Genomic DNA, 255,326 nt, shown 5'->3' on the forward strand with positions numbered 1-255,326 from the left:
TCAAAATGGCACCTCTGCATCACTGTGTCCCTTCATCCTACTTCATTCTCTTCTTAACACATCTCACCACTTTCCATCACTAAAATGTCAGTTTCATAAAGCAGGGACTTTATCTCACTATGTATCCTGCTGTGTTCCCTAGGCCTAGATTGTGCCTGGCATGGAGTATTCCATTAATCAATGTTTGCTCTATTTCTTATGTTTGCAGATCAGTTTGTGGACTCTCAGAATGTCCTGCAGACAGACTTGAGAATGACTGGGTTAGCTTTCATGCTATGTCCTTCCTGAGCCCTCTCTAACCCTTTAGATAAAGTGACTCTCCTTTCTGTGTGTTCTCTTCAGACCCAGTGGTCACTATTGAGGTGGCCTTGATCTCACAGCAGCTTGGGTTTTAGAAACTTGTATTCATATCTCATTAGGAACAATTCCCAGAGAGCAATCACTCACCCAGATGCCAGCAGGTGCTCAGGAAACACAAGGTATAAAAAGGAATGACATCCTCCTCCTCCCTCTGTTCTCTTTAATGGAAAGGTTTTGGAAATATTTAGGTTGAAATATCTTTTTTTTTCATAATGAAAGCCTTTCATACCTAGTAAATTGGGAGTGCTGGTGAGCAGTGGGGTTGAGGTGCAGTATGATTAATATCTAAAAGAAATTTTACTAACTGCTCAATTATGTCCACTCTGTCAGGTGTCATTTAGAACTCATTTTTTAAAAGTCCTCTTACAACTCAACAATGAAAACAATGAATAACACAATTAAAAATAGACAAAGGATGTGAAAAGACATTTCTCCAAAGAAGATACACAAAAGGCCAATAAGCTCAAGAAAAGATACTTGGCATCATTAGTTGTGATGGTTAATATTAAGTGTCGACTTGATTGAATTGAAGGATGCAAAGTATTGTTTCTGGGTGTTGCCAGAGGAGATTAACACTTGAGTCAGTGGAATGGGAGAGGCAGACCCACCCTCAAACTGGGTAGGCACCATCCAGTTGGCTGCCAGTGTGGCTAGAAAAAGCAGGCAGAACAGAATAGAGAACCCAGAAATAAACCCAAAAATGTACAGCCAACTCATCTTCAACAAAGCAAACAAAAACATAAAGTGAGGAAAGACATCCTATCCAACAAATGGTGCTGGGATAATTGGCAAGCCACAAGGGGGTGAATGAAACTGGATCCTCATCTCTCACCCTATACAAAAATCAACTCAAGATGGATCAAGGACTTAAATCTAAGACCTGAAACTATAAAAATTCTGGAAGATAACATTGGAAAAACCCTTCTGGACATTGGCTTAGGCAAAGAATTCATGACCAAGAACTCAAAAGCAAATGCAACAAGAACAAAGATAAATAGGTGGGACTTAATTAAACTAAAGAGCTCCTGCACAGTCAGCAGAGTAAACAAACAACCCACAGAGTGGGAGAAAATCTTCACAATCTATACCTTCAACAAAGGACTAATATCCGGAATCTACAAGGAGCTCAAACAAATTAGCAGGAAAAAAACAAACAGTCCCATCAAAAAGTGGGCTCAGGACATGAATAGACAATTCTCAAAAGAAGATATGCAAATGGCCAACAAACATATGAAAAACTGCTCAACATCACTAATGATCAGGGAAATGCAAATCAAAACCACAATGCGATACCACCTTACTCCTGCAAGAATGGCCATAATAAAAAATAAATAAATAAATAGATGTTGGCATGGATGCAGTGAAAAGGGAACACTTCTACACTGCTGATGGGAATGTAAACTAGTACAACCACTGTGGAAAACAGTGTGGAGATTCCTTAAAGAACTGAAAGTAGAACTACCATTTGATCAAGCGATCCCAGCAATCCCACTACTGGGTATCTACCCAGAGGAAAAAAAGTCATTATATAAAAAAGATACTTGCACATGCATGTTTATAGCAGCACAATTTGCAATTGCCAGGATATGGAACCAACTCAAATGCCCATCAATCAATGAGTGGATAAAGAAAATGTTATATATATATACACACACACACACACACACATATACATATATACATATATATGTATATATATGTATGCATTCCATCATATATATGTACACATATATGTATGTATATATATGTACACATATATACATACATACATATATATATATATGATGGAATACTACTCAGCCATAAAAAGGAATGACTTAATGGCATTCGCAGCAACCTGGATGGAACTGGAGACTATTATTCTAAGTGAAGTAACTCAGGAATGAATAACCAAACATCGTATGTTCTCACTCCAAAGTGGGAGCTAAGCTATGAGGATCCAAATGCATACGAATGATACAATGGACTTTGGGGGCTTGGGGAAAAGGATGGGAGGGGGATGAGGGATAAAAAACTACAAATTGGGTTCAGCATATACTGCTCAGGTGATGGGTGCACAAAAATCTCACAAATCACACTAAAGAACTTACTCATATAACCAAATACCATCTGTTCCCCAAAACCCTATGGAAATAAAAATTTTTTAAAAAGGAAAGCAGGCAGAAGAAGGTGGAATGAGCAGACTTGCTGAGTCTTCTGGCCTTCATCTTTCTCCCGTGCTGGGTGCTTCCTGCCCTCCAATATCAGACTCAAAGTTCTTCACCTTTTGGGCTCTTGGACTTACACCGTGGTTTGCCAGGGGCTCTCTGGTCTTCAGCCACAGAATGAAGGTCGCATTTTTGGCTTCCCTACTTTTAAGGTTTCGGGATTCAGACTGAGGCACTACTGGCATTCTTGCTCCTCAGCTTGCAGATGGACTATCGTGGGACTTCACCTTGTGATGGTGTGAGTCAATGCTCCTTAATAAACTCCCTTTCATATATACATCTATCCTATTAGTTCTGTCCCTCTAGAGAACCCTGACTAATACGTTAGTCATTAGAGAAATGCAAATCAAAACCACAATGAGATTCCAGTACACACACACAAGAATGGCTATAATCAAAAAGGCAGATAATAAAAAGTGTCTATGAGGATGTGGAGAAATAAGAACCCTCATATATTGCTGGTGGAAATGAAAAATGGTGCAGCCACTGTGAAAAACAGTTTGGCAGTTTCTCAGAAATGTAAGCAGAGTTACCATATGACCCAACAATTCCACTCCTAGATAAATATCCAAGAGAATTGGAAACATATGTCCACACAATAACTTATACACAAATGTTCACAGCAGCATTATTCATAATAGTCAAAAAATTGGAAATGACCCAAATGCCCATCAACTGTTGAATGGAAAAACAAAATGTGGTCTATCCACTTCTTTTGTCCATAAAAAGGAATGAAATTCTGATACATGTTACAACGTGGATGAAACTTTTAAAAACCCCTTATTTTAAGTAAAAGAAGCCAGACACAGAAGACCACATATTGTATGATTCCATTTACATGAATTTTGCAGAATGGGCAAATCCATAGAGACCGAAAGTGGTTTCCAGAGACTGAGAGGGACAGAAAGTGTTCTGGAATTGGATAATGGTGATGGCTGCTCAACTTTGTGGATATATAAAGTATGCACACTTTAAAAGGGTAAATTTTATGGTATGTAAATTATAGCTCAATGTAGCTGTTATTTTTCTAAAAAATTAGTCTTCATTTTTGAATAATTAAACAATTGATAAAAGTGATTACCATAGGTAGCTTTTACATATTTACATCTGTTATGAAAACACACACACACACACACACACACAAATCAAGCAGTTGAATAGAATCAACTACCATTTTGACAGACTTCAACTATCTCCTCCCAGTGCAAATAACACAAGACATCAATGTTTTGGGCAAAGATAAAAACAGAAGTCATTTTCCTGTTGATATTATGCAGAGGAAGTAAAGTGATTGCTAGTAGTATCATGTTATCTTCATCCTTTCCAGCAGTGACCATCACAGTGGACAGTGGACAGGTTGCTTATGGTGCCCAAGAGTCCGCACGGCCTGTTTATTTCTACCAGGCAGTCACCATAACCAACAAATTCCTGAGCTGGGCATGGTGGCACACACCTGTGTCCCAGCTAGTTGGGAGGATCGCTTGAGCCCAGGAGGTTGAGGTTGTAGTGAGCTATGATCATGCCACTGCACTCGTGGGCAACAGAGGGAGACCTCATTTCTAACAACAAAATAAAGAACCAAGAAATTCCCAAAATAACAACTTAGAATCTGAAAAACTCATGGCATGTTGAATACCCACATAACGTACCTAAAAACAAAAATAAAAAATCTCTAAACTTTTCATTATGGAAACTATCAAACTATCAAACATAAGTTGAGTGAATAGTAGAATGAATCCCAGTCTCAATAATTCTCAGCTGATAGCCAATCTGATTTCACCTTCCCCCATCTACCTCTGCTCCTCCATATAACATATAATCTTACCCATCAATATCTCAGTATGTACTTCTGAAAGAGGACTCTTTAAAAACACACACATTGGCTGGGCATGGTAATCCCAGGCATGGGAGGCCGAGGCAGGTAGATTGCTTGAGCTCAGAAGTTTGAGACCAGCCTGGGTAACAGGGCAAAACTCTGTCTCTACAAAACATACAAAAATTATCCTGGTGTGGCACATGCCTGTAATCCTAGCTACTCGGGAGGCTGAGGTGGGAGGATCACTTGAGCCTGGGAGACAGAGTTTGCAGTGAGCCGTGATCAAGCCACTGCACTCCAGCCTGGGTGGCAGCCTGAGACCCTGTCTCAAAAACAAAAAAAACCACACACATACAAAACATATTCAAGTTTCTCATATTATCTTACAAACTTTAAAAAAAGTTTATATAATGTCCTTTTTATTATTATCTCTATTCTCCATGGAAACATGAATAGCAATTGCCACTATTTACAAAAGAAGCTATTGTGTGCCAGAGAGTTTACTGGGGGCTTTCCACATATTTTCCAATAAAATCGTTGTGTCAACCATAGAAGTTGGTTATTATCACCCACCCATCCACCATCTCCCAGCTCAAGGAGTTTGAGTGTCCCAACCAAGGTTCAAAGACAGGTCAGGCTGGCTGACCTAATCTCTATTTCCCACTCCTGGTTCTCCCATGCCCATCTTTATTATAGGGCTGAGCTGTCCAATAGTCTAGACACTAGCTGCATGTGGCACAATAGTTAAAGGGTAGCTAATGTCCAATTTGAGATGTGCTGTAAGATCCACAAAGAATTCAAAGACTTAGTGTAAAAAAAGAATGTAAACTATCTCATTAGTAATTTTTATATTGATTGCAGATTAAAATAATTTTTGGATATATTGGGTTAAATAAAATATATTATTAAAATTAATTCTTGTATGTATTAGTCCGTTCTCATGCTACTAATAAAGATATACCCAAGACTGGGTAATTTATAAAGGAAAGAGGTTTAATAGACTCACAGTTCCACATGGCTGGGGAGGCCTCACAATCATGGCGGAAGGTGAAGACCAAAGTCACATCTTACGTGGCAACAGGCAAGAGAGCTTGTGCAGGGGAACTCCCATTTATAAAACCATCAGATCTCATGAGACTTATTCACTATCACAAGAACAGCACAGGAGAGCCCCACCCCCGTGATTCAATTACCTCCCACCTCGTCCCTCCCACGACACTTGGGAATTATGGAAGCCATAATTCAAGATGAGATTTGGGTGGGGACACAGCCAAACCACATCACTGTGGCTCTTTACCTTTCTTAAAAAATTGTGGCAAAATACATATAACATAAAATTGGCCATCTTGACCCATTTTGTGTGTACAGCTCAGTGGCATTAAGCATATTTACATTGTTGTCCAGCCATCACCACCACTCATCTCCAGAGCTCTTTTCATCTTGTCAAACCAAAGCTCTGCCCTATAAAACAACAACTCCCTATTCCTCTCTACTCTTAGCCCCTGGCAACCATCATTCTGCTTTCTATCTCTATGAATTTGACTACTCCAGGGACCTCTTAAACCTCTGTAAAGACAGATTTGGCCAATATTTTGTTGGTTTTGTTTAAATTCCAAACCTTCTCTTCCTTCCACAACCTCTATGCTGTGTTCTTTTCAGATGTATGAATTTCACTGAAGACCAGCCCCTGGTGGCCACCATTCTGTACTTTCTGTCTCTATGAATTTGACTTCTTTTTTTTTTTTTTTTTTTGAGTCAGAGTCTCACTCTGTTGCCTAGGCTGGAGTGCAGTGGCGCGATCTCAGCTCACTGCAACCTCCATCCCCTGGGTTCAAGCGATTCTCCTGCCTCAGCCTCCCAAGTAGCTGGGACTACAGGTGCCTGCCACCATGCCTGGCTGATTTTTGTATTTTTTTTTTACTAGAGACAGGGTTTCACCATCTTGGCCAGGCTTGTCTTGAACTCCTGACCTCATCATCCACCTGCCTGGGCCTCCCAAAGTGCTGGGATTACAGGCGTGAGCCACCTTGCCTGGCCAATGAATTTGGCTTCTTTAGGTACCTCACATAAGTGGAATCATACGGTGTTTGTCCTTTAGTGCCTGGCTTAGTCACTTAGCATAATGTCTTCAAGGTCCATCCACGTTGTAGCATGTGTCAGATTTCCTTTATCCTCAAGATTGAGTAATATTTCATTGCGTGGCTAGACCACACTTTGTTTACTCATTTGCTGGGCACTTGGGTGGCTTAGACCTTTTGGCTTCCGTGAATGACGCTGCTATGAACATAGGCATACAAATATCTCTTTTAGACCCTGCTTTCAATTCTTTGGGTATATATGCAGAAGTGGAATTGCTAGATCATATGGTAATTCTATTTTTAAGTTTTTGAAGAACTGCCATACTGTTTTCCACAGTGGCTGTACCATTTTACATTCCCACCAATAATGCACACAGTTCCAACTTCTCCACATTCTTGCCAACACTGGTTACTTTCTGTTTGTTTTTGTTTTTTGAGATGGCTTCTCACTCTGTCACCCTGGCTGGAGTGCAGTAGCGAGATCTTGGCTCACTGCAACCTCTGCCTCCTGGGTTCAAGCGATTTTCCTGCCTCAGCCTCCCGAGTAGCTGGGACTATAGGCATGTGCCACCACACCTAGCTAATTTTCCACCATGCCAGGCTAATTTTTTTTTTTTTTTTAGTAGAGATGGGGTTTCACCATGTTGGCCAGGCTAGTCTCAAGCTCCTGACCTCAGGTGATCCACCTGCCCCAGTCTCCCAAAGTGCTGGGATTACAGGCGTGAGCCACTGCGCCCAGCTGTTTTTGTTTTTGATCATAGCTGGCCTAGTGGGTATGAGGCTCTTTGCCTTTTTTTTTTTTTTTTTTTTTTTTTGAGACGGAGTCTCGCTCTGTCGCCCAGGCTGGAGTACAGTGGCGCTATCTCGGCTCACTGCAAGCTCCGCCTCCCGGGTTCATGCCATTCTCCTGCCTCAGCCTCCCGAGTAGCTGGGACTACAGGCGCCCGCTACCACGCCCGGCTAATTTTTTGTATTTTTAGTAGAGACGGGGTTTCACCGTGTTAGCCAGGATGGTCTCGATCTCCTGACCTCGTGATCTGCCCGCCTCGGCCTCCCAAAGTGCTGGGATTACAGGCGTGAGCCACCGCGCCCGGCCCGGCTCTTTGCCTTTTTAAACATGACTATTAGAAAACATGTAGCTCACATTCTATGTCTTCTTGCCAGCAGTGCTAACGGGGGCTGGAAAAGAAAGAAAAACTTGACTTCCTGGCCTTCTCTGCAGATAGAGGTGGCCATGTGACATTGTTCTGGCCAGCGAGGCATGAGCATGTCTGCTGGTGCCACCTCTTCTGCTTCCTCCTTCTTCCTGCCTATAATGCATCCTGCAACCACGAAGTGACAGAAATGAGGATGAGGTTAAGGGTGGTGGGGCAGACTGATGAAAGAGGAGACTTGCTGATGAACCCTGGCATCAGGCTCTCATTATGTATCTCCAGACCACTCATCATGCAAGACCATAAACTCTTCTCCCTTCAAACCACCTGTAGCTTTTTATGCATTTGTTAGTGTGGCCACACTTCTATAATGGGATCACTCCAAAAGTGGCAGAGCTGGGACTTGAGCACACGTCTGTCTGTCTGTCTCCTAAAGCCTCTCCCTCTATATTAGTCTGTTTTCACATTGCTGATAAAGACATACCCAAGACTGGGTAATTTATAAAGAAAAAGAGGTTTGGCCGGGCACAGTGTCTCACACCTGTAATCCCAGCACTTTTGGAGGCCGAGGCAGGCGGATCGTGAGGTCAAGAGATCGAGACCATCCTGGCCAACATGGTGAAACCCAGTCTCTACTAAAAGGACAAAAATTAGCCGGGCATGGTGACGCATGCCTGTAGTCCCAGCTACTCAGGAGGCTGAGGCAGGAGAATTGCTTGAACCTGGGAGGCGGAGGTTGCAGTGAGCCGAGATCGTGCCACTGCACCCCATCCTGGTGACAGAGTGAGACTCCATCTCAAAAAAAAAGAAAAGAAAAAGGAAAAAAAGAAAAGAAAAAGAAGTTTAATGGACTCACAGTTCCACGTGTCTAGGGAGGCTTCACAATCATGGCAGAACGTGGAAGGCACTTCTTACATGGTGGCAGGCAAAGAGAATGAGAGAATGAGACCCAAGCAAAAGGGGAAACCTCTTACAAAACCATCAGATCTCATGAGACTTATTCACTACCATGAGAACAGTATGGGTGAAACCACCCCCATGATTCAATTATCTCCCACCAGGTCCCTCTCACAACATGTGGGAATTATGGGAGCTACAATTAAAGATGAGATTTGGGTGGGGACACAGCCAAACCATATCATCATCTCTCTCTCCACCTCTACCACCCACTGCCTCCCAATAATGGACTGGTGATACCAGTGAGGTGAAAACCAGGCTCCTGGCTGTCCTCTGCATGATTACTCCCAAACAGGGAAGGTGTTTTCTAGCCAAACGGTGACCACGCATCAATTGCAGGGAATGTGTCTACTTTACACACACACAGATTTACAAATTAGCATGTCCACAGCTGGCTGTATCGTTTAAGGTAGGAAACCTAAGCCATCAGCAATAGGGAATTCAATAAATTCTGCAAAGCCATTGAATAGAATCTTTGATGGTCATTAAAATGATGTTTTGGAAGATGATTTTTTAATGGTAGAGTATTTAATCTATATTATGAAAGATGGAGGTCTCCAAATAGTATGATTCTAATTTTGTAAAAGAATGTATATTTGGAAATAATCAAAATGTGGAGTGGTAGGATTATGCATAACTTAATTTTTTTTCTTTGTTTTTTTGAGACGAAGTCTCTTTCTGTCACCCAGGCTGGAGTGCAGTGGCTTGATCTCAGCTCACAGCAACCTCTGTCTTCTGGGCTGAAGCGATTTCTCTTGCCTCAGCCTCCCAAGTAGCTGGGATTACAGGCTCACACCACCACACCCAGGTAATTTTTGTATTTTTAGTAGAGATGGAGTTTCACCATGTTGGCCAGGCTTGTCTTGAACTCCTGACTTCAAGTGATCCACCCATCTTGGCCTCCCAAAGTGCTGGGATTATAGGCATGAGCCACCATGCCTGGCCATTTTTTTTTTTTTTCGAGACAGAATTTCACTCTGTTGTCCAGGCTGGAATGCAGTGGTGCCATCTTGGCTCACTGCAACCTCTGCCTCCCTGGCTCAAGTGAACCTCCCACCTCAGCCCCCTGAGTAGCTGGAACTATAGGCGGGCACCACCACATCTGGCTAATTTTTGTATTTTTTCTAGAGACAGGGTTTCACCATGTTGCCCAGGCTGGTCTCAAACTCCTCAGCTCAATTGATCTCCCACCTTCGCCTCCCAAAATGCTGGGATTACAGGTGTGAGTCACCTCATCCGGTCTTAATTTTCTTATGTAGGCTTTTTCTATGGTTTCCCAGATTGCAAAGTAAGCATGTATTTTGTAATCAGGAAAATTAAGAAAAATAAGGCTCTTGCTTCAAGGCGAATGGACTGTTGCTTTGTCTGGAATCTCACTAGCTCCCTTTGTTATCTTATGGAGAGTTGGGGGAGGGAAAGCTAGAGAGGGTGTTGGGAGGGGTAGGGAGAGCTGAATGGGAGCTCCTGAGACAAAAATCCTAGAGCTGCTACCGCCCCATGTGCCCTGGCCTTCCCTGGGGCCTTGGAAGCCAGGCATCTGCCCTTTGCACTCAGGTGCTGGGTGAAGACTCCAGGTTTAGTAGCTTCTGATGCTGGCAGACCACTGACCCTCTTGATTAAAATGCACCATCCACATAACTCAGTAATAGAATTAGAAGGCAATTCCTCCCTCAAATGGGCTGCGGTTGAGGCTGCACAAACAACGCGTGTTTTGTTCCACTTTGATTTGGCCTAATGTGTTGGTAAAAGGGTCCGTTCCTGAGACGTCTTGTACTTAATTACGTATGAACATGGCAGAGAGTGGAGGCCCCTAACAACATGCCCAGTGGTTGATTAAGTGAGCATCCAAATGGGCAATAAATAATTTACTAAAATGTTTAAAATACCTTCTGGCTTCCTGTGATGGGAAGAGTATGGCTCCTGTGTGTCCTTCATTGGCTATTCTGCAGGTGGAGGTCTCCCCTGCCTTTCTGATCTCTCTGCTTCTGAGCTCGCGCACATCTGCCCACTTTCTCCATAGCTAGACAGTGGACTTGCAAAAAGAGATCTGATCACATGACACCCCCTGCTTTAACCATCTATTGCACTTGCCCCGCCCCTACCTACAGAGGGAAGCTCAGGATACACGACAGTTATTCCATTTATTTATTAAATGCCATCCAAGGCCTTTCTGGCTCCTTGCTGCAAGCTCTGCCCCTCCACACTCTATGTGGCTTCTCACTCTGGAGACTTTGCCCTGGCCAGATGGTCCTCCCTTACCTCTACCCCCACTTCACCTGGTCAGCCCCTATGTACCTTGGCAGTATGGCTCAAGCCTCCCCTCTCCAGGAGGATGCTCTGACCATACTGTCTAGGGACTCCACAATTCTCCATGTATGTCTCTTACCTTGCACTTGAACCTCACTGTGTTTCATGTTCTGATCGTGTCTGCCTACCCTACCAAGCTGGTGGGCAGGTGCCATGAGAACAGGAACACGTTCTACCTGGATCTTTATTTAATCCTTTTATTGGGTGGATACTCCCTAATAAATGAATGAATCAGGAATGCAGGAATCCTGGCATGGTGGTTATGATCGGGGTTGACGGTTAAGGATTCCCTCCCTGTCCTCCTTCTTGAACAAGTTCCTCTGAATCACCTACCCTTGGATTGTTAGCCCCAGAGGGGATTCACTTTCTTACTCTCTAGCTGCAAGAACTAAGGCCTGGAAGGGTTAACTTATGCATCTGAGAGATACCAGTGGGGCCAAGGCCCTAGTCTATGAAGATTTCCTGACTTCCAGGGTCCGCTTTGTCCCTGGGATCATGTGGGTCATTGTCCTCATGGTAATCATCGTCAGCATCAGCATCGTGTCAAAATCATCATAGGAAGGAAATAAGAGGAAAAGTTCAGAAAGGACTAAAAGAGGATTCTTTACCATACTTGTTTTAGATTAGTTATAATAAACCTGATTCTAAGCAATTTAAAAATGTTGGTTGTTCTGAGCCTTAACCAGGTAAACATGGAAGAACACAAAACCCACTTCAGATATTTTCGGTGATATTTATTGGGCTGTACCATTGACTCCCCAGAGGTTTAGCAAAATGTTGGGCACATTCAATATATATTTGTTGAGGACTAAAATGAATGCCTACTATGTCCCCAGAACTGGATGCTTCCTTAATTTAATCATCAGAACAACCTGCAAGGTCTTAAGTGTTATGCCACACTGATTACGACATGTGGCTTAGTTACGTTGTGGCTTATCTGAGGCAGATTTGATTTTAAATCTCTCTGGTGACATTCCAACCGTCGAATGCATTGCTCTGCACCTAGCGAATCCTTAATAATTATTAATTAATGAGGGTGCCTTCTCAGTCTGAATGCTTAAACCACATGCTCTCCGAATATGATGGGAGTTGCAGCATATTTTAATTAAATACTGACAACTTTAATTCTGATTGCTTATTCTAATACTCCTGAGCTAATAGCACCAAGCTAATGGCTTGTTCATTTTGGAAGATATTAACAGCAGGGCGCTGCCTTTTACCCAAACATAAGATCATAATAATTAAAATCTGATATTGCTCGAAATGAACTCCTTTAAAGTAATTTATATCCCACAAACACACACAGATGCAGGCGTGTAAGTGCCAACATTCCCAAGAATTTATGACCCCTTAGAGAAACTCTGTCCATTCCTTTCCAAAATGAAAAGTTTTCTGTTGACGTGATAAAAGACTCCTTACTATGTTCAGGGGAAATGTGTATTTCCACTGATCAATTTCTGAGTTTCCCAGAAGACAGGAGCCACAGAGAAATCCTGAAAACTAATGGCTATGGGAGCAAAGTCTATTTGTATTTTATTGCACCAATCAGAGTCTAAACCACTGAATCAGAGAGTGAGACAAAGAAAAATCTTATTGTATGTGTGAGACTAAGCATGAGGCAGAGATGGGATCTGCATACACAAAGAGATGGAATAATTTGGAGAGAGGATCCAAGAAAGTAAATATAACATATTGCATTAATTAATTGCTTCCACCAACTTATACTGAGTGCTTATTGAGTCCCAGGCATTGGACACCCAATGGTGTTTGTGCTAGAGTATGATCCTTAATGAGAGGTTCATGTTTGGGCTTTGGAGGGTGGTGCCATGAACCCCCTGAAATTGTACATAAAATCTCATGTTTATGGGCATATGTGGGTGAGGGTAGAAATAGATTGGTACTTTTTTTTTCCTGGGGACAAAATATACCACATGAGTCACATTTTCTAATCCTTCAGGAACCCCCAAAAGGTAAGTAACTAAGATAATAGAATTTGCCTCCTCTACTCTTTTCCTAGAAAGAATGAACAAACCAAAGCCAAAACCAAAACAAGCCAACGAACAAAGATATTTCTCTTTACTTTTACTTCCTTTACTTTTGTAAAGTTAAAAAATATTTTCTACCAAAACCTTAGGAAAAAGCCTTACCCCTACATTCCAAAGGTGACAAAAAGGCCACCAAGGCCAGGGGCGGTGACTCACGACTGTAATCCCAGCACTTTGGGAGGCAGAGGCGGGCGGATCATCTGAGGCTGGGAGTTGGAGACAAGCCCGGCCAACATGGTGAAATCCCATCTCTACGAAAAATACAAAAACTAGCAGGGCATGGTGGCGTGCCCCTGTAATCCCAGCTACTTGGGAGGCTGAGCAGGAGAATTGCTTGAACCTGGGAGGCGGACGTTGCAGTGAGCTGAGATTGCGCCACTGTACTCCAGCCTGGGCAGCAGAGCAAGACTCACCTCAAAAAACAAAACAAAACAAAACAAAAAAACACCAAATATAGTGAATTATGGGATAAAATTCATTGACAAGCTATTAGCAACAAGGTCATGTCATTAGAGATAATTTGAACTAATAATCCCATTGCTAATCCTTGCTTGAGTCTATGTAAAGAATTCTCTCTCAGTGGGATGAGAAGCATAATTCACAGACACCTTCTCCTAACAGCTATGCTTTTCTGAGTGTTTATTATCTACCAAGCATTATTTCAAAAGCTTCACCTGCAAGGTGTTATTAAACCTCACAGCTATTTTATGAAGATAGGTATTATTACCAGTCTGTTTTACAGACAAGGAAACAGATTCAGGGAGGTTCAATAACTTGTTAAAGCTCCACAGCTAGAAGTTTCCTGTTATCTTCATCCCTTCCCTTAAGAAAAGCTATAAATGGCCACATTGTAAAGGTGAGCTAGATGTCAGGAAATGGAAGCAACTATATAATCTCAAGACAAAACAGCTTTCTTGCAAGAAACAATTAATTTAAATAGTGTTCAATAGTTGGTTTGTCAGGGTCCAGTTTCTTAGCAGAATTCATCTTTGTGTTTCCAGAACTAGAGGATTTGAACCGAGGTGGTGCGGTCAGGTTGGGAGGAAGTGGGGAATGTTTTTGAGACAGAGTCTCGCTCTGTCGCCCAGACTGGAGTGTAGTGGCACGATCTCAGCTCACTGCAACCTCCACCTCCTGGGTTCAAGCGATTCTCCTGCCTCAGCCTTCCGAGTAGCTGGGATTACAGGCACGTGCCACCACGCCAGACTAAGTTTTGTGCACATCCGGCTAAATTTTGTATGTTTTAGTAGAGACAGGGTTTCACCATGTTGGCCAGGCTGGTCTTGAACTCCTGACCTCAAGTGATCTGCTCTCCTCGGCCTCCCAAAGTGCTGGGATTACAAGCGTGAGCCACCGCACTTGGCCGGGAATTGGGGAATTATTAAGGAGGTGGAACTGAGGTGAACTACCCAATTTCAAAATCCTTGTCAGCACAGCCTGGCTGAACTGAAGATTTTTCTTACCACCTAGACGGTGGTTTAGACTTCCCCTGCCTCTTAAGGATGGCCTTTTTATTTACTTATTTATTTTTATTTTTTTGGAGACGGAGTTTCACTCTTGTTGCCCAGGTTGGAGTGGAATGACGTGATCTCAGCTCACTGCAACCTCCGCCTCCAGGGTTCAAGCGATTCTCCTGCCTCAGCCTTCCTAGTAGCTGGGATTACAGGCATGTGCGACCACGCCTGGCTAATTTTGTATTTTTAGTAGAGACAGGGTTTCTCCATGTTGGTCCGGCTGGTCTTAAACTCCCGACTTCAGGTGATCCTCCCGCCTTGGCCTCCCAAAGTGCTGGGATTACAGGCATGAGCCACCATGCCTGGCCTGGATGGCCATTTAAAACAACTTATTGGCCGGGCGCGGTGGCTCACGCCTGTAATCCCAGCACTTTGGGAGGCCGAGGTGGGCGGATCACAAGGTCAGGAGATCGAGACCATCCTGGCTAACACGGTGAAAGCCGGTCTCTACTAAAAATACAAAAAATTAGCCGGGCGCGGTGGCAGGCGCCTGTAGTCCCAGCTACTCGGGAGGCTGAGGCAGGAGAATAGCGTGAACCCGGGAGGCGGAGCTTGTAGTGAGCTGAGATAGCTCCACTGCAGTCAGGCCTGGGCGAAAGAGTGAGACTCCGTCTCAAAAAAAAAAAAACAAAAAACAAAAACAAACTTATTTTGACATAATTTCATACTTGCAAGAATAATACAAAGTATTCCTGTATACCCTTCACCCAGATTCCGTGTCTGTTGACATTTTACCACATCTGCTTTCGCCTTCTCTCTCTAAATAAACATATTCATTTTATTTTCTTTTTCATGTAGACATAATGATGATCTTTTTTCTCTTCAGGGTGTATTTCCCCCAAAACAAAGACATCCTCTTCCATAACCACAGTACAATGAACAAAATTATGAAATTATCAATGATATGGTTTGGCTCTATGTCCCACCCACATCTCATGTCAAATTGTAATCCCCAGTGTTGGAGGAGGGGCCTGATGGGAAGTGATTGGATCATGGAGGCGGATGGATCATGGAGGTGGATTCCCCCCTTGCTGTTCTCGTGATAGTGAGTGAGTTCTCACGAGATCTGGTTGTTTAAAAGTGTGTGGCACCTCCTCCTCGTTCACACTTCGGCCATGTAAGATGCGCCTGCTTCCTGTCACCTTCCGCCATAATTGAAAGCCTCCTGGGGCCTCTCCAGTCATGGTACCTGTACAGCCTGCAGAAACATAAGCCAGTTAAACCTCTTTTCTTTACAAATTACCTAGTCTCAGGTATTTCTTTATAGCAGTTCAAGAACAGACCAATACAATCACTGATAAAATACTGTTAACTCATCTACAGATCTTACTCGGATTTCACCAATTGTCCCAGTCGTATCAGCAAAAGAAGATCCTAGCTCACACATTGCCCTCAGTTGTCACAGCTCTTTGGTTTCCTTTAATCTAGAAGAATTTCTCAACCTTCATGTCTTTCGTGACACAGACATATATATATATGTAATTTTTTTTTTTTTTTTTGAGACTGAGTCTCGCTCTTGTTGCCCAGGCTGGAGTGCAATGACACAATCTTGGCTCACTGCAACCTCCACCTCCCAGGTTCAAGCAATTTTCCTGCCTCAGCCTCCCGAGTAGCTGGGATTACAGGTGCCCACCACCACGCCCAGTTAATTTTTTGTCTTTTTAGTAGAGACGGGGTTTCACCACATTGGCCAGGCTGGTCTCGAACTCCTGACTTCAAATGATCCACCCACCTTGGCCTCCCAAAGTGCTGGGATTACAGGCATGAGCCACCGTGTCTGGCCTGACACAGATATTTCTTGAAAAAGTATAGATCAGTCAGTTATTTTGTCACGTTTTTCAGTTTGAGTTCTATTGATGTCCTGATTAGATTCAGGTTATGCACTGCTGGCAAGAATATAATGGAGGTCATGTTGTGCTCTTTCCAGTGCATTGTATCAGGAGGTGCACAACATGTCCTGTCACTGGTGATGTTGACCTTGGCCTTTTGGTTAAGCTGGTGTCTGCCATGTTTCTCCACTGTGAAGTCACTATTAAGTCACTATCCATCCCCCCTTATTTTTACATTAATGAATTGTTTAAAATTTTTTGGTAAAATATACATAATATAAAATCAACCATTTTCACTGTTTTTAAGTGTCCAGTTCTGTGGCATTAAGTACAATCACATTGTTGTACGGCCATCACCACCATCCAGCTGTAAAACTTTTCCAAGTCTGTACTCTTTAAGTACAGACTTAAATATGGCCCTTTGCAATATTATGCTGAAATCTTCCTCTCTACAGCCTTCCTACAACTGGTTATTGTTATTGCCACTAGTTAACCAAGGAGGACTCTTGTCTTGGGTTGACATGAAGGTGAGTTGAAGGTCACAATCATGATCTACCTCCTGCTCTCCTCTTCTCTGCTCCAAGCTATGCAACCCCAGCCCCTCTAAGGAAAGAACATGAGGACTTGGGCAGGTTCCCTTTAGTAAAAAGATAATAAATTTTCAGAAACCTGTCTATAGCCAACAGGACAAAGGGACATTGAATTTTTCCATAAAGCCAGATTTGGCCAACATTTTGTTGGTTTTATTTAAATCCCAAACCTTCTCTTTCTTCCACAACCTCTATGCTATGTATGTTATTTTCAGAGGTGTGTGCTTCACTGTAAACCAGCCACCATTCTACTTTCTGTCTCTAACATTTTGACTACCCTAAACACCTCATATAAGTGGAGTCACACAGAATTTTGTCTTTTTGTGACTGGCTTATTTCACTTAGCATAATGTCTTCAAGTTTCCTCCAGGTAGCATATGTCAGAATTTTCTTGCTTAAGCCTGAAGAATTTTTCATTGTATGCCAGTATCACACTTTGTTTATTCATCAGTTTATGGACACTTGGGTTTCCCCTGCCTTTTGGCTATTTGGTGAATAATGCTGTTATGAACATGTGTACAAGTATTGAGTCCCTGCTTTCGCTTCTTTTGGGTATATGCCCAGAAGTGGAATCTCTGGATCATTATTTTCCTCTTCTTAATTAATAAGCATCTTGGGGGACGATACTTTGAAATTACCTAAAAAACCTGTTATTTTTCTGACACTTTCACCGACTAGTTTTAGCATCCATCAATTTCTATCTGAGTCAATTATTCTAATGGTTGTCAAATGGCAATTTTCTAATTCCATCACTCTTTCTGCATTTATGAGTTGGCATTCTGTTGGAAAGAAGAAACTTTCCTTCTCCCCGCTTTATTTATGAATATGGACTCATTTTATTGAATGGGCTATGTTCCTTTCCTTTTTACACTATTGCTCTGAGCAATTCTTTTCCCTATGATTCCCCAGAGCGCAAGTTTGGGGAAATGCGGGAACTTTCTGTATTTCTTTGTCAACATTAAGCAAATCGAGAGTGCAACCTGACTTCCCCAAGTTGAGAAAAATCACTTTCCTGCCCATGCATTAGTTTAGCTCAAGGGGAAACCCTTTTTCGAAAGTGCTTTCTGGGTAGCCCCGCGCGAACTGCATTTCCCAGAGGTCTTCGGAGATACGTCATCAGCGAGCGCGGCTTTTTGCTTGCGAAGCCGGCTTTGGAGAGCTGCTGTGGCGGCGGCAACATGGCGGACGTGATAAATGTCAGTGTGAACCTGGAGGCCTTTTCCCAGGCCATTAGTGCCATCCAGGCGCTGCGCTCCAGCGTGAGCAGGGTGTTCGACTGCCTGAAGGATGGGATGCGGAACAAGGAGACGCTGGAGGGCCGGGAGAAGGCCTTTATTGCGCACTTCCAGGACAACTTACATTCGGTCAACCGGGACCTCAAGTAGGTACCGGCTGAAAGGGCCGGGGTCGGGGACTGGCCCCGCTCCGACCCTGCCCCTACGTCGCTCGAGTCTTCCCAGGCAGGGGCTGTTCTCCGTTTCCCTTGGTCCCTGTTCTTTCTCTTCTTGTTCTCCAAGCCTCTGCCTGTCCCTCAGGGACATCTTAACACCATCCCCGCTTTCTCGTCTTGCTTCTCCTGGCCTCCTGGTCCTGTTTGTCTTCCGCCATCCTCGACCTCTTCTGTGGCGGTTCCATTCCTAACAAGGAGGCATGCTTTTCCCATGAACTTCCACTTCTCTGAGCTTGGCAGGTTTCTCACCTGTAGGCCCTCTGTGCCCCATCACGTCTGATCCGAATGTAGTAATAGTACAGACAGGACCTGGTCAGTCGGCTCCAAACCCAAGTGCACCCGATCTGATTAGCCCCAATTCCCCGGCCCTGAACTTGGACTTCATCAGTTCCACCACCACCCCCCACCCGCAACCACGACGGACAGGCCAGGCCTTGAGCTGTCTTCACCTTTTCCCCTAACCGCTCCCAAACCACCTGATCAGTTTCCTCACTCCCACTCCTGTGGGAGTTCCTTCCGCAGTAGAGACCTACTCTCTAATCTCTTAACCAGTTTAATTACTTATGCTTAACGCCCCTGCTTCTTAATTTGTAGTCTTTTAGGGTTAAGGATTCCACTTTTCCTCCTCTTCCTTACAAAGTACCTTCTTCACTTACACTTTTTAAGTGTTGTAAGAATTAAATGAGAGGATGTTTGTAAAGGGCCTGGCACATAGTAGGCACTTCTTGATTGCTTAGGTCCTGAAGTTGCCTTCTCTTTTGTGAGAGAGTCAGTCCTTCCCAGGAAGGTTAGAATTTCAGGATTTTTGCCTTTTACTTCTCAGAACTGACCTGAGTAGGGGAAAGCATTTGGTGAGCTAGTCATCCTTTGATTTCTGGACTGGTTGGATTTTTGTTTTTTCAACTTGGTCTCCTTAGTAACCAGATGGAAAGAGGAGGTAAGATGGAGGAGGAGGAGGAGGAGGTGGCCAAATGATGGGTGCCTTTTTGTTTTCCCCCTAAGTAGTTGCCATAAATCACACACCCCTCCTCAACGCCCACATCCGCTTGCTGTTCTCTGGCACAGCGCCGAGCACCAGTTAATACTTTCCCTGCTTCAGTGGATGCACTGGCTATTCTTCCCTATCTTCTGTTTTCTTTCCATTTTCTCTCCGAGTTACTTCCCTTTGTAATGTTCAGGATATTATACCCCTTCACCATTTTAAATAGAAACTTAAAGAGTGCTGACATTATCCTTTTGCCTTCTTAAATCTTTGTACAGTAGTGCCAAGAAGAAGGTGGCTGATGATTCCAAAATGAATGTGGCATAAGAAGCTGTTCCTAGAGAGTCTTTTGTTGGCAGTTTGGGACTGGCCCCTCAGAACGTACTCCTGGAATGTGCTCTTGTTGGCTCGCTTTCCCAAGCTTCTCTAGGGTTTTCCTGCTAGACTGAAGTGTGTTTGTTTGACACAGCCACCTCGGTGGTGTCTTCCCATTCCGTTTGTTTATTTTATCCCTTCTTTGTTTTGTTAAGTTTTACCATCTGTGAAGCATCATGTACAAATCTATCCCTATGTGAATGATAAATAATCACCATTTATTCAGGTACTTGCTGTTCTGCCAAGTGTAATGATCTGCACGTGGGTCTGAAAACTCTTAGTGAGAGGCAGTGTTATACCACATTTCAAAATTCCACAAAGTCTTCTCCCCACTGCAGGGATGAATTTGAGTTGTTAATTTCTGATTATGGGGATCTTATTGATTCTACTGCCCTTACCTTTTTTTTCCTCCTTTGGAATGGCACCAGAAGCTCTGTTTTAAAGTCAGATAAACTCTCATTTAGGGTTTTTTTTTTTTTTAAGTGTCCCAAGTATTTTTTAACCTTTCAAAAAGTATTTCTTCTTAAGGGACTTCTGATGGATGATTTGAAGAGCAGTCTTTGATCCTGGGGGCTGGCTTTACCCTGGAGTGTAAATGGGCTTAGGTTTATTTGCCTTGTCTCTTTGCTTTTCAGTGAGCTGGAACGTCTGAGCAATCTGGTAGGCAAGCCATCTGAGAACCATCCTCTTCATAACAGTGGGCTGTTAAGCCTGGATCCTGTGCAGGACAAAACTCCTCTCTATAGTCAACTCCTTCAAGCATATAAGTGGTCAAACAAGGTAAGGGAGATGTAATAAACGGAGCTAATATATGGAAAGCCAAGTTTTCTTATATTCCATACATGCAGAAAGCAAGAGTAAGTTTTTATTGCTTTTTATGTTCTTGATTCAGCATGGGGTTATAGAGTTGGAAGTTGTAGAATTTTTCTGTAACCTATTTTGTAGTCCTTTGAAGTCTTTGGGGATTCATGATGCTCAGGTGATTACATATTAAAAATTCTAACTCAGGTGTATTTAACCTGGAGACTGGGTATAGGGAGCAACTCTTATGAACCCCTTAAAATTATATGCAGTATGTTGTGGTATGTGCATGTATATCTAGGGAAGGCTTCCTAGCTTTCGTCATGTTCGCAGAGGAATCTGTGGCCCCCAGGAGGTGTCTAAGTGTTTAGCTGCGCACATTATGTTCTTGTATTGTCTTTTCCTCTGTCACAGATGGATGAGCATCACTAGAATACCGTTTGTTAGATGACTCTCTAATTACTTAGATGCCACCTCAGGGAGATTGATCTTAACATGCTCTGTAGAGTTTGATATTCATGGTTTCTTTCAGCAGGCAGGCCTGTGGCAGAGACCCTAGGACAGCTGTAAGTGGCAAACTAAACTGTAGCTGAAAAATAACAGAAACAATTAGGCTCATGAATCTGGAAACGGTTCGTTTGTTTACTAACAAGTTCCTTTTGTTTGGGTGCTATGTGGTGTGGCATGCATGTGTGTATGGGCTTTTTTTGTTGATTGGGAACTAGAATATATATTTTAGGAATGATTTTGGAAGCTCTTTTATTATACTGTGCTGCCTCTTTGAATAATTGTTGTTAGAATTGTTGGTTGTTTAACTGTATGCAGGGTTGTGCCCCCTCCAGTAATCCATTGTCATTTTCCTCTTTTCTGTGGTTTTTTTTCCCCTTAGATCTTGGGTAAGAGCTAAACCTTGAGAGTTTTTCTGGTGTGCAGAATTTTTTCTTTGAATTTCTCTTTGAGGGTGTTTTAGTATTCTTTGGTTTGAAGTGGAACCGTGGGAGCTGCATTTGTGATTCAGGAAGGTGATTTATCATGGGTTACTAAAGAAAGAACTTGAACCTTGAATGCATACATTTAGCCTGTAAGGCCTTTCCCCAAAACTCTGGACTGCCAGTGACAGAAACCTAGCTGGGTCTAGATTTAGCCAAAAAAAAAAAAAAAAAAAAAAAGGCATGGGGGCCTTCATTGGTTCAAGGAACTAAAATGTTCAGGGAGTTACTTCTCTGTGGCTGAACTCAGGAGGATCAGGGTGCTTGGGTGGGTGGCAGGAACATCACTCTCCTGCCCTCTCTAGGACTGCTTTCCTTTGTTGTCCCGATGCTCTCCAAGGGATAAAAAACATGGCTCAGCAGTTGTGGATATACATAGTTCTTATACCTGGTGACCTCCCAGTGTCCATGTCAGGCTCTGAAAAAGGATTCTGGCCCAAACTTGATAGGTGCCCTCTGAGATGATTCACTGCACCCGTGGGTGGGATCCTCAGCTCAGAGCACCTGAAACACAGGAAATGGGGTTCCTTGGAGTTGGGAGAGAGGGAATTCCCAGAAGGGATGGATGCAGGGCAGATGGAGAAATCACAGATGTCTGTTGCAGTTTTTTAGGCCAGACGTGGGACTGTTCCAGCTCTACACAGATAGGTGTTTGGGAAAGGAAGCCATGTTGATGTATCCCATGGGTAAAGTTCTCAAAATAGGCTACAGTGACAAGGGCTATTCAGTGGTGAGAAGATTCAGGCTGATCTCAAAACCATGAGTGAGTGGGACACTTCGTGGAAATGACTAGTCTTACATTGAAGTGATGACACTGAACTTTTGAATGAAGGTAGTTTAATCACTGAATTGTTCTACTATTAGAAGTTCCTACTTCAACCCCCACCCTTGCCCCACAGTGGAAAATAGGTTGTATTGAGGAAAAGAAATGTTATGTATGTGGAACTTCTTGTGCTGGAAATGCTACAGGTTAAAAATATCTGTATGCATTTATCCCAGATTATAAATCTCATATGAGCAATGTGAGGAGGTGTCGAGGTTGTAGCCATGTCCCCGGCCTGCTGAGGTTAAGCATCTGTAAAAGAACCATGTTCTTTCACCAGCACAAGAGAACAGTTAAGAGACTCAGCCCCTTATTTTAGAGGTGCGCAAACTGAGGCCCAGTAAACTGACCTGTTTATAGCTCCCCAAGCTAGACCAGAATTTGGGTTTCCTGACCTGGTTCAATGTTCTTTCCTCTAAAACTTGATGTTTTAGTCCAGTTTTGCTTAAGGTTTTCAACTGTAGAAAACAATTTTTTTCCCCATTTACTTGCATCCTGGAAACAATTCACATTATATTTTATTCATGAGACTGTATGTATTTTTCTAATTTTTAGTGATTTATCAAAGGGTGGAGATGGCAAATACATGGTACATGGATTCTTAACCTATTGCTTTTTCTAGGGCAGACATCACTAATCAACCATTGCATTCTTTCCTGCTGAGGCTGTGTGTATGTTGGCTTAGAATCCTTGTAACTCTCTGTTCTGGCGCTAGGCAGCCACTGCCAGTTATTCAGAGGAGGGCGGCAAGGAAAACATGTTTTTTATTTCTGTTATAGCAGATAATGTCCTATGTGACTATTACTTATTTATACCTTACCTTTTTCTAGAAGGGATTTAAAGTAGATTATAAGAATACACAAAACCCTGAAAGAAAAGAGGGAGAACAAGGATGAGGATGCCTATATACATTTCTTTAATAAACACAAAAAGTAGCCTCAAGAAATAAGCCAGTACTCTAATTTCCAGCTGGGGACATGGAAGAAGCAAACAATTAATTATATGTGTTTATCTTGCCTTTCCTACAAATGAAAAGAGCTTTTTAATTGGTAAAGCTTTCATCATTCATCATTTTACCCTCAAAGAATTTAAACCAGTAAGTGCGTTAATGGGTTAAGTGAAGTTTGGGGTAACTTGCCAATGTCAGCTCTATGCACTATTGGCTAAGAATTGAAGGACATATGAGAAAGGCTTTGATACCCATCCATTATGAGATGAACTTTCTGTTTTATGTGCTGTTGGCCATAGAAAAGTCTCGTTCATGCCTAATGACTAATTATTTTCTTTAGGGGATTTTGTAATTTTTGTAAAGTCAGTTGGAATATTAATTACATGGTACTTGGCGTAATTGTTAGAATAACATGTTTAAAAATGAATCCCATCTAATGGAATGATGTTAAATTGCTGTGAGCAGCACTTTTCCTGTACTGAATTGGGGAAAGAATTTAGCTTTTCACTATTATGCACCTATAGATAATTGTTGTGAGAAGGATGACAAGCTCTCTTGACTAGGGCAAAAAATAATTGGCATCAACGCTGTCCTTGCTATAAAATAGTCAATGTAGACTTGATAGTGCTTATTATGTTCAGAGATGCTGAGAGTTAACCTGAACTTATTCTGAAGGTCCCCTTTTGAAGGTTTCTGGCATCCTGTCACCAGGCTTTTATTTCTGGCTTTGATTTTTTTCATTTGTTTATGGCAGAAGGCTACTTGTATATTTGCCTGGAAAAGCAGACTAAGACGTCCGCCTTTCCCTGGCAACATCTGAAGCTGCAAAGACCCCAGAAGTGTCACTTTTTACTGGGCTTGGGAAATGGGCCCAGAGCAAGGTGCTGCTGCTACCTTTTTTTTTTTTTTTTCACGTTTGATTTTTTTTTTTATTACAGAAAGAGCAACTTTCTATTCCAAGAATATTCCATTGGAAAGTCTGAAGACATTTCCTCCCTCCTGCCCTCCTGAACTGTTCTTATTAGAATCCAGTTGCTTAATGACTAAGTTACTGCAAAGTTCACCTCTCACATCTATCTCTGAAGGTGCTCTTTTCTGTTTTTGCATCATGGCACTAACAGGGTTGGAATCGTTTTACATTGCAACGCAGAGCCTTTCCTTTAGGGACTCTGTCCTCTATTAAGGGTAAACTCTAAGGCTCAGGGGAGAGGCACCATGTCCATCTTGTTCCTTGCTGGGAGTCCCCAGCAACTAGCAAGGCGCCTGGTACACTGTAATCATTCAGTGAAGATTCACTGAGAGAATGAAAGAATAAATGAATCGAAGCATTTTCTGTTGAATTTTTAATTGACAACCCCTTTTGTGGTTTGCTTGCTTGTATTTTTGATGAAGTACAATGAGGGCATTTCCATTTTCAGCCATTACTGAGAAAGCCAGTTGTGGTGCTTGGATGGGAGGAAATTTGGAGATCTTATGATGGAGGCCAGGGCTGGGGGTCATTTGGAAGGCCAAGGTGAGGTCATTGGGTGAACCAATGATAAGCTCTTTGAAGGCTGATTGTAGCAGTTTTATCCACATCATCTGTCACCTGGTGTGCCCTTCTAATGGGACTTGGTGGAAGTTTTTTGGAGTTGCCTGAGTCAGGCTAATTTGAGCTGCTGCACCTGATGTCAGGTGTTCTGTGGCGGTTGTCATTTTGGCAGCAGTGTGAAAACTGTCTGGGAAGAGGAGAGTCAATTCCACCAGCCTCTTAGGGTTATCCTACTTTGTGAGTTACCTATAACCGATTTCTACTTGTGTTTTCCTTCCCACCAGGCCCACCCCTGACTCATTCTTCTCTCCATATAGCTGCTACATGTTCAGGGAATACAGATTCCTTCAGAATATAATAGGAGAGAAAATCACTTAAATGCCCCTCACAATTTAATCATCATGACTTTAGGATTGAGCACCCTTCTGGATTGTCCTTTTATTAGCAAAGGTGTTCTTTCACCCAAATCTAACCTTCGTAGCACCCCATCACTCAAAATGAACTTGCTAGCGTAGTGAGTTTGGCTGTAGTATAGACTGCCCTGGTTAGCCTTGAACCCTACACCCTCCTCCTCCCTCCCCACCTGCAAACCCTGGATACCGTGGGAGCCATTGTGAAAAGAACAGCCAACCAGAGAAAACAATGAAATACAGCCAGTCTCCTGGACAGCAAGATACATGGCAGGATTCAGAAGTCAAGGAAGGTATAACAAAAATATAAAAACTTAGATGTAAGTTCTGGAGTCAAGACTACCTGAGTTCTGATCCAGCTCTGTGCTTATGCTTGAGCTCACAACCCTTGATACAAGGGAAAAAAATCTTTTTGAGTATCAGTTTCCTCATCTGTAGAATGGGGATAATACTAGTATTTGGATCATAGGGTTGAAGCGAAGATTGAGATAATGCACATCAAATGTCTTAGGGTAACTCACACATAGTAAGTGCTAAGTAAATGGTAGTTATAATGACCAGGCATCGTGATAGTACACGTGTGTACTCATTTATGGAACGTGTGTTACTTGTACGCATGTGTACTCATGGAGTGCGTGTTACTCATATGCATGTGTACTCATTTATGGGGTGTGTGTTACGCATGTGCCTGTGTGCTCGTTCACGGGGTGCGTGTTGCGCATACACGTGTGTGCTCATTTATGGGGCGTGCGTTACTTCTGTACCTGTGTACTCATGGATTGCGTGTTACTCATATGCCTCTGTACTCATTTATGGGGTGTGTGTTACTCATATGCTTGTGTGCTCGTCCATGGGGCGTGTGTTATGCATGTGTGTGTGTGCTTGTTCATGGGGTATGTGTATGTGTGTACTCACTTATGGGGCGTGCATTACTCGTATGCATGTGTGCTCGTTCATGGACGTGCATTACCCATATGGACATGTGTTACTCGTATGCATGTGTGCTCGTTCATGGACGTGCGTTACTTGTATACATGTGTGCTTGTTCATGGACGCGTGTTACTCATATACACGTGTGCTCATTCATGGGGCACAGGTTACTCATGCGTGTGTTCGTTCATGAGGTGTGGGTTACTTGTATGCATGTGCTTGTTCATGGGGCACAGGTTCATGGGATACGGGTTACTTGTGTGCTTGGTGTGCTCGTTCATGGGGTGTGTGTTACTCGCATGTGTGTGTGCTCATGGAGTGAGTGTTACTCATACATGTATGGACTTATTTGTGCGGTGTGTGTTACTCGTGTGTGTGCTCATTTATGAGGCACCTGTTATTCATGTGCGTGTGTGCTCGTTCATGGGGTGTGCGTTACTCATGTGTGTGTGCTCATTTATGGGGTGCATGTTACACGTATGTGTGTGTGCTCATTCATGGGACGCCTGTTTCTCGTGTGTGTGCTCGTTTATGGGGCGTGTGTACTCGTTTATCAAGTGGCAGTGTTGCTCGGTGGTTCAGAGCGTAGGCTCCAGAGCCTGACCACTCTGGCTCACATGCTGTGTTACCTGACAGCTGTGAGGCTAACCTCTCTGTGCTTCAGTGCTGTATTCTCTAAGGTGGGAATGATAATTGTACCCACCTCAGAAAGGTGTTATGAGGACAAAATGAGGTGATACAAGTAAAGCACTCAAGCTAGCACAGAGTCAGTACTCTCCAGTGGCTGCTATTATTGTCTTAAGACGATGCTGAGGACAGGTTCCAGGCAGTGGTGGCCCATCTTCCAGTGGCTTCTGCTCCCTCACCAGGCCTCCCACACCTGACTTTGCTATTCTCCTGAAGTTCTTCACATTGGAGATTCTGTTGAATAATCAGCACCTTTTCCAGTGAGACAGCAATTCACACATTAATATGAATTAGTGTGTGGGGGGCAGTTCTCTCCTCACAGAACCTGGGGGTGGAGGTAAGGGACTGGGGGTTTGATGGGGGGTGTGGGAGTCGAGGGGCAAAGGCAGGGCGAGGATCCTGGGGACAAACCACAGGAGTGGTGAGAGGACCATGGAGAGGAGGTGAGAAGGGCATATTCTGCCCCAGGCAGATATTTGTGCACACCAAAGGGGACTCTTCTCATCTTGGTACTCAGTAAGAGCTAGGAAATCAGATCTGTTTTATAGTCCTCTTACCTGGTGGGAAAAGTCTTGTGGGCCAGTCTGGGATTTTTAGCCTTTTTTTGAGACAGGGTCTTGCTGTGTTGCCCAGGCTGGAGTGCAGTGGCACAGTCATGGTTCACTGCAGCTTCAGCCTTATGGGCTCAAGAGGTCTTCCTGCATCAGCCCCCCAAGTAGCAGGGACTACAAGCATGCACACCCACGCCCAGCTAATTTTTAAATTTTTTGTAGAGATGGGGGTCTCACTATGTCGCCCAGGCTGGTTTCAAACTCCTAGGTTCAAGCCATCCTCCTGCCTTGGCCTCCCAAAGTGCTGGGATTGCAGGCATGAGCCACCATGCTTGGCAAGCCCTGTTTCTTTAGGACAATATCTGAACACAAAGGCTAATTTAGAACTTTTGGATTCTCTCCAGGTTGTAAACTGGGTGCTTGTTATCAGCAGGGCTCTGGAGTCAGACTTTATAGGGTTTGAATCCTTATCCCCCTTTTCCCAGCTTTCTAATTTGGGACGAGTGGCAGAACGTGTCTTTGCCTCAGCCTCCTCATCTGTTCAATGTGGATAACAGTAGCTTCCACCTTCTGGGGCTGTCGTGGGGACTAAGGCATTGAGCACATTTGAGGGACCTAGGCCGGTGCCCAGTGTGGCGCGCTTGCGGCGACTGTCCTTTATTCTTGCTCATTTTAATATGAACGGTGAAGCTGCGCCTGGCGGTGTGCAATCAGGAGAACTCTGGACAGAGCATTCTAGAGAGCACTGTTCAGTCTCGGCCTTCCACTGTCCTGCTATGTGGCCTCCTGCCAGTGGCTTTCCCCCACTGGCTTCCACCTTCCTCATCGGTAGGATGAAGGGTTGGGCTGGGTGATCTCTTCAGTCCCTTCCAGCTCTGCCCTGGAGAGGTTCATTGGAGTCATCATTGCATTTCTGTGGTCGTGGAAACAAAATTGTAATCCGAGGAATGGAGAGTATTTCCACATCTTCAGCTCTAGTCCAGTAATGTTTCTGAGGTACACACAGCCTTTGTGTATGCTCCAGAGCATCTCAGAATATCCCAGAGTGGAGCAGCAGCCCCCAGGGACCTTAGTGGAAAATTACCTTGCAAAGGTTCTGCAGACAGCATTCGCCTCTTGTGACACACCACAGGTAAATATTACTGAAAATCAAGCCATGCCCCTATCATTCTAAACGGTTTCTATCCCAAGGCTTTGGCCCAATTCCATGTCTTTATGTTCTACTTATTAGTTGTGGTTTCTGAAAATAGTCACTTTATTGTTGCCTAGAATCAGGTTTGTGACTCCCTCATTCTTTTCTGTAAAAGAGCAGGAACTGTCTTTGGAAGCCTCACTGGCCGGCCCCAGGGAGGCTGCAGAGGCTGCTGGACGTGTGTCAACTTGCCCTCTGGGAGCCACTGGCCGTGGGGACTCATGTTGATACCCTGCTTGACTCTCTTCCATCAGCCTTTTCTGGGATGATCAGGTTTGTGTGGTTTGTCCAGAGCCTTCTGTACATTGTAACCAGAGCCTACGAAGGGCATTTCCTCTTCTCTTCCAGGAATGTTGAGTAGAAAGGAAATTGTCTCTGTCATTTGTCCTTATGCAAAATTGCACATTGGTGGTGGGAAGGAAGCATATCATTACATGTACAGAAGCCTCCCGTTTTCTTGTCTTCTCTCTTCATGGTGGTTTGGTTTGGGAGAAGGCCGCTGGGTTATTAGTGCTTCTCTCCCTTCTCTGGGCCATCTTATCTGTTCTGTGGCTTCACTTGCCAGCCACACACAATGACATCTAACTCCATCACCAGGCTGGCTCCCTCCCTCGACATCCAGACCCATGTATCAAAGGGCCCAGCTGGACAGCTGCTCTTGGAGACTCACAGGCCTCTCAGACTGAAGCAGTCCAGAACTGAAATCCTCACCCCCACCACCAACCTGCTTCTCGTGGTGGGATGCCTTAGCCAGCCACCTACCCAGATCCCTGGGTGTCATCCGTCGCTTCTGCCTGTCCCTCACACCCTCTGACAGATCTATTGATTTCCCTTCTTCACAGCCTCTCAGCTCTTCCCTCTCCATCTTGACTGCTGCTGCCTCTCCCCGGGCCTCCATTATTGCTCAGGGCAATGCCGCAGCCTTCCCACTGGTTTCTGGCCTGTAGTCTACCCTTTCTAATCTATTTTCCACTCTGCAGCTCTCGAGGGATCTTTAAAATGTAGAGATCTGATTTTGTCACTCTTCGGCGATTTCCTCCCTCTCTCTCAGGATGAATTCCAGCTCCCTTGCTGGCACTTGGAGGCTTTCTAGTAATAGTACACGGGAGCCCGAGTCCTTTGGCCGGCTTACCTAGCCTCAGTTTCCTCATCTGTAAAATGCCACGAGTAGTCCTGCCTCTTAGGGTAGCAGTGAGGATGACGTGAATACTGCATGCGAGTGTGTGGCCCGGGGGAGTCTCTGTACATGACCTGTTGACCGTTAGCAGCCCCAGCACAGGCCCGTTGTTGTCGTCATGGTCTAGCACCACTTGTTCTTCTAGCATGTTTCCTCCCCCCTTTTTGCGAGGGGAAGAAACCCTTTTTATTATGAAAACTTTTTATTATGGAAAATTTCAAATATACACAAAAGTGAGAGAATAATGACCTAGCTTCAACTATTACGAACATTTTGGGCCGAGGTGGGCGGATCACAAGGTCAGGAGATGGAGACCATGCTGGCTAACATGGTGAAACCCTGTCTCTACTAAAAAATACAAAAAATTAGCCAAGCGTAGTGGCGGGTGCCTATAGTCCCAGCTACTGGGGAGGCTGAGGCAGGAGAATGGCGTGAACCCGGGAGGCGGGGCTTGCAGTGAGCCGAGATCACACCACTGCGCTCCAGCCTGGGCGACAGAGCAAGACTCCGTCTCAAAACAACAACAACAACAACAAAAAGAACATTTTGCCAAATTTGTTGCATGCTTGCTTGCTTTTTTGGTGGGGGGGCGAGGACTGGAGTCCATATGTGAAAATGGAGCCCAGACATCCTGCATTTTGTCTATGGAGACTTTGGTGCACAGCTTCCTCTCTCCCCACGTTCCCTGCTCTTCTTCTTTTTGCCACTTCTAGTCTACAGAAGTAATTGTCGTTCCCCAAGGGGCCATCATCTCTTCGTCTTGGGGCCTTTGCACTTGTTCTTCCTCCTCCTTTCTTTCTGTGGAAAACTCTTAGTCATTCAGGTCTCAGCTTAGTTGTTAAACATCTCTGGGAAGCAAGGCTTTGAGATGCATCCAAATTAGGTGCTCCCTGTGTTTACCCCATGATTGCCTTTACTTGTCTGTTTTCCCTGCAAGATGACCTGTATTAGCCCTGAGACTTTGGGCCAGTTACCTGACACCTGCTGGACTGTGAAATGGGCATGGCGCTGATCTCACAGGGCTGTTCTAAGCATCTAACTGGAAACTGTATATCAAGTTTCTAGTTCAGCGTTGGACACACAGTGGCATTTAATAAATGGTAATTATTGGTATTAACGATTTCTAAGTGTGCAATAAAACAGTATTTGAATGGAGTGAAATTGGAGCCTCTGAGTCTCTTCCTCGGTCATTTTTAGATTGTGGTTTCTTTTCCTTCTGAATCTGCCTCTGTTTGCATCACCTTAACTTTTTCAGATTTTCTTTGTGGCTGTTGTCAGGTGCAGGAGCACTGAGAGGCAGGAGGCCTGGGAGTGAGTGCCAGGAGGCTTCTTCTCCAATTCTTTGGCTGCTATGTGCTTTTATTTTTATTTTTATTATTTTTTTCATTTTCTTTCTGGCAGTAGAAGATTCCCAAACTACGCTCTGTGCTAATCTTAGGGATCCTCTGCGCTGGCTCAGGACTTCTGGCCTGTGTGCGGGAGGGGAGCTGGGGCATCTGTTTTGCCTCCTGCTCACTGCACTTTTCTTTGGCTTCTGGAACTTGCTCTCTGCATTTCCTTTGCCGCAGTCACTTACTTGTTTTGGGAGGCACCAGCTCACCACAGTTTCTAGGGCTTGGTGAGGCCTGTTGCTGGGGCCAGTCCCTGGCCAGGGTCTTGGCTCAGCTTCTGCTTTTCCTTGCTGACTTCTCCAGGTGAAGGGAACTCCCTAAGACCCTCACATCACACTGGGGACGGTTTGCTCATCTAGTACTTGCTGGCAAGTCAAGAACTTTGTTGTCTTTTTATCACGTTGCCAAACTTGTTTCAACCCTGGGAATTGGAGGCTGTTTCTGAAGTCTCCTCCAGCCTCATCTGTGGCTGCTCTGCGAGATGCACCCTGGGTCAGCTGCAAGGAGCCTGCGGAGGTCAGCTGTGCCCTGCTGCTCGCCATGCCTCCGCCTGGAATGCCTTGCACTTTTGCGAATGCATTCTTTCCTCCAGCCCTGATAAAGTGTCTCTTCGATGAAGACCAAGCAGAGCTTAGCTCAGCCGGCTTTGCCCCACAGCCTCTGGGCAGTCACGCTGACCACACTGCGGCTGCCTGCTCTATGGGTCTGGCCCCGTTCTCCAGGGTGGGGACTGGAGTCGTCTTGGCATGCCTGGCACTGAGTACAGAGCAGGCATGCAGTAATTGAGCACCACCTCTGCCATGTTTCCAAGCACACTCCAGGGACTGTATTTCCTTTGACTGTTAGGGGACCTTGGTGACCAGGTTGGGCATCACATCTCATTTGATAGAGAGTGACTTGTCCAAGGCCATGCTGCTAGCCCTCTAACGGGGACCAAGAGTATTTGGCAGCTATAAAAGGGAATGTCAGCAGAATGTCCAGAAAAGCAGAGAGGTTTCTTCTACCATTGAGGCCCATTAAGGTACTGCCTTTTCCCCCGGGCGACACCCATCAGTGCAGCAGGACCAGTGGTCCGTCCATGAGACATACCAAAGGGAATCACTGGGGACAGGTGTGATCCACAGACAGCCATATGGGGCCCAGCCCGGGCCTGGACATAGCTTAGAGGAATTGCCTTGACCTTTATGAGGAAGGCAGCTGCAGGCCTCTCAGATTCGGGAGTGGCAGGCACCCTTGTGTGCGTTAAGCTCTAGATACGGTAAGTTGGGATCTGAGCAACTCACTGGCATCTTTGCGGGGTGTCTCATGAAAGAGAAAGGTACTGCCCAGGAGCCCCTTACTGGGGTGGGAGGGGGCACAAAAGAATGACTGTGTCAAGACAGGCACCACCCCTGCACCTTTTTGTTTGTTTTAAAAAGGAATCGTACTTGGTCACCCATTGGGTTCATAAGTTGAGATGCCCGCCGCTCTTCTCCTTTCCCTGTTTGCGTGTGTCTGTGTGTTTCAGCACTGGAGGGTTATGGTAGACCACTGTTATTTTTAGTCAGTAGGCTTCACTGGTTATTGATTACTTATCAGTAGTTCCCACCACTGTGCATTCTGGTCTTAGCCCTCTCTTGATGCCGCTATATGTGTTAAATTTTGAAGGATGAGAATCTGTAGATTTTGAATGTGTGTATGCATTAACGTGTGAGAAAATGGTCGCACTTGCTACCAGTGTGCTAATTCTTAATCATTTCCAAACTGTGTTTTTGGGTAGTGTGCTTTTTGCTAGGAAATATCCAGTCCATCCAGTCTATATGCATTTATTGAGCACCTCTATATTCCAGTTGCTGTTCTACACACAGTGAATGAAGCCAGTAATTCCCTACCTTCCTGGTCGACAGAGGACTAAAGTGCCCAAAGCACCTGGTTTTAGTAATAATTTCTGGCCCTACTGCTTGTCTTTTTTATTTTTATTTTTTTCTTAACCAGTGGCCTTAAATGCCTCAGCTTACCAGTCCCTACTGTCAGAAAGGAACATGACAGAGTGCCGGGTAACTTAAATTGGCAAATGTAACTTATCTAAAGCAGTGTCTGAACATGAAGGAAATTTTGTCTTGCTATCCTGGTGTCTTAAATATCACCCAGTTTTTATAGTATGGTGCATTTTAATTCTGCTCCACACATAATGCAAATGTATTGTTAGCGATATACCATTTTCTGGCTTATTTGCCTTTGGCATGGCACCAGTTTCCCTTATCCTTTTCTAGCCTAAGGCTGTGCTCTCTTTAAGGGATTCTCATTGATTGGAAGAGAACACTATATATCTTACATTTGTGGCCCGTGGAGGAAAGGCAACCACTCAATTAGCTTTAGAGTTCCATCGACCTCAGATGTGACTCAGTTGGTCTGTTTCTATCATGAGATAACTTTCTACATGTTCTTTGAGATATGTATTGGTAACTCTGTAGCAAAGAAGCTACATATTTGTTATTCCTTGTATTTCGGACTGGGTCTGTTTACATCTCCTCTAGATCCCCGAAGGCCGATTTTGCCCGTGCATGAGACCGGCCTTATTCCCTGACTTCAGCACCTCCTCCGGGTATGCTGGGTTCCCGGATGCTCTGTATTCTCTTGGTGTGTCCGATCACCCACCCGCTCTTCATCCAGTCATCCAATCATAGCAAGATTTATCTACCTTGCCATTTAAAGTCACACTTGGTATTCTGCATGTTTCCCAGAATTGAATGCATTGATTCAAACTACTACATCATCCATGTTGTTTGTGATGAGAATTGGAATCACCTGAGTTTCAAGATAGACTGAATTCTTGATGTCTTAGTGGGGAGAAAATGATGAAGTGACCATTGAAGAGCTTTGTTTAGCAACAAGGCGGAAGTGCGTTTTCCTTCCGGTGTCTCCATGATAGTTTCTGTGTGCTTTAGATCCTCTCCAAGTTTCTTCCACTTCACCTGCCAAATGGGTTTGAAGATACTCCTTTTTCCGGGTGGTGAATGCACCTAGCTCGGGCTGGCACATAGTAGGTGCCCAGTAGGTCTAAGTTTTTTGCTCATTACCCCAGGCTCCCATCTGCCATTTCCCCTGCCCCTGAACACTTGAGCGGTGGAGGTGTTCCTGCCTAACTAGATTCCCTTCACACTCAGTTTGGATAGCATCCATGCCAGCTCCAAATGCCTTTAAAGTGTTTAAGAAACTAGCAGAGGATTATGGAGGCCAACATTCCCCTATCCCTTGTTTTTCCCAGTCTAAAACAGAACAGTCCGTGTTAATTTTAATTGCTTGGATGAGCTCAAACATTGAGATTTTAATGCATTTTCACAGTAGCTCAGACAGCATAACCACATTATCCTGCTGGCAGTTGGTTGGAATCCTCGGCCAAAACGTTGTACTTGGGGACCTCAGCTCATAAAGCCAGAACGTGGTAATTTCCTAGTGAGATGTCTTGTGGGGAATGTTGCTTTTCCTGTTGAGACTTCCTCCAGATAGTGAAGTGTTGTCCTTCTCAGTCACGTAGTGATGGGTACGTACTGCTTTCAAGGAAGGTTTCAGAGCTCTTGGCTAGCTGAGGGGGTTTCTGGGGGAACTGCTTTATTCTTATGAGTTGCAAAATGGAAAAGGCCTATTATAGGCCTCCCATAAGCAACCCAGATGGGAACATTGTCACTGTCTGCAGCCTGGTGTGCTCTGGAAGGCACTTCCTAGTGACTGCATCTCCCATCTCCTCAGATGATACTAATGAATTTGCTGCTAACTGAATGAGCAAATACTCCCACCCTGTTTCAGGCCATCTTTTGTCACTAGGACACTTGCAACAGCTTCCTCACTGAGCCCTGTCTTACATCTGGTCCTTTTCCCACATAGTCAGAGTGACCTTTCAGAATGCAAGTTTGATCACGTAACTGTCTTGCTGAAAATGTATTGATGGCTGGGTGCAGTGGCTCACACCTGTAATCCCAGCACTTTGGGAAGCTGATGCTAAGGATAGCTTGAGCCCAGGAGTTCAAGACCAATCTCGGCAACATAGTGAGACTCCGTCTCTACAAAAAAATGAAAATATCTGCCAAGTGTGGTGGTATGTGATAATCCTAAGTCCCAGCTACTCAGGAGGCTGAGGTGGGAGGATCACTTGAGCCCAGGAGTTTGAGGCTATAGTGAGCTGTGATCACCCCACTGTACTCCAGCCTGAGTGACAGAATGAGACCCTGTCTGTTTAAAAAAAAAAAAATGTATTGATGACTCCTTCTCGTGCTCAGGATGAAGACAGTCTCCATAATGTAGCTCGTTATGTGGTCCAGGTCTGGCTCCCATTGCACCCCAGCTCTGGTACTTAGTCACCTTGAGCCACCATACCCGACCTGCTGGCCCTTGCTACTGCCTGAGCTGTTGCCATGTTCAAATGAGCCCACCTCACTTTATGCATGGCGAGTACTTTTTCATTTTTCTGTATTTGTTACTTGAGAGTCTTTTCTAACTCCCCAAGTTGGGGTGAGGCAGCCCTCCTATGTGCTTCTGCAGGCCACCTGCCCGCTCCCGTGTTGCCCACATCATGGCCTGATTCATGCTGGACTGTAGGTACTGATTACCTGGACAGGGCCTGGGGCCAGTTCGGCATGTTCCCCGTTGTATTTCCAACATCTAGCAAGTCCATCAGAAGAAAACAAACTAACAAAACACTTTCAGTTAGATGAGTAGCTTAATTATCTTTGAAGACAATATGATAGCTTTAATTGGGCGTATTTTTGAGAGGAGGTAGGAGCATAGGTAGGATTCCAGGCCCACTTTTCTGCAGGTTGGTGGGAGATGACTACTAACTCCTGTGTCTCCAGAGCACATGGCTGCTGCAATGTCTGTGTTGGGCTTATGCATTCCACTCACAGCTCGGCTTGCTGAAGGAGCATGCATATTAAGGCTTGTTTTTTTCTTTTTTAAAACTAGTTTGGGGATACAAACAGAAGGTAAATTATCCTGATTATTTTGAGGCAGTTATGAAAAGGGCAAAGAAAGGATACAGTGAAAGTCAGAGAAACACCTTATGTTTATTTTAGCCCTTCACAGTTTCTGAAGCATGGACATGCCTGTCATTGCATCAAGCCAGGAGCAGCTGCGATGAATGGGGTGAAAGCCTGGGCTCTGGGGCCCGGTGGGTGGCCTGGGTGCCAGCCCTGCTGCTGCCCTTTAGTAACTGGTGACGTTGTTCAGCTCACTCCTGTTTCCTGATCTGTAAAATGAGGTTGATGGCAGGAGTGATTTGTAAACAAGGCATTTTATTAATAAAATGTTTAAACCCTTCTTAAAATACAACAAATTTTATAGTGATTAACATGTTATGCTCTATAAAAGTTTACTATAGACCATTCAAGCTAAAACAATATAGTTTGAAAGTATGCCACATCAACTTCACTTACAAACTACTAGCAGTGTCAGTATAAAAAGCAAGATCTTACAACCAAAGTCAAAAGGTGTAAAGTATGGTTATTTTTATACCTTAGCATCACCTCCAATTCTAACCATGCTGGGTGAGACTGAGACATACCCTCCCATAACCACTCCTTGGCCCTCAAGGGACAGGGCCTGCAGGCATGTGCTGTGAATAAGGCACCGTTGGTCCTTTTAGCTCTGACTTACTTTTCATTTGGAGAACTTATGTCTGAAGTTAAGGTTCAGCATCCATCCATCAAGGTTTCACCCACATCCTTTTGCCGCCCCCCTTTCTATCCTAAAGTGTCCTTTAGTGTTGGAGAAATGTCTGTAGATGCAGAAAGGCTCTTGTATCAGTCCATTAGTTGATGAAGAAAGAGCTACTTGTAGGGTGACAGGAGATGAAAAGAAACTTAAAGCTTGTAGACACTGTCCTCTGAAAGAAAAAAGGGATTTGTTGTTGTTGTTGTTTGAGATGGAGTCTTGCTCTGTCACCCAGGCTGGAGTGCAGTGGTGTGATCTCCACTCACTGCAACCTCCGCTTTGTGGGTTCAAGTGATTCTCCTGCCTCAGCCTCCCAAGTAGCTGAGATTACAGGCACCTGCCACCATGCCTGGCTAATTTTTGTATTTTTAGTAGAGACGGGATCTCACCATATTGGCCAGGCTGATCTCAAACTCCTGACCTTCAGTGATCCGCCCGTCCCAGCCTCCCAGTGTGCTGGGATTACAGGCATGAGCCACTGCGCCCAGCTGGGAAATGTTTGAAACATTTTGTTTGAAAACTGAATTTTCCAGTTGAGCAACACAGTGTGCTTGGTGGGGACCGTAAAGGGTTTCCTGTAGAAGCTTGGAAAGGGCGGCCCTTGAAGGAAGCTTCTGTAGAAATGGAGCCATCATGTGGGACCGTGCAGTGGTCACAGTCGGGTGGGAGGGGGAGTAGTAACTTTTGCCGTCCCTCTGCACATTTGTCCAACTGATGAGAAAGGCCTTTGAGAGTTGGCCTACATCAAATTTGCCTTATGACAGGGATATCTGTATCTTACAGGTGTACATGGAACTGGCAGCCAAAGAGGTCAAGCTTGTGTCTACAGCTTTTTGTCAACACTCATCTTCTTCCACTGTGTCTGTCTGCCAGTGGTGACGTGTCTGCATTTCGACAAGATGGTGTGTCACTGCCTCCCCCAAAACAGGGGGCCACCCATTTCCTCATTCTCCCATTAATCTCTACGCATGGGGGTCATACCTATGCTAATCAGTGATTCTTCTACAAAAAAAATGGAAACTGAATTTTTGTTAATTTGTTTCTGTTTTTCTACCTTGAAACCAACTTCCCAGCAGCATTAGGTAACTAGATCAAGTCCAAGTTCTGCAGTTTCTTTACTGTGTCCTTGGGTAGGTTGCTTGACCTCCCCTGAGTCTTAGTTTCCACATCTTTAAATGGAGAGAATCATGGTTCCTACCTTCTAGGATGTCTGTGAAGACTCAGTGAGCTAACCCTGGTAAAGAACTTAGCTCAGGGCTCCCTCAGTGTTAGCTCTGAGGAGTATGATAATGAAATTTATTAGGGAGCATTGGTACTAAATATATCGACAGTCACCTAAGCTGCCATTCAGACTGGTAATACCAAGCGAGGAAGTTGAGGGAAGTCGTATGTCCCTGTATCACAAATCAGCAGACAGGGATCTTCAGCTGGGTTTTGGGCAAGGCGCATTAATGGCTGCTTTCCCGAGGATTTATTTCCAGCCATGATGTACAAATGGCTGTGGGTGTTGAGGCTGTAATGGATCTTGTGTTTAAGGCTTCCACTGTCACGGCTCAGCAGAGCCCTCCCTCGGCCCACCCCTCAGATTGCTGCCTCTGGCTCAGAGCGTGACTGCATCTCTCGGCCCCATCACCTGCCAGCTCTGAGCTGGTGGCTGTGAGGCGCAGCCTTGGCATTGCTGGCAGGTTGGTCTTAGGAGAAGCTAGGCACTAGAGCTTGCCAGCACAATTTGTACTTTGATTAATTTATTTAATTTATCTTGTGTCAACCTGAGAGGATCATTATGCACAAATTACTGTTGAAACTTGAAGCTGGCCTCCCTTTCACTAAGCCCCCAGGCTGGTCTGTAGTGCTCCACCAGAGTCTTTCTGAGGGTGATCAGTTCCTCTTGCCCTCTCTGAGATACCAGACTTTCTCCAAAGTTCGGGTTAGAAGCTTTGAAGAAAGGACTTGTTTGGATTCTGGTCCCATATGTTGTGTCTCAGTTGCGGAGAGCTGTCCCCTTTTATCTTTGCATGTGAGTTAAATTTCATTTTTCTGCTAAGTAGTGTGAGTCTGTAGCCGACTGCTGCTGCTGCTTCTTTCCAGTCAAGTGGGGTTTTCAGAATGGGGCCCGAGTGGGCTTAAAAGTTCCTTCAGGGATGGGAAGGAGGTGTGCACGGTGGGGAAGGGTGACACTCACCAAATCGCTTCTGTTTTATTGAATGTAAAGTGCCATAAAGTGTAAGACGCTTCATTCTTTGTACCACTAAGAAAGATAAAGCACTGCCACAGGTAATTTTCAGACACTGTGACCGTAAAATGCATCATGATTTCAGGTTTTAGAATAAGTGAAATGTGATATGTTGTTAATGGGGCTGGTTATAAAACCCTTAGCTTTTGATACAGTTTCACTGAAGTTGTAGAGATGTGGATTTGGAGAGCCCAGATATTTGTGTCATCCAGTGACCTTCACATGACCTTCTATAGGAGTCTGTTCTCACGCTGTTATGAAGAAATACCTGAGACTAGGTAATTTATAAAGAAAAGAGATTTAATTGACTCACAGTTCCGCATGGCTGGGAAGGCCCCAAGAAACTTACAATTGCACTGGAAGGGGGAGCAAACATGTCCTTCTTCACATGGCGGCAGGAGAGAGAAGTGCTGAGCAAAGGGGGAAAAGCCCCTTATGATACCATCAGATCTTGTGAGAATGAACTCGCTGTCACGAGAACAGTGTGGGGATGACCACCCCATGATTCAGTTACCTCCCACTGGGTCCCTCCCACGACATGTGGGGATTATGGGAACTACAATTCAAGATGATATTTGGGTAGGGACACAGCCAAATTGTACCATCTTCCAAGTTGCTAAAAAAGTAATGTACCCATCTCTCTGTGAGGTAGGAAGAGGGAGACCAGTATCCCTAGATTATGCACAAAAAGATTGGAAAAATCATGTTATATTGTGCTGTTTATGTGTGACTTTCAGATGATCACATTCTACATATTTTCACTCAGCTTAAAGTTTTTACTTTTAAAATTGGTGGCCAAGCCTCATATAATTCTTAACTTTAAAAAAATAGGATTATCACTTGACAAGTTTTTTTTCTTGAGGATAGAACATTCCACTCTGTTAATTTATTATTTTGTTTATTTTTTAGAAATTAGGTTTTACTATATTGTTCAGGTTAGATTCAAACTCCTGGACTCCAGTGCTCCTCCTGCCTCATTCTCCCAAGTAACTGGGATTGTTGGTGCATGCCATTTCACCGGGCTCCACTCACTGGGCGCCACAGTCCTGATCTCTCCTTTGTTGTCACCAGGGAGGGCTGAGGAAGTGGAGGGGGCATTGACAATTTGTGAGTCTCAAAGAAAGATAAACTCAGGAGGTCTTTTCACTTTCATGAGTAACGTTTGGGACCACGTGTTAGGAAATCCAAGGTACAGGCAGAATTTTCTAGTCACTCCCTAGGTGAGTATGGGAAACTGAATTAATTGCCATCGCATTGGCTTATGTTTATCCTAGAGCAAATGAAGTTTAAGGAGGTCCCACTAAGTTATTCCTGATTATTTCAGGCTGGAAACTAGCTGCAGATGCAAGAGAATATTTAAACACCATATGCATGTGACCTGTGGCCCGCGCAGCCCAGCTCTGTTCCCTCTTGAAGGCACACCAACCACTGGCAGACCTTTGCCGAGGCTGCCTCCATATGTGATTACCCATAGAAGTAACTGCTCACAGCAGACCACAGCCCACATTCCATTTGTTTCTCATTTGGTCCCCAGTGACTTGTGAATCTAGACTAGATTGGTTTGCCAGATGAGGACGCTAAGGCTACAGGAGGACACATGCCTTGCCTGAAACCAGACAGCTCTGGATGGCCAAGCACTGTAGATCATCCTGTTTGGTGGGACTGGCAGAGGATTACCTCGGGTGGTGTGCTTTTGTCTAGGCTCTTGTGATTAAAAGGAAAAGATTCACTTGAGTTCATGTGAACAAAAAGGAGGCATTATTTAGGTGTTTTGTGGAACCAGAGGGCAAACAGTATAGCCAGGCCTTGCAAGGGCCTGGCACCAAGAGCTAGAGCAACTCCTTTGTGAGTCTTGGTGCTGTGGGGCCCCATGGTCCCTTGTCTCTGCTTCCTCATGAGTCTCTATCAGGCTTTGCTGTCTGCAGATGGGTGTACTTGTCAGGGCACGATGGCCTCATGGCCTCTGAGTTTACATTACCTCAGCGTCGGTCAGCCATATGAGCCGAATGAAGAATCTTTAGTTCCATTTTTTGAGAGAGCATCTGGAGCCAGCTCTTTGTTCTGGTCTACTGAATGTGTCCATGGAGTTGGGGTGTACAGTTCTCAGAGACAGAGGTGTTATGCTGAACTAGACCTGAGTCATCCTCTGCAAGGTGTGAGCCCTCTGTCACGGTGTCTATACCTTTCCTAATCTGTGAAAGTTGAGAAGTTGCTTTTCTGAAAGAGCTCATACAGGTTGAACATCCCTTTTTCAAAATGCTTGGGACCAGAGGTTTTTCAGATTTTGCATTACACTTACCAGTTGAGTATCCTAAATCCAAAAATCTGAAATCCAAAATGTTCCAAAGTATATTTTCTTTGAATATCATGTTGGCACTAAAAAAATTTGGGATTTTGGATTTTGAGATTTGGGATGCTCAACTTGTACCTGCTTGGAAATTGGTGGTATTTTCACCCAGCGATTCTCATTTTATCATTGGGATGGGAGGCCGGCTACTGTGTAATTATTTACTAGGGCATCAGCCTTATACATTTGAAGTTTGCTGCTGCTTTTCCCTGTCATGACTGCATCAGCTAGAACTCCGCTAAGATTTAGAAAGAGGATTAATCTTTGTGTTCCTTGCATGAGCAGTGTCTGTTGTGGAACTAATAATGAGGTATAAAAAATGCTAGTATTTGTCCGACTTAATGAAGTCACCATAAGGAAGGCATGAAACAAGCAAATATGCCATAGTTATTTTGATGGAAATGTGAGCAAATGTTATGCCTGTTATATTCGAGGATAAAATTGCAATTTTAGGTGCACAGCAGTATGACATGATGATTAAGCACACGGGCCCTGTCTGATGCCAGGTTCAGACCCTGCTTTTACCACCGCCTTCCTGGCTGTCCTGGGGGCGAATTAATCTCCTTTTGCTTCCTAATCTGAAAAATGGGCCTAAGCTGGCAGCTGCCTCTGTGGGTTGTTGTAAGGCTTCAATGAATTAAATCCCCTGAAGTACTTAAAGTGGCACCTGGCACATCATAAGGACTCAATAAATGGCTACTTTTCTTAGCGTTGTTAATCATTGCAATTGCACTGTGGTGGAGGTTTGACTAAAATGAGGCTTTTGTGTTATCTGTGGATTTAATGGTCTCGGCTGCTTTCTTGGTTCCAGTGAACGGATGGATAATGGGGAGTCCTCTCAATACTGATATTAGTCCAGATGCTTTACCTGTCCTAATGTTCTGTCTTAGAGGTGGCTTATCAGTGCTATGAGTGAGTATAAGGCATCTTAATAGCAGATTTCATTTGTGGTTTGCAGTGTGAGTTGACCCACATCTAAATCTTCCTTGATCTAATCGTCTTTGCTGTCCTGTTTGATCTTGTAAATATTAATTTAGTCTGGTTGTTCATGTGGTTTTCGATGGTCCCAAGGTTAATTACTGTATTTTGTTTATAAAGTACTCATAGATGACTAGGTCCATTGTGGAGGACTTACAAAAGCTCCATCTGGGCTTAGGCCTGCAGAGTTGCAATAAAACTTGGTGAGCGTTAATGAAAAAGAATTTCCAGTTCCTTATAGATTCAGTCTGGGAGATTCCTGCTTGGGTCCCTTGTTTCAGGAAATATTGGGGGCATAACTATTTTGTACCTTTTCCTGTTTGCTGACGGAAATGAAGAATACTTAATCCTGTCTCCTGAGAGAATGCTGGGGGAGCCCCAGCTTGGTCATTTAGGAAATGCTTCTTGAGGGCCCACTATGTGCAGGGATGTATGCTCAACTGAAGGCCCTGCCTTCACAGCGCTTCCAGGGCAGTGAGGGGGACAGCAAGGAAGCAGATCCACAGGGTACACAGCAGGAGGGAGCAGTGAGGCTGGGATGGTCAAAGAAAGCGCCCTTCTGAGAGGCTTGAGGAGGAGGCAGCACTGGTGAGGGTACCCTAGAGAAGACCAGGGGAGAGTTTTGGCCTGCCCCAAAGGGTGTCTGCTTCTGACAGGCAGACGTGGAGGGTAGGGAGGAGGGCAGGAGAATATTCCAGGTAGAAAGGACAGTTTGAGCAAAGGTAAACAAAACAACTAGGTTCCTAAATTTCTTAATCTAAGAAATTAGATTTGCAGGTGTGTTAGGCTGTTCTTGGGTTGCAATGAAGAAATACCCAAGGCTGGGGAATTTATAAAGAAAAGAGGTAGTGGGGCGTGATGGCTCATGCCTGTAATCTTAGCACTTTGGGAGGCCGAGGCGAGTGGATCTCTAGATCCCAGGAGTTTGAGACCTGGCAACATGGCAAAACTCCATCTCTACAAACAATACAAAAAAAGTTAGCTGGGTGTGGTCGTGCCCCTGTAGTCCCAGCTGCTTGGGAGGCGGGAGGATGGCTTGAGCCCAGGAAGTGGAAATTGCAGTGTGCAGAAATCTGGCCACTGCACTCCAGCCTGGGTAATAGAGTGAGACTCTGTCTCAAATAAAAGAAAAGAGGTTTAATTGGTTCACTGTTCTGCAGGCTGCACAAGCGTGGCGGGACATCTGCTGAGCTTCTGGGCTTCTGGGGAGGCCTCAGGGAGCTTTTACTTATGGCGGGAAGCAAAGTGGGAGCAGGTACCTCACATGGTCAGAGCAGGAGCACTGAGAGGAGCGGGGCGGTGCCGCACACTTTTAAAGGAGACGTCAATATGGCCAGGACAGCACCAAGCCATGAGGGATCCGCCCCCTTCACCCAAACACCTCCCTTCAGGCCCCGCCTCTAGCACTGGGGATCACATTTTCAACATGAGATTTGGGCAGAAACAAATATCCAAACTATATCAGCATGCTACCTTCTTGAGTTTTTGTTGTTGTTGCCATACTCCCGTATTATCTTTAGTTTTGATTACTTGATATCTTTTTAAGCAGATTTTTTTTTCTGAATACATTTGTTTTAAGAAGGAAATTTTGTCACTTATTTAATCTGTTAATTTTGTTTATAATTTGCATATTATATATAATTTATATATATTTTTTCCCAATACATATTACAATAAATATATAAACACTAAAATGAGAAACAGTGTTCCCCTGGGATCTACCCAGGAATCACCTGGTACTCACCAGGGGTACACCTCACACGCTTTGGGGAACTCTGTATTTGGTGAAGAGGCTCGACTGTTTTGTCTGAAAACTTGGAGAAAAGTAGGAGAAGCAGAGCAGGAAGATGGGGAGTGTGGCCCAGAGTTACCAAGCTGGGTCTGGAAGCAGGCAGCCTGGTTCCACAGCCTGCTTCTGCTGTTTCCCAGCTGTGTGACTCCAGGCATGTTGTTTCATGTCTCCGTGCCTCAATTTTCTCTTGTGAAATGGGATAGTGTCCACCCTATAGGGTTATTGTGAGGATGCAGTAATGTCTATAAGTTATTCACTACAGAGTTTGGGACATAGTAAGCCTCTCAATAGATTTTCCTTTTCCTTTTTTTTTTTTTTTTGTTACAAGAGGTAAGCATTTCTGCTAGGTACCCAAATCTCTTTCTCCCTGGTGTACTATATTGAGATCTTTGGTGCTCATCCTAACGAAATTAGCACCTCCGTACCCCATTATTTTTTCCCTTATCATGTTTTCTCAGCAGCCAGCCTAACTCACAGGTGTCTGAGCAGCCCTTTCTTTTTTTTTTTTTTTTTGAGACGGGAGTCTCGCTCTGTCGCCCAGGCTGGAGTGCAGTGGCGCGATCTCGGCTCACTGCAAGCTCCGCCTCCTGGGTTCAGGCCATTCTCCTGCCTCAGCCTCCCGAGTAGCTGGGACTACAGGTGCCTGCAACCACGCCCGGCTAATTTTTTGTATTTTTAGTAGAGACGGGGTTTCACTGTGTTAGCCAGGATGGTCTCGATCTCCTGACCTCGTGATCCACCCACCTCGGCCTCCCAAAGTGCTGGGATTACAGGCATGAGCCACCCCACCCAGCCCTGAGCAGCCCTTTCATGGGAACCTTAAAGAGCACACTCATAAAGAATGGAAGGTGGATTAACAGACGATTGGATAAAGAAGGTGTGATGTGTGCATGCCATGGAATACTGCTAAGCCACGAAAAATGAAATTATGTTTTTTACAACAGCATGGATAGAACTGGAGGTTATTAAGTGAAGTAACTCAGAAATGGAAGGTCAAGTACTGCATGCTCTCACTTGTTAAGTGGGAGCTAAATAATGTGTGCACATGGACACAGAGAGTGGAATAATAGACATTGAGGACGGAGAAAGGTGGGAGGGTGGGAGGGGTGGGAAGGATGAGAAATTGCCTAACAGCGACGATGTATACTATTCAGGTGATGGTTACGCTGAAACCACTATTTTTTTTTAAAAAGAGAGAGAATGGAATAGACAGGTAATTTCAGCTGACTTGGAATGTGGTGTGGAAACTCTCACTGCACCTGTGTTTGGCTGGGCTTTGCTGCAGAGAGATTTTTTTTCCCTGTGTATGTATTTAAATCTTAGCTTTGAAATGTGACCTCTACAAAGAGTTATTAGGCTTTATCCTGATAGCTGTTACATACTTCAAAAACCTATATATTGTATAACTAATAGATCACTACTGCGTGGATTTAACCTTCATTATTCAACCTCAAAATAGGGACTGTTTGCAGATTAAATGTCTGCTTTTGTCCACGGTGTTTTGATTTTGCTTCTGAAGCAGAAGTTTGTAGACGAATAACTGACCCCTCTTAAAGGAAATGTACAAGAATGAAGTTGTCTTGAGGCGACCTTGTGGTCTCAAGGGCCTGCTGGTGCCGTTTTCCCCCTTGGTGTTTCCTCTCTGTGTCGCCATCCATCTCTGATTGTCAGAGCTATGCCGCCGCCCACCCCTGTCTCGCGAAATCTCATGCTTGGGCTGGATGAGGCAAGTCACGGATTGAATGGAGCCATGTTATTTTCTCCTGTTGCCCTTTTTCCTGGAACACAGTTGTTTTGTTTTATTCATCTTTTGATCAACTATTATAAGCTGAACTTTCTCATCGTAGTTAAAATGGCAAGGAAAGGGACCTGTTTTGGCACCTCAGTCTCGTCCATCGGGATTCTTCTGGTTTTAATGTGATATGTGACATATTTTCTGGGATCAGAGCAGTGCTCGCCAATAGAACTTTATGTGATGATGGAAATGTTCTATATCCACATTATCCCACATGGTAGCCACTAGCCACATGTAACTGTTGAGCTCTTGAAATGTGGCTAGTGTTACTGAGGAAATAAGTTTTTTATTTTACTTAATTTTAATTAAACTTAAATAGCCTCCTGTAGCCAGTGGCCACTATGTTAGACAACACAGATCTGGAGGCTGGAAGGAACCTTGGGCCATGTAGATGAGTGCTTGACCTAACCCTTTTTTCCTACACTGTGCATATTTCCACAGTCTTTATGTCTAGCTAAGGAGGGGCAGGGGATGGGATAGGGCTTTGAAAAGCATCAGCTCTAGTGATGGAGTGAGAAAGAACGTAGAGCCTCTGAGACAGGGAGCCTTGGACTCTGTGGCCAAGACAAGCCCTCTTTTTTCCCCAACGTAGTTAGGCTTCAGAACAAAGTACATTTGGCATTTGGGTTAATCCTTTCAGAAATCCATGTACTAGCTAGCTGTAATTCTACCCCTTTCTTTCCCACTCAGGAAAGCTTACTGGAATGCAAATGAGTGGCCGAAATGTTATTAGGGATAACCTTGAATCTGATCTAATTTATCAGTAAATAATTGACAATCTCATGTACTTTAACTGTTATCGGGAACATGTTATTTGGGACACATCTCATAATTGATTACAAAAACTGCTGTGTCTTGACACTTCATTTGAAAAAGGATGGATCCATTAGAACATTCGCTGCAGTGTGTGTGGGTGAATGTGCAGTTGTATAGATGCATGTGTTGAGCCTAGGGTTTCCTGGACAAGTGATGATTGGGGAAACATGAATAAGGCCATTATTGAGTCTTTTCAGTCATCCAGTAGTTATTGAGTGCCATTCATATGCCGAGATGTTGACAATGTAGTAATGAAAAAGTCAAGGTCTCACAGCCCTCACCCTCCCTCATGGAGCTTACATTCTGCCGGGGGAGACAAAACTATAAAAGCAATGGCAGGTAGTGATAAATCATGCAGGATAAGGGCTACAGAAAGACTGGGGTGAGTCCCTTTGATGGGGTTGGGGGCAGGCCTGTGTGGAGAGCAGAGTCTGAGCAGAGGCCTGCATGTGGTGTCTGGAGAGCGCCTTCCAGCAGAGGAAACTGCAAGTCCAGCCTTGGAGTCTTTGGAAGGCACTCTGCTGCAGTTGAAGCTGTTAGTATTTCTTGCTGTCACAAAAGGGGCTCTTGATATCTATAACTTATATTGATTTCCTACTCTTCTTTTCCCTGTGAACATAATCAGGCCTGGACCCTGTCTTTTATGGAGCGACTGTCTTCATTGGACACCTTCAGCCAAAATCAGGTTGTTAATTGCCACATGCAGTGGGCTGTCTTCCCACGGGCTGTGTCAGCATCTTCAGTGGTGATCCCGTGGACAAGCGTCCTCCTTAGCCCGGCACCTGGACCGCCCCTCATCTCCCATCTGAGGCCCTGCACGTTGCCTTCTGTAGTCAGACTGTTCCATTTTCTGTCCTTGGAACATAGCTGGTACTTTTCAGATTTCCCTTTTGTTCACATGGTGCCTCTTTTCTGAAACAAACTTTTCTCCTCAATTCTTCCCTGATCCTTCCCATCCTTAAAGGCCTGCTTACTGTCCCTTCTCCTGGGACACTTGACCACACCCACCCAGCTGTGGCCGGAACCCTTATTTCCTGATTTTTGGTGACGGATTGTTCGGATTACATCATGAGCAATGCCCTGATATTTGTTGAGTTGGTAATAAGTATGATCAGGCCCATCCCATGTTATATTTCTCCAATTTCTTGGCCTTGAACTCAAGGACTCTTTGTAGTGTTAGGTTTGAGGAAAAAAAAAATAGTTTAACTTAAAATAGTGTAAAACATACAGACATTCCAATTCTGGATTCTTTAGAAGAAATTTTACCTTTTTTGGGTTTCTTTGGATTTCCCCCATTTCTCTTTGGCAGTCTTTTCAGTTTCCTCCTATTTCTGAGAGCTGAATGTGTGGTTAGGGTGATGTGGGCTTCTGGGAGCCAGTCTCGCAGACAGTTGGTGGGCCAGAGATTAAGTGTGCAGCTTCGGAGTGCTCACATTGCTTTGTTTTGTTCTCAGCCCTTTCTGGTTGGAAGGTCCTGTCCAGGCCCAAGTTCTCTATGATGCTCTGTGCTGGTTTCCTGGCTGGGCTGACTGTATTCTGCTGGACATTCACCAGACCTTGCCAGCCTGTCCCTTAGAGCTGAGATGAGAGTGTGGCAACCGTGCTGGCCGTCTTCCTGCTCCCAGTCTGTTGCCTCCTCCCCACTGGGCTCTAGAATGACCACTTTACCACTGCTCTCCCTCTGGCTCCAGTTTGAGCACATGCCTGCAGAAGCTCATCTCAGGAATATTGAAGTTTTTGCTTGATTTTTCCCACAGTCTGCAGAGCCTGATTTAGGGCCACACCAGGATTAAGTAAGATTACCAGTATCTTCTCTCCATCACTCTTGTGTATCTTGTATGAATGTGTCCTAATAACTATTGATATCAAGTTCATCCCTCCAGAAGCCAAGACCGACCTTTAGTGTCCTGCTGAGGTTGCAGTTTTCTGATGTGTTTTTCTTGCAAGTAAAATCAATGGAGATAAACCTCAGTAACTTTTCCTGCACAATGAGGTGGTTAGGCTCTGCTGCCATGGTGGGCTCCTCCATCCAGGCCGTGTGCTCTTTCGTCTTGTGCAAGGTTGTTTCACCAAAACTGATTGGTTGCTCCACTACTCTTAAAGGTCATGCTTAATCACATTTCAGGAAGATTGAAGAAGACTCCAAATTGCCCAAGTTCCATAGTTGACTTTGTGTTCCCCTTTGGTGCTATTTGCTTTTAACAGGACATCTCTCATTTACTAAGCAGTTATACCTGTGCTTAAAGGGCAAAACCCAGGGTGCATTTTTTATCCTGAAAATTGGTCACAGCCAGTTGTCTGTGGTTTAGAAATGGTCTCTTTTGCCCACGGAAATCCTAACATGAATGGCATGACACCCCAGCATGCTGCCAAAGCCCTGCCCGCCACCCCCGTGATGCAGGTGTCGGATGAAGGACGGGCCGTGGCCACAGAGTGGGGTTGGCTTATCTGAGCGGTTGATGAACCGAGCTGACAGGTCCAGAGGGGTTCTGCTGTTGGCCTTTCATGTTAAGCATGGGGCTGTAGAACAGATGGAAAGGAAGGGGCCTTCTTGACAGTTTGGGAGGGTGGGGACCTTTAAGTTATGATGAATCAAAAGAACAGTTTAGTTACTAGTGGCGTTCTGTGTGACAGTTTGACATTCTGTAATTGTCCACAGAGACCAAACTACTTTGGAATGGTGTTCTTGCAAATGTGTCATATTAATTTTTTCCCTAATAAGGAGGAATGGTCTGATATGAAAGTTCTGAGTAATTTCACATTATTTATTAACTATCAGCTGTAGGAATGTTTTTCCTCTCCGTAATGGTTGACTGGAGGACTGGAAACGAGTAATTGAGATTCCTGCATTCAAGAAACATTTTTTTTTTCCATTCCTGAGAGAAAAATTGTGATTGGAAAATCTATAACATGACTTAGTATCCTAAGAGATAATGTCAAGGATGTTTGCAAGATAGAAGAAAAATTATTATTTTGTAGGGGATGGTTAATTATTGTTTTCAGAGTAATATGTGCTCATTATCCCAGCCTGAAAAACAGAAAAGCAGAAAGAAGAAAAAAGTTATCTATAATCTCACCACCTAACCAATGTATACCTGAGGTTGCAGTTTTTTGAATTTTTGCGATCAGACCTTGGCAATGACCTTGAGCAGTAGGATATAAATAACTCCCACATGCTTAGTGTTCCAATAATGGAACACTAGGCATAAATGGGCTTTAAACACCATCAGCATTTTTATACCTCCTTCTAGCCTTTTTTTCTAGGTAAATGTTTTCGTTTTTAGCTTTGTTGTGTTCATTCTTGATATGCAACAAAAACTAGCCTCACCCTGTTTCCCACTATAGCTTACGAATTTTTATGATATTATATGATAATGTTATTATATAGTATTCAGAAAATTTGGATTTAAAAAAAACTGTATAATATTCCATTCAGGGCATGCACTATAATTTCTCATACCATTTTCTTGTTGTTGGAAATTTTGTTTACCACTGATACACATATTGATGGCATAAATATCTTTTGCTTAGGAGTATTTCCTAAAGATAGAGTCTTGGAAGAATGATTGGGTCAAAGAGTATGGATTTTTTTTTTCGTGATTTGGACAAGCTTTATTACAAAACCATAGGTCACCATTTGAACCACTATACAGGTTCCAAGTGGACTAAGACTGTGTGTGTGTGTGTGTGTGTGTGTGTGTGTGTGTGTGTGTGTGTGTCTAAAACATTATGAAATGAAGCATTTTAAAATTGCCAAGCAGTTTGGCCTTAAACTGTAAGGTTACCTGTATATGGGTGGCTCTTTTCTGCCATTGTGCAGATGGGACCCCAACTGTATTTGGTACTCTTCCTCGTGGTTATCGATCTCTTATGTCCTTCACTCTTGCTCCTCCTCCCCTCATCTCATGCTCTGCCTCTGTCTTTGCTGCTGAATACACGTTCACATTCCACGTGGTTATTTTCTCTCTGGGTAATACTGAACTGAGGTGCAAAGCTGTAAAGGCAGAGAGATCCCTGAAACAAGTACAATCTTAAAGATATATATAGATATATGGTCTTTTACATACATATCTTTAAGATTGCATGTGTATATATATACACACACACCACATACGCTCTCTAAGGTGAAACCTATGCATGTTCAGCTTAAGGATGAAGCCAGGAGTTCATCAACTTTATGAGGTGACTTTTCCAAGTGCCTCTTTTTGTGTAATCTCTCTTATACTTTTCTTGAGGCTCTCCTTTTTGATTCCTTAGCCAAAAAACTGGGGCTTTATTTGCCCTGCTCTGCTGGGTACTTTCACAGTTGTATTTGTGACAAAACTGTAGCAGGGCAGAGAGAGAATAAAAGCAAGGTTGCGTGTGTGTATGTGCGTATGTGCGGGGGACAGATTCCTTCACTCTCTTGGGACTACTGTTCCTTTAACTGGAAAGGAAATTTCTCTGCCCTCAACATTTTAGGCTCTTCTGGGTTCCCACTGCAGCTGCTAATGCCAGTGTCATCACCACTGCTACGATTGCTTGGGGGCTGGGACATGAGAGAATAGAGAGACGGGAAAAACCCAACAGATGATTTCACCCATTACTATTTACTCTTCATAGTCCTCAAATAACTGCTCCATATATTCTGTTCAGCTTTTATAGCTGCATTCAGTGGAAAGTCAGGGTGGAGAGTACTCCCTCTGTCTTACTTGCATCCAGAATAATGTATGGATTTTTTTTTTTTAAAGACTCTTGGTACCTATTACTAAATTGCTTTCCAAAATAGCTATACCAGTTTATATTCCATAGCAATATTAGTTGGCCTGTTTCAGTATACTTTTGTGAGCATTAGAAAAAATTGTCAAAACAATCAACACAAAATAACAAAATAAAAATACTTTCATCTTTACTTAGTTGATAGGTGAACCACTGCAGTTTACCGTGCTAGTTTATTTTCTTAATTAGTAGTGTGGTTGAACTTTTGCCTGTATATTTATTACCTTAACATATCTCTTTTCTTCTCTCGAATCGTCAGTTCTGATCCATTGCCTACTTGCTAAATTTAGTGTTCATATTTATACATGGTCATTTTTAACTATAAAATAACATAAACCTCTCAAAATATCACAGGGTTGGTCTGGGAGCTCTGTATTTCCAGGGACCAAGGTTCCATTATCCTATTGCTTTGCCACATGTATCTTTTATTCCCAAGTTGTCCAGTATGGCTGCTGGAGCTCCAGCCATTAGGCTTTCATTCCTAGCAGCAACCTGGAGGAAGTAGTGAAGAAGAAGGAACAGAGAACACTCATGAGCTTTAAGGAGGTTTCCCAGAACCTACAGATAACATTTTGTTCACTTCTTATTGGTCAGAACTTAGACACTTGGCTACCTTGCTGCAAGGGTTGTTGAGAAACAGAGTGTTTTAGCTGGGCAGCAAAGAATCCTGTTTAAAAAACTGGAGTTCTGTAACTCAAAACGTAGTGGAGAATAAATACTGACATGCAGTTAGAAGTGGCTGCCATGGTGTTAGTTCCTTTGGAATTATATCTGTTTGTTGTAAAACAAGCAAACAAACATAATAGAGGCCTAAAAAGTCAAGGGTGAATGGCTGGGTTGGCATTTCCTTCCTATCCTGTCCCTTTACCACTCAAATGTAACCACTGTTAATGGCTGGCAAATAGTTTCTTAGAACCTTTTATTATGCATGTAAAAGGTGTGTGTCTGTGTGTGTGTGTGTGTGTGTGTGTAATTTCCTCTTCTTAGACATTATCTTCGAGTTTTCTTTCATTCAACAATATACATACAAATCATATGTACGTACACCATACATACAACATTCTATTATATGAATGTACTGTAATTTACTTAACTTTTCTTGTATCGATAGATATGTTGCCTAGCTATTTTATGTTTACAAATATGCCTGCAGGGAACAATCTTGAGTATCTATCTTGGCATACTTGGTACATATATTTGTCTTTGTTTTCCTTAAATCTATTAATTTTAGACATTTTTGTTTTTTTAAAGTATCTCCCCAATTTGTTGTCTGCCTTATATTTTGTTATATTTTCTTTTTTAAAAACATATACAAATTTTAAATTTCATAGCCAAATCTGTTGGTCTTTTTCTTTTCACCTGTCTCTTTGAAACTTAGTAGTTGTGAGACGTTCACATCTGTTTTTCCTCCCATATTTCTCTGTGATTTGATTTCATACTTTTAACTCTAATTGATCTAAAATTACTTTTGGTGTACAGTATGAAGTAGCACTCCAAATTAAAACTTTTTCCTGTTTTTAATGTATTTCCACTGAATTAAATAAATTTCATTTTTGACTTGAATGATAAGAGTTCTCATTAAATGAAAACTGACCAGAAATGAAGGGGAAAAAAAAATTAGAGTGTCTTCATTTGATTGGCTTCTACAGGTAATTTTCCAGCCATGGCATTGAGGGTAAAATGTGGACTGCTTTTGATCACTGAAGCAGATACAGAGTTGTCCTTCAGATGTGAGGTCAGCAGATCCAACTGCAAAGCAGTTAAGGATAAACAAAGTTAGCTTACACACTGAAAATCTGGTGCAGTGGGCGGCCTGGCTGCCGGTAGAGCACCCACCCGGGGAAGAGGTGAAGTCGGCCTCGTCTTCACCTTCTGTTCGTGTTGCCCCTTAGGACAGAGCATCTCATGGTTACTCTCTCCATCTCTGTCTCCTTCTCCCTCTCCCTCTGGGAGTTTCTGATGCAAGATCACTGAAAAAGCACTGGGAGTGAGAAGTAAGAAGCGTTAAGAGAAAGAAAGTTTATCATGCATTTATAAGTGAGCAAACACTGTGCAAGGTGCTTGACACAATTGCTGAACCTAGAAGCAACTCCATGACGTATGCATTATTGTTCCTCCTTTAATGAGGAGAAAACAGTCCAGAGAGTTAGGTGGCCCATGTCGGGTCCCTCAGCCCCCAGGCAGTGGAGCCAGGCTTGTGTCTGCCCCCAAACTTCAGAGTACTCCCTTCCCTCCTCCCCTCCCTATTTCTTTCCCATCTACCCTTTGTCCCTCTGTGACTTCTTTTCTCTTTTCCTTTGTTATCTCATGAGGGACTTTAAAAAACATCTCAAATTATCAAAGTAACACATTTATTATATAAATTTTGGAGAATATAGCAAAGATCAGCAAGAAGACATCCCTGCCAGTTGACACAGTTGACTACGGTGTATGAGTCTCATTTCCCTTCACGGTTTGTCAGCACTGGGTATGGAGATGAGAAGACAGTCTTTGCCAGTTGCCCTGAAGGAAGGTGGGACCTGCATGTCATCTTTTGCACATTGTAAGTTCATGCCATTGCCCTTTCTGCATTGCTTGGTGTGGCATTTTTTTCTTATTGATATCCACGCTCCTTCCACCTCTACTATACTGTAGAGCTTTGGTTCTTTTGCCCTAAGAACGTTTTTCCTGGATCATAAATTCCATTACCATTAGGAATTCCTTATTAAATCAGTTAATGTAATTTTTAATTGAAAATTATTTTTTTCAGTTTACTCTTTTCTGAAGCATATATTTTCATTTTATCTCTGTAATAGTGGAATTAGAAGGGTTTTTTCTTTTTTAAATTACAAAAGATTTTATGTATGAAACTATATATATCATATATGTGAAATGCAGATGTATAATAAATGCTCATGTACCTGCTCCCAGCTTATGAAACAGAGCAGGCAGCAGTTCCTGTACGTGTGTTATGAGCCCCTCCTCATTCTCCCTCTCTCCTTCTAGTTCCTCCAATGTACCCCACCTAACTGAATTTTGAGTTTATTATTTCCTGAAGACAGACATCTTTATTCCTTTTTTTTTTTAAGAAAAAAAAAAAATAGAAGCCTTAAAAGGTCAAGTAAGTTGCCCAGGGTCTGGCAGTGAAAATAACTGTGATGCTAGCACCCAAATCTTGGACTTCTAGTATAAGTGTTACTTTTTCTTTCCGTTTTGAAACACTGTAATACCTCCTCATTATGTTGATAGTATTGTGGTTTTTTTGACCCTCACCCTATATAGATTTAACTTTATTGGTTTTAACTATATAGATTTTTTCTGAAGAGTAATTTAAATTTTGGGGAAGCAGTGCTCTTATTACTGAGAGTTTTACATTTGCCTACTCCAGATGTTACTAGAAAACTTACCTTGTCCCTCAAAAACAAAAGTACCTATGGTCTATGGGATATCTGTGTATTGACCTCTCTAATTTGTTCCCATAGCTAGAGTTGGCAAAGGTAATGCACACATGATTAACTGGTACGTGATCACCTCTTTTATACAATCAATACCATGGTTCCAAATGAATAAACCTATCTTGAAAGATGGCTAGCCTTTCAAAAAGTCAAATGCTGGGGATTTTCCACTGGCTCTAGTTCAGTTTTTGCTAATTTTTATAACTCACATCAACATTCAGGTCACAGATGTGGATTAAAAGTGAAGCCCAGTGAAATAAGATCTATCTTGCAATGGTGGTGTGTGCAGCAGGGTCCACTCATAGATCTAAGATTCCAGCATCGGAAATGCTTAGTGTTCTTCTTGGCATTTGCTTCAGTGCTGAGTCACGGTGAATGCAGATTGTGGCCACTAGACTGTGGATAAAGGAGGGGCAGGAATTGTGGGATCTTCAGTCCCAGAGGTCCTGGGCAGTATGGCATTGTGGTTATGAGTGCAGACGTTGAAGTCTCATACCTCTTGGCACTTCCTTTTTGCCTTGTGACCTGCAGCAAGTGACTTTACCTCGTGAAGCCTGTTTTCTCATCTGTAAAATGGGGGCAACATCAGTATACACACTTTCGAGCATAAAGAGTTTATACAATGTATAAACAGGGTGTCCATGAGACTGTTTCGGTGAAAGCCTTTTCTCCGTGCCTGGCGCACAGCATGGGTTAATAACTGTAGCTGCCAGTAGTGATGGCCGTCACCATCATCTTTGTCATCCTTAAGCCAGCCTCTTCATTTGTAGAGGAAGAAACTGAGTCCCAGATCCTGTGGCCACTTAGCAGCCCAGCTGGGACAAGACTGGCAGCGTCTGCGCTTCCCGTGCCTTGCTCTTTCCACCCCGCCACCTGCCTGTCTCCACATATCTCTAGATCACGTACTTTGTCACCTCCCCTGGTTCTCTGCAGTGCCGGCAGATCCTAACAACAGATGGTCCTGTTTTGAATTAAAACAATTTAACTCAAGATCCATCAACTGCCAACATCAAACACCCTTAAAAGAAGGAAAGAAACTCATTATCAAGAGTATTTAAGCAAAGTAGGTATTTAATCTATCTTAATCATTTGCATTCTTGAGAAGAAGAAAGTCAGCGGCAGCTGCCACCGTAGGCCAGGCCCCACGAACGTGCTTGCACGTAATTGCTTCTCCCTTTTCTTCTTTGCCATACCGTACTGATTTGGACTTTGGCCCTTAAGAACAAGTTTTTCAGCACACTGACTATTTGACTATTTAAAAATTTAAAAAGTAATCTCTTTCATTTTGTTCCATACATCCTGTGACTGTCCATCTTTCAGTCGAGCTTTGTCACAACACACATGGGCACTGCAGGCCTTCTGACGCCGTGTGAGGCTGTGCTTGCAGTGCCCGACAGGAAGATGGGGAGCGACTGAGCTCTGTGGACGCTGCAGTCGGTAGCATGATGGTTACTGTCTGGCAGAACTGCAGTCCCCTATGTTAAATGTTCATTTGGTGCTACCCCTACATGCCATACCTGGTTCTTCCCAAAGCTTGGTGTCTACAGAATGTTTCCTTGCACCCAAATCACAGAGCTGATGGTGTGAGAGTGGATGTGTGAGCCATGAAAATATGCAGACTCTTTAGTCGCGTGTGCGTGCTCAGTTCAGTCCACTCAAGTCTGGGCTCTCAGCATGACTGTCTACTCTCCCACTTTGGACCCTCACTGCCATACTCTCTGCTCTGTTAGCGAGCTTGTCGTCTCCCTCCCAGCCCACATTAGGTGCTGAGGGACACAGAGGCAGTTGTTGGCAACCCTCTTTTTCCCTTTGCTCTTTTTGTTTCTTCTCTCTACCCCTCTTTATTTCCTCTTTCTTGTTCTTCCCTTCTGCTCTTCTTCTCTGCTGCCCGTGGTGTGGTCTGATGACAGCTGCCAGCAGGGCTGCTGTGTTGCACTGCTTCCAGATAAATTGTACGCCTTGCCTCTGGAGTGGTGAGATGGCAGTGGCTCTGGGTCCTGGCTGCGAGTGCAGCTTAACTCTTTGGAACCAGGCTGTGGCCCCCTCCCCTCCCCTAATCTCAACATGAGGGAAAATGATGGAAGCACCTAGTTGTTTGACAAAGCATATGGGAGGAAATCAAACCGTTGCCTGGGCCTTCCTAGAATATCCTGCCGTGTGTGCTGGTGCTTGAGTGTGCGGCGTGTGTGCACGTGCACAGGGCGTACCGGCAGAAACAGAGATGTGCTGGTGGAGCCGAGCACTTTGTCACCTTGAGTGCTCCTTGCTGGGACCTTCATGTCCTTGACCAGATTGAAGCCTGATGGGCTGGAAGGTCTGGGTGTAGTTAAGCTCTGCCGTCTGCTCCCAGCTAAAAGTAAACATGCTGCCTTAGTATTTGTTTTCCACACCACACTTTTGCCCAATGTATAGATCTAAAGCCCTATTTATAGCTTTCTCGTGACATTTGTACGGGCGGTCTCTTGTCAGGTGATGCCTTCTCTGCGTGTGGAGCCGCCTAAGCCCAGCCAGCCGCTCTCCACGGCCCCACCTCTCATCCCGACTTAGATTTCTCTGTGTATAAATGGCTGCTCTTAAGCAACCTGCCATGCGGTTTCTTACCTAGTTTGGTTTAAAGTATTCTCCCACAGGGAAATAAAGCAAAAAGGTGACGGCATTTGCTTTTTAATCTTTTAATAATTCATTTCCCCGCCGCAGGGAAGAGACTGAGGCCCCTGGTGGCTGGCAGCAGCTTTGTTTAGTGCTGGGCAGCCCATATGCAGGGACTGATGCTGAGCACGACAAGGTGAAATCTCACAGGTCATCAATTTGTAGCTGACAGCATTTTGAAAAGTGATGTATAAGGAGCTGATATTGGTGTAGTGGTATGAGTGAAATTTATCATATCGTAAAGTGTATGTGAAAGGGGAATATTGTGTATTTTCTCTTTATCAAAATGTCCCACTTTTTTATTGATACTTTTCACCCTTCTATGGTCTTATGAAACAAGACAACAAAACAAAGCTTGGAATCATGAAATTTCAGAATTAGCAGAGAGGCCACAGAAGTACTGTCTTTTATAAGGGAGGGACCTGCAGTCACAGAGGCGAGTGGTGTCCTTTGTAGCCAGTGAAACTCCTAGAGGCAGGACCCTGTCTTGAGTGTCTTTTTCTCCCCAGGGCCAGCACTGAACGGAGCACACAGTGGCGGTTGAGGGGTAGGAGGGATTGCCAAGCAGGTGGACTCTGGCTTCCTGGGTCCTCTTCCACTCGTCCTTGGGACACAGGGTGTTCACTCACTCTCCTTTGAAGTAGGGTTCCCCTCCTTGAAGTGTACCTTGGATCCAGTGTGGCCTTTGATGGCAGACAGACTGGCGGTGAATTTAGCTCAGTGGCCACTTGCTGTGAGACCCAACCTTCTTTTCCCTCAGTACCTCGGGATGGAGTCAGTACTGGAGCTGCACTGTTACGACTCATAATGACAATGGCCGGCACTTATTGAGCACTTGCCATGTGCGGGGCACCATGCTAGGTACTTTGCGTGAATTAACACATCTAGTCCCCACAAGAGCCTGGAGGCATGTGTACTATTATTATTATCGTTCTCACTTGAGAGCCGAGGACACTGAGGTGCACAGAGCTTCAGTTACACAGCTTCCTCTTCACTAGCCCCTGAGTTCTCCCGCCTCTCAGCAGAGTGCCCGACACATAGCACTCACGTGGTAAGTGACAGGTTTGATGATAAAGTTAAACTGTACGGCAAATCTCTTAATAGTGTTCTTTGTGGTTTCTTTGCTTTCAAGCTTGAGAACTTCTCCATCTAGAAATCGTTGACTCTTTATTCCACTGGGAGTCATTTTGGTTTATGGAATTCCTTGCAATTTTGAAGTCCAGGTTCAAGGCAAAGAGACCAAAATCATGGTGTTTAATTGCATTTGAAGCCATAATGAAACCAGGTTGACCTCCATGTTCTTGTCGTAGCCCTGCCATGGACTGGCTGGCTTCTCCGCTCTGCTGCCTGTTCTCTACCAGCAGGCAGAGTGTCATTTAGCAAGGACAGTTAAGTCCTGTCACTCTGTTCGAAGCCCTGCCACGGCACCCATCTTATCCAGAGGAAAGCTTACAATGGCCGCCCTCACCCACCTCAGCTCCTTCCTTCTTCCCTGTCTCCTGCTGATTCAAAGCCATTCCAGGCACACTCCCATCTCCACCTTAGAGCTTCTGTGCTGACTCTTCTGCCCCCAAATATGCCAAATACCTAGATTCTCATTTTCAGATCACATTGCAGGTGTCATCTTCTCAGTAAGCACCACATTTAACATTGCAGCCCACTCCCATGCCCTGCACATTTGAAAAACCATAACATGTTCTATCTTCTAATATACTGTATATTTTACTTTAAAAAGAGTGCTTATTGGGAAGTAGCCTTTGTTTATTTCAGTGATATTTCTCGAGTGCTTTGTTTATTTCAGTGATATTTCTCGAGTGCACATTTTAGCGATTGGCCCGTAAATATTTGCTGAATGAATGAATGAATGAATGAGAGTGTAGCCTTGGTGAAGCTGCTTTCTCTTTGGGGCCTTAAAAAAAAAAGTAGAATAGCAGCTTGTACTGCTGTAGATGACATACATCCTCCCAATTGTAACTTCTGTTGATTCCTTGCATATTGGTTGCGTCAATGCATCACAAATCCACCCTCACCCACCCTAGGATGTGAGATTCGTGGGGCAGGCAGAATTCAGCTGGTGTTGGGGAGGCAGATGACATATCCTGCATTGCTAGATCTAGAGATCTACGTGCAGCTCCTGTCTGGGGTCAGGACATGTTGTGTGTCAGCCAAAGCTCATGTGTCAGAAACACAGCACTTTTCCCAGTCTACAGCTGCCCGGTGAAAGCCTGACTGTTTTGCCCACTTTCATTTGGTGATGTTTCCAGAGCCTCTTTGCAATGCCATTGTCATTTCCCATCACCAGCAGGGTAGCTCCGGTTTTCTGTCATTGCCACCGAAGCCAGCCCAAGCCCATTGTTGCTGTGGATTTGTTTGCATATTGCACAGCCATCTGTTCTCTTTACCATCCAAGCTTTAGATTTTGAAATATGAATTACCAACCGCTCCAAGGATTTCAATGGCTTACTGTTTGTTTTGTATGCCAGTAACTAGTCTTTCAACTGTTAGAATCACCGTTTTAAAAGCCTAGATTACTCTTCTGTTGTGTAGGCGCGTTGGGCAGTCACTGTGGCTGAATGAACTAGTACCTAGGTATCTGACTGAACCATGGGCTTGAAAACCACCATATGCGACTATTACTGTCCGTGCTTTCATCCTGATAGGGAGCATTAAATCAGAAAGTTGTTTGAGAAAGATACCTGTATATAGTAACCGTAAATATAGTAAGCTCATGGATTAGGATTACACTTGAAGCGTGTTTACTAGCAGCAGCATCTGTTGTTACTGCCGTCCTTTGCTGAGCGTTCACCTGTGCCCAGCGCAGTGCTTCAGCATTTCATCTTCCAACCACAGCTTCTTTCATTTTCTTTAACATGCCAAGCTCTCCTTGCTCTGCTCTTTGGGCTGTCTGTCTTTCTCTCCGTTGCTGTCACTTTACACGGTCACAAATTTTACAGGCAGTGCCTCTGCTTTTACATGTTGTTCCTTCGGCCTGGACTGTCCTTCTGGCATAGGCTTTCAGCACCTGTGTCTTTCCTTTGTGGCATTTGACACAAAGGTCATTCATTTTTAGTGTAGGGGGTTACCTATTTAATGTCTGTCAATACTTACAGGCTGTAACCTCTTTGAGGTTCCAAGCTTTATTAGCACCTAACACTGTACCTGGAAATAGACTGAGTCATGTCTCTGTAATAAATGTGTTTTCACAGACAACCCTATGAAACGTATGCATAGTATAACTTCTGTTTTACACGTGAGGAGACTGAGATAAAGAGAGGTTAAATCACTTGCCCAAATCATCCAGGTGGTAAGTGGTAGAGCCATGCTCTTTTCTCAGCTCTTCTTAAGAAGCAGCACATGCCGGCACGAGTGACATATGAATGACCAAGACAGACAGAAAACAGTTAACGGCCAGACGCAGTGGCTCACACATGTAATCCCAGTACTTTGGGAGGCCAAGGTGGGAGGATGTCTTGAGGCCAGGAGTTTGAGACCAGTCTGTGCAACATAGTAGACCTCTCTACAAGAAAATAGAGACAATTAGCTGGGTGTGGTAATATGTGCCTGTGGTCCCAGCTGCTCAGGAGGCTGAGGCGGGAGGATAGCTTGAGCCCAGGAGTTAAAGGCTGCAGTGAGCTGTGATCTCACCACTGCACTCCAGCATGGGCAACAGAGAGAGACCCTGTCTATAAAAACAAAAAAACAAAACAGTAATACATATAAACCAAAAGACCTGCATTCTGAGTCTATCAAAATGGTTAGGAGAAAGAGATGTTCCTACTTAATAAACATTAGCCAGGGAATATTTTTGTTTTCTTGCTTTTTCATGTTTCTAAAATGTCTGTTTCTCTGCTTTAAACAACCCAGCACCAGAATGGGATTGAGTCATACAAAGGCCCCATTCTCTGTGGTCTTGGGGTTTTTTTGTGTTTTTGTGTTTTTTAGAGACAGGGTCTTGCTCTATTGCCCAGGCTGGGGGTGCAGTGGTGTGATCAGAGCTCACTGCAGCCTCCACTTCCTGGGCTCAAGTGATCCTTCCATCTCAGCCTCCCAAGTAGCTGGGACTAAAGGTGTCTGCCATCATGCCCAGCTAATTTTAAAAATTTTTTGGTAGAGATGGGGTCTTGCTATGTTGCCTAGGCTGGTCTTGAACCCTTGGGCTCAAGCAATTCTCCTGCCTTGGCCTCCAAAAGTGCCGGGGTGACAGGCATGAGCCACCATGGCTGACCAGGCCTTGGAGTTTTCACTGTTGAGATGATCATTTGCATTTTTTCCCCTCTGTCAGAAGGTTTCCTTGATTGCCTCTAAGATGCATTTGCATCCTTCGGGTTTTAGCTCAAGTGGCCCCTTCGCAGGAAAGCCTTCCTTTACCACACTATTTACTATTGCGGCCCTCTCGTCACCACCCCCCGTCTGCTTCCCTGTGCGTTTTTCATGGTCCTCCTTTTTGTCACTGAACATCCTGCATGTTGTACCTATTCCTTTGTTTATTGTCTGTCCTATCTCTCCTCTAGAGTGTACTCTCCACAAGCATGGATGTCTCTGTCTGTTTTGTTTGTTGCTTATTCCCAGTACTGTCCTTAGAGCAGTGCCAGGCACATTTGACTCAGGATGTATTAATATTTATTATTCATTATTGAATGAATGAAATGCTGTTTGGTTAGACAAGTTAGCTTTGTAATTCAACCTGCAGGTATTGGGCTCATTTGGACCTGGGATCAGCTGTGTGACTTTGGGCAAATGACAGCTTCTCTAAGCCTCCTTCCTGATTGGTGGTGTGGGTTGTAGGAACACCTTCCCCTTTATTGCATTGCAAGGATTTAATGCCTGCCCCACAGTGAACACTTGAAGGCTATTGTTACCGTTTCAAAAGTTACGTAGCCTGGGAGTCTTGATTGGTCTTTTCCGTTTACATACTACTCATTTGAGGGGGGTGTCTGTTTGTGTGCACATACATGTGTATGGTCCGGTGAACTGATTATGGTAATCAGTGAATAAACTAGGCCACTTTCACAGATAGTTTTAAGAGTTGAAGTCTCAGCACAAATGCTCCCCACTTTTTACACATAACAATTTGATGTTTTATAATGAAGACCTACATGTCACATCCCCCTACCTTGAGTTTCTTTCTGGTTGACCTGTGCTCATAGCCAGTCGAGAAGGTGAAGGCCACAGTCAGTGCATAGTCTGGTGCTCTTCCTGAACCCCCTGGGTGCCAGGGAAGGGGCTGTCCCTGAATTACATGAGATTGCTGAGGAGACAGGAGGGCGTGGCTTTCTGGTACCGTGTCAGAAACCCAAGCTATCGCGCTGAGGTTCCATTCTTGATCACGTGCTCAGTTTTAGCTACCTTTCGACCTAAAAGTGAGATGTACCTTGTGATTCTTCTGCAGCCATCTTTCCAGAACATTTCTTAAGTTGCCCTTTGCCCTTGGACAGAGCGCTGCAATAGCATCAAAGCGAAGGGCAGGCTTCGTTAGGGTTGTAGTTCTTGGAGACGTGAGGACCGGAGTTTGTCTTATTGTGATAGTAGGTGACTTTAGTGACCCTCAGTCCTTGAGTCTGACATACTTTGATGAATTTATGATCTTGATTTGTCCATGGACACTTTTAAACTCCTCTTTCTTTGCTCCCTTGAATCTAATAAAGGTAATCACTTGTTTTCTGCTTCAGATCTGTTGATATTTATGAGACCTAATGATATGTTATGCCTTTGGGGAAGAGAGGAGAAATTCCTCTTGATTCTTGAGCTGGGGGAGGGGGAGAGCAGTAAGCCACATTCTTTATTCCCATATGTTTAATAAAGATTGCAGCGGTACTCATGACTCCTCATCTATTCATACGGGGCTGTATTGGTGCTGTGTTGCTGCTTCTGAGATTGGCACTGTTATATTATTAATAGTACTGATCACACATGCCTTGCATTTAATACAGAACATAAGAGCCTCACCTAGCATGAATGAAAAATCTCAAATTGAAAGTGTAGATACTATAAAATTTTTAAAGAAGGGAATACATTATGGTTGAACTTTCAAAATACAAATAGTGTATTTTTAATAACCAAGTTATGAATGTCCTTGGATTCTTGTGTTAGGGAGGTGGAGAAAGGAAAGAAAGTGGCTTCCTCTTACCTTTATGCCAAATAGAATCAGGAGACACACAGAACACCAAAGATCTAAGTTACACTGACAAAAGCAAAAACAAAAAGCCCAAATCCACACCGGAGTTTAGGAAGGCAGCATTCCGTTATTAACTCATCCAGTTATGCCAATAATGGCAGAGATCTCAGAACAGTTGGAAGTTTATATACACAAATGTATGTGCTGAAATACCACACTCTGATGACATTCGATGGAGAGGTAACCTTTGATGATGAATTTTCTTGCCCTTTTTAGGGGAGTGAAAGGGGAGGCGGGTGGTACTTCACAAGACTCTAAATTTACCAAAGTTTTTCAAATTTAAATTTTCTTAGAAAAAAATGTCAAATGATTGTAGATCCAAAAATGCCTTTGTTGGCATTTTAATGGTGCTTTTTGAGCCCAGTATGGAGTGTAAGTGAAAAGAAAAGCAGTTTCTTTCTTGGTAATGTGGTATTGAATCCGAAGCCTTGGACCATACAATGTCCCAGGAAGCTTCGTGATTTATATATTGTATGTGATCTTTTCTTAAACATTGTTAACCTGTGCCCTTTACAGACAATACCAGGTCAGAAAATGTCAGGGGAGCTTTGGATTGCCTTCATAATCGTGTAAAGAAAATTATTGTCCTCAAAATCCAGAGACTATGACAGGCGTTCTTAATAGAGTGATATGTTTAGAGACACAAACAGCATGTATGGGGCTGCTTTTAGCTGGCGGGGTAGGAAAAATATTTGAGTGATATTTTACTTTTGGTTCAGACCAATTGTGGATAAGAAAAAATGTTGCTACCTGTCAGGCTGTTGTAGACACCTATTAAATTTGTTGGAAAGGTGAATTCTCAAAGCAGGAAGCCTTTTGAAATGCTTATTCACACTCAGACAATTTATTATAGACCTAGAGAGAGGCTTAGTGTGGAGTGCGGGACTAGGTGATCCCCATGAGAAGAGTGGCTTGGGCGCAGGGCTGTGAGAGGGAGGGGCAGGGGAGGCCAAGAGAGTGGCTAGGTGACAAGAGCCATCACTTAAAGCCAGTGGAAGCAGGAAGTGGGCCCTGGTGATCTGTGGCATTCTGCATTCCTTCCTGACTGGCTCTGCCTCCTGGGACCTGTCAACCCCTCAAGTTAGTTAAGAGCTACATTTGGGAGCACATTCTGTTACAATCCTATTTGCTTAGGTGCAAATGAAAATGTGTCTTCTTGTTCCTCTTATCATTTAGGTCATTAAAGAACAAGATTTAAGTGAAAATGAGAAAAGAGGCAGTTCTTTGGCAGAGCAGAAACTGTGTAACTATTTTCAACCCCTGTGTTTTGAAACAACATTGGTTTACTTCAGCTTTTTCAGAAAGAAGAAAAAAAAATCAAATGTGTGGGCTTGACAGGTGGTTTTGCCAAAGTACAGACCAGAGTTGCATTCAGAGTGCCACATCATTTCTTTTCAAAAAGTTCACTTTCTCGGTAAACACCAAATAAGAACCTATAAAAAGGAGCCTAAAAACATGATTTTATTTCATGAGACTTAAAATGCCTTGCCTGTCTAATTTTTCTATGGTTTTTCAGCTTTCAAGGTGGTTGGCATTACGTTCTTTATCTTTATTTGCAGCCAAGGTGGGCTCGGCCTGTGGGCTTGTGGCAGAGCCATCCCCCGTGCCCAGGCTCCCATGGCATGCAGCTAGCAGCGGCCAAGCTTAGCGCCTCACCTACCACATCCACCTTCTGATGGCAGTGCCCACCAGTGGAATGAGCTCTCTCCACACCTCATTATTTCTACAACCTTGAGTGAATTTGCAAATTAATTGATGTGTGGGAGGGAAGGCATCTGCTATTGTAAAAACCTTTAACTGTGGCAGTAAAACTTGAAATAAAATTAAGTGTTACTATAGTAAACTAATAGTCCCCAGGTGATAAAGCACATTTTGTAGTGTGTAGGGGCTTCCATTTTCAGGATCTGTTTAACTTTCAGGCCCTGTTTTTTTTTTTCCTGGTATAGTTTTTATTTTCATCCAAGGAACATAAGTACGTAGTTTAAAAGGCAAATAAATAATACTACAAGATTTATACCAGATGTGTTGGTCTTGCCCAACTCTGCTATGCCACTCCTCAGAGGCAACTCCTTTTAACTCTGTATTTCATTGTTTATTTTTTTAGAGGAGGGGTCAGGCTGGACTGTAACTCCTGGGCTCAAGTGATCTCCCACTTCAACCTCTCTGAATAGCTGGGACTCAGGTGTGCCCCACCATACCTGGCTTCTCTTAACTCTTTTAGCTCTTTCCTTGGATACTTGCCCACATTTTCCTAAATAACCTGCTTAGACTGCTGTTGTAGAAGTTATCTGTTGCCTCTGCCATGGAAGATGAAGATTTAACTTTTATAGACCACAGTCTTCCCACTGCATTGCTTTAATTGATACTTGGTTTTTACATTATTATGACTATGAAATGTTTTTTATAGTGGAGACATGTAGGATACTGTGATTGCTATTTCTGTTGGTGAAGGCTGAGGTAGAGGGTAGCTCACCATTTAGTGTGCAGATTTATCCACCTGTTTTCAGCTGTCCGTAAACCCTGAGCCTCTTGGACAGCCTCTCCAGAGAGGACACCACCTGGCTTCTGATGGAGCAGGGATCTGGGTGTTCAAGAAAGATTTAACCAGTCCATCTGTTTTATGCCTACTTGACACCTGGCCTTCCAGGCCACCGAGTGCCCCCACTTCCTCAGTCTTTGGAAATTCTGCAGTGCAGTTCAGCTTGCTTTTTAAAAATCGACTTCTCCCACCCTCCCAACCTTCCCTTCTGTTCAGGGTAGGTGTTTAGTATACTTCACTCTGCGAAGGTAGTGCTGGTCCACTTACTTCCTGTCTTCTGAAATGTAGTTGACCTCTCTTTCTGTTGCTGTCTCCTCTTCTCTTTGTCCTTGTAGGCTCATACTGTGAGTTTATTCATTTGCTGTCATTTTAGTGGTTTGGGGAGAGAATGCAGGTGAACATGACTTCATTCTGCCGTGTTCAACAGGAAGGCCTCTGGCTCCTGTTTTTGATACATTTTGCTTTGTTTTACACATAGGTCTATAGCATCTTTGTATTTCAAAAAGCACATTTTGATTTAATGGGTCTATATTTTTCATGAAGGGTCTTCTTTTCATCACATGATTCTAAGAAATGTGTGCAGACATGCACATTGCTGCTTTGAAATAGAGTAATAACGTCTCTGGGTCTCTAGTATGCTTTCTAAGAAGATCCGTCGGATGCTAGTATTTCATTATGTAGCGGGAGGGAGAAATGATAAAACACGAAGCTCCTGAAAAGAAAGGACTGGCCTTTCTTCCCCTCTTTTAGGTGCACGCTGGTTTTAAAAACCTCTTTCTCAGCAGTGCTCTTACTATTTTGGCTCTCAGCAGTTAGCTTTTCTGGAGTGGAATAGCTGAGGGCAAGAGTACCTGGTGTGTGATGGCAGTGTTAGAAGCTGAATTTTTCAAAGAAGCAGAGACTCCACTAGACTTAGAGCCACTCCCTTGGGTCAGGGCCTTGGAGAGCCGGGCAGCGCTGTCACGAGGGGCACCGCTGTCTTTGAGACAACGTAGCTCTGGCACCGGTGCACACTCCCCTGAAGAGGGGGCAGAGGCCCGAATCCCCTAACACTGGTCAGGCTTGTGCCACCTCCAACAGATGGACCAGTAACACCTTTTCACATCCCTCCCTGTCTTTGAAAACCAGGACATAAGTCACCAGTTTGTTGTCTTCTGCCTTTGGGAAATCCTCACATTTTCTGTGTGGGAAGGACAGCCAGCCCATGTCACTCCACCCTTTTCTACCTCCTGCCACTCTAGTAGCAGTTCACATACCATAGCCTGTATACCTTGATTTGCAATTTTTGGACCATGCTCTGCTCCCCTCCCCCGCCCCCACACACACCGACACTTTTTTTTGCAAGGAGAATACAAAATGCAGCTCACAGGCCTATTTCAGACTTTATTAAAACATCATTTCCCCTGCCTTGTTCCCAGATTTCTGTGCTTAATCATAGAAAGCCAGCTTGTTCAAATATACATTATTCTTGCTTGGAAAACTCTTGGCTTGTCTTCCTCCCCACCTCCTTCCCTATTTTGTAACCTTGCTTCACCGAGGCCCTTCTTATTAAATATCATAATTTGCTCATTGGAGAGTTATTTGTAAACTTAATTAACTCTCTGTCAGTGTTTGAGTTAATTTTCTCCCTTTCATTTTAGCCTCCCTGGCCATGGTTTTTCATACTCCGTCCTGTGTCTGTTAAAGACTTTGTAAATAGTTTTGAAATGCCAGTTGGTGATATATGGGCCTCTTTAACATTTCTTTGATTTATGTGCAGTGCTGTGGAAAAAGGCAAAGAAAGCAAATTATATGGCAAAAAAATGTTGCCAATCTTTACTTTTTTACTCTTAGTTTTAAAAAGTATACTTATCAATCAAATCTGATGGATTTTCTTTTTTATAAAGATTGAAAATTTAACTATTTGAAGACTTGTACAATGCATGTTCTGTATTTGCTTAATCAAGTAACTTGGTACTAGAGTAGGGTTTCAGAATTCTAAAAGCTTTCAGTCTCTACTATTTGTTCCTATCCTGCTCCCTCCCTGACTCTTCAACAATACATGCATGAAATGGCCAGATTTTTGATAGGAGTTGGAAAGAAGGAATCCTCTCAATACTGGAAGTACAGTGCTGAATCTTTCTGGTGAACCAACAAGAGCTATGTCCTTCTCTTAGTTGACCGTGACATGTCTGAGGCTTCTCTCCGTGGCATCTCTGATGGCTTCCAGGTCTCAAGAGACTGGCCTCCTGAAGCTACCGGTGAATCTGCAAATGTTAATTTTGAGAGTGTACTATGATTGTGCTCAGATTTTAGCGCGTCTTGGAGCTGCCTGGGGGTGCTTGTTACAGTGTGAATTCCTGGGTTCCTCAGTAGAAGTTCTGATCCCACAGATTGGAGGTGGGCCCCTGGAATCTGCACTTTTGGCAAGCACTCTGTAGATGATTCTGTTGCAGATGATCTCTGGCTGTGTTTTGAAAATGATTTGAAGGCTATAATGTCCTTGATTATACCACTCCCCTGTTCGGTATCTCGAATGACACCTCTCCCCCAATTGTCTACTACATGAAGTCCAAAGAAGGTGTAAAAATTCCATATTACTTGGGAGCATTGGGACTTGTCATTTGTGTAGGCAGGGTATATAGGTCTGGCTGTGCAGTTATGCAATGCCTACAGACCTCTTTGGATTTTTTTTTTTTTTTAATTTATTTGTTCATTCAGCCATGGCTATGTGCCAAGCACTGTCCTAGGTGCTGCAGCTACAGTCATGACTAAGAAGCCTCTGTCCTAATGGAGCTTATATTCTAAGGTATTCTAAGGTATGGGAGACAGGGAGAAGGTGAGTGGGAGAAGTAGAAACTAAAGAAACAAACGCTCTGTATGTAATACCTAGCCGGCTTTACTACTGTGATTCAGATAAAACTGCTGTGATAGAAAGCACCCCCAGCTCCTTTAGGCGGCCAGAAAAGGCTCTCTTAGAAGGTAAAGTTCAAGTTGAGACTTGCACAACAAGAAGTCAGGTATGCAAAGATCAGGGTGAAGAGCGTTCCAGGTAGAGGGGACAGCTAGTGCAAGAGGCCTCAAAACAGGAACAGAAAGGAAGCCAGCCAGAGTGGTGGAATGCTGGTGAGGCAGGCGGAAGGAGGAGCTGGGGCCAGAGCACGTAGGTTGTCCGGCTGTGTGTGTGCCCTGTGACTCTACTATGGCTGTGGTTGCTCAGATCAGAGATGGGCACCTAGGCCGGTGACTGCCAGCAGTTGATGAGGTCCCAGCCAGCATGGGTGCTGTGCCCAGTACACTCACCCTCCATGGCCTGGCACAGGTTCACAGCTCCTTATCAAAGCTTTGGGCATCTGAATGTGTTTTGGATTTTACAACATTTTATATTATAGAAAGGTAGCATGGCTCATATACCATTAATTTCTCCAGCGGGGTCTGGAGCAGTACCCTGTAATCAAATTTTGTGCAGCAAAATGTATGACTATTCACACTAAGTGAGATAAATTAAGGTTTAAATAGACTCACATCAGTTCACGTCAGGTTTTGCTGCCACATGAGTTTTGGCGCCTACATCGATGAGAAGGCTTTAGATGTTCAGAACTTTTTATACATTTTATACTGTGCAAGGGAATTATGGCTGTGTACTGGCAGATTCTTGGCCCTTCCTCTGTTCTGGGTGTGAAGTATCAGAAGGCAGTGAGTGGGTGAAAAGGTGTGTGCACACGAGTGTGCCTGCTCAGGCTGCAGCAGGCAGAGTCCCAGAGAGAGCAGAGGCGAGTCAGGAGGAGTTGATTGTGGTGGAGTTGGAAGAAGCAGCCCAGAGCATTTTTATTGAATGCTCACGTAGACCCTTCTGCTAGGCCAGTAAGGCTTCTAAAATGGAGTACAAGACAGTTCCGGCACTCTTGTGGAATACACTTTAGGAAAAGAGTAAAGGTAGATACACAAAAACCCCCACACTATCATGTACAGTGGTCAGCCTTGGGAAAGGTGTTTCAGAAAGTCTTCTGGTCTGGCTTGAGCAACTTCAGTTCTTCACCGCTCCCTGCTTGCCAGGTACTTAAAGGGAAAGGCAGCCTACTTATTGGGTATTGAGGACCAAAAGGACACATGAGATGTCGCACAAGTTGCCTATTCTTATTTTCTCACTCCTGGTCCCAAAGCAGGCTACTTTCCATATCTGGGCTCTTCCTCTGGATGGACGTGGTTGGTGATGGACGCGTGAATATTCCTTCTTGGACATTCCCAGCTGGCTACTGCTGCTCCTCATTTTGGTTGCTGGGCTTGTTCTTCACAGCAGATTTGGGAAAGTTTGAGTAAGACTGCTGAGCATCATTGGAGTTGGAGTAGGGAACATGCACATTGGAGTAGCCCTTCTCGTATTAGGCTCAACTCTCTTATGACTCAGCCATTCCTGTGCACTCCCCTTCCCCAAATCCACAGGAACAGACTTGTTTTTGACTTGTCTATCTTTCCTAAGGTTTTTTTCATCAGATACAAGTTCTTCCAGTTATTGACACAGTCACTCCTAAGACTTAGCTTAAGTGTTAATGGCTCAACAATCTCAGCCGATTAACACTAATCATAATAATATTTATTGAATGTGTGCTTTGTGCCAGCCACTTTGCTGAGCCCTTTTCATGTTCTTAACCCTCACTAACTCCAATAACCGGAGTATGATTTTGCTCAGTGAAACCTGAGATTGTTTCTAGAGTAATCAGATAGTATTGAGTAGCAGTGTTATCCCCAATAGTAGAAGAGAGCCAAGGCTTCAGAAAATTGAAGAACTCTCCCAAGGTCATAGAGTTGGTTAAGGAGAGGGCCTCTGTTGTATATCCAGATGGTTGACTATGAACCCACATTCTTAATTAGATTAAGAGTAGTAGAACTCTTTCTCTCCCTAGCTCTTGTTGATCAGTAGAAAATTCACTCAGGGCCGGGCACGGTGGCTCACGCCTGTAATCCCAACACTTTGGGAGGTCGAGGCGGGCAGATCACCTGAGGTTGGGAGTTCGAGACCAGCCTTACCAACATGGAGAAACCCTGTCTCTACTAAAAATACAAAATTAGCTGGGTGTGGTGGCGCATGCCTGTAATCCCAGCAACTCGTGAGGCTGAGCCAGGAGAATCACTTGAAAACCCAGGAGGCAGAGGTTGCGGTGAGAGGAGATCACACCATTGCACTCCAGCCTGGGCAACAAGAGCAAAACTCTGTCTCAAAAAAAAAAAAAAAAAAAAATTCACTCTAATGTGTTGTTTCTTTTAAACCAAAAACATGCCCATTGTTAATATGTATGACTTTGGCTTTTTTTTTCCTTTCCAAGGGGAAAAGCCGTAGTCCTGTATTTATGTGGGAAAATCCTGACACACAGGCTTCCACCTGCATTACCTTTTCTCATACTTCCTGTGTGTAGATAATCACAACCAGAATTTAAACAGACCAACAGAAATAGAGTGTTGTGGGAGTCTGGAGAGAGACTTTGATCTTCTAGTACCGAATGCTTTGCTAGATGCCCAAGAAGCACTCCTTAACCTGATTGTTTCATGTGTCAAGCTTGAGCCAACTTTCTGGGCATTTAGGTTGTGTGTAGATTAAAAAGAACAATCTCTACAGTATATTAGGAGGAGCTGTCCAACTAATCCTCGGGATTGCCTTTCATTTAGAGCGCTTACCTTGTTTCTGCAGGCCTTAGACGATTGTCCTTAGGATTTGATGATGCCAAGAGGCATCATCTTGTAATAGATTGTCTTCCACAGTTGTATGAGAAGAATTCTGAGTTAGATTTCCTTCTCAATATAGCTACTCATTTAGAACGACCTAGTGGGTACATTTTTCCTATTTTCTCATTACATTTATCAATTTATTATCTGACATGCTTAGGGTGACAGGATTTGATTTAAAAGGTGATCATTCTCATCAATTTTGTGAAAATTCAGTCATTCCTGGTGTTATTGGAGGAAGCGAATTTCTAGGTATGGCACTTGGGAAAATCACAAGAACAGCTCTTTTTGCCTGTTTGCAGTGTGCTGGACACTGTGCTTATGGCTTTTGCACACATTATACCGCCAAATTCCAACAACAACCATTCTTCATCTGTAAAAGGAGGCCAACAATACTGCCCCCCATGGGTTCGTTGTGAGATAGGGAAAAGGCACTTTTAAAGCCTGCCTTAGGGAGTGTGCCCAATAAACGCAAAGACAACTCTCTCCTTACAAGATTGAACGTTGCCTTTCTTATTGAGCTGATAAAGAAAGTGGCTCAGAAGGGAGGAAAAACACCCAGAATCACTCATGTTGAGCTGGGGTTTGAACTCAGGGCCATCTCACTGCAAGGCTGCATCTTCTGTGCATTGGGCCACACTGCCTCCAGAGTGTCAGTCTTTGCTGCTTCATGGCCAAGTACAAAGGAAAGTAGGTGCCTCGTTGGACCCGTTGCCTCCTCGTAGTCCTGAGCCACCACGCCTTGTTCTTCCTGTTCCCAAAAGGACAATGCAGTTGTTAAAATGATCAATAAAAAAAAATTCCTTCTTAAGAGCTCTCTCCTGTTTCCTGATTTCTGTTCTTGCATGCCTCCTAACTAAGCAACTGTCTCACTTCCACTCCTATACTTTTTTGTTTCTCTGACATTATCATCATGTATCTTTTTCCAGTCAGTGATTATATGGCTCCCTGTTTTCCTGTCTCCTTCCGTCTGAGTTTCTCTTCACTGTCTTTCCTTCTTCCTTGCCTCTTCTGACTGTATATCCCCAGTAAGCAGGGAGTAAGGGGATGGCTGATCAAATCCCTGATTTGTAGCCAGGTGTCTCCCAGCAGACTATTGGTTTATGGAGGGAAGCCGAGGAGGCTAATGGGGCTGCATCTGACCATAATGAAAATGGTGCTTAAAGCAGAAACAGGCATTTCATGACACTGGAATAAAGAAGAGCTAAATAAACTCTCCAGCTAAATCTAAATGGACTAGGAGGCGCATAGAAACTCATTTTTCTCTTCTGAGAAGCCATCCCTTTTTCACACTACCCATAAAAGAAGAAGTTTATAAAATATCAGATTGGCAATTTTCAAAAAATCATGTTTATTAGTTTATTGACTGGATACCTTGGCAATGAGTGACTGATGCTTAGAATTCAGTGTTTAGAACTGAAACATAGAAATGTCCAGTGGTGGTTCTCATTGTACTCATGGCTTAGTTGAAAAACATCTGTTTTCTTTTGGGGGGGAAAAAAGAGAAATATTCAGGGTCACATTTCTTATATGGGAATATTTAGTTCTTCCCCCATGCCTCACCTATGAATGTTTGGAAAGAAAAACCAATAAGTATTGTATGTCAGTAAATGCTCAAGTGCCTATTAGGGCTCTAGCATTGCATTTGATTTCAACTTTTACTAGGCCTAAGACATCTCAAAGAGCCCTTTCCCAACTGATATGGTTTGGCTGTGTGTCCCCACCCAAATCTCATCTCTAATTGTAATCCCCAGGTGTTGAGGGAGGAACCTCATGGGAGGCAATTGGATCATGGGGCGGATCCCCCATGCTATTCTCATGATAGTGAGTGCTCATGAGATCTGACGGTTTTACGTTTGGCAAGTTCCTCCTTTGCTTGCTTCTTTCTCCTGCCGCCATGTGAAAAAGGTCCTTGCTTCCCTTATGCCTTCTGCCATGATTATAAGTTTCCTGAGGCCTCTCCAGTCATGTGGAACTGCGAGTCAATTAAACCTCTTTCCTTTGTAAATTACCAGTCTCTGGAAGTATCTTTACAGCAGTGCGAGAATGGACTAATACACCAACCCCTCACTAGCTTCCTTAATTGGAGACTTTTGGTGACTAGTAAAATGTTTGCATTCCATATTTAAATTTCACTGATGTTGATTTTTGTACTAGGAAGTCAAGCGCAGACTGCTCAAAGTAATATTTATAATACAGGATTTCAGTGTTAGGACCTCAGACATAATTCTAGCCTTACTTTGTAGACTTTTGATTCAGGCCTTAAGTACGTGTTTAAAAACTAATGTCCTACATTTCTGGTAGAAATATAAAGATAATCCTGAGATGTGTCATTCTTCCCTGTTACTTCTGTCTTTGGTTAATAACTGAAAGATCAGATGCACAATCTGTTTTTCTTGAGTCCAGAAGTATAATATGCAAATGGATAAGGATTCTGGGGTGGTTCAACCTTAGCTGGTGACAAGAACATGATGGTGCATCTGACGTGGCCTTCTTCCCCCAATAGAAACATAGGCAAACAAGATAGCCCACCATGTTGTCCCTCTTCAGAGGGCATATTCTCATTCATTGTCACCACCTGTCAATAATCTGTCATGATGCTTTCATTACTGTGTTGTCAAATTTTGCGTTGATCCTATTTATATTTTTGGCCTGCATCTTCTTAAGTGACCATGTGTCTTAGTTTAGGCCGCTGTAATAAAATGCCATAGACTGGGGTAAACAACAAACATTTATTTTTCACAGTTCAGAAGGCTGGAAAGTCCAAGGTCAAGTTGCTGGCAGATTTGGTGTCTGGTGAGGGCTCTTTTCCTGGTTTGCAGATGGCCACCTTCTTGCTATATCCTCACATGGTGGAGAGAGAGAAATCTGATCTCTTCCTCTTCCTCTTCCTATAAGGGCATTAATCCCATCATGGGGCCTTCACCCTCATGACCTTATCTAAACCTGATTATCTACCAAAGTCCCCAGCTTCAAATACCATCACATTGGGAATTAGGCCAATGTGTATTGAAACAGAAGAATTTTGGGGAGACAAAAACGTTCAACCCCTGACACCAGGTGACTCTCCAACATGATCTTTCTTTATGACCCTGTCCATTGCTCTCTCAGACCATGCAAGGCAGATGGGGTGAGCACCTGGTGTGAAGTGAGAGGGGGCTCCTGGGAGACAGGAAAACACCAATTTTTATATACCCTCGTCTGTCTTTTCTTAGCTGCTCATCTTCCCTTTTTTTCCCTTTCTTCTGTTGTCTTTCTCTTTCCCTTTACAAATAATCCCTATGATGGTTGTTTCTTCCATTGTTAGCCACATTTTAGTTTGCTTTGTTAGTGAATTCATTCAGATATGTGAGTCATTCTCCTTCTATTGGACTGGCACCTTTGAAGGATGATAACATGCATACAGCTGTAGTGTAAACAGGAGCAGTTGTGGAGAAAGTCCTATTAATAAAGGTGCAAATTCTGGGGAGTTGCAGTAGAACAATCTAAACAACCCTAACCATTACAGATATTTAAGAAAGAAAAGGGCTGCTATCCATCGTCTCTGTTTACTTCTTGGATAGCTTTTGAAGTTTGGACATTTGAGCACTAATATGTAGGGAAGAAAGAAACTCAAATGGCATTTAGCATATAAATAATGCCACAGTGGAGCAGGAAGCGCAGCCCTGATTTGCTGTCCTGCTTTCCTAGTAATTGAAGGAGCTGTGAAACCGAGCTTCCAGGAGAGAACAAATAGGCAAGTAAATTGGAGGCTTCCTTCTTATGGTTTATTGATGCTGTTTTGACCAAGTAAAAAGATTATTTACCCATAAAAGCTCAAGTCTAAGGTGTTTTTTTCTAAACTATTGGCTATTTGAAAGAAGCATTAGGAGATAAAAGGAGGAAAGAAGCTAATATCATTATCTGATATTTCGATTAAAACCCAAGCAAAACAATTAGATTTATGGTATTTTTCTGTAGCTGTTTTCCTTGGCACAGATAATACCAGACAAGCTTGCCTGTTTTTTGCTTGGAGTTATGTTCAAAAGAAGAACCAGAACTCTATTGTAATACATGATTCTTTCTCATTAGCTGGAAACAAAACATATTTCAGTAATGGGGGCAAAGGTCCTTGCAACTCACAGTGGTGACAAAGTTTCCTGATGTTGCACAAATCTTAGTTCTAGTTGAAAGCTTAATGGTCTGGGGAAACATGACTATGTGAGACTCTCAGATTAGCACCCTACCTTGCAGTGTCGCAACACACATCCCAGCTGTATGGGGTGTGACTTGATCCAGGTGTACACAGTGTGGATTGTTCCAGGTGTCATGGGTCCTTAGGTTGTGGCTGTGGGCTTTGGTGTGTTCTGTTATACATTGGAAGGATCTTCAGTGCACTTATGCCAGCCACCTCTGGCTGTTTTGGTCAGTGATCTACAGGGAAAGTGGCACTAGTGTCCTTGCTTGCTATCATTATATATAACATACATTTGCAAAGAGAATTCTTCAGTAGAAACAGAGTATACATGTGGAATCTCCTAGAAACCCGTTAGACAGAAGCACAACTGCTCTATGACAGAGCCATATCAAAACCGCTAGGAAGGTTCAACATGCCACTGTGCATCTGGAATTTAGATTTTCTGATGAAACTATGGTTTCTTGATTTCTTTTCTCTAAAGTATTTAACTGTGAATATTAAAACTTGAAGACAACAGAATTTAAAACTTCTTCAAACTCACCACCTAACACATGACTGGAGTCAGTGGGAGGGAAAAGCATGCAACGTCTCAGCGCCTGCAGGAGGGCAGAGTGAAGAGTTCTATCATGACAGGCAGGAGCCAGGAGAGGCTGGTGATGGGAATGTGGCTGCCTGCTTGGCATGGGCCAGCTCTCATCCAGGGGGGATCGCTGTGTTCTGTTGCTGAAGGGAGATAAACATCAGTACCTCCAGTTAGAAAGATGCAGCATACCTATCCCCACGGGACAGAGCTATTAAGGCAAACCCTGTATGGCCCACCATCCTCCTGCGAATGGTGTGACCTGAGGTCAGTGACCTCTTTAAGGCTGGCATCTCCTCTCATGTGAAATGGGGTTGTGGGTAGGGGGGAAGATTGGCATCTACTATGGCCTTTCTCTATTGTTAAATTCTGTGATTTGAAGTCATCCAGGGGCAGTCCCTATGGACCCCTTTTCTTTTGAGCTTGGTCCAAGCTCAAACCTGTGAACATACCCACTTTCTGGGCAACTGGAATAAGAGGAAAAAAGGTTTCTTTTGTGGTTCTATCTTGACAGTGAGCACCTAGAAAGCAGTGTGTTTGCTTTCATAAGAGGCCAGCCATAAGAGGACTGTCAGATGGAGGCAGTCTGTTCTAGATTGGTTGCAGTGCCAAGCCAAGCCAGCATTCCCATGAATCTGCCGGTCTACTTGTTAATTGACAAATTCATTAGCATCACCTGTATTCAATGCACTATCCTGGACATTGTACAGAATAGAGTCATCAATAACAAGGTCTGTGCCCTAGAGATAAGACTCCCTGGGTGGCAGCTTCACTCCCAGACCCAGGAATAACACAAGGCTGTCTTTCCTGGGCATTTTTCCCAGTACAGACCGGAGCTTTGTGCTTGGAGAAGGAAATTGGCCTAGAGTGACTGGCAGAGGAGATGGTGAGGCTCCCTACCCCCTTGATCTCTTCTGCCCTCCTGTGGGTCCTCTGGTCTAAGCCAGACAGAATTTATTATAACTTAGTTGTATGCCATTCTTTGCCCTTATATGTAATTATATGCAAAGTGTTTTTAAAAAAAAATAAAGTGAATCATAACTTACGTTCAGGAGAGCTCTTTTTTCCCCTTTACCCTTAAAGAAGCCTTTGGTGAATCTTGAGAAAGGAATAGTGATTTTCATAGTGAGAAGAATCAAATCTCGATTGATCTGGCTTATAAGTTTTGAGGTTTTCAAATGTCAGGTTCTCTTAAAGTGGGATTCGGGCCAGATGGCAAGGGTAGAGCAGTGCTGCATATGATGGGATGCTGTAGCAGGGACCCCAGGGAGGCTCCAGCATACACTTCAGCTTTTAAGTACTAGGCCTAATTGAATGCCACTGGCTTCATTAGTATATTGAACATGATCGGTTTGATGAATTTCCTTCTGTTCTCTTTTCAAACTTTGGTCCAGTGCAAAACATTAACCTATGAATATTTTGGGGCGGGTAGAAGCATTCAGAACAATGCAGAAGACATCATGCAAGTGGAGAATGAACGGGGGAGGGGTGATTGCTCATCGGATTTCTTGAACCCAAGATTTAAGTCAGAAACTTTGCATTTGAATCCTGTTTTTATCATTTCCTTTTATATCATTTGCTTCCAGTATTTGTTGTTATTTGTAATTTGAAGCATATTAAAACTAATTGAATTTGGACTCCCAGTAGTTTGGACTCTTTAAAAGAGGATTCTGTAAAGACCTTGGCTATCCAACAGAAAAAGATTTGTTAAGTCTCTTGTATTAATGTTGTAGGGACATTCCTTCATGTCAAATACCTTTCTACCTTTAGAAATACAAAGGAATTGAATTTTAGAGTTTGGGGGTCCTCAGATAAAATGTGATGCATATTTTCTAGAGAGGGACAGGAGATGTGTAAGGTCACCCAGTTTGGTAGCAGCAAAGCCCAGGAGCACATTTCCAAAGAGGCTGCTGGTTACAGAGGCGCTTCCTCTCCCACTTACATTTCATCAGGACCCTGCCTGACAACTTGGAGCCTCTTACATGTTCAATAAGACTAAAACAGCATTATTTTAAAAACGATTCAGTAAATCAAGGTTTTCCTAATTTTAATTGGTCTTTCCTCAGACCATTATTAATTGTTAAAATTTTCTCAGGTATAGAGGTAATTAGTAGATATAATTGGTTAGAAAGGGCTTTAGGTTGAGAACTGATAGAAAAATCCTAGGTCATTCATAGAAAATAGAAAGTGGAAATTAATAGATAGTGAAACTGTAACTGAGAGAAATACTCTAAAAAATCCAGAGAACACTGCAACATGGAAATGGCTGTTCCTGTGGAGCAGTAACTTAACAGTAAATCACAAACCTTCGCCTCCAACTCACCACATAAACACTCCCATTCCCCGCACTTGTAAGATATGGAAGTTAAAAGAATAGATCATTTCTCTCCTTCTTTCATTTTTATTCCTCCTGGTTAGTGGAGAAACGATCTTTGATAGAAAAATCACATTAGAACTTTGATAAGTTGCTTTTTGAAATAGAGTTGTTTCCATGCTGCAGACATTTGGAGAGAAGTATGTTTATTGAAATATATTTTTATAGAAAATATTACAGAACCTGTAATTGAGAACTTATGGCAGTATTTTGGGGAGTTATATGTTTCTAATGTTAATTTGTAGATTCACTCTGAACTCCCTTCTGCTGTTTTAGAACCATTGGCTGAGTGAACATTTTCCAAGAGCCTCTTCAGATCTAAACTGTGTTCCATGGAATGGAGTTTTGGTGCTTAAATAATGTATAATCCAGTTGGACAGGAGCTGCCTGTCAGTTTTATTAACTTTGACCTTTCTCCCATTATAAAGGTGGTTCAGTAAATATTTAATGGGCCCCTTATAGATCTTGACAGTCAGAGCCGTGTTCCTGGAAACTGGGATACATATATATGATTAACAAGTGCTGCTTAATCATTATGAGTCAGCTCTCAAGGGCAGATTTTGTTTTGGGGGAAGAAGAGTCCTTCCATCTATGTGTGCTGTTAGAGGTGCACTGTACCCTGAGAGCATCCAAGATGGTTGAGGTTTCAGAGGAACCCTTTAAAAGACAGATAGCAGTTAGCATACATTTCTGCTGTTTTGGGTCTTTGTTTGTTTGAGCAAATGATCAAAATGATGCCAGGTGGGCAAAATCACCCTGCCACTCTGCATAGTTAGCAGGCCTCTTCCACTCAAAGAGTCGGCAGGGCTGGAATGGCTGAGCTTGCATGGACCCTAATAAATACGAAGGAGGAGAGCCAAAAGGAGAGTCGATTCCTTGAGCCAGGAGGAGGCCCCTGCCAAGCTGTCTTTCCCTGTAATTCCATCAAGCCCCATGCATATTGCACTCATTGCAAATTCTGGCAGGGAAGATCGAAACCCAAGTAGCTGACATTTTGAAACATTGTCTTTCAAACTTGTACTGTCCCTTGCCTCCATTGATTTCCCATTTAAGAAATCTGTAGGAAAAAAACAAATTTGAGCAAAATTCATTGGTCTAAGATGAGTTGTTAGAGCCAAATTATGCTCCCCCCTTTCTACCCTGAAAAGAGCTCCATCTTTATTATGAATGTGATGTATGTTTGTCTTGTATTGGGCACCTGTAAGGCTCCCACAGCAAATCGACCAAGTAAATCAAGAGCCTGTTAAAAAGCAGTACGGATGCTCCAAACACAGATACTTCTGTCGTACTGGATCACTGGATAGCCTCATTTTTATAGCCACTTTCCAGGAGCAGATCATTTCAATTGGTTTTGTTGTCTTTGCTCTCTATTTGCATGCAGCCCTATGGCTTTAGGTGAGGCCATTTATTTTTCAGAACATTATTGCCCTTTGCATCCAAGGCCCAGCCCCTTTTATATGGTGGTCGCCAGTTTCATTACCGTGAGCTGTAATGCAGCTGACTCGGCAAAGAAAATCTGTGCCTTGGAAGAGCATTTTGAGAAGAAATTGATTCAGAGCTTTAGAATGAATTACTATTTGTATGTTTAGATAATTCTAAATAAATGTTTGAAAGACCTTGTTTAATTTGAGAAGAGAGGAAGAAACATATTGGATGTTATAAATGGTCTCTATCCAAGTTCTTAGCTTGGCATTTTCACATGTGAATCTTTTATTTACATCTGCTCAAAATCAGGATACCTTTCAAGGATAATTTTATTATAGCGATATTGATGACAACTCTTATGATCTAAAATACAAAAGTATAGAATTAGAAAGGGAAGCTAAAAGTTATTGTCACACGTCAAATTGGATATAAGCTTCATTTAGCAAGGAGTGAGAATGATGAGTTATATTTTAAATCAGAATTTCCTGATGTTAGGTGCTAAGGGGATTGACTGCGTTAGGGCACAAATGAGCTTTCTGTAATGATGGAAAGTTGCTTTATCTTGCTTGGGGTGGTAGTTGTACAGGTATATACATTTGTCAAAACTCATTAAACTGTTCACTTAAAATGTGTGTATTATATTTTACATAAATTAGAATTCAAAGTTTTGTTTGGTTTAGAACTGGGCGGTATCATTTCTCTTTCCCAATAAGAAATTGAAGTATAGAGAAGTAAAGTTATCTATCCTAAGTCACTGTGAAGCTCAGCAGTTTGTCCAGGGATCAAGCAAGGGATGCTGGCACCAGACACATTTAAAGCATGCTGCTTCCTTACCTCCATGACATTGTTCCAATTGCATGTCCATGGACTTGAAATTGGCTTCTCCATTCGATTCTTTTCAATGAGCCTATGTCCATTTGTATACATTGTTGTAAGATATATTCATAAGCTTGTTCTTATGATTGATATTTGTAATTTAACCATTGAAAAGATAGCTCAGTGGTTCTGAATGCAGACTCATAGTATGTTTGAATCTGTGTATGATAAGCCATGTCGTGGTCATGGTGTACTGCGGTAGACTACAAATTCTATGGTTTTTATTATAAGCAAGATATGGTGGTAGCAAGACTTCCCAGAACTAACCTTGTCTCTAAGGAAAACCTCTGGATTTTCTTATTAAAAAATTACGTAGGCTTTAAAACCATTTACATAAAGCATATGAATAGTAGTCAAAAATAAAGAAGAAAGTAAAAATCACTCGAATTCTACTACTGAAAAATACAGTTAGCATTTTAGAGAACATTTTTTTAAGTGCCTCTCTGTTTACAATGGAACCTTTTTTCTTTTAATTCAACAAAATGGTGTCGTGAAGTTCTTTCTCTATTTTAATCAATTTCACAGTCAGTTGTTAGACATTCTGACTGCTTCCAGTTTTTCATCATGAGGTAATGCTGTGATGAACAGTCTTGTTCTTGTTTCGTTTCCTGTTTGTCTGATTATCTTTTTATGGGTAAATTCCTTGAAGCGGAATGTGAGCAGTTGTATTTGAAGTTACTTAAAATGTTCTAAGGGGATAAGATTATCAAGCATTGCTAGTTTAATACCATTTGTCCTACTTTTACCAAATGCAATTTTTCTTCCCCTTTTGTTTTGTTTTTCTCTGCAGTTGCAGTACCATGCAGGACTAGCATCTGGCCTTTTAAATCAGCAGTCATTGAAGCGTTCCGCTAATCAGATGGGAGTATCTGCCAAACGTAGACCAAAGGCTCAGCCTACAACTCTTGTCCTACCACCTCAGTGAGTGATGGATTTGAAAAATTACTTTAGTACTGGGTGAACTTTTTTACTTTATACTTGTTTTTGGGTAGTGGAAAGTTACTGTTTTCTTCAAAATTCCCTCCCTCCCTTCCTTTTTTTGAGACGGAGTCTCACTTTTTCACCCTGGCTGGAATGCAGTGGCATGATGTCGGCTCACTGCAACCTCTGCCCTCCCCCACCCCCTCGGGTTCAAGCAATTCTCGTGTCTCAGCTTCCCAAGTAGCTGGGATTACAAGCGCACACCACCATGCCCAGCTAATTTTTGTATTTTTGGTAGAGATGGGGTTTCACTATGTTGGCTAGGCTGGTTTCGAACTCCTGACCTCAGGTGATCCACCTGCCTCGGCCTCCCAAAGTGCTGGGATTACAGGTATGAGCTACCACACCCGGCCCAGAATTATTTCTTTCTTTTAAAAAGGCATCTATTAGGATTAGAAACCAAGCATGATGGTAACATAATTTGCATAGATCTTTGTGAAACAGCTATAATGCAGTTTATTTTACATATTTTGTATGTGACTTTTCCACCTAGGATTTTAAGAGACCTCACGGCTTATTATTTGTTTCCTTATCACATTCCCAAAGGTGGTAGAATATGAGTACAGTTGTCCTTATTTTATAAATGAGACAGCTGAGGAGCACATTTGGTTAAGCTGCAGACCACCTAGAGAACCTACTAGAGCTGAGATTAGAATAAATGCTAGGTTCATTCATTCACGTTTAAAAATAGTAATATATGTGCTCTTCTTTTTCCCATTAGGAAGGATAACAGATACAGTAAGCTTCACAGAGCATACAGTTTAATGATTTTTTCACACTCGTGTACATCCGTGTAGCCACCACTTCCAGAATCCCATAAGGGTTCCTCCTCATTGTTCTCTGTCTATACCTGTGCTGCCCTCCTTCCCAAGTTTAACACCATTCTGACTTCTTTAAACAGTTAATATTGCCTGTCTTTGAACTTCATTTAAATGGAATCGTGCAGTGTCATTTTTTTGTATGAGCTTCTTTTCACTCAACATCATATGTGTTAGATTCATCCAGTTGTCCTTTTTCTGTTGCAGTGTAGTCTTCCTTTGAATATGCCACATTTGATTCATCCACTTGGTTCGTTCAACCTGTTGGGTTCTTTTGTATTAGAAGCCCTAGTAGGTGAGTGCAAAGGCTCACTCAATGATGTGGAATGAGAAATGTGGGCACATCAGTCCCTTTTCTGTCAGTGTGCACACTCCTCTGGGAGGGCCAGATGCCTGAGAGGCGTTCCTTCGCCTGTCCTGCTCACCCCTTGTACCTTCTTCTGATTACATCCTCAGTTACAAATAGCATTCTTTTCTAGTCCAAGGGAGTGTTGGCATATATGAGTTGATTGTTTACCTTTGCTCAAGGTCTCATTTGCTGTTTGGTTAGCAAATATTTATTGTACCTACTCTGTGTCAGGCATGTTTCTAGGCCCCAAGGATATAAACATGGGCAGGACAGACATTGTCCCATCTTTGTTAAGCTTTTCATTTCGGGGGTGGGAGGAGACCAAACAAGCACCCCTCAACAAATTAATAAATTAACGCCATAATTTGTAGTTATGCTTAGTGCTAGGAAGGGACTACAGAGTGGGGTAAGGTATGGGAGTGGGGGATACTGTTAAATAGGGTGATCAAAGAAGGCTTCTCTGAGGAGCCAACATGAGGCAGAGACTTGACGAATGAGGAGGAGAAAGACCAGTGAAGAGCCGGGGGGATCCCAAGGGGTGACTGCTCTGGGGATCCTTTCTCTAGCTGGTGGACGTTCTTATGCCACCACTTCCGTGATTTTCAGGCTTTCTTCACAGTTCACACTTGCTTCCAGGATAGGAGGAATGTAACCAGCCAGCCTCGACAAGTAGCTTGTGTCTGTTGCTTGCACGCACAGGGGCCATATTTTTCAAAAAGAAGGTCACTACAGGGACAGCTGCTTTTAGTGATGCAAGCCAGAGTTTTGACTATTTGGCAGAATGCTTCTTAAGGGCCATTATTCTATCTGTTGTTTCTCATGTGTTGATTTGGTGATTCTGCAAGTCTCAACTTTCATCTCTCTAAAGTCTAATGGGCCTTGTAACTTGTCATTTTCCCTGCATGGATTGTCTACTGAGGCAAGATGTTTGGCGAGAAGTAAAAGACTTTCTAATGGTCCCATAAGACTGGAGCCAAAAAGTATTTGTTGCTAACTCTCTCTTGACAAAAGTCAGTTCTTAGTCCATCTGTTCACCATTTGTTAATTTGCATTGGCTTGAAACCTGTTTACAGGTGACATGCTATTGTGAGGACACTTAGAAACTATTTTAGGCATTAGGGCAATCAACAGACTGTTCTCATGCCAAAAAAAAAAAAAAAAGAGCGAGAGGTGTTCACAACTGTCATTATAAATTTATAATAAATCACTCAAAATAGTTTCAAAGAGAAAAGTGGTTACTATGTCCTAAGAATACAACATAGAAATGATTTCCTATACTTAGTAGCCTATTTCCTGTGAAAATTGACTGCTGCCTTTTCACATCATTGAGCTTTTTGGGCTTACATTATCCTGGAATCCCTTTATAGAACTACTGTCCAGTAGGCAGAAGCTATATCTAAAAGACATCAATTGCCTCCCCAACTCCCCTTTTTGTTTCTTTTTAGAGGCATGTTTTTCCTCTGTCACCCAGGCTGGAGTGCAGTGGTGTGATCACAGCTTACTGCAGCCTCAAACTCCTGAGCTCAAATGATCCTCTCACCTTGACCTTTGAAAGTGCTGGGATTATAGATGTGAGCCACTGCGTCCCGCCCCATTGCACTTCCACTGAGCACCTACTATGTGCCACTCATTATGTTTGATGTTGGCTAGAAATGCAACATGGCTGCCTGTCTAAAAAGTTTTGTTTTTCTTTTTTAAGCTAGGAAATAGAACAATAATAGTATATACATAATGTAACAAAAACATTAAAAAATAATGTTTTTGTTATCTGAAAAAGTTATTAAGATTAGGATGGATATTGTTCTAGACTTTTTCTGTGCATATGTCATATATAGTTTTTAAAAGCAATAGTTTTTTTAAAGCAATAAATAGGTTTTAAAACAAAATAATCTCCAAAAAGGAGTATATTATAGTATTGTTCTATTTCATATCTCAACCTTTTATTGAATATAGTTGTGACATTTAAGGGAGCATAATTTGATCTATGGACTATTCAAATTTGCATATCAATATCCATCTTTTGGTTGTATTCTATAGAAGACTCCTTATTACAAAATTTTTTTATTATACTTTAAGTTCTAGGGTACATGTGCACAACGTGCAGGTTTGTTACATATGTATACATGTGCCATGTTGGTGTGCTGCACCCATTAACTCGTCATTTACATTAGGTATATCTCCTAATGCTATCCCTCCCCCCTTCGCCCACCCCACAACAGGACCTGGTGTGTGATGTTCCCCCTCCTGTGTCCAAGTGTTCTCATTGTTCAATTCCCACTTACGAGTGACAACATGCGGTGTTTGGTTTTTTGTCCTTCTGATAGTTTGCTGAGAATGATGGTTTCCAACTTCATCCATGTCCCTACAAAGGACATGAACTCATCATTTTTTATGGCTGCATAGTATTCCGTGGTGTATATGTGCCACATTTTCTTAATCCAGTCTATCATTGATGGACATTTGGGTTGGTTCCAAGTCTTTGCTATTGTGAATAGTGCCGCAATAAACATACGTGTGCATGTGTCTTTATAGCAGCATGACTTATAATCCTTTGGGATATACCCAGCAATGGGATGGCTGGGTCAAATGGTATTTCTAGTTCTAGATCCCTGAGGAATCGCCACGCTGTCTTCCACAATGGTTGAACTAGTTTACAGTCCCACCAACAGTGTAAAAGTGTTCCTATTTCTCCACATCCTCTCCAGCATCTGTTGTTTCCTGACTTTTTAATGATTGCCATTCTAACTGGTGTGAGATGGTATGTCATTGTGGTTTTGATTTGCATTTCTCTGATGGCCAGTGATGGTGAGCATTTTTTCATGTGTCTGTTGGCTGCGTAAATGTCTTCTTTTGAGAAGTGTCTGTTCATATCCTTCACCCACTTAAATGTTAGACCTAAAACCATAAAAACCCTAGAAGAAAACCTAGGCAATACCATTCAGGACATAGGCATGGGCAAGGACTTCATGTCTAAAACACCAGAAGCAATGGCAACAAAGCCAAAATTGACAAATGGGATCTAATTAAACTAAAGAGCTTCTGCACAGCAAAAGAAACTACCATCAGAGTGAACAGGCAACCTACAGAATGGGAGAAAATTTTTGCAACCTACTCATCTGACAAAGGGCTAATATCCAGAATCTACAATGAACTCAAACAAATTTACAAGAAAAAACAACCCCATCAACAAAATTTTTATTATAAGCACAACATAACTATAAACTAACTTTTTGTCATTAAGAAAATCCTTTCAACCCCCTTATAAAACACCGAAATCCTCCAAGGTTGCTGTGTTAATTATCTATTGCTTCATAACAGATTGCTCTAAAACTTAGTGCTTTGACAGCCATGAACATTATCTCTCACAGTTTCTGTGGATTAGGAATCTAGGAGTGGCTCGTTTGGGTGGTTCTGGCTCAGAGCCTCTTGTAAGGCTGCAGTCACCTGAGGTTTGGCTGGGATTAGGAGCTCCACTTGCAAGGTGGCTCACTCACGTGGCAGGCAAGTTGGTGCTGGCCGTTGGCAGGAGATCTCGGTTCCTCTCCACCTAGGCCTCTCCGCAGGCTGCTTGAATATCCTCATGACATGGCTTCTGGCTCCTCCAGAGCCAGCAATCTAGGAGAATGAGAGCCAGGCAGCAGCCATCCTTTTTATGACCTAATCTCAGAAGACACACAGCGTCAGTTCTACCCCATTCTGTTCATTTGCAGTGAGTCACGAAGTTTGACTGACATGCAAGGCGAGGGGATGAGGCTCTCCCTTTTGAAGAAAGACGTGTCAAAGAATTTGTGGACATATTTATTTTAAAACCATCACATTGCACACAGGAACAATGGCTGAGCCTGTAAACCCCATTCACTTATTTATTCAGTAAATATTTACTCAGGGCCTACAAATGCTTGGTTCTATGCACTGTGCTGGGGATTCGGAGATGAATAAGATATAATCTTGGTTTTTGGGAAGTTCTGAGTAGAGATAGGAGCAAACAAGGAGCAGAGCATCATAGCAACATGGACCAAGTTGACTGACATGACCTTCTTCCAGTGCCTGAGAAGGCCACGGGCAGAGTGGGGAGGGAGGTCCACTTGGGGAAGCCCAGCCACCCTTCACCAGATTTCTCTGCTGCTGGCTGTGAAGGATGGAGGCTTTATTTCATTGAGAATGGTAGATGCTTTCTTGCATAGGCTTACAGGATTCTAAGGAAAGGTTTTGTTTTTAAACGGTGGAGGAAAGCAGTGAAGGGCTAGCGTCTGGGTTCCTCACACACCTTTCTCTGCAACCCTGTGCGTATTAGTGCAGTGATGGGTAGGTTTCTGCGTGGCTTGTGTTAGCAGTTGGATGGCACTAAGGCTGCCACAGCAAAACTACTAGTTCTGCCCAACTGTGCAGAGAGCACAGGCGTGGCAGGAATGCAGGAGATGTGTACGATGTGTTTGTTTTTAAAATGCAGGGTTCTAACGGTAGTCTCTGAAGACTCAGATTCCTCCCTGAGCTCACATAGGATGAGTGATTCATGGGATTAATGATTCATATCTTTCTCCCCCTCCAAAGAAGCTTGATAGAAGATAAAGATCTTGTTCATGATGAAAGATATTTTATCACTTGTTAGCGTTCAGAGGGCACTGATGAAGTGACCTCACTTCTAGAATTTCCAAATGCTCAAATTAAGGTTTTTGCACAAGGGGCACTATCGTTTCCATAAAGAGGCTGAGAGGCTGTGTCCACTGTTGCTGTGCAAACATTGTTGGGCTTCTGAGCCTCATAGGATTGGGATCAGCCTGGAGAGTGGCTATATCTTATTTAATTGATCTATGAGTTATATATTGAGATATCTATGTATTTATTGAGAGATGTAGCTATGTTTACCTGTGTTCTGTCTTAGATAGCAGCCTCGATTTTCTAATGCAGTGTTGTGTGCTTTTGTGTTAACATGGAATATTGCTTTCAATCAGTATGGCCAGGCTGAATGGCCTAGCACTCCTCTGAGTTTCAACAACTTGGCCTGATGAAATGCCGGCTTTCAGTAACAGCAGAGGTGACTGTGTTCGTATCCAGCAAACCTAGATCTTATTTAGGTTTGAGGGAAAACAAATAGTTTTTCAGAAAGCTTGCATTGAAAACTATTACCTCCATGCCCTGGAAGTTGTGGGGACAGGCAGTTTCTCTTGCATTATGTTATCTTCCATGAAAAGATTCTGTCTGCTTGATTAAGGGCATACTTGTTTCCCAGGCTTTGTTCTCTGTGGTCCCTGGGGGTGAGCTATTCGTGCTCCAAGCTAAGAACAGCCCATCTACTTGCTGATGGATCCCTCTCACCTACTCCTGGCCTTGTCTCCATTGGTCTCCTTTTTCCGTCCTACACCATAATTATTTCCCTTTTCTCCTGATCATTCTCATTCATAGACAAAACATGCTTACCCTGAAAACTGTCTCCTGTAAGAACACACATCCATGACTGCATTCTGCCTCCCAGCTCCCACCTCGTGTCTCTCCTCTTTATAGCAAAACTCCTCCAAAGGGTGGATTATACCTGTCTCCAATTTCTCTCCCACCCCAGGCAACTACTGTTCTGATCTCTATACTTATACCTTAGCTTTGCCTCTTCTAGAACTTCTGTATAAGTGGAGTCATGCAGAACATAATATTTTCCTTCTGATTTCTTCTACTCAACATGTTTTTGAGATTCCTTTATGTTGCATGTATCAGCGGTTGGTTCCATTTTATTGCTGAATAGTATTTTTTTGATGTTCTTTGGAGCTTACTGGTGCCATTTCCTCAGCGTTTGCATTTGTTTCAGTATCTTGTAATACTTTCAAGAGAGCAGAGAGTCCTCACTTTGCGTTTCGATTCTTGGATGACTTGCCTCTCAGGTTTGAGTAACAATAACACCACAAAAACAGCATGCAGTGACAAGTGTTGCTGGAAGGAAGTGCCACCCATTCAGGAGGTAACAGGGATAATGACACAGCACTCACACCTAGGGCTTCCAGTGTTTGAACAACAGATTGCCTTTGGTACGGCCACTGATTTGGCTCTGGGAGTTTAACTGAAAGAGGCTCATTTTCTGTCACTGCCTTGCACATTAATTCCCAAGAAGATCATTGACTTGAAATTACACATGGTGCTTATCCAGATGATTGGATCCTTTCCAAGATGTGTGGTAGATGCTGTTTCTGTTCTTGAAAGTCAGAGGCTCATGTTGTTTTTTGCTTGATGTAAAACCAGTGGGAATCACAGAGAGCAAAGCAGCAACTTGAATCCGTCTTTGGCAATAGTGATGCATGAAGGGGGGGTGATCGTCATTGCTGTTTAAACTGAGCAAGGCAAACACTTGCCAGGATGAAGCTCATTAAACAAGTCTCTTCTCGTAGCTTCCTGGCCATTATATCATTATCTCTTCTGTTGCTCATTTTGAGACCTTTTTTAAGGTTGTTTTTCCTCTGCCATACAGGTATAAAACTCCAGGTTTCTGCAGTTCGATTACAAAAACCTGGCTATAGATACCATTTACATAGTGACTGTGAACATGTGTCCTTGCAGGGACTTGATTTTCTTCTTGATTACCTGGGGTTTGTTTTGTTCCTGGACTCTTGGTATTTTGTTGAGGGCAGAATTTGGTTATATGCTGATTCATTTATGTTAAATTCTTCAACTTTGAAGGGACAGGAACCTTGAACAAGAATATCTGGCATCTCTTTTTATTGGAGTTGAATTTAGTTTGCCTCTGAGCAAAGTAACAGTGAATAAACCATGAATGTGATGCAGACTGGTTCATTGCCACAAGCCTTGGAAATGCAGAGCGTTTCCTCAGTCTCCTTTTCCAGGGACACTGTACAAAGGGAGCAGGCTGGCTCACCCTGAGCTTGGGCTGGTGGGCAGAGATGTCGCCTGGCTTAATGTCCCACAAAGGAAACAGAGAACTTTGCAGCTGTAAGTTTCCTGAGTTTTGGAAAAAGTCATCAAAACTTGGGTAGAAATTTGCTAAGTCATTCTTTCCCCTACTGGCAAGTATTAAGTAACAGTATTCATTAAATACCACAGAGAGGCTATGTAATAAAGAAATAATCCTAGGCCTAGGTGGCTATAACTCTCTAGAAGAGTTGAAATTGAGAATATAATTAAAGATTAAAACATTGTTTGCATTCTAGAACATGGAGAAATCTTTTCTCTCCATTGCGGGACCATATTAATAAGGAGGAGATCAGTTTCCAATAACCGACACTACCTAAGCTCGTTTATTAATATCAGTCATGTTTAAGCTGTCCGACTCAGACAGCTGCTTTTGCCTTTTTCCTGCAAGACCGGAGCTGTCTCCAGGAGTGGTGAGGGATACCACTCTTATCCCAGATATTTATCCGTATCAATTCCATGTCCCGAGTGTGAATAGGAATGTTTTAGACAGCAAGGGTTACCCGTATTGGGATCTTAGATGGAAAATTATTCAGTTGCCAAAAGAGAGGGATACAATGAATTTCAAGATTTAAAATCCCAATTTCGGCCAGTTTTTTTGCAAAAGTTAAAAGATTGGTAGGAACTAGGATACCTGCCAAGGTTTTATAATTGTGGCTCATGAAGGGTCAGGAGCACTATAGACATTCCAGGCCACCTTGACACGGTGACAGAAAGAAACCCTTCGTGGTCAAATACCTGGCATTCAGAGCTCCTTGAAGCCAGCTTACTCTCTCAGACTCACACAGGAACAGAGAAAGGCCTTGCCTGGTTGGATTGTAAACATTTAACGGCCCAAGCACTGTTTCTTTCTCCTTCTGCTTTTTTGTTCCATTTGCCTTGAAGTAGACTCAGAAGGCATTTTGAGGCCAAGGGTATGGGATCATCTTCCTTATGTGTGCCATCTCCAATGTCGCCTTGTCCTCATTGCTCTTTAGAGTTTCTCATCTGAGGCGTCAGAGAAGTCACACCCAGTAATAGTTGCTGAAATGTCCTTTTTTATGTATTTATTTTATGTACTCCTGTTATTGGCAGGTAGAAGAGGAAAGTGTCTCTCTCAGTCTGTCTTTGATGAGGGAAGGAAAAATGTGATTCAGTGATTGGGCAGAAAGAAACCTTCAGCTTCTTACTCCTATAAGGTTTCAGTTTTGTCTCTTCCAGGGCAGTTGCCACTTTCTGCCCCATGTTGTGAGACTTTAACTCCTTGAGGACTGGCGCTGCCTGTGTCTCTTTTACGGCCTAGTCTTGACTGTGCACTGTTGGTTGAATGAATGAGTCCTGAAGGCTCGTTCCTCTGTGTGCTGCTCACCTGGCTGATGAGGCTCAAAACATCTTTTCACAGCATGTTCTGGATGTGCGTTCCTACTGCCCGTGGCTCTTAGTGGATTGGAAGTGTAAGTGTTGGGTATTTGAATGGCCGGGAACCAGGTGGCATTTGGACAGACAGAAATGCCTATGGGTAGGGCTCTGTAGCTGCAGGTCTGTCCCCAGTGGCAGTGGCAACCCTTCCTGCAGAGTGAGGATGGATAGGGTTGGATCTAGAGGTACTGGCAGCGAGCAGGGCCCCAGAGCCAGGCAGAGGCCTTGCAGTGCGCTGCTACAGGGAGAGCAGGCCCCCGGGGCTTGTGAGCAGGGGCTGATATGTGGAAAGTGGTATATTAGGAAGATTAATCAAGTAGCAGGATGCAGATAAATAAGATAGTCCTTTGTAACTGTTTAAAAGATAATTGGTTCATGTTACTTATCTTTTATCCCCTCTCTTTGGGCAAGAGAAAAATCTCTGGGAGAAATAAACGAGGAATCCCTCATAAATATTAATGCAAAAATCTGTCTATGGAGAATAAATATAGGGACATTTTGTTTTAAATGCTCTCTGTCGTTATGCTTCATTAGCATATATGTTGTAAAAGTTACTTTTCTCCCCTTGAGAGAACCGTACTCAGTTCAATAAGCCACAGACTGAAATCTGTAGCCTGTCAGGGACGGAACACTTTAGGCGGACAGGAGAACTGATTCGCTCCCCTGCTGCGTCCCGGGGGGTTTCCTCGGTTCCCTCATCTTTAGAAGCACTGGCCTGTGGCAGAAAGCTAGGAGGAAGTCCTGGTGGGGGAGAGAGAGAAGAGAGAGACAGAGTGAGGAGAGAATTTCTGTGTATGTGTGTGTGTGTATGTTCACTCTGAAAGCCTTTATGTACTTTCCACAGGCCAGATGTATGTTTGACCACGCCGGGAATCTAAAGGTGCAGAAAGTACTACTGCATTTAAACAGAAAATTAATGGGTTTCATTTGAAGCATGTCAAGTTTGAGGTACCCTTAAACCTTGGGTGAAATGATTTGATGAACCAGATTCACTTTAAAATACTCCTATCCCCCCTTCCCAAAAGTACTGGGTGGTGGGGTGCGAAAGAGGAGTATGGAAAAATAGTTGCTAATTGGTTAAAACTGCATGATGAGGGCGTGATACTGTTCATGAGCACAGGGAGGGTAGAAGTCTCAGAGTGGATATGTTGTGCCAGCAATTGTGGAGGGAGACCAGAAGAGCAGGCAGAGGAGTTGGTGACAGAGCCCTGCCACCCCATCCCACCTATCCCTGCCTCCCCGTCTAGCCTTGCTCTAGCCAACCCTTCAGGCCCAACTGTCATGTGCCCCTTGTAGCCCTTACTATCTGGTTCTGATCCTGGCCTCACTCTCAGCTAACCTGACCTATGTTTGTCTCAGACCCATTGTGACATAGACTAAAATTTAAAACCCAGTGTCTTCCGTAGATACTGAGTCAAAGAGAAATTGCATAAAATAGAATACTGTAATAAAGAACCTGGCCATTAAGCACTAAGTTGAATGTGGCAGCCTGCAGAAGCAGTCTAAAAATTATATTTCATTGCATCCTCTAATTGCATTTCTCCTTTACAAGGTGATTTTATCCAGGAAGACAGCTGTCTGGTGTGGTTATTACATCACTGGCCATTATTGGGCAAAGGAAGAAAAGAAATGGGTGGTTGTGTAGTACAGCTCATCACATAGAAGCTGGATCCTTTTTTTTTTTTTAAATCTCTCTTTGCATAACAAAGAGCTTCAGGATTGTTAATATTTCACACCATGCCATCCCCCAACTAATGCTGGTTGTAAGTGAAACTCTTTTGTTTCAGATCTTTCTGTTCTTTCTTGGAATGGAAAGTAATTTTAATGGTTTCTTTTCTTTTTCTTTTTTTTTTTTTTTTTTGAGACAGAGTCTCACTCACTCTGTCCCCCTGGCTGGGGTGCAGTGGCGTGATCTTGGCTCACTGCAACCTCCACCTCTCAGGTTCAAACGGTTCTGCTGTGTCACCCTCTGGAGTAGCTGGGATTACAGGCGTGCACCACCGCACCAGGACAATTTTTTTGTTATTTTTAGTGGAGACGGGGTTTCACCATGTTGGTTGGGCTGCTCTTGAACTCCTGACCTCAAGTGATCCGCTTGCCTCAGCCTCCCAAAGGGCTGGGATTATAGGCGAGAGCCACTGTGCCCGGCCAATTTTGATGGTTTCTTGATGCTTTTTTCTTTCTGTCTCTGTGCCATATAGATTTCGGCCGAGAAAGCAAGTCCCTGGTTAGGGTTATAAGTCATCAAGAAGCAATAAGCCAGTTTCTCTTTTCACCTGTGTTGAAGACTGCGCCAGATCTCACAGGTACAGTGACCTCAGTAACATGAGAATAGGCATGCATGGGAAGTGGCTTTGTCTCCTAGCTTGAGTCTTTTAGGGCAGAACAGATTTTATTCTAGTTGTACCAGTCACTCTGAGAGTACTCGTTTAAAATAGATACACAGGAATTCTTAATAATAACATGAAAAACCTGTTTTCAGTGCAGATTATACTTATTTCTAGCTTTCGGAGACATTAAATCTCTAATTTTGGTTAGTGTGGAAAGAACTGGACATTCTTTGTGTTTGGAGGCAGTGGTGAGGGGGATGGGTACTAAAGGTGTTTCTAAACCTCAATTACGCTCTGAGCTCAGGGCCTGCTGGCCCTTAGGAGGAGTGGTCAGGGCCAGTCCTCACTTTAGGGACATCTGACAGCTGAATAGTAGTAGTAGACTATAATGGGCTGCCAATTAAAGGGACTAGCCAGCTGATGCAGGGCCACAGCTTTGCTCTGCAGGTAAGGGGGACTTTGGAACAGTGACTCCCAGCCCTAGCTACACATTAGAATCTTACGGGGAGTTGTGTCAGGGAAGAGGCCCAGTCATCCATATTTTTAAGCAGCTCCCGGGATGATTCCTGCATGCAGCTGAGACTCAGAACCACTGCTCCAGAAGGGGTACGAGGATTGCTCCAGCGATGGAGGCTCTGGGCCAAGAGTTGTCAGAGCATCTATACCATAAGGGAAATGAGCATTGTGGGGGGAATGTTGGCAGAGCTGACTTGCTCAAGGCCACAGATGGGAACCTGCTGGAATTTAGAACTTAGAAGAAGGTGGATCCTAACTTTGTTGCTGCCTCATCAGCTCTGGAATGTATCTGGTATCATCAATGCCAATCATTTTCCTGACCTCTTTTAGCTTATTATGCTCAGATCCACAGAAAAGGATAGGCTGGTGATTTTTTTGCTTTTTTTCTTTTGAATATATTATTTCATTTTATAATAGTGGTTTGATCCCTCTAGTTAAATTGGTATCTATGACTAAGCATATTGCATTGTCATTTATGTAAATCAGAAGTATACAGTTTAATTTATTGTGATCTGATGTGTATTGTTTTTTCCTTTATAGCTGTATTTTTTCAGGTTTATTTGAGGCTACAAAAATATAATCAATTATACCTGTTTAAAGTATATAAATTGTGACACATGTATATACCTCTGAAACTATCACCTTACTCAAACATAATCAAGACAATGAACATATTTCTTACCCTGAAGGTTTTCTCATGCCCTTTTATCATTCCTTTCACCCTCACCCCAAGCAACCAGTGATCTGCTTTTTGTCACTATAGTTTGCATTTTCTAGAAGTCATATTAGAGGAACTATACAGCATATACTTTTTTTTTCTTTTTTTCTCTTTGAGGCAGGATGTTGCTTTGTCGCCCAGGCTGGAGTGCAGTGGTGTGATCATAGCTCACCGCAGCTGCAAATTCCTGGGCTCAAGTGATCCTCCTGCCTCAGCCTCCCAAGTAGCTGAGACTACAAGTGTGTGTCACCACACCTGACTAATTTTTAAGTTTTTTGTAAAGATGGCCTAGCATATACTGGTTTGTTTGTTTGTTTATCTGGCTTTTGACTAGGCGTGGTAGCTCACGCCTGTAAGCTAAACAATTTGGGAGGCAGAGGCAGAAGGAGCACTTGAGCCCAGGAGTTCAAGACAAGCCTGGACAACATGGTGAGACCCCATCTCTAAAAAAAAAAAAAAAAAAAATTTTTTTTTAATCTGACTTTTCTACTCAGCATAGTCATTTTGAGATTCATCCATATTGTTGCATGTATCAATAGGTTATTTCTTATTATTGCTGTATAGTATTCCACCGATTGGATATACTGCAGTTTGTTTATCCATTTATCTGTTGATGGACAACTGGGTTGTTTTGGCTATTAATAAAGCCAGTATGAACATACATGTACAAGTCTTTGTATGGACATGTGCTTTCATTTCTCTTGGGTAAATATTGAGGAGTACAATAGGTAGGTCATATGGTAGGTGTGTGTTTAACTTTTTTAAAGATATTGCCAAGTTGTTTTTCAAAAGGTTGTGTCGTTTTTACCTTCCCACCAGCAGGGTATGAGAGTTCCAGTTGCTGTGCTTCCACCAGCACTTGACATTGTCCATCTTTTTAATGTTTAGACATTCTGACAGGTATGCAGTGGTATCTCATTGTGGTTTAACATGAATTTCCGTAATGAGTAATGGTGGTGAGCATGTTCTCATGTGCTTATTTGCCATCCGTATATCTTTGGTGAAGTGCAGAAAAAGGCTAAGGCTTTTTTTCCATGAAAGGAAATTCTGAAAACCTGTATTTCTCAAAAGTGATTTTACTTTTGAGAAATACAGGTTTTCAGAATTTCCTTTCATGGCTTTGAAAATGCCTTAATGTAGAGCCTGTCTTAGATCGATTTTGTACTGATTGATTGGTGAGCGTCCTTTGGACACCCACTGTCTGCTCATCATTCTACTAGTTGCTGTGAGGAGTTCAGAGGAAACAGTAGTTGTGGGCTGGAACACCAACGAGTCCAAACACTCCAAGTTTTGCTTAAGTATTTCATGGTGTTTCTTAACCTTGTCACCTCCTTTCCTGTACAGATGTGATAGCTGTGGGGCTGGAGTTGGTGCTGGTGACAGGCTTTTAATTAGTTTGTCCTGATTTTTTATTTTCTTTTGGTAGAAAAACTTATCTTTGAAGCACTGAAGTCTAGATTCTTGCTCCTCTTTATCTGTAATTGTTATTTTATTGGCACTATGCTTTTTATTCATTTTTGCAATTCAGTAAATAAAATCTAATATCTACAGTGTTTGGTGCTGGTATTCAGTGATGAATGACCTTCCCTTAAGGAGCTTGCAATGTACCTTGGGGACCAGCAAAGAGGCCTTTTGGATCCAGAAGAAGGCCTTTCTTCTGGGGTCAATGCCAGGGTGACCCCCATTGTCCTGTTCATCTTTGTCCCTTAGAAACCTTGTCTTTAACCCTTCAGTAACCACACTAAGAGACGTTTCCAGACTTGGGTCTCACATGAAACTTACAAAAGACCTAGTCTCTGACATTGATAGACACATCATGATAGGACAGGACCGGCTTTGGGGATTTTTTAGTGGACCCAGCCCATAGATAGACTTCATTATGGATTGTTGAGCTGAAACTTCTCATCACCCTCCAACTCGCTCTTACACTGCTATGTTTTGGGGCTCCGGCAAAGATATTCCCAGGTATGTCTTTTAAAGGAATGGAACTCTTTCTTTGCAGCTTCCCCAGGTCCCCACACAGGGAGTTCGATTTGCTGGGTACTTAATGTCCCCGGAGAAGAAACCTTGGGGCATCACAGTGTTCCACAGTTTTCCTTAGAAGTCTCTCACAGTCTTAAATTTTTGTTTCATGTTTTATCAGCTCCTTAAACTAGCATGAATCCCAGGCACAGTAGCTCTAGAAAGCTGTCCTTTCCCTATTTGACAGGTAACAAAATAGATTTAGTTTTGTTTTGTTTTTTTTTTGGTGGACTTGGGCACTGTGGAAAAAATAAAACAATTGAAATTAAGTAAATACATTAAGTAAATCAAAGCCACCAATTTCCTTTTCCCTCCTTCTTCCTGTCAGTTAACATGGACGTGCCTCCCAAGTGTGGCTTGCACAGGACCTGACTTTACACATCAAATGTGGGGCTAGGATTGGTTTGTACAGACCTCACCCCACCATTCTTTTTCCTTATTAATACTTTTTACACTTTTTAATTTTAAACAAAGGAGCACTTAGAATTTAAAGGTCTCCTATGACCAATTAATTCAGTGCAGTTTATTGAGTAGGCATTTAGACGGTAGATGGAATTGCCCTCACCCCTAAGGAACCTCTGATATCGTTGGGTAGTATTTAGAGCGTCATGAAAACCCAGACCTGGAAGAGCCAGAAGGCATCTCCTTTCTACCCTCATTTCATGGTGAAGGAAATAAGGATGCAGATAAGTGAAGCATTTTTCTCCAGCGAGTTCTAAGACTTTTCAGTAACAGGTCCAGGCCTGGAACTTCTTGCTTTCCCGCTCCTATAATGCTCCCACTGATCATCTACCACTGTCTTCCCTTCTTGGAGGACAGGAAGTGACCAATGGAGGAGGAAGGAAAAAAAAAAAAAGGATATTAAAAATGTGTCTTTTTTTTAAGATGATGCTTTTGAGTGGTATTATAGAATCACTACCCTGTTTTGCTGTCCGTAGCTCTCCCCAAGTGCGCTCCTTCCCTTTTTGTTTCTGAGACTTGCGTGTGAACCTCGCCCATTCCTTCTGGTTCTTTGCAAATGGAGGGGATGGTTTCACCACTCGCGTACTAAGAATTAGAGCTTTCTGCTTTGGTGCTCTGTGGCCCTGGAACTCTGCCCTGTTAGCAGTGCTTTTTGGCAGAGCAGCAAGACTCTTATCAGCCAGTGGGAACAGATATTTCTGTTCTACAAATGAGCCCAGATTTATAGACTCAGAGTTCAAAGAAATTAGATGAGAGATCACCAACCAAAGCAGTATGCAGTGAGGGAAGGAACACCATCGGACTGGTTAATAATGAAAGCCACCGCATAGAGCACTCATGTAGTTTGAACGCTGTCCTTTGAGAGGTACCGTTACTTGCCTCAGCTTTACAGAGGCCAACACCGAAGCTCCCACCTTGTCTGGAGGCTCCCAGCTAGGAAGTGCTGGGACTGGAATTCAAACCTGGGCACAGAGAACCCGGAATCTGTATGTCTCAGCTGTAGTACAAGGCAGAGGATTAGGTTCTCAGGAAGCAGAGGTTGAGTTGGAATTGGGCTGCAGTATATTTATTAGGGATCACCCCCTGTGAAAGAAAGTGGGAGGAAGCAGGACTGCTGGGGGAGATGGCAGCCTGCAGTGCAGGGCTGGCAACGCCTCGGTCAACCCAGGGGATCTCTGCAGCAGGGTTACCTGCCTTGACCTGCGTTGGCCAAAAGGCTGGGCCTTTGTACCCCTGCCTCACTCAGTCACCATATGCAGGTGGCTCCAGGAAGGCTGTGACCTCGGTGAGATAGCTGTCTGCAGCAGAGGCTGACCCTGAACATGCCGATAGCTGGAGGCTGTATGTCGATCGCTGTCCTGTAGCCAGACAGCAGGTTCTTCCTGGAAGAGGATCTGCCATTGCATCTCCTTGTCTACCCTGATCTTCATCAGCTGTGATACTATTACTAGATGGCTAAGCTCCAGCATGCTGGAAGTTAATTCTTTATTCTCCTGAAGCGGCAGATTTGTACAACCTTTCAACATGATAAGATAAGGGCTTACAGAGGAGAAAAACTTGGCTTTTAATTTTAATTTTATTTTTTACAATGAATACCCACTGTTAAACTACAGTTGACCCTTAAACAACACAGCGTTAGGGGTACCCATCCCCCACCATAGTCAAAAATGTGCATGACTTTTGACTCCCCAAAAGCTTAACTACTAATAGCCTTACCAATGGCCTAGTTGATTAACACGTATTTTGTAGGTTGTATGCATTATATACTGTATTCTTACAATAAAATATCTAGAGAAAAGAATATGTCATTAAGAAAATCATAAGGAAGTGAAAAAATATTTACTGTTCATTAAGTGGAAGTGGATCCTCATAAAGGTCTTCATCCTCATTGTCTTCATGTTGAGTAGAGTAAGGAGGAGGAGGTTGGTCTTGCTGTCTCAGGGGTGGCAGAGGTGGAAGAAAATCTCAATATTTAAGTGGACCTGTGTGGTTCAAACTCATGTTGTTCAAGGGCCAACTGTGCTGTGTTCTTCACTGCCAGACACTTATGTATCACTGCGTCTCCCTGTCTTCTCAGCTATCCTGTGTTGCTCAGTTCTACTTCTACAATTCTACTACGTACATTTGAGGAGCTGCCCCTCCAGGAGTCCAGTGGGGCCTCCCTTCCTGAGGGAGAGCTTAGAAGCTTTGTGGGATCAAGATCAACTATAGCCTCCACCTCTGCAGTTAGTCTCGTTCTCTCTCTCCTTTGACATCCATTCCAGATTTGGCTCCCCCTTAGCTGTGACCTCTGCTGGCTCCAGTGGCTCCCATAGTGGCAAGACCCAGCACTTCATCCCTGGCAGGTCTGAGCCCCTCATCACCGTGCCTTTCTCAGGCCAGAGTTGCTATGTCTTCATTCACGGTCAAAATCGAGCAAGGGAGTATCCAGGGGTACCCAGGCTCCACAATATTTGTCTCTGCTTCCATTGTGTAACAGCAGCCCCTGCTTCTTATGAGCAGAACCAATTTGGCAAGATGGTGACTCTTCTTTTGGACTACTGGTCCCTAGACCAGGAGCCCAAAGTGCCCAGGTGGCAGCCATAGCTCATAATGCAGTGAGATCCCTGCTATTCCCAGGCAAAAGTGTGGGGATCCAGACTTGAGCTTTGCAGACCAGGATCTCTAACTCTGCAAAGCCCAGAGTTCTGGAAGGGGGATGCTTGAAGTCTGCCATGGGATATCAGGAATTATGGAGTGTAGAGGACACTCCTGCTTCCTCCCCTTGACTCCCAGACCCAAGTATTCTTCCTATTAGGGGAGAGCACCATAAAAAGGTCTTTGATTCAATGCATATACTGCATCCTGGAGGATGGTACCCCATACCCCATCTTTGCTGAGTAGTGTCTCCAAGCTGGTGCTTCAGCTGTGCCTTCAGCAGGCTAGACCACATCTGCTGGGTGGTAGTATGTGATGTGATCAATGAATTCCATGATCATGGGCCTACTACAGAAAGTGGGTTCCTTGATTTGATATAATATTATGTGGGATCCAGTGCTGTTGGTTCAAAGATTGTCACTAAGCCCTTGGATGGTGGTGCTGACTCAGGCCCTGTGAGTCAGAAGGGCAAACCCTTAGTTGGAAGGCGTGTCTATTTCTGTTGGACAAATATCTGGCCTTCCAAGATAGAAGGAGTCCATTAACTTGCACCACGTTGATGGTTGTGCTCCTTGAGGAATAGTGTCATTTTGGGAACTTGATGATGGTCTCTGTCATTGGTAGATGGGTTATTTTTTGGCATTAGCAACTAGATCAGCTTTAATAAGTGCAAGTCCATGCTGTTGGGTCCGTTTCTGTCACTGTGGCCACTTTATTCATGGGTCTATCATGCTAACAATGGGATGGCTGACGTCAACTGGTTGGGTCACTTTTCTGCTTGGTTGTTTAATGCCTTTTCCATGGTGGGTGATGACATGTGACACAAAGCTTTTCCACCCTTCGTGTCCCCTCCCCATATGCCCATGTACATGTCCATACCTCATACTTTCTTGTCCTGACTTTCCAATCTTTTTCCTTCTAGGACCTTGACAATCTGAGCAGACCACTCACTGCTGCCCATGAGTCTTCCTGTAGTCTAGCCTTGAGCTGCTGCTTTTCCCATATAAAGGGCACTGCTTGAAGCCCTACTTCTTGGGAGGCTTTTCCCTCACAGCTGTCTTTTCTGTCACCCCGAGTGAGTTTGTAATGCAGCTGCCATGGATTTTTGGCTTTTACCCACATGCCAGAGTGACCTGTCTGTAAACCAAGCTTGGACATTTCCCCCTTCCTCCGTATGCTCATGTAGGATTCCCCCAGGCAACCACAGGCATGAGCTGGGGAGGGCCACTGGGACTACTGTGATGGGTGTTATATATTATAACAAAGGGCAAGAGAACTTGCTCTAAGTCAGAACTCTAAGTGTATATTGTCTATTTCATGGAAATATGAACTGTTCCTGAGTCTTGTTTTTGACTGGGATAGAAAAGAAGGCATTCACTAAATCAGTGGTGGCTTTGTATGACCTGAGGCCATATTGTTCTGCTCTAGCAAAGATGCCACATCTGATACCATGGTGGCGATCAGGGCTCCCTGCCTGATTGAGCTCGCAGAGGTCTGCAGTCCTCCAGGATTCATCTGGTTTCTGCAGGGGGCAGGCTGGTAAATGAAACAGACGTAAAGTGGGACCACTGCCCCCTGCATCCTTTAGATCCTTCGAGGTGGCACTAATCTCTGCCATTGCCCTGGGATGCAATATTGGTTTTTAATGCAGTATTGGGGGTGGGGGAGGCAGTGCAGAAGCAGGGTGTATCAGAGACTTCCATTCGGCCTTCCCTACTCTGGTAGATCTTACCCCATAGACCAAGGACCTAATGTGGTTGTAGAAATTGTCAAATACAGTAAGTTCTCATTTAGCATCATCGATAGGTTCCTGGGAATTGCGACTTGAAGCAAAACAATGTATAACAAAACTAATTTTACCCTAGGCTAATTGAAATAACAAGAGTTAAGTTCCTACAGCAAAACATCACCAAACTTCTAAATTAAGACCAAAGCACTTCTGATATTAAACATTGAAGTAAATGTGAGCTATACATACATTTAAGAAAGATTAATAGAAACAAGATAATTATTTACCTGCTTGTTCCATTTCAGGGCCTTGGGTGGCTGGCAGCTATCCCAGCAGCTTAGGGTGCCAGGCAGAAACCAACCCTGGACAGGACGCCATCCCATCACAGGGCACGCTCACACACACCCGCTCAGACTGGGACAATTTAGACATACCAGTTCACCTAACGTGCATGTCTTTGGGATGTAGGAGGAAATCAGAGTGCACGGAGGAGACCCACACAGACATGGGGAGAGCCTGCAGACCCCACACAGACAGTGGCCCCAGCTGGGAATGGATTTTTTTTTCCTGTCATCGATGTTAATGAAATGTGTTGAACAAAACATTATTTGAGGACCTGCTGTATGTTGGTCTCAATTAGTCATGATGAGATGGGTCTGTGGACCCAGTGGATGGATCCACTGTAAACTAGACCTTGGCCAGGGCTCCATTTATTACCTGCTCCCCATGTGCCCCCACTTGGAACGGGGGCATCATGAAGCCTCAGGTCTCTGAGAATTAGTGTTAACTCTAAGAAATGGCTCTCTGCAGCTGACGCTGACTCTGCGTGAGCTGACAGCTGGAGCCCACGTGTTGACTGTCCTCCCACAGCTGGGTAGCATTCCTGAGGGGGAGCTGAGCAGGCGTCTCTGTGTCTCCCACCCTCTTTCATCCTCAGCTGTGATACTGTTGCTGTATGGCTAAGATCAAGAATACCTGTATTCATTTCTCCCCCTTCCCCTAGTATTCTTTTTGGTACAACCTTTCAACATGGTAAATAAGGGTCTGTAAGGAAAAACTCGAATTAAAAAAAAAAAAAACATGAATAACAACTGATGTTAAACTATGGTGTTATTTATCCAGCGGATTTAGGTAAGGCACGGTGGTAGACTCTAGAAATACAGAGAGCCCTTGTTCTCAGGAATTTACAGTCAAGCTGGGGATTTGGAACATCCTGCATATGAAAATAAAGATGCATAGGCTAAACAAACAGGTTCTGGAGTGAGATTTCTTGGGCTTGAACCCCGGGTCACCCATGCCCCATATGTGTTCCTTTGGGCATCTTATTCAACCCCTCTCACCGTTAGTCTTCTCATTTGTCAAATGGGGATAATAATGGAATGAGAGTACTGTGTTTATGATACAGCGATCACTCAGTAAGTGCTAGCTGCTTGTGTATTATAATTATTGTTGTTTAGAGTGGCAGTAGTATGTCCCAGCTGAATATTGTGGGTGGTGAGTTTCTCAGGGATTCCAGCAAGGGGCAAGGAGGAAGGCTTATGGGGCAGATGGGCTCTGAAGAGTTATCTTTTGTATGAATATGTGCATTCCTCTTTAAAAGTAGGTACTGGGCCAGGTGCAGTGGCTTATACCTGTAACCCAGCTCTTTGAGAGGCCAAGGCGGGAGGATTGCTCGAGGCCAGGAGTTCAAAAGTAGCTGGGTCAATGTAGTTAGATCCCCATCTCTACAAAAATTTTTTAAAAAATAGCAGGGTGTGGTGGCACGTGCCTATAGTCCCAGCTACTCGGGAGCCTGAGGAGGGAGGATCCTTTGAGCTCAGGAGGTCGAGGTTGCAGTGAGCTGTGATCACACCACTGCACTCCATCCAGCCTGGGCAACAGATTGAGACTCCCATCTCAACGAATGAATGAATGAAGGTACCAAAAGAGGTGCAGTATCGACAGATGGGAATTTTGTAGATTTTTATCCCCGTTTGCATTGAGATGTTTTCCATGCTCACATCTCAAAGATTCTGTTAATGGTGAAAGAAATGATAACAAGGCTTTCCTTTCCTTTTTTTCTCATTGGTTCAAACTGAGATAAAATTATGTCACCTATAATCAACATTGATATTTTCCACTGTGTACACACACTTTCATATTTCTTACACATGGAAGGACATTGTTTTCTTTCCAAATAATATGGGAATTGGGCAATGAAGGATAATAAAATGTCCTAACAGATGTCACCAGGTGAACTTACACAAAGTTCATTTTGGGTAAATATCTTGGTTATTAATAATTCATGTGGCTGAGTGCGGTGGCTCATGTCTGTAATCCCAGCACTTTGGGAGGCTGAGGCAGGCAGATCACGAGGTCAGGAGATTGAGACCATCCTGGCTAACGTGGTAAAACCCCGTCTCTACTAAAAATACAAAAACTTAGCCAGGCATGGTGGCATGCGCCTGTAGTCCCAGCTACTCGGGAGGATGAGGCAGGAGAATTGCTTGAACCTGGGAGGTGGAGGTTGCAGTGAGCGGAGATTGCGCCACCGCACTCCAGCCTGGGCAACAGAGCAAGACTCCGTCTAAAATACATAAATAAACAAACAAATAAATAAATGATTGATGTCTCCAAGACACTGAAAACTATTAGTTCCTTCCTAAACCTTCGAAGAAAAATTAAATTTCATGCTATATATTTTGTGTTGAGTTTTATAGTATTTTAATTTTGAAAATTGTTTATTTATGTATGTTAAGTGTGGAGCCTTAAAACGAAATTAGATTAAAAATATCACAGCTTTATGAGAGGACGGATCATTTACAGAGCTCAGTAAAGATTTGCCTGTTACAGTGATTGAGTTTGGTTCACATCTTTGTAGGGTGTGGGCAAGGATAATTGCTAAAGGTATTTTTCTTGCTTCTAATAGTGGGATGAAAAATAGAGGCTTTGAATTTCTACAGCAACTAATGAAATTAGAATGTTCCTATCTATTTTCTAAGGAATTCCTGGCTTGGTTAGAGAATATAGAAATAATAACTCTGCTTTAAAATTAAGTTCTGAGCGGTTGTATCTGAGAGTATTTCTCTCTCACAGGTGCATTTAGGTCCCTGATGGCACTTGCATTTTTTGAAACGCAGCTGTACTTTAACATAGCAAGTGTCTGTTGTTTTGTATGGCTGCCTCAAAGATATTTGGGTACAAGTAGCAGCTATGAGAAACTGTCAAGGTTGTCTTGGAAGGGAAAATAGGCTCTTGTTTTAGTGCTCTCAGTTATGTTTTAAAAGACAGGACTCACTATGCTCCACTCTTTAGCATAGCTAGTCCTGTCTTTTGGCAAGAACCCCCCAGATTTCTCATTGTACCCTACCCCTGTAATGCCAGTTACGTTGATTAATGAATTGACTACAAGTGTTATGGATTTCCCGTTGCATATCTGATTAACGCATAGTGTTATGTGCCCTTGACTATGAGGAGAGAATACTGTTCCTGGTGATTTGCATAGAGGTGGGCCATGAGATTATTGCGAGCTGCAGTCCTCCCGGAGGTGCGATTCAGCCACAGCTGCTGCACTAATGGGAATCCTAGATCTGGTCAGAACCCACGTTCCTGGGACAAGACTGGTTTTCAGGATGTGGAGCATGGAGTCAAGGGTGAACTGAGAGACCACATCCTCCTGCGGTGACACTGAAATCATTGGCCAGGTGGGGTGTGCAAGCAACCCACAGGTCCAAAAGGACTGGATCAGTGGTTCTGAACGTTTTATTTGAGGATGCTCCATAAACACTCTAGGATGACTGCAGAATGAGTGTTCTGAGTACTCTTCCAGGCACTAGGGATCTGGGCCTGCACAACAAAACAAATCCCTGCCCTCATGGCAGTGATAGTTTTTGTGAACATGTAAATAGCGTGTGCAATTTCAGGACCCCAGGACAAGGACCTCAGAGTTGGTCAGAGAGAGACAATTCAGGTAGAGGCTCATAGGTAAAACAGAGGATGAAGGAATGTTCCAGAGGGGTTGACTCCTCGGAGCATCACTAAATTAATGGAGATGAGCCTCAGGTATTTATTACATGGTATCTGTGGGCTCAATCATGGGAAGAAAAAGCATTGTTAAGGGCCCTGACCCTTCACAGACAAGACTGGAGCTGGACTTTGAAGGAAGCAAAGACTTTCAGTAAACAGAGAAGCTGTAGGGAAGCAGTGGTGGGGGTGGGCCAGGGAAGCACCGTCTGGGAAGGATCTAAAGTGGGGCAGGTTCTGTGTGCGGGGGAACCATAGTGAACAGCCCAGGTGGTGTGTAAGCTGCAGTATAGGAGGGTAGTGGCTGAATTTGGAATGCCTTGGTTGCAAGCTGAAGTTAGATTTTAACTAGTACATAGTCAATAGCAAGGTATTTTGAGCAAGGCTCTGCTGGCCCAGTGACTTGCCAGGTAGATACATTGCTTCCTAATGGCAGGTGTTTGAGTACAGCTATATCATAGCTGTAGGTTATAGGCGAATTGATAGTGATGTCAGGATTTGCATTGTCCCTTTTTTTTTTTTTTAAGTATGTTTATGTGGAGGGGAGGGATACATGAAACAGGATGGCAACATGGATAATTGCTGGAGCTGGCTCACAAAAGTTTATTGTATGGTTCTCTCTACTCTTGGGTATGTTTGAACATTTCCATAATAGAGTTAAATTAAAAATAATACAACTGGTTTCACAACAGTGTGAATCTACTTAATACCAGTGAACTGCATGTTTAAAAATGGTGAAGATGGTAACTGTTTTATGTGTTTTTTAAACAATTTTAAAAAATGGTTAGGATGGTAAATATTATGTTACAGATATTTTACCACAATTAAAAAATACATAGCTTACCTACAAAGGGGGTAATCAGACCCTGTCCAGCAGCCACAGAACCTATTGCCGAAGCCTCTCAAGACACGTTTTCATGGAATAAAAGGTTAGGAGAAATCCTAGGCTCCTGCTGTGGTCCTGAAAGGGAAGTTCTAGGCAAAATATTAGAACCAGACCTGTTTCCTAGCTTGTTTTCTAAGAGGAAGCCTGAATAGTGGGATCCTTTCAAAGTGTTATAAATGAAAGTGTTCTTTTCTAGCATTCGCCAGCCACTTATATAATGCTATAATCCTTAGTTTCTTCATCTACAAATAGGGATAATAATATTTATACCTTATAGTAGTTACAGAGTTTAAGTGAGATAATGAATATTTTAAAATCTAGCACCATTTCTCTCTCCACACTTCTGAAGATCCTCCTTCAGAACTAGGTTTGCCTAGATGACAGGTTGGTAGGTGCAGCAAGCCACCATGGCAGTCGTGTACCTATGGAACAAACCTACATGTTCTGCACTTGGTTAAAGTAAAATTAAAAAAAGAACTAGGTTTGTAAAGTACAGTTGATCTTTGAACAATGCAGGGGTTGTTCACCCTCGCACAGCCAAAAATCCACATGTAACTTTTAAGTTCCCACAAATTTAACTGCTAATAGTCTACTGTTCTACTGTTGACCAGAAGCTTTTCTGATAACAAAAACAGTCAATTAGCTGGGCACAGTGGTGCATGCCTGTTATCCCAGTTCCTTGGGAGGCCAAAGGGGGAAGGTTGAGCCCAGGAGTTAGAGACCAGCCTGGGCAATATAGCAAGACCCTGGTCCCCCCCCAATCCCCCCCTCCAAAAAAAAGCAAAGTAGTTGATTAACACATATTTTGTATGTTATATGTATTATATTACTGTGTTCTTACAGTAAAGTAAGCCAGAGAAAATAAAATGTTACTAAGAAAATCATAAGGAAGTGGAAATACATCTACTATTCATTCAGTGGAAATGGATCCTCATGAAAGCCTTCATCCGCATTGTCTTCATGTTGAGGAGCAAGGAGGGGTTGGTCTTGCTGCCTGTGGGGTAGCGGAGGCAGAAGAAAATCTGAGTATAAGTGGATTCATGCGGTTCAAACCCTCATTGTTCAAGGGTCAGCTACAAATGGCTTCTTTTTTTTTATTTTTTCAAATGGCAAGAGCCAGAATAAATGGCTCCTTTAATGAATAGGTACCACTGATACATTAATAACTATTCCTTTGTAGACAAGCATGGCTAAGTAGCTAACAAAAACTATTTCTCAATATCATGTTGTTTTCTGAAATTAAAAAGATTGAGTAGCCACTATGCTATAGGAAATTTTGAAAAAGGCAAAAGAGCTCACAATTTTAGGTTTTTAATACCATGATTTTACTTATTGACTGTTATATTTACGGAAATGATTTTCCTAGCTCACATTTTTAAAAACTGTAAACCTAAAAATCGCCTAAACCAGTCCTTGTCTTAATGGACACAGACTGTGACCTTTTCAGACAGTTTTTGCTGCATTGGACCTTGGAGCACACTCTCTTTGTGGAACTGGAGACTCTGAGGCCCAGGGAGGGCCAGCCGCCCCAACTAAGAGAGGAACCGGGGGCCATCCCCAGTGTCCTGATTCCTACTTGACTGCTTTCCCCACTGCCCCAGTAGAATTAATGAGGTTTTCTTGTACCCATTCCAGCAGGGAGAGGACCAGTTTCACGCATAATTCTTCATGACTGCCCATAGCATTTTAATTGCCTGTTATTGCGTCAAAAATATTGTCCTCCTGGCAGCTAAGATAATGTAAATAGAAAGCAAGAGGAGACAGAAAATTGAGGAAATTTGCAAGAAAATAAGAATGCCTTTGAAATACCTTAAAGACTGACTTAATATCATTTGAATAACCGTTTGATCTCTTGCATTGCCAGGTGTGATTATTTAGCGGGAGGTAGTGATTTCTTTAAGACAGACTCTATTTAGAATGAAGTTTCTCTCGGTTTTATGCAGCTTTGGAAAGAGCTCAAGATCCTGCTTGTCCACATTCCCACCGTTCCCCCTCCCCGCATTGAGTAAATGACTCCGCTTTGCTACTTTAGGGACACACCACATCGCATGAGACTTCTGACCCTTCTCATCTCCACATCTACAGATACTCTGGAGGCTTTATGTTAGATGGCAGAGTTACCCCAGATTCTGAAATCTTCCTGTTCATACACTTAGTAAAAGAAACAAAAAAGAAGTTAAAACTAGTAAAAGATGCAACAGCATTAATCAGTCACAGGAAGGGACTTAACCTCTTTGAGAACGTGCAGCAAGGGAAGTTATCACAGAAGATTACAGTTCCACAGCTGTCATTTAATACCAGGAGGCAGTGGAGCAGTACAAAATTTGGGGGGAAAGTTTGACCCAATAATTTTATACTGAACCAAGTTATGTAGAAAGATAGTAGTATTCTAAAAAAAAAAAAAAAAAAAAAATCCGTGAACTCAAGGAAAGGCCCATGAGTCTTTCTTTAAAAAACTACTCAGTGACAAAATGCAGTGAGTCAAGGGATCAACGAAGTCAGTTCATTCATTCAGCAAATATTTACTGACTGCCTGTTACGTGCCAAACCCTGTTTGAGACATTGGGGATGTAACCGTTCATTAGCTTACATTCTGATGAGAAATGGTGAAGTGAGTGGTCTGTTTAAATAAACAGCCAAGGCCAAGTAATTGTCAGGAATAATATTTCAGAAGGTAAATACAGTCATGCATCATTAGGCTCTTCCATCATTGTGCAAACATATATTTACAAAAACCTAAATGGTAGAGCCCACGGCACACCTAGGCTATATGGTGTAGCCTGTTACTCCTAGGCTACAAACCTCTACAGCATGGTACCATACTGAGTACTAAAGGCAGTGTAAGACAATGGTAAGTATTTATGTATCTAAACATACCTAAGCATAGTAAATGTATAGTAAAAATACTGTATAAAAGGTAAAAAAAAAATGGAGCTGTGTGCAGTGGCTCATGCCTGTAATCCCAGTACTTGGGAGGCTGAGGTGGGAAGATTACCTGAGGCCAGGAATTCAAAACCAGCCTGGGCGACATAGCAAGACCCTGCCTCTATAACAAACAAACCAAAAAGAAAGATAAAAAATGGTACACCCGGACAGGGACTTCACCATGCATGGAGCTTGCAGGACTACAGGTTGCTCTGGGTGAGTCAGTGAGCCATGGTGAGTGAATGTGAAGGTATAGGGCATTACTATACACTGCTGTAGACTTTACAGACACTGTACACTCAAGCTACACTAAATCTGTAAGAACACTTTTTCTTCCGTAATAAATTAGCCTTACTTTTTCACTTTATAAACTTTTACATTTTGTTAACTTTTTGATTCTTTTGTTATGACATTTAGCTTAAAACACAAATACATTGTACAACTGTACAAAAGGATTTTCTTTATATTCTTATTCTGTAAAGCTTTTTTCTATTTTTTATTTTTGTTTTATTTAATTTTTTCTTACTTTTTAAACTTTTTTGCTAAAACCAAAGACACAAATGCACACATTAGCCTAGGCCTACACAGGGTCAGGATCATCTGTATCAGTGTCTTCCACCTTCACATTTTGTCCCAGTGGAAGGTCTTCAGAGGCAGTAACGCACAGAGCTGTCATCTCCTATGATAACAATGCCTTCTTCTGGATCCCTCCTGAAGGACCTGCCTGAGGATGTTTTACAGTCAACTGTTTTTAATAAGTAGAAGTAGTATATGCTAAAAAAAAAAAATTAAAATTATAGTACAGTAAATTCATAAACCAGTAACAGTCATGTATTATCATTATCAAGCACTCTGTACTGTACATAATTGTATAGGCTATGCTTCTATGTGACAGGCAGTGCAGTAGGTTTGTTGACACCAGCTTAACCACAAACACATGAGTAATGTGTTGTGCTGTGACTTTACCATGGCTACTATGTGGTAGGAATTTTCCAGCTTCGTTATAATCTTATGGGACCACTGTCGTATACGCGGTCTCACCAAAACACTGTTATGCGACACTTGACTGTTATAAAACATGGGAATGCAAAAAAATTCACAAAGCAAATAGAATGAGGAGATTGGGATGACAAATTTTCTCATCTTATTTGGGAGCAAGAGATATATCTAAACATTAAGAAATAGAGGTTTTAGTATATTATGTAAAATTTGAAAGAAAATTCTTAAAAAGCACTAAAAAGAAAGGGGATGCCAGAGTCTTGAAGACAACAGTAAAGACTTAGAGTCCGCAAAACAAAAGACAAAGAACCAAAGCAAGCATCCAGAGCAGGACACATGAAATAAAATAAGACATAAAAGAAGATAAAACAAAACAGTCTCATAAGACCACCAAATTAGGCCACACACCTGCAATATCAATAAATACCAATGAGATAAATATCTACTACAGGAAAAAGACTCAGATTGTCCCCAAAATTAAACCCTGCTGTGTACAACATAAAACAGCTATTAGACAAAGACAGATCCTGTATTTCTAACTAAAAGAAAACTGGACTTGTAATAGAAATACTAGATAAGGTTGAGCTCAAGGCATATGGTATAAATGGCTGCAAAGAGAAGCTTTATAAGGACAGAATGTAAGTCCACAGTGAGGCCATAACAGGTCAGTCCCAGGCTCAAAATACCAGCATAAATGTATAAATGTCAGGAAGCGCCAGGAGAAACAGAGACTGTGACTCACCTCAGGAGTTCACAGCAGACCAGCAAGATGGAAAATCAGAGAAGCATGTGGAAGATTTAAATACTTTCTCCTTATTGTAGGTTTTAGCTGAAATGTCACCTCCTCAGAGGGACCTTCCCTGACTACCCAATCTAAAGTAGCTTCCCCAGTCACTTTGTATCATACACCTTTTTAAGATCTCTGTAGCGCTCTGTTCCGCTGTTCTCTTATTGGTGTATTATGTTGTGTTTTGTTTTGTTATTTGGCCCAAATCCCTGTGAAGGAGGGACCCTGTTTGTTCTGGTGATTGCTGTAACCCCAGTGCCTAGAACAGTGCCTGGCAAACAAGTCGATCTTGAGTTCATAGTCATCTGAGTGCCTGCTAAATGGCAGGCACTGTTCTAGGAGCCCTGAGCACTTGAGTGAACAGACTCCTGCCCTTGTGGTGCTTACATTCTAGTGGAGAGTGTGGAAGACAAACAATCAGAAGTCATGTACAGAATGTGAGGAGGTGATTAGTGCTATTGGGGAAAGTGGGGCGGATGTGAAGAGCCAGGAGAGCTGGGCTTGTGGGAGGTGGGCAGCGACTTTAAAAAGAACGGTCAGGGAAACTGCCTTGAAATGGTGACATCTGAGCAAATGTGGGGAGGGAGTTAGCTGTGTAGGTCTCTAGGGTAGGTGTCCCAGACAGAGCAACACAGAGGAACAGTGACATAAGGGGGTAAAGACAAGTTGAGGCCGTGAACACCAAGGCTTGGACTTACTCTTGAGACGAGAGATCAGAAAGTGGCTCTGATCAAATACAGCTGGATCAGTTGGAGCCGCATGAGGAATTTCACCTGATATGTGACCTGGAGCCAAGCTACTATCATGGCTGGTTTTGCCTTGTTGTGTAATGTAAACAATAGGTTCTTGTTTTATAAATTGTTTTGAGGGGTATAGTATGTGCTAATTTCAATTATTAAGATGTCCATTTAGAACATTTATTAACACAGATGAATTCAGTTATTTCAAATATAGAAGCAAAATATTGTGTAGAATGAAAATATGTGATATAATTAGACTATTAGTGAAAACACCTACCTCTCTGCATGATTGAAAATGAAAGGTTGTCTCAAAAGTATAGTGCTAAATACTTACATATCTGCCTGAAATGCACATTTTTAGATGCTAAAAATATTCATTGTTAATGATTGGATGGGAAGACTAGGTTTAATATAGTAATACGCTTCCATACATTTGTCTCTCACCAAAGTCAAAGCCAATTTTGTAAAGTATTACAGGAGCCTTTGAAATAGGGGCTACTGCTGAAATAAAAGGACCCTCTTCCCTATTTAGTGACAGGAAAATTTGCAGAATGACGAAACACTGAGAAAGTTTGCTTGGCAGGTTAACCATCATTAAAGTTTTTTGTGCATGTCTTAAAGTTTTCCTTCTAAAGTGTGGTGTTCTTGAAATGTGGAGAGTAAGTTTTATTGAATCGAGTAACAGGAGCCATGCAGTGAGGGAAAATCCATGGTAGCTTTCTTCATGAAAAGATCTGGCCCAGGTGACTTTAATTCTTTTCCTCATCTGTAAAATGGGGATAAAAATAAAACTTACATGATTGTAAAGTGAGAGGAAGCATAGAAAGTGGTTAGTATTATGCCTGGGACAAAATAAGTGCTCGTTAATTACATGAGGCACTTCTGAGTGTCATGAGTCAGAAAGTGTGGTCTGTGGATCAGCAGCATGGTTTCCTGGGAACTTGCTGAAACTCAGTCGCAGATCCTCCTGAATGCGAATCTACATTTTAACAAAATCCTCAGGTGGTGAATATCATTACAGTTGGAAAAACATTGACTAGAGCAGTGATTGGCAAACCAAGGCCCACTGGCCTACTACCCGTTTCTGTAAACAGGGTTTTATTGAGTACAGCCATGCCCATTCATTTCCATATTGCATATGGCTGCTTTTGTACTACGGTTGGAGATGCACAGAGGTCAGGCATTGCGGCAGATCCTGTAGCCAGAAAAGCTGACAATATTTACTCCCTGGGCCTTCAAGAAGATGTTTGTTGGTCCCCAATTTAGAGGACCACCTCTAGTGTCCCACCGACTGGGTTCAAATCCACCTCCCCGTCGGTAGCTGTGGACCAAGTTACTTGTGTGCTGTTTTCCCATCTGTAAAATGGGGATAACAGTATCTGCTTCATGGGTAGTCATGAGAATAAATGAGGCCATACATGTTGAATCATTTATCGTCTGCCTCATAGCAAACCATGACAAAACTTGGCTACTTACAACAAAACATTTTATTTACTCACGATTGTGTAGTCTGGTCTGGCCCAGCTGGGTGATTCTACTCCTGGTCTTGTCAGTGATCATTCAGGGAGTTGTATTCAGTTGTGTGGTTGGTTGGGAGCTGATTCTCTTTCCCTGTAGCCTCAGAGCCCCTCCCTCTCCGTGTGGCCTCTGCATGTGATCTCTTGAGCAGAAGAGCTGGACTTCTTAGGTGGCAGTTCAGGGCTCCCAAGAGTACGAAAGCAAAAGCTGCCAAGCATTCTTGAGGCTTAGGCCTGGAACTGACACCATGTCAATTCTGCCATGTTTTATTGTTTAAAGCAAGTCACAAGACTGTCCCAGACTCAAGGGGAGGAGACTACACAAAGGCATAAATACTGGGAAGTGTTCCACCGGGGACCATGAGTGAAACAGACTACCAATATGGAAGAACATGGGAAGTGCATGATAAGTGGTATCTATCACTTCTGCTACTGCTGCTGATAGAAACATATACATGGCGGGCTGGACGTCAGGGGAGGGTCTGGGGTAGTAAGTGCCTTTCCCTAGGTGCTTTCCTCCTGACTGGAGTCCCTTTTCTTACCCTCTCTACCACTTCAAAATAAAGTAGGAAGAAAACAGAGTCAGTTGTCAAATCTGGTTGGAAATTGGAGGACTGTTTTTGTTAGAGAGTGCGTTGCCTCCTTGGCCGCCGTGTGCCCCCTCTCCCTGAGCTCCGCTTGCTGGCTTGGGGTAGCAGTGTGATGACTGGGTGACAGGGCTGACTATAGCCTCCTGCCCCATCTCCTGGCTTTGCTCTGCAATTGTGTTGACGTGGTAAGTTGCCTTCCTGCTATTGCGGATGCACACCAGCTTCAACAGCCCAGGCTGTTGTAAATTATATGAGCCCTTTCTGCTCCTCCTCCTCTTTTGGACTAGCAGTCCCTTCTCCTGGGAATAGTTGAGGAAGGAAGAACTGTACAGCTTGCCTCAGTTAGGATTGGTTCTCACAAATGGCCACATTTTAAAATAAACTGAGAGAGGAATTTTGGATCATCTGTGCATTTTCTTATGTGTTTGACTTCTTCATGATCAGAGATTGTATTTTAGTTTCATTTCAGCACATGGGCCCAGATTCCATGGGGCTCTACACATGTCTTACGCCAGTTTTGAAGGAAAACGTCTTTAGCCATCACCCTGTGCAAAAATCAGAAGGATATGATTTATTGTAATTTAGCCAAGACAAATAGTGGTTTTCCTTAAAACTTGTAACAATTGCTGTGAATGAGCAAATGTTTATACAAGGTGTGAAATTAAGTTTCATATAGTCACAAAATGTGCTTCTAGCCAACAGCTCTGAAATCATATTTATATTTTGGGTAACAATTTCAGTGGTGTTCTTTGTTGCAATTAGGAGTCCTGCTGCTTCAAGAAATGATACCATCATCCAGATTTAGCTCTTGATAAAGAAAGCTATACTGAATTTTTTTTGTGTGTGTGAAAACCTGGAGTTTAATCCTTGCTTTAAAAATGTGCAAATTCTGTCAAAAATTTGGGGTGACTGAAACTCTTCCTCCAGGGTTTTATTTCCTAATCTGCTCCATTGAACTGTTTGTTCACTAACAAGAAATTCAATTGTGTCTGTACTGCCTGCTATCTGCTGCGTGAAGTGTCAGAATTCATTGAACTAAGAAGGCTCTCTGGAGCAGCAGTGAAGTGGTTAAAGCGTGACATTTTTGTACCTTTTTTTTTTTTTTTTAAATGGGACTAGTCAGGCTCATGTTTCTATACAGTTTTTCCAGCAAACAGTCAAAGCCCATTTTAAAACAGTTTTCAAGAAGGGCAGAATCCATAAAATGATGGAATATCGTGCATTTATTTTTAGGAACTAATTGGGAAGCATAACTGTCTTCTGTCAAATGCTTCCTGATAAGCGAAGAGTGATGTATTATTTTGTACCCCTTACCTTTTTGCCCTAAGGTCCCATTTGTTTTGTGGAAAGACAAAGTGCAGACACATGAAATAGCATGCTGTGTCCATGAGGGGTGCCTGCCAGTCTGTTTTCAGCTCTCCCGAATACTAGAATCTCTCAATCATTGAAGCCTTCTGCTGATTGCACAATAGTCTTTGTTTTAGCATCAAAATCCGGTGTGTTCTGAATGTGAGGAAAAATTTTGCCTGGTCCAGTATTTGATATTTAATGAACTTGGTGGCTGGTTTATTTTTAAGGTAGTTCAGTGCTTAGAGCAACTGCTCTTATTAAATAGCACCTCACTGTCCTCCCTCTCCCCCCCGCCACCCGCCTCCCATTTTCCCATTGTAAGCTTTTATACATACATGTGTGTGTACATGTGCATGTGTATGTGGCACTATAATATATACACACATATATACACACACACATATATTATCTTCCCCCATCCCCCAAGAAATAACAATTTTCTTGTTAGAGATATATCTGTGCTTTTGGCAATTCATAGACCAAAAGCCATTTAAAGAAACAGTTAAGGTTTGAGCTTAAGTTCTGAATTGGAAATGTATACAGTTTTATTATGCTTTAAATAAAAAATTAAAATGTTAATTTAGGCAAACCAAGTAGCCTAAGGTTTTGAGGAAAGAAGTCCCATAGAATCCCGAGGGTGAGTTCTCTCCAGCCAGCCAGCCAGCCAGCCATCTTGTTTTCAGGTGCCACTCTACAAGGAGTTAGCATGGACTAGTAGACAGAACCCGTCCAAGGTAAGGAATATTTTGGCATAAGTGGCTTTGCCACTGAGCAGATGTCCTTATGGAGATGTCACATTTCTAAAATGTAAACTCTCCATTCCTAAAATGGGGGAATTTAATTAAGAGTGATTCCTTCATTCTTTATTCAATGCCATATTTCATTGAGCACCTGCCATATTCCAGGCCCTCTGCAAGGCGGATGGCAGATAGCATTAAGACCAGGCTCCCTAGGTGATCTAGTTTCAGTACTAAAATCCAGACTGGGTTATTATGGGGTTTTTTTTTTTTTTTTTTTTTTTTGGAACAGCTTTTAATATTTAGTAGCAAATAAGTAGTGTGACTTAATTGGAAAAACAAAATGTTTGCTCAGATCTATCATATGCTCCTAATACAGAAAGGAAGATAACATAAGCGTTGGTTACATTCTCTAATCTGCTTAAAACGAGATTGCAGAGATACTCTGGATCTTACCTGATTTCATTCATTGGTTGTGCTGATGCTGTTCTTTAAAATGGTGAGGCAAAGAGGGAGGTGTTAGGTCCCATATTTGACCTAGATTGGGTCTGCTGCCTCCAGCTTTGTGCCTCGGGAGAGCCAGATAATGTCCAGGGAGCTCCCAAGGCCCAAGGCATGGGTGAGAGGGAAAAAGAAAAAGGCAAGTGATGCCAAGTGACACCCATCATCTCTGCGGTTCATCACTTGCCTATACAAGCTTGTGCACCAAATTGTCACCAGGTAGTTGTAGCTAATCTTATGTATGTAAAGATGATAATTCATTTCTTTACATAAAGGGCTCTTCCCTGACATAATTTTTAGGGCTTTGTAGTATAAAGGAAGAGCAAGGAAAGTGGGAGAAAGGGTAGGGATGATCTAGCCATATTATAGACAGCAAGGAAATTTTCTTTGCTCCAAGTTCTGTACATACACAATTGAAACCTGAATAAAACGCCCTCTTGCGATGGTTTCTCCAGCTCTGCAGTTGTTCTGAAGAGTAGTGTGTTTCAGCCCATTTGGATCCAGTGCAGAATGGTACAAGGTTAAATGTCAGGGCAGAGTGAAACCATGCTTGGACAGTCATTTTTCTTAAGAGTTTTTTTTGTTGTTGTTGTTGTTTTAACTTTTTAATGGAGAACTTCAAATGTCCACACACATAGAACACTGAAATAAACTCATATGGACTCCGGCATCCATCAGATCCTTATGCTATTTCAAAGCAAATCTAAGATATCATTTAATCCATAAGCATTTCACTATGGACCTCTAAAGTTTCAAGATACATAAAGTGTAAAGACTTTCAAGAAACAAAACCGTAATACTATTATCCCACCTAAAATAAAACTAATAATAGTTCTGTAATATCAGCTGTCTAGTCAGTTTATAAATTTCTGGTTGTTTCATAGGTGTCATAATTTTTTTAAGCAGTTTGTTTGAATTGGGATCCAAATAAAATCCACTTCTTGATTGATATGTCTTTTGTGTCTTTTTAAATGTATGTATATATAATTTTTCCTTCCACATCTCCCTTTTTTTTCCCCCTGAAATTTTGTCGCTGAAGACACCAAGTTGTTTTCCATAGTCTGGATTTTGCTGACTTCATCTCCTTGGTTTCGTTAAACATGTGTCTGTGCTTGGTCTATACTGTAGATTTGGTGGCTGGGTGAAGATGCTTGATCAGAGTCATGTTTGATTTGCTTGTTTGTTTTCACAAGGCTGCTTCATCGATGGTATTGTGTTCTAGCAGGAGGCACAAAATGTCTGGTTGTCTCTCTTTTTGATGACGTTAGCTGCCGCTTATGCTCAGTGTCTACATTCCTCAGGGTGCAGGGAGGTGATACAGTCATGCCGTCTTCCTGGCTCATCTATCAGCTGGAACACGTCTACAAAGACAAACTTCCCCATCTCAAACAATTTGGTTGCTCCGTGGTATAACTTTTACAGGACAGGCAGAGTAAATGCTTGATTCGTTTCTTTGTGTTCTAGTTTTCAGAATAGAGCTGGTTGTCTAGCATCCCTCAACAATGACCAATTTACTTATTTTCTAATTATTCTTGAAATGAACATAACAATTATTTTTGGCTAGGACCATTCATTTTTGCAATGACCTAAGCCCTTTACATGAACCAAGAGCAGCCCCAGGCTATTGGGGTGCTGCTGTTTGCACTGCATTCCAGAACCCCCTCCAGAGAGACCAGTACACAGCTCTCAGGGAGGGGAAGATCTCTTCACAGCCAGCCGCAGAGCAGAGTGGTCCACGCCACCCAGAGAGTTGACTGGAACAAGGGCTGTGTTGGAGAAATCAAATCAGATTGCCCTAACGATGGTTTTCAAGGAGTCAGACACTCCTTAACAATCATGCAGACCAACTTACTCTTACAGACAAGGAAAATGAGGCCCAGAAATATTGTCTAAGGCTGCAGTAGTAATGACAAGTGGTAACTAGAGCCTGAATTTTCTCACTTTCAGTTCAGTACTACTTCCCACAAACCAGGCTTTGACCTGACTGCCTTTGGTTCCAGAGCTGCCACTTCCTTATTTGGCTGCCATTTGGCTGCCACCTGGCTGCTCTATGATGGTCACCATTCTGCTCTGCGTAGGGGCTTCAGGCAGAGAATGTGGCATACGCGGAGTTCCTGAAGAAGCAACTTTTGAATACGGTTCCAGGAATCATGATTGGAATAACGAGTGGCTGAAGGGTTAACTGGACTGGTGACTGGCTGGCTTGGCAGGGCCATAAAAAATTCTGTTCAAGTTCATCCTTGTAACTGACATCAAAGTAGTACAGCTGCTACTAGAGCCCCAATTAGTGCTTTTCCTGTATAAATGGGGCTCCTGCAAGTAGAATCTTGAAATAACTGTGTTGTGATCAGGGTTTGGGAGAGCAGAAAGGGGGAAGGCCTCTTTTAATTACAGTGTTCTTAAAGCGTAATGATCTGTTTTTCAGTCTTTCCTGATGAGATAATAGTGTTGTAGATTAGAGACAGGACCAGCTTAGTTTACTGCTGTATTCATTTATTTGGTTGGGTGTCTTTTGGTAGCTATTTTCGTAATCATTATAAACAGTTTATATTTACAGATTTTCTTAAAGCAAATGATGAAGTAGTTGGTCAAAAGTTCAGTTTGTCAAGGAAGAAACAAGACTTTGTAGATATTTCTTTGCTAACTTCCCTAAATTACCTGTCTTTTCCTGGCAGTATTTGTTTAAATTCATTGGCAAGGCCTATTTGTAATGGGAGATTGGATTAGTGATAACATTTGCTCTTCACATTTGGTTACAGGACCTGCACTCAGGGTCCTGGGAATAATCCTATCACTCATCTCAGTAATAAGATAACCTACTAATAATACACCCACTGCCCAGTGACTGTTTTTATTGTTATTTTCTTGGCCTTGATTTTAAGAGCATAACTTATCAGCTGATTAGGATAATGGAGAGGATAATTGAATCTCCAGCATTGCAGCATTTTGCTGGGGTATGCTTAGATGCCTGGATTGAGTAAGAGACCGGAGTCTGGGTTCATTCTGGGCTTTCTTGATTTAGCCAGGTGACCTTGGGCTCACCTGACTTTAGTTCACCTCCATTTTTTCCCTTTTAATTACCAGGAGTTGGATTAAGCAAGTCCCGAGGTGTCTTTGAACTCCTCTGTATGATACAGCTCTGGTCCACACAGAACCTTCTCTTTCCTGGAGATGACACTTGTTGCCTCTGTCAGTCCTTCTCTCTGTGCCCTTACAGCCCTTCATGGAAAACTGCTTACCTCACACCCCATGGCCTTTGATCACAGACCCTGCTAAATGGAGGACAGGAAAGGGAATGAGTATGTCCTAGAGAATCAAACAAAGCTGACAGAGAAGGAGAGAGAGATGCTGCTTAGATTTCTAACAGTCCCTAGTTTGTAGTTCCTCTCCCTTGGAGAGCTGGCAGAATTCCTGATGTTTGAATCTGTGAGGACATTTGGGTGTCCTGCCAGTGAAACCCCACATCCTTTTTTACTCAACTTAGTTTTAGTGGGTTCCTGTTCTTTGCAGCCAGTTGATCCTGATGACATCTTCTGTATCCTCATAATGCATTGTGTTTCTCCATCGTTCCTTTCTCATCAGTTATTACATATTTGCGTTACTCTGCTTCTCTAAGCCATTAACTCTTTGAGGGCAGGGATTGTGTCTTCTTCACCTTTGCTCCCCCAGCGCTAATGGCAGTATAGGAATGTGGTCAATGGTGGTCAAAAGAATGAATGACTGGACCACTGCTGCTTAAAACAAAATTAATTAAAACAAGGAAACTAACCCAGAGAGATGATATTCACTGAAAATTGATGAAGCTTGTTCATTTAGAAGCAGAAACAAGATGAGAACTCAGGACTTACCCACTGTCCTTGCTTCTGCCCTTGTCTGTTGAGGTGTGAGTAAGCAACGAACTGTTCAGCAAGATGAAAGGAATAGTAACTTGGTCTGGATGACCTACTAGCCAAATTCCTACATATTCTTCATAACACAGAGAGTTGACTGTTTACAATTTTTAAGAAGTAGGTGAACTTCTCATAGTGGAGGTACAATGCTAAGCTGCTATTTATTTGATTATAAAATTGGAGATACATTCCTTTTGAAAAAGACTGGCTCTAAGATGTAATTTGAGTATTCTCCAAATCACATATTTAAAGGAAAAAGAGATAAATAACAGCAACTAAAACAAGTTTTACAAATGACTACAAAGTAATTATGTTTCTTTTCGTGGCTTTTTGCTTTGGCTTAAAGGTCAGCATGAAAATAGATGAGAGTTAAACTTAGAACTGAGCATATCAGGTAGAGAATCACTTAGGTTCCATCGAACACCCACTACCAGCCAAGTTTTTGGGTTTACTGGTCTTAAAAAAAGATATATGCCCTTCTGAACTGAGGGAAAGAAGGGGGAGATGTAGGAAAACACTGAGGAAGTGACAGCAAATGAGGTAACTGGTGAAAGTGACAGATGGAGGATACTCACTGGAATACAGCTGGAGTGACAAGAGCACATCCAAAGTCCTGCCTAACAGGTGAGTTGGGAGGAAAGTTTACAGTCAAAGTCAAGTATAACCCTCCACCACATTCTTCTCTCCCGTGTTCCACATTTCAGGCAAATGAACAAAGGAGGCCCCCGTGAGTGTAAAACAGTCCAGACTCCTGATTTCTGTCCCCAGCTCTGTCTGACCCACTCCTCTTCTTTGGGCAGGTCATTTCTCTCCGGGCCTGAGTTTCCTTACTTTTTAAATGAGAGAATTAAACTTTGCAATCTCCAAGGCCCCTTCTCACTCTGAAAACACTATCTACATAGTCAGATATAATCACACATCCCCAATGTCCTGGGATCATTAAAAGTTCAGTCTACTAACAGAACTGTGTGGTAAGAATGGTAATGAGGATGCTGGTCAGTCTGACACAGGAGCCTCAGGGATTCCTACTTGATCTGTATATCCGTTAAGCCTGGTACCTTCTTCTGCAAGTATCAGAAACCCTGCAACTGACTAACTTAAACTAACTTAACAGTAGAACTAATTTAACTAACCGAAACAGGACAATGCATTTATAACAAGACAGTTTATTATAAAAAGAAATTCCAAGGTGAGGGCAGCACTAGGGTGAACTGCAGTCAACTCTGAGATGTCACCAACTGTAAGATGTGCCCTGATACTATGTTCTACTAAGAAAGGAAAATCTCTGCCAGTTACATGATGACATACTGCAGCTTAGAAAACACATCTGATTTCAGAGATTAATAAATGTGGAGGGAAATGTATCTTAGAATCCAGTAGGCCGGGCACGGTGGCTCACGCCTGTAATCCCAGCACTTTGGGAGGCCAAGGCGGGTGGATCACTAGGTCAGGAGATCAAGACCATCCCGGCTATGGTGAAACCCGTCTCTATTAAAAAAAAAAAAATAGAAAAAATCAGCCGCGCGTGGTGGCGGCCACCTATAGTCCCAGCTACTTGGGAGGCTGAGGCAGGAGAATGGTGTGAACCCGGGAGGCGGAGCTTACAGTGAGCCAAGATCACGCCACTGCACTACAGCCTGGGCAACAGAGCAAGACTCCGTCTCGAAGAAAAAAGAATCCAGTAATACAGTAATTCAGTAGCTCAAGGATGTCATCTTTGTAAACTGCTGTTCTTCCTCCGGCTGCTCCCTTGATGGCTGCAAGACGGCTGCAGCCCATCCAGTCAGACAAGACAAAGCCAAGTCCCAGGTAACTCTGCCTCTAGAATCGCTTGAACCCAGGAGGCGGAGGTTGTAGTGAGCCGAGATCGCGCTACTGCACTCCAGCCTGGTGACAGAGTGAGACTCTATCTCAAAAAAAAAAAAGAAAAGAAAAAAAGAAAAGGGAAGCCTCTTCCAGAAGCCCTGCGGCCGATTTCTTCATGTCTCATTGGCCAGAATGGTCACACATCACATGCATGCCTGTTGGCATCCCAGTCATTGCCAAGGACCCAGAGTTATCCTGGAGGGGATAGTGTCAACCTGCTCAGGATCCCTACAGCTGGGGATAGGCCCTTCCCTGAAGGGGGATAATTGTCACAGGCAGGGTTTTGTTCATAAGGAGGAAAGAGGGAATGGACAGGGAACTATTAAAGCAAGAAAGTGTACTAGAAAGTTAAAAAGAAAAGAAAAAAGTGTACTAGAAGGTTTATAATTTCTTCTAGGTAGGAATTGGTGACAGGAAGATGGTTCATGATTAATGTCAGTTATCTTCCTGCTCTGAGCATTTGAGTGTTTGAAATTTTCTTGTATTGCTTCCCTCATTTATAAATTCTGTGATAGTAATTACTTTCTGCATTTTAATATAGAGAGGTACATACTCAGTTTTGGAAATAGTTGGGATTACAGGTGTACACCATCACACCTGGCTAATTTTTTGTATTTTTAGTCGAGATGGGGTTTCACCATGTTGGCCAGGGTGGTCTCAAACTGCTGACCTCAGATGACCCACCTGTGTCAGCCTCCCTGTTGTTGGTTTTCTGAACAGGACTGATGGGGCAAACTCTGTACTCTGTGTTGGGACTAGCCTTTTTGGTATAACAGTTCTTTTCCATGAATGTTACCAGGGGTCTTCTTGACCTTGTTCCCATGAAAGCATTACCCCTACCTGAGTCTCTCTTCATTCAGCCCAGGGACTTGGAGAGTTCAGGGGAGAAGCAGGACAATTGGAGTCAAAGATTTAATACTCATTCATTCATTCATTGGACATTTACTACACATGAATGTATACAGGGCTGAGTGCTAGATTCTGGGTGGCAGGGACATACCACCTGAGACTTTAGTGTGGCTTTTGAGGAATTTCTTGCTGGAGGTTACATTTGCTGTCTACTGCCTTAGGATATTTCTTTGCTTTGTCCATCAACTGCATGTGTCTGTCTCTATTTATAGTGCAGAACCTCTGAAGAATAGCATTTGGTGTAAGAATAAGTGAGCAAAACCTGCTTGCTCAAGCTATTATTTTTTTTGGTAAATCTAAAAGACACTATTTTGTATTGGGGACTTTCTCCAACTGTAAATTGGAATATGAAATTTGACCTCACTTTCCATGTAGGGAAAAGGAATAGATCATTTTAGTACTCATTCCTCCAGAAAGATCTGAAATAAATATTCATTGCTTCAAACCTCTCATATTTGAAACCTGTATGTTCTAATCACAACAAATCCGATTAGAAGCTGTCTGTACTAGAATTAAGAGGGATAGAGGGAGGCACACAGAAATTGCCAACATAGATTTTTGTTTGAGAGACAGTAGTTAGCCTTGCAGTAAAATCCCTTCTGTCAGTTACCTGTGTAGTCTGCAAGCTTATCACTGTAATATCTATATGGAAGAGTGACCTCAGTGACCACACATGTAAGTCAGACTTCTGAAATGGTTTAAATCTGATAGTGCTTTTGAAATTCCCTTTTAGAGATGCAAACTCCTTTGCATAGAGATAAACCATAGAAAACTGCAAAGTTTTCCTCTCATTTCTGGGAAAAGGATTAAAATCAGACAGGTAATTAAGACTGGAATCCAAAAATAAATGTCTGTTTTCCTTACCTCCCCGCCCCCCACCCCCAGTCTAGCCCACAAGCAATATCTCTAGATTACATCTCAAGTCCTGCTCTTCTCCCCGTCACCACTAACGGAGCCCAGGTCCGGGCCACCCTCTTTTGGCACTTGGGGTCCGGCCAAGGTCCCTCACTGGACTCTGCTTCTACTCTGGCCTCTACATAAAGCAGCCAGAGCAACATTTCACGCCGTAGACTTAATTGTGCCCCTAATGGTTAAACCCCTCAGTGGCTTCTCATCACATTCGCGATAAATTCCAAACTCCTCTTATTGCTGGTCTGCAAAGGCTTCCGTGATCTGGCCCCTCCTGGCTCCACTGCCTCATCGCCTTCCACCTCCCTCTCTCTCACCCTGTCCTTGCTAAGCTTCTTCGCTGTTCCGGGAAATCTCCAAGTTTGAGCCCACCTGTGCCTCAGCACTTTCTGTTCCTTCTGCCAGCTGTGCTCTCTTCACAGTGTGTCAGGTGTCCTTCTTCCCAGCATGCTTTTTCATTATTAAAGTTTTAAAATCCATAAAAGTAGAATGGGAAAATGAACTCCCATGGGATAATCCCCCAAATCCCAAATCACCAACATTTGGCTGTGTTTTCTTTATCTATCCTTTGTTTCTTTCTTTTTTGCTTTTGCTTTTTTGTTGTTGCTACTGGAATGTTTTCAAGCAAATCCCTTGTGTCATGTCATTCTACCCCCGAACACTTGTTTCTGCAAAATAAGGACATTCACTGTTATAATCACAATGCCATTATCGCATGTAACAGAATTAGTGATTCCTTCATATCATCAATACTCTGCCTGTATTCGTATTTCCCTACTTGTCTAAAAATGCCTTTTTACAGTTTGTTTTTTATCAGGATCCAAACAAACTCCACATGATCTGTTTGGTGTTTGTCTTCTCTACTGTTCTCCTCCTAGCCTCCATTTATCTTGCTGTGCTTTCTGTGATGTCTCTTTGCTCTTATGTTTCTTTTAATTTGGTCTTTATTTCTAACATTGTTTTCCTTCACATTTTACTGAGTTTTGCCAGTTCTCATTTCGCATGTTCTTCTTGTCCAGCCATCTCGCTTCTGAGAATGTCTATTCCTGATTTGTGCTGTTTTTTCAAAGCAGCAGTTAGTTGTTTCCTTAATTTCTTTCAGCTCAGTTTGAAATAATTGGTTACAGTTTTCACCGGCTTGTGGTCACTGTTTCGTGGTGTGGACTGTCCTGTTCGGGTTCACCTTGTTTTCTCTTGTAGTACTGGGTGTAGTGTTTCTGTGTTGGCCCCGTGGAGGGCTCTTCCATGGAGAGAGCATGGTAGCCAGGGCGGCCTCCTGGCCTCAGTGAGGACGAAGGTACTGGGTACCTGTCTGCACTCTGTGGCTGTCCCGGCCTTCAGGTGCTGTGCTGGTGGCCCTGCCAGGCCCTGGACAGCCCACCCTCCTTCCACTCCGGCGGCTTTGTTTGAGTTCTGCTCCCAGCCACGTGTCCACAGAAGAGGAGCTGCTTTTCTGAGTGGAGGTTCGCTGGGTGGTTCTGCAGCCCCTTGGTGACCCTTTTGTAAGGGTTTGTGGGCATCTGCATGCACACCCTCAGAGGACCTTGACCAATTTGCTTGCTGTTCACAGACCCACTTGTCAAGGCTCCCGCTGCAGGGCCCTGTTATGGAGATGAGTATCTCCTGGAGATCTTGGGATCTTGTGACACTAGGGCAGGTCATTTGTCCTCTTTCACCTCCCTCCTATGCCCCCACCCCCCCCAGCCCTCCAGCCTCATGGCTGCTGATGCTGGGTGGTGCTGCCCACCTATATGCTGTGGATCATGGGGAGTTCTTTAAATCTGGCTTTACTGAAGAGTTCATTCAGCTCTCACTATTATAGCTGCTTTTTCTGGTTTCCAGGAGGAGATTTAGAGAGATTCCAAAATTATGCTGGCTCCATCAGATGAGAGGTTGCCTCAGGGCCTTCCTGACCACCTCCAAGTAGCCACTCTCATGCGCTGCCCTCTCAAGCCTCTGAGCTCTGTGTGTGGCGCACATCACCCCGGACCTGCTCTTCATCCTTGCAGTCTGCCAGGGCCATCTGGCTCCCTCTCCAATCCCTCTTGGGCTAGAATAGCAGCGGCCTAGGATAAATGATGGGCACAACGGGCTTATCCTCCCTTGCCACCAAGAAACTGGGAAACTTTTCCCAAAAGCTCTCAACCTCTTTATTATGATTATGTTACCCTGAAATATGAGTAAAAGAAAAATGTTTTCCTAAAATGTTACGAGAGCACTTAATGTACAAAATGCAAGAAGAAACCTCCATTGAAGATGTTTAAAATAGTAATGAAATATACACTGAATCAACCGTCACCAAAAACTAAAAATCCAGGCTCACCTTGTCCCAGCAAAGAGGACTGATATCTTGGTTTCTGTCTTTCCTTTATGGAGTCCCTGATATCTAAGACTGAGTAAACAATCTCTAGATTAGCAGTCCGTAACCTTTTTGGCACCAGGGGCTGGTTCGTGAAAGATACTATTTCCATGGACAGAAGGTGCGGGGGGCAGGAGCGGGGGGTGGTTTCGGGATGATTCAAGCACATTACGTTCATTGTGCGCTTTATTTCATTTCTATTATCATTACATTGTCATATATAATAAAATAATTATATAACTCATCATAATGTAGGATTAATGGGAGCCCTGAGCTTGTTTTCCTACAACTAGACGGTCCCATCTAGGGCTGATGAGAGGCAGTGACAGATCATCAGGCATTTGATTCTCATAAGGAGCGTGCAAACTAGATCCCTCGCATGCGCAGTTCACAATCAGGTTCACACTCCTGTGAGAATCTAAGGCGGCTGCTGAGCTGACAGGAGGTGGAGCTCAGTAATGTGAGCAATAAGGAGCGACTGTAAATACAGATGAAGCTTTGCTCGCTCGCCCACCGCTCACCTCTTGCTGTGCGGCCCAGTTCCTAACAGGCTCAGACTGGTACCCGTCTGTGGCCCAGGGGTTGGAGACTCCTGCTCTAGATTCACAAATACAATGTTTTCAAGTGTTTCCATTAGGGAGTACTGTAAAATAATGGGAAGAAAGATGGACTTAGAGCCAGAAACAAAGCAAGATTCTTGTCCCATCTCTGCCCGTTAGTAATGATGCAACCTTGGGCCTATCTCTTCATGCACCAGGGTTTCTACTATCAGTAAAAGAAGAGGGTTGGGTCCCTTTCACCTCGTAGTACTACGATTTTTTTTTTTTTTTTTTTTTGAGACAGGGTCTCTCTCTTGCCTAGGCTGGAGTGCAGTGGTGTGATCTAGGCTCACTGCAGCCTCAACCTCCTGGGCTCAAGTGATGCTTCCACCTCAGCCTCCCAAGTAGCTGGGACCACAGGCATGTAAAACCATGCCCAGCTAATTTTTGTACTTTTTGTAAAGATGAAGTCTTATTATGTTGTCCAGACTGGTCTCGAACCTCGGGGTTCAAGCAATCCTCCCACCTTGGCATTCCAGAGTGGTGGGATTATAGGCATGCGCCACCGTGCCTGGTCTCAACATTCTTATAAGCATAAATATCTTTTAGCTTAAGACCCATTCTAATTCCTGAGTATAAGAATCATGCGGCTGGGGGTGGTGGCTCACGCCTGTAATCACAGTGCTTTGGGAGGCCAAAGCGAGCGGATCACGAGGTCAGGAGATCAAGACCATCCTGGCTAACACGGTGAAACCCCGTCTCTACTAAAAAAAAATACAAAAAATTAGCTGGGCATGGTGGTGGGCGCCTGTAGTCCCAGCTAATCAGGAGGCTGAGGCAGGAGAATGGCGTGAACCCAGGAGACGGAGCTTGCAGTGAGCCGAGATGCGCCACTGCACTACAGCCTGGGCGGCAGAGCGAGACTCCGTCTCAAAAAAAAAAAAAATCATGAGAGGCTGGGCACAGTGGCTCACGCCTGTAATCCCAACACTTTGGGAGGCCGAATCACCTGAGGAGGGCGGATCACCTGAGGTCGGGAGTTTGAGACCAGCCTCACCAACATGAAGAAACCTCGTCTCTACTAAAAAAAAAAAAAAAAAAAAAAAAAATACAAAATTAGCTGGGCTTGGTGGCACATGCCTGTCATCCCAGCTACTTAGAAGGCTGAAGCAGGAGAATTGCTTGAACCTGGGAGGCCGAGGTTGCAGTGAGCTGAGATCGTGCCATTGCACTCCAGCCTGGGCAACAAGAGCGAAACTCCATCTCCAAAACTTAAAAAAAAAAAAAAGAATCATGAGAGGAAAGTGTTTTCTGAGCTGGAGACTCTGCTGTAAGTGCAACCTGATAATGAAAGCAGAAGTAATCACTTTAAAATCTATATTTCAGTTTAATTTTAAAATTATCCATTTGCAAGTAGCCATTGAGCATTTTTTGTTGATTCACAGTGGTGGTGTCATGGGGGATACATTTAAGAGAGATTTATTGGGAAGGTACAGTTCCGAAAATTGTACCATGCATTTCTGAAAAATTTGAATTAACACCCACAAATTGGAAAGGCCTAGAGTTTATATTTTGAATAAACTTATGGCATATTTATTCAAGCACAAAGATTTTTGTACAGAGTAAAGAACAGTGTAAGAAAGTATTCAATTACTGATAGAACATTAATGATAGCTACTGCATATCAAGCACATATCATATGCTAGACCCTGTGCCAAGCACATTACATGCATGGTTATTTAGCGATGCTGTGAGTGAAATGTTATTGTTCTTCTTTATCAGATGAAGAAACTGAGATACAAGAAAGTTAATGCCACACAGCTAGTGAAGAGTGAAGATGGTCATAGCTCTGGTGAGCATCCAGATAGTACTTGCTACGTGCTAGAGTCCAAGTACTCTGCATTTTTTTAGTCACTGAGTCTTCCAGAATTCCTGTGAGGTTGATATTATTAGGTATTTTTTGCAAAGGAGGAAACTGAAGCACAGAGAGGTTAAGTGACTTGGCTAGGGTCACATAGCTAGCTCAGGTCCTGCCAGAGCAAGGACTTGAACTTGGGCACTGAAGCGTCGGGAGTCCGGGTCCTTGTCCACTAGATCATGCCACCCAGCATCAGTATAGTGACTGACAGACTCCAAAGCTCTTGCTTTCAACCATTTCATTAAAAGTGATACTAGAAGAGTACAAGGGATCCTAAGTAAAGACATTTTAAACTTGTTGTTTTTTATGTTAGGGATAACATTGGGTTTTTAGCCACATAGCATGTAACCTGAAATTCAGCACAAATAAAACTTCCTCTTGCCTGGTCTGTGAAATCTCGAGTTTAGGGACCATTAGTGGAAATACACTTCCTTTTCCTTTTCCCTTTCCTTTCCTTTTTTTTTTTTTTTTTTTTTTTGTGACAGGGTCTGGCTCTTTTGCCTGGGCTGGAGTGCAGTGGCACAATTATGGCTTACTGCAGCCCTCCTGGGCTCAAGTGATCCTCCTGTCCCAGCCTTCTGAGTAGCTGGGACTACAGGCACATGCCACCATGCCTGGCAAATCAGTTGCTTTTGGTTTTGGTTTTTTTTTTTTTTTTAAAGAAACAGGCTCTCACTGTGTTTCCCAGACTGATCTCGAATGCCTGGCCAAGCAATCCTCCCACCTCAGCCTTTCAAAGTGCTGGAATTACAGGTGTGAGCCACCACCCCTGGCCAAAATGCAGTCTTTATTCTTAGGTGTCAGACCATACTGCAAGGTGGAAGTCCTCTCTGGGATGCGCATGGTTGCGAGCACTAAAGACTCCCGGGTCTCTGAAGGTCACCTGCTGTCTTGCTGATGCTTGGTTACTTTTCAATGGTGCGTTACGTTTTGCAAAACAATACTCTGAAAAAGTGTTAATTTAAAAAGAGAATTCCCAGCGGGTGGTGGTGGTGATACAGGTCTAAAGTTAGTGACATGTTTTTATCAAAAATTTGAAATAACATTTATCAAGAAAGGGGAATAGCCTAGGGTCTGTTAAGTGGAATCCTTTATTTTTTGTTCAAGAAAAAGTGAAGTGATGCCTTGCAACATAAGGTATCCCAGGACTTTAATCGACATGTAGACTCCTAAGAGGCAAAGCCAGGCTTTCATCTCACTCAGCTCTGCTGTGGTGTCACCAGAGAGCCGGTGGCTCTGAACCACAAGTGACAGAGAAGGACCAAGAGCAACAGATCCAGCATCACTGCCTCTCCTTGTGGTTATTGAGCTGATCTCTTGGAAAGTCTTTAGTGGCTTTTCAACTTGAAAAGAACAAATTTGAAATAAATAAATTGATCCATTAACCTGTTACAAGAAGGTTCCCACTGTGCTTAGTACCCCCAAATCATCTCTGATAAGGTTGACTAAGCCACACTCTAATAGATTTCAGAGTAGTATGTGGACCATAAAATGACCATTAACCAGCTTGCTTTGTTTATGAGAGTCAGGCACTTAATGCCATGGCCTCGCGCTAGAAGCACATTCCACTGTGGTATGTTTCAACTCTGTGAAGTCATTGATCAGATGAAAATGACCAGTTAGCAAGTAAGTGTTTCCTGGGCTGTAGGCTTTATGAATAATGTGTTCGTCAGTTAAAATCAGCACTTTAAGCAATTGTTTAAACCTAACCATTTGGGAATGAGGGAGAGAGCTTCATGAATAATTTATTTTCAGAAGAAAAGATTAAGGGATCTGAACTTTTTCACCTTCCCAAACCTTTATGACTTAAGTGAAAATACCTACAAATGCTGTAAATCCAGATAAATAAAAGTTATAATGCATACACAATGTATGTAAGTTTATTGTACTTTCACTTTTAAAAAGCCTTTATTGAAAAGGTATAGGCATGTAAATACAATGAGTTTAAAATAAGAACTGAGTATGGAATTGCTGGAAGGGTTGTGGGATTTTAGATGTAGCGTTGAACATGCATTAGCATAGTACCATGGGAAAGCTTAAAATATGGGTAATATGTCCTTGTATCGGAAAGGACTTCATCAAAGCAGACCAGTTTGATCCCTTGTGCTTAAACATTATGCCTTCCACTTTCTAAAACAGACCACTGTCTTATAAGAATTGCACGTCCTTGGTTCAAGGTTTAAATAAGAGAATTTAGGATGGGGGTTAGGTATCAATATCACCAATCCAAATTCTCCTTGCCACCTTCTTTCTCTTGTTCTTATGTTATTGAAAATACCCAGTTTTGTATTTGTGGTCCTGTCTGATACTTGGCTAGAGTGATTTGTCTTAGTGGCTGAAATTTTCATTGACCATCTTGGCAGTGAAGGAGTTACTGAAGGCACAAAGGAGCCTGAATATTACTTCACAGGCATAATACCAACACTACCACCACCACCACCATCACTATCACCTCCAGCATCACCACCACCATCACCATCACTACTACCATCACCGCTACCATCACCTCCACCACCACCATCACCTTCACTACCACCACACCCTCCACCATCACCTCCACCATTACCATCACCTCTACCGTCACCTCTACCACCACCACCATCACCTTCACTACCACCACACCCTCTGCCATCACCACCACCACCATCACCTTCACTACCACCACACCCTCCACCATCACCACCATCACTTTCACTACCACCATCACCACCATCACCTCCACCATTACCATCACCTCTACCACCACCACCATCACCTTCACTACCACCACACCCTCTGCCATCACCACCACCACCATCACCTTCACTACCACCACACCCTCCACCATCACCACCATCACTTTCACTACCACCATCACCACCATCACCTCCACCATTACCGTCACCTCTACCACCACCACCATCACCTTCACTACCACCACACCCTCCACCATCACCACCATCATGATCATCTCCACCACCATCACCTCCACTACCATCACCTCCACCACCACCACCATCACTACCACCATCACCTCGACTACCATCACCACCATCACCATCACCACCACCATCACCTTCACTACCACCATCATTTCCATCATCGCCACCATCTCCTGTCACCATCACCCCCACCACCACCATCACCTCCATCACCATCACCTCTACCAACACCATCACCACCACCACCACCATAACCTCTACCATCACCACCATCACCACTACCATCACCATCTCCACCCCCACCACCACTATCACCACCTCCACCCCCACCATCACCACCACCACCATAACCTCTACCACCAGCACCTCCACCACCACCATCACCATCACCACCTCCATCCCCACCACCACCCCCCACCACCATCACCTCCACCACCAGCACCAGCACCACCACAATCGCTATCAACCACCACCTCACTGCTGGCAGCTGTTATTTATTGAGTGATTACTCTGTCAGACGCTGTTCTAAGCACTTAACACTGATTACCTTATTTAATCCTAACAACCTTCTGAACTAGGTGCAACTACAATCTTCATTTTATGAATGAGGAAACTGATGCTCAGAGTGATTAATTACTTCCCCAGGTTCACTGGAGCCCATATTTTTAACCCTTTCAGCTTCTATACCACCTTCTCCACTCTCCTCACAATCAGATCAGTACTTACTCTGGGTGGGTAGTCAACATCATAGAAGGGCACACTCACTTATTCACTATTCATTTTTTAACCCCTGTAATAAATTGGAACGCAGTCAAGAACCAAGAAGTATGAGAGGAGGCCTAACCGAAAGTGCTGTTATCGGTTTCCCATACTGTCAAAGACCCTCTCACAAAGCCCATTTTCTCTGGGTTGTCAGGGTAACGAATTTGGAAACATGCAGCGCACATACTAACAACAGCTAGGAGCCAATGCTTATATAACAAGAGAGGAGATGGGCAGAACTATAAATATAAAGCACAGGAGCCGATGCTCATAACATTCGCAAAAGTTAAGTTGTTTTCTCGTTAGGAATAAATGTAAGTATATCTTTGTTTTAAAAAGATACTCATAAAAATAGAAAAAATTAAGCATAGGCATTCGAAGAGATAGGCATGAAGGATCTGAAACCTTTGCTAATGAGAAAGGGCACATTCTCCAGCAGTGGTGGACAAATGAGGGGAGGCTGGGGCACTGAGCCTGGCTCCTTACAGCTGTTAGTGTCATAAATACTTTTGCCATGATATAGGTGTCTCCCTTGTTCCCATCTTCTTCTGCTTGCTGCTTCTGGGGGCTTTAAAAATTTTCATGTTTAAGTTAGGGGGCCTGCCACTTTAAGCTAGTCACACTTGAAATATATCCCTTGAAATTATCTAAACTTAATTTCTGGCCGTTTTGTTTCAGAAATGCTAACCTCAGGGGGTCTTTGCTCTCTACACTAAAACTTAATCTGTTTGGAACAATTCCATTTCCTCTCTGTAGAAATTGACTGGCCATGGCTCCTGTGAATGATACGGTTGCTATTATCCCTGAACACTGTAAAAATGAACTTTGAAACAGTTGGGTAGGACCCAAACAGAAAATGATGTATGGCTTGGAAATAGTTTAGCTGAACATCATGCTTTAATATTTTACTGGCCATTGCGGCACAGGTTTAGAAATTTATGTTCGGCTTTTTAAAGTTTTATTTTTGTATTAGAAACTTTCTTGCGAACCAAAATAGATGAATCAAGTGTATTTGAATCAATGCTGAAATGTCGTCCACATCTGCGGAATGAAAATCATTAGCCAGTTACTTAAAATTCAGATAAAATGAAACCATCTTACTATGAACTTCATCCAGCTTTCCTCTTCACTAAAGGAAAGAATGCCAAGAATATTTACAAAAATTTATTTAACAGGATTACTGTTTTATTCCAAAAGATTTAAAGAAAATACCAAAACAGATACTAATTGAGCATAAAATAGCACCCAGCCGGGATGGAGTTGAGTATGTCCAAGCATCCACTTTAAACACAAACTCATGATTTCTTGAGTCTGTGTTTGAAAATAGATCAAGCTTTCTCAAAACCTAGTGGGATAATTTCGATTACATGTAAACTATGACCAGAATTTATTGCTGGAAAATTAGGAGTGGATCAGAATATAATACTCCTATCACAAAAAAAAAAAAAAAAAAATCACACGCCAGGCACAATGGCTCACACCTGTAGTCCCAGCACTTTGGGAGGCTGAGGTGGATGGATCGCTTGAGCCCAGGAATTCAAGACCAACCTGGACAACATGGTGAAACCCTGTCTCTACCAAAAAAATACAAAAATTAGCTGGGTGTGGTGGCACATGCCTGTAATGCCAGCTACTCAGGAGGGTGAAGTGGGAGGATGACTTGAGCCTGGAAGGCAGAGGTTGCAGTGAGTTGTGATTGTGCCTCTGCAGTCCAGCCTGGGTGACAGAGTCAGACCCCGTCTCAAAAATAAATACATAAATAACAGTGGAAACTTTTTTACATGTGGCTGTAAGAGTATCTTAAATCTGCCTTTTGGAAGAGTTTATTGGTTCATAATGCTTATCAGTAGCCACATTTTAAATGTCTCTATCTCAGACTAGTGTATGGGGGAAAGAAAACATTCAGAAGGATCTGAGTTCCAATCCCAGCTTTGCCTACCACTAGATAGAAGTCTTTAAACAAGTCAGCTAGCTTGTCCATCGAGTAACAAATTTGGACTAGCTATCCTCTCAGTTGTCTTCTGTCTCCAGGATTATATGATTCCTTTGGAGATTATCATTATAATTCTTAAATCTATCAACTTTTGGAATATATTTCCAAACATGGATTGATTCACTGAAGTGCCTTTCACTTCATGGAGAAAATAGCGCTAAAGGTGCACAGCACATATTGTCATCTTTCAGAGAGATAGAGAGCAGAAGAAGGCTTTTTAGCTGTAGAGTGTTTAGGGCCCCTGTGGATATGGCCAGGCTGTGCTACCCTAAGTGGGAAGGGACTGTAGAAAGCAGCGCCTCCCCAGCATGAGGCTCCTTCGCTAGTTCACAAAAGCAGCGGTTCTGTCCTGTGCCCTGCTGCCTTCATCAGGCCTTGAAACACAGAGGCCAATGGTCAGCCATTATTTACAGTGGAAATCTGGAAAAAGACTATTTCCCAGGGCTGTCAGCGGACCCTCAGAACCTTCATGAAGATGATGAAAAGTTTCCAAGTCCTGCTGATACTCATACTACAGCTAATCAAGTGTAAATGCTTTACGTTGTTTAACAACAGAAAACATGCTATACTGTTCTGAACTCAACAAAGAAAGAAACCTTTGAATTAAGGCTGAAAAATATCAGAGGGCATTTCAGGCAGGGAAAAAATCCTGTTCTGTGTTTGGGATGTGATTACCCAGAGCCGCCGCCCAGACAGCTTCGAGCTTCTGTCTCTGAAACAAGCAGCCATTGTGTTGCCTTCTTGCCTGCTGCGACATATGCCACGTGCGGGCCATTTTTACAGGCATGTGATGGGTTTCAGTGTCAAGACTGTTGCCCAGTGGGCAAAACCCTCACTTACTTTGGAGGGTTAAAAATGTTGATAAGCAAGAGCTCAGCCTCCTTGTTTTCGTACCCATTTAGATCAGCAGAGACCTCTCTAATGACACTCTTCTCCAGTTTCCCTGAGCTGTGGCAGGAATAATTCCACTCATAATGAGGCGGGTGTCCAGCTTTAACCCTGCATGCCTCTACAGGCGGTCATTTCTTCGACTCTCCTGGCAGCCTCTCCTCTGCTAGCATTCTTCCCATTGTTACGTTTTGCCTAATATTTAACCTCAGTGTTTCCTGCTGTCACTCTGTCTTATTATTCTCATCGACTAAGGATAATTGATCTGTCTTCACTCAGCAACTTCCATTTGCATGTTTTAGGAGTGACTGTGTCATCTCATCTCTTATTTTGTGGTAGACACTCTCCCCTTGTTGTTAAGGCTTTGTATACCTGTGTTCAAAGGGATTACTGGCTGTATTCATCTTCTGTACATATGCTCCAATTTGTCATCCCTCATTATTATTCATGTTGGTACTACACCTGTTTTTACCAAAATGGAATGATTATCTCCCATTTTACATGTAATCCTTTATATTAACACAATTCTAAGCAGTTGACTTTAACGCTGTTGCGTTGTTGACTCATTCACAGTGTGATTCACTACAGTCTCTGTCAAGACAAAGGTGAGATCTGAGTGAGAGAGACTCTTTGCTGGATCATTATGAGCCGTGTCCCTAGCTCTTGAACTGTACCCACTCAAATATTTCTTGTGTGCACGAGCGCACACACACACCCCACTTCACAAGTCAGAGCGTCAAGCTACAGCCTTCATGGGGTAGGTGCATATGGTGATATTTGGAGCATTAAACGGAGTGATTGATACGACACAACTGAATCTGAGTTACAGCTGCATCTGTTAATTGTAACAGATCTCCTGTTTACAAGAGTGGGTGTCTGAAATTTAAGAATTCAAAGACCTGCATGCTTATATTCCTGGCTTCTATTTCTAAAGCCGTTGACATTTAAGTAAATAATTGTTTTTATCTGTTCTATTCTGAGATCCTCAAGTGAAAGACAGATGAGGTATGTGCCCTTTAATTACACATGCCCTCTGAGCATCCTACACAGCCACATTAGGGCAGCCTACTCAGCTACAGTAAATATTCATTTGTGAACTGTAGTGTTCCTGTAAATTTCCTTGATTACAAAATTTGTTTCCTGGGGTTCTTGTTAAAATACTCATCTTTAGTCCTCAGGCTTAGTTGCAATAGTTCCTTCTAGTTACAAGTTTCTTCAGAAATTTCTAGTAATGGGCCCCCCTAGATAGTGGCAAAGAACACGTATTTTATGCCAGAATGGTACTTGGAATTGTTCTGCTGTTATATACTGATAGATTTCACTGAAATCTATCAAGCATAATAGATTCCAGTTATTCCCAGAGGTTAAGAAATAGGGTATTCTGAGTAATTTGAGTTTTCTGGAATAATTACCGTATGTACCATTCAAAGATGGACAGTCTTTATAACTGTATAATTGCTTCTTTGTGCATGTAGTAAGCTTTAGGAAATGTGTATCGAACTGACTAGAGCTGGAAGGACCCTTAGAGATTACCTTGTCTAAAGAAGAGGAAACCGAAGCCAGAGGGCTGGGTGATTTGCCCGCTGTGGCCCTCTGTACAAGGAGGAGAGCCAGGATGGAATCTAGACTTTTCCAGAGCGGTGCCAGGATTTTTTCAGCTGATTACACTGCCCTATATGCTTTGGGTTAAGGTGAGGTGGTGGAGAAAACTGTGGCAAAAGACCCAGTTACTTGGATTCTGGGTCAGAGTTTAATGTACTGAGTTATCTTCATCATATAACTGACCACTTAGTGCCGGTATACATGTGTGTTGTACTAGGAAATGTGCCAGGCTCCTTCCATGCCTTACGCATTTAGTCTTCACAGCCACCTTATGAAAGAAGATACTGTTATTGTCCTCATTTCAAAATGAGAGTTGAAGCCCAGTAACTCACCTACTTCATAGAGCTGGGAATTGGACCAAGGCAGTTGGACGCCTGATTTCATGATCTAAACTACAGCACTGTCTTCCTGTTTTATTAATTGTTCCCATTCAACATGAAAAGAATTTTCTATCCAAAAATTGTTTTGAGGGAAATATCTTACTTCAGTAGTAATGTATAGGTTTAAATATGTCAAAAATGTTTTCTCTATTCAAACACATGTGAAACTCTTAATAGTCCAGACAGGCAAATAAAGAGCCAAAGGGCTTCACAGGATGAGGTTGTCCTGCTGAAATTCTGCTCAGCACGTGGAGTCTGCGTCTCCTCTCCAGCTATCTCTGAACACGTTCACGTCCATTTTCACCCAGGTCGTAGCTGTAAAGACCGGTCACAGGCTCAGATGGGAATGCAGCAATGATTATAAAACCAAGCTTGGTGCCTGAGTCTTTCAGGACTGTAGTTTCACAGGCACAGGTGATACGGCAGCTGCTGAACCTCATCTGGTTTGGCACCACGGTGGGAGCTGATGGCCTCCCTAGCACTGACACAGCCTGCAGAGCAAAGCAACCTGAGTTCTCATCACCTGAGTCCCTAGGGGATCCTGTCTCTTGCCTTGTCTAACCAAGACTTATTAAAAACCACTTAATTTGGCCGGGTGCAGTGGCTCACGCCTGTAATCCCAACATTTTGGGAGGCTGAGGCAGGTGGATCACGAAGTCAGGAGTTCAAGACCAGCCTGACCAACATAGTGAAACCTTGTCTCTACTAAAAATACAAAAAAATTAGCCAGGCACGGTGGCGCGCGCCTGTAATCCCAGCTACTCAAGAGGCTGAGGCAGGAGAATCGCTTGAACTCGGGAGGCGGAGGTGTGCAGTGAGCTGAGATCGCGCCATTGCACTCCAGCCTGGGCAACAGAGCAAGACTCCATCTCAAAAAAAAAACCCACTGAATTCGACTCTCATCCTATTAATATTTGAGATTAGTGCTGAGAATTCAATGCATGTTCCAAGCATGTTTTAAAAAATCAACTTGATTGAAGTATAACTTACATAAAATAAAATATACCAGTTTTATGTATTTTATGTTTATGAATGTACAGTTCAATGAGTTTTGACAAATATATGCATCTATGTAAATATCACCCCAAATAAGATAGGATAATCACCCCAGAAATTTCTTCATGCTCCACCCCAGTCATCTGCCCCCTCCCAGTCTGCACTCCAGGCAGACTCTGGTCTCCTCTCTGTCACTCTAGATTAAATGTGTCTTTTTTTTCTTTCTTTTTTTTTTTTTTTTTTAAATAGAGACAGGGTCGTCTTGAATTCCTGGGCTCAAGCAATCCTCCCACCTTGACCTCCTAAAGTGCTAGGATTACAGACGTGAACCATTAAGCCCAGCCAGATGTGTCTTTGGAGAGTTCATATATGGTGCATGGAAGCATGTCTTGTGTCCCAGCTGCTTTTGCTCAGCATAGGTTCGCAAGATTCATTCAAGTTGTTCAGGCATTGTATATTCTTTTTATTATGGAGTAGTATTTCATTGTATGGATATACCACAATGTGTTTAATCTGTTCACCTGTTTACAGACATGTGGGTTGTTTTAGTTTTGGGGGTAATAAAAATAAAACTGGACCAGGCACATGGTCTGTAGCTCATGCTACATTGTAATCCCAATGCTTTGGGAGGCCAAAGGGGGAGGCTCGCTTGAGCTCAAGTGTTCAAGATCAGCCTGGGCAACAGAGAGAGACCTTATCTCTACTAAAAATAAAAAAAATTAGTTGGACATGGTGGCACACACCTGTAGTCCCAGCTACTCAGGAGGCTGAGGCGGAGGGATTGCTTGTGCCCGGGAGATTGCGGCTACAGTGAGCTATGATCACATCACCGCACACTCCAGCCTGAGCAACACCCTGTCTCCAAAAAAAAAAAAAAGAATAAAAGAATAAAACTGCTATGAGCATTTGTGTACAAGTGTTTGTGTAGATATAACATTTTACTTTTCTTGGGCAAATATCTAGGAGTAGAATTCTTGAATCTTATGTTGTATGTGTATATTTACCTCTATAAGAAACTGCTAAACAGCTTTCCAAAGTTGTTCTGCCACTTTGTACTCCTACCGGCAGCGAATGCGACGTCTCCTTGCTCTGCATCCTCACCGACATTTCATATTGCCAGTCCTTGTTATTTTAGCCATTCTAGTGCAGGCCAAGTACATTTTGCATTTTCCTTTGATTATTGATGTTGAGCCTCCTTTTAGGTGCTTACTGGCCTGAAGATTGGCATGTCCTTGTTACAAAGTAAGTATCTGTTCAGATCTTTTGCCCTCTTCTAGTCCTACTCTGCTGAAAGTGTGTGTGTATGTGTTTTTTTTTTTTTAATCATCAATTGGATGTTGAATTTTGTCAAACGTTTTTTCTGCATTTATTGAGGTGATCAAATGATTTTCCTTTATTTTAATATGGTAAGTTACATGGCATGGATTGATTTTTTAAAAATTCTTATTAAGTACACATAACATATAATTTAACCACTTTTAAATGTTACAATTCAGTGGCATTAAGTACATTCACTTTTTTTTTTTTTTTTTTTTTGAGGCGGAGTCTCACTCTGTCACCCAGCTGGAGTGCAGTGGTGTGATCTCAGCTCACTGCAACCGCTGCCTTCTGGGTTCAAGGAATTCTTGTGCCTCAGCCTCCTGAGCAGCTGGAATTACAGGCGCCTGCCATCATGCCTGGCTAATATTTGTATTTTTAGTAGAGATGGGGTTTCGCCATGTTGGCCAGGCTGGTCTCAGACTCCTGACCTCAGGTGATCTGCCCGCCTCGGCCTCCCGAAGTGCATTTACATTTTTGTGCAGCCATCACCGCCATTCATCTTCAGAACTCTTCATCTTGCAAAACTAAAACTGTGCCCACTAAACTGTAACTTCCAATTCCCACTCCACCATCTCCTGGCAGCCACCATTCTACTTTCTGTCTCTATGGATTTGACCTCTGTAAGTATATCCTAAAAGTGGAATCAGACAGTATTTATTTTTTTCTGACTTAGCATAATTTCCCCAAGGTTCATACCTTTAGCAGGTGTCAGAGTAATATTTCATGGTATGGCTAGAACACAGCATGGGTTGATTTTTGAATGTTAGTCCAATTTTGCATTTCTGGAATACACTTGATCATGATATATTTTTTATATATTGCTGGATTCTATTTGCTAATATTTTATTAAGGAATTTTGTATCTTTGTTCATGGAAGAGTATTGTCTATAACTTTCTTTTTCTTTTGTAGTGTCTTTCTCTAGTTTCAGTATCAGGATAATGCTTGATCCATTACATGAGTTGAGAAATATTTTTTCTCTGTTTTCTGAATTTCCATATGATTGATACTATTTCTTCCCTAGATAGTTGATAGATTTAACTGAGGGATCTGTGTGGGTCTGGAGTTTTCTTCATGGGAAGATTTTTAATAACAAATTCACTTTTAGCAAAATAGATATAAAGCTTTTTAGATGTTTATTTCTTCTCATGTCAGTTATATAACTTATATCTTTCAAAGACATCCACTTTGTCTAGCTGTCGAAGAGATTGGTTCATAGTATTCTCTTCTAATGCCTCTAGAATCTGAGCGATGTCTCATCATTCATTCCTGATATTGATAAATTATCTTCCCTCTTTTTGCTCTTGATCAGTCTAACTAGCAACTTCTCAGTTTTGTTGATTTTTATTTCCATAACCTGCTCTTGGTTTTGGTGATTTTTCTGTATCTGTCTTCTATTTCATTGATTTACACACATTATTGCCTCCTTGTACTTACCTTGGATTTAATTTTCTCTTCTTTTTCTTTTTTTAATGGAAGCTTAGATATTTGATCTTCAAGTCTTTTTTCTTTTCTTATGTAGGCTTTTAAAAACTATAAATTTCCCTCTGAGCATGGTTTTAGCTGCATCCCACACGTTTTAATATATTTTTATCATTCAGCCCAAGGTATTTTCTAATTTCTCTTATGATTTCTTCTTTGACCCATGAGTTGTTTAAAAGTGTGTTTAATTTCTGAATATATGGGGGCTCTTTATGTTATATTTTTGTTATTTATTTTTCACTTCAGTTGTGGTCAGAGAACATATTCTGCATGATTTCGAGACTTGTTTTAAGACCCGGCTTATGGTCTGTCTTGGTGAATGTTCCAGGTGCACTTGAAAAGGATGTACCTTCTATGTTTTGGGATATAGAATATATATGTCATTGGGTTAACCCTGTTCAAGTCTTCTGTATTCTTACTGACTTTCTGTCTACTTGTTCTGTCAATTACTGAGAGAGGCGTGGTATTGACTATTTTTTAGGAGCATACACATTTAGGATTGTTATGTCTTCTGGATGAGCTCATCCTTCTAAGCTTTTAAAAAAATAATAATAATTCTTACGACCTTCCTTGCTTATAAATAATGGGTTTTGTTCACCCCTGAAGTTGTCCCCTTTCTCTGGGCAGAGGAGTTTCTTTGGGGTGGCATGGTATGGGAGAGAAATAGGTAGTAGGGATCAGAGGGTCATTGATGAGCAGAGGGGTCAAATTGATTCACTTTCTTTCTCCTCCGATATACAATATAAAAGAGTTTCTGCCAGAACTTGAAAGACTGCCACAAGACTTCTCAGCTTCAGGAGATCACAGCTGAGGCTAGTTAATGGTTTGTTGAGGCCACCTTAAACCTGTAGAGGGCACCCTCTAAAAGTTTGTTCAGGGCATTGCAAGCATCAATCCACCTGTCTCAGGTAGACCGCTAGATTTGGCTCCACTGAGAGAAGTGTTCTGGTGTGGTTTTTAACTCCTTTGAAAAGGGCAAAAGGGATTTTGGAGCCACTGAGCGTGCATGCTGCTGGCTGTGGGAAAGACATTTTCTATCAAGGAGGCCCTCCTCCTGTGCTCACATCACACATTCCCAGACACGCATCCCAGTGCGGTCAGCTCCCAGCTGATTGATCACTGGCAGCCCTTGCTTAGTGGTGCTGCTTACCTAAACACCCTGGCCACTCCTAGGGTGCTTGTCCATTTCTCCTTCTTCAATATATGCAAATATATGCATGAAAACTTTTTTAAAAAGATATAAAGGCTGGGCATGGTGGCTCATGCCTGTAAACCCAGCACTTTGGGAGACTGAGGCAGGCGGATCATCTGAGGTCAGGAGTTTGAGACCAGCCTGGCCAACATGGCGAAACCCTGTCAAAAATTAACCGGGTGTGGTGGTAGGGGCCTGTAATCCTAACTACCCAGGAGGCTGAGGCACAAGAATCACTTGAACCCGGGAGGCAGAGGTTGCAGTGAGCCAAGATCATGCCACTGGCACTCCAGCCTGGGTGACAGACAGAGACTCCATCTCAAAAAAAAAAAAAAGATATAAAAGTGAAGATTTATTTAGAGTGGGGGAAAAAAAACCCCACAATTTACGAACAAGGCAAAACCCTTTTGGAACGAAGCTGTTTAATTACCTGCCTTACTGTAAGATAGTGTTTCTAAACTCAGTCATTTGCAAACCAACTGTAGAATTTTTGCCATAACCTTTGGTCAGCTGTTCTGTTATTTGTATAGTATTTTTAATATTCTTAAATAATGTAATTTTAATTATAATTTGTATAATATTTGTATAATTTTTTAAAGCCTAGCCTCTGTGGTACCATGACTGAGCAATGCTATCTATGAAATCACAGGTTTTATTTACTAGTTGTATATTGTTCTGTACATACAGATATTGAAATGAAAAATGTTCATCCATATATCACCTAAAACCACTTTTATGTGTATGACATTTTGGAAACTGTTAGTCTGTGCAAATTCACACCTGCAAATATGAACTTGACAGTAAACTTAAAGGAAAAAGCAAACTTTGCAGTGGCCTGAGAAGGACTACTTTGTGGCTGCAGTTTGGAGGTGCCAGGGCACTTTAGGAAGGAAGGGGAAATAAGAGAGGCAGCAGAAAACCAGACTGGGGTACCTGTTTCTCAGGGAGGCAGATCCTTCCATTATCCTGTTTGGATGTCTTGAATTTCTAAACTAGCCATATCCACAGTTAAAATACTCCAGGGGGAAAATTATTAAATGAATGTTGTTCAGTTAAGCAGAGTGCATGGAAATTTTGTTTCATTACTAATCTAGAATACTTATAGCACTGTTACCTTCAGTTGGTTTAAATATTCTTCAATTTACCATGTTTCTTACTCTAGCAGGGTTGGTTTTAATGTCATGTGTTTTATTTAGGAAGAACTTTTTGTTCTGAGAAGAAATTGTCTAAGGGAACGATTTCCAGATTGAGGAGACTTTAATAAAGGGACTGTTTCCAAAGGTGTGGGCAGGGTATAAGGAACCCATAAGGGACTAGGGCAGTACCTGGGCTAGTGCCCATGGGCGGAGCTGTTACTATCCTTCCCCCAGGGGTAAGAGGAGGGCATACTTACTGCAGCCCAGAGAGAGAGAGAGAGCTGCGTGGAGAGGGATCCTGACAGAGCTATGATGAGGGTTGCAGCCAGTTCCTGGGGACTTTGTAGGCAGGATAAATACCCTGACCTCACTGCTTTTCCACCTTCCACATCTCCCTTTGGCCAAACTCAGCCAGAGGGCAAAGGAGCCCATGGATGCAGTCCACGTGGGTCAGCTTTTTGGGGCACAGACCACTGTGGAGAGGGTGGGTCTGGAGAGGGTGAAGGTTCTGGTCATTTCCTACCCAATGCTCTTTACATAAGGTAGTGGGGCAGGGGGTGGAGAAACAGTGAACATGAAACATAGCTGCTGCTGCCCCCCTGCCGCCAGGAACAAGGTCTGTGATGTCATTGGTCATGGGTGACTTCTGCTTCCCCCCAGTCCACGTCCCTGTTATCCTCTGCTGCTGGTGCCTCTGCTGAATAGTGGAATGAACCAGACCTTTCCTGCTGTAGGATTGGAGTCATTGGTGTTTTGCTGTTAACTGAGTTGTCACAGCTAGCCCTCAAGGACAAGGACCCTTGACCTTGTGCTTCTCCTGCCCTCTGAGTCTCCGGCCAGTGCCTAGTATTGGTCAGAACACAGCTGGAAGCCAGAGAGCAAAAAGGCTTGTTGATGTAATCTGTGTGTAGGCCAGCTTCCTGGGGCACAGTGCGGGATGGCAGAGGGACAAACGAAAGCTCTCCAGCACAGTCCCTATTCTAGAAGCCAGATCCATTTACTCCAGCTCACTTCCTGACTAGGTCGTTTCAGGATCATGCCAAATATGAACAGTCTGTCCACTCTCTCGTTGGCCTTCTTAGAAAAATAATGAAAAGAACTGTGCTTACTAACTGAAATGCATTGATGTAGTAAAATGAACCAGAAACCTGAAAGAACATCCCTGCTTTTAAAGCTCATGCTTCGAGGTGTTTTCATGACTGCAATTAACTTTTTGAGGCTTTGTATTTCTGTAGACACAAACAGAAGTTCCTAACCTTTTTGTGCAGAAAAAGACAATGTTTGCACACATAAAAGGAACAGCTAATATCATTATTTGCCTATTTTGTGTTAAGTGCTTTATGTGCTGTGTTCACTCCTTTACTTTTCATAATGATTATGTGAAGAGGATAGTGATGCTACCTTATTTCACAGATAAGGATGCCAAAGCTTAGAGAGGTTAAAGTAACTTGTCCAAGATGAGGGCACTGTGAGAACTTGAGCATCTAGGTCCCTGTGACTCCTAAGCCCCAGCTTCAGACTCTGTTGTGCTGAATAGAGTTGTAAGGAGTCCACGTGCAAGATTCATTTATCAGTTGTCTGTTGAGAGCCTGCTGTGTGCTGGACAGTGTGCTGGGGGCTGATGGCAGGGAGAAATATGGCCTGTGCCTTCCCCCTGTGGAGTTCTCAGTCTAGTGGGCAAGGTAAACATTAAACAGTCATTCCCCCACATGTGTGAGATAGACTGTGATGTGTACTATGAAGGACAGGGCAAGGATACCGTGATTGATGACACTTGGCTGGTGTGCATTTGAGGGCCTTGGAGAAGGCTTCTCTACTGAAGGTTCTGTTCAGCAGACACCCGAAGGCAATTCACTTAAGAGGTTGGGGGATGAGTCCTGAGGTGGGAAAATCTCCTGGAGCTCCAGCCAAGGCACCTCGCCCAGGAAGGTCTGTTTTTGTGTGAGTTACTTTCCGTTTGTCATCATCTCAGTCCTGCTTTATAACCCAGCTGCCCTACAGTAATGCCCTCAGTAAAGGGGAGAGGAAGGGCACAACTTCACTGTGTCTGTTCACTTTGTTGGATGACATTTTGTGATTAAGAAATTTTTACTACTTGTAGAAGAAACAATTACAGAACAAAGTTGTGTTTACTCTGGGATCTTTATTTCTCTTTGATTCAGTCTACTTAAATCAGTCCCGTTCACCACATGTTTATTGAGTATGCATTATGTGCAGGATTATTGCAGGAATTAAAGACGTGAGCCTCAGACTCTCCCCTCAAGGAGTTGATTGTCTGATGAATGACGATCAAACTTACTGTCATACAAATAGCGTGTTTGTCCCAGGAGGGGTTCTGCGGTTTCCTCAGATGTGTTGACTGTTTCTGACTCTGAGTGTGCATTTGCTTTAATGTATGGTTATGACTAGAACAAGTCGTTCAGTGATTGTGATCATTCTCTTTGGCGTTTCTTTTTGTGAAATCTACCATGTACATTCTCAGGGACGTTAAAAAAATCAAGTGGAAATGAAATAATGGTTCTACACGTGTGCGGCAAACTGAGTAACTGGAAGCAGTCACCACATCCGAGCATTGCCAAGAGGTGCCACAGTGATAGTCCTCAGCCCTTCCTGGGCACGGGAAGGAAAGCCTTTGGAATGTGGGAAGGCAGGCATCATCTGCCCTCGCCAGCTTCTGGTTGAATGTCTGCCGCCCACAGGTTGCTTTACTTTAACTCCATGTGAATTGTTGCATCTCAGTTCACCACCTATCTGAGCTCCAAGCGTCATTTCACCAGATCTGACAGAAATGGCTGACTTAATAACTGTTGCTAATTGGTGTTGCTGGAAAGCTCAACACAGGTGTTTTATTATTAGGGGTTTTTTTTTCTTTTTTCTCTCTCGTAAAGATGTAAGGGCATGCAGAGCACGTAGCTGTTGAGTGACATTAAAATTCTTTCCCAAACTTAGTATGTTGCTTAAATGTTTTAGGGAAAACTAGGACCCACAAGATACCTGAGTAAATTTGTAATGCAAGAAGAACAGAAATTTAGAAATTATTAATTATATTAATATTTTTAGTTATTAATATAAAATAAAATGCAAAGCAAGTATTCACTGTTTCACTCCTCCCTGTTTCCTGCCAACTTTGCACATTAATTGAGAGTCACAAAATCAAAAACCCAGCAGGAGAACTTCAGGAAGTTTAACCTGGTTGTCCTGTTTCTCTGGAGACAAGCCTTCTGCCTTGAAGAAACTGGAAACCCCATGAAGGCAGAGACTGCCTTAGTCATCACTGCATCCCTGAGCTCACTTAGGCACTGCATGAATATTTACCAAATGACTGGGAAGAAAGAAAACCATCAATTGATTTCATTTTGTTGCTACACTACTAAAAGATTTCTCAGTTGTTTTATGAGAAGCCCGAAGAATGACAAAAATGAAACCTGCTTTTTCCAAGGAATCCTCGCAGACCTAATAAAAGCACTGCAGTGTGTAAGAAAGCCCTAGAATGGGGAATCCAGAGACGTGGATTCTGGGCTCAGCTGTGCCACTCAGCCATAGTGTCTTCCTGGGCAAGTCACTTAGCCTTCTTTTTTCTGTCATTTGTAAAACAGGAGTTTTCTGCTTGCCCTGCTTACTTCCCAGAGTTGGCGAGAGATTGAGTGAGGCAAAGAGTGCAAAAGTGCTTTGAAAACTGGAAAACAGTGCCTGCTGTGTCACTCTCCCTCCTCTAGCAGAAAGGCCAAGCTCGGGCGTTGCCATCCTCCCCTTTCACAAGGCCTGTGAGCCAGCTGCCATAATTGTTTTCTATCCTTAGTACTTAATATCATTCCTAGAACACAGTCATTGTTGAGGAGTAGGCACTCAAAAATATTTATTAATAGATACTGTAGGAGTAGTAAACAATTCTTCTCTAAATCATGCTAAGTCATGTGTAAGAAGAACTCTATTTTATGATGGTATTTGTCACGTGTTCTAGTTCATGACGTACCCCTGAACTCAAAGGGCGACTTGACACCCTGTAGCAGGAAGAAGGTAGGCAGGTTGGTTTATACGTTTCGGCGTGTGCTGGGCCCTTGTGCATTGATTTCGACTTCTGGAAATGGAGGGGTAGCTTTTATTTGCTTGCCTGGGTGATTCTCCTACATTTCATCAGGTAATATATTCACATGGCTCGAAATTCAAGAGCTACTAAGGAGAAGACAGGATCAAGCTCCCCATCTACTGCTGCCTGGTCACCATTTCCCTCCCAGGAAGCAGCTCTTCCTCATCTTGCCAGCTCTGCCTGCCTAAGTGTTGAGTTGCCATAAAGAGATCTTGAAGTTTTGAGTGTCTTTCCTTGGAAGAGAACAACACAGTAGATAAGTAGCCAGTTGTGTTAGGATGAGAAGGGTGTGTAGTGAGAGATGGTGTGGAAATTTAAGCTAGTGTGTGTTTATTTCTGTCTGCAGTACATCTAGTCTTGCTTTTAGTTGTACGGTTTTGTTTTTTGTTTGGTTGGTTGGTGTTATGTTTTTGTTTTTTGTTTTTTGTTTTTTGTTTTTTGTTTTGAGACGGAGTGTCTATCACCCAGGCCGGAGTGCAGTGGCATAATCTTGGCTCACTGCAACCTCTGCCTCCTGGGTTCAAGCGATTCTTGTGCCTCAGCCTCCTGAGTAGCTGAGATTACAGGCGCATGCCATCATGCCCTGCTAGTTTTTATGTATTTTTAGTAGAGACGGGGTCTCACCATATTGGCCATGTTGGTCTCGAACTCCTGACCTCAACTGATCCTCCTGCCTTGGCCTCCTAAAGTGCTGGGATTACAGGCGTGAACCACTGTACCTGGCCTGGTTGTACAGTTTAGAAAGTATTTTTGATTTTCTTGAGCAAATAATCAGAAATGTTTCACAACCGTGATATAAATATTTTATAAATCTGAGAAGTAAGCAAATTTGACCTAAGCTTCCAATCTCTTTCTTCAGCATCTTGAGATTGATAGTCGTAGTTTCAGTCAATCTCATCTCCTGAAGTAATTAAACAAGCCCTCGTCTGTTTCCACCCACTGTCAAAGGCCTCTCAGTCTCATCACTGCAGACAGGTATAGAGGGAAATCTTAAATCATTTTCAGATCATGCAAATGATTCCCTTCTTGATATCTACTGGGCATTACCCTTTTCCCCAAAAGGTGGTCTATTAATATATGCATTCCTAACTTTTAGATTTTGTACGGGTGGAGAAAATGAACAGCATGTATTTTACACATTGTGTGGGGTAAGTGCTATTTAAATCTGGCTCGAGCTGCTAAGCATCACACTAACATGGGATCACTGGCTAGGGCCCAGATTTGTTGTGTGTGTGTGTGTTTTTTTTTTCTTTTGAGGAGGGGGTCAGTCTTTAGAGAACTAAGCCATCTGTCCAGTAAATTATTTTAAGGTTTTAATAACAAATAGTTTGCAATGTATTTGGATGTGTGGAGTAAAAAATTAATGTTTTGCAAAGGCGATATCTTTAGAAATGTCTTCCACATTCTGTTTTGTTATCATTTTAGTATTGTAATCCCAATTTGGTAGCGTGCATCTTTGTACTAATGTTTTGCAGAATTAATTAGTTCATTAAAAGCAACATTTTAAAATTGGCATGTCAATAACAGTGTGTTTCTTTAGAAGGTTTTGCTTCTAAGAGGCACTGAGCTTCTACTAAAACACATGCAGGGATTCTGGAGCTGCATATCAAGCTGGAAGACTATAAAGGATCTCTGTAGCTTTCTTCGAGGTTTGTTTTGTGGAGTTCCCTGGTTGCTGTTGGTGGTGACTTTTGATGGCTAATGTAATGGACCCCCGACACCTCACATCTTCCTCTGCTAAAGAGAACTTTGTATTGTAGTTGTTTTATAATGGCCTAATTTGGGTCTCCGTGGCTTACTTTTAATGTACAGTCTGTTCATTCAGGAAATATTTAAGGCATGCTTAGTGGGTGCCAGATACTGTGACAAGGTGCTGGGATTCAGCATCAAAGAAGACAGTCATAGGTTCCCATAGAATTCTGTAGGGGAGTTAGGTGTTGAATAATCACTCAAAAAATTATTTAATGACAAAGGGGACAGGAGCACAAAGCAAATTTAAAAGTACCATGAGAGATAAAATGGGGTACACTGACTGATGGGGTGCCAAGGGAAGTGTGAGACCGTACTTCCCTGAGGAAGCATCATTTAAGATGAAAACTCAAAGACGGAAGCATGAATAGGAATGACCCAGGCACGGGGGTGAGAATATTTGTGAGAAGAATCTTCCAGACAGAGTGTGCACAGTGTCCAAGATAGAGTGAGCCTGCTCAGGGACGTGGAAGAAGCCTAGATGAGGCTGTAACAGTCACTGCAGCTGGAGTGAAGATCTCCTTGGCCCTCCTAGGACTTGAGACTTTAGTTTACCACTGAGCTGTGCCTTAACAGTGATACAAAAAGTAGGGAGCCCTTTACTTATACAAACAAGGAGCATGGGTGTAAAGCATGAGAAATGTGGCTTTAGAGGGCAAAAGTGGTTACCCCAATCAGATGACCTCTGAAGTCATGGAGGTAGGTCTTTGATTTTGTTGGAAGGATGAGTAACAGTCAGAGGCAGGTGTTTAAAAACAGACACAAAAGATACGTGTTGGCAAGAATGTGGAGAAAAGGGAACCCTCACACAGTGTTGATGGAACTGTAAATTAGTACAGCCATTATGGAAAATAGTATGGTGGTTCCTCAAAATGTTAAAAATAGAACTACCATATGACCCAGCAATTCCGCTACTGGGTATATGTCCATAGGAATGAAGTCAGTGTGTCAAAGAGACATCCACATCCCTATGTTCATTGCAATATTGTTCACAATAGCCAAGATGTGGAATCATCCTAACTGTCTATTAGTGGATGAATGAGTAGAGAAATGTGGTGTATATACACAGTGGAATACCATTCAGCCTGAAAAAGAAGGAAATCTTGTCATTTACAACAACATGGATGAACCTGGAGGACATTATATTAAATAAAATAAGCCAGGGACAGAAAGACAAATATTGCACGATCGCTTTTTTTTTTTTTTTTTTTAAGAGATAGGGTCTGATTTGTCACCCAGGTTGGAATGCAGTCTCACAATCATGGCTCACTGCCTCCTTGAACTCCTGGGTTCAAGCAATCCTCCCATCTCAGCTTCCCAAGTAGCTGGGACTATAGGTACATACCACCACACCCAGCTAACTTTTTTTTTTTTTTTTTTTTTTTTTTTTTTAAGAGACAGGATCTTGCCATGTTGCCCAGGCTGATCTCAAACTCCTGAGCTCAAGCCATCTTCCTGCCTTGGCCTCCCAGTGTTGGAATTATAGGCATAAGCCACCGCACCTGGCCACGATCTCACTTCTATGTGGAATCTAAAAAAGTTGAACTCATAGAAGTACAGAGTAGAATGGTAGTTACCAAGGGCTTGGCATGGGGGTTGGGGAGAGATACTGATCAAAAGATATAAAATTTCAAGTAGGTAAGAGGAATAAATTCAAGAGATCTATTGTATAACATGGTAGCTGTAGTTAATAACAATGTATTCTTGAAAATTGCTAAGATAGTAGATTTTAGGTGTTCTTACCACACACACACAAAAATGCTAAATATGTGAGGCAGTGTATGTGCTGATTAGCTTGCTTTAACTGTTCCACAATATATGCATATTTCAAAACAACAGGTTGTACATGATAAATATATATAATCTTTATTTGTCAATTAAAAAATAAATAAACAAAAACTAGCCTGCAGCTCTATCACAGAAACATGATTTAAAGATGATCAGAATTAGTAGATTCTTTGTACCCCCTATGCCATTTCAGTTATGTTCACTTCTGGGCTGCAACAAATATATTTTTATATTTATATATATATATTTTTTTTATATAAAATTATTTTTATATATATTTATATGTAAATAAAAGTAGCTTTATTGAAAAATGAAAGTTAACCATTCAGAAAAGAACAAAAAAGCAAACCAGGGACCACAGTTCTAGAACAGGGCTAAAGCAGGGATGCTTAACTTGGGATCCATGAATGGACTTTAAAGGTCCATGAACTGCAGAAGATTGTATATAAAATGTTGTACAGACATGTGTTTTAATTTTCATACCTTCTCCAAGGGATCTGTGACCCAAGAAAGACTAACAAACAGCCGGGCGTGGTGGCTCACACCTGTAATCCCAACACTTTGGGAGGCAGAGACAAGCAGATCACCTGAGGTCAGGAGTTCGAGACCAGCCTGGCCAACATGGTGAAACCCTGTCTCTACTAAAAATACAAAAATCAGCCTGGCATGGTGGCGGGTGCCTGTTATCCCAGCTACTTGGGAGGCTGAGGCAGCAGGGAGAATTGCTTGAATCCATGAGGTGGAGGTTGCAGTGAGCTGAGATTGCGCCACTGCACTCCAGCCTGGGTGACAGAGCGAGACTCCATCTCAAAAAAAAAAAAAAAGACTAAAAACCACTGATGAAAGAAATCAGAAAACCCAACAGTCTTTTATAAAGTCCATTCATGGACCCCAGAAAGCCTTTAGTTTTTGGAGGAAATATTTGTGTGTCATTCTAAAGGCTAAAGTAGGGTGATTGGGTGCAGATACTAGTAAGTGGATTTGAAACAATCAGACGTCAGGCAATGCAAGGGGTTGCCTCATGAGGTGGCGATGGGGGGTATTTATGCAGACCACCTGTTGGAGATGCTGTTCAAGCCGTAAATTGTTGGGGACACTGGATGAGAGGACCTCTGAGGTCCTGGTGTTCTTTAATTCTCGGACTAAGGCCATTGAAAGGAGCAAGCTGGGCTACTTGAAGAAAATTAGAAGTGAACAAAAGTATAGGGCTCTTGAAATCCATTTTCGCCATTTGAAAATGGTGGGATTGTTTCTGATGCAGCGGAGATGTTGAGGCAGTTGAGACTGAAGCTGTCCTTCTGGAAGAGATGGTTGGGTTGTGCTGGAAAAAAGTGGATTGGAAACCGTTGAGAGTCTTACCGCAGCTAGGGCAAAGGGCAGGGAAACAGAATGCTCTGGTTGCTTAAAAGTTCGTTTTCTATCCGAACATACTGAAGTTATGGATCATACCTTGATTTGAATCTGTAATTTCTAGAAGTTTGTGTTTCTAGCCCAGTTCTTGGACCATCAAGCCAGCTCATTGACCAAATACTTCAAAAAGGAGAACCAAGCAGCTCTCCATTTTCGAAAGCCTTCTGTAATGTAAATAGGAACAGCAGTCTTTCCAAGTTATTACCCTGTTAACAGGTTGACAGATATGTGCAAATTGTGACTCACTGCTCAATTTGGCACTAAATTAATGTCTTTCCGCGCCGCGTCTGCTCAAGTGTAAACTAGTCACCACTGCTGTGTTACTGCTTGTTTGCCTATATTCCAAAGGTAAAAATTAAAGTAATTTGATTCTGCTACAGAACAGAGTGTAACATATGGTGGAAGTGTAGGAGGGGAGCATGCTGTTCCTACCTGTCCTTAGCCCTGCTCTCAAAGTGGGGCGCCGCACTGCAGAGCCCGCTGCAGACGCTAGCCGTGCTCACCGTCTCGGGAGGCAGCACTCAGAGAGTACTGCCAGAGACCACCTCCCATACCAACACCCCCTCCCTCAACAAGAAAGAGTGTCATTTTTGTCTCTAGATTTTTAATTTGAGCTTCCAAGCTTTCCTTATTTCTGTCAAGTCACTAGTGGTTGATTTGTGTTTCGAAGGTTGGGTCTGTTTGAAAATGAAATGTTTTGATTTTTGCCTCGAGAATTTAGACATTGTTTTCCTCAGCTAAAAATGCAGCTGACTTTCTCTCTTTCCCCTTTTGGCAAATACAGAATGTCACCTGTAGAAAAGAAATTTGCATCTCCTTTGTGTTAGGCATGTGAATGGAAAACAATCTCCTGAAAATCCATTTTGCTTCATACAGTCTTTGAGTTTGCTGAGCTTTGTCTGAGGTCACGGGTTGGGGAAGAAACAACAAAACAACAACAACAAAACCCACCCAGATCTCTTTACTTACCTGTGCCAACTGCAGATATTTTTCCTAGGAACTTATTTTTCTTCTGCCATTGCCTTTTCTTACAGGTAAAAATCTCATCAATAAGGGAATCAAAAATGGCCAGGAACATTTGTTTGCCCATTTAGAACTCTGGCCCTTACTAAAAGCAAGCAAAGTTAGGTAGTTGGCATGGAATTCTAGAAATCTACACACTGAGCTTGGTTTCTGGCTTTTTGCTTGACCTGGGATCATCACTTAACCCACCTCATTTCTTTGTTTTTCTAGCCTCCTAAGGAGACTAGTTTTCCAGAATGTATCTTGACGCCTTCAAGGTGAAAGGTACAATGGAAAGCAAATTATGATGTTACCTTTGTGCTGAAGATCTGCATATTCATCTGCTTTGTGCTGTCCAGAGCTATGATGGCTATTGATTGAGGATCAGTTCAGAAGACATCGCCTATCCTCCTCCCCATTAGCATATACTTAGCAATGACCTCCATTCACACAGGACAGTGGATGTTTGCTTCCTGCTGAGTCGGAAGAAACTGGATTTAAACCACACATATAGATTTAGAGAAGAAGTATATACATGCAGAAATGTTTCCAGTGACCTGGTATAAACTTTGGGCATGATGTTTTTGTCATGTGCCTTCACCATTTCAAGAAACGTCAGGCAATGATGAAAAATGAGTTCATTTCCTCCTTTCTTCACTTCTCACCCCTTTTGTAGCATTTAAGCTTAGATCCAAGGTTGTGTGTCATGATGCTGTAAATCTAGAGGGAACCACGGGAGATGATGTGTGGTCAACCTGTGTCTTAGCCATCCAGGAAAGATTGTTTATTAAACTATTAAAAAATCAGCAGAGGCTGGGCACGGTGGTTCACGCCTGTAATCCCAGCACTGTGGGAGGCCAAGGTGGGCAGATCACAAGGTCAGGAGATCAAGACCATCCTGGCTAATATGGTGAAATCCCGTCTCTACTAAAAATACAAAAAGTTAGCCAGGCGTGGTGGCGGGCACCTGTAGTCCCAGCTACTTGGGAGGCTGAGGCAGGAGAATGGTGTGAACCAGGGAGGTGGAGCTTGCAGTGAGCTGAGATTGCGCCACTGCACTCCAGCCTGGGTGACAGAGCGAGACTCGGTCTCAAAAAAAAAAAAAAAAAAAAAATTCAGCAGAATGGGGCCTTGCCTTTAAGAAACGCCTGTCATTCTTTCTGAGCAAGTTCACTTTTTGGTGCCATATCCTCACGGTATGGTGCTTTTGAGAGATGGGAGATGCTGTTTGGTACTGAGATCATGAAAGCCATTCATGTACTTGAAGAATATCAAAGTCTCCCTTGGCCTTCTTTTCTCCAGGAGCAAATACCCTTCAGTGCACCTCCACGCCTTCTCACTCATCTCTGCTGCAGTCTTCTTACTGTTGTCGTTGTTTACCACTGGGCCCTCTCTAATTTTTCCCCTTCCTTCTTCAAGCTTAAAGTTTTAAAACTCGACATAACATTCTGTAAGGAAAACCTGATAGGCTTTCCTTAGAGAATAGGTAGGGTCACTTTCTGACTTTCAGAGCTGGCATGTGTGTTCGCTTTTTAACAAAAGGCATTATGTTTTCTGCTATCTTTCATGAGCCCCAGGTTCAAACTAAAATCTTTTCATGTTGTGAACCGAGAACTAATCTCCCTCTTACCCCAAGAGAATATACCTTTTATATGTCCCTGACTTAATGGACATGTAATTTAATTTGTCGTAGCCAATGGATATGAAATCCAATGTAAAATCCTTAATAGATAGTTTTACATGTCAGCTATTATATTATACATCCTCTTTGTGTCCAGTGTAATTGGATGGTGAACACAAATTCTTGTATGATTTTGTTCTCAAAGGACCTGAGCCAGACCCTACTTAGTGCTATGGGCTGATGTCTTCACAATGCGCTACCACTGTAGGGGAGAATTTATCCCAGTAAGAGAGGGCATTTTTGCAGAATTGGCCCGTGGTGTAAGTGGTAGAACTATCAATCAGGGCACTTAAAGTTTTTGAGTCCTTTATATGTGCCAGTTCTCATGCTAAGTCCTTAATGTCACTGAAAACCTTAAGAGATACAGGTTTCATCTGCGCTATAAGAATAGAGGATTCCCTTTTGGTGGGATATCTCCAAGGAAAACATGAAGCTGATAGCTTGCCTGATATGTTTGGAGTAAGAGCCAGGTAGAGAGTTTAGGAATAAAACTGTAACAGATACATAGAAAACTAATCAAATGAAAAGGCAAAACAGGGCTGGGTGCAGTGGCTCATGCCTGTAATCCCAGCATTTTGGGAGGCTGAGGCAGGTGGATCACTTGAGGTCAGGAGTTCGAGACCAGCCTGGCCAACATGGTAAAACTCTATCTCTACTAAAAATACAAAAATTAGCCTGGAGTGGTGGTGGGTGCCTGTAATCCCAGCTACCTGGGAGGCTGAGGCATGAGAATCGCTTGAACCTGGGAGGCGGAGGTTGCAGTGAGCTGAGATAGCACCACTGCACTCCAGCCTGGGCAATAGAGCAAGACTCAGTCTCAAAAAAAGAAAAAAAGAGAAGACAAAATAGAAATGTAAGAAAACAGAAAGCTGTATAAGTAAATAAATGTAGTCATGAGCCACTATGTGTCTCAGCTATTAAAAATATATGCAGAGATTTTAGAATATAATCACAGACTACTGATTTAAGTAAAAATTGTGATATAACTTGAATTAGAGCACAACCAGGAGATCAGGAATGACTTCAGGTATTTAAAACAGAAGGAATTGGCCGGGCACAGTGGCTCATGCTTATAATCCCAGCACTTTGGGAGGCCGAGGCGGGCAGATTATGAGGTCAGGAGTTCGAGACCAGCCTGGCCAATATGGTGACACCCCATCTCTACTAAAAATACAAAAATTAGCCAGGTGTGGTGGGGATCACCTGTAGTCCCAGCTACTCGGGAGGCTGAAGCAGGAGAATCGCTTGAACCCGGGAGGCAGAGGTTGCAGTGAGCCGAGATCACGCCACTGCACTCCAGCCTAGGTGACACAGCAAGACTCTGTCTCAAAGAAAAAAAAAAAAAAAAAAAAGGAAGGAATTTAATCCTGGGAATTGGTTATTCCAGTGATTCAAAGGAGAAGCCAGATTAGACAGTGAGACAGCCCGGAGGTGCGCAACAGCAGGACACTGCTGCCATCCTGGACTGGAAGGACAAAGGGAGGGGGCCATGTTGTTGGAGTCCAGTGGCCCAGCAGGTGACACAGCTAAATTCTGACCTCCTATAGAAGAAGATTAATAGTCATGCCTTAAAATGAAAAATCAAGAACTAGCATTAAAAACACATTATCTGGACATACAGAGGTAAAGACTAAAAGGTTTCTAATTCTATTTGCCTTCTTAAAAATGTGTTATATTGATTTAAAATTACATTTAAAAGCAATGTCTTTTGAATACTATTAATCTGTAGCTCTTAACTGGAGTTGTAGTTCACACATGTGTATTTTTTTCCCACGTAGATATGTTGATGATGTGATCAGCCGCATTGACAGGATGTTTCCTGAAATGTCCATCCACTTATCCAGACCCAATGGAACATCAGCAATGCTTCTGGTAAGATCAGCTTGACTGATTTGTAGGGATGTTGGGGGAAAAAATGGACTTCACAATTAACTCTCTGGTCCTGTGTTGTAGGATCTAGAGAATGGGGATTAAATTCCAATTTGACAGTGAATAACATAGTTTCTTTACTGGCATTCTGTAGGTTAAGAATTCTGCACATTGAAACCTTGCTTTTGAACAAAATTTCAGACCCCATGTAAGACTTAACCAGAGAGGAAAGACACTGTAAGACCATTTCACCTTAAGTCACTTAATGCAACCTCCCAATGTTTTGGTGAATCGGTTTTCTATTTTCCCCAAAGAAGTATAGTAGACAATAGTGATGCTCAACTGTTGGATCCTGCTAAAGAAAACACTCTCGCCAGGCGCAGTGACTCACGCCTGTAATCCCAGCACCTTGGGAGGCCGAGGCAGGCGGATCACAAGGTCAGGAGATCGAGACCATCCTGGCTAACACAGTGAAAGCCCGTCTCTACTAAAAATACAAAATATTAGCCAGGCGTGGTGGTGGGTGCCTGTAGTCCCAGCTGCTGGGGAGGCTGAGGCAGGAGAATGGCATGAACCTGGGAGGCGGAGCTTGCAGTGAGCCAAGATCACGCCACTGCACTCTCCAGCCTGGGTGACAGAGCAAGACTCCGTCTCAAAAAAAAAAAAAAGAAAAAAAAGAAAACACTCTCTTGATATAAAACCAGAATATTATGTATTTGAAGAAAGTGTTCTGAGACTTGTGACTGATGACTTCTGGTTTTGCTGTTTCTGATTATGGTTTGCTCTGAACACGTCGCCTCATAATCTCCTAGAAGATGTTTGTATTTGCATGAATTCACCAAAGACAGGTGTGTTTTGGAAATACAGTGGGATAGAAATGCTAGATTATGTTATTAATTAGGAAGGCATAGAGACCTCAATGATGAGAAGCTTTTCTAGTGGTCTGTGTGATAATACTTGTATGTGCTTGAAGAATACTTCCCTGAACACAGATTTTTGAGGAACCACCACATTTTTTAAAAAGCAGAGTTTATTGAATAAGAATGATGGTTTCGATGGGCATCAGGGAGGTAAGGTTCAGGACTGGGTATTTTTTCCATCTATTCTGCTGTTGCTGCTTTGGAGCCTAGTGTGAACTCCCCGTATTTTAGCATTTTACTTGTGTGAAATCTTATAAATAGCCAGTCACCCAGGATGAGTTACTATTTACTCCAGCCGTTCATCTTAGGGGAGCATTGTGTGTGCATGTGTGTTTTGGTCTTAAGACAGGAAAAGATCTGGGCTTGTTAAATGTTTGTTACTTCGTTTGTGGGGAAAAAAAATTAGTGACATTCACCTGGATAACATAATACTTAAAATTTTTCTTTCAGTTAAAACATAAAGAAAAGGAGATAATGCGATTTTTTTTCATAGAAAAGGGAAACAGTTTTCTTCATATAAAATGCATCTGTCTACAGAACACAAAATATCGTCTGCCTCCAGAGGTTGCAGTGAGCTGAGATCGCGCCATTGCACTCCAGCCTGGGCAAAAGAGCGAGACTCTGTCTCAAAAAAAAAAAAAAAAAGTCTGCCTCAGTTAAATGTACAAATTGCCCAGATTTTAAGATACCCCTAGCAGTTGAAACATAAACCCTGCTCTCAGCATACCTGACAGGGCCCCAGAGAGTTAATGAAGATAAAAATGAATGCATCCTCAGTGAAATAGGTTTGTTCAAATTATTTCTGGGTCATTGAGCTCCCATTTCATAATGAGGGTGGGATTTGGCGTTGAAGGGAATGAGCAGAGGGAACAGGATTCCAGGCAAACAGGCCACACAGATGAGTTCCTTCCACCTGAGAAGGCAGGCATGTATTTCACAGTGATGGTCAACCTCGCCTGCTTTCCCATGGAGCTTCTGTCCTAATAGACTGATGAGAGAGTTTAGGGGCTCAATTCAAGGCAAGAATCACATTTCATATGCCCTGTTTATTTACTACCACTAACACCCATCCACCCCCGCTAATTCAGACACGTGGATCTAGGTGCCTACTTGTTACCTTTCTTCAGCAACACAGGAACTCACAGAAACTGGTGCTTACTTACAGGGCCAGTGGTAGGTGATTTGATTCAGAATCAGATTGCCATGGGCCATGGGGTTAATCATACTTTTAACATAATGCCTGCATTTGGCGTTTACTATTAAAAGTTGGAATTTTATGAGATGGCAAATCTCTAGGCTATTCACTGCTACCACATCCATCGTGAGGTGGGTGATGGGAATTCCTACCTGGAGGGGGAGCAGGACCAACAGATGCCACCTCCCCCACTACCTACTGCTAGTCACCTGTTCCCCGAAAAGTGTTTTCTGGAGATGAATCTGGAATAAATTGATTTATTCTGGAATGCAGTGTATTCCTGAAGGCTTTGGGGGCAAGCGAGACTGATGGGGAAAGACCAGTTAAGAGGCCGTTGAAGCAGGGTGCACTTGAGCAGTCTCAGCTGACACCTTCCTTTACCTCCCTCGGCAAATGTACGAACTGTGCCTGTGCTTTTGAAATAAAACGGCATTTCCTCCTGAATTGGCTGGGCTTCCTTGAATGCAGTCAACAGAAACTCTGATTGACTTACAAAAGGAAAGAGTTGGTTTTGGTTTTGCTGTTTGATGGTGCCAGGTGCATCAGACTCAGTGATTAATCTGACCTGCCCGACAGGACAAAAACCAGAGTAGCTCCAGGCATGTCAGGAACAAGATCAGGACAACGTTTTTTAGGGGGCCCCATGGCCCAAATGAAGGCAGTATTAACTGCCTTCCATCCCTGTGCATACAACCTGGGAAGAACACTCCTGCTGGCCTAGCCTGCAGTTGCTCCTTGCCCTGAGCCCAGAGGATGGGGGAGTCAGGCCTTGGCAGCCCCACAGAACTGCAAGGAGTGGAGGGGAAGTAATTCCCTAGAGGAACCAGCCGTCTGTATGGCACAGTGAACGTCTATGTGGACAGAGTCTTGTGGCTTACACAGCACTTATCTCATCTGGTCCTCACTGTGGCCCTCAAGGTGGGTAGCACCAACTGTGCTCATCTGACAAGTAGGAAACGGAGGCAGTTGTTTCCTGTGGCTGCGGGGACACCTATCCCTATCTCCCCAAGCCTCCAGGATGCTGTCCTCCTCTTGTCTCTGAGGACAGGTCATGCTGGTGGCAAGTAAGATTTGGACTACCAGGCACTAGGCTGGTGATTTTTTCTTTCTTTCTTTCTTTCTTTCTTTTTTTTTTTTTTTTGAGACAGGGTCTCACTTTGTCACCCAGGCTGGAGTGCAGTGGCGTGATCACAGCTCATTGCAGCCTCAACCGCCTGGGCTCAAGCAATCCTCCCACCTCAGCCTCCTGAGTAGCTGGGACCACAGGTGTGTGCCACCATGCCTGGCTAATTTTTGTATTTTTTGTAGAGACGGCAGGCTGGTCTCGAACTCCTGAGCTCAAGTGATGCGTCTGCCTCAGCCTCCCAAAGTGCTGGGATTACAGATATGAGCCACTGTACCTGGCCAATTTTTTCTTAAAATTTTTAAATTATGTAATTTGATATATACTAAAGAATATATGTAATGTATATGTAAATTATAAAGCTTAGATAAACCCATGAGCTCATCACTCGATTTGAGAAATAGAATATAAACAATATGGCTCCTCCCCAGTCCCTGCCTCCCGACCCGTGGTCATCTCCACCCTGAGAGGCACCCCTTCTCATTTTTAAAATGCAGTTTGCCACATGTGCCTGTATCCCTAAATAATGCCTCCTTGAGTTTTCAGCTGTGTAAAAATAGTATCATACTATGTATATTGTTTCTGAGCTGTATCCCTGATGGTGGTCGTATCTGGCAGTTTGATCATTGTCATCTAATGTCCATCCTGTGACTGTCCACACTTTATTCTTTCTCTTGCCAAGGCATGTTGGGGTTGTTTACAATTTTGCTTTATAAATAATGTTGGCATGAGCATTCTCTTGCATATGCCAGGATACTTTTTTTGAAAGTTTTTATTTTAATTTTTATGGGTACACAGTAGGTGTATATATTTATGGGGTATATGAGACACTTTGATACAGGCCTGTGATGTGTAATCATCAAATCCTGGTAAATGGATATCTGTCCTCTCAAGCATTTATTCTTTGTTTTATGAATTATCCAATTATACTCTTTTAGTTATTTTAAAATGTACAATTAAATTGTTATTGATTGTAGTCACCCTGTTGTGCTATCAAATACTAAGTCTTATTTATTTTTACTAACTACTTTTTGTACCTATTAAACATCCCCACTATCCTGCCCCCATACTCCCACCCCAACTACCCTTCTCAGCCGCTGGTAACCATCCTTATTCTATCTCCAGGAGTTCAATTACTTTAATTTTTACCTCCCACAAATAGATGAGAACATAACGAAGTTTATCTTTCTGTGCCTGGCTTATTTCACGTAACTTAACAACCTCCATTTCCACCCATGTTGTTGCAGATGACAAGATCTTGTACTTTTTTATGGCTGAGTAGTACTCCGTTGTGTATACGTACCACATTTTCTTTACCCACTCACCTCTTGATGGACACTAAGGTTGTTTCCAAATTTTGGCTATTGTGAACAGTGCTGCAACAAACATGGGGGTGCAGCTATCTCTTTGATATACTGGTTTCCTTTCTTTGGGGTATATATGCAGCAGTGGGATTGCTGGGTCATATGGTAGCTCTATTTTTTGGTTTTCTAAGGAACCTCAAAACTGTTCTCCATGGTGGTTGTACTAATTTACATTTCCACCAACAGTATACAAGGGTTCTCTTTTCTCCACCTCCTCACCAGCATTTGTTATTGCCCGTCTTTGGATAAAAGCTATTTTCACTGGGTTTTTGCCATTTGTATGTCTTCTTTTGAGAAATATCTATTCGGATCTTTTGCCTATTTTTTAATTGGATCATTAGATTTTTTTTTCCTGTAGAGTTCAAGCTCCTTATATATCCTGGCTATTAATCCTTTGTCAGATGGGTAGTTTGCAAATTCAGTAATATTGCAGATCCATTCTATGGACTGTCTCTTCACTTTGTTGATTGTTTCCTTTGCTGTACAGAAGCTTTTTAACTTGATATGATCCCATTTATCCATTTTTGCTTTGGTTGCCTATGTTTATGGGATATTACTCAAGACATTTTTGCTCAGGCCAATGTCCTGGAGAATTTCCCCAACATTTTCTTGTAATAGTTTCATAGTTTGAGGTCTTAGATTTAAGTCTTTAATCCATTTGTATTTGATTTTTATGTATAGTGAGAGACAGTGATCTACTTTCATTCTTCTGCATATGGAAATTAAGTTTTCCCAGCACCATTTATTGAAGGGACATCTTTTCCCCAATGTATGTTCTTGGCACCTTTGTCAAAAATGAGTTCACTGTAGGCGTATGGATTTGCTTCTGGGCTCTCTAGTGTCTTCCATTGATCTATGTGTCTTTTTATGCCAGTACCACGCTGTTTTGGTTATTATAGCTCTGTAATATAATTTGAAGTCAGGTAATGTGATTCCTCCAGTTTTGTTCTGCTCAGGGTAGCTTTTGCTATTCTGGATCTTTTGTGGTTCCATATAAATTTTAGGAATTTTTTTTCTATTTCTTTGAAAAATATCATTGGTATTTTGATAAGGCTTGTATTGAATGTGTATTGCTTTGGGTAGTATGGACATTTTAATATTGATTCTTCCAACCTATGAACATGGAATATCTTTCCATCTTTTTGTGTCTTCTTCAATGTCTTCTATCAGTGTTTTATAGTTTTCATTATGAGAGTTTTATAGTTTTCATTATGAGAGTTTTCATTATTTCTCAATTCTGTTTCTTTGGTTGATTCCTGGGTATTTAATTTTATGTGTGGCTATTGTTAAATCGGATTACTTTTTTATTTCTTTTTCAAATTGTTCACTCTTAGCATATAGAAATTCTACTGATTTCTGTATATTTTGTATCCTTCAACTTTACTGAATTTGTTTCTCAGTTCTAATGGTTTTTTGGCAGAGTCTAGGTTTTTCCAAATATAAGATCGGATCATCTGCTAACAAGGATAATTTGACCCTCTTCCTTTCCAATTTGGATGCCCTCTATTTTTTTCTCTTGTCTGATTGCTCTAGCTAGGACTTCCAGTATTATGGAAGGATGAAAGTGGGCATCCTTGTCATGTTCTAAATCATAGAGGAAAGGCTTTCAGTTTTTCCCTATTCAGTATGATGCTAACTGTAAATCTGTCATATATGGCTTTTATTATGTTGAAGTATGTTCCTTCCATACCCAGATTTTTGAAGGTTTTTATCATAAAGTGATGTTGGTTTTTATCAAATGTTTTTTCAGTATCAGTTGAAATGATCGCATGGTTTTTGTCCTTCATTCTGTTCATATGATGTTTCACATTAATTGATTTGTGTATGTTGAACCATCTTTACATCCCTGGAATAAATCCCACTTGGTTATGATGAATGATCTTTTTAATGTATTGTTGAATTCAGTTTGATAGTATTTGGTTGAGGATTTTTGCATCAATAAGCATCAGAAATATTGGCCTATAGTTTTCTTTTTTGTTGTTTCTTTGTCTGGTTTTGGTATCCGGGTAATACTGGCCTCATAAACTGAGTTTGGAGGTATTCCTTCCTCCTCTGTTTTTTGGAATACTTTGAGTAGGATTGGTATTAATTCTTCTTTAAATGTTTGGTAGAATTCAGCAGTGAAGCCATTGGATCGTGGGCTTTTCTTTACTGGGAGACTTTTTTATTACTGCATTAATGTCATTACTTGATATTGGTCTGTTCAGGTTTTAGATTTCTTCATGGTTCAATCTCGGTAGGTTGTATGTGTCTATGAATTTATCCATTTCCTCGAGGTTTTCCAATGTATTGGCATGTAGTTGCTCATAGTAGCCACTAATGATCCTTTTAATTTCTATGGTATCAGTTGTAATGTCTCCTTTTTCATCTCTTATTTTATTTGTATCTTCTCTCTTTTTTTTTTCCCTAATTAGTCTGGCTAAAGGTTTGCCAATTTTATTTTGTGTTTCCATTATCATTTATTTCAAGAAATTTTTCAGTTTCCTTCTTAATCTCTTAATTGACCCACTGGTCATTCAGGAGCATATTGTTTAATTTCCGTGTGTTTGTATGGTTTCCAAAATTCCTCTCATTATTGATTTCTAATTTTATTCCAGTGTGGTCAGAGAAGATGCTTGATATTCTTATAGTTTTTTTTTTAATGTGTTAAGACTTGTTTTTGTACCTAACGTATGGTCTGTCCTTGAGAATGGTCCATGTAGTCTTATCCTTGAGAGTGATCTGTGTGCTGAGGAGAAGAATATGTGTTCTGCAGTCATTGGATGAAATGTTCTGTAAATATCTATTATGTCCATTTGTTCTGTAGTCCAGGTTAGGTCTGATGTTTCTTTGTTGATTTTCTGTCTGGAAGATCTGTCCGATGCTGAAAGTGGGGTGTTAAATTATTGTATTGTGGCCTGTCTCTCTCCTTAGCTCTAATGATATTTCCTTTATGTATCTAGGTGTTCCATTGTTGGTTGTATATATATTTCCAATTGTGATATTCTCTTGCTGAATTGACCCCTTTAGCATTATATGATGACCTTCTTTGTCTCTTTTTACAGTTTTTGTCTTGAAATCTATTTTGTGTAAGTATAGCTACTCCTGCTCTCTTTTGGTTTCCATTGGCATGGAATATCTTTTTCCATCCTTTTATTTTCAGTCTGTATGTATCTTTGTAGGTGAAGGCTGTTTTTGTAGGCAGCAGATCAATGGGTCTTGATTTTTTATCTATTCAGCTACTCTGTCTTTTGATTGGAGAGTTTACTTATATTTGATTGGAGTTAGTTCACTTATACTCAGTGTTACTGTTGATAAGTAAGGACTTACTTCTTCCATTTTGCTGTTTTCTGGTTGTTTTGAGGTCTTCCTTCCTTCTTTTGTTCCTTTTAGTGAAGGTGATTTTCTCTAGTGGTATGATTTAACTTTTTGCTGTTTATTTTTTGTGTGTCCATTGTATATTTTCTAATTTGAGGCTACCATGAAGTTTGCAAATACTATCTCATAATCTGGTGTTTTATTTATTCATTCATTTATATTTTATTTTATTTATTTATTTTTGAGATAAGGTCTCACTCTGTCACCCAGGCTGGAGTGCAGTGGCACAATCTTGGCTCACTGCAGCCTCCGCCCCCTGAGCTCAAGTGATCCTCCCTCCTCAGCCTCCCGAGTAGCTGGGACCACAGATCCGCACCACCACACCCAGCTAAGTTTTTGTATTTTTGATAGAGACAGGTTTCACCATGTTACCCAGGCTGATCTTGAACTCCTGAGCTCAAGCAGTCTGCCCCCTTGGCTTCCCAAAGTGCTGGGATTACAGGCATGAGCCACCGCGCCCAGCCTTATAACCTGTTATTTTAAACTGATGACAACACTGCTTGCATAAACAAACAAACAAAAAAAAGGCAAAAAGACAACTAATAATAACTCTACACTTTTTCGTGGCCCCGCTTTTTAACTTTTGGTTGTTTTTCTTTATGTCCTATTGTACTACCTATATCTTGAAAAGTTATTATTTTTGATTGGATCATTGTTTAGTCTTTCTACTTAAGAGTAGTTTTCACAGTGCAATTACAGTATCATAATATTACGTGTTTTTCTGTGTGCTCACTATTACCAGCAAATTTTGTACCTTCAGATGATTTCTTATTGCTCATTTACATCCTTTTCTTTCTGATTGAAGAACTCCCTTTAGCATTCCTTATAGGACAGGTCTGGTGTGATGAAATCCCACAGGTTTTGTTTGTCTGAAAAAGTGTTTATTTCTCCTTCATGCTTGAAGGATATTTTCATAGGATATACTATTCTAGGGTAAAAGTTTTTTCCTTCAGCACTTCAAATATGCCATGCCACTCTCTCCTGGCCTGTAAGGTTTCCACTGAGAGGTCTGCTGCCAGATGGACTGGAGCTCCACTCTATGTTATTTGTTTCTTTTCTGTTGCTTTGTTCCTTTTAGGATCCTGTCTTTATCCTTGACCTTTGAGAGTTTGATTATTAAATGCCTTGAGGTAGTCTACTTCAGGTTAAAATTGCTTGGTGTTCTATAACCTTCTTGTACTTGAATGTTGCTGTCTTTCTCTAGTTTTGGACAGTGATCTGATGTTACCCCTTGGAATAAACTTTCTGCCCCTGTCTTTTTTCTCTACCTCCTCTTTAAGACCAGTAACTCTTAGATTTGCCCTTTAAAGCTATTTTTTAGGTCTGGATTACCAGGCAGAGACTTGGTTCTCTTCCCTTACTTTCTCCCAAACAAAGGGAGCCTCTCTCTCTCTGTGCTAAGCCACCTGGCGCTGGAGATGAGGTGATGCAAACACCGCTGTGGCCACCACTCCTGAGACTGTGCTGGGTCAGACTTGAGGCCAGCGCAGCACTGGGTCTTGCCCAAGGCTCGCTGTAACCACTATGCCTATGTTCATTCAAGGTGCTAGGACTCTACAGTCAACAGATGGGGAAGCCAGCCAGGTTTGTGTCCTTCCTTTCAGGGTAGCAAGTTCCCCTAGGTCCCAGGTGGGTTCACAGATGCTGTCTGAGAGCCAGGGATTGGAGTCAAAAACCTTAGAAATCTAGCTGGTACTCTATTCTACTGCAGCTGAGCTCCTTCCCACTCTTCCCTCCCCTTTCCACAGGCAGAAGAGCCTCTCCCAGTGACCACCACCACCACTGGTCCGTGGGGAGTTCTGCCAGGCCACTGCCAACGTTCACTGAAAGTCCGGGGGCCCTTCAGTCAGTGAAAAGTCCATAGTGATTGTACTAATTTACACTTACCATACAGGTGTGGTGAATGCTGCCACGCCTGAGACTCACCCTTCAGGGCAGTGGATTCCCCTCTGCCAGAGCAGGTCCAGAAATACCATCTAAGAGCCTAGGCCTGGACTCAGGGACCCCAAGAGCCCACTTGGTGCTCTACCCTCCTGTAGCCAAGCTGGTACCTAAGGGGCAAGGCAAAGTCCCCTTTACTTTTCCTTCTGCTTTTCTCCAGCAGAAGGAGTCTCTCCCCAGAACCACCACGGCTGGGAATGTGCTGGATCTCACTTGAAGCCAGCACGTCTCAGAGTCTCACCCAAGGCCCACGGCATACCACCTGGGTGTCACTGTTGGTTATTCTGGGCCCAAGGGCCCTTTGGTCAGCAGGTGATGGATCCTGCCAGGACTAGGTCCATCCCTTCAAGGGAGCAGATTCCCTTCTGGCCCAAGGTGTCGAGAAATATCATTTGGGAGCTAGGGCCTAGAATGGGGGCCTCATGACTGCCTGGTGCCCTATCCTGTTGTGGCTGAGCTGATGTCCAAGATGCAAGATGAAGTCCTCTTTACTCTTCGCTCTCCTGTCCTCAAGAAGAAGGAAGGGTCGCTTTCATTGCTGTGAACTGTGGTGCCTAGAATTGGGGGAAGGGTGGCGCAAGCACTCCCTTAGCCACACAGGCTACTGTCTCCCTGGGTCACATGCCGCCCTAGTCCACTGGCTCTAAGCCCAGCCCAGCACTAGAACTTGCTTAGGAATTGTAGTCCTTGTGGTCTAGACTGCCTTTCAAGTTTACCTAGAACCCCAGAACACTTTAGCACACGCTGGCAAGGCTTGCTGAGAAACTCAAGTTCCCACACTGGGGTGGGTGATTTCTCTCTGGCCAGAACTGGTCCAAATACTCCCTCTGTGGATACGGCATCAGCTGAGCCCAGCATGGCTTTACTCTCCACTGTGTCAGGGCAGCACTGAGTTCAATGGCAAGTCCCCCAGTCGCTGTGCTCTCCCTCACCCAAGTGTGCAGATCCTCTCCAGGCCATTTGGCAGCTGCTGGAGGAAGGAGGAGGGGTGGTGTCACTCAAGACTGTCTTTCCTCCCCTTTTCAATGCCTCTTTCAGTGAAATAAAGTTAAAACAAGATACTGTGATTGCTTACCTGATTTTTGATTCTTATTATGGTGCTTTTTTGTGCGTAGTTGTTAAAAATTGGTGTTCCTGCAGGGGGGATGGTCGGGGGAGGCTTCTATCTGGCCATCTTGCTCCACCCACCTCAGGATACATTTTTAAGCGTTAGCCCAAGCCACAGAGCCAGTGCAGACTCCTCTCTGGAGGAGCAGGGAGGTGTTGTGATCAGTAGGGAAAGACGGCATTTTCCTAAGAGCCACCTGAGTTGTGAAACCTGATGTTGCAGTGCCCACATGGGTGTCCAGAGCGGCTCCTGTTAAACAGCCTTGGTTCTACAGTAACACATTCCACTGATTTTGTTGTTGTTCTAAATCTCATCTGCTTTTGGTATATGAGTGTAGAGGGCTTGGGGGTTGTTTGTGCATATGCATGGGAAAGCAGCATGAAGTCACTGGACTTCAGGCAATTTATGGACAAAAGGCAGGTTTTGGTGATCCCATTTTGGCTTCCTCCTTCACCAAGCAGTCCCTGCCAAGAAGCTCCTGACATGCCTGGAGCAACCCTGGCCTTTGTCCCTCGTGGCAGGTCCAATCTGTAATTGGGAGTCTCAGTCCATCATCGACAGTTTCTTCAGAGTATAAAAAGGGAAAAGGGAGGGGGAGACTACCAAATTGGCACTTTTTGAGCCCTCTGTATATTTCAGCTTGGCTTATCTAAAGCCAAACCAGCTTTTTGTTGTTGGCCTGGAAGCACCAGGGCTTCGGGGCCAATCAGAACCTTAGGAGTAGTCACCTCCTAGCCTGAGGACTGTGTTTGATATGGAGCACATGCTGGAGGCCCCTTCACAATTGTGAACCCACAGGGAGTTCACTCTTAGGAGAGGAGATGGGGTGAGAGGAGGGGAGGAAGGACAAATGGGCACTCAGCATTTGCTGAATGAATACATGAATGGCAGAAATAAAAGCATCTTTGACTTTCATATGTATCCGTTTGTCCATATTGGCAGAAATGGGGATCTGCTCTTTGGCTACTCAGGGGAGAAGGAATGACACTTGTGACTGATTTGATTCTGAAATTGCCAAGACAGTTACTGGCTTAACTTCTCGTGTCCTTGTAAGCCTTAGGTAATCGACTGTAGCCTATACAATCCAAGCCCTAGCTAATGTCAAATCTAAACTTGCAGCCTCTTGCATAATCTTTAAATACATTGTGGTGCTGTCTGCTCTGTTTCGGGGCTGTTTTGGTATTGTGTAAATTAATAACTCATGATTTAATAAATCTTGTTTCCGTTCTTTGAAGATATGAGCACAGTTATCCAAAAATAAATCTAGCTATGTTGATATTTAGTGTCAGTTAATCTACCGCCTAACATCCCATTATTAATTTTCTTCGAACAGTCAAAATATTTTAAGAGCTTAACTGAATCAGACTGGAACAAGCTGCTGGCTTCTCTCGGCATTTAAAATATTAATTTACAATTTTTGACTGATCTATTAGGTAGAAAAATGTAAGAAAAGAAAAAAGCTTCAACCATGACATTGAAAATATATCTTGGTATTTTATCATGTTTATTTAGATGTTATTTGATTTGCAAAGGATGAAACTCATTTATCAGTCTTTCTAAATCGACATTTTAACCAACCTTCAATTTCCATAACGTATTCATACCCTGCTTGTGAATGACACATCTTGTTTTCAACCATTTAGACTAACATTATCTCATTGTACTCCACCCCGAGTTCTTTGAGGTAGGAAAGACTGTTGAATAGCTAGACTGCTTAATTATTTGGGGCCTTGATTTCTCCACTGAGTTCAATAGTGCTCAGGCTTGAAAAGGACTAAGAGTCACCAGCGTAGTTTGTGGGAAATGCACATTCTTGACAGGCAGTACAGAAATTCCAATTCAGCAGCTCTGGGGAACCCAGGAGGCCAGGACGGCTAGAGGGGAAGCAGGGAGTGAGGGGAAGGACGGTGGCGTCCTGGAGCTCTACCTTTTCTCACTGCTGTGTTTCTTGGGCATCTCAGCTGAGTCTCAGGTAATCTGTGGAGTACATTTTGAGAACTCCTTTGTGCCCTTGGAGTTCTGATGAAGGCTGGCCTTTTTGGTAAGTCCCAGCTCTAGTGTCAAACTGGCTTATGAGATATGCTACTAAGGCGTTCATATTTATTCAGTAAATACTCACTGAGCCCCTGGAGATGAAGGCATAGTTCTAGGCACTGTTCGGCATGGACCACACGAAGTTTTTGCCCTCACGGAGCCTGTCTGTAGCATAGAAAATGGACAAGAGACCAGCAACTTGGATAAAATGATGTCAGATGGTGATAAAGCTAAGAAGAACCGAAGCGGGGTGGCCAGAGCACAGAAGTGAAGGGAAGAAAGGGAGAAGTTGACACCACCTAAGCAGGAGATACCAGTCTGGGCCTCACAGGCTGGGAGGAGGGCTCCCTGCTTAGTGAGGTGTCCCTGTCATTTTAAATTCAGATGTACAAATTTGGATTCATCATGACCCTTGACTCATGACACACTGTCATCACTAACGCAGGCATGGCCCTTTCATATTGGTTTATTTATAGTGCAGTGGACATCTTTGAACATAGAACTGGACCAGGAGCTGGAGCATGATTGGCAGCCTGTGCTGCCTGGGACTGCCCCCCACCGCCCCCGCAGGAGCTGCTGTCCCCCGGCGTGTTTATCATTCTTTCTCCTGTTTTGGAGGGGATGCTTCACCATATATATATGCATATTCCTAAATTTATTCTTTAATTTTCCCTGGGTTTTAACTTAATTTATTTTAAAGAGATTATATGTTGTCTTCAGGGACTTAATTTTTCACTGAACATTTTGTGTTTTTTACTAAATTTCATTCAATTTGTTGGTTTAGCTATAGCTTATTCATTTTCACTGATAGGAAATATTCCATTATCAGAATATATACTAATTTATTTATCCATTTTTCAATCAATGGTCATTCGATTTATTTCTGGGTTTCTGTTTTTCTATTATAAACAGTCCTGCTCTTACATTTTAAAATAATGAAGAGTGTAATTGGATTGTTTGTAACACAAAGTATAAATGCTTGAGGGGAAAAACACCCCATTCTCCATGATACGGTTATTACGCATTGCATGCCTGTATCAAAACATCTAATGTATTCCATAAATATATACAACTCTTATATACCCACAAAAAAATAAGAATAAAATAAGCAAATAAACAGTCCTGCTCAGAACATTCTTGTTCGTGTTCCATAGTACCCGTGGGCTACAGTTTTTCTTGGATCTACTCCTAGGAGTGGAATTGCTTGGTTTAGGACAGTGGTTCTTAACTGGGAGTGATTTTTGCCTCCCAGCAGACATCTGGCAAGGCCTAGAGATATTTTTAATTGCCACAACCTGGGGAAAGTGATGTTCCTGTCATCTATTGGGTAAGCGTGAGAACAAAAATGTAGACCTAAATAAATAAACAAGCAAAGAAAATATCACCTAGAGAAAGAAACACTGAAAATATTACACACATAACTATAGAATGATATGACCAAGTTGAGACCACACATATTGGTCATATCAATAAATATGAATTAATTTAACACACTTATTGAAGGCTTTTTAAAGGTGATGATGATGTGGAAAAATAGGTATGCATTAAAGGATAGGAAAACACCACAAAAAGAAAAGCTACCAAGGGAGCTAGCCCTGTCAAGCATTAAAACATACCCTAAAACCTGTATCATTAGAACAGTGCAGTACTGGCTCATAAGTAGACAAACAGGCTAGTAGAATAAAATAGGCTAGACATAGACCCAAGTACATGTGGAAATTTAGTATGATGCAGGTGGCATCTCAAGTCAGTAGGGCCTCAGTCATAAAAAGGAAAAACACCTTCAGATGGTCAAAAACATCATTAGAAAATCAAAAGACAGCCAAGCTGGAAGAAAATATTTGCAACATACATTACAGACAGGACTAATATCCCTAAAATTATTTTTTAAACCATAAAAATATAGGGTAAAAGACCAAAAATGGGATAGAAAATGAGGAAAAGAAACAGACAATTCACCAAATTTTAAATATATGTATGAGTTACTTAAACAGATGAAAAGATGTTCAACCTTACCCATAATTAGGGAAATGCAAATTAAAATTGCACTGAGGTACCATTTCTCACCTACCAGATTGGCAAAAATTAAAAAAACATAACAACAGGTTCTGTTGGTAAAGGCTGTGGGGAAACGCCCTCTCATACCTTGCTAATGAGAATGCAGATTCATCCAACTGTTTTGAAGGGACTTTGGCAATGTCTAAGAAAACTATGTACATCACACTTCCAACAATATATGAAAATACATATATACCATTATTAACTGAAGCTTGTTTGTAATTGTAGAATATTGGAAATAGCCGAAATGCCTGTGCAGAGGCGTGTGATTGAATACATTATGATACACTCGCACAATGGAGCCACATCACTTTTTTTTCCATCTTCAGAAAAGAATGAGAAAGACCTCTATGACTCACATGCAGTGATTGCCAGGATATATTGTTAATAGAAAAAAAGCAAAATGCAAGAGTATCCTTAATACGCTTACTTTTTCTGGAAAAAAGGAGATATAAAATACCCTTATTTGCTCATTTCTACTGGGGAAACAACACAGGAAAGAGAAACCTGAAGCAGAGAAATTGGTTATGGGTGGGTAGATGGGAAAGGCATGTCACAGGTGAGGAGCGGGGAATAGAGGAAGGCAGGTGTGTGTTGGGGAGGCCTGACTGAGTATACCTTCTTACGTAGTTCTGACCGTTAGAACATGTGAATGTTTCACATACTCGAAAAAATAAATAAACTGGACAAGATTTTAAAAAAGAAGAATGCAAAACAAGTAAATTGAAATGTATTTCAATTGAATAATGTGACCATGCCTTAGGGGATAGGAGAGGGATAGAGAACTAACACTGGTAACCTTTGAACTTGACATTTTGACCCTAAACCCTTAAGCTAGGGATTATAATAACTGTGAACTAATATTAAACTTCAGTTGGTTAACTGGTTTTTCACAGTGGTTTGGATTAGTGATTCTGAAACTATGTGTATTCTAGGTTTGAGCAAATACGGAAATAAATTGTGGATAATGGGAGCCAAGTTTCATCCCTTTGGAGAGGGAAATTATAAAGATGGAAAGAGGAATGCCAAAAGTCAACCCTCAGTGTGTTGGACTGCAATTGGAAGTATCAGTATCAATGGATTGTTTTTAATGTATGGATGTAGAAATAGATATAGATGTGTCTGTACACAGGAGTGCATGTTTCCCAATTCTGTCTGCTGAGAAGGTCTAGAAGCAGTGAGACCCCAGGAACAGTGAGCACAACTATCATCCACATATTAGTTTCTAAATATCATTCTCACTAATAGGAACTCCTTGGAGAAGTGGCTGATTCCAGAATGGGAACAGGAAAAGATGAGCCTGGAGCATCTTGCTGTGCCAGAAAGTAAGGAAGTGCCCAAAGAATGATAGGGACACATCAAAGGACACAGGCTGGGCACGGTGGTTCACGCCTGTAATCCCAGCACTTTGGGAGGCCGAGAATGGTGGATCACTTGAGGTCAGGAGTTTGAGACCAGCCTGGCCACCATGGCGAAACCCCGTCTCTACTAAAAATACAAAAATTATAGCATTAGGAGATATACCTAATGCTAAATGACGAGTTAATGGGTGCAGCACACCAACATGGCACATGTATACATATGTAACAAACCTGCACATTGTGCACATGTACCCTAAAACTTAAAGTATAATAATAATAAAATAAAATAAAGAAAAAAATAAAAATAAAAATACAAAAATTAGCTGGGTGTGGCGGTGCATGCCTGTAATCCCAGCTACTCAGGAGGCTGAGGCAGGAGAATTGCTTGAACCTGGGAGGTGGAGGTTGCAGTGAGGCAAGATCGTGCCACTGCACTCCAACCTGGGTGACAGAGTGTGACTGTGTCTCAAAAAAAAAAAAAAAAAAAAGACACAGAAGCCAGTTGAAAGGAGCCTCCTACTCACCAAACCCAGGACAATTGAACACCAAAATAAATAACACTCATAATGGATTACAATCCATTGAATACAGTAGTAATCCTTGAGTCCATACTGATTTAAGTAAATACATGAGTAAAAAATTGAAAGCTATCAGTGTAAGAATAGCTCATGGTATATTGCTCATTTCTTTAACAATAGCTGTGGGGAAGCTCTTTCTTTTTTTATTTTTATTATTTTATTTTATTTTATTTTTTATTATACTTTTAAGTTCTAGGGTACATGTGCACAACGTGCAGGTTTGTTACATATGTATACATGTGCCACGTTGGTGTGCTGCATCCGTTAACTCGTCATTTACATTAGGTATTTCTCCTAATGCTATCCCTCCCCCCTCCCCCCTCCCCGTGACAGGCCCCGGTGTGTGACGTTCCCTACCCTGTGTCCAAGTGTTCTCATTATTCAATTCCCACCTATGAGTGAGAACATGCAGTGTTTGGTTTTCTGTCCTTGCAATAGTTTGCTTAGAATGATGGTTTCCAGCTTCATCCATGTCCCTACAAAGGACATGAAACTCATCCTTTTTTATGGCTGCATAGTATTCCATGGTGTGTATGTACCACATTTTCTTAATCCAGTCTATCGTTGGACATTTGGGTTGGTTCCAAGTCTTTGCTTTTGTGAATAGTGCTGCAGTAAACATACGTGTGCATGTGTCTTTATAGCAGCATGATTTATAATCCTTTGGGTATATGCCCAGTAATGGGATGACTGGGTCAAATGGTATTTCTAGTTCTAGATCCTTGAGGAATTGCCACACTGTCTTCCACAATGGTTGAACTAGTTTACAGTCCCACCAACAGTGTAAAATTGTTCCTATTTCTCCACATTCTCTCCAGCACCTGTTGTTTCCTGACTTTTTAATTATTGCCATTTTAACTGGTGTGAGATGGTATCTCATTGTGGTTTTGATTTGCATTTCTCTGATGGCCACTGATGATGAAGGAAAGCTCTTTCTTACAGTAGAATGTGAACTAAGAAATGCAAAAGAAATTAGAAAATTGGGTAGCCACCATAGTAATTGTTTCAGACAAGAATCAAGAATCATCAATGGATGCTAAAATTTATGGGTGACAGTTTGACGACGGACTGGGTGTGTGTGCAGAGAGAGTGCAGATGTGAGTTTGCGGCAGGTGCAGGGTAGTGCTAACAGGGCGCCTAGATGAAGGGTGTACGGGAATTCTTTGTACTATTGTTGGAACTTTCTGTGAACCTGAAATTGTTTAAAGTTGTTTCAGAATAAGAAATTAACATTTGTAAGCATGCATATTTAGATATCCACATTGGATGAAATGATATATGTTTGGCCCAGAATCTGACTGTTGCTTCTACTCTCCGCAATGCCGCCATCCCTCTCCAAGCCTCTGGTCCCTCACACCTAGATTATTATAGCTGCCTCCTGCCTGGCCTCCCCACTCCCATCTTGCCTCTCATCAGTTCTCCACGTGAAGCCAGAGCCTTTTAAAGGGAAAATCAGGCATGTATCTTCTCTCTTCAGAACCTCCAATGGCTTCCCATTTCCCTCCAGTGAAAGCCTGTGTCCCCTCTGACAGCCCATCATCTGCCCCTGACTCCACCCCCTCTCGCCCACCACTAGGCTCAGTGCTGCCTTAAGGCCTTTGGCCAAAGGTTTCCCCAGGCCCCCATTCCTCCTAGTCTTCAAGGCTCTGCTCTCCGGTCTCTTCTACAACCATGTACAACTGACTACACCCCAACTCCTTATCTCCTTAACAGCCTTTATTTTCTTTCGTTGTACCTTATCACTTTCTAATGTAGGATATGATTTCCTTATTGTTATGCTTATTGCTTTTGTGTTTCCTCTGGAAAGACCCTAAGTTCCACACAGGAGAGATGTTTGTCTCTTTTGTTCATTGATATGTCCCAACCCCCTAGAAGAATGCCTGGCACAGAGTAGGTGTTGAGTAATTATTGGTTGAGTAAGTGTTGATTCAGATTCATGCATGTATGTGTAAAGAGATGAAAATTAAATGTCTTCTTTCAAATACTGAGATGAGCGATTAGGGAATGATATATTATTAAATGAGCCTGAAATACAGACTGTGCAATCCTGGTTTTGAGAAAAACAGACATATACCTATTGATAAGCGCACTTGTAAACAGGCTAGAGGGGATATCTGTATACTGCACTGTTAGAGAGGAGTGTTTATCTCATGGTGGGTGGGGCAAGATCATTAGTTTCTTTACTTTCTGCTTAAGACACCGAAGTATTGTTTGATCACTTTTACTAGAATCATGCATTAAGGCCAGGTGTGATGGCTCACGTCTGTAATCCCAGCACTTTAGGAGGCTGAGGCAGGTGGATTGCTTGAGTGCAAGAATTCAAGACCAGGCTGGGCAACATGGAAAAACCCCATCTCTACAAAAAATTTAAAAAATTAGTCAGGCATTGTGATGCATATCCTGTAGTCCCAGCTACTCGAGAGGCTAAGGTGGGAGGATCACCTGAGCCCCGGAGGTGGAGGTTGCAGTGAGCCATGATCACGCCACTGCACTCCAGCCTGGGTGACACAGCGAGACCCTATGTCAAAAAAAAAAAAGGAAGAAGAATTATGCATTATTCTTAGAATTACAATTTACAAAGGAAAAACTTTACAGTATAAAGTTTCCTTTCAAGTATAAAATTCATGGGGTACATAGTGGCCTGATGCTAGAGGTTTCCTCAGCCAGTGTCTTTGTTCTTATGAGCATTCCCTGTGCTGGGCACTGTGTGCAGTCTTTATCCGCACTGTTGTACTCACCCCTACTTGGGACCCCAGGAGGTGGGTGGCATTATCCCCCGTTTTCCAAATGAAAAAACAGGCTTGAAGAGGCTCAAGCCCACAACGCTACAGTACTAAGTGACAGAGTGACAATTTGGATCCCAGTCTGACTTGAGAGTTCAAACTTTCATCCTTAAAAAAAAAATCACTTGAAGCCAAATGCTCAGCTCTTCCCCAGCCTGCAGCATGTCATGCTTGCTTGCTTGCCACCCACTTGGGCCCTCAGCTCCCTAGAGTCTCCAACCTCCCTGTAGCCAGAGGTGAACTTAGGACCCAGCAACCGAGGCAGAGAACTGCCTCAGAAATTGTTCTGGGCCCACTCAATTCTGAGATCTCTTAGGCAAAATATGTGCTATGCTTCCATCTTAAATATGTATGCCAAAGCTGTACTTGGCTTTTTATCTTTTGGAGGCAAGTGATTTCAAGTTCCATGTAGATACGGCGTTCTGTCTAAAACCTAGTAATGTCATTTTGTGGGAGTTCCCCATCCTCCTCCTCCCTACTCCCTACTCTTGAAATTGCTATTATCTTTATCTCAGGGCTCTTAACCTTGGGTCCATGAACTCCTGGGAGGTAGTGGATGGGTTTCAGGAAACCTCTGAACCCCGCAGTTTTCTGTGTGTGGATGTCCTTCTGTGCCTTCTTCTGAGGGAGAGGGTCTGTGACTTTCATTAGAATAGGAGGCTCATTCCCAAAGCAGGTTAAGGACGCTGGTCATAGGCCTTAGCTAGAACTCGGAGGCCGTTCTCCGTAGGCTTTCTGCTGACCTGCAGGTCCAGCTTCTCTTCTCTGAACTCTTGTTTCATACTCAGTACACTGGAACATGTGTGTTTCATTTCCGGGTGAATTTCTGGTGGCTTGCACATTAAAGCACAGTGGGAGAGATCCTACTGTTGAGGAAAATGGCCGCGTAAAGGAAGCAGAAGGAGTTGCTTTCAGGCACCAGACTGGAACAGCTTGAAAAAAAAATGCTTGGGCATTAAACCTGTTTTTCAGTTTTCTGACAGCTAAGTCATACAGAAAGAAAACACTTTATGTTACATAGTTTTTATTTTGTGTCAAAAACATACTAAGTCAAATTTAGAGATAAATGGTTTTTTCTTAGAACTAATTTCAGGGAGTTGTTTGTTTGTTTGCTTGGCAAATACTACTTACTAGGTATACATTGTCTGTTTAGTTAATTTCTACAGCACAGTCATTCCCAGAGGCAGTGGTGCACTTATATCTGTCCAGTGAATGTATGTTTAGGACTTAAAGATAACAGAATTTCCCTAAGATTCCACAAAAATATTTAGTCTACATTAGCAGTAGCCTAGTTAGGCAATCTAGATTGTCCCCCTTTTTCAAAAATGCTAATATGCCCAAATCATCAGACTCATAATTTCTGAAGATACCTTTGAAAGCCCCATAATTCAGATCTCTGGTTTCCTTCCACAAATTTCAACTGCATTTGTCCCAAAGAGGTGGAAAACATATTCCTCCATCCCTAGCAGGTATATTTCAATGGCTGGCATTTACAATAGTGAATTTAAATGTTGGAGAAGGCAATTCCACCTCCAAGGGAATTTTATTGGATTTTACTTTTAAAATATTTTGAATGTATGAAATTAATGCTAGGTAGAAACAGGTGGCACTTGCCTTTTTGAGACAGGGTGAAACTGTTTTTAAAATTTAGAAAAGTGGGTTGAGTGAATGCATAGTACTACCACTGCCTTTATTTTTATTTTTATTTTTTTTAAGACTGTCTAATTCAGTTTTAGTCAGTGATAAATGCTGGATGTTTTCAGGCCAGACTACTTGTCTTACGCTTATCCTACACCCTTTGGATCCCTTGCAACTTGTCTCCAATTTAACATTTTTCTGTTCCAATACTTATCTTCATTCTTGTAACAAATGCTTATTGATCAAATACTATGTGAAAGATAACCCCAAACTGTAATCTCTAGCACTGATTACATTGCGAGTGGCATCCCCATTGTCACCCACAATGCCACATGCATTCTTCCTGATGTGCTATCAGCCTACCTCGTCCCTGCACACCAGCCCCCCACCCCATCTTCACTGCTCTCATCTCCTGTCGTCTGAACCCTTGCTCCAGCCGTCTCATTGGTCTCCTGGTCTACCTGCTTTGAAACACTCTGCCTCCCCTCATCTTCCACACTGGACTCATCATTCCAGAGATGCCAGTCTGCTACCCTGTTGGCTCCTGTTGCTTGCAGGATAAAGCCCCCCCTTTCTAGGATAGGTGGTGTACGTGGTCTGTATAACCCGGCCTCAGTTGACCTTTCTCCTCTTCTTCCCTCTCTCCTCCCTTCCCTGGGTATCCTCAGTATTCTCTAAGGTTTCTCAGTGGAGGCACTGTTGGCAGTTTGGATGGAACAATTTCAGTTCCAGTATATGGAACTGGCCAGCATATTGCAGAAGGTTTAGCATTCCTGGCTCCAATCTGCTAAATGCCAATAGCTCCCTGACTTACTGTGACAAGCAAAAATACCTTCCCATTTCCAGGGGCTCCTTAGGAACAAGATTCCCATGCCTGGTGCTTTGTACCTGCATTTCTGCCTATGGCACCCTTCTCCAACTGCTGCCCCTTCTGGCAAAATGGCTGTGCATTCTTTGAGATCGGGCTCTAATGTCATCTTTCAAATGCCTACCCTTATTTCCAGGCCGAGATAGCCCCACCTTCCTTTATGCCCCTAGAATCCCATTTATGCCTGTATTGAAGGGGTGTGCTGTGTGCAAAGAGGATTGTGGATTGATCTTAAATGGATCACTTTGCTTTAGAATGCCATCTGATGGTACCTACAGTATCATATATTGCTGTGCACAGTGCCTTTAGGAAGATGGTAACCGGGAGGTGCTGGGAGCTGGCCAGTGCCCTATTAACATCTGTTGTGTTCCACCTCGTGCCATAGCATGCCAGAGCCCTTGGTACTAGATACAGGGAGCTTCACAAAGAAGGGTTCTCTTGGGACTTCATAATTTCTATAGGACAAAGAGATAATGTAAATTATTAGTGTTAGCCTTGTTGTTCGAAGAACAGTGGTATTGATCAATAGACTGTGGATCCCTTGCAACTTGTCTTAGGGTTTGTATTTTACCAAATGGAGCCATTTCTCTCCAAACCCACTGCAGTCAATAATGTGCCGCAAAAATGATGTTTCTCTTCCTGACCCATAAGCTTTGTTTCGAAGAGTTATTAACACAGAAGCCCAAGCTGCTGTTTTCTTGTAGACAATCGGGTTGTCCTGATTCAAATTTATACATAGCAATTGAATCTCATTAACTTGGACTTATACTGTATAGACCAAGCATGTAAATAATTGAAACCTTCCAGGGCTATATTAAATCTTCAACTGATTTTAAAAGCAGTTTATCTTGATATTTTACTTTATTTCTTAATCCCATTCTACACAGTTGATTTTTCCTCCAGTTAATCTTTTCATTGTGTTTATACATTGAGATAAAACAGTTGCTCAATTTTAATAAAAATGACATGCACAATTCCTTTCTGTTGGCGATTGAACTTAAAAATTAGTATGCATTTACACTAATATGGTCTATGGTATTATTGATTATATAAATTGTATTATATTGGATTTTAATAAAAGTTAATTTAACTAATTGTACTACATGTAGTTACAGGAATAGTAGTCATCATTCTTATCATCATCGTAAGTAACCTGACTTGTAAGCAAATTGTAATTAGCGGGCAGGCTCTGGAGCCAGGCAGCTTGGGTTCAAATCCTTGTTTGGCCATTTCTACTCATGTGAGTTTGAGTAGTCAGTCTCTGTGCCGTCATTTGCCACTCTGTAAAGTGGAGCTAATTGAAGCCTTCCTTTTGGGGGTTGCCATGAAAATTGCCTATTTAATTCAGATAGCATTGCTTACAGCTGTGCCAGTGGGCAGTGGGCATGGGAGTGGGAGGACAGTGGTTTCTACTAGACACTTGTTGAAGATCATGAAATGTTGTAGGCCTTGTTCATGCACTTAATTACCACAGCAACTGTTGATCCTAAACAATGTGATTATTAAAAAGTGCCATTGTTTCCATTCAAAAATCCTTTGTAAATAATCTGGGTTCTTTAATCAAACCTAGAGTGAAAATTCTTGTCTTTTCCCCCTCCCCATCTTGAGTTACGTTTTTAGTTAGGATTCCATGGTGACAGTTCTTGTGTCTGCTTTTAAGGTGACTCATTATTGATCATGCTTATTTCACTGCGCATCCATCTATGTCCAGTTCTTTCAATTACAAAGATGTGTGAGACTTGCCAAATGGAATTTTGGAGTAGATGCTTTGTTAGTTTTTGCCTTAAAATAAGCTATCATAATACTAGCTACAGTTTATTCAGGGTCGCCTCCCCCTTCACTGGCTATCCCTTCTTGGTCTCCTTTATAGATTGCTCCTCATCTCCCCAAAACATTGACGTGTCTGGGAGCTCAGCTTTTGGTCTTGTTCCCTCTATGTCTACTCCTACTCCCTAGATAATCTCATACATCTCATGGCTTTAAATGGTTCTATTTGCTGGCTGCACCCAAGTTGACATCCTTAGTCTTGGCCTTTCCCTGGACTTCAGCCTCAGATTAATCTGCCTGTTCATGTCGCCATTTGACTTCCACATTTGCTGCTTGAGATTCTTCTGTTGCCCACGCCAGAATTCTTGGAGTTGTCCTTGCCTCATCTTTCTCCCATACTTCACAATCAATCCATTGGTAAATTCCATGGGTTCTTCCTGAGAAGCATATCCAGAATTCACTCACCTTTCCCCAGTGCCACCCAGTTCAGGCTGCCATCTTTCTCCACATCCTCCCAACTGGCCTCTCTGCCTCCACCCTTGCACCCATGTAATCTGCACAGCAGCTAGAGTGCCACTTGTGCAGTGTCACTGTTCTGCTCAGGAGACTCCACGGGCTTCCCATTGCACCAAGAGACATCCTTAACATGATGTCTAAGCCCCTACGTGACCCATCTCTTCATGTTATTTGTTTCTTGTTTCCAGGCTCCACCCACTAGAATGAGAGCTCTGTGAGGATAGAGACTGTTTTGGTCACTGCTGTATCCTCAGTGTACAACGCTTTTGTATCCCTCATATACAGTACCACCTGGCTCGTGCTGAATGCCCAATAACCATTCATGATAGGAATGCACCATTTTACAGTGTAATCTCACAGCAGCCCTCAGAGGAAGGTACTGCACAGAGAGGCAGAAGAACTTGCCTGTCTACCTAGCAAATTAGCAGCAAAGCCAAAATTTAACCTCAGTCAGCCTGACTCCAAAGTGTGTTTGCTTTCTGCTGTACTACATGGCTTCCCATTACTGGATGTTCCTGAACCACTACCAAGTCTCTATGGATTTTATTGTACCTTTGAAGTCTTACTGTCTTGAGTTTGTTCATCGTTGTCATCAAATACTTTTTGAGTGCCTGATTTCCATAGCGTTTGTGCCAGTCACAAAAGATAAAAAGAAAGTCAGTGTCAGGTCCCGGCCCTCTGCCCTCATCCTTGAACAAATCCCCTGCTAGGCTGCAAGCTCCCCCAGAAAAATATAATTTTATCACATTATTTCTTGTTCCTTATCATATTTCCAAGTCTTAGAACTGCACCTGGCACAAAGGAAGCGTTCTGTTAAGAGCTGTTGAATGAATGAATGAAGACAAGCGGTACAAGCAAGCGCTAGAGGAATTAAAGTTTGGGTTTTGGTTGTGCCATTCAGCAAAGACTGGCAGAGTGCTGTCCTGCATTTGGTACCATGCCAGTGGCTCAGGGAATCATTGGACCGCCCTCGGTGCTTGTTAGAAGTGTCAGTTTCGCCCCAGAATTGATGGGGTAAAGCGGGAGGCAGGCTCAGGTATCTGGTTCAGATGGAGTTGGGCTGGGGTCCACACCTTGAGAAACCTACTGCCACCTAGCCACGGACAATACAGACCCCTGGAGAGACTTCATGACTGGACCATTGAGGGAGGGATGCAACTGTAGTAAGCCGAACAAACGGCCTTTCAAACAGGGAGAAATACAAGTGAACAGTGAGATTTGCCTTTTGATCCTAGAAGAGTATGCCCCTGCCACTGTGAATATTATTCCGATGACTGCTACCACTTAATATGCCTACTGTGTGCTCAGGACTCTATTTGACCCCTTACTATATGCTTATGCTTATTTATTTGATGTTCACACTCACCCGTCAGCCGAAGATGTTATCACTGTTTTATAGATGAGAACACTGAGACTCAGAAGGTTCAATAACTTGTTCAAGGTCACATTAAGTGGTACAGCTGGGATTTGAAGTGAGATCCATGAAATGCCCAAGTCCTGGTCTTTCTTTATCAACCTCTGCTACTATCCATGAAAAGGTCACAGAGATTCAAAGAAATACAGAAAGCTCCTAGTGCATGTAGGGGACTAAGGAAAATGTATTTGAAATGAGTGAAGTTTTTTAAAAGAATAATGGTTTTGATCAAATGTAATTTTGGTAGGCAGTGCTTTCTGAAAATACTTCTGACTTTCCCAGTTCTATTTTCTTCCTTCACACAAGCTTTATCAAATGATTGTTTTGTTGATAAATTTAGTGTGCAGTTGGGACTTATATGTAGATTGTACCTACCCTCAAAGGGAGAGAGGATTTTATAGTTTCCATTCATTCTCATTAAAATCAGAACATTTGCATCTTAACTTTTACATCTTGTTCCAGGAATTTTAAGCAGTCTGATTGTATGGAAGTGGGTCGTATTAATTGCAAATGGGCTAGACATCTGCTCGCTAACATGGAATGATTTTTTTTAGCTCTGTTTTGTTTTTATATATGATCTACCAGAGTGATTAAGTGAGGGCTGTTGGTGATGCTGTTACAAGACTGGGTTTTCAGAGACTTATAATGTAACCATAAAAAGGAATTTAAGAGTGGATCTTTGAAAGTTCTTGAACTGGGAGCGATTAAACGTCTTAGAGTTGATAGATTTTTATCCACAGTCTGTCAGGGAGCCATTTCCTATCCTTGGAGCCTCTGTTGGTCTGTGGCACAGTGAAGTCAGGTTCAGTGGGTTCCAGACTCGGGGGTAAGGGAGTGGGGAGCAGCATTGCTGTCACGTTTTTACCTGCAGGGAGTGACATGGGAGTGAGTGAAGTCAGGTGTGGTATCAAACCACAAAACCAGGATCCAGGCTACCAGTGCCTGGTTGAATAGCAAGTTATTTTTTTCCTGATACTAATGTAACAGTGTTTCCCAAAGTGGGTTTCTTGGAACACTAATTCTTAAGGAAGTTCATGTGCGCAGTAAGTTTAGGAAGCACTCACTGGTTAAAGAAAGCTAAGCACTTTCCTTAGTTGCAGTCCTTTTCAGAGCCTTTAATTCATACACACTGAATCTTCAAGAGGAGCATGTTGTTTCCTGGACATGCTTGACCACAGACCCCTTTTCATGAAGTAGACTTTGGAAAATGTCAAGGAGAGCTTCCCAAATACTTCTTTTTAAATTAGGAACTCCAGAATCTAATTGGTCTCTTGGTTGTATAGTTTAATATAGAGTCTCAGTTCCTCGGGGTGGTAGGCTTAGCCCTCTTGCCTTTCTGGACTTTTCAGGCCCTTGCTTTTTAAGATTTGCCAGTTCTAAGGCAGTGGTACCACTGGCTCAGCTGTGGGGCAGGAGGGAAGTTGGGGCCACTGCATCTCCATGCATGTCTGTGTTTGACCAGGAGAGAAAGGCAATAGACAGTTAACAGCAGTGATCAGGGAAGGAAAAGTAAAATATGTAAAGGATGGAGAGTGCTCTAGATGAGTGACATTTTTCTAGATTCCTGACCATGCACAGCACCTGCTAGCTAGGCAGGGCTCAGTCAGCACCTGTTTAATGAATACGTTGCTAGGTACTCTGCATCTTTGCTAAAAGACTATATCTAATGTTGATATACCATCATATTCTTGCTTCAAGTTAGTTGCCAAATGTATATAATCTTTCACACCTTCTAGAATCAAAGGTTAAAACATGAGAACTTTTCTTTTCCTGCAAATAACAGATGTTCTTTTCATACAGAAATATCTACTGCCTTGCCACGAAGCAAATGTTCCTGGCCATTATTATTCTAGGAGTGGGAATGGATTTGAACCCATTGTTCCAAACCCTTATTTGGTCTCTCTTGGAACCAGTGACAGCTGACACATGTAAGGGGTGATGTCTGCTACCATGGAACCAAGCAAAGCTAGTTGACTCACAAGAGGGATGAAGCTGCAGTTTGAACCTGTGACCTTGACCTCATTAACTTCAGGCATCTGAAGCACCAGCATTCTGATAATGGTGTCAATACCTATCTTAGTGCCAAAATCCTCCTAATGTTTAGTGGTACTGTTTTCCCATTTAGTCTCCTCCTCCTGCACACTATGGCTTGTTACCCAAAGGAAGGATCACTTGCTCATCCTTAATATGGGGAAATCATTTAGAGCACTTAATTTGTGTTGACTCTTTATTGGTGCACTATTGCAATTAAGTTAGATTAATGAAAGGTAAATTCCAGTCTATACATGAAAAAAAAATCTCTTGTAAAGATCCTAATTAGTATGTATGTTTATTTAGCCTCTCATGGTTTAATTGCATCCCATCTTGCTATTTACAAACAGGCATCATTAAAAAATAATGAGTATGTGAAGAGCATTAATACTAGTGGCAGATGAGGTAACTGGTGGTTGTGGGGGGTGGGGAGGGATAGATGGGAAGTCTGCTGGTTTGTATTATTTTCGAACGAAGGAAAATGCAGAACGATCCTCCGCACCAGTCCAGGAGGGGAGGACAGAGCAGACATTATGCAAGGCAGCAGCTTGTCCTTTGGCTGCAAAGAGTTGGGCTCTTTTTAATTTGTTGCTGCAGTGTAATCTGTGGAGGTGAACAGACACACTCACACAATTGTCTGTGACCTTAGCCGGTGTTGTTTAGATGGAAGCTTTCTTTTCAGCCCTGCATAGCAGGACATCTGCACTTCAAATCCGTGAGGATTCCCTAGGATGCTGAAAAAGCCATGCAAAGTGTGGGACTTTTCTGTATTACTCAGCTCTGGGCCCTTCCGTAGCCCTTAAAAAAAAATCCAAATGTAAATGAGTTGAGAAACAGGTTTATGTTATTTCACTGGCACCCCTAATATCACATTCTGATTTTACATAATTTGCTGCTGTTCCTTGATGTTACAAGGCAGTTTTGTCTTTAGGTAGATGCTTAATCATTTATATTCTCTTACAACCTGGTTTAAGGATAGAAAAGCTGAGATTCCAAATGGGATACAATGTAACAAGGAAAATAGAACAATATGGAAGAATCCAGTAATAATAGTAATACATAATACATTCCTATAATTTATTGTGTGGTTGTGTAATTCTTGGCATAAAATAAAATTTTCTCATTAATCAGGAGTAAAATATAGGGGTAGAGGTGGTAAATCTGAGAAGGAAGTGCCTAGAGCCCTGGTTGAATAATGCTTGTAGGAATAAACAAGACTCTTGAATACCAGCGCCTCGGTTTCCCCTTATATCATGGTGATCATTGCAAACAGTTTTGTAAATGCATTCTACATAAATGCAAACTGCTACTATTCAAATCTTATAAAAGCCTTAGATTTCTCTAGGGATTCCTGGGTGAGTTGAAGTCCAGAGTTTAATTTATTTAAAATTAGGTTATAGGAATTCACAGTTTTCAGTACATCTTATGTTTTTCTTCAAACAAACTACAGTTTAATTTTAAGCTACCCTAAATAGAAGTAAAATAAAAAAGTTTTCAGTATTCTAACTACCTCATGTATCTAAGGACACAGAGAGCTGCATTCTCAGACACACAAGAACCCAAACAGTGTTGTTTGGTTGCCTCTCTTGTTGTTGCTAACTTGCAACTGTTCCACTTTCAGCTCACAGAACTGTGGGACATATTTTTCCATTCATATTAATTGGATTTTTAAAGTGACCTTGTCCACATATTGATTTGTATTAAAATTGTCTACATCAAGGTCAAGTTGGCATATATCCTACAGACAAAATATTAAAAAGCCAGTGCTGCCTAACAGGGTATCAGCAGAAGAAGTGGAGATTTAACAGGGCCAAGTTTGCCACAGAGGGCACTGTGGTACCCTTCTAATGCAAGCGGCAGGTCTGTGTGGGGACCACCTTCACCTGGACTTGAATCTGCCTCATCAAGAGGACAGTCCTGTTTAAGTCCAGGGGCCCACCACTTTTGGGGAAGAGCCCCCTTGAGCCCCTCAGAGTCCAAACTAATGCTGCTCACAGGAGTGGGTTTAGGATGAGCATCAGCTTATCTGAGATTCACTCAGGCTACCTTGAAAAAGAGGGCCTATTATTATTGTTCATAAAATTGAACTATCTCTAGCTCAGCCCTCAGCTGTGCCTGGCCTGCCCATTTAACATCTCTTCACTTACATATTTCAAAAGTATCCTAAACTTGGTGAAAAGGAAGTGATATTTCCCCTCCAGGTTTTTTCCCTTCTTCTTCTCAATAAATAGCAAAATCATTACCTGGTGCTCAAACCAGAAGCCTGCAGGCTTCCTTACGTAGTTTCCCCTTTTTTCTCACTCCTCATATCCACTCCATCAGCAAATCATATCAATTCCTAAATTGATTGGCTTCTCACTTCTCTACTGCCACCACCCTAGTTGAAGCTGCTATTGTCAGAGGCATTTGAACCAGAGCAACTCCATCTTGAATAGGGGCTGGGTAAAATAAGGCTGAGACCTTCTGGGCTGCATTCCCAGGACGTTAGGCATTCTTAGTCACAGGATGAGATAGGAGGTCAGCACAAGTACAGGTCACAAACACCTTGCTGATAAAACAGGTTGTGGTAAAGAAGCCAGCCAAAACCAAGATGGCAGCAAAAGTGACCATTGGTCATCCTCACTACTCATTACATGCTAATTATAATGCATTAGCATTTGAAAAGACACTCCCACCAGCACCATGACAGTTTACAAATGCCCTGGCAATGTCAGGAAGTTAACCTATATAGTCTAAAAAGGAGTGGAACCCTTAGTTCTGGGAAATGCCCACCTCTTTCCTGGAAAACTCATGAATAATCCACTCCTTCTTTAGCATCTAATCAAGAAGAAACTGTAAGTATAGTCAGTTGAGCAGCCTGTCTATGGAGTAGCCATTCTTTTTTTCCTTTACTTTCCTAATAAATTTGCTGTCACTTTATGGATTTACCTCAAATTCTTTCTTGCACAAGATCTGAGAACCCTCTCTTGGGGTCTGGATCAGGATCCCTTTTCAGTAACACCATCATTCCCTCTCCTGGTCTTTCCATTTCTTCTCTTGATGCCTCCACAAAGCAGCCAGGAAGGTGTTCCTTTAAAAGCACACATCAGACATGCCACTTTTCTGCTGAAAGCCCTACAGTAGCTTTCCATTTCACCCAGACAAAACTCAGCTCCTCATCAGAGTCTCAAAGGCCCCTGGTGGCCAGCCACACTCTTGCCCACCTGTCCAACCTCCTTTCTGTTCCTAGGATGCCAGGCCTTTGCAGGTGCTGCCCTCTCGGCCTGTGCTGCTCTGCTCCGGCACTGGGCATGGATGACCTTGTCTTACCCAGTAGGTTTCAATCAAACTTGAACCAACCCCCCTTGTCAGCTTTATTGTCTTCACAGCCCCATACGGACCAAATATTTTTTGTTTATTATCTGCCCACAACCCCCTCCCCCATCCAAGAATGTACAAGCCTGAGAGCACAAGTTGTTGTATTCCCTGCTCAGTCTCTAGTCCTTAGAACGATGCTTGGCACGTGGTGGGTACTTAATAAATATTTGAGTAAATGAGTGAGCAAGTGAATAATCGAGTGATCTGTTCTAAATGTCATTTTTTCACATGTAGATATTACCTGAATAATCTCTCTTTAAGCTATCCCCGTTTTGTTCATTTCCTTCATAACTCTTTGCAATTTCTATGTCTGTATTTATACACTTCTTCATTGCCTGTCTCCTTCACTAGACTGTTAGCTCTGTGAATATCTATTTCATTTCTCACTCTGGGTGCCTAATGCCTGGCCTGCACATAATATGTATTTAACAGATATTTGTTTGGTACATGGGAGGAAGAAGGAACTGGAAGGGCGAACAATTTGCAGTCCAAGGCAGCTCTGGGTTCTTTTCCATGTTCTGCAGTCCAAATTCTGGAAGGAGGCAGGTTGGTTTTTTTTCTTTTCTTTTTCTTTTTCTGTTTTTTTTTTTTTTTTTTTTTGACAAGGTCTTGCTCTTGCTCTGTCACCCAAGCTAGAGAGCAATGGCTTGATCACAGTTCACTGTAGCCTCAACCTCCCAGGCTCAAGAAATTCTCCCATCCCGGCTTCCCAAAGTGCTGGGATTACAGGCATGAGCCACCGTACCTGGTCCTGGAAGGACGCAGTTTTGTTGGCCTAAGCAGTATGAGGCAGAGCCTTCTCTACCAGGCCACTGTGTAGGGTGCCTACCCCTGGACCAGCTGGTTCCACCCAGCACAGAAAACAGCAGCTTCCTTGGGTGGCAGGTAGTTTCAGTGAGACAGGAACACAGTGTGAGGCAGGCTTCATTACTGTCATGTTCAGTGTCATGTACAGATAAAGGACGTGTGCTGTCGAGGATTCCTCTTCACATCTGTTAGGAGCACCTTGACATTTTCAGTATGTTCAAGAAAACAGTAGCTTCCCATTTTGTCAGGTAACCTGTATCCCACTTGATTCACATAGAATCTTTTTGGATTGGAGGCCCTATTTTTATACAGGCATTGGCATTCATTCTGTATTCACTTTCCCTGGAAGGGCTATATTTTATATATTTGAATATATGTCTTATAAATTAAATGAGCTAATTTTGATAGTTTGGGGGATTTTTCCCAAGACTGCAAGGGAAGCCCAGAGGTAGCATGAAACCAAGATTGGGAAGCACAATTCTCTATACTGTCTTTGTTTCTTTACATTTTATGTGAACTTGTGTTGTTATTATTGAAAGGGAGACGAGATGAGATAGGAAGATTGTGAAGAATTTTATATTTACAATGTGAGATGGAAAACTATTTCATAACCCTTCCCAGGCATGAAAACCTTTTGTAACACTTGGTAAATGGATTAGTCCACTGTGTTGAAATTCCCCTCCAACCAGGATATTCTGAATTTAGAAGAGAGGAGAATATGGAAGAGCTAAGGAAAATTGGAAGTGCTGCCCAACTTGTTAACATTGATGTCTCTTTAGCAAATGACCCCAGTTCACTCGTGAGTGGAATAAGCTACCTCATAAAAAAACCTTGTTGGCCAGGTGCAATGACTCACACCTGTAATCCCAGCACTTTGGGCGGTCAAGGCAGGAGGACTGCTCGAGGCCGGGAGTTCAAGGCCAGCCTGGGCAACATAGTGAGACCGCTCCCCCCAATCTCTATTTAAAAAAAAAAAAGAAAAGAAAAATTAGTCCGGAAGTTCCAGGCTGCAGTGAGCTATGATCATACCACTGTACTCCAGCCTGGGTAACGGAGCAAGACCCTGTCTCTAAAAAAATCAGAAAAATATAAAAATAAAACACGTCTTATTAGGCAGGGTGTTTAATAATTTTTAAAAATAAGGATAACAGACTGGCCACAGTGGCTCGCACCTGTAATCCCAGCACTTTGGAAGGCTGAGGCAGATGGACTGTTTGAGTCCAGGAGTCCAAGACCAGCCTGGGCAACATGGCAAAACCCCATCTCTACAAAAAATACAAAAAATAGCTGGGCTGGTCGCAGTGGCTCACGCCTGTAATCCCAGCACTTTGGGAGGCCAAGACGAGTGGATCACGAGGTCAGGAGTTCGAGACCAGCCTGACCAACATGGTGAAACCCCCGTCTCTACTAAAAATACAAAAATTAGCCAGGCATGGTGGCATGCGCCTGTAATCCCAGCTACTCAGGAGGCTGAGGCAGGAGAATCACTTGAACCCGGGAGGCAGAGGTTGCAGTGAGCCGAGATCACACCACCGCACTCCAGCCTAGCTGACAGAGTGAGACTCCATCTCAAAAAAAAAGAAAAAAAAAAAAGCTGTGTGTGGTGGCGCATGCCTATAGTCCCAACTATTTGGGAGGCTGAGGCAGGAGGATCACTTGAGCCTGGGAGGTGGAGGTTGCAGTGAGCTGAGATCATGCTACTGCACTCCAACCTGGGCAACAGAGTGAGACACTGTCTCTAAAAAAAATAATAATGACAACAGTGATAATATTTGCCACCATACAGGGAGTGCCTACTGAGTGCCATGTCCAATAGTAGCTCTCGTGGACGCTCAATAGCATCAGCTGTGCAGTCCTTAGAGAGGGTTCCATGTTGGAAGTAAGAAAGCCAAGGTGCATGTGGGCTGCCTTTCCCAGGGCCACTCTGCTCTGTACATGGCAGAAGCAGTATCTGAACCTGGGTCTCAGGCGCCAAACCCCTGGTTATCCCACTCTGCCTTTCCCTGTGCCGAGGGGACTAAGGGGGTAACACCTGTGATATGGTTTGGCTCTGTGTCCCCACCCAAATCTCATCTTGTAGCTCCCATAATTCCCACGTGTTGTGGGAGGGACCTGGTGGAAGATGATTGAATCATGGGGGCGGGTCTTTCCCGTGCCGTTCTCATGATAATGAGTGGATCTCACAAGATCTGATGGTTTTAAAAATGGGAGTTCTCTGCACAAGCTCTCTCTTTGCCTGCTGCCATCCACATAAGATGTGACTTGTGCCTCCTTGCCTTCCGCCATGATTGTGAGGCCTCCCTAGCCATGTGGATCTGTAAGTCCAATAAACCTCTTTCTTTTGTACATTGCCCAATGTCGGGTATGTCTTTATCAGCACTGTGAAAATGGACTAATACACCCCGTGGCCACCACTGACCCAGCACTCCCATGGTTCAGATGTGCTGAGCACTTCACATGCACGGTGTCATTCCTTCCAGGGTTGACAGGCAAGAAAACTGGGGCCTAAAGAGGGTAAGTGACTTGTTCAAGGTCACATAGCCAGGAAGGAGCAGAGCCAAGACACAAATGCAGGTCTTTTTTCCTCCCAGAGTCCAGAACTGTAGCTCCCATCTTGCTGGCACGTTGGTTTCTGACTTGTTGGCAAACAGACCCTAAATTCAGTTTGTCTGCCTCATTTTTCCTGGGACCTTGTCAAAGGAAAAATATAATTCACCTCTTAGGGCTATAACAACTTTGTATCTGGAGTCTAGTCTGGACACGGGAGCCACCCCCAGGGCCATTTCTCCTTTCTTGTATCACATTATATTACATTGTGTTTTATCATCAGAGGCACAACTGGTTTGGTTTTGCAGAGCAAAATGAGTGACCTTCAGTATGGAAGAACATCGGTTTTAGCTTTGACAGTCCCTCGGTCTGACCTCTTGGTTTCCAAGTCACATCGCTCCGTTTTCTTTTTATGATTCAGTTACTGTCCTGCTCGATACAGTCCTGGTGGCCCCCTCTTCCTTGGCATGACAGTTTATCTTCTTTGCCCCAGCTCTGCCAGAGTTTCAGCCTTTCAGAGTTGGTCTGTCTCTGTTTTCTTTTGGCTGTATCCAATTTTACAGTTTTCCTAGAAAGAAGCAACAGCCAGTTTCCCTCATCCCCCTTGCTGCCGCAGCTCTCGAGCCTGCTGTTAAGAGGACAATTCCGCCCAGCACGACTCTGTCAGGGCTACACATACCTAGCAGCTGTGCAGAATTCAGAGTGCTAACTTTTTAAAAAATGCTACAATTAGAAGAAGCAAGTAGTTTATTAGCGTCTTAGAGATGGGGTCAGTGGTGTGTGTATGAAGTCATTTGTGAGGGAAGCCAGGAGTCTCGATCGGCAAGGCTTTGAGCCCTTTAACAGAGCCCTGGAGGAGGATTGCTGGGTGGCTGGAGGAGTCCATGACTCAAGGCTCTTTGGTCACCATTGCTTGTGATTTATAGACGTGGATGTGGGGTCATGGGCCAGGCATGAGGTAGGGAAACAGCAAGAGGCAGCTTCTGGCCCTTCACAGAAAACCAGTGACCTCCGACTCAAATCTTTCAAAACTTCAGCTTCCTTCTATTAAGAATGGGAATAAGACAACTGCCTGGGCTGAATCCCGGGTTGTTAGGCAGACAGAGGAGAAAGTTGCCTGCCCTGTGTGCATGCACCTGCCCTTGTTCCAGAGCAAAGGGGTAAATCTGCATGATATGGAGGAAAGACCCCCTAGGAAAAGTGTAGGGGCACTGGTGAGCTTTTACAGACCATATGTAAAAACACCTTTTGGAGGAGATTCCCATTTGGAACCCCATTTGGGAACTGCTCATCTACATAGCCAACTCCACCCTTTCAAAATGTGCGGTGAATTAGGCAGGTGCTGAACCAGGCATTTTCTGGTTGTGCCAGACAGCTCAGTGAGGCAGTGCCCTCCTCCCTCCATTCCTCAAGCACATTGTGAGCTCCAGGTGGCAGAGCACTTTAGGTGCCCTCCAGTGACTCCAGGCATATGTCGATTTGGTTACCTTCTTTAAGGTAGGAGCCACATTTGATACTTCTTAACCTCCCTAGGCCTCAGTTTACTTCTTTAGACATGGGAGAGTTAGAGAAAATGATTGTTTATATCCTTTTCAGCCTACAGTTCTATGATTCTGTGAATCAGTGTCCTTGCCCAGTGTTGCACACAGTACAGACATTTCTTCAACAAGACATTGTTCACTGCACTCACTTACCTTAGCCTGTTCTTTCTTTGGAATTAGTACAAAGAGAAAAGTTCTCAGTATTGTATGAAGGAAAACACTTCCTAAATCTCCTTTGGGTGTGCCCGCCAGCCCCTCCTTTCCACCCTTCCTTCTTCTCTCCCCTCCTTCCCCCCTCCCTCCCTCATTCTCTCTCCCCATCTCTTCTTCTGTCTCTCTCACCTCTCTCTCCCCCTTTCTTTCTCTCCCCCCTCTCCTTGTGTCTCCCCTCTCCTCCTCTGTGTCTCTCTCCTCTCTCCTTCCCTCCTTCTCCCTTACCCTCTTTTTCTCTCCCTCCCTCTCTCTCCCTCTCCCTCTCTCTTTCTTTCTGCTGTACTTGGAAAAACATCATTTAAATTACAACAGATCCCTTAAGGGCGCCTACATATCAGACTTTTATTTTGTATACAGAAAATAACATTCATGGATGGTTTTACATAAATAGTTGGCTTCTTTTTAATTCTTTTTTAATAACACACTCCCCTCCCCAAAGCAGGGCTTAGACATGCCACCATTTGTCTAACTGACAAACCCCTGAACTATCACCCTTCACCTCCCACACACATGCTTTCTGCCAGGTTGGGGATGCTATCTGGCCCCGGGTTCCTCGTGCAGGTAAGCTTTTGGTCAGCTCACCTCCCCTGATCCTAGACGCAGATACCGCTCAGTTTCAAAGCACTTTTCCCCCTACACGAGTTCTGGGGGAAGATCATTTTAAGTGACCAGCTCCTCTCACCTTCTCAGCTCACATGGTCAGGCAGTAGAGATATCATTTCAACCACCAGATTTGTTAGGTTTTTGTTAGACATCAGTTGGCAGAGCTGAACTAAATACTTTTTCTACTTTCCTCCCACTTTTCCTTTCCTGTCTTGTGACTTGCCTTGCCACAGTGGATTAGAAATTCTCTTCGTGGAATACAGCTTGGCAGGCGATTGCTGGAAAAGCAGATAGAGAAGACCACCGGTTTCAGCCCCCGCTCGCTGCCCAGAGTGCAGCTGACCTGATGGGGGGGCTAGGCAGGGGCAGGTTTTCTAAATGCACTTCTGGGAGGCGATGGCCAGATGGGAGGCGGGCTGGGCTTCCTCTTCAAGTGCACCTTGATGCCTGCACAGGAAACATAGTGCCTCCCCTGACTCTCTACCGTGAGTAGTGAGCAAGCTCTTTGGAAATGTGCTGCTTGGTATAGAAAAGTGTTACCTTGGCAACAGCAAGCTCGCTTCATTACCAGATGGCATTAGCTTTTATTAGTGGTATCCTATAGCAGTTGCCAAGAGCCGACCTGTAGCCCCCGTCGGTGGGCGTTTTGCTTCTGACTGTGACCAGCACTGGCTAGTTTGTGGAAAGATGCCCGTTGGCCTCTATGTGCTGCATCTCTTTATCAGTCTATCAAAAAGTTCAAGGTCACTACAACCTGGTGCATGCAGATACGTTAGAAACTGGCACATGCCAGACACATGAGAATCGGAATCATTGTAGAGCGATGTGAGGGCTGGAAGGACTGCTAGAGAGCGCACACCAGGCTCCATCTCGATGGCAGAGCCAGGAGGGCTCCTGTTACGTTACCCTTCCTGCCGCACCACACTCCGAAGAGAAAGGACGCTAACAGCCATTGAGCTTTGCTGTCCACCGCACCCCTAGGCCCAAGTTTTACATGGATCGCCTCCTTCAATTTCCTCAAAAGGTCCCACCGCATTTCACAGCTGAGTAAACAGGCACCAGAGGTTGTCTGAGTTGCCCTGGGTCACACTGCCTGCAAGTGGAGAATGAGGGCCTGAAGCACAGTGCTGGAGAGTAGGAGCAATTGATTTGCACACCAAATGGCCACCGCCAGGAGGTCTGGCTGCCTGACCCTCAGGCTTGCAGGCACTTTCTGCTCAGCGGTTGCTCAGCAGACCCCACAGTCTTATTCATCCTTCAGGTCCAGCACAACTGTTACCCCCTCTCAGCTTCCTATAGCCCCAGTTGTGACAGCAGGAGGGAAAATTAACATAAGGACCAGGTCAGCCAGTTCACTGACCTGGCTACAGCAGCAGTTCTGGTTCCAGCTTTGACGTTAACTGGCTTCAAACCGTTTCACCTCCATAAAGTCCAAACAGGGGTTTGGGCCAAGTAACAATAGCATTGCCACTGAGCACTCCCTGTGCCATCCCCTTCACCTGTGCATTGTCTCACTGACTCCTCACAGTCATTCTGAGATGGGAGTGCCATTATCTCCATTTAGATGTTCAGAGAAGGTAGGTAGCTAGGCCAAGCTTTCCAACAGCAGAGCCGAGACCTGATTCTAAAGCCTCAAAATGTTAGGCTTCAAAACTGGGTATATTATTACCATGTTAAAAATCCAGGCCGGGCGCAGTGGCTCATGCCTATAATCCCAGCACTTTGGGAGGCCAAGGTGGGAGGATCATATGAGGTCAGGAGTTCAAAACCAGCCTGGCCAACATAGTGAAACCCCGTCTTTACTAAAAATATGAAAATTAGCCGGGCGTGGTGGCACACGCCTGTAATCCCAGCAACTAGAAAAGGCAAGGAAGGAGAATCGCTTGAACTTTGAAGGGAGGTTGCACTAGCCAAGATTGTGCCACTGCACTCCAACATGGGAGACAGAGCGAGACTATCTCAAAAAAAAAAAAAATGCATAAAGCCATAATTCTATGCCTATTCAACTTAGATGAGCACCAGGATCTTTTTTGGCTCTATAAAAAATAAGAATTGGCTGGGCGCGGTGGCTCACGCCTGTAATCCCAGCACTTTGGGAGGCCGAGGGCGGGTGGATCACCTGAGGTCAGGAGTTCGAGACCAGCCTGGTCAACATGGCGAAACCCTATCTCTACTAAAAAAAAATACAAAAATTAGCTGGGTGTGGTGACAGGAGGCTGAGGCAGGAGAATTGCTTGAACCCAGGAGGCAGAGGTTGCAGTGAGCCAAGATCACGCCACTGCACTCCAGCCTGGGTGACAGAGCAGGACTCCATCTCAAAAATAATAAATAAATAAATAAATAAATAAGAATTGACAAACTTCATAGAGCTTTATGGATTCAGAAGATCCCAAAAGTAAGCCAGTGCAAGACTTTTCATACTGACTATCCATAAACTACTATAGCCCTGGAAGTCATCTTGCCAAAAAAAAAAAAAAAATCAAACCTGCATCTCATCTAATTATCAATTGGCAGGCAATACAGAGGAAGGAGCAGCATGTTAAAGTATACCACTGGGATGCCACCAGCAAAATCCAGACTGTGGAAAACTCTGTAGGAGATAACCCAGTTTCTTCAACACATAAAATGGGGGCATGGGGTTGGGAGGGGGATCTCTTTAGTTTGGGAAAGACTTATGAGACATGTCAACCAGTCACATTGTGTGGACCATATTTGGATCCTGATATGAGCAGACTTGTAATAAAGTGGCAAAAGTAAAATCCAACAAACCCCTTCCCTGCCCAAAGTGCCAACTTAATTGATTTTTAAAAACTTCTTATTATGGAAGATTTAAAAACATATACACGAGTAAATGAAATAGTACAAAGAACCCCACGAACCCATCCCAGCTTCAACAATGACCAACTCTTGGCCAATCTTGTCACCTCCACCTCCACCTCCTTTTCCCTCCCTGTGTTACTCTTCTGAAACAAATAACAGCCATGGTATCACTTCATCTGTAAATATTTCAGTACGTATTTCTCAAAGGGTTCCAAAAGCACATAAGCAGAACCATGACACCCACATCTAATACAATAATAACTCTCCAGTATTATCAAGCATGTAGTTCAGTGTTCAGATTTCCAACAGTCTCATAAGTTTTGATTTGATTTAGTAGTGCCCATCGCTGACAAGAACAGAATGAAATAGGTGTGTTCATACCATTCTGGTTGGCATAACCGTTGTGGTTAGCAGTTTGGCAGATTATATCAAAAGCCTTAAAATATTTGTATTGTTTGCCACAGTAATTATGACTTTGCAAATCTAGGGAAATAATTCCAAATGTGGTGAAAACTTTGTGAACAAAAGTATACACTGCGGCCATATTTATATTAGGGGAAACTTGGAAGTAACCCGAACGTCCACCAATAGGAGAATGGTTAAAGAAATTATAGGATATCCTTTCAGTAGAATGTCGTGCAGCAATGCAACACTGATTGTGAAGACTATATAGCAGTATGGAACAATACTTGTCATAGTTTTAAGGAAAAATTTGATTTGAAAATATACATGGCTGGGTGTGGTGGCTTGCGCCTGTAATCCCAACACTTTGGGAGGCCAAGGCGGGCGGACCATGAGGTCAGGAGTTCAAGACCAGCCTGGTCAACATGGTGAAACCCCGTCTCTACTAAAAATACAAAAATTAGCCGGGGGTGGTGGCGCACGCATGTAATCCCAGCTACTCAGGAGGCTGAGGCAGGAAAATCGCTTGAACCCGGGAGGCGGAGTTTACAGTGAGCCGAGATGGCACCACTGCAGTCCAGCCTGGGCGACAGAGTGAGACTCTGTTTCAGAAAAAGAAAAAAGAAAGAAAATATATATATATATAGTTTCATTATAACGATGTTAGAAATTCAAAAACCATAAGCCTTTGATAATAAAATGATTGAAAGGAAGTACCCCAAAATGTTAATGGTGATTATCTTTCCATCTCAAGACCAGGAACAACTGTCTTCTTCCTTTGTTCTCTAATTTTAGATTTTTCCATAATAAACATTTATATTTTTAAGTATTAGTTAACTTTAAAATACCAAAATTAACTTTTAATAGAAAAAAATTTGAATATAAAATTTCTGGTGTTATTAGTATGTATTTCTAAAATCCATCTTAAGAAACTTAAATTACAAAGGCAATTTATCATTTAATTAATATCAGCCAGGTTTTGATGTTTCAGGAAACAATTGCTTAGTCACCTAGGCTTATTAGCAAAGAAAGTTAAAATGTGCAGTTACAAACAGTGGCCCTTCCAGAGGAGAGCTGTGGAGAATGTGTGGGACCTACGTTCACTTTAGCCTAGTGAGAAGGTATCGATTTCAGTGTCTGTAACTACAAAACTATAACTTGGCCGGGCGTGGTGGCTCATGCCTGTAATCCCAGCACTTTGGGAGGCCAAGGCAGACAGATCACTTGAGGTCAGGAGTTTGAGATCAGCCTGGCCAACATGGTGAAACCCCATCTCTACTAAAAATACAAAAAACTTAGCCAGATGTGGTTGTGCGCACCTATAGTCCCAGCTACTCGGGAGGCTGAGGCAGGAGAATCGCTTGAACCTGGGAGATGGACGTTGCAGTGAGCCGAGATCACACCACTGCACTCCAGCCTGGGTGAAAGAGCAAGACTTTGCCTCAAAAAAAAAAAAAAAAAAAAAACTGTAACTCAGTTGCTTTCCCTCCCTCCCTTTCTTCCAGTAGGCTCCATGTTGACTAAAGACAGAGTTACTCACTCTACCTCCATGGTTTATTGGCATCCTTAGATAGGGATTTTCAGTAACACAAAAAAAATGACCCATTGATTGGACATAGGACAACAAAAAATAAAGAGACCCACTAAACATTACATGGTGTGACAATATTTAAAAGTGTTATACAGAAATAGGATGCCTTTATTAGCAGTCCCTTAAATGTAAATAAATGTTTTTTCTTAACCATGTTTGTATTCAGTACTTAAAGTATACAGAAATAGAGCTATCAACCTAACGCTTGAAATTATTGAAGGAATCAAATGTTGGGGGTGTTCACTGATACCCAGGACTAATCAAGGAAAGAGGAAGGTTGTTGTTGAGGATGATCAGTTGGAAAACTGCAAGGAATGGGGATATAAGGAAGGGGTGATTGGAGGTGGCATCCCCGGAGTTGAAGGATCAGGATTGCCATCTGGAGCTAAGGCTCTTACCTTAGGCAGCTCAGCAGGGCTTTCTTTCAGCAAATTCTGTGACGTCAAAACCTCATCAGAGCAACTCGGACTATGGGCGGGTGGGTCCCAGGCTGGGGTCTGCGTCCAGGGTCTCATATACGAAATGAAAAGCTTTAGCAAAGTCTTAGAAGAGTTACGTGAGCCCCTCATCTTCATCCGTATATTGTTTATTGTCGCTATAACCAAATACATGAAGCTGGGTAGTTTATAGGAAAAGAGATTAAGCTCACAGTTCTGCCGGTTAGGAAGTATAAGAAGCATGATGCCCGTATCTGCTTCACCATCTGGCGAGGGCTTTTGTGTTGCACCGCATCACAAACATCGCAACATGGTGGAAGGTCTAAGGGGAGGCAGACACGTGTGAAGGCCAAAACCCAAGGGGTATCCTGGCTTTATAACAACCCACTCTCGAGGGAGCTGATCCGTCTTGCCAGAGCAGGGACACAGGACGTCAAGAATGAACCCAGCCATTTCTGAGGGATCCGCCTCCTTGACCCAAACACCCCCCACTAGGCCCCACCTCCCAGCACCACACTGGGGATAAAATTTCAACCTGAGTTTTGGTGGGGGGAAACAGCCATATCCACACCATAGTGTCCCTAAAGAAGGGAAGGTGCAGTTTCTATTCTTGGTGCTGAGCCTATTCCAGCAAGCACAGCAGGTTCCTTTTTCCCTGGCATACATGAAACTGCACTTTTTTAAGGATTTTTTTAAAAAATGTATAATATGTGCTTAGGTTCTGAGAGTAAAAGCACTTAAATGTATTTCCAGGATCATGTTTCTTTTTTGAAGATAAAATTCAGCTACTTTCCTTTTACCTCCTGACTTTATTTGCTATTGCTTTTCCACTTTTACCAGTTACTATAGATAGATAGTTCAACCAAGAGGCATTTGGTACTTGCCTTTGCTCTGTATATTGTACTGTGTACATATTGCATAGGTATACATAGGGCCACGACATAGTACGAAACAACGTGCTCACTAAATCCTATAATTGCCAGAATTGTAGAATCCTCGCCTTTGAAAAAGAAAATCTTAAAATGGGAAAGGGAAGGATTTTACTTTTTCCAGCAGATAGTAAACATATGAAACTTATCCTCAGAGTTTGTAAGCCAAAAATATAAATAAATTTAGGGAAGTTAGACGAGTTGAGGCCCAAAACATTTTTCAGTGATTACAGAAAGAACTTGCTGTTATTGAGAGTTCATTTTCCAGTGCTGGAGGATCCACAGGGCCAGCACCATGAATCCAGTCTCACTGGATTGGCCAGGTGGTCATTTCTTCTCACACCCCTGCCCAACTTTGTGTGATTGCATGTTCAAGCGTCAGCTTACATGTGTTTTGGCAGGTGACCTTGGGAAAGGTGTTGAAAGTGATCGTCGTCATGCGGAGCCTGTTCATTGATCGAACAATAGTAAAGGGATATAACGAGAATGTCTACACAGAAGATGGCAAGGTAAGCATTGTGGAGTCTTGTGTGTTCCTTGGTTTTCTGTATCCCAGAACAAGTGTAGTCGAATTCCAGATGAATGGCATTAAAAACTAGCAATCATAGCGGAAATGATCAGCAAACATAGATTTGTCAGCGTGAGGATGCACACTTTGTGAAAAAGCATGTCATTCTCTCTGCTTGCATTCTCCATCAAGCTTCTGCTTTTTCCTCTAAGCCTGATGCCCTTAGTTGAATTTCTAATTTATCACCTTAGACCCCAGTTGCCTCATTAAATGTGTCTTCTGAGGAAATGGATTTTTTTCCCCAAGTCAAGCAGCTCCTCAGTAGCCCAAGGTTCAGCATTTTGCTTTTCCTAGAACCACGAGGAAAATTCCCATTCATTTGACACAACCTGATGACACTCTTTTTCCACAAAACTAACAAGTCGCCCTTAGGAAGTGGCTGTGCACAGCAGCATATATTGAATACTGCTGTTGAAAGAAGACGTGTTATTTCCACGGGTGACTTGTTTCATGGAAAGTTCACCCTTGTGAACCCCTAATTCCTTTTGACTGCACAGTCTCCATATGGCTCCACAGAGAGCATCAGAGGATGCTGATGGGAGCTGACAGCCTTCATTTGTGTTTGCACCAGAGTGTAATGAACACCGTGCCTGAGATGCCCCACACTCTTCCAGGCCACTCTCAGCACGGAGCCTGGTCTCCCCACCCCATCGGGAGCCTTTCCTTCCTCGTGACTCTCATTAAAATGTAAAAGTTTGTTAGTATGAATACTAGCACTCACCACCCAACAGCCACATTATAATGAGAATAGAATGTTCTTCAAAAAAAGGTGGTAACTGTGGCTTAGCACATAGCAGGGCGTTACATAAGAAGCATAGCCCGTGATATAATGAGATGTGTGTTTTGAACAAGTAACCCAGCATTTCCACATTCCACACAAGTGTTGTCTACGTGGGATGCAACTCCTGCTCCAAGGACTGTGCCCAGTTCTCGTAAATTTCCTCGTTGATACCAAATCATTCATTGAGGGGAGATTTCCTTTTTCTTTTTGGAAAAACCAAATGTCTTTGGAGCATGCATGTAAAGTGAGTAATCAGTCAGGTGTAGTCTGTGCGTCTGATTTGTAAACTCTGACAGCTGCTCCAGAAGGTTCCACACTGTTGGTCAGCAGGAGACGCAGCACTGAGGGTAGTGTATACCCTCGCAGAGACCATGGGCAGTGGCATTTTGAGATGCCATTCTTGTTGGGTTTTTTCAAAGTTGACAACTTCATAGTCACTCCTGGTACAACACATAGCCCTTGCTTGCCAAGGACTTACAAACGAATTGGAGAGATGAAGAACAAATACGTAGAAAGGTGAGTCATAATCAGGACCGTGCTACTAGAGTTACCAAACTTAGGGTGCAAATGAAGCATGCTCTGAATTGAGATCGTAAGGAGGAGTGGAAATTTACCTACTTTGCATGATACCTTTAACACTCTATTTAATTGCCCCTTACTGAAAGTGTCTGAAGTAGTACACATAAAGCACTTGGCACTTTGCCATCTAGTCAATACTCAGTAAATGATAACTAGTATTATTTTTATTCTAACTTAAAATAACAGTCTTGGAATATAGAGTCTCATAGGTATGGTGCTTCCAAAACACCTCTGATCGCCCCTCCTCAGCTGCTCCAGTTACTTCCTTCTTTCTTGTCTTCCCCCTTGACTTCCCAGTTTCCCAGAGTTTTCTTCTCCCTCTGCGCATTCTCTTTGGCCATTCTCATCCACGTCACCCACACAAGGATCACTCATGATTTGTTTCTAGATCAGACTTCCCATGTTCCTCAAGTTTAGCCTGTCTAAAACAAAACTCATCCTCTCTCTCCCTACACTCAGTTTCCCTCCTCTTTTCCTTATCTTGGTTAACAGTACCACCACCTAATTGGTTAAAGCTTTCTTCCCTTCATCCCGCTGGTCTAGGCTGTCAGTGATTACTGGCAGTTCTCCCTCTTAAGTAACTCTCAAACTGGGCCCCCCATCCCTCTCCACCCCTCTCGCTCCTCTCCAGCTCTCATTATCTCTGCACTGAAGAATGCACGCACCGCCTCACTTCTAGTCTCCAGTCTTGCTTCCCTCACAGTCTGTCCTTCACTTGGCTTCCAGAGCTGTCTTCCTAAAATACACATGCGAGCGGATGATTCTCTTTCTTTTTGCCATCTCCCCCTTGCCCAAAGCAGCCCTCCCCAAAGTAGGAAAGTAGGATATTAATAGATGTTAGGCAGAAAGCAATGCATGGTCAAACAAGTTTGAGAAACTCTGGGTTAGAGAAAGTTCAGTGGGTTTCTTTACTGTGGAAACCAGTTTGCTGATGTGCCTTATGAATATCTTACAGGGAGTAGAGAGTATGCAATATTTTCCTAACTTATTTGGCCACCAAATTCTTTTTATCTTCTTTTATTCTTAGAGCATATTGTGACATTGCCATTTTGTAGAATATACTTCTGAAAACTCTGGCTTGTAGCATAAAATCCAGACTCCTCTGCAAGGCGTCTAAATGCCTCATGGCGCAGCCCCTGCCTTCCTTTCTGACTTCATCTGGCATCATTCTCTACACACACCTCATCTTATCTCCAGCCGCGTGCTCCCTGTAGCTTCCATGACATGCCACACTCTTTCACGTATTTGCATGTTTTGTGCCTTTTGCCCTGGGATCCCTCCTAGTCCAGCTGACAAAGTTTTACTCTTCCCTTTACACTGGCTGAATGCCATCTTCCTTCCCATCCTGTCTCCATTTTCCCGAGAGCCTCTTTGCTTATGAACATGGGCTCTAGAGATGGCCAACCTGGGTTTGCCTCTCCTTACAGCACAGAGTTATCATCATTATCCACACACCCATAGAATTCAGAACAATCTTTTCCTAGTGGTGCATCATGATTATTTACATGTCCATCTTGCAATTAATAAAAATACTAACAATACTAACATACATTGGTCAGGCAGGCACTGCACAAAGCGAACTTTGCCCACGGTGGCTGTCGAATCCTCCTCACAGCATCATGAGACAGGCGCTGCTCTTAGACTCATCTTACACATGGAGAAACTGAGACCTAGAATGGTAACGTTGCCCACAGCCACACAGGGCTGGATCTCAATCCTGCATCTACCAGGAGCTCCTCAAGGGCACAGGCTCCATCGTGTGACTGTCTGTCTGTAGGGTGCACTTCTGTGCCAGGAGCACGGTAGGAGCCCAGTCCTGTCTGGGAGGAGATGATGAAAAAGCCTACTTGGGATATGAAAATGCTTAAGCTGGAATGGAAAGTGGAGAATCAAAAATGAGAAATGGGGACTAAAAGGAGCGGTAGTAATTGAAGTTGTAAATAAGTCAGAGGATAAAGGAGACACACGAGTAAAGGGAGACCTCGGGCCCTCCTGATGAGAGATTAGCCCGGCCTCTCTCTTTCTCCGAAGGAAAATGGCTGTGCATTTGGGACCCTGGTTGACATCAGAAATGTGGTTGGACAGGAAGCCTTGCGTCCCCCTTTACAACTGTATGCGTTGGCCCAAGCAGTGCTTAAGCAGTGCTTAAGCTTAAGATTCCGCTCAGAATCTCATCCTAGCCAATTTGATTAGCCCCTTTTTTCAGAGCACTTCACAAATGATAAAAATAAACCATGCAGACATTATTAGTGCTCTATTTTGAGTACTCTGTGTGTGTGTACTTTATTTATATACAATCTAGGCATTAGTGCAATTAATGTGTTGAATTGTCTGGCACATCCCAAATGAAATGTGGCGTCTGGAAGGAGCCCTTGGGGCCTGACATGTGTTCTACAAGAGCACGTTGTTGCTGGAGACATCACTGCTCCCGGGACGCAGCCTGCGTTTGCTGAGTTGGTGCCTAGGTGGCTGCAGGGGGGTGTTTTGCTGCAGTCTCCTGGAGCACAGCCACAGAGGCCCTGGGTGTGGCTCAGGAAGCCTCCTATGGGCTTAACTTCTGCCTCTGTGGTTGTCTCTGTCCTCCAAGCCCAAAGCAACCAGCACATTCGAAAGTTTCATTATCCTTCTTGCTGCTGTAGTGGCCCAGCACCACCCCTAATTTCCAGACCTTGCAGGTTTTTTCCCCATCAGAATGCAGCCCAGCAAGGCTATCACTTTGCACTTTGCTCTAACAACCACCGCCATGACCCTAGCATCCTGTCTCTTTACCTGCAATGCATATTTTTGATACCAAGGACCAATAGCCTGATTCCTCTAATAAAATAAAAATGCTTTTCAGACTTACCAACCACTTATTCATTGTACTCAGGGAGTAGCAAGAGCCATGACTCAGCATGTTAAAAGGCAGGATTGAAGATGAATACCTGGCCATTGTCCTGATCTTATACCAGTCAGACTTAACTGAAAAAAAAATGTGTCTCGTTTGAATTTATCTTTTTGGGGGATTTAGGTTATGTTAATGCTATAGCTTCATTAATTACCCCATATCAATAAAAAAGGCAGCTTTTAGCCTCCGAGCATAAGAGAGGAAAAGAAATGGTGGTATCAAAGGAAACCTTCAAAGACAGCCAGAGCTGTCTCCAGGGTAATTTCTGATCCCCGCATTCTTCCCACTTCAAAGTTGGCTGTGTGTGTGCATGTGGGTCGAGAGGGTGGGGAGCTGAATCTGATTTCTCTAATAAGTGTTGGCATCAGCCCTGTTTGATATCAGATGCAGGGAACATTTTGATTTGTTATAGCCTTTGAAATTGTTCAGACGACCTTCAGAAAAATGGCCTCTTGCTACTTCTAGGGGGAAGGGTGAAAGCCAGGGAAAGGGGAATCCAGTTTAATTCATATGCAGAGGATGCCCTGAAATTGTGCTTTCAGCAGTTTTTTAGTAACAAATGCATGTCCTGATTGAAAGTGAAAAGTTGAAGAATAATAGACCTGTAACACTGTGTTCTTGGGTGAGGCTCTTGTTCACTCTTTTATTCTCTGGGGAGGGTCAGCAGATTTGAGAGGGTGACCACATAGAAGTTTATGGTTTGGAAAATGTGGGTAACAACATGGAGAGATCCGTCACCATAGCTGGTTTGCAGCATTCTACCCAAACTGATAGGCCTATCACCTGTTCACCTTGCAAGACGAAGCTACTAAATAGAGGTTCTAAAAGTTGGAACCTCGTGTGGCTTACGAGTTTTATTTAGATAATTTTGAATCGATTCCACTGTTTTTTGAAATGAAGTAAAGAATTGATAACTTTCTGATAAGCTGCCAAAATGTTCACTTGCTGTTACATGAATTTTAGTGGCAGTGGTTGTCACAGCAGCAGGCCTCAAAGCAGAACTATGCTCCCAGAAGAGCTGCGCAAGTGACAGCTTAGGGAGCGCGCAGCCCCGGCATCCTGCCTGCTGTCTAACTGGAAGGCAGTCTCTTCCTCCCAGGGTAAGAGCTGGGCCTCTGCACACAGACCTGGTTTCAAATTCCCCCACCTCGCATTAACTATGCAATGGTGGACAAGTCGCCTAACTTCTCTGAGCCTCAGCATCCTCATCTGTGACTTGGAAATGGTTTTATCAACCTCATGTTATTGCCAAAAGGATTTTAAAAGTAACGCAGGTAAAGGGCAGGCCGAATGCGTCGTCTTCATCGGTAAATGGCATCTGCCCTTGCTGGTTGTGATGGAGGTGGTGGTGGTGGTCAGCATTGCAGACAGAATCACCTGCCTGCTGATACTGGGTCGCTCTGATTGTTCTTGTCAGTGAATAAATTTGATTTGTCACCATTTTCACCAGTTCTTCCTGTGTGTCAAGAGGTCTTTTGATGTCTTGGTGTTTGCCCTGAGAACAGACGTGTCTGTGCTGAAGCAGTTGGTCATCTGCAAGGTTTGTTTTCATTTCACCTGAGAACAGACCACACCCCACCCTTAAAATACTTACTGCAATCCCCAGAGGCCAGGAGGCTGCTCCTGAGACTGCAGACTCAGCCACCAATTACCACAAGGTTGACTTTTGTGTTTTCAGATCTTTCTTATGCTTGCTCAGAATACTGAAGGGTGGTTCGCTTTCTTTTTCCTGACACTATATAGTTCAGAATAATTTTTTGTTCATCAGGTTGAAGGTTTGCAGCTTCCAGAATGCTCCTTTTTTGAATATTGCAGCCAGCAAAGAATTGGTAGCCATGTCTGCCTCTGCAGTAAATAAGCTGAAGCTAATAAATATTCACTTGGATCAGTCCTGGCTCCCTGAAATGAATTTCTGAAATCTTCCTGGCCCTGAGGAGAGGCAGGACATTGACTCCAGAATGCTCATTTCTGGCTTTCTTTGGCATAAATCTAGCAGAAAATCAAGTACGAACCACCTGCTGTGCACTCCTAGCAAAAGAGGGCCCTATGGTTAAGGGGTCCCTTTTTCACCCATGCGCACCAGGTAAATAGACCGTATTATCTAAGGTCCTTCTGTCCCAGATGGTAGGAGCTTTTCCCTAGGGTCCTGAATAATATATTTAAACCTTTTAAAAAGAGCATCATCCTCACTTTGAATAAATGTGGTGTGTTTTGAGAATCCACAATGAGGCTGGAGAGGCCATGTTTTCATTAAACCTATGCATATTTTTCTCTAGATTTTTTTAAATTAAGACATTTTGCAGATACTGAAGGATTTTTAAATATGTTTATCTTTTAAATAAAAACTATAACTTTTTAATCTAGCAGATTCTTCTTTTCTGTTTTTCTTGGCTTTGTGTTTATGTCTTGGTCTGCTTATGTATGATGTAAGCAGGCAGGAAGGGTAAACAGTGAAGAAGTTCAGAAGAAACAGCTGTGGGCTCAAAATGGAAGGAGAACTATATTAGTTCCAAGTTCAGACATCGGTGTTCCTCTTCCTAAAACTGAGATTTGGAATCTTTGGCTTCTCCCTGTCATCTTGGCAGTAATTTTGGTACAACTAAACGATGCAAAAGTCATTCTTATTCATCCTGCAACCCCTGAATAATCTTTAAATGCTGCATTTGTTAAGCCCTGGGTTAAACTGCGGCACTGAGAAAGTAATACGAACCGGATTTATCCTCCCAAATATGACCAGCTGCCCAACAGTAGTTTTCTTCAACAGAATTGATAATGTGGGGAATTAATTTCATATGTTTCTTTTGAGGTTTCCCTCAGAGTCATCTGGAGGTAACATGTCACTTTTCCCCTTGCAGATTGTTGAGCTGTCACATTATAATTCCAGCGCTGGAAGATCTTTAAAATTCTTACTCCATCCAGTGGTTTAAGTGGGGGGCACTGACTGGCAATTGACACCACCTTTCTGAAGAGCAGTTTAGCCAGAGTAGAAGGAGGATGATCTGTTGAGGGTTTTTGTGGCAATGCAAGAAGGAGATGGTGCAGGCAGTGGGGGTAGGGAGAAGTGGGTGATTGAGGTTCATTTTTCCTATTGAATGAATGAATGCTTGATCAGTGAAAGCTCCTCCATGATTTGTCATGGAGTTCGATGAGCTGAACCTCTGCCCTCTCCTGCGGAAGTACAGAGTGGCCTCCTCAGAATCATCTTAACCTTCTCTACTGTCCTAAAAGTTTTCAAACACAGTGAAATTTTCATGAAACTAATTGTGAACAGGGAAAAGCCAGGAGAACTAAATGTATATGCCTGTTCACAGCCCTGCTTTTAATTTCCAAGCACTGTTTTCAGAAAGCCAGGTTTTAGTGTCTTCCGCAGAATAGACACAGAGCTCTGAAGTGTCCTGGGTCAAATGCAACACATCCTGTCCTGTCTTCTTAAAGGGCTTTTCCTGTCCAATGGCTTCCCAATGCTTTCTGGTGCTCCAAAATCAATCACACACCACACAGGCCTAAACCGCCATGGCCCAGGGCTCTACCTGACCGCTGGCCAACCCCCAAGGCAGGTTCCCAGAGGCCCATTGACCAGGTGTTCCATTCACTCAACTCTTGAACTCATATATTAAAGTCAACTTTTTAGCACCTATGGGACACAGTGATGGCTTTCTCGTTTCCTCATTGCCCTTGAGCCGTCTCTGTCAGCACTGTATTGTGGGTAGTTCTATTTTTGCCATACTTAATTTGTTCTAAACTCTTGAAACAGAAGGCATTGATTTGTTGAAACAGAAGGCATTGATTTGGTATATCAGGCAAACCAGTAAAAACCAAAATGTTTTTGGTTAGAATGAGCTACTGAAGTACGCTGTGTGTGACCAAGTGTGACCAGAGGAGGACTGGACTGGGTTTACTGTGAGCCCTACCCACATGCCAACTCACACCTCCTCCAGCTTCCTCATTCATCAAGTAGGGGTGCCCTAGAACAGGGGCTCCTGACCAGCCGGGCGTCAGTTACCCTTGGGAGCAGGGCTACAAAACAAACAATGGAACAGGCTCTTGGGCCTGCTTCAGCCATTAATTCAATACTCTAGGGGAGGAACTGAGCAATCTGTATATCAAAAAACAAAAACCTTCCCCCAGGGGCTTCTGATGCTCAGCCAGGATTTGAGCACCACCAGATGAGGCCATCTGTAAGATGCCTCGCTAGATAGCCTTGGGCTCATGAAAGGCTCTGAGCTATTGTTTCCCCATCTGGAGAATAAGACTGTTGATGGGGCCAGTCACGTGGGCCAGTTCTGGGGATTACATGAGTGTGTGTGGAGGGCCTAGTGCAGTGCCTGGCATGGAACAGGTGCTCAGCAGCTGGATGCTGCCAGCTTTCCTCCACTCAGAAAAGACCTACTGATGCCCACAACATGCCAGACCCCATTTCTGGACCTGGAGAGGCAGTGGGAAGGAAGGCAAGCCTCCTGTCCTCACTGAACTTCCATCCTGTGGGCAAGTCAGGCAGGAAACAAGTAAACAAAGAAATAACAGAGCTTCAGGCAGTTTTAAATATTATGAAAACTTTAAATTTTGAAATGGTAAAGAGGGTCCAGTGTAATGGCTCATGCCTGTAATCCCAGTACTTTGGGAGTCCAAGGGGGGCAGATCACCTGAGGTCAGGAGTTTGAGACCAGCCTGGCCAACATAGTGAAACCCTATCTCTACTAAAAATACAAAAATTAAGTAGGCATGGTGACGCACGCCTATAGTCCCAGCCACTCAGGAGGCTGAAGCAGGAGAATCACTTGAACCCGGGAGATGCAGGTTGCAGTGAGCTGAGATCACGCCACTGCACTCCAGCCTGGGTGACAGAGCCAGACTCCATCTCAAAAAAAAAAAAAAAAGTAAAGAGAATCAAGGTAACAGGTACTGGAAAGAATGTTTAGATAAGGTAACTGGGAAATGCCTCTCTGATAAGGTGACATTTGAGCTCAAGGGAGTATAAGAAGAGCCACATGGGGGGTTATGGGAAAAACAATTCAGGCAAAGGGCACAGCAAGTGCAAAGGGCCTGAGGCAGCATTGACCTTGGCATTGAGAAATGCAAGAACCGTGGTGAGAATCAAAGTTGAAAGTGAGCCAGGGACTCAGCTTGCAGGAGCCCTGGAAGCAGCAGGTGCCTCAAGGTGACTTGCTGTATTCCTTCATTGACTTTTCTTAACTTGCCTACAAATGGATAAAGAAGAAATTAAGTCGGACATTTAAGATCCTTTTCAACCCTGAGATCCTATTGTTCTATGATGAGATTTTTTTTTTCAAGTTTAAGAAGGGTTAACAGTAGTTACAATATTATTTCTTGAAGTCCCGAATTCTAAGACCGATGCTGATGATCCTTCTCTCCTTTCCCCTCAGCTTGATATATGGTCCAAATCCAACTATCAAGTATTCCAGAAGGTAAGTTTTACTTTTTGCTTCTTACTCAAGCGGCATTAGGAAAACATGAATGCTTTGAGGTTTAAACATTGGTCTCAAATCAGAGGCTTTTGAAAAAGTGAAAAAAGCCAGACAGAAAAGGATGCTCACTGTCTGATTCCATATGTATGACATTCTGGAAAAAAACAAAACCTTAGGGACAGAAATCAGATCCGTGGTTGCCTAGGGGAGGGTACAGGGACTTGGCCCCAAAGGGGCACAAGAGAATGTGGGGTGGTGGGAATATTCTGTATCTTAATTGTGGTGGTGTTACACAACTGTACATGTTTGTCAAAACTCAGAACTATATTACTACAAAGGGGCAGTCTTATTGTATGTAAATTATACCTTAGGAAAACCATAGGTTTTTGAGATGTTCCAGAAACTGTATTCTGAAAACCTAGTTTTAAAACTTGGTTTCTCAGAGCCCTAGCGGTCTCCACTGGTGCCCAAGGGATGGGCCAAGGGAAGCAGGCTGGCACTCCCTCACCCTGCCCCTTCCCCACTTTGTGCTCTGGGGACACTGTATCTTTTTCAGATATTGGGCTTCCTTATGAAAAACTGTTATGGGAAATGTCAGACGAAATGAAAAGTGACCAGAGAAAATTCATTTCCCCAGCTCCTGACAGTGCAGGGCCCCTTCCCTGGACCAACTCAGGCCCTGTGGCTGATGAGGATTCTGTCCCCACCGCCACACCCCCACCAGTCCCCACAGTACTCAGGGCCAGCTCCCTGCAGGGCAGCAGCCGGCTTCTTCTGTTCTCATCCATCTTCTGTCTCTGGTCTCATCCAGTAGTGAAATAAGAGAGTTGGCCATCATCTCATTCATTCCCTCATCCAGCTCAACAACAGATATCCACTCCCCAGCACTTTGGGAGGCCCAGGTAGGCAGATCACCTGAGGTCAGGAGTTCAAGACCAGCCTAGCCAATATGGCAAAACCCTGTCTGTACTAAAAATATAAAATTAGCCGGGCATGGTGGCGGGCGCCTATAATCCTAGCTACTCAGGAGGCTGAGGCAGAAGAATTGCTTAAACCTGGGAGACAGAGGTTGCAGTGAGCCAAGATTGTGCCATTGCACTCCAGCCTGGGTGACAGATGAGACTCCATCTCAAAAAAAAAAAAAAAAGTATCCACTGAGCCCCTTTGCTCTGTGCCAGGCACTGTTAGGTGCCAGGGCCACAGAGGAAACTCCGACAGGCAAGGAAGCCTAACAAATGATTCCAGGTGATTAACCGGGGGCTGTGGCCAGGAAACACAAGGGGGCCTCCTTCTGATTAGGCTAGTCAGAGGAAGCCTTTGTAGGGGAAACTGAGGCAGGCAGTGTGAGAAGGAGGAGCCAGCCCCGTGAAGGGGGGATGAAGTGGAGGTAGAAGGCAGGTCTCGGGTCAGGGAGGTGCCTCTAGGCCCTGGTGCAGAATTCGGATTTTATCCTTAATTCGGTGAGAAACCACTGACGGGATTTACACAGAGGGGGATGTGATTTTGAAAGCTTGGTCCGAGTTATCCCCACGATGAAGAATGGTTGTGTCCACAGTGTGCCAGGAAGCATAGGACTCTTTTGTAGATCAAGGTGAAATTCACATAACTTGAAATTAACCATTTTAAAGTGAATGCTCCTTGGCTTGACGTGCATTCACAATAGTGTACATCCACTACCTCTGTCTGGTTCTAAAACATTTCCTTACCCCAGAAGAAAATCTGGTGTGCATTAAGCAGTGAGCATAGGACTTAGTGGATCAGAGGGGCGTCATGGACCACCCTCTAGAGGTGTTTACTGTACATAATCCACAGTGCCCCCTGGGCCCCTTTTTGGTGATAAGGGCTAGGCAGAGGACAGGTGTCTAGGATTAGGGGAGTAGTCTGAGGCTGAAAACCACATATTTAGGGAACCTATATAAGCATTACAGATTCATGATCTGATCACAGCTAAATGCAATGTGCTACCCTGGATTGGATCCTGAAACAGAAAGAGGTTACTAATGGGGCCGGGTGCGGTGGCTCATGCCTGTAATCCCAGCACTTTCGGAGGCTCAGGTGGGTGGATTACAAGGTCAGGAGTTCGAGACCAGCCTGGCCAACATGGTGAAACCCTGTCTCTACTAAAAATACAAAAATCAGCCAGGCGTGGTGGCGGGCGCCTGTAATCCCAGCTACGCGGGAGGTTGCAGTGAGCCACTGCACTCCAGCCTGGGTGACAGAGCAAGACTACATCAAAAAAAAAAAAAAGAAGAAGAAGAAGAAGGAAGGGAGGGAGGGAAGGAGGGAGGGAGGGGTTACTAATGGAAAAACTGGTGAAATCCAAATAAAGGTTGGAGTTCAGTTATTAGTGAGTAACCAGTGTTGGTTTCTTTGTTGTGACAAATGTACCGTAGTAATGGAAGATGTTAACAGTGGGGAAACGGGGTGAGGGACATGGGAACTGTCTATTGCATCTTTGCAGCTTTTCTGTAAATCTAAAACTGCTCTAAAATAAAGTTGTAACAAAGAAAACCATAGCTTGATTCTTCTAACACCCTTTACCCAACTGAGCTCCCTGGAAATGTAATGAAGAAAATAGCCTCCCTCCTTTCCTCCCTCCCTCCTTCCTTCCCTCCCTTCCTCCCACCCTCTCTTCCTCCCTGGTCCCTGGGTCTGAAGCATAAAGGAAGGAAGGGTGTGGTTATGCACAGGCTTTAGTGCAGGGAAGTACATTTCTCATCTAAGTCACCATACCAGAGGTATTTACTTGTTTCGCATGCAAAAAGTCTCAGCCTTCAATGCTAACGTTTTCCGTGCTGACTGTCCTTGTCATTTTCCCCCCAGTGGCTGGTTGAAAAATATTCTGAGGAGAAAGAATGCTGCTCATTATCCTTGTCTTGCTTTGCTTTAATAGTGAAGAACATTAAAATGGTCGGCTTTTCCCCTCAGTCTGGTCCTTATCTTCATGTCCTCTGTGGTATTGCAATGAGTTCCCTCCTCCAGTCTCCACAAAAGGCCAATGATGACTTCTTGAGGGCTGTAAGCATTGCAGCTTGTAACTTGGTATTTAACAATGGTCCATTTCCATTCCAATACCCTTGATGAGGGAGGGGCTTGCACATGCTCACTTTTGCATGTTTTTTTTTTAATGTTCTTGTAGTATTAAGTATTTTTTAATGCAAGCACAAAGTGTATTAGGAAGTTGTAAAATGTATAAAACACAGATTTGGTGAAGCATAGATTTAGAAAGACAGTGCTGTATTTTTATCCTACCTCCCTTGAAAATAACCTGCCAGGCACTCTTTGTATTTGTTTAAAATTACAAACACACTCTGAAGCAGAAGCGTTTAAAATTTGATATTAGTCTAGTTGGAGAGATTTAGGAGCATCCGCCAATTCTTTCCTTCCAGTCTATGTAACACGTTTCAAGTAGTAAAAATTGATGAATTCTAAGGGATGGGAATTTTATCTCACTGGTGAGTGGCATATCATGTGTATTTGTGCAGAAGCCTTTCTGAGATTCCTTTATCTTCGTTCCTTTCACCTATTATTAACTAAGTGGACTTAACCTCTGATATTGACCTGTACCAGATTAAAGAACCACAATTGGGAGAGGTGGTAGTGCCTTCTGATTACAACTAAAGGCAGATAACATTGAAGTCCTTTTTTTTCAGGGACAAGTAAGAATTAAATTAGTGAGTCCTCTCTCTTCCTAACTAAAATGTCTTCCATTTGCTGTCAAATGAAGGAAACATATTGGAAAATAATGTACAGAATTAAGCTTAATCCTTTATCAATAAAGCCTTCAACTAATCATCATCACACCGAATGAGTTTGGGATCTTGTTAAAAAAAAAAAAATAAGCCTGTTTCTGTATCACTGAGCTTGTGGGAGATGGCGGTAGAAAGCACGAAGCATGCGCGGTGTAGCCTCCATCCCAGGGCGGTGACTGGCGTGCCTATTTCGTCGTGTTCATCTCAGTGGCCAGCAGGTAGACCTCCCTGTGCCACTGCCAGGCCCTGCACTACGTGCAGAGGTGGGACCACGTTGTCCTTTGCAGATTCAGAGGCCTGGCACAGCTTATGGGGTGACATTAAGTATTTCAAACCTAAATCACCAAAAGAGAAGGATTCGGTGGCAACATTCTAAACTCCGCTTTTTAGGATTTGCTATTCCTCAAGATTCTATTTTCCTCCTGTCCACCCACTTATATATGGGGTGTCATGATTGATGTTGCTTGTAGTGTTTCCCAGAAAGACGCTGTTTGGGAGCACTGCGGCAGACATCTTCCACCTGCTCTGCCTGTTTGCACCCAGCCAAGTCGACCGGCCAGGGTGGGGTTCGTTCCCAGCATCATCCAGAAAAGCTCAGCCTGCAGCAGTGGCATGAAGTGCATTGGGGAGCAGCATGACATGCTGGAGGATGCTCCTTGGTCATCAAGAAGAGGAGATTGCTCAGGCTGAAGATAGTACCCAGATGTCCTGACAGTGGTGGGAGGTGCCACAGCTATGCCCACCTCTGAGATGGGAGTTCTGGGCCACCAGCAGCAGCGCACATGGCATTAATGGAGGAATTCTCCTCCTGCTCTAGCTGAGGTAGAACCGCAGAGCTCCCTCTCCTAGGCCTTCATTATGTGGTTGCAGTCACTGTGTTAGGCCTGTTTTCTTGCCCACAAGCAGCAGCTGTGGCCAGCCCAGAACGAGGGAAAGCAGAACTGGGAAAGCAGGAAGCCACGCCCCAACCTGTGCCCACCCCGAGGTCTCTCCTTCAGTGTGACAGGGGAGGGGGATTGCCTTGCAGAGCCAAACCAAGCTAACACTCACCTTTTTATTTCTGGCAAACAATGTCAGGAGGTAGGAGAATGGAAGCGTGCCCTTGTCACATTCTCTCAGGCCCGTGCCTGACCCGCTGGCTTACAGCCTGAGTACCTGAGCTTCTGTAGCAAATCCCACCACAGGAAGCAAAATTCTGCCTTCCTTTTGTCTGCAGATATTCATGCCATCAGCAAGCCCTTTTCACTCTTCCTCATTAGACACCTTACCCAAGTGTGGAAGTAGCAGAGGGCTGGGGACAGCTTGCTATGGGTCTATGGCTGCTAACAGGTTCCCATCATTTACTGTGGTCCCTGGAGGCTCCTTGCACTTGGTCCTAGGGTGAAGAAGCTTTTTATAGCCAGCAAGTCTCCAGCAGAGTAGATTCAGAGAATGGGACTTAGAAATGGGCGGGGTGGCGGGGGGGTGACCGTCTGAAAGGGCAGAATCACAAAGAGCCAGGAAAGGTTTCAAGCGTGTTCATATTTTTCTGACATTTAAACTCTGCAGGGGCAGCCACTGTTTTGTTCTTTAACCCCCTCATTTCAAAACTGTGCATTTTCATCCAGCAATTTAGGGAGAGTAAGAGCAGACCAACAGCTACTCACTGCATTGTCTTGCTAGGGTGGCTGGAGAGAGAGGTGGAGTGTGTGTACCACCCAGGTAGGCAGGGGACATCAAGAGAGAGGCCAAGAGGGACCCACACACACTTTGCAGCTTTCTCGTCAGAGGTAAGGGACAGCATGAAAGTAGCCCGCAGATGTCCAGCTCTCCATCCACAGTCATTGCAGAGGGATGAGTAACCCTTTCAGTTCTGCACCGTCTGAACTTTTAGCTGTGAGCAAATTGATTGTCCATGGTGGGTCATGTTCTGGGCAGGGTGCCGCTTGCTTCTTCATTCCTTTGTTCATTTATTAGTTGATTATTTTTATTTTTATTTTATTTATTTATTTATTTATTTTTATTTTTTTGTAATGGAGTCTCGCTCTGTTTCCTGGGCTGGAGTGCAGTGGTGTAATCTCAGCTCACTGCAACCTCCACTTCCCAGGTTCAAGCAATTCTCCTGCCTCAGCCCCTAAGTAGTTGGGATTACAGGCATGCGCTACCATACCCAGCTAATTTTTGTATTTTTGTAGAGACGGGGTTTCACTGTGTTGGCCAGGCTGGTCTTGAACTCCTGACCTCAGATAATCCACCTGCCTCGGCCTCCCAAAGTGTTGGGATTATAGGCATGAGCCACCGCGCCCGGCCTGTTCATTCTTTTTAATATGCAAGACTGGCCCCTAACTGAGGCAGACTTGATCAAGGTCTGTTTACTCGGTGGCCACCAGGTGCTTTTCAGTAAAAGAGATTGAGTCAGCCCTAGAAGACTCAGTTCTCTGAAAAGTGGGTGGACACCTGATATTGCGTTGGTGGGTACGTGGAGTACCTAGCGTAAATTGACTACCAACCCCAATGGTATTCAAAAATCCTAACCTATCGCTCATTCCAACTCCTAGGGGAGGAAACTGTTTCAACATGGGATCATTCCCCAGGGATTGGAACCGTCACCCTCCTCTGAGTCAGGTGGTGCTGCACACCGTAGTTGGGTGTGTGGTGCCGCTGCAGCGTTTCACACCACTAAAGAGGCCCCATAAACAGTCATTACGTTGTTTTATTTATTTATTTGAGACGGGGTCCCACTCTGTCGCCCAGACTAGAGTGCAGTGGTGTGGTCTCGGCTCACTGCAACTTCCACCTCCCAAGTTCAAGCAATTCTCCTGCCTCAGCCTCTCGAGTAGCTGAGATTATAGATGTGCACCGCCACACCCAGCTAATTTGTGTGTGTGTGTGTGTGTGTATTTTTAGTAGAGACAGATTTTCACCATGTTGGCCAGGCTGGTCTTGAACTCCTGACCTCAAATGATCCACCTGTCTCAGCCTCCCAAAGTGCTGGGATTACAGACGTGAGCCACTGTGCCCAGCCACGTTATTTTCAGTTTCTAACGTTTCCTCCTACCAGCCTCCTCTACATTTCCTTCCCAAAGCCTCTCCAAATGCCACAGATGAAGGCCTGGAAGAGGCCATGGTTGTGACAAAAGTTCTAAGACCTCAGGCCAGATCTCAGTCCCGTTCCCTGTTTGGTGCCCTGCACAGGTGAGACCCCCACTCAGAGGGACTCCACAGCCGGGAGCTGCCTCCCAGAGTCGTTGAAGGCCCTTCTGTCTTTTACAGATCTCAGCCCTCTGACCATCTCCCCGCCTCTTAAATGGTGATTAACTTTTTCCAACAGGGAGAACTTATGTTGTAAGGACAGAATGTGGTGTCATTTTCATCTGTTTCTGTGCGTTCTGTTGCTGCCTCACAAGTGTGTCCCAAACAGATAGAACTGAGGGGACAGCTTTCATCCTTGCAAAGGGAAATGGGCCGCTTCATGTAGCAAGACAAAGTCCTGTCCGTGACTCCGATGAGTGGTATGCCCAAGAGATTTGTGTGTGAGCCCGCTAGTGGGCTGGCGACAGGCTTCAGGGAAGGAGCGGCGGCAGACGGTCCCAGGGCATCCCTGAGGGCAGCCCTTCCCTCAGCTGACAGCTGGACTGTATTGACCAGGTCGCCAAGCAGAAGCATCGGCGCGGGGCTCTGGGAGCTGAGAGCCGCAGGGAGGGTCGTTAGGCTCAATCCAACAGTCGAAAACCCTTTTACTGCCACCTTCTCTCTTAATGGTCTTGTTTGAATATTCATAAGCATCTAGACTAAACTCAGGACAGATTTGATCATTTGTTCTCTTATGCTGCCCCAGTACCTTTCCTGCACAAGGCTCCCTCAGCCCCTACTGAGTGTGAGCATGGCCCAGGAGCTCACATGAACCCAGTTTTATGGCTAAAATTGAACCAGGAAAGCCTGGGCCATCCTGTTGACTTTCTGAGGGCACGCTGCGTTGCCCTGGAAGTGGTCTGTGGCTTTCTGCCATTAGAGGAGTCACAGAGTAGTCATCTGTCATCTGTATAGCTTGTTTCTTCCTGAAGGGTTGTGCGGGCTGCAGTGTACTCAGGTCAAAATCTGAAAACTGCTTCTGGGAAGACCGCCCACCTTCCCATTCCCCAGGTCTCCATCCTCAGCCCATAGGGCTGTAAACTCCATGCACGGGCTGCCAGCATGGCAGGACGGCCCCCACCCATCCGCTCTCTAAGCCCAGGCTGACCTCCCACCACGTTCCCCACAGCGACCATCCCAGAGAGAGACCACATAGCAGAGTGGCTAAGAGCCATTCGCCGTGTCATCAGGTCCCGGCTCCCCCCCTGTTTCCTGTGTGGATTCACTTGCCTCAGTTTCCTCATCTGTAAAACAGAGACGCAGCCGGGCGCATGGGTCATGCCTGTAATTCCAGCACTCTGGGAGGCCGAGGCAGAGGATCCTGATCCTAGGAGTTTGAGACCAGCCTGGGCAACATGGCAAAACCCCAACTCCCCCAAAAAATAAAAATTAGCTGGGTGTGGTGGCATGTGCCTGTGGTCCCAGCTACTCAGGAGGCTGAGGTGGGAGGATGGTTTGGGTGTGGGAGGTTAAGGCTGCAGTGAGCCATGAGAGTAGCTGCCCCACAGACTTGGTGTGAAGTTGAATTCATAGGTATGAAGTGTAAGGTGAATGTCTTGTCCGCCACCTGGCAACTTCTCTGAAGTGCCTGTCAATGGTGACACTCTCTTCTCCTGAGAAAGTTCTCCCTCCATCCCCTGTGGGCAGGCTTCCTCCCGCGGGCCTCTTCCTCAGTGACCACCCCTTCCATCTGTGCTTCCCATATCTCCACAGTGGACACGGTGGCTCAGGGTATAGGCTGGAGTCAGACAGACCTGGGTTTGTGCCCAGCTGTCGTGTGTAAAGTCAACCCAAGACCCAGCTGCTATGACAGACCTACCCATTCCCACCAAAGCATTGTCCGCCTTCCCATTTTTCAGGCATGTTATCTGCTCTTCTGGTCACAAAGTGAGCTGAAGAGCCTGTAAGACACCACAGTTACAGCCACGCAGCAGTGCCCTGTGGGCAGCCCTGATATGCTGATGTAGGCAGGATCCTGGGTCCAGGACCTGTATCAGTCCCTAGGGTCCTGGGAGGGCCAGTGGCGCAACCAGTGATCTCCAGAAGGCACCCAAGATTGAGATGTTGTGCCCCAATTTCCCATTTCCCCCACTGAGCAGGGGTGGCTAGGGCGCCTGGCACCTTGGCGGCTGAGCTGCCTCTTGGCGGGGTCTCTCTCCCAGCTCTGCAGTCTGCATTCTTCTCCAGTCATTGCCTCAAGTTTGATGGAGAAGTAGGTGGTATTGTCTGTGTTTTCCTGGGAGCCCAGATGTCTTTGGATGTTTCTCTGACTGCAGGGCTGTTCCTGCAGAAAATAATATCACACCAAGTGGGTGCAGAACAATTCAGGTGTCTTTGGGCTTGGACTCTCCTGGCAGCCAGTGACAGAAACTGACGTTTTACCATCTGGAAAGCACTGAACTTTTTTCTTTTCACCTAAATGAAAAGCCTTAATTCCTTAATCCTGAGAAAGGTCAAAGACCCAGTGCGTCTCCTCGCAGCTACGCACAGGGCCTTCGGCAGACGCGGAAGGCGGTCAGGACCCTGGAAAGTTCCCTCGTGTCTATCCTGGGGCTTCCCTGTTTGCCCAGGCCCCACCTTCCAGGCAGTGTCCACCTCTGCTTCTCCACCCCATCCCTTCCCTCTCACTCCGCTCCCCTTTCCCCAGTGGCTGAAAATCAATACATACACTCCTGTCCACTTTCTCTCCCATTCACTCAGGCTCCTGCTAGGTGAGCCGCACCCAGTGCTGAGCCACAGTCCTCTCGGAGGCCCTGAGCTAGGCCCAGGGAGGATGGAGATGTGGCAGGTGTGGCCTCAAGGAGAGCACAGCTTGGGGGACAGGGGCATCTGGTCATAAGTCTGGCAAGTGCCCAGCGGGGGTGTGCAGAGGATGCTGCTGAGAGTACAGGCAAGGCTGGGATGGGGAAGACCCTGAGTACAGGCAAGGCTGGGATGGGGAAGACCCTGAGCTGAGTCATGAGGGGTGAGAAGGGCTTAGCCTGACAGGAACATTCCAGGCAGAGGGGCCACTTGAGCACAGACATGCAGCCAGGAAAACGTGTTGGGGCAGGAGATGGATTCCTCCAGGAGCCGGCATTGCTGCCATGGAAGGTGGGGGCTGAAGGGAAATGCGGCTGAGACCCAGGTCCGCAAGGCCTCCTTTGCTCCACCAGGGCTTTCAGAAGGATCCCGTAGGTGGCTGTGGAGTGGCCAGCGGGGGTGCATCACCCCTAAAGGCTGTCTGCAGCCAGTCTGCACTCAAGGGTCCAGGGAGTTGGGGGCTTCCCTTTCAGGCGTCAGTGGCACCCTGGCTGGGACTTTAAAGAGGATAAGGTTGGAACCCCCAAACCAAACCACATCTCATATATAGAGGCCCTGGTGTGTGCCAGAGATCTTACTAAGTACATCCACAGGCTCCCCCCTCTCAGACACAGAGCTTGATCTCAAAAGTGTCAGCAGGGATTTCGGACAAGATGGAGCAGCAATGTCTGCCTTCACCTCTCCAGTTCCAGCTCAGGCAGCCTTGCCTCTGGTCTCATCCCAGTGCAGCATGCCTGGCTCTGGTGGACAGTTATAAGCCCTTCAGAGCCCATGCAAATGGCTCCTTCATTAAGCAGAGGAGGAAATATTGATCCCATCCAAGTAATCCCAAGTGCCTGTGGGCTTCGATGTTTCCTCTCCAGGCTGCTAGGCCCGCTGAACCTGTGGCATACAAATCCGAGGTACAGATTAGAGACGAGAGCTGCATAATAAAAAATAAATCCCCTGCTTCCGCTCTACTGTACTTTCATCCCCATTTGAGAAGCTCGTCTCTGTGCACTCCCCATCACCCCCTAACATCACTGTCAGGGCTGACTTCATAGCATTCCAGTTTCGAAATAACGATGGCTCCTCTTTTCATGGAATGAGTACTTCTGGGACTGTTTTAAATATTCTTCATCAAACCAGCACACATCCTTAGAGCAACACTGCTGGCAGGGATTGCTGTCTCTTTAAACATTTAACACACTTGGTTCATGTCTTTGCCCACAGGACCCACAAAGAGTTTTCTCCTTCCAAGAGATTCCTACTGTCCCTCTCCTTACTGGTGGGTCTGTCCTTGGCAAAACTCTTAGTAGAGACCCAAACTCTTGGGCTAATCTCCTTGTGTAACATTAAAATACATCTACCCAATGAAAGTCCATTCTGATCTCTGCATCGTGGGAACTGCCTGGGCACCTGTGCCTGGCACACGTTCGGCTTTGCTGCCTGCTACTTGAGTGCTCCAAAGTCTGGCTGGGCGGCACAGAGGCTTCCCACACAGAGGACAGTGCTGTGCAGGTGGTCTCCCTGGTTCCAAGCTGAATCCTCAAGCTCTTTGAACTGGCCTAGAATCTGAGGCCCACCTGAGGGTGCCATCGCATCAGGGCAGCAGGTGGGTTCCTGGATTGGGGCAGGAACTTCAGGGCACAGTGTGCACATGCTGCCAGGAGATAACTAGGACAGCTCAGGCTCTGCAGCAGCATCTGCTGAAAACCTAGACCTAGAGGGGCCTGCAGAATCACCCAGCCCCACCCCAGCCTCACCACGCTCTTCTGCCGAGGGCCAGCAGGGAAGAGGCCCCCCAGGCCATTTGCCACTAAGCTAGGGTCGAACCCCGGTCTCCTGACGGTTCCCCTCTGTCTGCCTTTTTGTCACTTTCACCCAGATCTAAGAGAATCTTCTCTTCACAGTATGTAGAAGCCGATATTGGCTGGAGGGAAGCCACAGTCTGGGTCCCTACCAGGCTTCTCTTTTAAATAAGCAACTTCTAAACACTTGAGTACTTAACTTTCCCTATTTACTAATCTTGTGAGGAAATACTCCGAATAGTAGAGGCGCCCGCTCTCCTAGCTTGGCCTCGGGGGCTGTGTGCTGGCAGATAATGCCCTCAGCAGGTGCGTTAGGAATAGCATCTCTGTTCAAGCTCAGCTCCCCGGGGCGCTGCTGGGCCACAGTCCTGTCCCCTGGTGGTGGGAAGCAGGCAGTGGCCCGCAGCGGCCCTTGCACCTGCACCCAAAATCATCTCAGGGAGCCTGTGAACTCCTGGGTCCTGGTCCCCAGCCTGGTCCACCAGCCAGGAGCTGGAAGGCGGTTCCCAGCAGTCAGCCTCCAGCGTCTGTTCCTCACCTGCATGCTGCGTCGCCAGCCTCCACTCCGGCCCGGAAGCATGCCCCCTGGGGCCAGATGATGCCCATGACCTTTGGGCACTCGGGAGCCCCTGAGGACAATCCCTGGATCACTGAGAAATACAAGGGCCCCTGTTTTAGAACCCCTGGCAGGAACTGTAAGTTTCCATTTAAATCAAATCAAATACCCCAAGTTGAAAGTATTCAGAAAATTCGGAGGAAAAAAGATAGGAAAGAGGTGCAAGGTTGGCCCATAACCCAAGCACTTTGGGAGGCGGGAGGATCATTTGAGCCCAGGAGTTCAAGACCAGCTTGGACAACATGGCAAGACCTCGTCTTTACTAACAATTAAAAAATTAGCCAGGCGTGGGGGTGTGTGTCTGTAGTCCCAGCTATTTGAGAGACTGAGGCAGGAGGATCACTTGCGCCCAGGAGTTCGAGGCTGCGGTGTGCTGTGATCAGACCACCACACTCCAGCATGGGTGACAAGTACAAGGTCACCCCTGAAACAGAGGACAAGGGTCTTGCTGTGGATGGCGCTGCTGTTCCTGTACCAGGCTGATGACTGGCATTGTCATCTTCTTAACTTTCCCCCTTCAAGGACCCCAACAGGCCCTTGCTTTTTAAAGAGGAAACTGCTGAGGACAATAGTGTATTAAGAGGGTTTTTCTCCCCAGTCCTTTCTGTGTCATTACAGTGTCCTTTATTCTTCCCTTACTGCTACAGAACAAACCTCTATCTGGTCAACATAAAACCTGGAATCTGGGGGTTAAGCTTAAGTGAGAAATCATCTTGCTAGGCCTAAACCTGTTATCTTTGCCCCCACAGCGGGAGAGGGCCTGAGTAGGAAAAAGCGTGTGGGTGCTGCATACCCAATGTGGGGTGTATGGTAGGGTGAGCACTGAATCCGGGGCGTACAGCAGGACGCACACCTGGATCCAGGGCTCACAGTAGGATGCACACTGAATCCCGGGCACACAGTAGGATGCACACTGAATCTGGGGTCCACAGTAGGGCCATCCCACTCTCCCTGCCCTGCACCTTTTCTCACACTACACTTTTTCATTCCCTCGATGAATGTGTGGGCATGCCCACCTGATGCAGCCGCCTTGTATTTGCCCAATTTCCCCTTCTTTGTCCACAGCAGGGAGACTCATTCAATCTGGAGGTCTTCTTGAGGGCCCACCGGTGTCTCTGTCAGACCGTTTGGAGGGTTGGGGCCAGCACATAGCAGGGAGCCAGACAGGTTGAAGCTTCTGGCTGAGAGGTGGAAGGAACATTGTATAAGTGACAGGAACTGGGGTGTAAGTGAGGAGACTTGTTATCCGATCCCAGCTCCACCCTCAAAGTGCTGAGGTCCAGTCCTTTCTGGGGAGGAGAGGACCTGGAAATGGCACTTTTCTTCATCCCCCCACAACCCCTGTCCACCCCAAGAGGCCTGGAGTGGGGGGCCCATGAGGCTTGGGGCATAGAGTCTGGGCACTCAAGCTGGGGTTCAGAAGGTCGGAACAAACTCCTGCTGTGCCACCTAGCAGCTCCTTGGCTTGGGCAAGTCACTTAACCTCCCTGTGACTTAGCCCCCTGACTTAGAAGTCCCAAACGTGACAGTACCTCTGTCATAAGGTCATCGTGGGGATTCAGCGGGCTAAAACCACGAGGGGACACATTTGGCGGGTGCCTGCCATGCGTCGGACACTTGAGGTCTGTATGTCAGTGCACTGTCCCTGCATTGGCCCATTTAATCCTCACCCAAGGTCACACAGCTCACAAGGGACAGATCCAGAGGCTGGGCTCCTGTTGGAGGAGCCACACACCCTGAGCTGTGCAGTGTAGACCAGCTCTTGCACAGGATTAGTGCTCAGTAAATGGTGATGTGGGTTGTTGCTGTTATTGCAGGCAGTGCCACTCTGGGTTTAGCTAAAATAACTCATGATCTGCAAAGCACCCTCCAGCTCTGATTGTAGGAGGGGGGCTGTCAGGAGCTCCATGCACACAATATGGCAGAGGAGCTTTGGGAGACTGTTTTGACTGGCATCTCCTTTTCCAGCACGTTGACTGGCAGCTGTTTCAAGGTCTCTTGAAAGAGTCCCTACTCCCTCCCTAAGCTCCATTCTCTCCTGGGTTTGGATATGCTGAGAGAGGGTAGGGAAAACTGAAAGGAACATTGATCAAGTGGACTGGATCTGTTGGCAGGCAAGGGAGATGTCACCCTTCTCAAAGTAAATCACTGCAGGTCACCATTGAGACAGGGGACACACCCCAAACGAGGCATCTGAGACTTCTCTGCCTTGGGGTGAACCAGGCGCCTCCCAGTGAAACCCCTCCCTGCATCACCCTCTGCCCCTCTTTGTGAGGCCTGTCTCCCCATCCCCGCATTCCTCTTGCTTCAGGGACCCCTGCCTCACTGGTTTATTGCTACCCTCCTGCCTTCTCCTCCCTCTCTTTCCTTGGGCTCGCATCCCTTTGATGTTTTTACAAGCCTTTTTTCAAACCGGCACTCACTGGTGGGCGAATCGCCTCCCTCTCCTTGGGAGCATTAGTGCCCTTCCTGGCCTCCGCCAAGGGGGAGGGCGGCTTTTATCTCCCAGCGGAATCTCATTAGCTTTGCCACACAATGGGACCGAACCTCGGCTGCCACAGAGTGGATTTAAATTAGTTAATAGCAGATTTTTTTTCTGCCCCAGGCCTGTTTTTACCAAGTCTTGGATGCTGAGCAAAAAAACAACTTTGTTGTTGAAAAATGTAAAACAAAAAAATATTGAAGGTGGAGTGCTTTGACAAGACGGAAGATCACTGTAGGTGAAGTTCTCCTGTGCTCCACAGGCACCCACAGGAATTCCAAAACCAGCAGTGGAGGACTTGGGGAGGACAGGAGGGAAAACATGGCGGTTCATCAGCTCTGTTTCCTTTATTAAAATATTTCTGTAATTGGTGGTGGGAAATTGAAGAAATCAAGTGATTGCATCAGCGCTGGAAAAAGCTGCCAGCACTTGGCAGTGGAAGAGAATATATGCTTTATACTGGACTTTTTGAAAAAGAGGCTGAGTTTGGCCAGATTGCCGACCAGCAATGGAAAAACTAATTAGGTGCCTTGCCTGTGAGCCAGACGCCCAGCAGGGCTGTGGCGCATGGCTCCCGCCGCCTCTGAAGAGGACTCTTTCTAGTGAATTTAGTTCGTGCTACCCTTGAGCAGCCTGTGCTACAGCAGGCACATTTGTGAATCTCCCAACCTGTGCCTGGCGTCGGAACTGTAGCTTCCCAAAGACTTACCCGCCCTGGGAGATGGCGGGCAGCTGCTGGCCACAGCCCTGGGCCTGCACCTTTATCTGCAAACTGGGAGAGCGGGGATGGGAGTCAGTGGGTAGGAGGTGGGCAGAGGCCTGGGCCTCCCAGTGTTTGGGCTCCCACACTGCTGCCCTCACCCACTATGTGCATCTTCCCAACTTCTGGACATCCTCACTCCTCCTCTGTCCAGTGTAAATCAGAATAGTGGGCCGGGCACAGTGGCGCACACCTGTAATCCCAGCACTTTGTCAGGCTGAGGCAGAAGAATCACTTGAGCCAGGAGTTGGAAACCAGCCTGGGCAATACAGTGAGACCCTGATTCTACAAAAATAAAAAATTAGCTGGGCGGGGTGGCGTGAGCCTATAGTCCCAGCGACTCAGGAGGCTGAGATGGGAGGATTGCTTGAGCCCAGGAGGTCAAGGCTGCCCTGAGCTAAGATTGGGCCACTGCCCTCCAGCCTAGGCGACAGAGCAATACCCTGTCTCAAAAGAAAAGAAGAAAAAGAAAAGCACCTATCTCCAAGTTAGTGTGGGAATTAAATGAGAGGGGCACATAGGATTTGGCACATAATAAGCTCTTATTAATAATAGCTACTATAAGTTAATAAAATATCCGATGGATCTTTTAAAAAAAAGCACTTTTCAGAAATAAGGAAAAACCCCCACTCTACAAGCACCCGCTGTGAAAACCTTCCACCCTGGCACCCCACAGTGCCCACTGTGAAACTGGTACCATTCATTTTGATTCATGAGAAGACAGACTGTCCTTCTGATTTGTATTTCTTTGTTTCATGGCCCAGAATCAAATGCCCAGCCCTCTGGGGGCCATTCTCCTGTAGTGCCTGGGATATGCCCCAGCCTTGCCACTCAAAGCCCAGTCCCTAACCAGCAGTGTGGGCACCCCTGGGAGTCAGCTGGCAGTGCCAACGCTCCACCCCTCCCCGAGCTCCTAGATGAGAATCTGACAAAAGACCCCCAGTGATTGTGTGTTCACCAGCCTCGCATTCTCATGCATTTTAGCATCCCTAGGAATAGCCTGGAGGGGCTGACTTAGTGTCTGGGCCCCACCCTGGAGATTCCAATGCTGTGGCTAGAGAAGGGTCCAAGAGGGCAGATTTCTAACCAACTCCTAGATGGTGCCAGCGCCGCTGGTCCCCAAACATTTCAAGCAGCACCATTCTTAAGGGGAAAATTCCTTGGCCGCAGCTCGAACTTGCTGTGCCACCACTGTAATGGGATTGGGAGACCTGGCCAACATGGTGGCCCATTTTCTAGATGTGCAGTGAATATCCAAGGAGGCAGATTGGTCTGCAGAGAGGAGGAGGATGCTGAGTGACAAACCTCCCGTAGTTCTGCACAACTCAAGCTCATTTCTTCCTCACATTACATATCCATCCTGAGTTTTGACGGGGCTGTGTCACTCAAGGATGAGTGACCGCTGGTAACTTCTACCACAGAGGGCAAGTCCAAGATGCCCCAGCACCTTAGAGGTAGACCAGAGCCCAGGTCCTCAGCTCCTGTCCCGCAGTCCCCACTCCTTTCAGGCCCCTGGCTCCACCCACCTCATCTGAGCCACTCTCCCCGCAGAGAGTCAGAATGGGGGTCCGTCTGCACACATGACCTGAGGACCTCTGCATCAGGCACTAGACTGACATGGGCTCAAGGTAGGGATATTGACAGGAAACAAACATGGCAAAAAATACCAAGTTCAGATATGAGGATTGAGATGGGAGAAGAGAGCCAGGCAAGGAGACAAGCCCCATCAGGGGAGCCTGGGGGGCTTCCCTCAACACGCGAAGGAGAGGGGGAAAGGAGAGAGGCCCATGCCGAGGGGAGGACTCAGGGAGGACAGAGATGGGCATTTGAGGAGCTGAGGGACCCGAGGAAAGGAGGCAGACACCGGGTGCTGCAGGGTTTCACATGGAGTTCACAGTTCGCATTTCATCCTGAGTGCAGGGAAAGCCGTGAGAGCGTTTTAGGGGAGTGACATACTTGGGTTTCTAGTTGAACGATGGCAGTCACTCATGTTTTCTGACCAGCACACGCTTCTGCCCACTACTTCATCCTCACCGTCATCCCCTGTGGTAGGCACTCTTTGTCATTATCCCCGTTCTCCAGATGGGAAAACTGTAGCTAATAAAGATGAAGTGCCTCGCCCAAGGCGTCACTGCTAGAAAGGATGGAGCCCACGCTCTTTCCCTCTTTGCTGCAGAATGTTCCCTCTGAGCTGTGTTGAGGCAGGCAAGATGGGAAGAAGTAGAAGGATTTGAGATAGATAACTTGGAACCACGAGGCTGCTTGGGTATGAGGCAGGGGGAAGAGGGGCGACAGGGCAGGGCCCAGGTTTCTGGCTCAGGCCTCTGGGTCAAAGGCCATTTAGCAAAAATGCTGGAGGAGGTGCAGGTCTGGAAGACCACTTGAGATGTTCCTGTAATTTGCACGACGCCTTGCCTGGAGAGAGCACCTTGCAGTTATCAGTACTGAGTTGTCTTGGAATGCTTGGAGAACTCAAGTTCAGCCAGAGGAGGTCAAGTCCAGAGGTCAGCTGAGAAAGGGAGGAGGAGATGGGCACAGATCTGTCAGGCCAGGGAAGATGAGCTCAAATAAAGATCAGGAAGCCAGGCCGGGTACCCAGGGAACAGCAGGCTGGGGAGGGTTTGGGGAACCTGGGAGTGCAGGGTCTTGTTGGTTTGGTTAGAGGCTCTAAACTCCAAAGGCCACAGGGCCCCTGATGAGTGGAGCAGGCTGGATCCAAGACCCTAGGGTGCTCAGGCAAACTGCACGTGTCACCGCTCCTCAGCTGCTGCAGCTGGTGGCCACGTGGCAGTGCCAGGGTCACACTCACAGAGATGAGGAGAAGCTGGGCCCCCTTTGATCTTCACAGTAGCCTATGAGACGGTCCCCAGATCCTCCGATGCTTCAAGAGGAGCTGGGCACCACAGTTAAGTGAAGTTTCCTAAACTTTCAATGTTGGTCATTTGTGTTTAAAAATGTGAAAACAAAAGAAATAAAAGTGCAGCCAGACAAAGCGTCTCTGCCTGCACATGGCTGCTGAAAGGCTGAAATGGATGGAGGTGGTCTCACCCCAGGGGATCCCAGGGACTGACTTTCCTATCGCAGGGAAGGTGTCACACACGGAGCTACGGAACAGCAGGGCCGGAGCAAACAAAGCCAGCCCAGCTGCCTCAGCTATTCCAACAGGGGCTACACTGGAGACATTTTTAAAATAAATGGGGTGAGGGGAAAGAATTCTCCAGAAACTTTGGTTCTTCTGTAATGGCAAGTATAATTGCAAAAAACATCTTGTCAGCCCGTAAAATGACACTTTCACAGGTTTTCTTAGCAAGGGAGCTAGATGGGCAAGAACCAAGCGTTCAAGTTCGGGGACCGTTCGAGCCCAGTTTGCTTTGCTGTGTTTCGTAGCCATTAATTTCCCCCCGCCAGTTACCACCAGTCATTTTGCAAAGTTATCATTACTACTGTTTAAAAGAAAAAAAAAAATTGCTCATTTTAGAAAGCTGTCTGTCAAAAATGCTTAAAATAAAAGCAGTCTTGGCATTCGAAGGAATAAGTACCATTTATCTTGAAAGCCACTTGGGTAAGAATTTCTCAACAGTGTTGGCTACAAGAACTGTTGATGTATTTGCAAGAAAGCGCAGGTGTTTATGGTACATGGCCTTTGGTGGGTGGGCGTTTTTAAGTTTACTTCTTTATTCAACAAATATGTATTGGGCACCTGCTGTATGCAGGGTAATATCCTAGGCCTTGGGGATGCAGTATGGGGCAGGCCGTGAAAGTCCAGTGGGAAATAGGGCAACTCCAGGGCCCAGGCAGAGCAGAAGAGGAGACTGGGCAGGCGGGGCTGGTGGCATTGCCAGAGAGTGAGTGCTTCCCACGCCTGGCCTCACTCTGTCCTCTCACGAGCCTTACTCAGTATGTAGTACAGTCTCCATTTTATGGAAGGGGAAACTGAGGCTTAGAGAGGCCCCATAAGAGGCCAGGGGCCAGGCCCTGGCTTGCCTGGCTGCAGAGCCGGTGTCCTCACGTTTTGTGGGGCAGCCTCTCCAGCTGCAGGTGTGGACACACATCACCGTGCGGGGCGCGGACCCTGGTCTCCACCTGCCCAGCTTGCTCTACGCCTGCATGGGTTCAGCTGCATACACAGTGTTCATTGGGGGTTAGAAAATGGACACGTCTACACAAGTTAGACCTGTGTTCATTCTTCTTCTCAAAGCTAAAGATTTTCTCTGGAGTTTTTTGGGTTTTTTGTTTTAGGTGTGGTTTTTTCATTTTGTTTTGTTTGAGACAGGGTCTCTGTCGCCCAGGCTGGAGTGCAGTGGCACAGTCACAGCTCACTGTAGCCTCAACTTCCCAGGCTCGGATGATCCTGCCATCTCAGCCTCCTGAGTAGCTGGGACTATAGGTGTGTGGCATCACAGCCAGCTAATTTTTTGTATTTTCTATAGAGGCGGGGTCTTGCTCTATTGTCCAGGCTGGTCTTGAACTCCTGGGCCCAAGTGATCCCCCCTGACTCAGCCTCCCAAAGGTCTGGGATTACAGGCATGAGGCACCGCACCTGGCCTGTTTTGTTTTTAATGATGACATGTGCGATGTCAAGAATCCCTAATGAGGACAATCATGTAAACCATTACTTTGAACATAACTATCAAATTAGGTATAATCTACTCATTTGCTGATTGATGGCGGGCATTAACAATTCACAGTGTCATCCAGTTTCAGAACCACCAGGGTTCTCAGGCCAGCCCCTTTGCTGCTTGGAAGGGGCATGGAGACGCAGAGAGGATAAGGAGCTGGATCAAGGTCACGGGGTGGTGCTGGAGCTTAAACCCTGTGCTCTGTCCATCTGGTCACCTGATGCCTTCACTGGACTTCAAGCAGCCTTGCCCTTGGCCTTGCTGATAAACTTCTCCTGAGGAGTCGGGAGACAATAGGCACAGACCCCTAAGGTACTGACCATAGGCCACAGCCTTCAGAGAGCTGGTGAGGGGACCACACCAGGCGCGCCAGGCTCCTGTGAAGGGCCATCCTAGCAACAGTGAGGCCCAACAGAACAGCCTCAGAAACTGCCAGGCTCCCCATCATAAATCCTGTGTGGCTCAGAAACTGCCAGGCTCCCCATCATAAATCCTGTGTGGCTACAAATGGTGACAGAATGAGAATTCAAGGAAATGGAAAGAGACCAATTGCCCTGTTGGGAAAACCATTGCAGGAGGAAGAGGAAGTGTGCGTACCGGGCGGAAGTGCTCCTTGTCGTATGTGCTGTGTGTGCCGCGCCTCGCTGAGCAGGGAGGCTTGGGATCCCCTCTGGGATCTGCCCCCACTGGCCTCTGGCCGCTCCCTCTGCCAGTGCTCCAGCTGGGCCAGGCTTTCCGTTGCTGGAATCTTCCACACGCCCCCTGCCTCCAGGCCTGCATCCTTTCTGCCGACAGCATGCCTCTTCTCCCCCTCTGGGTCCGCAACTCTGCTAACTAATTTTTCTACAGAGATTTTATTTTAGATGCCCTTTCCTCCACGAGATACTCAGATCTGTTTTCACACAGAAGGCGTGCATTTGTCCTGCTTGTTTTCTCTATGCCAGCTTGGAGTGGCCGCTAACTCGTCTTTGTCCTTCACTCTCAGGTGACAGACCATGCCACCACTGCCCTGCTCCACTATCAGCTGCCCCAGATGCCGGATGTCGTGGTCCGATCCTTCATGGTAAGTGGCTTCAAGAGTCAGGTCTCCTGTTTAAACCTCGGCTCCCTTCAAGTGAGAACAGGGAGCTTGAAGGGCAGCCGTTGCATCTTCAGACTTTGAGGGCCTCCCAGTGGGAGATGGGGCTGCCAGTTTAAAACTGCTACTTTCTTTAAACTGCGAAGGGATCTGGGAGAAACCACTTCCAGCTTCATTCACTGGTGCTTTCTCTACTTGCTGAAAAAGCGGTGGTTTCAGAAATGATCTTCCAAAATAGTTCCAGCATTGACTTAGTCCACAGATATTTCATTGAGCTCCTAATCTGGGCCAGGCCCTGTGGTTGGCACAGAGCATGTAGCAGTGAATTAACAAATCGTGCAGTTTCCCAAGACGTTTCCTCCTTCGATTTTCAGAGTTGGAGCTCGAGATGAGAGAGCCCCAAAGCAGCCATTCCCGTGGGGTGCTGCAGCCGGCTCCTGCCAGTGCCTGTTCAGTATCTCGCGAGCTGGTTCTTCAACCACTACTAGTTTGAAATCAAACTTGGTGGGAGTGTTGACACCACGGAAATCGGCAAACACTACAAGTCAGGACTTCCCCCGAACCCCAGGGCCAGTTTATCAGCATTTATCACGCGGCCACCAGTTGGCCTAAGCAGGGCTAACACCATGTCCCCGCGTCCTTGACAGACGTAGCTGCCAGCTGTTCCACCGTCATGCTCTCACGCCAGCATGCTCACACGGCCGCATGCTCTCACGCCAGCAGACCCCATCGTCCACCGCTGCTGGGACTCCCTGTTTTCTTCATGCTAGAAAGTGTGCCGGTTAGAGAACCGACTCCAAAGACCTGTTAGCAAGGCCAAATCAGTGTGCATCTTATCACATAGCATCAACAGTGCCACTGCTCAGAGAGCCTGGAGTTCATTCCTCGGAAGACACATCCCTGGTGCGTTGATTGGCTTCATGATGCTGGCAGAGTGGGCACAACACAGCCAGGTGCTCAGAGCTCCCACAGAGTGGTCCTTCTGTGTGTCCAGGGAACAGTTCCCCTGACCATCTTCAGCAAGAGCTCCAATTTCAGATAGATATAAAGACTTGCTTTTGAGCCTAACACGTTGTAATGCCCCCTTTCCCTTTGGTAACTGACTGTGGGATTTAGGGAAGATTTGAATCCCAGTGACTCCACTCAGGAGGCCGAAGCAGGAGGATCGCTTGAGCCCAGGAGTTCGAGGTTACAGCGAGCTATGATCGATTGCACCACTGCGCTCCAGCCTGGGTGTCAGAGCGAGATCTGGTCTCATAAAAAAAAAAAAAAAAAAAAGAACCATTTACATCTGTCACAGCACTCAGCACTGTGCTCAGCCCACACCAGCTAATTAATACGAATCTGTTGATTGATTGATTTGAGGCACAGACATGAGTACTATTTGTGGCAGAGACAGAACTTCTTCTACTTAGGGAAAAATAAGTAGTTTAACTGAAGGACCTCTTGACCTCGTGTTTATTGCCAAAACCCCCAAACACCTGGCCTTTGGAAAGGGGGACAGTACTGATGGGCCATGCCCTGTCACCATGAAGGCAGCTGTGGTGAAGATGGAAGAATGTGTATCAATAAGCTCGGCCAACCTCTTCAAATAACAGTTTTCTCTTACCGACATAATTCAGGAGGACATTAAATGACAAGATTCACGTGCCCTTTCACCGCGAGAACTTGCTTGCCTGCTGTTTTGCGTTTGGGTATTTTTTTCTTTGGTAGTGAATCTCCTTGGGTTTGAGAATTGAGTTACGGGAGGCTCATCCTTATGTATGACGCCCAAGAAAGCTCTGCACTCTGAACCATTCAAGTGTGGATTTGCTGCTTATGATGTTATTTGGTGGCACCAGCGCTGTCCCCACCCCTCCCCCCAGTATGTCAGGCCACACTGTGACAATGAGTGACAACCTCTGAAATCAGATTAGCTAGAAGGCATGTTGACCTCCGCGGAGAACTCTGAAATTGTCCTTGGTTCCAAGGCTTCCTCAGCACACATGCACAGCCACCTCTTAGTAGTGGGCAAGGAGAAGAGGATGGATACTGACATTCAGCAGACATGGGACCCAGAAAGTAAAAGTGGGGTGCTGGCCCCCAGACCGCCAGGCTGCTCGGTGGTTCACGGGGACTCCAGGGAGGCCTTCCTGCTTTTGAGAGTAGGGGTTTCTGTTTTCAAAACTCCCTCGGTTGGGAGGGGCACGCGAGCATCAGACGTGAACATCAGCAGTCAGGTGACCTTGTGGGTTCCGCCTGCTGCTCCCTGTGAAATCACAGGGCATCTTCTGGGGCCAAAGCCAACTTAAGTTGTCTGGGCCATTAGGCTTGATAGGAAGGAGGACTTTGGGAGCACCCGTATCCCATTCTTTCACTTCTCTCCTCGTTTCTCTTTTTAGACCTGGTTAAGAAGTTACATAAAGCTGTTCCAGGCCCCGTGCCAGCGCTGCGGGAAGTTTCTGCAGGACGGCCTTCCCCCGACATGGAGGGATTTCCGAACCCTCGAAGCCTTCCATGACACCTGCCGGCAGTAGCCCCCACGCTGGCCCCAGCCTCAGACCCCACCCAGCACCTCCCCAGACACGCAGGAAGCCCACAGAAGGCTCAGCTGGTTCCTCACCGCCCAGATGTGTACAGCTGCTCCTCCCTTTCATAAAACAGCGCCATGTGTGCAGAGGCCACTCTTGAAGAGCAGACCCCCTCTGTGGCTGATGGGACTAATTATTCCCACTAGCCAGCGGACTGAAGGCAAAGAAGACCTTTCTAGAACCTGGTAGAAGGAAGCTGTGCAGCATGCTCCTCGTCCGTGTGTGTCGGCAGTGCTGGTGTCTGTCGTCTCCGCGAGCTGTTACTGGAATGAGCCCTCGTGTTCATGGGTATCGTCATGCGGGGTTCTTGTGTTTTGTGGGGCTTAGGTTTTGGTAACTTATTTTTATAAGCAATAAACCTTTTGTATCCTGGATAAGGCTTTGTCTCCTGTTTGTTACAGCACCTTATAAGTACTACACATTCAGTTCATGAACACATAATGGACCTGGGCCTCTTGAAGCAGCAGAAACCAGCACGTCCCATGTTCACAGGGTGGTTCTTTTTGAGCACGTACTGCCCTGCGTCCTGCTTGCGGGCGAGAGGGCAGTGCTGGCAGATCCTCTATTTCAGAGACGCTGTGATGGCTTGAAAAATGAATGATTCTTTTTGAGAAAAAGAACATGCAGAAGTTTCTTTTTACTAAACCAGTCACACGCATACCCCAGAGGGAAAGGAACCTGCCCGGGTTAGCCGGCCAGATGCGTGTGAGCAGGACTCACAGGGGTGTCGGCTTGTGGGCCCCAGGTTTTGTCCTAAATATTACCATGACTCGATCCCAGCCCCATCTCCCGACTTTGTTCAGTGCCTCAGCACCAACTTTTAAAGCCATAGCCTGTTTATGTGAAGATCGTTGACCTGGTGAAGGGCTTGAGGAGGGTGGTGGCATCGCCCAGAGCCAGCCTGGCCAGGCCCATGCTAGAACAATGTTCTCTTTGCCGTGAACAAAGCGTCAAGAGAGATGACGCCTTCTGAGATGTCCAAAAGAACCAGTGGGTCCTCCCTGGCTTCTGGTACCACCAGCCTTCCCCCCACCCCTGGCCGAAAAGAGTCAGAGAATGGAGAGGGTTTCGTGCTGAGGGCTCTAGGACAGTGCCTGCCCACGTGGCATCCCACCTGCAGCACTGCCACCATGGACGCTTACTAGAAATACACATCCCCAGGCAGGGTGCGGTGGCTCACACCTGTAATCCCAGCACTTGGGAGGCCAAGACATGTGGATTACTTGAGCCCAGGAGTGCAAGATCAGCCTGGGCAACATGGCAAAACCCCATCTCTACAAAAAATACTGAAAAAATTAGCCAGGCATGGTGTTGTGCGACTGTAGTCCCAGCTACTCGGGAGGCTGAGGTGGGCGGATCGCTTGAGCGTGGGATGTCGAGGCTACACCTCTGCACTCCAGCCTAGGAGACAGAGCAAGACCCTATCTCAAAAAAAGAAAGAATTACACATGCTCTGGGGTGGGGTCCAGCAACCTGATCTTTAGCAGCCCCCAGGTGACTGTCACGTGCCCTGGCACCTAAGGCCTCTGCCCTAGAGGAATGGTCGTGCTTTGATGGCCCACTCAGGGAAGTGGGAGGGACACACAGGGTAAGGCAGGACTTTTCCAGACCAGGGGTGGCTGTAGATTAAATGCCACACCTACTTTGTCAAATTCAAGATGCCAGTGCTCCTAAGATACATCATTACTAACCACTAATAAAGAAAAACATGTTGCCAATTAAACCCTGGTCTTGATAATCCTGTGTGACACGTGAATCCGTCCCACCAGCCTTTCATTGCTTTGACGTTTCTTTCATCTATTCCAAGGGAGCAGTCATTTCTCCTGCCTTAAGTCTTATTGTTTAGCCTGTGATAGGCGATCCCGTTACACCACTCCCAGTAACAGACCAGCACACAGCTTCATTGACTTGCTCTATCCTTTCTTTGGTCTTGTAAGACACTTGTTTCTTTGTTGCATTGCAAGAAAAGATGGAATTGAGGATATCAGGTACATAATAACAGTTTGTCTCAGTGCCGCACATCTTTCCAGAGACATTTAAAAGGCAAGTAAACTGACCCCATGCAGTATGAACGTTGTGCACAGCTCATGTGAAGTGACGACAGTATGACCAGCTATGACCAAGTTGGAGCATGTGCAGATAGTGGCACGCACGTCGTGACTGCCAGCTGGCAGACGGCACACGCCAGAGACGTTCAAATGGGGAAGAGCATCTATCTGAGGATTGATGGATTTGTGGTCCTGGTAAATCTCATTGTGAGAAAGCGATCTGGGTTTTTAACTGTTTGAATCCTCCCAGTTTGCAGCAAGTCTGAGAACATCCCCATTGGCACTGAAGGTCGCTTCAATTCCCGCCAGTCTCTGTTTTCAAAAGAGAGAGGAGCCTTGAGTTGACAGCCTCAGGCAGGCGCTGTTTCTACTTGGAACTAAATGCGCTGGTTTTATCTTCTCTGTGTCGTCCTCAGAGAAACCTTCTGTTTATCGCAAATGATGCCAGTTTCCCATTTACAGGGGTGATACAAGTGTCCCTTTAAAATAAATTTATTTAGGTGAAAAAGTGTGACTATTAAAAACATTAAATAAATAATAGCACAGGAAGAGTGGCTATGACAGAAAGTGTGAAGGATGTGGGCAGGTGGCGGGGGGCGGACGCACTGCCCAGGCCTGCATCCCAGCCTTCTGCTAGCGGTGGCAGAAGCCTAGAGAAGTGGCTTCATCTGAGAACCCCATGCCCTCATCCGTGAGGCACAAGGCTGGTGACTCAGTGATGGTGGAGGGGCTGGGGGCTTAGAGATGGAACAGATCGGCCGTGCATTGGTCACAGGGAGGCTGCGCAGTGGGGATGTGCGTGCTGCCTGCTGTTCTGTTTTCCTGCTTTTTAACACTCCCTAATTAAAGAGGGAGGTCGAGGCTGGGTGCAGTGGCTCACTCACGCCTGTAATCCCAACACTTTGGAAGGCCAAGGAGGGTGGATCACTTAAGGTCAGGAGTTCGAGGCCAGACTGACCAACATGATGAAACCCTGTCTGTACTAAAAAAAAAAAAAAGCCAGGCATGGTGGCATGTGCCTGTAGTCCCAGCTACTCAGGAGGCTGAGGCAGGAGAATTGCTTGAACCCAGGAGGCAGAGGTTGCAGTGAGCCAAGATTGCACCACCGCACTCCAGCCTGGGTGACAGAGTGAGTGAGATCTCGTCTCCTGCCCCCCCCGCCAAAAAAGGGAAGTTTGGAGGAAAACAAGCCTGAGCAGCCAGCCTTTAAGGCCTTCCCATCTCTGACATTCTCGACCTTCAATCAAGGCTGAACGGGAGTATATTTGAGATCCAGAAAGGGGAGAGGGGCTGAAAGGGTGATGGGTTCATTTGCCAAACCCTCAAAGGCTGGGTACTCCAGGAGATGAACGTGAGGGAGGCCGGCTTTGTGTGTCTCCCACTGAAACAGAATGCACTGACCTGAAGTTGACACAAATAGAGACCAAGGTGAGTTGGGGTTAGTTCTAAGATGGTGGACTGTGAGGGAAGCCAGAGACGCCACTGCTGTGAGGATGGTCACCAGGCCTCAGAGCCATCCTTTGGTGCCTGTCACTGAAAGGAAGGTGGCCATCGATGGGTGCTGGATCCCCAGGGGCAAAACATGAGCTAGACTGTCCAAGGGTGGGCTAGGTGCAGTGGCTCACACCGATAACCCCAGCACTCTGGGAGGCTGAGGTGGGAAAATGGCTTGAATCCAGGAGTTCAGGACCAGCCTGGGCAACATAGCAAGAACCCATCTCTACAAAAGAATTTTTTTCAATTAGAAATAGACTATCCAAGAGGGACCTCTAGGCCCGACCTATGAGGTATTTTATGTGACTTAATTAGGGCTCCTACAGTGTAGCACCTCTGCTTGCCAGGCGCCCTACACTGTCGGCTAATGTAATCCCCGGAGTGGGGGGGGTGTGTGTGGTGTTTTCCCTGTTTTATAGATGAGAAGCCAAGCAGAGGGGCTCACGTGGCAGCACACGGAGGGGCTGGCTGCCAGGCTGGCCACGGCCGAGCTCTGGGGCTCCTCAGCAGCAAGGGACTGGCCCTGCCATGCCCAAGTGTGCCGCATCGAACGTGGCCTAAGCCAGAACCCTCAGCCAGAACCCTCAGCCAGAACTTGACCCCACTGTCTTGCCAGTGCTTCCTGTGGCCACCAGAGGCCGGGACGCCGTTACCCCACGCTGTCTGCTGGCCGGGTTACCCCCTATCTTGCCAATGCTTCCCGTGGCCACCAGAGGCCAGGACGCTGTTACCGCACGCTGTCTGCTGGCCGGGTTACCCCCTATCTTGCCAATGCTTCCCGTGGCCACCAGAGGCCGGGACGCCATTACCCCACGCTGTCTGCTGGCCTGGTTACCCCTCTGAATCTTGCCAGTGCTTCCCGTGGCCACCAGAGGCCGGGACGCCGTTACCCCACGCTGTCTGCTGGCCTGGTTACCCCCCTGTCTTGCCAGTGCTTCCCGTGGCCACCAGAGGCCGGGACGCCGTTACCCCATGCTGTCTGCTGGCCGGGTTACCCCCTGTCTTGCCAGTGCTTCCCGTGGCCACCAGAGGCCGGGACGCCTTTACCCCACGCTGTCTGCTGGCCGGGTTACGGTGAATCCCCCGGGTGCCCAGTAGGAACTGACAGAATGGAGCGAGGAGGTCTATGAAAGGTGGTCCAGATTTTTTTTTCTGAACTAAATTGGGAATTGGCCTTTTGGTACAGAGTGATGTTTTTCCACTTCACACCACTGACTGCATGAAAGGCTGATCTTTCCGTGTTAATGTGCAAACTCACCATTGCATTTAGGGTGTCGGAGTGTGGGCCTGCCACTAAATCGAGAGCCTTTTAAGGGCACTGGAGTTGGGAGGGGCAGGGACGACACCAGGATTCTCACAAGATCTGGAGCCCCTGCAAGCCTGACGGGAGGCACTGTTCGGCCATCAGGTCTGTGGGTAGAAGACAGAAAAGGACAAGGTGCCCTTCTCATCTGTGCCCCCAGCCTCCACATCTCCAGCAGCATGTGGAAGATGATGGGGAGCCTCATGGTTCCGGGCCTGACGGGACAGGGTGGGCCAGCCCCGTTCCACCTGCTCACCTGCTGAGTCCACTCAAGGCCGAATGATCTGCACGTCCAAGATTGTGGACAAGAGGCAGCGGATAATTAGGCTTCACTCTCTAGGACACGCAGGCGGCCTCTTTCCCCAGTCTCTGCCATCCCTCCCCCACTCTCCTTCCCAGCCGGGTCCTTACATCCGGGGAAAGGAACTTCAGAAACTCACTTTCAAGTTGAATTTTAAATTGCAGGCTGCCTGTGCCCTGTTATTAGTACTTGAAGAGCTAAACCTTGAGGTTCACAGCACATCCCAGGTAGAGCACTTGGCAGCTGTGCGATGATTAGTTACTCAGGAGCAGCTCCAGCCTGTCTCGGTGCTAATTGAGTTTGAAATTTCAGCTGCAGATTGACTGTCTTCGGTGTGAGCCGCAGTTTGGCGCTCAGGGAACAGGCAGGTCCTGCTGGCAGCGGCTTCATCTGCAGCGTGCTCCTCTCGGGCTTGATAGAGACAATGACCTATGCCTCCAGGGAAGAAGGGACAAGGGAGGGGCTGAGGCCGGGGGGACAGGGAGAGGAAACTGAGGCCACAAGCTGGAGAGCCAGCCCGGGACGGCAGCAAGCGATCGTCAGCACCCGCCGTGCTCACACCCTGCACTTGGGTGGGATGGACTGTTACTTAATGCGTTACTCATCTCAGCCTTGGCTCTCATCGGCATCATAGGCTTGCTTTCTTAATTACAAAAGGAATCCATATGTTCCTTTTGTAGGAAATGAGGTAATGTGAATAAGCGAAGCAAAGAAAATAATACCCATGATTCCCACCAGCAGGAGCTCATCACTGGAGCACTTTGGTGCACACCTTTCCAGACCCTCCTATGGACGTGTTGTTGTTGTTGTTGTTTTGTTGTTGTTTTTGCAGAAAGATGAGATCAGACTGTGTACTGTTTTGAAATCTTTTTCCCATTTTAGCAAAGGCTAAGGTTCTATAACACAGAGGTCCAAAAATACAGTGGCTTAAAGACAGCAGACACGTTTCTCCTCCACTTAAGAGCCCCACCAGGGAGTGGACAGCTGTGCTCCACACAGTCATTTGGGAATCCTGCTCTCCCATCTTAGGACATTGTCACAGGCACCTTCCAAGTCTGCAGAAAGGGGAAGGCACGTGAGGAGCACGTGCCAGTGTTTTAAGCCCCAGACCCAGCACTGGCCCACGTCAGTTCCTCTTGAATTTCATTAGCAGAAACTTCGTCACACAGCATACCCAGCTGCCAAGGCTGCTGGGAAATGCAGTCTCTAACTGGGCAGCCATGGAGCCGTCTGCGACCCTCACTCTGGCCGAGGGGAGACCCCTTTCTGATGGATGAACAGCAGCCTCCACCACACAACATGTGCTGAGCCTCTTCCAGTCTCCGGGAGTGTGTATCAGTGGTGCCGTCCTCAGCAGCTTGTTTATTTCTTTGTTGTATCCATCCTTGGGTTTTATGTTACAAGGGTATTCCTCTATTTGGTTGCATACCATAATGCATACCATACTTACCCAATTAATCTCCTGTTGGATTTTTTTCACTTTTTATTTTGAAATAATTATAGATTCACAGGAAGCTGCAAAGAAACATATAGGGAGGCTCCATGTACCCCTCATCCAGCTTCCTCTGGTATTAACATCTTGCATAACTAAAGTACAGTATCAAAACCAGGGGACTGACATCAGGGTGAGGCAGAGGTTATTCCAGTTTTACCAGCTAGACATGCACTCGTGTCTAGCTAGACATGTGTGTATGTGTGAGTGTATGGCTCTATGCTATATATATATATATATTATTATTATTTTTTTTTTTTTTGAGATGCTCTCCTCTGTCACCCAGGCTGGAGTGCAGTGGTGCAATCCCGGCTGACTGCAGCCTCAACCTCCCAGGCTCAAGTGATCCTCCCACCTCAGCCTCCCAAGTAGCTGGGACTATAGGCGCACACCACCATGCCCAGCTAATTTTTGCATTTTTTGTAGAGACCAGGTCTTGCCATGTTGCCCAGGCTGGTGCTCTGTACAATTATATCACATGTGTAGCTCTGTGGAACCACCATCACCACCACAACCGAGATGACTAACGGTACCATCCTTACGACTCCCCATCCTACCCCTCTCTAGCCACACACACCTCCTCTTCCCTCGCCTAACCGCTGGCAGCCACCCATCTGTTCACCATCTCTGTAAGTATTTTAGTTCACCAGTGTTATATACATGGACTCACACAGTATGTGTCCTTCTGAGATTGGCTTTTTTTACTTACCATCATTTCCTTGAGAGTCATTCAAGTTGTTCCACCTACCAGTATGTACAGTCCATTCCTTTTCATGGCTGAGTAATGTGCCATGCTGTACATGTACCACACTTTGTTTAACTACTTATCCATTGGAGGACATTTGGGTAGTTTCCAGCTTGGGGCTATTACAAACAAAGCTGCTCTGAGCATTCACGTACAAGTTACTGCATGAAAATCAGTTTCATTTCTGTGCCTTTATATATAAGCCTTTGAATCTTGTTGCTGGGTCGTATGGTAAGTCCATTTTTAGTTTTAAGGAACAAACTATTTTCCAGAGTGGCTGCAGTCATTTCCATTCCTGCCAGCAGTGTGAGTGATCCAGTTTCTCTGCAGCATCACCAGCGTTTGGCATTGTCAATATTTCTTCCGTTAACCATTCTGATAGGTATGTAGTGATGTCTTGTGTCTTTTATTTGCATTTCTCTATTGGCTAATAATGTTGAAGATCTTTTTGTGTGCTTATTTGCCATCTGGTGTCTTAAGCAAAATGTCTCTGCGTGTCTTTTGCCATTTTTTTTTTTTTCAAGACAGAGTCTTACTCTGTCGCCCAGGCTGGAGTGCAGTGGTGCAGTCTCAGCTCACTGCAACCTTGGCCTCCCGTGTTCAAGCGATTCTCCTGCCTCAGCCTTCCAAGTAGCTGGGACTACAGGCATGCACCACCACACCCGGCTAATTTTTTGTATTTTTAATAGAGACAGGGTTTCACAATGTTGACCAGGCTGGTCTCGAACTCCTGACCTTAAGTGATCCACCCACCTTGGCCTCCCAAAGTGCTGGGATTACCGGCATAAGCCACTGCGCCCGGCCATCATTTGCCTATTTTCTAATTGATTTTCTTATGGTGAATTTTGAGAGCTCTTCCCATATTTGAGATACAAGTCCTTTGTCAGTTTTGTGATTTGCAAGTATTTTCTTCCAGTCCTTGGCTTGCCTTTTCCTCCTCCTCACAGAGGAGATGTGTTCGGTTCTGACAAGGTCCAGTTTACCCATTTTCCCTGTTATGGCTCATGCCTTGATGTCAGGTGTAGCGTGTTGGGTTCAGTGAGTGGTGAGTGGTGTTCTACTGGAAGAACGTGGTCGCTCTCTCCTCCCCGCCACCCCACGCACTCAGCAGGGACTGTGGATACCTTCTAGTTCATCCGTGCATTTGACGGCATCCATGTCCGAGGCCTGGAAACGTGCTTGGCTCACCCAGCAGGGGCATGACAGCATGAAGGCCAGAACCAAACCCCCCTCAGTCAACGTTTCACGTCCCCAAACCCGTCTCAGGGTAACACTTGACCTACAGTGTCAAGATGAAATTGACTCTGCAACCACACAGGTGAGTGAAAGAAAACATTGGCAGCAGCAGGTTGGTTTCCACAGCCCGGCCCCAGGCCCAGGTCATGGTGCTTAGAGGAGGAGCCTCAGCTGAGAATGAAGGGTGCCAGGGATGCTTCTCCATCCGTCATGGGCAGCTGCTGCGGTTGGATCTGCCCTGGGAAGGGCAGGAGAGGGCACCTTGATGGTTGGGTGCAAGAAGCCGCTGGGTCAGCAGATCGCCCGGCCCTTCCCCACATGTTCAACCTCTTGGCCTCTGGGCTGCTTTCTCCACCTGGAACATTCTTCCTCCAGAAAGCCACGTGGCTCACTCTCTGACTTCCTCCAGGAAGTGAGCTTACTAACCGGGCCGTCCCTGACCACTCAGGATAAAAGTGTGCACGCCCTGTCCCTTCCTCCCCCAACTCTGCCCCGTCCTTCTGATCTCCCCGCACACTGCTGGTAACTCTCTTATCATCTGTCTCCCCAAGTGTCAGCTTCTGCAGGGCAGGGGCAGCATCTGTCTTGCATGCTGCTCTAGGCCCTCACACACAGCAGGTGCTCAATAAATATCTGCCGACTGGAATGGAGTGAGAATGCCAGGCTCAGGTTTCTGCTCTGCTCCTAAATTGGTGGCCTTGGGCCAGTAACTTGACCCTTCTAAGCATGGATTCTACATCTGTCAGTTTGGCCAGTGAGTCTAGCCCTTGGGTGTGGAAGTCCTGAACACCAAATGTGTATTGCACGGCCCCTGTGTACAGGTGCTAGGTGCCAGGGTTGCAGTTCACGTGTCAGACGAGCAGAGGATCAGAGACGAAGCCCACCTTGTGTGCGCAGGCGAAAGTGTGGATGCTGTAGGGAGGTGCTCATTCACGTGGGACCCGCTCCATCTTCCGTGGAACAGGGACACTTCTCATGCCTCCCTTCTTACTCTGAGGAAAGGATTCAGAGAAAGGAATCCAAGCTGGGTACAGTGGCTCACACCTGTAATCCCAGCACTTAGAGAGGCCATGGTGGGAGAATCTCTTGAGCCCAGGAATTCGAGACCAGCCTGGGCAACATAGTGAGACCTCATCTCTACAAAAAAAAAATTAAATTAGACAGCCATGGTTGCACACACCTGCAGTCCCAGCTACTTGGGAGGCTGAGATGGGAGGATTGCTTGATCCCAGGAGGTCAAGGCTTACAGTGAGCCATGATTGCACCACTGCACTCCAGCCTGGGCAACAAAGCCAGACCCTGTATCAAAAAAAAAAAAAAAAAAAGGAAAAATAAAAGAAAGAAGGGAGTCCAGGAGCTGTATGGGAATCCCACGAGGGCTTCCTCTCTGCAGACATGAGACATCTTCAGCTGTGGGTCGCGACCTGTCCTCAGCACAGGGCCTTACAATGCCACTTAGAAAGTGCAAGGGTCTCACTTGAACCCGGGAGGTAGAGGTTGCATGCAGCGAGCTGAGATCACACCACTGCACTCCAGCCTGGATGTCAGGGCAAGATCCAGTCTCAAAAAAAAGAAAAAAGTGCAAGTGTCTGAGACTGTGGTAGAATCATGGGCACTGCCCCGTTTTCCTGGGCCTCTCTGCATTTCTGTGAACACATTGCACCTTCCTGCCTTGATTAGAACGCAGTCCCTTTTTTGCCGTGGCTTTTTGATATTCGACTTTGCACGCGATGCCCCTAAAGCTAATAGGCACTGGCCTTTCCTTTCCAAAGGGTAGTTGGTCAAATTAATGATCGCCAAAAGGCCATAGTTAATTTGCTCTCCTTTCTGTTTCATTCCATTAGTTTGCAAACCAGCAAAGTTCAAGAAAACTTCTGAGCATAAAAGAGTAGGGATCTCATTAGGAAGCAGACAGGTAGTTCTAAAATTTTTCAAAAACTCTGGGGCCATAGAAAAAGGGGCAATTGTGAGCCTGTACCAGCAAGAGACGCCAATTCACTGAGTGGCAACTTCGTGTTGGCAGCTGGCTACGTCCTGGCTGCAGACAGGCGCACACTAGGCCTGGGCACCCTGTAAGGGGATGAACGTGTGACCCTCAGCCTGCCTCGTGGCAGCTTCCCCATTTCATCACCTAGGAGACTGCAGCTCAGGGAGGTTCTAGGCAGAGTCAGGATTTGAACTCAAGTCTGATGGGCTCTACAAGCCTGGATCCTTGTGCCTTGGCTTCACGGCCTCTCCTAGGAGCAGAAAGTAGCAGAGAAACAGGGCTTCCCACCGGGATTTCACAGAGGCTTGCTAGTGATACTTAGAAACTTTTCAGCAACGTTTACTATGCTGTGGTAGCAAAGGCTGGTGAACCCAGAGTTTAAATTCCAACACATCCTCCATGCACTTTATACACACTCATCCTGCTGGTCCTCAGCGGTGACCAGGCTGATGTTGTTGTACAATAGGCCTCTCTCACCAGAAATTGGGAGGTTCCCACAACCCCTTTCTGTACACTGGGCCGAGCACCATGCCCTCTCGGATGAGGAGCTGCAGCAGACGCACGATCGAACCACGGCCGCCCTGGCGAGAGATGCTGGGCTTGCCTGGACTGGGCGCTCCGGCCGCTCCGGTGAGAGATGCTGGGCTTGCCTGGACCAGGCGCTCCGAGCAGTCAGCTCTGCGCAGCAGCAATGGTGTCTAGAAAGGTGTTTAGTCGGCCGAGTGTGGTGGCTCACTCCTGTAATCCCAGCATTTGGGGAGGTCAAGGCAGGTGGATCATTTGAGGTCAGGAGTTCAAGATCAGTCCGGCCAACATGGCAAAACCCTGTCTCTACTAAAAATACAAAAATTAGCCGGGTGTGGTGGCAGGCGCCTGTAATCCCAGCTGCTCAGGAGGCTGAGGCAGGAGAATCAGTTGCTTGAGCCTGGGAGGTGGAGATTGTGGTGAGCCAAGATCGCGCCACTGCACTCCAGTCTGGGCGACAGAGTGAGACCCTGTCTCAGAAAAAGAAAATTTAAAAAAGGCATTTACTCTCAAAGGACAGACCCGTGTCCCAGGCAAAAAGAGCAGAGGACAGAAGCTGGAGCTGTCGCACAGCCGGCCCTTTGGGGACCCAGACGTGGCTCCGTGTGTGGCAGGCGGGGTGGGAGGCGCTGGGCCCTCCCCGTGGGCAGTGAGGTTTCGGTGCCATGAGCACCGCCCACGGGCAGTGCGTTCCTTCCCCGTCGCCCACGGGCAGTGCGTTCCTTCCCCGTCGCCCATGGGCAGTGCGTTCCTTCCCCGTGGCTGCTGTAATAATTGACCACAGCTGCGTGGTTCACGCAGACAAACGTATTCCAGAGTCCCGGAGGCTGGAAGTCTGCGGCAGGTCTCACAGCTGACACCAGGGACAGCAGGGCCGTGCTCCCCTCTGGAGGCGCTGGGGGGGGACTCCATTTCCTCGCCTTTCCCAGCTTCTAGAGGCCACCGTCGTTTCTTGGTTCATGATCACGGCCGCTCCCTCCCACAAAGCCAGCAGGCGTGGGTCGAGGCCTCACAGCCGTCACTCTGACTCCCCTTCTGTCTCCCTCTTACCCCTTTAAGGATGGTGGGGACGACACCAGGCCCACCTGCATAATCCAGGCTATGCTCCCTACTCAAAACTCCGCGGATTGGCATCCATCCGCATCTCCAGCGGCAGCCTGCCTTCCCTCTTGCCGTGTAACCTAATATACTCCCAGGTTCCGGGGCATAGCAGACACCTACCGGACACCCTGGGGGCCACCATGGGGGCCACTGAAGGCTGCTGAGCTCACGCCAGAGATGCAGGGTCTCACTTTGCTTTGAGGGAACCTGTCCTCAGCGTCCCATCAGTTCACATCCTTTGATTAGATTGGCTCGAATCAAACTACCCCTCCCCACTGCACCCCAGGGTAAGGAGATCCAGGCCAATCTTAGCGTCAGAGCCACCCACACACACACACGCGCACACACACACGCACACCACATACACACACATGCACACACACCACATACACACACATATGCACACACACACCACATACACATGTGCACACACATACCACATACACACACATGCACACACCACACACACGCACACACACCGCATACACACATATGCACACACACACCACATACACACGCACACACACCGCATACACACACATGCACACACACCACATACACACATATGCACACACACATGCTCACACACACCACACACATGCACACACACACCACATACGCACACATGCACACACACCACATGCGCACACACCACATACACGCACACACACCACATACGCACACACATGCACACACACCACATACACACACGCACACACACCACATACACACACACCCCGCATACACACACATATGCACACGAATGCACACACACCACACACACACGCACACACACCACATACACACACCACATACACACATGCACACACATGCACACACACATACCACATACACACTGTGGCAGGCCCAGGGATGGGCATGTGGTCTCGCCCCGCCAAGGAGACACAGTTACACCTGGAGGGGATGTCCTTCTTTTCTTCCTGCTGTGGGATATGGAGCAGTGTCTTGGACCAGGAAGTGGGAATGGAATGTCTTGGGCGTGGAGCCCACCCTTCCAGAACAGATAGGACAGACTTGGGGGTCTGAAGGCACCGTGGGTCCTCAGCTAGCCCTCTCCACCCACCCCCGGGTGTAGACAGAAGAGAGAAGCCTCTGCCTGGTTCAAGGCACCGTGATTTGGGGCCTTCTGTCCCTCACCAACTAACTTGGTTCCAACTCATACACCCCCTGTGACGGGCTCTGTTAGCACCTACATCTTGGGAAAGTGCTATTTGTCCATGCACGCGTCTGATCGGGGTGTGTGTTACCCACTGGCAGGTTTTCAGCGCATAGTGGGTATATATTCAGCGCCCAGGGTTTCCTGGCTGGTTCACTGTTAACTAGGGGTAAAGAGGATGAACTCTGCTTATCCTCCCCAAGCTGTGCAGCCCAGGGACCCCACGAAGGTCCTTGCAGCAGGGGTGGAGGGGCGGCCGGGGGACCTCTTACTCAGATGTGATCAGGTAGATTTTTGTTTCTGTCTGGATGAAGTCTGCTGTTTTTACATGTATCACATCACGACTGAAATGTCACAGTTTGTGTGACTAATCCCGTGTACTTTTAACATCCCGCCACGTGACATTTTCCCCCTTCAAGTGGGGACTTACGCTCCCTGTCATCCTTCTGTCCCTGGCGCTGTGCTCAAAGTCAATGTCTTCTTTTGACCTAAGATGTCGTTTTTGTTCAGGCTGAATGTACTTTAACCGTAGGGCGTTGCAGAATCTGTGGCTTCCCTCCCCAATGGTCACGCTTCCATTCTTCCTTCCTAATAGAGCTCCCAATTTTAGCCTGGGATAAAGACTTCATCGACCAGCTTCTTTACAATTAGGAGCGGACTCAGGTTATGCACAACTTTTGGGAGGTGCGACTCAGGTTATGCACAACTTTTGGGAGGTGTCCTTAGGGGAGTGGTGGGAGGAGGGAGGTCTTTTCTGCCCCTTCCTCTTTCTTGCTGGCTGAAGTGTGGACATGATGGCTGGTGGTTAAGCAGCCGTTCTAGACCCTGAGGTAGAAACCACATGCTGAGGATGGCAGAGCAGGAAGATGAGAGGCTGGCTCACTGGCAACTTGAACATCCACCTCTGGTCTTCTCTTGTACTGGAGGGAACTAAGTTATCTGGTTTAAGCCACTAATGTTCTTGGTTTTCTGTCACGTGCACCTGGATTTGATCCTACTTGTCACAAGGGTGTCAAGTGAAAATTGGTGTTTTAAAACAATCCACAGTAGTCCCCTTACAGAGGAGCTCATCGAGAGTCTCAGCTCAGGCCGGGCGCAGTGGCTCACGCCTGTAATCCCAGCACTTTGGGAGGCCAAGGCGAGCAGATCCCTTGAGGTCAGGAGTTCGAGACCAGCCTGGCGAACATGGTGGAACTCTGTCTCTACTAAAAATACAAAAATTAGCCAGGCATGATGGCGGGCACCTGTAATCCCAGCTACTTTCGAGGCTGAGCCAGGAGAATTGCTTGAACCTGGGAGGTGGAGGTTACAGTGAGCAGAGATTGCACCACTGCGCTCCAGCCTGGGCGACAGAGCGAGATTCTATCTCAAAAAAAAAAAAAAAAAAAGTCTCAGCTCATTGCCAGATTTTGTTCTTGACTGTGGTGTTCACCACAGTTACACCCAAGGCCCAGCCGGGGCTGGGGCCCCCTCCCACTCGCCTCTTGCTGGCTGTCTTCCCTATGATCATTAACACCCCGGTTCCACCCGAGTCTACCAGCCTCTCTTGCACCCCACATGATTTCAGTTTCTGCTGGTGTTTAACACTGGTAAAGGTTATCAAATCCATCTTTAGTCAAGAAAAGCAGTTTAATGAGCGGGTTTCTGCCTCATGAAGAGAAAGGCCGTGTGCACGTGTGTTACGTGCTAAGTTTCAGTCAGCCCGTGGCTCCCCGTGTCCTCCTTGCCGATTTAATCTCTTGGCCAGTGTTGGACAAACAGAGCAGGCTGTTTCCTCATTTTCTCCTCCCAGGCCTCCCCAGCCCCCCTCATGCATTTTTCATCGACTCCTTCTGCCTGGGAAGCGTATTGATTGGCTGATTAAGCCATCAAGTCACAGCCAACAGCTTTCATATTCTAACCCCGGGCCCTGAGTTCTCTTCCCTCCCTGCCACTGTGTTCCCCGCCTCGAACCTCTCCAGCCCCGCCCTGATGTTGCGGGTGTGTTTGAATCATCAAAAGATGAACTGTTGAGAATCCAGGCCCCTCCTTGGCTGATGCTTCACCTGTCACCTGAACAGAATACCCCACAACTTTATTATCTTCTTTTTTTTTTTTTTGAGACAGAGTTTCACTCGTGTAGCCCAGGCTGGAGTGTAGTGGTACAATCTCGGCTCACCGCAACCTCCACCTCCTGGGTTCAAGCGATTCTCCTGCCTTAGCCTCCCGAGTAGCTGGGATTACAGGCATGCACCACCATGCACAGCTAATTTTTGTATTTTTAGTAGAGACGGGGTTTCACCATGTTGGCCAGGCTGGTCTTGAACTCCTGACCTCAGGCTATCCACCTGCCTCGGCCTCCCAGAATGCTGGGGATTACAGGCATGAGCCACTGCGCCTGGCCAACTTTATTATCATTTTTAACTACACCTCTAGAGAGGACCCCTCTTTCAAGGACCTGTTTAAACCCAAACTCCATATTTGTTTTATTTTGCTGCAAAAAATAAATAAATAAATAAATAAAAGTAAAAATAAAAATTACCCCAGAACTCAGCAGCTTAAAGCCACAAAGTTAATGTCCCACAGGATCCGAGGGTCAGGCATTCAGGAGTGTCTTCATTGCCTGGCTCTCTGTCTCCTACGAAGGTGCAGTCACAGAGTCAGAGGCCATCATCTGATGCGCCCCTGAGTGGGCAGCTCCCCTTCCCAGGTGGCAGCACCCGCGTGGCTATTGGTAGGAGGCCTCGGCGCCTCACCATGTGGGAGTCACCATCTGAGCGTCTGGAGTGTCCTCCCATGTGGTCATGTGGCCACTGACCCCTGCAGGTGAGGAATCCTAGGGAGGGCCGGCGGCCAGCCGCGGTGCCTTCGATGGCCTGGTCTTGCGTGTCCACCGTCACTCTGCTCCTTTTCTGTTCGTTAGAAACGAGTCACCAAGTCTGGCTGACATTCAAGGGAAGTGCGGCATTAGGCCCCACCATTTGACGAGCAGACCCAAGGATTTGAGGACACATTTCAAAGTGTCACCCTCCGCCCTCTGGCCACCGAGTCCTGCATTTCTTCCCGTGCAAAATATCCTCGCTCCCCCTCCCAGACGACCCCAAAAGTCTCAACCCATCGCAGCCTCTGTTCCGAGTCCGGGATCTCATCCAGGTGAGGATCAGCTCCCCGGGACTGTTCCTGGGTCAGCTCCTCACCTGAGAGCCACTCCACCTGAAGGCCTGCACACCGAGAACCAAGCGGTCAGCCCCACAGGCCCTGCACTCACAGCAGGGTAGCCTGGGGTAACCGCAACAAACTCCCCCATCCCTCGCTCCTGGCACAGCACTGGGCACCTGGGGCACCGCCACTACCCAGACAGTGAGTGAGGGAGCCAGGGAGGGAACAGCCTGGGACTCAGATGCAAAGACGCATGGTCAGCTCCGGCTCGTCACCCAGATCCCAGCTCACTTGCAAGCACCAAATCAACCATGAGCTGGGGCCTGACTCCAATCACCATCCTGACACCCTGGCACCCTCTGGAATGACTCCAGCTTCTCCTGGGGGGGGGGCCAGGGAGCAGGGCCTGATCCGCCTTGTTCACTGTGTACCGTGCACCTAGAACAGGACATGGCAAACAGTAAGTGCTCAATAACTGTTTGTGGACTGAAGGAATGGAGAAATGGAATAGCCAATAATCACAGTTGCCGGGCAGGGCAGCCTGAGATACAGTCCCGGTGCTGGAGAAATTGGGACGTGGACTGAACATTCGATGGTGGCATCGGCGTCTATTTTCTGGGGCGGGATGACGGAGACTGTCTGTAGGAGCGCACCGTGTTCTCAGCAGGCACAGGCTGAAGTGTGACGGGGAAGTGCTACGGTGGCTTCAGCCTGCCTGCAAGGGTTTAGCGGGGCAGGGGTGAGAGAGAGAGAGCGAGAGAGAGCAAGAGCAGGCAGGTGCACAAACGTGGAAAATGTGAACAGTCGGTGAAAGGAGATGAGGATATGTGAGGTTCACGGACTCAGCTTTAAACACCTCCATAGGTTAGACATTCCTCACCTGATGACATCTGGGTCCTCCTGAAGCGTTTAATGCTCCAGGAACCAGCCACCCTCTCATGCTGGCTCTGAGGAGGCAGAAGAGGGTAAACAGGCATACAGAAGGCACACCAGGCCAGGTGCGGTGGCTCACGCCTGACATCCCAACACATTGGGAGGCCAAGGCAGGCGGATCACCTGAGGTCAGGAGCTGGAGACCAGCCAGGCCAACATGGTGAAACCCCATCTCTACTAAAAATACAAAAATTAGCTGGGCATGGTGGCGGGCGCCTGTAGTCCCAGCTACTCAGGAGGCAGAGGCAGGAGAATCGCTTGAACCCAGGAATTGGAGGTTGCAGTGAGCCAAGATCATGCCACTGCACTCCAGCCTGGGCCACAGAGCGAGACTCCATCTCAAAAAAGGGCGCACCAGTTTCCTCAGAGGCCTCTGGGGCCTTTGGAGCCTTTTAAGACAGGTACAAGGTTCGTAAAACTGCCAGGCGGCAGCGCAGAGGCCTGCAGAGGAAGTTGCACACCACGGACAAGAAAAGCCTCTCCCGCGGCCAGCCTGTCAGGAGGGGCGTCTCGGGGGCAGGCGGCCCGGCCTCCCTCACCCAGTGCAATGCCTGGCTCCCACTTCCGTCCCCATGACTCCTTCCGGCCCTCTCCACACTCCTGCCCTCCAGCCCCATCCATTCCCAGCCACCCCAGGCCACTCCCCATCAATTTCTAATGGAAATTAGAATGCAACTCCTCTGCAGCCAGCCAGCAGGATAGTCTTTGTGGGGTGCCACGGCTCCCCTCCAAGCCCCTCTTGGAGAAGGGAGGCTCCTGGGCTGGCTCCGGTGCCACAGCCAGCGGTGGGATATATTCCACATCACCCCTGCTTTCCTAGGACACAACACAGAAGCAGAGAACCCGCCAGAGGTCCACAGCTGCTTCCCGGGCTCTTCCTGGAGTCATCTCCCCACAGGCGATTTCCACCAAACCCACGTTGATGACACCCCCAGATGACCGCATTCTACCCAGACGCGGCCCAGAGCCCGTCCCCACCCTCCTGCCCCCTGAGAAGCCTCCGATGTGTGCCCTGACCATCACCAAGCGAGCTCCTCCACGGCCAGTTTCAAGGGGTTCATGGGATGGCTGCGTGGAATTTACTTAAAACATCCCATCAGCCCGCTGTGAGCGGCTCTCGCTAGGCATTTAGCCGCAGCTTCCCATCCGTGTCCTTTCCTGTGTTACTAAATACCAAGATATTCTGGTCCGAGTTCCCACTCCCCCAAGCCCTGATTCACGCGGGTGTGCATGCTGGGGAGTGTGAGACGTCGTCACCTGCCCCCGTGAACCGGGATGGGCGGTGACATCGCGAGCAAGAAGCTGGCATTTGAGTGCAGGTTCTGCAAATATCTCCAGGGCCCGCGTTAAACCATCAGAAACCACGCGTGTAACCGGTGACATCACCCCCCGTTCAAACCGCTTTTTTCTCGGCTTTTTCTCTTCCCTCAATGTATGTCCATTACTCGGGCTCACCCGGCTCTGGGGCTGTTGGGGTCTCGGTCGTTTTGAGGGCAAATGCCCCAAGCCCCTCCTGCCTCTGGCTTTTCACTTCTTCCCAATTTTGAATTCATCTACTTGTCTTCCAGCCTAATATGTGCATTAGGGCAGGCTTCATAATAATAACGTAGTCACAGGATGTAGACGGAGGGCTTGCCGCATGCTTGGCTCTGCAGGCTGGCTCCTGGGGTGGCGGGTGCTGAGGATGGATGAAGATGCCTGCCAGGGGAGGTGGCAGGACTGGGCAGACGGAGGAGCTGAACTGACACGCAGTCCCAGGAGCCCTCCGCCAGCCCAGCAGGACCCCAGGCATGGCCTGGGCGAGGCGGGTCTCTGCAGCCCACCCTGAAGGAACTGAGAGCCGAGACTGTCTGGTGACCACGCCCTGCAGCTGGGCAGCAGGTCCTTCCCAAAGATGATCTGGGCAGCACCACTCATCTACGTGACCCAACTTCACCCTCACCGCAATGCCCTGGGATTGTTTTGCAGACGAGACAACAGGCTCAGAGAGGTTCAGTTGCTTGCCCATAGTCACACAGCTGGAGGTTTGTGCAGATCTTTCTGGCTGCGTGCGGGGCCCATGTTCATAACCATTGCTGCACTGCCTCTCAGGCTAAATAGTGGAATTTGTGGAATATTTTTTTTTTAGAGTTGGGGTCTCACTCTATTGCCCAGGCTGGAGTGCAGGGCACAATCTCAGATCACTGCAGCCTCCATCTCCTGGCCTCAAGCGATCCTCCTACCTAAGCCTCCTGAGTAGCTGGGACCACAGGTGCGTGCCACCACACCCAGCCAAATAATGGGACTTGAAAGATGAAACTGTGGTGCTGTGTGCTCTGTCGTCCTAGGGAACAGACCTTGGCCCTGTCCGGTGGCCTGGCTTCCTCCCTCGGGAGAGTTTCTGCTTCCTAGTCCACACATCGGTCCAGCCAGTCCTACCCTACTTTCCTTCCCGTTTCCCTTCCTCATTGTCCAGTGAAACTGGGAGCAGCTTCTGGGATGGATGTCATTTGGGTTTGTTTTGTCTTTTGATGCCAAAGGAGAAAAGGACAGAGTTGTTCTGCGCCATCGTTGGTACCAAGATGTTGGTTTGCTGAGACCCTCTCAGGGAAGCACCGGCAGGGAGGCTGACACCATAAAAGGGCGAAACCCACAAGGGATGATCCTACAATGGGACCCCAAAGGCAATTTCCTGCCTCTCCAGCTAGCCCACTGCTTATTATGGGGTGTGCGTGGTTATGGTGCTGAGAGGAAACACCCCGGGAT

At 44.5% G+C, this 255,326-nt stretch overlaps 1 protein-coding gene across 3 annotated transcripts; it reads left to right on the forward strand.

Moving 5' to 3' along the window:
• Positions 1-17,977: 17,977 nt before the first annotated feature.
• On the forward strand, positions 17,978-235,478 carry MED27 (mediator complex subunit 27). Of its 3 annotated transcripts, XM_003822400.4 has the most exons (8): positions 17,978-18,238; positions 20,300-20,444; positions 82,219-82,349; positions 157,887-157,980; positions 201,682-201,789; positions 211,480-211,521; positions 232,439-232,516; positions 234,913-235,478. In XM_003822400.4, the coding sequence occupies exons 1-8, from the start codon at positions 18,036-18,038 to the stop codon at positions 235,045-235,047; spliced, it is 936 nt and encodes a 311-aa protein (XP_003822448.1). In that variant the 5' UTR covers positions 17,978-18,035; the 3' UTR covers positions 235,048-235,478. The 3 variants fall into 3 exon arrangements, with proteins under 3 accessions (XP_003822448.1, XP_034785237.1, XP_063450205.1); XM_034929346.3 differs by lacking the exon at positions 201,682-201,789; XM_063594135.1 differs by lacking the exons at positions 157,887-157,980; positions 201,682-201,789; positions 211,480-211,521; positions 232,439-232,516; positions 234,913-235,478 and adding an exon at positions 94,085-95,974.
• The last annotated feature ends 19,848 nt before the right edge of the window (positions 235,479-255,326 follow it).

This window comes from Pan paniscus, chromosome 11 (assembly GCF_029289425.2).
Source record: "Pan paniscus chromosome 11, NHGRI_mPanPan1-v2.0_pri, whole genome shotgun sequence".
In the NCBI taxonomy this organism is placed as follows: Eukaryota; Metazoa; Chordata; class Mammalia; order Primates; family Hominidae; genus Pan; species Pan paniscus.

Excerpts from the sequence above, each read along its gene's own strand:
- MED27 (XM_003822400.4), top strand. The coding sequence starts at position 18,036 with ATGGCGGACGTGATAAATGTCAGTGTGAACCTGGAGGCCTTTTCCCAG. Across the intron at positions 18,239-20,299 it reads TCGGTCAACCGGGACCTCAA|TGAGCTGGAACGTCTGAGCA; the intron begins GTAGGTACCGGC and ends TTTGCTTTTCAG. Across the intron at positions 157,981-201,681 it reads GAACATCAGCAATGCTTCTG|GTGACCTTGGGAAAGGTGTT; the intron begins GTAAGATCAGCT and ends GTGTTTTGGCAG.